Source organism: Lepisma saccharinum, chromosome 23 (assembly GCF_977018435.1).
Source record: "Lepisma saccharinum chromosome 23, izLepSacc3.1, whole genome shotgun sequence".
NCBI classification, from domain to species: domain Eukaryota; kingdom Metazoa; phylum Arthropoda; class Insecta; order Zygentoma; family Lepismatidae; genus Lepisma; species Lepisma saccharinum.
Genome location: NC_139251.1, coordinates 59890602 through 60114736, shown reverse-complemented (window position 1 = coordinate 60114736; position 224135 = coordinate 59890602). Strand labels below are relative to the sequence as shown.

At 37.9% G+C, this 224135-nt stretch overlaps 2 protein-coding genes and 1 non-coding gene across 3 annotated transcripts; all 3 read right to left on the bottom strand.

Annotated features, from left to right (window-relative positions):
* Positions 1–1195: 1195 nt before the first annotated feature.
* LOC145977833 (solute carrier family 12 member 8) lies at positions 1196–151792 on the bottom strand. The gene is made up of 13 exons (XM_083110151.1): positions 151433–151792; positions 76491–76732; positions 62831–63011; positions 51715–51860; positions 45069–45324; positions 41472–41673; positions 35582–35682; positions 30884–31017; positions 25895–26094; positions 22523–22658; positions 14569–14769; positions 7570–7748; positions 1196–4379 (listed from the first exon to the last, which is right to left on the bottom strand). The coding sequence occupies exons 2-13, from the start codon at positions 76674–76676 to the stop codon at positions 4214–4216; spliced, it is 2088 nt and encodes a 695-aa protein (XP_082966277.1). The 5' UTR covers positions 76677–76732; positions 151433–151792; the 3' UTR covers positions 1196–4213.
* A 19660-nt stretch (positions 151793–171452) lies between these two features.
* Spf30 (survival of motor neuron-related-splicing factor 30) lies at positions 171453–192278 on the bottom strand. Its single transcript, XM_083110044.1, has 6 exons — positions 192153–192278; positions 188399–188537; positions 186172–186301; positions 180976–181146; positions 173819–173945; positions 171453–171798 (listed from the first exon to the last, which is right to left on the bottom strand). Exons 1-6 carry the CDS (start codon positions 192204–192206, stop codon positions 171652–171654), a joined length of 768 nt encoding a protein of 255 aa, XP_082966170.1. The 5' UTR covers positions 192207–192278; the 3' UTR covers positions 171453–171651.
* TRNAT-GGU (transfer RNA threonine (anticodon GGU)) lies at positions 177294–177365 on the bottom strand. The gene has a single exon. It is a non-coding gene; the product is annotated as a tRNA-Thr (tRNA).
* Positions 192279–224135: the final 31857 nt, after the last annotated feature.

Sequence of the window (224135 nt, the reverse complement as noted above, 5' to 3'; positions counted from 1 at the left end):
ATGATCACCGATTGTGTGCAATTTCAAGAAAATTTCCAGCAGAACATAACTGCTCAAGTAACTTACTACAGTTATTTTTCAATTACCAGTAACTGTAACTGAGTTACTTCTTAAAATGAGCAACTGTAACTCAGTTTGATGCAAGTAACTAACAGTTACTAAGTTACTTTTAAAAAGTAAGTTTCCAAATACTATGCAATACATGTAAGCTATTATTTTTTACTCTCACGATATAAATTAGAAATTGTTTGCAACATTTCTAAATTCTTTATTTCATTATTTGACTTTTTGCATAATGCAGATGTTCCTTCTTTAATATTAAATATTCTGGGCCTTGTGATATCTGTGTGATAGAAAACAACAGCCATTAAAATGAATAATAAGTTCATGTTCATTCACTCTAAATCTGCACCCTGGTTATCAATGTCCAAGACGATTCATGTTTCAAAAGGTTAGTCAGAATATTTTTTAAATCAACCTGTGTTAAAATATATCTATGTCTAAAATCAGTGGCTTATTCTCCTGTATTACCCTGTATACTACTGGCAAAACAACTTTTTTCACATACAGTGTGTTCTACTTCGAGGGATCGAGAATTCAACGCTCACCATTTAAAAACAAAGGAAGATGTTATGGTTTGTTGTTATAATTTTACAAGATACAGAAACTCTCCACGTTTATACACCAATAGTGAATACATGTGTTTGCGCATGCATGCCAATGTATAATGCAGTAACAAGCCTGGCACTATTCACTAAGCAAGAGACCTAGGATGCGATGGTAAGAATGTGGCCGATCAGATGTCTGCAGGGCAATTCAAGGTGCACAGTGAGTTGCATTGACCATTTACCTAAACTCGGAGAGTTTCTACATTAAGGTATGTAAAAAGGTGAGTTAATAAACCATTATTTACACTCCAAATTATCAATTATTTCTCAATCACTCTAAGTGGAACACACTGTGTGTATATATAGAAATTGCTGGAACATTTGAAGATCCCAGACTTCTGTTTCTGTTTTGCTTGCATGCCTGCATTGGTGTTTTATTTCTCCTATACCTAATTAATATATAATAAATATATCCAATAAATTAGAATTGTTGCAGTATACCGGGTAAAATTTTCAGAATATGCCACTGTCTAAAATACATAAGAATTACCATGGGATTAAAGAAAGAGGAAATTCATATGCACACACCTGATAAAAATAATTTATTTTATCTACAACCATATTTACATGTACACCTACATGCATAACACACACAAACACGCTGACACATTGCACTGACTACAGAGTTGTTTACCTCAAAAGTTAGAAAGTCTGTCGATATGTCGAGGCGTGAAATATAATCACTGGAAGCCATTGAGTTCATGATTGACAACAGTATCACATTCATTGTTATAAGTGACATCAATAAGGTATACATTAACTATTCAAAATTACTGCTGTACTTTTGAATAACATTGATTTACTGTCAATCAAAAGATTAACGCCAAAATTGTACCATTTGATTAGAATTTTTTTCCTATTAAGCACACAAACCATTTAAATTTGATATATTACAATTATTTAATAAGTACAATTATTTTATTACAAATAAATTGGAGTGTATTCTATTTTCTTTCAAACAAATTATGTACTATATTTTGAATGTCCCTGTATTATTTTAACATTCAACATGTTAGGATAAATACACCAATTACATAACCAAACAAATAGTAAAATTATGTTTGATATTTAGTATCAAAACAAATGATTACACTACAATCACGTTACAAATTCATTTTAGTATCGCACAAAATATTGTTTAAAAAAATAAAGAAAAATGTGGAAAATTTCATGCAAATCTTTATTAAGAGGCAGAATGATAGCATTTATTTCAAAATTTTGTACCTAAGTCTGTTATTTCAGTTTCCAAATTACCGGTACTTAATTTTTCATAAAAGAAAATACGTTTATATATATATTCATATATACACTACCAGCTGTTTATTCAAAAACAGATATCAACCATATGGTTTTAAAAATATATTATTTCTCACATTATGATCACATAAGCTTCATTCTTACTTCACACAGCATATTTGTATAATGTTTTCATACTTATTAAACAAAATGTGTTTACTAAATGAAAAACATCCCAATTTTCTTTTAAATGGAATCAATCCTTGCAAAAATTATTGTTAATTAGAATATAAATGATCTTAGAATTTAAAATGAAATAGTTCTTTGTTATAATTCAGACAATAACATTACAATAGATGCAGACATTAAGACCTGAGTTGCAAGCTAAAGCATAACAATTTGTTTAAAAAATGCTAAGTTGCTATCACCTAATAGGTCAAACTAAATTTCTGTTGTAACAAATATTAGCAACCTATACATATGCACATAATATATTTTAGACGAATCATGTAGATTAAAAAAAAAAGAGGGAGACAACATTATGCTATCACCATCAAGGTAAGATCAATTGAATACATTCAAAAGGATTGAATTGAAGTTTTGTATTAATTCCACTTGATGCACAGCCAGCTAATCAGGACTGGACCTATATTTTGGGGGTGTGATCCGAACCACTGTGCAATGTGCTGCCTCTGGGTATCGAACCCAGGACCCTTTGATTACAAGGTGACAACGTTTCATTCAACAGGAGACTTCCTTATTTTTTACTGGGAGTATCATCTTTATATGCATATTGTATATCAATCGATGTTCAATATTTTAACCATAATGTACAAAAAAAAAAATCATAGAAATATACTACTGGTCTAATTTAGCAAATTATAATTTTGTTTTTCAGATGTGTTTTTATTGGGTTTTACCTTTAAACCTTGATGAAATATGAAATAAAAAATATTTAAAATTATGTTATTAGTTTTAATAACCAATATTCTGATAATAAAGTCATTAATGTTCACAATTTGATATAAGCAAAAAAAACTTCATCATAGAGTCTATAATTACAGATTTCAAACAAACTAATTAATCAATTTCGACATGCTTGTGGAATTCTAATGTAAATTTACAATAATTGACTAAAAAATGAACACATACTGTATTTACATACACAAGCCTAGCTAATAATTTGCATACTTGTTAATTTATCCACATAACAGAGTATGAACATTATGTTTACGTCATGGCAAACATTCATATTTATTTCATTTTAATTGTTTTTATATTTTTTAAAGAATGCTCAAACATAAATATATATATTATGCAAGTTGAACGTTCAAGCACATACAACACACAATTGATAAGTTTACATCACAGACACACATACACACACACACACAGGTCAACACAAATACTTTCATTTCCTTAATTTATACTTTCCATAATCAGGACTACAATCGGTATGAAAATATGAGCTTTATCCAAGTATTTTTTTCCATAAAATGAATTTCACATAGACCCAAGCCTCATAAAAGATGGTTATTGGCCAGTGACGGTGCCAGAAAAATATATGGGGTGGCAGAGAGAGTGCACGATATTTTCTAGGCACATTCCAAATTAACATACCTCTAAATATCACACAAAAATGTGCATTTGGGCTAAAAGAGCATTTATTTAACAAGTTTATCTTGCTTTCTTTCAGGGGGCATCTGCCTCCACCTACCCTCTGGCAAAGTCACTGTTATTGGCACAGTTTTTACATTGTACTAGAAGAATGATATGTATACTTCAGAAGGTAGTCAACTATATTTCTCGTGTGTAGTTTGAAAAATCAGTCTCTAAAATAACTTTATATAATTGTAAAAGTTTCCTCTAAAATTATGGAAATATGGATCACTGAAATCTCTATTACATTAAAAGAAAAATAATCATGCATTAAATTATTCACATTTCAATATACCCTTGACAAAAAATATATAAATTAATATTAGATTGTCTTTTATTCATTATAAAAATTAAATATTTTCTTATTCAATCAGTTGTTAAAATTGTATAATTAATAAATTACTGGTCCAAATAATTAGTATAATATATACAATCACAAGTAAAGCTGCATCAAAATTATTATGACTAAAGCACCTTCGTTCTCTTTTTAAAATCCAGGCATATTCAAGTCTTTAATTATGCTCGTCCAAGTCTAAGTGTGGTGAACTGGATGGATAATTATTTCATGGGAATTCATTGTAAAAGGAATGATTTCTGCCAGAAGAAAGGTATTCTTTATCTTAATAATGCATAAATACTGGTCACTCTTTTCAATCTTCGTCAACGTCAACGAAATGTCCTTGAACTGTAGAGGTTTGGTGATATCTGCTCCTAGAAGCATAGTCTTCATTGTCTTCTGTTAGCTGCGCTGATAGAACTTCCACGCCCGGATGAATAGGAGTGACGACGATCTGCTCATATTCCTGGACTCGTCTCCTGCAATTAAGGTTGTCTTTTCAGTTGGGAAACTTCTGCCAAAGCATAAAATATTCAGCTCTTTGTGATATACTGTTCTTTGCACTTATTCATGGTTCCCACTTGTCATGGAAAAACAAATTCCCTGACGTTTACAGATTTTGCAGGCAATTTTAAAGTAAATATCCAGACCATTCAGTGGGACTTCAATGTAAGTTTCAAGTTTTAAGCATTCTTCTAGTTTGGGTTAATCATTTTAACCTCAATTTTACATTTTCACCCTTTCAAATTCAACAGCTTAGAAAAAATATAGATTTTTGAATTGTAGGAATGTAGTTTTCATCAAAGTATCATTAAAACATACATGTTGACATTTTTTATAAAAAAATATAATAAAAGCCTAACTGAAATAAAAATTACAAGTAAAAAGCATCAGAATCAATGTACAGTCATGGACATTTCTGGGTTGTAACTATGCCATTGACCTCCAATGGCATTATTACAACCCAGAAATGTCCATGACTATAATACATCAAGTCAATATTTACACCATAGTAAAGTTGAGCAAAACCTCGAATAATAATGATTATGGTTATTAAAATTATATCCCATAGGTGGGAAAAAAATCAGGTAGTATATATTTTTATTATTTTCCACTATTATTAGTCAATAATATTTAAATATTTTGTACTAGCATTCACCTCTATAATATTCAGAACAAATTAAGGTTTGATGCAATGTGGTAAATATTTGAAATAGTTAATGTAAGTGATAAGATGCAATACATATAAAAACATTTATGTATGGTGGCATGAAATTGCATAATAAAATTGATGATAAATCCTAGTAATAACAAAACTTACTATGGTTCTGAAGGAAACAGTAGCGGTGACTGGTTACCAAAACTGGAGGGCAAGGACAGTTTACTTTCTCTTGGTAGACATAATGGGAGGGGGCAGAAGTGGTGGTAAATGGTGAATATATATTGCGTTTGTGTGTTGTAACTTAATCTTTGATAATAACACTGGTTGGCATTTTGAAAAAAAAATCGAATGTTTTCAAACCAATAGGTGATTGTGAAAGAATTTTGAATACTGATCACAGAAATGACATCCATTTTTCAAATCACGTCAGGATTTTTCACAATTTCACACATCAAATTTTCATATTCAACATTACATTACATTTATTACATAACACATTGAAATAAATTTATGCAAGGGAAATTTTAGTTTTTCATAAACCAATAGGTGATTCTGGGAGTATTTGGAATGCTAATCATGGATATGAAATCCATTTTTCGCTAGGTCAGGATTTTTCCCCATGTCCCCAAGTTCAATGAACCCACCATATTATAACATTCAGTTTTGGACATTTTGTGAAGATAATTTTTATCAGGGATTTCCAAATAAAACTTGCTTAACCAAAGTTCATGCAATTTTTATACCAATGTGTCACGTGAAGGTGGATTAAATATTTACTATTCTATGTACATTTATAGTTCACAACTGGAAGATTTGTATAATATAGAGAATCAATATTTTACCACCATCTAAACAGAGCCATCTGTTGGTAAATTTTAGAAGTGCACATCTTATTGTGAAATTAAGGCAGTTAATATATACACCCGATGCAAAATGACTTCAGACCTCATAACAAAAGCACAAAAAATACAGAAAATTCATGTGAAAAGCTATTATTAAGCTATTAGATACAACAAAAAATGCATACATTAGTACGGTGTCATGTTGCCTTTACTTTTGAGAACCATTTGGATGCACTTGGGAGGGTCTGTAGGTTCTGAATCATCATCTTTCCCAGGAATTGCTTCATACGATGCCAACAATTTTCAATTAGGTTGAGATCAAGGCTCTTCCCAGGCCACTCTAACATCTTTATCTGTTGTTCCTCAAGCCACTTCCTTACCTTCTTGGCCATGTGACAAGGAGCGTGAAAAAGATCACACTCGTGGATCTGAAGCATATCCACTAAATGGTCCTTAAGAAAGTTGATATATCGGTCTGCGTTCATCGTCACGTTTTGCGGTAAGAAATATAAACCTGCCCTACCCTTTTCACCTGAAAAACACCCCCACACCATTACAGACTGGGAGTGCCTAACGGTCGGAACCCTATACTTTGGGTCGTATCGATCTGAAGATGATGGACGTCGAACCTTAGCAGCTCCTATTCGGAACAGTTGGAATGAGCTATCATCGGAAAACATAACTTTCCTCCACTGTGCTGGTGTCCAGTGTGCATATATCTTTGAAAGAGCATGCGGGCGGTGAGTAGTGGCTTCTTAGCAGCAGTATGACATGTCAAATCCAAGTCTTTCTATAAACGGTGCTGGATCATGCGAACACTAACGTTTTCCAGCAGACTCAGGTGCATTTCTTTAAGTTCTGATGCTGTCAGTCGAGGGTTTTTCTTTATTTCTCTCATTAGGAGAGCATCTGTAGATTTGGTTGTTTTACTTTGCCTCCCACCACTGAATTTGTGTTTTGGAATGACAGTCGGAGGCAGTCCTCTGGCGGCTGCCAGTACCTTCATTATGTTTGATTTTGCGTCACCTGTTTGTTTACATAATGTCTTTATTCAGACGTTTTCACTTCGCCACGCAATAATGCTGTTTTTTACACACTACTACAGTACTTTCCCGGCATATCACAAATACACCTGTACAGTAGTCAAATCAGTAGGAAAATATCCAAAACAAAGTGCACCACATATAAACACAGCAATTTATCACACACTACAGCAGAAAGACACCCTTACTGTGTCTACTAACAATACGAAATGAAATGAACTCTCTTATCAGCAGTAATACACTGTTGCCAGATACGTTTATGCAGAATCAATTCAGTGTTCAAAACAAAACAACACTAGGTACAAGGCAACAAAGTGATAGACCGCTTACTACGGTAATTTCACATGAGGTCCGAAGTCATTTTGTGGTGGGCGTATTGCTGTTTTGTCAAAAAAACTAGACGTGATGGATAAAAATGGTTTTCAATTTTGAAACAGCATGATGAAATTATTCAGAGACAACAGTCATCTGCGGAAACAACCAAACCCAAGTCAACCAGTGTAAACAAAGAAACAATTCATTGAAATTTTTCATTGTCTCTTTCATTATTTATACATAAAAACATAAAGCTTTAATTTCATAATGTTGGACCACATCTTGAGATAAATAAAATTGTACTCACCCCATGAGTCGCAAGACACAATTCTTCAACCAACGTAGTAATCGGAACTCCGCAGCGAGTCCTGGTGTCACAGCAGGATTAGCATGTCCCACATAAAACCAGACGAGGAAGACAACGAGGATATTTGCCAGAGCATATCCCCAGTGTACAAGAAACATGATGACTAACTTTACGAGAGCCTGCAACAAGAACAACAGCTTATTTTATAATTTACAAAAATCATGTTTTTTACACTTTAAATAAATAAATTTCACAGAATTTTTTGCACTATTTAGGGCTTAGATAATACCACTTTAGTGGATGGTACTTGCCGTGATGTGTAAAAAAAGAAAAAAAAGGAGCTTGAGAACATAATTGTTGTAGAGAGATGAAACCGATTTTGGACTTTGGAAAAAAATATATATTTGGCACATCACTGTGGCTACCGCAATAGACAAAAGTGAATTAAAACAATGTAGTAGGTAGATGTACTACATTTCTACAACCATGTCATACTTCTTAGGGAGAAAAATTGTAACAATTTACAAGAAGAGCAGTTGTGGCAGATTATGGTGAAAAAGATATTGAATTTTGCTTCTAGCATTGGCCCTATGGATGCTGTGATCATTGGATCAAATTTGCAGGGAAACATAAGACAACTCTTTCAGCACATGTAATGTCTGTCCCCCAATTTTGAAGAAAAAATGGAAATTATGCAACATTTTAGAAAGTCATAATTTTTGGGAAATTTTCAAAATTGGGCATTTTTTGCTGGACCCCTAATTGTCACATGTTGTGAACGTGTTCTTTTGTTATCATTATTCCATGTAAAAGTAAAACATATCAGCAGTGATTGAAGAGTAAAATAAAGCCTATTTATAAAATCTATAGAACAACCTCAAGGAAAAGATCCTTCGGCCAAAAGTCTCCGTGGATCTTCCCCTCTATTGGTTCAACTCGAGCCATAAGGAAGGATGCTGCACTCTGTCCCTCCCCTCCATGCAGGAGTATGATGCACAGAAGTTGAGGTCTGTTCAAGCTCTTTTGCCTGTGGTTCGACTATAACTTATAATATGCCGAGGGGAAAAAATCAGTATTTTCAAACTCCGATGGTTGATAATATTGCAAGTTAAATAAAAACCTTAAGTCCAATAAAACTTCTAGGGAACACTACATACAGCACTGTTATTTACAAAACGACCTCAAGGCTGCAACACTAATCAAGTGATCATCAAAATGCTATTTTTGTTAAAGATGGCACCTTCTACACACACTTGCACCAGTGAAGAGAAGTGATTTCTTGCCCTCTGTCAGTTTGCAGGCAGATGGGTGTAAAGTAGGGCTAAGCAGATACCACTTTGAATCGATACTGATGCCGGTACTCTTACTGATTTCCAACCGATACCACTACTTGAAAATTGCAATAATTAAAATTTGTTCAAAATATTGACCAATATTGGTGTGTAAATATTCTTCTCCAATGTATGCATCAAGAAATTTGCTTTAGAATATTCAAGAATTACATCAAAATATTAAAATACATATCATGTAGTCACAAAATATAGTTTTTTTTGTGCAAAATAAATAGAAAGTTTGCATGTTGCATAATTTCCAGGATAATTAAAGTCCGCGAAAGTGTCGTGTGTGAAAAACCAAAATCGGTTGATGAATTTGAACTGATACTTTCCGATACCGATACCACTGTTATTGGCCAATACCGATGCCCTAGTGGAGAGCCCTTCACAGTGGCTCATAAGTGACTCCACTTGGACCCCAAAGACTTATTCTTCTTAAGGTATACAGGCACTAACTCAAAGTTGAAAATATATTATGTACATCAGCAATAGGTCTATGCTAAAATGCAGCAAACTTGTTCAACCCTACATAGAGAAATCCACTAGAGAAGAAACGAAAACAAATTAAGATTTTCAGTTGACTCCCCCTTGTAGTAACAATGAATATATTGTGGGGACATTTGAATGTGTCATACCTTCATACGTATGCAAATGAACAAAATATCATGCGTAATTTTGACGAAATAGTGACACATTAATTGCTGCCATGTGATGCTGGTAAGACTGTCTCATAAGTGGTCCACATAGACTTAGCCATCACTAAAGGTAAATGCATTTTTTACTTTGAGATTAAGTCTGAATACTAACTGACTGAACTTTATTTCTGTTATTAAAGTGCTCCCCTGTGCATAGCACCACGCCATGAAGGCATATAGGGGGTGTGGGGGTAATGCCCCACACTTTTTTTATTTCTGTTATTAACAATAAAAATAACAAACTTTCTGATTTTTTGTAACTTGAAATGAATTATGCCAATATCCCAGGGGAGATTTGATGGACCACATTGACCCCAACTCCAAATGCCCTTGTTAAACACATACCTAACAGTTGGGCTGAAAAGTTTGTAGGCTAACATAGTAAAAAATATTTTTTTGACAAAATCGATTTTATTATTCAATATAGTTGCCTTTGAGGGCGATACAACGATTATAGCGGTCATACAATTTTTCGATGCCATTTTTATAGTACGATTTCTCTTTAGCCTCAAAATAGGCCTCAGTTTCGGCGATTACCTCTTCATCAGTGCTAAATTTCTTTCCAGCGAGCATTCTTTTAAGGTCTGCAAACAGGAAAAAGTCACTGGGGGCCAGATCTGGAGAATATGCTGGATGGGGAAGCAATTCGTAGTCTAATTCATATAATTTTGCCATCGTTTTCATTGATTTGTGACACGGTGCATTGTCTTGATGAAACAGCACTTTTTCCTTCTTCAAATGGGGCTGTTTTTTCGTGATTTCATCCTTTAAACGCTCCAACAACGCTATGTAATAATTGCTGTTGATGGTCTGGCCCTTTTTGAGGTAATCGATGAATATAATACCATGCGCATCCCAGAATACTGATGCCATAACCTTGCCAGCCGACTGTTGCGTCTTTCCACGCTTTGGATTCGGTTCATCACGTGCAGTCCACTCGGCTGACTGTCGATTGGACTCTGGAGTGTAGTTATGGAGCCATGTTTCATCCATTGTAATATATCGATGGAAAAATTCGTGTTTATTACGGTTGAATATCGCTAAACATTGCTCCGAATCATCAAAACGTTGTTGCTTTTGATCGATTGTGAGCACGCGCGGCACCCATTTTGCACACAGCTTTCGCATGTTCAAATATTCATGCACAATATGTCCAACACGTTCCTTTGATATTTTTAAAGTCTCAGCTATCTCGATCAACTTCACTTTACGATCATTTAAAATTATTTTGTGGACTTTTTTGATGTTTTCGTCGGTAACAGCCTCTTTGGGGCGTCCACTGAGTGCATCGTCTTCGATGCTCATTTCGCCTCGTTTAAATTTAGCAAACCACTTCTCAATGGTTGATTTTCCTGGTGCAGAGTCCGAATAATGTTTATCAAGCCAAGCCTTGGCTTCAACAGTATTTTTTTTCGCCAAAAAGCAATGCTTTATTAACACACGAAATTCTTTCTTATCCATTTTTTCACAATAACAAAAGCTGCTTCACTCACAATGCTATATCTCACGAACTAATTATCCGGCAGCTGTGAAATTTATACACGTATCTTTTGAAGGTTAGTACTAAGTAAAAATCACATGGATTTAATTCTAGTAACGCCATCTATGAGTCAGCCTACGAACTTTTCAGCCCAACTGTTAAATCAAATAACCTGTATAGCAATCTGATGTTCTACCGACTTGACCGCTATGGCTCCTTATAAAAATTTCCTCTATCAATTACATAAGAGATACAATGTGTTATATGTAGGAATGGGGAACACTCTAGGACCATGACAAAATTCAAGTGTAATTCCCGATTTTCAAGGCAAACTTTCCTAAAATTCAAGGGTACAAGCAGGTGTTTTCTCTACTTCAACCTTACATATTACCGCCTCTCATCAGTCACCTACACATACAGACACAAATATATTTACAATATAAAGAAGCTGTGCAATTCCAATGTATCCAAAAATTCTAATTCAATTCATACTCAGACTTGAATTACATCTAGAAACAGTCACAAATGTTACGTAATATATTAATCTACAAAAAATTGTTAATTGTATAAAATTTCAAACTCAAATTTACCTAATAAACTTCATGATATCTACTAGGGTGAATCAAAAAGTAAGTTACACCCGACCCGTGTTCCTGTACTAAGAGAGATAAAGGAATGTTTTCTTCACACACCAGAAGCAGCCGTGCTTCAGCTGGTTTAGTATGCGAGTAGTCACAGTGTGAGTATGGTGCGTCGTATTGAGGTGGTATCCAACATTGAGGTGCACTCCGTCGTTCGATTTTTGTGGGTACAAAGGCATAATCGGAGTGAAATCCATCGCCAAATTGTTGAGGTGTATGGTGAGAATGCAATGCCACGCCCCATGATCAGGAAATGTTGCCAGATGTTTGAAGAGGAAAGAACAAACATGAAAGACGAACAGTGTGTTGGGCAGCCTGCAACTGTGAACACTATTGACAAAACGGTGCGTGTTAATTCAATCATCCTTGCCAACCGCCATGTGATAATTAAGATAGATTGCAAGTGAACTGAACATATCGTACGATAGTGCGTCTATGCTGATTCATCACCAGTTGGGTGTATCGCAAACTGTGCTCTAACTGGGTGCTGCGATTGTTAACCGATGAGCACAAAAGTCAACTCAATTGAAATTGGATGGAATTTTTACACACAAGAAAAAAAAAAAATTGGTCAGACGATTCAAAAAGTGCTTGGAATACTTTGGTGACTATGTTGAAAAAAGTTAAATGTCCATGCATTTTTGTACAATAATTACTTTCTTTCTAATGTGCTTTGTTTGTTTTTTACAGGGCGGTGTAACTTACTTTTTGATTCACCCAAGTATCTTCTGTCTGTCTGATAGATTGTTCTGCAAGGACACTTAAGAAAGTAAATGGATTGTGAGAATTCTGTTTTATTTTCCATGCAGCTTTTTTTTATTATCTTATTGGCTTCCTCAATAAAAATAAAACCTAAACTGTGAAAAACTTGCCTCAAACCACTTGTAAATGTTTGAATTTGTTTACATTAATAGAAGTTGCAATTTTTCACGTCTACAGAGAAAAATTCACATAGATTTCACACATAATTCCCGGACCCAATAATTCAGGCATAATTCTCGGAATTCACGGCGAATTGCCACCTTGGTAGGTAAATTTAATTGTCCTTACTTTGTCATCTCTCACAAATGCTCAACGTGTCCACCTTAGCAGAGTTCAAGACATGTAGACAATACACCATTTTGTTCTCACGTGCATGTAAACATATCATTATTCCCCCCAGCTAGCAAACTTTTCACAAAGAACCCCCAGCTGACTCATTGTCACCGTGTTAAATATAGAAGCATCTCCCAGGCTAGCCCCAAGGATCAACCAAACATGCTCCCAGCTAATTTAATATCAAGTGGTGACCACAGTAATGACATGATTGTGAAGTTTCAAGAGATTATGGAATGTTGGGCAAAAAGTATTCTTCATACAGCAGACTATAGTTACATCCTGCAAATGAAATCCATACTGCATCAACACTTCATCACTGAAACCCATGCACCCTATATGTCAATTTTTATTATGAAACAATATAAATTACAATTTTACTTACGTTTTTCTGTGAGTATGATACGTTTTCTTCAATTACGACGTTTCGAGAAATAACTTCTCTCTTCTTCAGATTTCAGTGTTATAAGCAATTCATAAAGTAATAGCTTCATCAAAATATTTCTTCCATAGTCAACATGATCAAGGGTTAGGTGAAATGTCAGCGGGGTAAAAGTATAGGAAGATCGATTACTAGGGGCATGCATATTTCGTTTTTGACGAAAAAACGAAATTTGAAAAAACACATTGTAGTGTTAATTTTTCATGTTTTTGAAAGGTTTGAGATGCATTTTGTGACCATGTTTTGTCACAAAATACGTAATGCGAAATGAACTGCAAAAAGCGAAATTAACTCTTAAACACGAAATTTAGGGTTTATTCACCTTCTGAGGTCTGAATTATCCTGAGAGTTATGCAATTCCCGGAAAATTGATTAATTCTGCTGTTAATATTGGAGAAGCAAAAATGGACTCCTTTACACAGAAATAAACTTAATACTCTGATAACTACATAAATGGACTATTAGAAGTGAAATGTTAATTCTGTGGAATAAGTGTAGTTTCTAAATCAAATTTACGATTATATTCACAATTTTAAAACAAAAATGTATTTTTATATACCACTTTTCATCCAATTTTTCACCGCTATAACACCGATATTTTATTTTATTTACCGCTTTTGAACCCGAAATTGACTCAGTTTTTGTACCGAAATTTTGCTTTTTTATTTACCAAAAATATGTGCCTCTATCGATTACACACTGACAATTTACGTGCTTTAAAGCCATTGTTTACCTAAGTTAAAATCTATTATACAAACTTATTTGTCCTCCTGTATAAATTTTGAAAAACTGTAAAAACCTTTAAAATTCTAAAAACTGTTCACTATTTCACAGTCAAGTTGTCTGCAACGAACTTCCCTTGCGAATGTGGAAGCAGTCGAACCGGCTGACTTTTTCCCCAATCACATTTCACCTAACCCTTGAACCTATTGACTATGGAATAAATATTTTGACGAAGCTATGGCTTTATGAATTGCTTATAACACCGAAACCTGAAGAAGAGAGAAGTTATCTCTCAAAACGTCGTAATTGAAGAAAATGTATCATACTCGCAAAAAACGTAAGTAAAATTGTAATTTATATTGTTAATCTTGTGAGTAATTTGCACATAGTAAATAAGAACATTTATTTTGAATCATCTTTGCTACTACTGTCTCATAATGACAAACCTTGTATAAATTGGTTGCCTTTACAAAAACAAAGCATTTTTCATTATTTAAGTGTAAACATTACCACTATTTGTTTCAAAGTTTCCAGATGGTAAACTTAAAAAAAAAGATTTCATGATCTTATGATTAAAGCTGGTGCTTACCCCAAACAATGAGAACCACCTGTTGCAAAGGGAAGAGTACCAGTTGTTTGTCTTCCGTCCTATGTGAACATCTGTCGACATTTGCCTCTTGAGAACAGCCTCTGGCTTTGTACCAGCAACACCATTCATTTCCTCACTCTTGATGCTTGAATGCTCATCGGGAGATGATATAAGGCTTGATGTTGCAGAACTATGTTGGCGCTAGAAAGTAGAAATATTATTTAAATCCCTTACATCAAACAACATTCTGCCTGAAATCAAGGGATCCCTGGTTTGACAGCCAGTGAAGTGTTACAAAAAATAATCCAGCCTTAGTAAAATGTAGATCAACCAACCACATGAAGAGTTGATAAAATGTGGTTGATAAGAAATACAAAGACAGCAATTTTTTTCCAATACTTCTGTAGAATAGAGGATAATATACACTGGTACTCAATTTTATTCTGGTGTTTTTTGTAGTCATAATAAACAGTGTGAATATATAAATTGAAGGGCTCGGGTGTATAACATGGTAAGTGACACTTTGGTCATTTCTGAGTTCATTAACTGAAAAGGTTATTAGAAGCTATACTGTAAATAAATTGTTTTTGTGTTGTGTTTACCAATTTCAGAAGGCTTAACTGAGTCAAATACAAATTGTATGACATGGCCATTTCACTCGAGAATTGAAGGATGGCACATTTTATTTTGTAACTCAAAAATGACCAAAATGTCACTTGCCATTCAATTAATTATTATTTTACACCTCAAAAAGAAGAAACTGCTAAACTGACATGAAATCTGTAAAAATAAAAATAAATATGAAAATTCTGAAATTACCATATTGGCCTGAATAAGCTGCACCTTAAAAATTCGATGGAGGAAAAAAGATAAACTGCAATACCCAGATATAAGACACACCCTTAAAGTTTGAGGTACGAACGGTAAAAGGCAATCAGAGAGATTGAAGTAAGAAAAATTGCTGATAGCAATTTTATTCTACATGTCTATAGTATTTGAAAAATAGAATTTCCCTTCAACACATTTGTTTTCTTGTTAGGCATGGTATTAATCATTATTAAGTTCCAGAGTAAGAAGTACATAAATATTTTTCTTAACATAGAACAGAGGCGTATATTCAGGGCTGTCTGCGAAGCCCAGACTCAGTGAATAAAATACAGAAAAGAATATCTATCAGAAAATGTGCATAAAATTGTTCATTTCAATAAGAAGATGAACCTGATTTCTTATGAGTTGGAAGCATTGCCTGCTTTCTTTGAATTCGCGAGATGGCTGGCCCAGCTGGCGGGCAACTCCACGGGGGTGACGGGCAAGCTTGACAGGCACCCGATCAATGTTGCAAACCAATTTTTCCCACCATGTAATTTCCCCAGGATCGGGGAACTGTGGAGCCAAACTGTTACAGGAGAGAGAACAGGGTTGCATATGGCGGAGGAAAAATCCTCTGAACTTCCTCAACAGTCTGGGTCAATGTTGCAAACCAATTTTTCCCAGCATGTAATTTTCCCAGGAATGGGGAATTTTTAAGCCAAATTATCGCAGGCAAGGGGAAAGTGTGTCATATGGCATGGACAAGAACATCATTGACCCCTTGCAGAGGAGTTGAAAAAGAGGTCGTTGACCTTCAAACAACTAGAAATACAGTGGGGATTAGACAATTGTTGGCTGAGCAGGAATGGTTTATGAGTGCATCTAAAAATTACCAAAATGACAAGGACCAGTTCTAGTCTAGATCACGTCAAGTGGTGGATTTTTCTTGTATGTCCACTTTATGAACAGATAAGCTAATGGGGATCGGACCTACAGTTAAAGTGGTATCTAAACCACAATGTACCGAACCCGGGACCCCTTAGTTTCAAGGCAACAACGTTACCACTGTGCCAACAAGGAGTACACAAACTTAAAATCATGAAAATAGGTAGGTTGAAATTTTATTTTTATTCTCGTATATAGGCCTACATAATATTTCACAATATGGGCCTCTCATTTATGCAAATAAGAATGAAATTCTTGAAATCCTTTCCTTACTGACAGTGTATATTTCCATGTTTTATTTATGAGGTATATATTTTTAATCACAGAGTCACATTACTTCAACCCGCCATCCCAAATGAGTTAATAGAAACAAAAACACCCCCATCAGCAAATTTTTGTCCATTCGAACACTATGATATGGTGCGATAGCCCATGTTCTTAACCCAGTATACGCTACTGACATAGAATATACCTACATAGTGCTCATGTAACACATTTTCACTATCCTACTCATTGTCATTTGAAAATGAGAAATGAGCAACATTTTTAAACAGTTATTTTCCTGTAGTTTACGGTTATTACAAGCATAAGAAAACAGTTTTTCTTTGTGACGTTTCAGGAGAACACACGCTCCTTTCATCAGACATTTATTTTCATTTTGACTAAAGATACAGTTATAACAATGGTTAGTAATTTTTTAAACAAAAAGAATCTGTTATATAATGGATGTTGTCAATGTTACATTGTTGTAATATAGCAACTTAACTGTGAAAAAAGCAGTCTGTTTTATTTTTATTTCAGATTTTTTAAAAATTATGAATCCAAAATAAAACAGACTGCTTTTTTCACAGTTAAGTTGCTATATTACAACAATGTAACATTGACAACATCCATTATATAACAGATTCTCTTTGTTTAAAAAATTACTAACCATTGTTATAACTGTATCTTTAGTCAAAATGAAAATAAATGTCTGATGAAAGGAGCGTGTGTTCTCCTGAAACGTCACAAAGAAAAACTGTTTTCTTATGCTTGTAATAACCGTAAACTACAGGAAAATAATTCTATAATGCAAGCAATGCGTACATACAAGAAAAAAATTTTTAAACAGTATGCAATATGATGAAATGTCATAAAGATCAAGGTTGTGAATATAAACGGAATCTTAACTTTTCACACTTGAAATTTGGATAAAAAGTGTGGCTTATTTTTGGGTCGATATGGTATTTAGTTTCTTTCCATATCCAGTGTATCAATGGTGTGCTGCTTTTTATATTAACTAAAAAAGGTGGTTTCAATTAGGGTTGAGCTGATAGCAATTTGAACCGATGTTGATACTCTTACCGATTCCAAAAGATACCGATACCAATATTGAAAATTAAAATAATTAAAATTTGTTCAAAATATTGATCAATATTCATGTGTAAATTTTCTTCTCCAATTATATGCATCGATTTAACAAGAAATTTACTTTAGGATATTCATGGATTAAATCAGAATATTAAAATAGATATTATGTAATCACAAAATATAGTTTATTGGGCAAAATTAGTGGAAAATAAAAAGAAAGTTTGAATTTTCCATAACTTCTAGGATAGTTAGATTCTGCGAAAGTGTCGTGCAGCATTTTTGCGAACCCCGTGTGACCCAAAATGCCAGAAAAGTATCAGCTGGTATCAGTAAATGAATTCCAACAGATACTTTCCAATACCGATTCCACTGGTATTGGCCGATTCCGATACATTGGCATCAGTATTGGCTCAGCCCTAGTTTCAATACAAAACATTATTATTTTTATCTATTGAAGTAAAAAATTAAAAACATTCAATCATTATTTTTAGTATAATTTTCATGTGTTTATGTGTGAATTCTGGAGTAAATTTACATTTTTACATGTAAACAGTATAAGTAATGGACTAAAACAGGGAAGTGCTCTTTCCCCACTGCACTTCATAATTACAATGAATGAAATTAATGAAGAGATGGGGAAGAAGATAGGAGAGACAGAGATGAAGGCCCTGTTGTTCGCTGATGACTTAGTAATATGGGGGAACAGGGAAGAAGAAGTACAGAGACAGCTTGATACTTGGAATGAGGAAATCGGAAGAGGAGGAATGAAATTCAGTGCAGAAACATAGAAAACTATGTGTCAATAATTACCTACGGAGCAGAGACTTGGACAATGACAGAGAGAGACAAAAGAAAGATGCAGGCAGTGGAGACGAAATTTTTAAGGAGTGTATTGGGGAAGACTAGCAGGGATAGAATAAGGAATGAGGAGATCCAACAGACAGTGGGTGTGGTGAGATGGTTTGGAAGAGATGGTTTGGACACATGAAGAGGGTGGATGAGGAAAGACTACCATAAAGATCTTACAATGCACAAGGAGTGGGAGTAAGGCCAAGAAGGGAACCAAGATGTTGGTGGAAAGAGCAGATAGCGGAGAGTGTTAGGAGAAGAGGACAAGATTGTAACACCGTGGAAAGAGAGGAGTGGTGGAAGACCAGGAAAAAATGGAGAGGCTTGACTTCTATGCTGACCCAGCCAGAGGCAGGAAACGGTGAAGGAGGATGATTATGACATATAAACTTACATCATGAATCGTGATCTTCTGTATAATTTTTAGGATTGGCTTGGTCCAGGGCCCTTTACAATGTTGAGTGTGCAACACTCGGTACCATCATGCATTGCAACAAAACAGTAAAATGGCGACAGTGCAGGAAAAGGCAATGTGTGTGTTGTGGTTGTGGGAAACAAAATCTCCTATACAAAATTCCCTAGATTTCTTTATGTGAGGTTACGTGAAGGACTTAGGTCGTGTCCGAAAGGTGCAAGACCATACTTGAAGCAAGCATCCTCCAAGTATGGTCTTGCAGTGCGGTCTTGAAGTCGTGGACTGGAAGTGAAAGACTTTCGAAATTGCACTTCAACTGCAGCACCAAATACGATTAGCAGATAAAACTGAAGACATGTTGTTTTCCCAGCATTGTAAAAATTGTTTTTCACCATAGCATTTTCAGATGTTCTTACACATACATTTCTACACATTAGAAGAACTTTAACCAACATCATGCTGGCCCATAACGTATATTTAACCTGTGTTGCTTGCTTTCTACCTCCGTGATTTTAAATAAATTAACGAGTGTGAAATCATGTGACCTAGTCAGCAATGATCTATACTGCAAGCTGTGCACTTGTGTACTTCTGTACTTGGCACTTTCAAACTGTACTAGGTGATGTCACTTCCATCCAGACCATACTTCAAGTCTGTACTTTGTACCTTTCGGACAGAGCGATTGTCTACAGCAAGAAAGTTACAGACTTGGTGGAATTGAAGTCCAGGATCGAGGAGGCTGTGGCATCAACTACTGTGGATATGATCTGCAACACATGGAGTGAATTCATCAATAGACTTGATATTTCCAAAGACACTCAGGGTGCCCATGTAGAGGTTTATTAATAATAAGAACTATGTTCATTAAAATTATTTGACTCAATGAATGTAATGCCATGTCTGTTGTTTCCGAGAAACTTTATACAGTAAAGATATTTGGATCTGCTATGGGATGAATAATGTATGGACACCATGTATTTTATACCTAGTCGTATCATAAATTCTGACAGAAAGTTTGAGGCAGTGTGTACAACCGGTTTTCAAGGTCGCGACCAACCTTCCTGTGCAAGAGGCTGGAGTGGGCCATTGTGAGTTGAGCTGTCATAGAGGAAGTGTGTTCGTAAAAGTGTAGCTATGGAGTGGGGCGATTACGAAAATCGTGTGGCAGTAATAGCGCTTCATAAAGTGGGTCAAACAGCCCCCATGATATTCAGAACACTTAAAAAGTTGAATATCAGCAAATCTTTCGTGTATCGGACCATCAAGCAATTTACAGAGACTGGGACAGTTGATGATCGCCCAAAGCAAGGCCGCCCACGCAGCGTACGAACCAAAAAGTTAGTGCAAGCAGTGGCAGCCCATATTCGGAGAAATCCTGTACGAAAGCAGGCAGTGCTTGCTCGTGAGCTGAACATTCCCAAAATGTCAGTGTCTCGTGTGTTAAGAAGTGACTTGGGGTTGAAGGCTTACCGGCGAAGTACATGTCACTTCCTCAATGCACGTCTGAAAGAGCAGAGGGTGATAAAAGCAAAACGCCTCCTGCAGCGTTACGCCAACAATGGCCACAGGAAAATTATTTTCACAGATGAAAAGTTATTCAACATTGAGGAAACTTTCAATCGCCAAAATGACCGGGTGTATGCGTCAACATCTCACGAAGCTCGGGAGAAAGCCCCGAAGATCCAGAGGGGTCATCATCCAGCCTCAGTCATGGTTTGGTGGGGCGTGGCGTATGATGGCACCACCAAGCTGCATTTTTGTGAAAAAGTGGTGAAAACGTTAGCCAGAGTGTACGAAAATACTGTGTTGAACTCTGTTGTGAAGCCTTTGAGCGACACTTTGTTCAGGAACCAACATTGGACCTTCCAACAGGATTCCGCACCAGCCCATAAGGCAGACTCTACCCAGGAGTGGCTCAAGAGCAATGTCCCGGACTTCATTGCTCCAGCTGATTGGCCTGCTAGCAGCCCTGACCTCAACCCGTTAGACTACAAATTGTGGTCAGTACTTGAGGGCATGGTCTGTACGAGGAGGCATGCCAATATTGACAGTCTGAAACGGTCCCTGGTGAAGGCAGTGGCGACTTTCCCTACGGAGACAGTGCGTAATGCTGTAGATGAGTGGCCGCAGAGACTTCAGGCCTGTGTGAAGGCCAAAGGTGGCCATTTTGAAAAATGATTGGTGTTATGTGTTTGTTAGACCTGTAAGTAACCTATACAATCAGGACATTAAAGTATCTTTAACACTTTCGTCATAATTCACTTTCAATGTTGTGTCAGTACTTATGATATGACTAGGTATATCATGTGCAGACCTAGATAATGCATGGTCTCGTGTCATGCTTATCACGGTTTGCGTACAGCTTGTCAAAGTTAGCTTGATATATAGTACTTGGTGTGAGTGCTTTCTTGTTATATTCTTTGCAAAGTGAGATTTTGGTTTGCACAAGCAAGCATGACGAACATCACTTGCTTCAAACTTATTCACTTTACATGACAAGTATGTTCCAATTTTGAAGTAAGCTTAATGTGCTACATGGGGAATGTTTGTGTTTCTGGTAAAACATGATAAAATATCAAGTATTTTTTGTCAGTTGGGGGAAGGATAGAAGTAATGAGTGCAAGCTGTTTGAATGGTGAGAGGAGTTGAGAAGCAGAGGGGAGCAATAATATTTTCTGGATACCTCCCCAATGGCCTAGTGGTAATGTGATCAAGGATCCCTGGGTTTGATACCTGGTGGAGGCACATTGCACAATGGTTCAGATCCCACTTTAAATTGTAGGTCCAGTCCTGATTAGGCTGTCTGTGCATGAAGTGGACTTGAAAAACAAAAATTCAATATTTTATGCAAGGGTGCTCACAATTAATTAACATACCCTAAAATATGACACAAAATATGCACATTTTGGCTAAAAGAGCATTTAATACCATATTTATGCATGTACATACATGTACAATGTGTGTGCGCGTATATAGCATACCCTAGTTTTTGATGGGGAAAAGCAACAAACAATTATGTCTTGTATATAATGCACAATACAATTCAGGTTCAAGAAATTGTTTTCTTACTTATATGTTGTGAAGCTATTACTATGTTGGTCAAGAGCGAATGGTAAGTATGGTAATGTATTTTTTCTTGTTTGCTGGCAGGAGGAGGTAAGGGGTTAAGTGGTGGATCAAGGGCATGTCAACCCCTTATCCTCTGATTACTCATTATCTCCACTCCATTCTAGCACTATACTTTGTCACTGACATTCCCAATGATAAAGAAGAAATACTTTCTCATTTCCAATTCCAAGTAATAAAAACCCATCTTCCTCTTGCTTTTATTGTCCCTGCACAATTTTTGAATAACATGCTATGAAGAAATTTAAGCAAAAAAGAAAGACTTGATTCCAGGTTCGAGTCCTGGTTTTACATTTTTGCTTATCTTTCTCCCTTCTACCACTGTTTTCCTGGCTGATATTAGCTCAGTTGGGTATGGAATTTTTTACTGAATATAGGATATCCATGCCATGACTATTACAAGTACAATGTACAATATTGAGATCATGTATAGTACTATTTTTTTCTCATAAAACTTACTGTAATCTTTTTGTGCTGAACTCTCTCGGGGAACAATTTATCTAAATCACTTCCCATTGGGTCGCCATGATCCCCTAAAGCTCCGTATCCTCCTTTCCGACTAGAGTCAAATGTTGGACTTTGAATATCTTGAGCTCTGTGGAGAAAGAAATACAATAATATATTTGTACACACTAGTTTTAATACACTGGAAAGAGAAAAAAAATAGTTTTCATAAAATTATTATTCTTAAAATTACTGTTTGATTCCTTGATTTTAGTTAATTCTAATTACTTTCTACTATTGTGACTAACTTCAGATTAAGAATCTACATGCTTATTTGCCAATGTTACAAACCAGAAGTTAGTCCATTTGATATTTATTTTGAAATATCAACAGAATTTTATGAATATCTAACAAGACGCTAGTAAACAGATTTTTCAATGTCTTTGTGTACTACTAGTTCATACTTAAAAAGGGTTATTGAAAACTATTGTTGGAGTTTAAATATTGTTTTCCAGGCAGGTCATGAACTTTCGTAATAGGCAGTGTCCTGTAGTCATGTACTCTATGTGTTCAAAAATATCCGGACACTCACTGGAATTAGAGCATGAAGTTTGAAGCATCCTCCATCGGATGCACTGGCAATCAATACCATGTGGAGCCACCCTTGACCTTGATGACAGCCTCCACTCTCGCAGGCATACTGGCAATCAGGTGGCGAAAGGTATCTTGGGGAATGGCGACCCATTCTTCGCGGAGTGCCGAGATGAGAAGAGCAGTGGATGTTGGTCGGCATGGTCTGGCATGAAGTTGGCATTCCAAAACATCCCAGAGATGTTCAATGGGATTCAAATCGGGGCTTTGCGCAGGCCAGGCCATAAGTGGGATGTTGTTCTCTTGAAACTACTGTTCCACATGGCCCACAGTGTTGACGGGCGCATCATCATGTTGAAACACGCAATCATCATCCGCGAACTGTTCTTCGATGGTAGGCAGCATGAACGTTTGTAAAATGTCAACGTAATGATGTGCCAAGACAGTACCATGCAAAGCAACGAGGGGACCAAGCCCCTTCCAGAAAAAACATGCCCACACTGTCAACCCACCTCCACCAAATTTCATTGTCGGCACAACACAGGATGCTAAATGTTGTTCATGAGGCATTCGCCCCACTCACACACAATCATCGGATCGCCACATGGTATAACACGATTCGTCACTCCACATCATGGATTTCCACTGTTCTAACGACCAGTTGTGCCTCTCCTTACACCATGCAAGGTGACGCATCGCATTTCGTTGGGTGATGTGGGGCTTATGGGCAGTCGCTCGTCCATGGTAACCGAGTTGTATACCTCACGTCGCACAGTCATGCTGCTAGGATTACATCCTGCCCTGGTTTGGAATTCCTGTGTGATGGTGGCGATCGCTCATTGCCGGTTCTCTCGTACTACCCTATTCAACACTCGGCGGTATCTGTCTGTCAACATGAGCGCTCGGCCAGAAGGTTTTGTGGTTGTACACGTCCCATTACGTTTCCACTTTACTATCACATCGGCGACAGTGGATTTCGGGATGTTTAGGAGGATGGATATCTCATGCACTGACTTGTTACTCCTGTGGCACCCAATCACTTCACCACATTCGAAGTCTGTAAGTTCCTTCAACGGACCCATTCTACTGTCTCGTGCACTATGCTGCCTGTAGTGGTCCCTTGCTTGCCTCACCTCACTGTAGATGGCACCACAGAGTGGCCTACTATGTGCAATACACGTTTTGACTGGTGTCCGGATATTTTTGATCACATAGAGTATTTGGCCACTAGGAGGCAGGTTTTGGAAGATGGCAAGTCATGACAGTGAGAAGGCATTTTTGTGCTCGAATTTCATCATACTCAGTTATCTTATATTGTTTAATGACAGATTCCAATTTCAGAAAATGGGGAGCCTGCATAAAGGACAAACCAGAAACACAAGTGGACTAGGTTAAAGGAGCTTTCGAAAAGAGTCTTAAAAAATCAGAGGGAACTTGGCATGCCACAACTGACAGTGTGTCATATTTTGTGAAAGAAACTAAAGGACAGAACGTGAATTTTTATTGGATTGGTGAAATGAGAGTTGAGGGGAATCAGTCCCATGGAGGGGAGGTAACCTTCAACTCTGTGTACGGAGACTGTTTCCCACACGCTTTGCCTCACAGCTGGACTGGATTCCTGGGCTGCTGCAGTGGACCTGCTTTTAACCATTTTGTATTTTAATATGGGCTTTTTAGGAACACAGGAACTTTTACTTTGTCAGAGTCAAGGATTTTTATAAGTGTTTCTTTACCCTAGCCTTCAACCTATATCCCTATATAACACTTTTTAATTGACACCATGGCTGGTGTCTAGATATTCATGTGGACCTGAAGAAGGAGAAAGTATTGACCTACGAAACGTAGTTTGGATAAATTTATATTCACTCACGTAAGTTGTGAATTTTTGATACTATTTAGGTATTTACTCCTTTATATTTGATAGTGAGTAATACACACTTCATCATTATGTTATAAGTTACTCATATCGGTACTTTTGCGATTTGTTGCGTGTCACATGTTTCGACAGTCTTTTCGCGATGACAGGAGCAAAGTATCGACAATCGAAGGAGTCTTAACTTCACGCGTCCTACTCTTCTGTGTTTTCAAACTGGACAACTGCAGGAATCAACCGTCACGAGTGTTACTTCTGGTGTCTGGAACTGGACTCGTGTCAACCGCGGGAATTAATCATCACGGGGGTCACTATTCTGTGTCTGGAGTGTATATGTTCTTTCCCATCCTTAAAACCACTGCTACTCCAAGACTGTAATAGGATTAAAAAAATCACACCACTGTACGTCCACCAATAGCAACAGCCTAGCAAAAGCTCCTGGTTTGACACAGACGAATGCCGAACCCATTGTTCTGGTTGTTTTGGTTTTACCATTGCTAGGAGCATTGTTCAACACTCAAAACTAAATACGCTCCTTGAAACCAAACAGCCTTCCCCCTTATGTCCTATTCACAATTTCTGTGTGATCCAAAAGTAATTGGTCACCGGTCATACACATCAAATTTGTGGAACATGGCAGGATCGGCAAAGCGAGAAGTCCCAGTTATTCGTGGCGCCTTCCAGACAATGTAGATCAGTTGAAGCATGTGTGGAAGGAAATGAAATATCGTTTGTTACATCACATGGTACCCATATGACTGCATAAAACTTTGATTATTACTCAGTCTGGTGATGCAGAGCACATGTTCGTATCTTTTACCACCTGTCCACAATAAAGGTTTATAATATGCTCGAAAATCATGTATCAAAAGACATCCGTGCAGCATATAAATCTATTTTTGAAATCTAATTTTGAAAATTACCTGAACCTTTCTTCTCGTCTGTGCTGTATTTCAAATGTTTGAGCCAAAGCGAAATATGAATAGTCTATAGAAGCATATGTTAGAAGGAATGGCATGGTGACGATTGGAGCTAGTCGGTTGATTCCTCCTATGATGATGAACGTTAAAGTCACTGTTGCTACCACGGCCATTGCATATATGGGAACTTTGTTGGGGCCTCTCTGTGAAACAGAAACAATAATTGTTTTAAATGCAGCCACAAGATTATCATAGTTATTACGAAAGAACTAGCATTACAACAATACAAAAAATATAACTTACATCAAAACAAACATGTTATATTTTTAAAATAAATCCAAATTTTATACATTAAAAATATGGCACTCTCAGGAGGGGGAGAGTGTATGAATGGGTGGAAAGATTTAAAAATAGAAGACAAAATGTCAGTGAACACCAGAGTGGGAGGTCAGTTTGTGTGGCAACTGAGGCAGTGAAACAGCCTCAGACTTAAATAATTATCTCCATACTTCCTCTGACCACAGAAACAATGAATAACACTTCATTGCTCTTCTACGGTGCAAGTCAACAGTGAAGCGGCCATGTTATACGAGCTACTGCGGAGGTGCATACTGCTCAATCATCACGACAGCTTTAAGGCATATTGCTAAGGAACCATTTTGAGACATAAAATACAAATTTTCATTGTGCATAAATCTCCATGAAGTTTAGAATAAAATTCTTGTTATTTAATGACTTACCCTCATACATAAAGTTATTTCTATCAAGTTGTGAACATCAGAAAAGAAAGACAATCATATTGATTATTTATGGAAATATCAGAACTGATTAATTCTGCCGTAAAATTTCAGAAAAAAATGGACCTCTTTAAACAGAAAGAAAAGTAATACTCTGATAACTACATAAATATGCTATTAGAAAGGAAATGTTTACTTTGTGTAATAATTTTCATGTAAATCAAACTTAGGATTATATTAATCATTTTAACACCGAAATATACCCAGTTTTTGTACTGAAATCTTGATACTGACACTAGCTTTACACAGCTAAACAATTATTCAGTCATTTGAATTATTTCAGTCAGTTATTTGAAGAACTTTAGAATGCAAAACTAGTGAGCAAACAATACAAACCTCAATAAAAAATCATCCTGCATTAACAGAAAATTAACACATCTGCAAAGAAATATCGTGAAATAGCCTATAACACCATAAACACTCGTGGTCACGGTGGCTCAGTCGGTAACGTGTCTGACTACCATGCTCAAGGTCCTGGGTTCGAACCCGGGCCGGTTCAAATCCGGGAACTTTTCTAACGTTGGAAGCCACCCCGGCACCCACCCAGCGTCGAATGACATGGGTACCTGGGGGAAACCCTGGGGGGTAAAGGCGATCAGGGGCGCGATGCTGATCACATCACCCCCACTCACAACCAGATCAAGAAAGTGTGGGGCGTTAACCCCACACACCTTCATGGTGTGGTGCTAAGCACAGGGGAGCACTTTACTTTACTTTTTTTTAACCATAAACACTCTTGACATACAGGAGGTGAAAGATTAATGGAAACAACACTACTAAGGGAAGGGTAATTTGTTGTTCTGAGTTGGCAGCACTGAACAGTCATGCATTGCAATGGGCATTTGTTATCACCATGTTTGCCCATTCCATACATTGCCTGAATCAATGCAGTAAGAACTTGTCCAACGTTTCTAAGGTAAAGCTATAAAATAAGAGACTTATCGGATTTCCAAAAAGGGCAGATTGTTGGAGAAAGTTTAGCTGGTACATCAGTAACAAAGACTGCCACTTTATTTGGTGTAGCAAGGGGGACAGTGTCTAAGGTTATGGCGGCATACATAAATCGTGGCAAGACAACATCAGCAAAGAGAAACAGTGGACGAGAGCCAACCCTAGGTGACAGGGATCACCAAGCATTAAAGAGGATTGTCACAAAGAACTGTAGAACTACAGTGGTAAAGGTGACAAATGAACATCTGGCATATCCTATTTCCACAAAAACAGTCTGACAGGAGCTTTTTAAACTCAACATTTTGGGTAGGGCTGCCATTATTAAACCTCTAATTACAGTCACCAATGCCAGTGCACCTAAAAAGTGGTCCCATGATCACAAAGCATGGACCTGTGGTGACTGAAAAAAGGTAATATGGTCAGATGAGTAGTCTTTCTCATTGTTTCGACAACAGGATGTGTGTATGTGTGGTGAACGCCTAAAGAGGCATACTTTCCAGACTGTCTGCATCCTACTGTCAGACATGGAGGTAGGTCTGTGATTGTTTGGGCAGTGATCTCCTGGTATTCTGTTGACCCCATCATTCCTTTGCAAGGTAAAATTACAGTCAGTAACTATGTGTACATTTTAGGCGACCAGGTGTATCCTATGGCAAAGCTGTTGTTTCCCAACATGGATGCAAGTTTTCAAGATGATAATGTGCCTATTCACACTGGCAGAGTATGTTCAGCCTTGATTTACAGAACATGAAGATAAACTTCAACACCTTTCCTGGCCAGCGCAATCACTGGACCTCAACATTATTCAGGTCCAGTGGTCGCTTTCAGAGGATCAAGTAAGCCCAACAGATTTCCTCCACCCTCATCTCTGCAGCAACTGCGTGATGTTCTTCTGGAAGAATGGTTCAATATTCCACTGGAGACTCTTCAGGGCTTGTACAACTCAATTCCATGATGAATCCAAGCTGTCCTAAAGGCTGAAGATGGTCCCATGCCACATGAAGAGGGTACTGTACTTTTTTAAGTGTTTCCCATTCATCTATCCAGGCCCCGTACGAGTAGCAGTGACCATAGGCGCTGACTCCATGGAGCTTGGGGGGCTTGAGCCCCCCCCCCACCCAATGTTATCAATGTGGGGGCAGAGCCCCCCCCCAATAATTTTGCTTAAGAGAATCTAATGTATTATTTTGCTTCTCTTGTAAAGTTTACTCTGAATTGTGCCACATGAATGTTGAAATGTTCTAGACCATCAACTTTGTGGGGGCTGAGACCGCTAAACAATCAACTTTGGGGGGGGGGGATGGGGCTATGACCAGAGACAGAACAACACATGACTTATTACTATATACTAAGTATATAATTATGAGTATTGTTAACATTTTTACTAAAAAGAGTTTCAAAATAAGATGTGCATGAACTAGGAGAGTGGATGGGACGTTCGGGCTACGAATGGCTCTCACATGACATTCAGAACGAGATCATTGATATATTAGGGAGATCTGTTTTGCCCTCCATGATAGCAGATATTAAAAGTCTGGAATATTTTGCTATTATGGTTGACGAAACTTGTGACATATCCATCCGTGAACAATTGACATTTTGCATTCGAACTGTAAATGAAAATTTTAATATTTATGAGGAATTCATGGGCATTTACGAGATTCCGAACACTGAGGCCAAAACTTAAAAAAGGGAGGGCGTGAGGTCATTCATTAACTTATTTCAGTGATCACAGCAAACCCCCCCCCCCCCAATAATTTTGACAAGTCAGTGCCCCTCGCAGTGACTATTCAATTTCATTATCTCCCAAAGGACTATATTTAATTTTAGAACAAGTTATTATAATCAAATAAAGCAAGAGGACCTAGCCTGAATAGAACTAAGAGGGTTGTCATTAACAAAAAAAAGTACCCAACTATCTAGTCTACTGAAAAAATGTAAAGCTTCACACCAATACTAGCTTATGCTCGTTCCATTTCAGTCGTGTATTCTCCCATGTTACCTGGTTTACCACCGGTACACCAATGTTTCTTATATATGTAGAAATTGCTGGAAAATTTGAAGTTGTCAAACTTATATTATTGTTTTACTTGCATTCGAGCATCAGTGTTTTATTTCTATTATATCTAATAAATACATAATAAATATATACAATAAATAAAGAGTTGTGTGGTAAACTAGGTCAAATTTTCAGAATACGCCACTGTTCCCTTTGGTTAGTGCTCTTAAACTGACAGGTACAAGAAACCCAACTTAGAGACTGACCCTGGGCTAATCAATCAGAAGTTATTTTCTTCGGGAGGTTCCTTCTCCTCCATCCTATCTTTACATCCTAGTCTTACCTTTTACATTTAACAATGCCATCTACTCGCAAAACAACACCCTTGCTAGAAACAATTTATCTTGGTAGTGTTAGCCAGGAAACTGGAATGAAATTTTGCAGGAGAATTAGTCCATTAAATGATTAACTGCGGCAGAGCTATATATATATATAGACACTCTAAAATTGGGCCTTTTTTTGCGGTGTGTCGATACAATTAACGGTTCTTGTATTGAAGCAAGTCATCTTTATAGACACCACATTTTCATGCTATTATTACTCTATGTAGGCTACTCGCTATCAAAAAATCCATTGTTGATGCTTTGTCAGTTCCTGAAAAATATTGTTTTCGTAATATGGAAATAGAACCGCAGTGGTCTACTTGGTAGGGTGTCTGACTGCCATGCGGGAGGTTCGGTTCGATTTGTGGGGTGGCTGTTCTCTAGTGCCTGCATAAAGCTGCTCTGGGGCTCACCCAGCTTCAAATCAATGAGTACTTGGGGACTACCCTGGAGGGTAAAGGCAGCCAGAGCATGGTGCTGATCACATCACTTCCAAAATGGTCGAGATCAAGAATATGTAGTGGGGGTGTGGCGCCTTACCCCACACATCCCCTAAATGTGCCTTCAAGGCATGGTGCTGCATGTAGTGGGGAACCTTACCAATGACCTTACCTAATATGGAATGTTTATTTGCAGCAGAGCCTACATATTTTCCTGAGATTCATTTTGCGGCAAGACGTTTTATAGTTAGTTTTTGCATTATTTACGATAACACGAATTCGCACTTGCACCTATATATAGATGATTTTTCTTGGTTGAATTTTCCTTCAACGTCGCCGCAGGGAAGGGGTTAAAGCAATTTCAAAGTAAGATTTACTCTATTATTTTGTAGTAATTGTTAAAAACAATGCATTTTACTTACCCCCTTTCCTAAGCACTGGATGCCAGGTATAACGTTTTCATTTGCTATAGACTGCAGAACCCGTGGAGTGCCATACATTGCTGCAAGACAGCTGGACATTGATGAAACATACAAACCAGCCAATAGTAGCACACCTGTTTGGAGAAAATACATTATAGACAAATGTATATTTATAGTGTCCTACACACACATTAAATCTAGCACCAATGAGTGAAATGAAAAATAGTGAAAATGAAAACAAAATAGAAATGACGCAAAAAGCACAAAAATAGAAAATAGCAAACCTGACAAATAACATAAAATCTTGCACAAGATATGGGAGGAAGCTTTACTATATAATAAATACTTACTTGACATTTGTAATTTGTTAATTACTTTTTGTTACACAAACATGTTAATAGTGAATTTCTAAGTATGTAGAAAGAAACCAAGTATGTTTCTCATGATGAGCAATACAGTAGAGAGTGAGAGGGAAAATAGTACAGGGTAATTATAAATGATTCATCGGGTTTGAAAGGGCTGCATTAAAAAATATATAACTCATACAATAAAGAATGATACATGAAAATAAACAAAAACTGTCCAAGTTTCAGACAAACTTTCACAAATGTTCAATGTGGCTTTCTAGTGCATAGACGACATTTTGGAAACTAGGTTTGTGCTGCCATCTGTCAGCAGGCACAAAGCTTACAAATATGAGAAATTAAACATTCAAATGTGTTCTTTCATTTCATGATTAGCACACATATATTATATGAAGGGCTCGGGTGTGCAGGTTTCGAGATATTGAAAGTTGATGTTTCAAGAAAATCTGGTTTACAAATTAAAATAAATTTCTAAATTATTTATGGCAAATATGATTCACTTGAATGTTTAATATCATACAAACATGATATTTCATCCGAATTATTTTTTTCTGTGGTGCTACATTTGATTTGTTTGAGGGTTGTTCAAGGAACTGTTGTAGTTACCATGCTTTACATGCAACGATATTATCAAAATGAGTGATCAGATACCACTTTATTCAAGCTAATTTGTGATGTCAGTTCAATAATAATATTTTGACATTAGACTTTATATAGAAATCATAACAATTCGTAACACAAAAATGAAAGCCTTTAATAATAACAATTTTATTCAATAAACAATAGCCTGAGCTACTTGTAACAAGTTTTTGCTTTCCTATGTCTATGACTGAAATGAACACCGTTAGAAAAGTAGATTTCATAGTTTTATTATGCTAGTATTTAAAAAATAAGTTCTGAATGCTTGTGATTAAAAATAACTTCCTTATATTTATATGGAGATCAATATTCGTAAAAAAAATGTTTATATATGAGCAGTTTTTCAGCTTCACATATCTACTTCACACACACAGAGGCTTTATTTATTACCTCAGCATGCCAAGCAGAATTCAATTCACAAGCCTCTCTTTATACAAAGCTGTGTTACGTAGACTATCCAAATTGCATACAATGGCAAAATTAGATTTTTGTGATTCAATAAGGAATTTATACATAAAATAGCGATGACCTCTTTTTTTTTTTTTTCCTTCGAAAAATTGAAAATCTAAAAATCATTTTTTCGAAAATGAAAAGTGGAAGTACGAAAAAAATTTCGAAAGAGAAACGATTTTTTTCATGAAATAGAATGTACGTGGCCATGCATAGTTTTAGTCACATTTTTGATTGCCAACCTCTTCGTTCTCCTCATTCTTAGTCAGTGGTACATATTCCGGGTCATTATGGGAATCATATACACTTTCTAATTCGTTCCCATCTTTGCTGTTGCCTCAATACTCAGAGAAACTTTGAGACACATTACAATTCAGTAACAGCCCTTTCGCCGCCATCTTTGGTACTTACCATAGTTTACATGAAACAACTGGTAGATACCATAACTTTCAACATGTCTAGCTCTGTCATCTGTTGGCAAAACGAAACACTTCAAGTACAATTTGACTCTACTTGCGATGGACTACACGATGCACAATGTAACTCCAAAATGACCAAAATGTCACTTACCATGTTTTACACCCGAGCCCTTCATATATATAGTATTGGAAATATTTCACTTTAAAACCCAATGAATCATTTATAATTACCCTGTATTTCAAAACACTACATAATGTATGTTTTTCTAGTGACCTTCAAACCAAAGTTCTTACTAATGTAAAAAATTAAAGACCATAATCTCTTTTTCATAGCTGGAGTTAGACTAATGAATCAGTTACCAGAATGCATTGGATAGAACTCTTTGGTTGTGGATTTAAGGACACAAACACTTAAATGAAACCTAACCTGTATTTTGTCATCTTCTGCAATGGTAAGCCATTTTGGCATCTTGATAGGTCTATGAAAAATGGAGGTGTGATTGTGTTAATATTTATTATGTCACTTTTCTGCCTGTTTAGGCTCATTAAGATGATAAAAATGAATGATGGTTAGATGAAAATTATGAAGGAACACTCACAAAGGAACATACCATGATGCCAAACAAGTGTTGCCAACTCTCCAACACCTCAAAACCGTACACCCATGCCAAATGGGTGGCATTTATGTTTCCTGGACCATACACATGCATTTTGCATATATTTTACACACACATGGCAGCAATTGTTTCTTAGCCTTACCTGTATTAATTTTTTTTTTTGAAAGAACAGCATTGTTGACATTTTTGAAGTTATCAGGAATTTCTGATGCTTAGCCAAGCTACGAAAGTCAGAACTTTTTAAATTGCAGTTCAATATTGTAATATTATTTACTAATTCTTTTCAATATGTTTTTAGCCCTAACTGTGTCTGTCACATAGTAATCAAGAGGTTCTGCATACATTCCCTGGTGAGGTACATAGTGGTTCAGATTCCACTTTAAACTGTAGGTCCAGTCCTGATTGGTCTATTCATACATAAGTAGATTTAAAAACAAACTTTGACAACTAATATTTGTCCAGAGCTTTCAGCATACAGTTCAAAATTTGGACCATATGTTCACACAGAACATAAAATTACTGTATATGTATGATCAGAACCATGCAATTTGGCAATGTTGATGCCAAAATTGATATGTGATGCTGTCAGTGGTAAGATCGTCTGGCTTGGCAACCAAAGGCACTGGCTACCCTACTGGAAATTTCTACTGTTTACAGTAGACAAATACAGTCCAATTTTTCTTTCAGGAGAGCCCTTGAAAGTTGGACATGATATACTTATTGAATCTTTGTCACCATTATGCTGAAAGTTTGTATCATTACAAAGGCTGATATATTGGAGCCTTTCTTAAAATAAATAGTTGTTTGGTTAGGTATTTGTGCTGTAATTAATTATTGTAATTTCAGATAGCACAATTTCACGCAACACTAGTTTTGATTTGAGAGTGCCAATGTTCTATCTCCCAGATATAACACTGCATTCTGGAAACGAGATGGAGATGAAACAATTTCAATTTGTCATTCGGTAGCAAAGTAAAACAAATAATTCATATTTTGGGAAATCAATGAACTAGTTCGATTCCACTATTATTCTAAATTTTTGTCTGTTAACCACAAAAGTAAGAACCAAAGACCACCACCATTGTTAAGTATCTCCCACAAGTGACTGAGGTTAGAATGTAAGTGGTTTATCTCACACTCAGATGGCGCTTGTAGTTGGTTGAGGAAATTGTCGTAAGGTTTCATTGGCTGTTGAAATTTGCACCCTCATGGCTGTTTCCAAATTTGCACATGCACCAAAAAACTCTCGGTATATCAATATTGGCTGTATGTAGGCATCAGACAATTGCAGACATGAAACAATTGCATCCTAAATAGACCATAGCCAATATATATATATATCTCGATTTGTTTACAATTTGGAGATAGAACATTTGCATTCTCAATGGACGAAATGTCTTCAACTGTGTGCTATGAAATGTACTGAAATCCTATTGTAGATCTACTGTACAGCTACAGCTAGTAGTTTGAATACATGATCGTCAGTTGATTTTTTTCAACATGGAATTTCCATAGTTATTATTATATCTGTGTAATGCAATTGCAGAAAGGAGCCATCTTTGGACCAACATAGTCAACCGTGTTTCCTTGTTTTGGTTTTTCAAGCATCGAGGGTCAGGTCTTTGTTTAAACTAATCTTTTGCTGTTTTCGTGTGAATATAGGGAGAACAATATGTCAATTTATGTCCAAAACAGTATGCTTTTCAATTCTGTACAGGTGCATTACCACAATGAAGCTACACACTTAAAAACGTGTTCACTATATTTGATTTTCTTGTTGTGTGAAAGTATTCCTAAGTTGCAAATTGAACATGCAAATATTTTAGTAATTTTATGTGATTTTTCTATTGCATTTTCAGTTTTGAAGCTAAGGAATTTCACATTATTGATAATAGCACTGTTTCCATGTAGCAATATACTGAACACAATAAAAAAAAATAATTGTACAATTATGTTAATGAAAACATTGACAGTTGATAATAGCACTGTTTCCATGTAGCAATATACTGAACACAATAAAAAAAAATTAATTGTACAATTATGTTAATGAAAACATTGACAGTACAGTTTAGTTACATAAGACAGTAGACACAGTTGGACTACCAAAAACAGTAGAAAACATTAGCAGTCCAGTTCAGCTACTGAAAACAGTAGGTGTTTCTTTTTAGTAGGGTATGTTATAGTAAATTCAATTTCCCAATAGCTTACCTAAAGCTGCAACTTTAGCTGATATCATGAAGTCTTCTCGCAATGCTGTTCGGGTGCATGTAGAGCCCAGGACGAGGACAAACAGAAGATAGAGGAAAGTTCTATAAAATTAAATGAAAAATGTAGTTGAAATTATCATGAAATTGAAACACAAAAAGGCACAAATAGTAAACTGAAAAAACTAAAAGCTGAGGTCATTCTAAAAAACCCTTCCCCCCTCCAGCAACAGAACTGAAGTAGGTTTCTATTAATACACAAAAAAATAAAATATATACAACAATAATACACTCCTCAAATATGAGATCGTCCACTAGACAGATACCTGGTGTTGTTGTATTTAACGGCCATGTCTATCACCTATTGTCTAAAAACTAAACAACTAAACTACTAAACTCTGTGGTGCAACAGGCCTCGAAGGGCCAGGACCTGCTAGAGCGGTTTTCATTGGGTGATGCATGGTCAGTGCATTGGATCCCATCGTCGCTGTTTTTCTGGCTTTCATGACCGAAGCAGGCTACTTCTTGAAGTAGCTTCAAAATTGTTCTCACGATGCTGGGTGAAAGCAGAAATTTTGGGGGCACCCATCGGGAATTGAACCTGGGACCACTCGCACCAAAGGCAAGAGTGCTGCCCGCTTGGCTACATGTGAGCCCTCACCTATTGTCTAACTTAACAATATTGCAAACTTTTTGTGAGGAGTGTATTAATAATATGGTTGCATTTACAAGAACTGTGATCAGTACTATAGAAATAGTAAGCTATAAATTTGCACTGACTTGAATATTGTGTAAAATATCAGTGCAGTTTCCCTATAGATGTGTTTCACCTATGTCACAAACAGTTGCATTGTGGTAAAATTTGCTGTGTGCATCCTGATGCCACATGAAACCCACCTATTCCAGTAATCTCGTAAAATATTTTTATTTCAAGTGGTTATTATTTTTCCTCTGACATTTTATCCTGGGTTTTCAAAACTTTCTGAAGCCAAGATAACCACACACACAAAGGACGTTGTTAGATGGGGGCCAGGGGGGCACTGCCCTTGCAAATGTCCATGATGACAAATATTGCAAAAAAGTTTTTCAGTAAATTTAGCTTGTGGTTTGAAACACTGTTCTTGAATTTTCAGTGGTGGCACATATCCCGAGCAAGGCATTTCTTTCTTATATTCCTCCATCTTGCTTGTTGAATACAAACAAATGTATTGGTAGGAGATGCGGTTAACGTTTTTCTGGTTCAGGGAAGTTGGAGACCTTTTGAAAATGCACTTTCCCTTTTTGCACACCAGATCCAAACCTGCACTTTCTGTTTGGAACATCTTTCCTTCATCCGGCGCTGCACTGACACCTTGGCTGCCGAAACAGACACAAACAGAAAGATTTAACTGCAGGCAGCTAGGACTTTCTGGGTTATTTATTTTATGGTTCAGGAAAGATATCCCCATGCTTTTCAAATAGCAAGAAACAGAATTCTACTCTTTGTCCCTTTTCCGGTATAGGGATGAATGATCTCTCAGTTCGATGACCTGCAAAGGAGGGAAATGCCACTCCCTGAAAATTCGGAGAAACATCAAAGCAGTCAGTTCACCCTAATCTGTTGATTTGGTGGACAATTGGTGACTGTCAGCTAGTTTGAAGTAGGGTTTGGTCCGAGTGGTGGTTGGCTTATGTGTGGTTGGTTTATGTAAATGTCAGAAGGTAGAATCACGGAGTGTTTGTGACCTTGTTTTCGTACATCGCGAGTCAGATGTTGCATGTGAAGCTGCCAGATTGTCTTCCTTTGGAAACATTGGATCAGGATCGACTGATCGATCAAATGTCCAAGACATTGTCTGACTTCCACACAAGAGTCCGAGTTGATCTTGCATCTAATGAAGAATAATTTGTGTTTCATTTAAGGAAGAAAACTATGTATGTAGTAAAATTTTTACAGTAGTCTGCACGGTCTAGGAATATTACATTTCAAAATTCTGGATATCTTTCAGTAATTTTTCTTCATTGCCATCTGTAAATGTGGCCAGCTGAGCTATGGAGAAGACAATTACTTTTCAAGCATTTTCTGTTATTTGCTTATCAGACATGATACACACATCCCTGACCAGGATCTGAACCTGGAACCTCTGATCATAGCTCTGATTTTGTAGCACGTTATGATCACATGTTGGGAGTGGAATCCTCTGGAAGAAAAACTAACTGTAAAAGTAGGAAGCAACATAGTACGGTGCATAAAAAACAATGTTTAGGTCCGCTATGAGGATTAAACTCTGAGACGAAACAACCCTTTAAGAGACCCGCGAAGTGTTTTGCATTCGGTGACGTGTTTTCATCTGGTTTCAAGAGCGGAATTTTCCATATTGCTTTCAAGTAGCTCCCCAGTTGTTTTCACAATGTTTGGTCAGCACCAAAATTTTGTAGCAACTCTCATCAGTAGCGTACGCAGGATTTCATCAAGGAGGGGGTTATGTCGAAAACTTTCTACAAATTCACATTACCATTGTTTTATTATACTTTAATTAATTAATAATAATTAATGAATAATTATTACAATTAATTAATTCGTTTAATTGCTACTAATAATAGTGGCCGCGGTGGCTCAGTTGGTAACGCGTCTGACTACTATGCTAAAGGTCCCGGGTTCGATCCCCGGCCGGTTCAAATCTGGGAACTTTTCTAACGTTGGAAGCGGCCCCGGCGCCCACCCAGCGTCAAATGACATGGGTACCTGGGGGAAACCCTGGGGGGTAAAGGCGGTCAGGGGCTTGATGCTGATCACATCACCCCCACTCACGACCGGATCAAGAAAGTGTAAATTTACACCTGTGCTAAGCACAGGGGGACACTTTACCTTTTACCTATACTACTAATGCAGCTGCTGTTACTACTTATATCACTACCATTATTAAGTAGTAGAGATCTTGATAAATATATTTATGATAGCAATAGAACAAAATTACATTTTTTTTTTTGTTTCTTTGTTACGAAATAATTGTCTAGTCAACTGTTATTTGTATATGATAGGTGAGACATTCTAAGTGTGAAGAAAATCTATAAAAACAAGCAAATATATTAAATTCATTGAAATAATCAAAATATGAAACTCATTCAAGGGTCCGCGGTGGTCTAGTCTGACAACCTCGTGGGAGATCCAGGTTCGATTCTAGGAATTGGTTGGAATTTATCCAGCCTTGTCTCCGCACCCAGCCTGGGGGGTAAAGGCTGCCAGAGCATGGTGCTGATCACATCACCTGCACAATGGCCTAGATCGAGAATGTGTGGGCCCCAGCACACCACTACATGTGCCTTCATGGCACGGTGCTATATGCACGGGGAAATTTACAATACCTTTACCTATGGAACTCACCCAGGATGATGATGAGGCGCGAAAATACATGTTGCCAAATTCCACCGAGTCTATGTTTTCGTTCAAAAGTAAGTTTATAGACATTCCAACACATTCATCACTTCTAGGTGATTCACAAAGCACTTCTTCAACATTAAATAATGATGTGGATGTAGACTCAGCATCACTTGAGAGTTCACAAGGGGATGTGAAATCAGTACCGGGAAGAACGTTTTCCCAATAAGGCCGGCAAACTGCGACGAAGCAAGGAATTTTCACAATTCTCGCGAGAGTCACTGCGCGACTTTTTGCAAAAAAATTGCAAAATTGAACTTTGTGGCCGCTTAGATTGTGTTTGGAATGTTGTTTTTCTCCATGCTGCATTGGAATAATAATTCAAAATATTATTATTATTATTATTATAACTGTCGCAGATCTTTGACTGTGATAAATTAGCAATTTTTAATTTTTCTACAACATTTTCCATAATATTTCAAAAGCTCAAGGGGGGGGGGTTAAACCCGGTAACCCCCCCTTGCGTACGCCACTGACTCTCATACCAAATACGAGAGTGATATCATTTTGAGTGTGTGGGAATCCTATTGCATCCTGTGCCATCATATATTCAGTTTTGCACAGAAAAATAAGTTTGATATTAAGAAATTAGATGCATGCATAAAATGTCTTCTCCAACATCAACATTCTCCAAGTGGTGGGATAGTAGCTAACACAGTCACCTTGCAATAAAGGGTGTGGGATTCGATGCAGGTATGCCTAGCTTGAACCCATTTCATATTCATGCCATTATCATAGTCTTGATTCCTGTACTCTGTTATATCTAAACTCACATAAGATGTTTTCCAATGGATGTACCAATATCCAAGAATTTATTCCTCTACTTCTCAATTTTCTTTGAACAAATTTACAAATCTAATGTAACAGAGAAAATACATGGATATTTTAAGAATGGATGCCAATAAGTTAATGAGTTCATTTTGCATTTAGATTCCCAATTAAAGTTTTGGGTTCTATTCTGTGGCCGTGCGGTCAAGGCACTTTGCTTTGGATGGCGGCTGCGGGACGACATATGTTCGATCCTGGGTTCAGTCTCTGGGAATTTTTGGCCTGTGTATAGGGCTGGTGGCAACCCACCATCGTGAGGAAATTGGGGAGCTACGAGTGAGTAGCGTAATCTGGTCTCGTAAATCTCCTACAACAGCTGGGGGTTCAACGTGCTGACCCCACGTCACCCCATTACCGCTTGATGATCTTCACACCTCTGGGTAAGATTGTGGGAGGGAGACTGGTAGTCGGGAGATAGGCCATGGGCCTTCCAGGGCTGTCGAGCTACGGATTATTATTATTATTATTATTATTATTATATTATTATTATATATTAATATGGTAGTGGATTTGTCCATCTCAGATATTCCTGTTAAACTATATGAAATTTTGCAGTCATTTCTACCAAACCAAGAAAATTCCCATTGTTGGGGGCCCACAGAACAGGACAAAATAATATTCATTTCCAACATGACAGTAGACATACATATGTATACACACATACATGTACACCATGGTAGATATATAAATAGGTTCTTAACTTTTCATTTCATAAGGTTTGAAAGGAGTCATTCTTGTGTTTTGGCCACCCAAAACTGGTTGGTTGGTTGATTTGGTGTTTTAAGTCCACTTTATGCACAGTAAGGCTAATCGGGACTGGACCTACAGTTTAAAGTGGGATCCGAACCACTATGTGCCTTCACCGAGTATTTAACTCGGGACCCCTTGATTACAAGATGACGACGCTACCACTGCGCCATCGGGGAGCCTCCCCCCCAAAAAAAACTGATCAATCTAGCTACGTCCCTGCACATAGCACACAACCTTGCATGACTAGTCACTCTACACTTCTAAGGAATGTATAGTTTGTGTTCTTAGAAGTGTAGAGTGAATAGTTATGTAAGGTTGTACAAGTATTGGCAAACCAGGACAAAATGTCGCAGGGAGAATAAAAAAAATACTTAAAATAACTGTATTACATTATTTTGCATCTGGAAAATAAAAATAAATAGAGAACAATTTCACTGTTGCAGATTATCCTTCGACTGATCGTGACCTTATCTGTCAGTGCTGAAGTGCCCAGTCACATCGAAATCACTTTCTTGAATGTACTGATTTCCTCAGACAGTGATAAAACTTCCCAACAATTTATTATAGATGATGAAAGTGTTCTAACTAATGTTTTTAGCTTTGTAAGAAGAGCAGGTCTCTCTAACACTGGCTCTGAGTAGCTTTTTGATGTGTCCTTATCTTTCTAATATGGCCTGCGTTTCCTGTAGAGGTTACTTTACAGCCTTGCACTTTAACCACTCTCAAGAGACTTCTACACCCCTCTTTTAACACTCAGGTAAGGATTTTAGATAAGGGTTTTTTTTCCTCTGTATACATTGAAGGGGGCAAAATGACCATATCAGTTGACACACCCCAAAATTGTAACTCATTCATCAACAAGCTGAAAACCTGATGGATTGTGAAAATGGATCCTTACCCTGCACCCATTGCAGCAAGAGTTCCGTTTGGAATTTCCTTGGATGGATTTCTGAGATCACCACTCATGTTGATGCCAGCCATGATGCCTGTAACGGTAGGAAAGAACACGCCAAACACAGTGAACCAGTTGTTGCCATCACTGTAAGCTGCAAAAGTGTTATTGGCCAGGTTTCCTGTCATCCAACCTTCAAATCCCACAACTAGAGAAGGAAACAATATATAAGTAACATAACCGATAAAACAACATCACAAATGTATATGTTAAAAGTGCATAGCATAGATAAATATGTATATAGTGCAGTGTTAGTTAAATGACAAGAGAGAAATAATCAGGTTATTTACTAATTGTGAAAATATTTAAGCAGCTTTGACAATGGAAGAAGACCACATACATTTTTTTAACGATCACTATATTTTTACTTAAGCTGTCTCAGTACTTCTCATAGCTTTTTATAAAGTCCCACAACCTCACCAAAATTTCAATTACACAAATATTTATTCACTTATTTGAGGTAAATAAAAATCAAAATTTCACACTGAATTTTGGGTTCAAGATTAATAAAATCTCAAATTTTATTTGGAAACTTTACACTTATTACATAAAATAAAAAAAATGCTATTCTTTTCTAATGGGCATATTAATAATTGTCATCTATGTAAAAGGTATGTAGTATTATATTGTTTATTCATTTTAAAAAGGCAATTTTTTCATTTCACATTTGCTGTAGAAATAGTCAATCTTCCCAGATTTTGCAAAATGCACAGGTTAATCCAGACTTAGTAAATTATCATATCATCAAATCTATTCCAAAATTTATCTTTAAGAATTTACTTCATATTTTGCTTATAATTTGTAATTCTTTCCTGCCAAAATGTGGCTGCAAAATGCACTTCTCATCTTTGAAATAATCTATGATAATAATATTATTATTAACAATAATAATTATAATAATAATAATACACTCCTCACAAAACGTTTGGAATAATGTTAAGTTAGACAATAGGTTATAGACACTGCCTTGGAATGCAAAGGCCTTGGAACGCAAAAACACACAGTATCTGTCTTGATCGATGCTCTCATCTTTTTGCTGAGATATGCCACCATGCCTATCAGCTATTGCCTAATACAGAGTAATTCAAAATGAAGGGTGCAACTTTACACAGTTATTATGATATTACTATTTAACCCTACGTACACCAAGGGGTTACGCGTAACACGGCACACCAAGGGAGGTTTAAAAAATGTCCACCACACAAATAATTATTTTCTGTCCCAGAAAATTTAATATTCTTATCTATTTTGTAGTAACTATAAACTAAGACAACTGAAGGCTACGAACAGTGCAGGTATTAAGTATATCACCTTTTTTATTTGTTATTCTTACAATATATTTTAACGTTATGGAAATTCTATTAAGTATATCACCATTTTTATGTGTTATTCTTACAATATATTTTAACATTATGGAAATTCTATTCACATATTTCCCGAATTATAAGAGCAAGGATGTAGTACTACAGACATAAATTATTTTTGTTGTTGGAAACTACAGAGTAAACATTATTGTCTTATATTACTTTCCAAAAGTCATTTTTGGTTACTCTGAATCAATAGTCTTGCGTTTGCAAGAGCGGCACACGTTACTTTTTTTCACTATGCTTTCCACCAACAAAGGCTTCACATTTTCCACATACAATTGTTGTTTTTGCAAACTTGTTCAACTGTAGATTTTTCGATCTGGCTGCTTTGCAACAAAGAACACATCTTCCTCTTCCTGTCTTCGTTTTTTTACATGCACATTATGGTAACACGTTACACCAAGGGTGGGTACTTTATGTCCACCACGAAACCTTTTTTTAAAATTTTGGGTTATTTTCTAGAAATTAAAAGTATTGAATGACAGAAAATAAAATTTATATTATTTTTGACACAAAACCTGAGTTATAACATGATACTAAAGAAACATCCATAAAAATTCTTATCCGAATCAAAGTGTGGACAATTTTTAACCCACCTTGGTGTACGAAGGGTTAAGATAGAAAATCAGACAAGAACTTAATATAAAGAAAAACTCTGGACGTTTTCTTCTCACTAAGTGGGCTTATGCTGTTTTTGCCGCTGTTCCACCAGGATCGCCAGTGTTGCAAAATGGCTAGTGACCAGTACAAAGTGTATTGTGTATTGGAGCTATCAAGAACTGATTCACTCACAATGGTGCAAACACATTTCCACATGTGTTTTGGTAGTAATGCACATGTTTCACCCTTCCGAAATTTGCCAAAGTTACAACTGTGAATTGTTGGTGTCTTCCAAACCATGGAAATTACTTGCTGCCTCGTGCACAACTATTGCATTACACGTGGTTCCCATGTTGAATCTTTGTAATGTGAGTCATGTGAGTAAAACTTCCACAGTTTTTCTTCATGTTGATGCCTTGTCTGATTTTCTATCATAAATAGTAATGCCGTGATAACTGTGTAAAGTTGCACCATTAATTTTGAATTACCATGTATAATAATATTCCAAACATTTTGTGAGGAGTGTAATAATAATATATTTAGTGGGCAAGGTTCAGCCACTGGCTGCTCTATCACCTAACCTTTGTCACTATCTACATTTAGAATAAATGTGATTAAAAGATAATATAGTAATTAATAAGTAAGTGAGTCATGGTAGCTCAGTTGTTAGGGCATCTGACTACCATGCGAGAGACCTGGGTTCGATCCTGTGCATGATTACCACACCAGCAAGTTTACAAATGGAGGAGAAAGTTCGACAATGGCCTCAGTTCGCGGGCATATAGTGTGCTCATAAGTGACTTCACGTGGACCTCAAAGACATATTCTTCTTGAGGTATGCAGGCACTAACTCAAACTTGATAATATATGTACACTATCTGGCCATTCGTCACCGGACACCTGGAACGAGTACTTTAATCCGGTTTCAGGCGTCCGTCAGTATCGTGTGGGGCCACCTTTCGCAGCAAGTACAGCCACAACCCTCTGAGGAAGACTGTCCACCAAATTGCGATAGGTTTCGACGGGAATCCTGCTCCATTCCTCTTGCAAAGCGGCGAACAACTCTTTAGTGTTTTTTGGGGGGTGTGGCCTGGCTCTCAACCGGCGCTCCAACTCGTCCCAAAGATGCTCATTCAGGTTGAGATCAGGACTTTGGGCGGGCCAATCAAGTTTTTGCACACCCATATCCTCGAACCACGTGTTGATCACACCTGCCGTATGACATGGGGCATTGTCGTGCTGAAACAGATAAGGACCACTACCGAATTGTGCCCACAATGTCGGTAGCGCAGAATTGTCCAGGATCGTTAGGTATGCATCTGCATTCATGTTTCCACGCACTAACACAAGGGGACCAAGACCATACCAGGAGAAGCATGACCACACCATGATGCTTCCACATGCCTTTGGTGGGGTGTCCGGTGACGAATGGCCAGATAGTGTAGATCAGCAATAGGTCTAAAGTGCAGCAAACTTGTGCAACCCTACATTTAGAAATCTCCTAGATAAGAAACGAAAACAAAATAAGGTTTTCAATTGACTCTCCCTTATACATGGTAATATACAAGGCACTTACCTGGATTAGTGTGGACAAAACTTCCCACAGCAAAATCTAGTCCAGCTAAAAGCAATACCAGCAGCAACAGGAATTGGATTTTCACAACCCACTTGACACCGGCAACGTTAATTACACCAAGCAGCAATACTGCTGCAGCTGCAATGCCTCGTTCCGTCCAGACAGCGGTGGTTGTGTCGTCTCCTGCTTCTTCCAACCCCACTAGTCGAGCCATGGACTCTCCGAAACCAGTCACGTATAATGCACAGCCCACAGCCTGTAAATATTTGAGATTACTTTCATATGGTGTTTGGCTAAATATCACGTGTCTACTGATTAATAACGAAGATGATGTGTATATAAATTTAATCTTCAACTACTATGAAGTGTCTCTTGGCCTGAATTTCTCTTTCAATTATTTCTTGCACCCCTCAACCACAAGTGGACTCTTCTCCATACCTTTCAGTTGGGGTGCTCCTACATGCTGTCAAGGTTACAAGTTCTTGCCTTTGTTGAAATATTTTTTAAATTCTGTCTTCGGCAAGTGGTCTGACAAGATGTACAATAGTAGTTACCTATTTTTTTTTTATTTTTTTTTTATGTTGTCCTTCCAATGGCTCATTACGCATTTTTAGTTTCAGCATAAGATTACATATTACTTGGACCTACTGTTCTTCTGGCAACATAGAAATGTAGAAATTTTAAGAATTTGGAATTTAAAAAAAAATGAATCGGCCACTGCAACAATTTTTGACTGATTTTCTTTCTCTTTGCATAAACGAAATTATGCTTCATTAACTAAACAGTATTATCAATACTAAATTACTAACTTTATGTACAAGACTTACTTGTAATGGTTGAATTAGCTTCAGTGGCAGGGTTCACTATCCACTGGGGATTTTGTTGCTTCACTGCTGTTTCCCCACATGACACTAGGAGCGCTGGTGTAGCAGATGAACTGACTACTCCAGCGCTCCTGGTGGTACATGAGAAAATGACAGGAACTGGAAACCTGCCCAGCAGTGAAGCAACAAGTTCCCAAGCGGATGGTGGCCCCTACCACCGAAATTAATGCAACCATTAAAAAAAAGTCTCACAAAGTTAGTAACTTGATATTACACATATTGATTTTACTACTGCATCTTTTATTCCCCAGACATAAAACAATATTACTTGACAACTGATTTACAATAGTCTTTTATAACCATGTCGTCACTTGAAATGTGCCAGAAATTGAAAAATAACAAAACAGGTAGTTCACAATTCAAATTCAAAACCAAGGCTCTGGCATACCTCCCCATAGTACTTGTGTGATTATCAACGTCCAGAATACTTAAGGGTTAAGCAAAAAATGCAGGCTTGACCAGGTTTTGAATCTTTGTCTCCAGCACACCACTCTATTTTTCTAACAACTGAGCTACCGAGCCAGTCAATGTTTTGCCCAACTTTGTCTTTCATTGTTTTTTATTGGTGTAGAGAGACAGCCTCAGACTGTTAAAAACACAAGAAGTGAAAAGTCAGGTGAAACCGGGGCTGGCTCAGTAGCTTAATTGCTTGCAAATTGCATAGTATGTCAGAGACCCAGGTTCAAGTCCTGGTCGAGGCTGCATTTTGCACAACATAGTACATCATCTAAATGTGCCAAATTACAAGGAAATATGATGTGATTTACAAAAATTTTGCACAGTATGAGAAAATACCATTTGTTTTCATCAACGTTGAGTATGATGTGAGTAGCACGGTATACAGAGAAATGGTAATTAATATTGCCTGTCGAAATTCAATGCGAGACTGTGGTTTTTCTTTACATGAGGAAATTATATTAACTATAAAAAATGGGCATGCAGAGAAGGCAAATGCAAGGCTACCTGACTTAGTTAAAGAAGTCATTTCTATTTAGTTGCTGTTCTGTTTTCCGACTGCACTCCAGGATAGGAAATATCCCAATTCATCTGGTACTATATATTCAGGTATGTTCTTCATTGTGTGAATCAATGCTGGTATATATACAGGGTAATTATAAATGATTCATCAGGTTTGAAAGGGTTGCATTAAAGAAATATATATATATAACACATACAATAAGGATGATACATGAAAATAAACAGAAACTGTCCAAGTTTCAGACATACTTTCACAAATTTCAATGTGGCTTTCTTTCATCACACGACACACATCTATGCGATAGTCTAGTTTGCCCCACACGTGCTCTAGCATATCCCTACTAATGGTCGTAAATGCAGCTGTAATGTGATGCTGCAGTTCAACCAAAGTTGTTGGTAGTGGTGGCACATGCACTGTGTCTTTCATATGCCCTCAAAGGGAAAAAAATCACATCGCAGAATGCTTTGGTGACCTGGCGGTGCAGTTGTAAACTGTCTCCGGAATGCATGCTGTATGGTAACAATGGAAAAACACTTCTCATATTCCAAAATACAGAATGCTTTCTGCTGCATAGACGCCATTTTGGAAACTAGGTTTGCACTGCCATCTGCCGGCAGGTGCCAAGGTTACAAATATGAGAAATTAAACTTTCAGATGTGTTATCTCATTTCATGATTAGCACACACACATTATATTAATAGTTTTTGAAATATTTCACATTAAAACCTGATGAATCATTTATAATTATCCTGAAACTTTTCAATTAATTGGTTCAGGTATGCATAATGCAATATTTCCATTATATGCATTAAGTTCTACTCTTGTTCCTATGCCATGAATGTAACTCAATAAGTCTCCAGCATTGAATAACAAAATTAGGTAAACTTAAACATTTCGGAAATAAATTACAGAAATCTGTATTCAAAGGTTCTATTCACATACCAGCATACTTAGCATAATGTGGACAATTATTTTGAAAAATCCCAGAGGCCTCCCACTGGCATGGTAGCAATATTTGTAATTAAGGTGTCCCAGGTTTGATCCCTGGAGGAGGCACAAAGTGGTTCAGGTCCCACTTTAAACTGTGTATCTAGTCCCTGTTAGTCTCACATCATCATCCTCCTTCACAGTTTCCTGCCTCTGGCTGGGTCAGCATAGAAGTTAAGCATCTCCATTTTTTCCTGGTCTTCCACCATTCCTCTCTTTCTACGGTGTTCCAATCTTGTTCTCTTCTCCTAACACTCTCCGCTATCTGCTCTTTCCACCGACATCTTGATCTCCCCCTTGGCCTTATTCCCACTCCTTGTGCATTGTAAGCTCTTACTGGTAGTCTTTCCTCATCCATCCTCTCCATATGTACGAACCATCTCATCTGTGCCTGATCTGTCCTGTCCTGAAGCTTCATCATCCCCACTGTCTGTCGGATCTCCTCATTCCTTATTCTATCCCTTCTAGTCTTCCCCAATATACTTCTTAAAAATTTCATCTCCACTGCCTGCATCTTTCTTTTGTCTCGCTCTGTCATTGTCCAAGTCTCTGCTCCGTATGTAATTATTCACACATAGTATGTGTTATATATTATCTTCTTGCATGTCATAGGTACATCCCTGTTCCACATTAATCTTCGAACGCTTTGATATAGTCCACCACCCATTTGTCCTCTTCTGTTTACCTCCTCATCTATTCTTCCACTTCTCTCAATTATTCTTCCTAGATATTTGAAGTTCTCCATTTTCCTCAACTCTTCAGTGTCCATCTTTATTCTTGATACATTTCTGGCTCTGTTTCTTGTTGTTATTAGCACCTCACTCCTTTCTGCTCTGAATTTTATTCCTGCTCTTCTAATTTCCTCATTCCAACTATCAACCTGTCTCTGTACTTCTTCTTCCCTGTTTCCCTATATTACTAAGTCATCTGCGAACAACAGGGCCTTCATCTCTTCCTCTCCTAGCTTCTTCCCCACCTCTTAGTTAATTACATCATTGTTAATTATGAAGAGCAGTGGGAAATAGCACTTCCCTGTCTTAGTCCATTATTTATACTGAACCACTCTGTGTTCTTCCCACTGGTGTCTTCACACAGCTCTGGTTGGCCTTGTATGTGCTCTGCACTCTACACACAATCTCTTCAACTCCTTTCTCTCAAACTGATTTTTTTTAAAAAAAAAAAAAAAAATTGACTGACTCCACAGAGAAATATTCATTTATACAATAGTTCTTTGTGGAAATCGTAACTGTAAATTTCAATTAAGCATGTAAATTTCAATATTTTCCATGAACAAGATGGACACACAAAATATACACGCTTGCTATATACCATATCCCCAACTAACACATGTCATTTTCAGACATCCTCTTGATTTACAGAGAAATTGTGCTCTGAAAATATCAATCTTGTATTTTTAGTCCATAGATGGCAGCACAAGACAGTCAATCATTATAAATGTTTTTCTTAAATTTACCATTGTTTATTTCCTGGTCATTTCATTTCACATATTCACAGTTGCATTTCATGAAAAATAACATTAACTTTCAAGATAACAATGAAACCATGGTGCCAGTTTACAAAATCTATAATAAAACAAGCAGGATGATATACGGTGAGTCACATAATTATTCGGACAGATAAGATTTCTGAATATTTACTGACATAGTTGTGATATAATACGATGATAAATGTTTAATATTTATTTAACAAACAAAACACAACATGAGCACACTGTTAATTATCTTCAATTATGTTTAATATAATATATTAGTAAAATATTTTCATTAAACAAAACAAACATTTTTTGTGGGTTAAACAAAATTATTCGGACACATGGAAGGAGAAACAGGAAAACATGCTTGAAAAGTAACGAACAGAAATGTCAGTATCTGGTAGGCATCCCTTTCATTTTTAACACCTCGGATAAACGATTTGGTATACTTTCTACCAATTTTCTGGTGTACACTGGCGATATGTTGGCCCATTCAAGTTGAAGTCTCTCCTTGAGGTCTGCCTTCGAGGTTATAGGTGTTTTCCTCACTTCTTTTTCCAACTTACACCAGAGGTGCTCAATGACGTTCAAGTCTGGAGACTGCGGTGGAGGATGGAGCACTTTGGGCAGTTGTACAATAACCATTCTTGTACTACGGGGGAAGTGTGTTTCGGGTCATTATCTTGATAAAACATAAAGTTACAAAGAATGCCCATCATTTCAGCACTAGTCTTTAGATTTGACTTCAGAATGTCAAGGTAACGGTACCTGTCCATTGTCTGTTCGATGAAAGCCAATTTACCAACGCCTTGGGCCAACATGCAGCCCCAAACCATTACGTGACCACCCCCATGCTTCACTGTTCCTTGCAAATTTTTCCCTCGGAGCTCCTCATTTGGTTTAGGCCACACTGTTACCCTCCCATCTGACTCACAAATATTGAATTTACTCTCGTCAGTGAAAATTACCCGATTCCACCATGTCTGATCCTTTCCTAAGTGATCCTTTGCAAACACCAGTCTTTTTGTCCTGTTTGGCTTACTTACAAATGGCTTTCTCCTGGCTACTCGGTCATGATAGTTTGCCCTTCTGAGCACTCTTCGTATAGTTTCAGGATGACTATGCTTTCCACACTCCTCAGCTACCTCAGCACACACCAATGGAGCACTCATCTTTGGTTTTTTTTTTATTTTCCTCACGATTACTGTCTCTTCTCTGGGGGGAAAAATTCTTGGTCTCCCTGTATAACCTCGGGACTCGATCCAGTCTTCATCTTTAAATCGCTTAATAATATCTGCAACTGTACTTTTTTTCATTTTCAACATTGAGGCAATTGCACGGTAAGTTTTACCCTTAGCGTGGTGCCATATCACTAACTGACGTTGTTCAAATGAAGTTTCCTTTCCTCTTCGTCCCATTTCTACATAGAAAATGTTCTTATATCACAACTTTGTTAAACAAAATGCGATCGTAATTGCTATAGAAACCTACAGGAAACCAGAGTTAATATATATGAATCAATCTGTAAATCGAAATTGTCACTGTATCGCAAACTTACGTTAACATTTACTATGTGTCCGAATAATTTTGTGGCACTATTTTTGCAACGGTAGAGATTCATCCTTTGTTATATTGTTGCTGATGTTCGTTTTTTAACTTTTCATCGTCCAATTTTGTGCTAAACATGACATTTTTTAAACAAAAATCAACTTCAACGCTGAACACAGATTTCACTCCCTTCCCACTCTTAAACGTTAGAAATTTACTGTGTGTCTGAATAATTATGTGACTCACTGTACGTTGATTTCACAGTGAAATGCTCTACACATTTTAACACATTCTAAGACGTTAAACTTAATCTCCTTCTTTTCAAGTTTGTAAATTCAATTGAAACTTAACTTAAAATTGAGTATGGATGATAAAAAGATCAATTGTTCTCTGTGAAGTAACATTATGAAGCAATGTGGTGAACTTCTAGGCACACGAAACATAAAACAAGATGTTTATATTCTATCCTACATACAAGTATTAAAACTCTTAAATCATATAAAATGCATAAATTAGTCAACTAATTTTAGTAATACAAATTTAGAAAGATTCACTAGACTACACTCAAAATAAAACATAAATTTTATTGCTTTATTATGATCATAATGAAGAAATGTGAAAGCAAACTTTGTGAAGCAAACTACAGTCAGAATCGAAATAAACGTTACACACTTAAGTGACAGATATATTTATTTTAATAGTTTCTATGATGTAGACTTGGCAATACTAAACAAAACAGTAAAAATAAATACAAACCTGTCCAAAGCAATATAATAAACCCAGAGCTCCACCAAATCTTGATCCAAGAACATGTGAAAGTAGAAAATACACACCACCACTTTCCACTCGACATCTCTCACAAATACCAACAGCAGAAAGGACTGATATTAAAACCACAAAAACTGCAAAAGAAAAGTAGTGTGATTTATGTAAATAATTGCATTGCTACCTGGTCTGAATTAATAATTTTAATTTTACTGTATCAATTATCTGATGTAATTGCAAAACACAACAGTTCACACCACAGACACATCTATAAATTAGGAAAATAAATAACTGCTGATAAAAATTTGAATGTAATATTAATAACAAAATGGAGTGACAATTATACTTTTCATTAGGGAAATGTAGTTTTAGGGTGTGTTGACCTTAATATCCTCCTTCCCTTTAGTGCACCTATGGTTCACAAATTCACACAGGTGAACTGTGAAAAGAGCTGCTTTCTATAGTTAAGTAATATCTGCAAAATAGTTTGATGATAGCTCTTTCTCTGTAACAACTTCCATCCAAACACGACAACACCCATCATAATTTGTCACCTTTTGATTTGTCTTTTCTTCCTTTGAAAAAAAAAAAACTTTGAAAGTAATTCAGAATCTTATGTACACTGGACTTTCAGTGGTGAAATCACATTGAGTCAGGCACTCAACATGCTCAGCCAGCAAAATGGCTACATGCATTTAACAGACCAACGTTACATCTCATGTAGAAATCAATGATCTAAAACGGGAGTTCCCAAACTTTTTCGTTTCATGGCATCCTTAGTGTTTCAATATGTTTTACATGGTGCCCAAGTCAGAATATATCCCTATCTAACAAAACTTGTAATGCTGTTAGTGTGTTTAGGTTGTTCTCCTTAAGTTAAAAAAATGAACACATATTTCATATTCAGAAACATTTTATGTGTAAAAAGGACTAAATAAGCACATATTTGGAACAATCATATTCAATGATGTCCATATTTATAACAATCACTGTCATTTCAGTGAAAATATTGGAACATTTCGCGACACTCCTGTAAGCCAGCTACAGTGGCCCAGGGTGCCACGGCGCACACTTTAGAAATCACTGATCTAAAAAATCTAAATAATTTAGTCAAATTATATTTGTATATTGCCTGTGTAACCACATCTATTTCTATTTAAAAACAGTTTTAATAGACGATTTACAGACATTTCAAAAGATATTGACAAATGACAATCTTATCTATTCCATCATATGTGATCACTTATCAGAAAGATAAAATTATCACAAGGGCAAAGAGTATAATGCCTAAAAATATGATTCAGGTGTATTCTACTGGTGTCACTCACTAACTGAAACTTTAAATGAATGGCTTATTGCAGAAAGGGACCTGAGTCACATTTTTGAGGCATCGGAGTTAATTTTTTCATCTCCACTGTGTCTAGCAGCATACTGCAGGGGGGTGCATTGAGGGTTGCAAAATTAACTATTCATTATGTTGAATATTTGAGCCAACAACGGCACATTTCTTTCTTACACTATTAATATTATACGATTTTTCATTGTTTTTCTCAGAATTGTGCAAAAGTGACTCAGGTCCCTTTCTGCAATAAGCCATTCAAATAAAAGAAGACAGACTAGGATAGGCTACCCAAATGATGACTTTTGACAATTGACATGTTGGTTAATGTTGCCACGTGTTTAACTGTAAAATATCTGTAATGGAATAATCATTTCCCTTCCAGTAGCTACTTAGTTTTAGAATTATTAAAAATACAAAGTGTGCAGTCATATTTCTCTATAAATTAATGGAAATATTTACACTAGACACAACAACTTCATGAAAAAAAATATTGTCCTCTTCACTGACGCTACCAACTCTCAAAAAACAGGATGTATGCAACCAGAAAAAAACAGATTCATGGTTACCACTGACATTCTAAGATGGTTGTTCTGCGACATCACTTTGATGTGATAACCATTTCCCCTTCATACTATTGCTTTAAATGTGTTATTTTTAGGACTGAGCCGATACTCTCACAGATACCCACCGTTACCGATACTTGTATTATTCAAATTTAAAATAACAAAGGTTATATGATACAGAGCATTCCGTGACATTCGCTACGAGACTCGACGGCAAGCGGGCCCGGCGTCAGCGTTTGTCTTTCTCGGCGAACGGGGTCCGCGACAGTCGCACACTACAGTCTGTTTTTTTCGCTCTCCCTGCCTTCCCTCTCTTTCCCTTTCTGTTGACGTTGCAGACTGACGCCAGTATAATCCTCCCTCGGAAGTTGTGTTGTGTCGTGTCCGTGTGTTGAAGATTGTGGCTTAATATGGCACCACAAAAGTTTACATTATTACAACAAAGGATTTATCTTGTCGAGTGTTACTTCGGAAAGAGGAATTGTAGAGAAGTGCGACAACGTTTTGCAATGAAATTTCCTGGTGTTCCCGTTCCACATAGGACCACTATATTAAACCTCGTAAAAAGTTTAGAGTAACAGGGTCAGTTCTGAATAAAAGTGGAAAGAAAAACCCACGTGTACTTACTGAGGAAAAACTCTATGAGATAGGACAAAGGTTAGAACAGTCTCCTCGGAAATCTATCCGCCGCCTCTCACAAGAAACGGGTGTTTCAAAAACCACAGCATTTAGAGCCGCTAAAATTGTCAGCCTGTGATTTTTATTTATGGGGAAATCTAAAAAATAAAGTATACAAAGACAATCCGCACACCATCCGTGAGTTAAAAGAGAGTATTGTACGAGAAATCGGGAGAATTACAGTAGACCATTTCTCTTATAGTTTGTTCTTCTTCTCTTCCACAAATCTCCTCATATACGTTCTCTTTTAGGTCTTCAAACTTCCTCTCGTACCATTCTCTTTCCATCACCACAATTGCTCCTCCTTTATCTGCCTGCTCTATCACCACATCACTTCTTGTCTTGATTTTCTTCATCCCTTCCCTTTCTTTTTGACTCAAATTATCTACTTTTCCTTGTTTTTCCATTTCTTTCTTCGGATATGAGGAAATTTGTGGAACAGAAGAAGAACAAACTATAAGAGAAAGGGTCATACAAGACTGTAGGAGGAGAGGATTCAAGAAGTGCATAAAGGAAACAGGAAGACAACCAAGTTTGAAAGGCTTTCCAAAGATTCTGCCACAAAAGAAGTGATGTAAGTGAGGTGACAAAAATAAATTTTATAAAGAATATGAAGGACAGAATCAAGAAAATATGCTCGAAAGAATGTGAAAAAGAAGGCAAAATAAATAGCCTATGGAAACAGCTGGAAAAGAATGGTTATGAGAAGGAGGATAGACTGGACATAAACAGAAGAAGGAAGTAAAGTGGCAGGGGAGAATTGGAAGAGAAAGAAAAAGAGAGGAGGTTTGGAATAAAGAGTATGGGGAAGACCACAGAAAAGATATGCAAAGTGCTTAGAAAAGCGGTCATTAAAACTTGCTGGAAGGGAGGGAAAAGCATCTTAATAATAGTGAAGAATACAAACAAGAAAAAGGAAAACAGAGAAGAGGAAGGGATTATCTAGGAAGTAAAATGTAAAGTACGTCAGAGTGTGTACATAGGGGAAACGAAAAAAAGGCTGAAAGACAGGTTGAAACAACTAAGGATTATGTACGACTTAAGAGAAAGAGAAATGCGATATTTAAAAACATGAGAGAAACAGGACATGATATAGAGTGGGATGAAGCTAAGCAGATAGGAAGGGAGAAGAGAATACAAGTGAGAAAATGGAAGGAGTCCAAGGAAATAGAGAAGAAAGGTGAAGAAGACACAATGAACTGGAATGGGGGACTGAAGTTAAACAAAGAATGGAAGAAGGTGTTAGAAAGAGTGGAAAGGACAAGAGAGAAAGAGGAGAGAAGAAGGAAGAAGAATGAAGGAAAAAGAGAGTGAGATAAAGAGTCCAACCACATTCTCTTTCAGGTGAAAGTACAGTTGACAAGGGAAAGCCACCTGCTAGATTGTTCCAGAACTACTTTCTAATAGTCTGGAGGGCAGTATTTTTGTGTGTGTATATATATATATAAATATATATATATATATAAAATCCTGTTGTGTACCTTGTTACATTTGTACTTGGTACAGAGTCTGAAGAAGACCTTGCTAGAAGGTTGAAACGTTACGTTTAGTTTATGTTTTATAATAAAATAAATTTCTGCCTTGGTCGAAATAAGTCGGTGTAATTTCTGTGTTCTGGGGATTGCTGGATTCAGTGCCCTAAGAGAAGAGGCTCTTTGTTGTCCGTTTTTTGTATGTTATCGTTATTATTCCAGTCAAGTATATTCGAATCCCAAAATAATTGTTTATGTTCGTTGTTAAAACAAAAAATATCTCTCTCTCTCGACAAAGAGTAGTACTATGTGCTGATACAGTTCCAATAACATCAGATGAATAGCGCCACTTATTTGGCAAAAACACCCCGTACTCCGTCTTACCCCGCTATAAATTGCTTAAAAAGTCCCCTCCCTGCGACAAACTAAATTAATTCCAAGTTAACAAATGTTTATTGGGACTATGCCCCCTTCTTTTTCGACAATTAAAAAATAGGCTGCTGAATTTAAACGTGGTCGTATGTCTACCAGTCTTGAAGATGATCCACGTGAATGACGTCCAAAAAGTGTGCAACAACAGCAGAAATCGTGGAAGAAATACAGTACATGATATGGTATTAGATGACAGGCGAGTTAAAGTATGTGAAATTGCTGAGGCTATGCATTTTGAAAGAACATGTACGATACATTTTGCATATGAAAAAGCTTTTTGCACGATGAGTAACGTGCTTGCAACAGCAGATCAAAAAAATGTTCGAATGAAAATCCATGAACAGTGTTTGGAGAGTTTTAACATGAATAAAACTGATTTTATGCGTCTATTTATAACTATGGATAAGACTTAGATTCACCATTACACAGCAGAATCGAAATGGCAGTTAACAGTGGACAGAAGGCGGCTGTTCAACCCTCCAAAAGACAAAGTCGGTTCCATCAGCATGAAAGCTTATGAAATCGGTCTTTTGGGATGCAAAGATGATTTAATTTATTGTTTATTATAAAAAGGGTGAAACAGTAACTGGAGGATACTATTTATATCTTTTAAAATATGAAAACAACCGTGAGAAAAGACCCGGTTTGCAGAAGAAAATCATTTTTCTTCAAGACAATGCACCTGCCCACAAAAGTGTTTTGGCAATGGGGGAATTACGGGATTGTACTATGAATTGTAGGAACATCAATCATATTCCCCAGATTTGGTTCCCTACGACTTCTATCTCTTCACAGACTCAAACTCTTGCTCACAATCAAGAGGCGATTGGAGCTGTAGAGGGGCATTTTGCAGACCTTACGGAAAACCACATCAGGGACGGGATACAACTTTTCAGAAAACCCTCGTATACATTCATTTTATTTTTATCATGGAATTTACATATTAGTCTACACTTTGACGGAGTGGTCCACTCTGTCCCTACCTTGGCGCCGCCTATGGCAAGCCTGAACTTAAGCCTCATTTTCACAGAAATCGATCACGCCGTAGCAATTAAAAAACCGATACATTGGCACGCCTGAGCCTGTAAGTTGAATTTCCAATTACAGGGTTTTAATGAGTTCCGCCTAGTCTCGACAGAAAATAACCTCTCCAAAGTAGCATGTAAAACGCACAACACTTTCTAGAATGATCCGTGGTTCTTAAAGTCAAGGTACAGTCACCGGCAAGAAAAAACACGACACCTAGATCCTGAAATAGTCGCTACCCTGGAATGTGTTACGTGTGTTGCCTAACTCTGCGGCAATAATAGCATTTTAATTAGTGTTGCCCACGAGACGAGACTTTGGCCTGTCTCGTCTCGTGGAAATGCTGTCTCGTCTCGAAAATATTCGTTTGTCTTATGACACATGGTCAATCTCGTCTCGTCTCGAATTTTTAAAAGCCTGTCCCGTCTCGTCCCGTGGGCAACACTAATTTTAATAGCAAATAGCGAGTATTCCAGGATCTAGGTGTTCCACTTTTATTGTCGATGACTGTACAATGGAAGAGAAAGTTGTTAATTTTTAAAAAAAATTCTAAATATTTTTCAGAGCTGTTGAATGCAATTTGTTAGCGTTTCGGATTTATGTTGTCGTAGTTTTATTTGCCTTGGTTTACGTTGTTAGGTATTCTGGGTTCGAATCCCGGCCTGGGGATGTTCTATGAGTGTGTTCCGTCGTCAATTTTATCACATCATCATACAAGCCCCTTCTGTCCATAAGCAAACATTCACCGCGCATGCGCTAACAAAAGACAGATATTAAAAGAAAACTGCCCAGTTCGAGCGACCCACAAGCAGTGTTGCCATATGTAGGGAAATTTCCCTTTTGCAGGGAAATTCGGACCGAAATTTTAGCCAAAAGGGAATTTCGATGAAAAATATCACAATTTCATGGAAATTTTAAGACTTCTGACTTTACAATATTACAGTTTATGTCAAAATCCAGTTTGATATTCACATTTTTATGTTTTCTGATCCTTCTTATTTATTTATTTATTTATTTACCAGAGAATTCCAAATACAGCTTTGGCCATTTTACATTGGAATGTAATAACAATGGAAATACCAAAAAATAACAATGGAAGTAACAATAAATAATAACAACATAAACTAAAATACCTATTTTTTCCCCTTCATACTTCGCTTTTGTGCATACATACATATGAGATAAGTGGATTACATGTTGTTACACAGTAACTTTTTAAAACGTGACTGGTTTTCAAAAATATCAACTTGGTTTGGTAGAGTGTTGTATTGGCCGAGTAGTTTGTGGAAGAGAGAACGCTGTATTAGGCTTAATCTGGGTTTCTGATACGTGAAAAGCTGAGTGCTCCCTTGAATATAAGCCTGTATCTATTTACATTTCTCTTAAGTTTATTGTACGTCGCTTTTCTGTATCCTCGGATAATTGTAACGATTACAATTAACGATTAATGGATTCCTGACCATGATTTAAACCTGGGACATCTGACCAGAAAGCGATGAAGCTTACATGTATGTGAAAAATGTGTGTAACGTTTTTTATTCATACGATCATGGACCAACTGGAATTTTACTACTACTACCACTGCTAATAATAATAATAATAATTATTATTAATATTATATTTGTTTAGGTGAAGGGAAAATGGTGCAAAAAGGGAAATTTTGCCCCTTTGAAAGAGAAATTGTGTCCTCAGATTGTGGCAACACTGCCCACAAGTGACAAGCAACAAGTGTAGCTTCTCATGTCTCTTCGGCTTATAAAACCGAGCAGGTCTCATCTCCAGGAAGCTTTCAACTCGGGGCAAGCCCTGGCACCTAGCGACCTGTTGGGTGAGATGAGAGTCAAGGCAAGGGCTTCCCCCCCCCCCAAATAGACAATAGTTAGGCTGGAGAGTTCCATGAACTAACCGATCTCTAAGTACGCACTGGTAATAAGACTGCCGTGTCTCTTCGGTTCGAAAGGTTACATGTCGCTTGGGAACGAGCCAATCAGCAGCTACGTTTCACACCGTAGTGGCATGTCAGACAGCACAAGCCTGCGTTCGATTGGTGAAATCCTCAAGTCAGGCGTGTCGCTTCCGTGCGAAATCTCCCTAACTGAGAATACACACTAAAACGTCGGGTGGTAAGTGTCAGTTGAGGATTTCACCAATCGAACGCAGGCTTGTGCTGTCTGACATGCTGCTACAGTGTGAAACGTTGCTGCTGATTGGCTCATTCCCAAGCGGCATGTGTGGCGCGTCACTTCGGTCTGAAATCTCCCTAAAACAACACATTTTCAAATACTGGAAGGTAGCACGACTAATCACTCTTTGACACTGCAGTGGTCACGCGGATCAAAGGGTGCAGTCCACTAGCGCACAAAAATGTGAGTGTGCGCTCGTGGTATATGAAAGGTGCCACGAGCGCACAACGTCTAATGCTCCGTTGCCACATACATGCTGGTGCAATGGCTAGATTAGGTTAGGTTATGTTAGCTTCGACTATGTCTCTGGGGTCTGTTGGTGTCTCCCTCCTTCTGCATCGATACATTGCCCGTCTTACGAGGCCAAATTCTTTATGAGATAGTGAGGTTATTTAAATGGAATAGGGTGTTATGAATATAGCCATTCACATAATATGTCAACTTATTAGGACCCAGCCGTGGTCCCTTGAAAGGCAAAAACAGTTGACACAACGTGGCAACATCGCCATGGATTTTGTGCGCTCGTGGCATACATTTCTAAAGTACACGCGTTTACTTCGTTAACGTCCAAGAACTGAAGAAAGCCGCCGCCACAAACGTGGGTGGGGATAAATAGCGGGCGAGTTGTTTTCGTCCAATCACACTCAACCTTCAGCCAATGGGCGCAGCTGTCATTCTGCTCGTCTACTCCACGTGGAGTCTCAGTCACATGACTGCGGATACGCTGTTGCCGTACTTTGCAACTTCAATGTGGAGACCGTGGGAAGGCGGAGGGACAAGGTGGCCTAGAGTAGATGTGTGGCCACACTGTGCGTTGAATTTGATTGTTGGAGCTGGTGGGCGCGCTCCGTCGACTTCAAAGCCAGCCGGTCGTTCACGTAGCTAGCGCGTCGACTATAACCACAAGTGCACGCAGCCTTTTGGTTGTGCGCTCCTGGCGTAAGGCCGGCACTCGTAGATTTCCACGTGTTACTGCAGCTTGTAAACACTCTTGACCTTACCCCCCAGTCTACCTTCGCGGAGCAGTTCAGGGATTACGTTCGTTCAGCCGTTTTTTGAAATTTATTCATTTTTGACTTGTTATTAGAGCTCATATTTCAGTGGAGCACAATAGTGATCCACACGGCCATTGACGGAAACGTTTTCGGACACGAAGTATTTCTGTGGGTACAGTCACGAGCAATGCCGGGTTGTAATGAATACATGAACTTTCAATGGAATCGTTAAAACCAGCAGTGTCCGTGTACACTTACTAAAGTCTGGTATAAATATACCATACCACCAAAAAACCTGTTTGTGAATTTTTGGAAAACAAAAATAACGAAAGTAAGATTCTAAGATATGTATTTTTGTTTGGTTTCATCACATCTAAATGTCATACACTAGATTTAGAATTCTATAGATTTAACGTTGGACAAGACAAACGTAAATACACGAAAGTTTCTGTACTCAATTATTATTTCCGAGTATAGCCAGAAAGAAACGAAAATAATTACCAATTAAACTATTCGGGCATTCCATTAACCGTTACCACCTTTCTGTTGATTTCTCACCTTCACCTGTTTTCTAACTGAGTCTGTCGTCAGGTGAAAAACATTCAGGTGGGTTCAATTTCTCTGCTGAGATGAGAAAGTGACGTCAACACGAACAGATTATGACATATTTCTAAACATATACACAAGTTCCAACCACAACTGTGTCAATCTAACTATAGTTGTCTGTGACAGCTTGCACATTATTTGAAGTAAGAAACATTTTAAAAAATCTTAACTTCTTACAAATATAAAACCTTAAACGCTCAGGTTCGTTACAAAATAAAAGAAGAATCTGTTTGTAATAGTAATTTGAGAGCGAAGACTAATGGCTGTCCCTGGAAAGAACCTCACTGTCAGTTCCAAGGAGAATTTCTAAAAGAGCTCAAATGAACAGGCGGCGGAAGCCAATGACGTCAGTAGCCTGTGCTTACCACAGCTGGAGAGAGCATCAACACCCACACTCTAAATATACCGTTCTTGACAAAGTCACGAAAGAGTTTGCAAAAACCAGTCTCTTCAGCTAGAGTGTGGTCTTTCCTTAAACTTTGTGAACAATTTTATAAGCATTTTTTTCAGCAAAAACCGAAAAGAAGTGAGTACCTTTGTGTCAGACTAGTGATCGATTGATTTGCTTTATTTTACTTCGCTTTTAATTTGCAAAGATGGGGATGAGTGATGACATGATGAAATTGATGAATGGACAAACATTCATGCCCAGGCCGGGATTCGAACCCGGGACCCCTGGCGTCGTAGTGCGATGTGCTAACCACTCCGCCACGGGAGCAGGCTCGTGTGTTCGTCTATTGATCGACTACAAAAACGAAATTTCACAATCTAACAAATAATAGCTAAATGCAACATAAACTAAAGCCCGCATCACACGGAACTGAATTTCCAGTAGGCATGCCCTAGTTGGCGATGGACTGGCTACCAATTTGCTAGTTTTCGCCTCACACGATACTTATCAGCGTACTTGTCGATAGACTTTTGTTTCCATACGAGGGAAGTTGTAATGGCGGCCGCGTGAGATGTAAACAATGTATCACTTCACATTTTTAAAAGCCGGTAACTATTCAACCGAGAGGAATAACGTTTCGTATAAAACGTTTTAGGTACAAAACAATGGCGCTGCTTAAATACATACTTTACAACGTTTACTGTATACGTATGGAATAATATTTTAGTTGCTTCAAATGTAAACACCGTGCACTCAGCATAGATGTTGTAACTCAACGCGCCTTTCATGCTGTATACGTTATACATTGCTGGAGTAACACTCGGAAAGCACAGACAAAAGCGCTGCTTTGCACACTCACAGATTATCTTCACATGGCGAAACTTTGCTCTGATTGGCTGTTCCACAGAATCCAGTCGAGGAAAACAAGTAGCAATTAGAAATGTCCTATTCCTCCCAACCAGTCAAGCAGTCAGCCAGGCGGCCATGATTGCTACCAAGAAAGTTAGTTCAGCGCCAACTAGGGCATTCCTACTAGGAATCCAGTACCGTGTGATAGGGGCTTTACTCGATCTGTCTAGTGAGACAACATTGTATTCACTGGCGTACACAGAAGGGGGGCTGATGGGGTTACAGTCCCCTCAGAAATTTTGAGAAAATTAAAATTTTCAAATAAAAGCGGTGAAGAACTCTCTGGAGAAACTGTACGATAAGCAGCAAATGTTGAAATAATGTTAAACGGTTTCTGCTTATTCTAGTGCCCGACGTGGGCATATGTGTTCTTTTGTGAGTGTCCCTTCATCAATCTAATTTAATCGTTAATCATTTTAATCGTCGCGAATAACCACAAGTGGCATAAAAGCGACACTAAATAAGAAAAATACAAAAGTACGTCCTTGAAACTAAAATAACTTTACTCACCAGTTGCTAGAACGACCAACACGGCGTATCCCACACCGGCTTCAGCCACCATCCAACCAGAACGCAGGAACACAATCACACCGAAGATGTTTATCATACACGACGTGAAGACTCCATCCCATGTACCGAAGAGTACGGGTTCCGATATAAAGAAGTTGGATTTCCACCATGGTTTATCACCCTGTAGGGAAGAAAATTGCATGTTATTGCACTAGAACTCACTGTATACAGGCTCATGTGTACCAATATGCACGAACATAGGCAATTCCTTCTTATAACGAGGCCTGTGCAGAAACTCTGCTCACACGCAACGTCATCATTGGTAAGCTACGCATCACAACACGATATCAGCATCACATTAACATGAAACCATAGTATTGGAACTATTACACTTTATCCACCACACACACTATGAATACTACCTTGAAATTATAACAATATTCATCAAATACGACACACGTTTGCGACTGTACTGCTAATATCATTATCGTCCCACAACCTATCACTGATGACGTTACATGTAAGCGAAAGGTCTGCACCGGCCTTGTTAAAAGAAGGTATTGGCTTGGTGATAAAATGAAAGGAACAAATTCATTGACTGATTTCGTGTATTTTATTTCGCTTTTCAGCCCCTTTGGCTAATGGGGATGAGTGATGATATGATGGAATTGATGAAGAAGGAAAGGCGACCTACGTGGCGGAGTGGTTAGCGGCATGCAAATGGGCGTTCTTTATGATTGTCCTTTCATTTAACGACGCTAAGTAACAAAAATCAAATCAAATGGAAAGAAGAAAAAAGTGCAAGAGAAAAAATGTCAGGCAAATATTCAAACACCCTCTAGCATTTTGACTGCTTCCTTTCTTTTTGGTAGGGGCTATGAGTTCTAGGGGTGGCTCCTTTTTAAATTGGCCTTGGTTGAATACCACGAGCTGCTGGATTCATGTGTGTAATCAGGACATTAAAAATTATACTGTACAATTTGGCAAAGTTGCTTATGATTTCTCTACAACGTACGAGAGTTCTTCATTTAATACAGTAACAAGACTTCTCGTGTGCTACATATTATCTTCAGGTACTGAGCATCCCTCGTACATGTCTGTCCAAAACTTGACGCACATTTTCCCGTTACTTTGAAGTACGGAATTCATGACTGATTTCTATTTTACTTCGCTTTTCTGCCACTTTCGGTTAATCGCAAAGATAAGGATGTGTGATTATGATGAAGGGGCACTCAGAAAGAACACCCAAGACCAGGCTGTGATTCGAACCCGGGACTCAAGTACTCATGAAATCTAGGTTAAGAGCAGTAATAATGTCAACTAAGTCTCAACAATCAATATTTTTTCTTTGTTTAGGAACAAAGGTGGTTGCTTGGAAACTATGCAATTAAATTCATTCCTGTGAATGATCGTAGCTGGAACGTTGAATTTAAGGTAAGAATACTAAGTGTCACCAAAACTGACATAGGACTCCTAAACCGACACACTCCTATTTCACAGCCGAGAAGTGCTGCCGCTTTGAGGTAACAGGGTAACTCTATTCTTTAGGCTCCCAAAAAGTGTGCGACAAGCGAAACGACTATTGGTGACGGGTTTCTATGTGTAGGGAGACATTTATGTTTTTGGATCATTTCAATACTAATGCATGTCTGTGCATAGTACTATATTATGACTCTGTTTCTTGTTGTTATTAGCATCTCGCTCTTTTCTGCACTGAATTTCATTCCTGCTCTTCTGATTTCATCATTCTAACTATCAAGCTGTCTCTGTACTTCAGGGAAGAAGTAGTACAGAGACAGCTTGATAGTTGGAATGAGGAAATCAGAAGAGCAGGAATGAAATTCAGTGCAGAAAAGAGCGAGATGCTAATAACAACAAGAAACAGAACCAGAAATAAACCAAGAATAAAGATGGACACGGAAGAGTTGAGGGTAGTGGAGAGCTTCAAATAAGTATGTAGGGAGCATAAAGAGAAGTGGAAGAATAGATGAGGAGGTAAACAGAAGAGGACAAATGGGTGGTGGACTATATCAAAGCGTTCGAAGATTAATATGGAACAGGGATGTACCTATGAAATGCAAGAAGGTAATATATAACATAAACTATGTGTCAATAATTACCTACAGAGCAGAGACTTGGACAATGACAGAGAGAGACAAAAGAAAGATGCAGGCAGTGGAGATGAAATTTTTAAGGAGTATATTGGGGAAGACTAGAAGGAATAGAATAAGGAATGAGGAGATCTGACAGACAGTGGGTGTGGTGAAGCTTCAGGGCAGGATAGACCAGCACAGATGGTTCGGACACATGAAGAGGATGGATGCAGAAAGACTACCAGTAAGAGCTTACCATGCACAGGAGTGGGTTTAGGCCAAGGGGGAGACAAAGATGTTGGTGGAAAGAGCAGATAGCGGAGAGTTTTAGGAGAAGAGGACAAGATTGGAACACCATGGAAAGAGAGGAGTGGTGGAAGTCTAGGAAAAAATGGAGAGGCTTGACTTCTATGTTGACCCAGCCAGAGGCAGGAAACTGCGAAGGATAATGATGACTGGAACGATGAGCAAAGTTTTGCAGTTTTATCCCCTTCTTTTAGATAGGATAACGATTCCGAACATAAATTTATTTTAGTTGTGGAGATGGTGGTATTTGTAGATTTTTGAGGTTATTGTTGTTGATGGCGTCGTTCCCCAAACCGACAGACGTCCGGGTTCCCTAAACGTTACGTTTTTGGTGTATATTATTTATACAATGAATTTTTCCTTGGTTAGTGTTACCATTGAGCCAGATGAAGATGCCCTAGATGCTAAATGTATTTTTTGTGAAGGACTTTATTCTGAAGATGCCAATCTGTATCATAAGCAACCTTTGGGCTCATGTTCAATGTGCAGGTGCAGAACATGACCTGTCCGTCTGTGATTTCTGAAAATAACTGTATTTGTGTTGGCAATGATGACTAAATAGTCCAAAGAAATTACAGTTTATTTCATACTGAATAAAGGATATGCTTTATTCTCTAATAGAGGTCATTGAAATATTATTACATGTATTTGTTTGTGTTGCTTTATAATTTAATTCCTTATATAAACAGGTATGTCGGTTTAGGAACCAATTTTCTCAGATGGCATAATTGTACCTATCGTGAAAAAAAACTATTTTGTGAAACAATCGTAGACACATAAAATATGTAAAGAATCCAGTTTAGTAGTTTGAGTCCACAAATCATCTATTCCATTTTCATACATCACTGTGTATTGGTAAGATAGACGAAACTATATTTTAACATGGAGATGATTGGCTATGTTTCCTAAAGTTTCAACTTCACTGTGTCTTTCATCTCACGATTCATATTTGAGGGCCCACTACCCCATACAAATTCCAGTTACGTGTACTAATGGCTTCGAGCGTATACCGCTCGTTTTGGCTGTTCGAGCGTTACCCGCTCGAGCGAAGAAGCTCTCGATTCCGTACGCTATCTAGCGTCGTCCGTGCGAACTATTTGGAGCTCGACCGAAATGCTCTCCCTACAGCACTCTCTAGTGGGAATAAACCGTACAACATTGTCAAACTTTCAACCAGAGTTGTTAACCGTTCAGGAACCTATAAATTCTAATGGGTTCTACTTAGTACCGCAACAGGACCGGAACATTTTTCTCTCACAATTTCAATTCGGTCCAAGTTACGTATTGTTACATTTGAATACGGAACTTGGACCGTATTTAAATTGATCCACAAAAAGGTTCCGCGAGCGCTTTTAGATTCATCCAGAACAAACGGCTCCCGGACAGTATTTAAATTGATCCGGAAAAAAGGTTCCCGGACCGTATTAAAATTTATCCGGAAAAAAGGTACCCGGATTGTACTCAAATTCAAAAAGGTTCCTGGACCGAATTGATTACAGATAAAGAGGTTATTTACGGTCCAAAACCCATTTAGTACGCTTGCTGATTTTCTCTCCTGGACCGAATTGATTACAGATAAAGAGGTTATTTACGGTCCAAAACCCATTTAGTACGCTTGCTGATTTTCTCTCCTGGACCGGAATTGATTTTATTTAAAATTCCTGGACCTTTAAAACACTGATTTCAACTATGCAGCCAATGCGATAGAAAAAAAACATTATTATTATTGAATCCTTTGAAATAAAAGTGAACTTCTTTTCTGGTATTGTAACTTCAAAACGAAACCTCGACAAGCAAAACGTCGTAAATTTTCCCATCACCAACCAGGGAACTCTTTGGAAGTCACAGTGGAATGTTGAATGACTATTAATCTGTATGGAGCACAGATACATGTATTCTCTCAAAAAATAACTAAGATCAATACAATATACGAACCTTTTCACCGTCCGTCACTTCTTAAGTTCTGTTGTTAAAAGATTGCTCTCGAGAACTCAAGATTTTATTCCAAATTTTCTGTCAAGATAAGTCAAAATATATAAAGAAGTAAACTTCTTTAATGCTAATATATATTTTTCCTTACAACTTACAGAGTAAGTTTTAATTTTGTGAAGGAAAGTTAATTACATTTGCTAAAAATATATTTCCTACGTCGTGCCATCTATTGAGAGATTGTTAAAGAACTTGAGACTTTATTAGTCCAATTCTTGTGCAAGTTCAATTTAGCAATAGAGATGCAAATTACATTAACTAAAAGGAATGTAACCATTGGTAGGGGGACTGATGGGGCTACAGCCACCTCCGAAATTGTGAGAAAGCCAAGAATTTGTAATAAACGCATTCAGAAACTCGAAAAATACAGAATGGTAAAAAGCTAACCACAGATAAGGGTATTATAAGACCCTTATCTGTGTGAAAACCTCCACTTTTGAGAGTGGAAAGTTCTAAATGTACGAAATGTGTGCACCAACCTCTAGAAAGCAACTATATACAGGGTGGTTATTATAGTACCATGATAAAAAAAAACAAGTATAAATCACTGTTTTCAAGGCGAAATTACTAAAAATTCAAGGATAGCAGTAGATGTTTTCTCTATTTCAACCAGTGTGCGAATTAACGGAGGAGGAGGGGGATGCTGTGGATTTCCCCCCACAAAAATGTTTATACCCCCAGAAGAATTTGTTCTTAATCCCGGCCAGAGATGCTTTTATCCACCTCGATGAAAATTGAATTGAAAGCATACAGTATATAATTTCTTAACTACGTATGTAACAAACGCCACTTAAAAATCATTCGGGAATAATTATTTAACCTTTAAAACAATAGTATCTACTTCTCGTCTGAAGTTCTATTTTTAAATAGCCCGTTGTTTATTTGCTCGTATTGTTGTCGGGTGCAGAGGTTTTAGAAGCAAGTAGAGTTTATTTCGTCAGCTTTTTCAGGTGAAGGATCATATTTCTCGCCGCGCAGCGTCATTGATGAACAGGTAATATAAATTTGTCGTTTTTTTCATTATTACTAAAGGTCTTTCCCACTCTTACGGAGGCCAGTCCTACTTCTGGCAAGGGACGCGAGGAGCGGGGATTACGCCGCAGACCAAGCAGTGGCGCCGCGAGACACGACGCGGCGGAAAAAAGTACTATGTGAACCTTGTTCTACTGGCTGCTGCGTTTCTTATCGCGCTTGATTGGTCGCTTCACCGCTTTCCTTGCCAGCGTATAGAGCGTCCGCCGCAAGACTGGAAAAGAGCTATGGTTGAATATAGCTCTTTTTGCGTATGAGTTCTATTTTTCTTAGAATGTAAATATACCAAGTGTTTCTGAATTAAGTGTAAATGTCATCATACAATTTAATGTCCTAGGTTAGAACCAGGGTTGTTAAAGGTCCATAAATTTCAAATAAATTCAATTCCGGTCCAGGAGAGAAAATCAGCAAGCGTAAATGGATTCTGGACCGATTTTTATCTCTAAAGTATTTTAATTCGGTCCAGGAACCTGTTTTTCGGAATGAATTTAAATACGGTCCAGGAACCTTTTTACCAGATCAATATAATTCGGTCCTGGAAACCTTTTTTTTCGGCTCAATTTAAATTCGGTCCAGAAACATTTTTTTTTTCAATGAAACAAAACGCAACTTGGACTGAATTTAAATTGTGCGAGAATAAAGGTTCCGGTCCTGCAGGGAACCCAACAGAACCCATTAGAATTTATGGGTTCCTGGGCCTTCAACAACCCTGGTTAGAGCCACTATTTTAAGGTACTTACAACCGCAAGGCAATCGTTTAGTTCACCGACTGGTAACATATACAAGTTTTCATAACCCCCCAATGAAATTACAAATAACCCCCCCCCCCAACGGCAAAAAGCTTAATTCGCACACTGATTTCAACCCACACACAAATATATTAACACTATAAAGGGTCTGTGTGATTCCAATGTATCCAAAAAATCTAGTCCAATTCAATTCAACGGTATATATATTTTATTTATTTATTGAAATTTCCAGTACAGCAGTAGCCATTTTAAACCAGAAAAGAAACAACAGTAAAACAATAGACTAAGATTAAAAACACAAAAGAAAGGATAACATAAAATAAACAAAAATAAAACAAGCCAAAAAAGTACCAAGGTATATAGATCAGTTTCACAAAAGCATTACTTATGTACAATTTTTTCTATGTTGCTGATAAAAGATGAATATGAAGTGAATATATCTATTTGGTTTGAGATTATATTGGAACTGATTCGGTAGCCTATGGAATAGTGAACGTTGTATGAGTGAGAGCCTGGGAGTTGTAGTGTGGAAAGTTTCCTTGCTCCGTGTTTTATATCTAGGCAGTCTGAGTGAGAGTTCGTGGAGTGGGATGCTGCATCTTAAGTTTCCATTTATAATCTTATATAGCAATTTCATATCTGCAATGTATCTACGAGTTTCTGGAGTATTAATATGCAGATTTACAAGCAGATCTCTCTTAGACAGGTGTCTCAGGGCAGGTACTCTATATCGAACGATGGAGAGGAAAAAGCAGAGAACATTGTCGATCTTGGAGGTATGAGAATGGGCAGCCATGTTCCAGATTGGTGAACAATATTCTAGAATGGGGGACACAAATGTCTTGAAGTAAATGGAAAGTGCTTTCGGGTTATTGATTTCGGTGAATCTGTAAAGTAGGCCCAGCATACGCATTGCCTTTGTTGTGATGGTTGATGTGTGATTATCGAAATTTAGTTTTGAATCTATGAGGATACCTAGATCTCGGTGTCGTGCTTCTTTTGCTAGAGTGATGTCGGAGAGTGTATAATTGCCTTCGAGAATGTTTTGTTTCAATGAAATTGTTATGTATGAGCATTTAGAAGGGTTTGTGGACAGTTTCCATCGCTTACACCATTCAGAGAATCTGTTAATGTCATTTTGGAGAATTTGCATGTCTGATGGCTGTTTTATTTCTCTCATAATCTTGCAATCATCAGCGAACATTAGAATTGTGCTTGAGATGGGGGAATTAAAGAGGTCTGTGAGATCATCCCGATATAACAGAGGGCCAAGAACGCTTCCTTGCGGCACACCAGATATAACAGGAAGGCAGTTAGAATTAGTTCCAGGAAGTATAACACGTTGCTGTCTATTTCTTAGATAGTCTTTCACTAATATTTAACTTAAGGTTCGGAGTTTACTTTTTCATTTCACAAAATCAGACTCGAAATACATCTACAAACACAAGACACAAATTCTACGGGATATACTCATTTACGAAAAATTGTTAACTGTATGAGAAATTCAAACTCAAACTTACCTAATAAACTTCAAGATATCTTATCTTGTAATAATCTTCCGTCTGTCAGACAGATTGTTATACTAAGGAAGTAAACGGACTGAGAAAATTTGGTTTTATTTTCCACGGAGCTTTTTTTTCCTTTCTGGATAAAAATAACAGTCAAAAGTTGCAATTATTCACATCCATGTGAATTCGCGCAGAAATCCCCGATGAGTAGGCTCCCTGTATATACTTACTATCCACCTTTACAATTACAGCCCCCTCCCGAAAAAAAATCCTGCGTAAGCCAGTGAATGTAATAATACATATATATGTATAATAAAGGCAAACCAGCAGGTCTCCACATACATACCGTTTCAATATACCTTGATATGGCTTCAATATGCCAAAAAAACGGGGGTGTAATGTGCTAATGAAGTCCAAATTGTGCTAAGTTTAGATCAGGTAGGAAAATACAAAGCGCTCGGTATCACGTCACGAATTTTCAAATTCAGTGCTAAAAAAAAATATACGAGGGCTATTCTTTTTTTCAACCTTCAGGTGGCCCATGAAGCACTAGGGAGCGGGGCTTCAGACACCGTGATTGGCGTCCCCCTTGCCACTACCACCACCACTGCCAATGCCAACGCTTCAGTTGAAGCTGAGCGACGGGCGCGTAGAGATTACTGCTACAATCGACTCTCCCACCAAGTGCGAGATGTGTTACTGGTTGACTTTATGAAGCCGAAATCGCAATCAATGCGGCTGCATACTGTGAGACATTGCGCAGACTACGCAGAGCCATCCAGAACAAACGGAGAGGCATGCTGTCTTCATTGTCTTGCTTCATGACAATGCCCGACCACATGTTGCTGCGTCATACCTTCTTCAACGATTCCACTGGGAAGTGTTTAATCGCCGTCCCTACATCCCAGACCTGGCGCCGAGTGACTTCCACCTTTTCCCGGCGATGAAGAAGTGGTTGGGAGGACGGCGCTTCCACACCAATGAGGAGATTCGGGACACCGTGCAGACCTGGCTCAATCTACAGGCGGCACCTATTTTTGCAGAAGGTATTGGAAAGCTGGTGCATCAGTTCGATAAATGTCTGAATCTCCTTGGTGATTACTAGATAATATGTGTATGTAACTTTTGTCAATAAACACATGTTGCTATTCACTGTGGTTTTGATTGGAAAAAAATAGCCCTCGTATATTTTTAATATTTCGAGTTTCCTTATGGTAAGTTACATTACCCTTTTTTTTAATAACGAGTAGGTACAGTATGTGTTTTTTAATGCTTGTGTAGCGACCTTCGTGGCGAAAGGGTTAGCCCATTACGCTAGAATGCCAGGATTCGAATTCCGGTTCGGACATGGATGTTTGTGTTTGTCAAAATGAGATTACAGAGAATTTAGATAAAATTGATCAATTAAAACATTCAGAAAAAAGTTTAAAACGGGGGATGGTACCGCTTAGGTGTAATTCTTTAATACAAAAAAAGTGATTAGCACATCGCACTATGACGCCATGGGTGCCGGGTTCGAATCCTGGCCTGTTTATGCTTGTTCATAATCATTAGTCATCCTCATCTTCGTGATTAGCCATTAGTGGCAGAAAAGCGAAGTAAAATAAACCAAATCTTATTTTTATAGAATCCTAATAAAAGTTTATCGATATCTGATGTAATGACTTAAGCGTGCATGTATGTTTTCTTTATTATGCACTGTGAACATTAACAGCGATAAACACACCCGTGATAAAAAATATAATTTTGAAGTTACTTGTCATTGGAAATAAAAATATTCCACCCACCAAAAATCGAACTCTTTTGAAATCCAATTGGAATTGGAATAAGTAGTACAGTACACTATTTACTTAGGTCTCCCCGATGGCGCAGTGGTAGCGTCGTCGTCTTGTAATCAATGGGTCCCGGGTTCGATACCCGGTGAAGGCACAAGTAGATCGGTTCCCACTTTAAACTGTAGGTCCAGTCCCGATTAGCCTTACTGTGCATAAAGTGGACTTTAAACACCAAATCAATCAATTACTTGATGGAGCACGAGTTACGTGTGCTCTCTCCAAAAATAACTATGTGAGTAACAATAATAACCAAGTAACCGTCCTTTTCACTCCCCGTGGTTTCTTATGTCCTGTTGTTATATTTTTGCTCTCGAGTATTTAAATTTTATTCCAATTTTTCTGTTACAAAAGTGAAAATAACCAAGAAGTACACTTTTTTGAAAAGTAGTATATATTTTTCCTCACTACCTACATAAATAAGTTGTAATTTTGTGAAAGAAGCTTAAATACATTTGATAAAAAATATATTAGCTATGTGCTGCCATCTATTGAGAGGTCCGTAAGGTCCCTTGAGGTTGTATTGTGCTAGTTCAATTTACCAATATAAATGCAAATTAACTATAAGGAATGTCTAGTCTTGCTGCCATTGCTGACTCTCAATGAAATTGAATTTTATTATATATTACTAGTCAGCAGTTATCAAAACGGACGATAATTTACATTTGTTCTTTATTTTGACTTCCAATTACAAAGAGGACTGAGTTAATGTTTATAATTACGTGAAGTACGTTTTACGTTAAAGTGAATGCAAAAAAGGACAAAGGGCACATGGTTGCCAAATGTCTTAGCTACTGACGGAATTCTTTGCCAGATTATTGACATTTTCTGGAGAGGGGACTTTCCAATTTCCGGATGGGGGGTATTACCCAGTGAGGACGCCAGGGAAAAGTGACTGGAGAGGCGGAAGGGGGGCGACAAAATATTATTGGGGGCAGTCACATTAAAACGCCCCAAAACACTACATATATATTATATAAATATATAATAATAATACTTATAATAATAAAAATAGTAATTATTATTATTATATTCATGTGTGGTGTTTTGTGTTTGTCCTTTATTTAGAGTGGACGTTTGTTGCCTAAATCTACTTCTTCATTACGAGTTTATCTCCATATGCACTTAAATAAAGGCATTAATTCTTTTTTTTCTTTATTCATGGGAACTGTCGCAAGTGGCGTTGTTTCTAGTGGTATATTTCAGTATTGCAAGACATTTATAATTTTATAATTCATCGTCTTTCTTGAGATGAAACTACTAATATAAATATTCAAGTTATAAGATAATAATATAAATGACGAAAAAAATGTTTCGAAGAGTTTAATTTTCTTGCAAAATAAACATGACTTGGAAGAAGTTTTCTTAGGTATTACTAACAACGAAAGTCCCTTACCGAAGTGCAATTCTCCTGTAGAAGAATTCTGCTACATCTGTTTTGGAGAACACATTGCCCACTTTCGATTCGTCCAGGACTCGACATTTGTTCTCAATAGCAAGGACAGCCAAATGAGGCAGTTGGCATCCAGCATCCTGTTTCGAGCAAGGCTTTTCAAAGGTTTCAAACACGAAAAGGTTCTTTCACACGCAGCATTGGAAACTGGATTTGTTACAGAGTGTGAACCTTGTGAAATGCCAATTTATACTTTCCTAGGATTTCGAAGAAATCCATTAAGTGGACTGCATTCGTTCTATCTTCGTAACGCTGGAGTGTTTTGGGCAAAATCTGCGTTTCACCTTTCAGGGAAATGTTATCACAGGAATAAAAAACCTGAAAAAGGTTACAGTTATCTCATAATTAACGAAAAACTCTGACCCTGGTCCACCTTATACTCTACCACTCCAACGTATGTTTGTGCTACACAATTACAGGCACCAACGGAGTTCTGGGGAAGAAGTTTTTCGATTTTGATATGTACGAGAAAGAGCGAACCTGCATCTAATGATTGAAGTGGGGCAAATCCTAAAAAGCGTTATTTTACCTGCCCGCGATACAAATATCTGTCCTGTTCCTTTCTCGCAAGGTGTTTTGTTTCAGTGCGAATACTTTCGCCTTTTACACTTCCTGGCTTATTTTGCTGAGAATAAATGTGGACATTATGCAGATTAATTTGTTTTGAATCGAAGTTGGAGTGTAATTTGCATTTTAAGGTTCAAGTTCAATGCATTTCCGAATAATATCCCCTTATTTTGAAATCAACTTCAAGAGTATCGAAGAAATTCCCTTTTGTTAAGGTTTGCCTCAGACTCATCATATCGAAAATCAAGTCCCTGAATAGTAAGAAACCGCGATGAATCCACAACAACTGACATGTAGTGTCGGTTTTCTTGGATCACCTTTGATGCCATGTTCGATACCCGGTGGATGCACTTTAAACTGTATGTCCAGTCCCGATTAGCGTTAATGTGCATTAAGTGGACATGAAACACCAAATCAACCAACCAAATCTTGAATTACCTTTGAATGTCTTTTAGTAATTAGCGTTGTCACTAACGACACGATTAGAATAATTTGCCTGTACTACAGATTGTGTTTTGTGGTTCTCAGAATGTTCGTGATGTTTTAAAACCAGCCACATTCAACGCTTCTTTCCAGTTCTTAAAACTGGTTAAAACTTAGGTTAATCGCGACGATTACAGGGCATAAATGAATGAGAAATCGCCTATGCCCAAGTCGGCGTTGCAATCTTGAACGAAAGACACACACACAAATATACTAAAACAAATAATATTTGTTAGTCAAGTTGGTATTATAAGCAGGAAAAGTGCTATTATGCAGAATATACCACTTAGAAAAGGTGAAAATCGTCATATTCTTATAAATAAACTCTATCATTATTCGATATTTAATTAACTTCAGTTGGGGGGCGAAGTGTCTGACCCCCTCTGGCGTCGTCACTGGTATTACCCCTCCGCCCACCAGACTAGGAATGGCCCGATCCAGATCCTAAAATTTTTCGGATCCGGATCCGTTTGGCCATCCCACATGAGCGCATCTTTGGAAAGTAAGAATGTGTTTATAACATATTGTTACCTGCTAATATCTTCTAATAATAACTTGGTACGCGTACACTTGCAATCTCGGAAGAAATACTGTGGGAGTAAGACACCCCTGGCAACCCTAGGGGTTGGGGTGGGAAGGGGTGACATGTAAAACGACCGATATTCGTCTGGAATCCTTAGTTTTCGGGGTTGCTAATATGAATAGTGACACTCCCAATACCGTTCAACTCCAAGACACCTCTGGCACCCCTAGGGGTGGGGGTGGGAAGGGGTGACATGTAAAACGACCGATATTAGTGTGGACTCCATAGTTTTCGGGTTCGTTAAGATGAATACTAACACTCCCAATGTCGTTCAATTCCAAGTTCCTTTTACACTATAGTTAGAATTCATTATTTTCCTGTCTAATAGAAGATTGGGATAAATAAATACCAGGGCAACGCCGTGCAATCAGCTAGTACATATATATTATATAATATACATACATACATACATTATTTATATACATATATACATACATACGTATATAGTGTGTGTGTTTGAGCGCGTGCGCGATTTGTAATTAATACACTTAGTCTTAAACTTCGTAATTATATAAAACTGCATATATTATAATGTTTTATTTTACTTTTTAAAACTGTAACTGCAGAACAATTGTATAATTTTTGTACAACATTTCTATCTTGTTATATGTGTTAAAGGTTTCATCCTGGAATAGAATGTCTCACATTTATGTGTGTTTTCATTTCCAATACATTCAAATGAATACATATTCGTTTCAATGGCATTTACAAAATCACCTCTGACATTTTATGTTAAACAAGTAAGGTTATTTTTGTGCACGAGTGTGTTAGCCGAAGCGTAGCAAAGTATTTTAGGAACAGCACTTGAAAAGAAAATCTTGAAGCACTAACTAATGAAAAATTTATTTGTAATCGAAGATCATAATACGTTTTAAGGTGTGGTAATATTATAAAGGGATTGAGATATGAAACTCTCGGATCCGGATCCAGATCCAAACGGAACCGGATTTTTCGGATCCGGATCCGAAAGTTTCTCATCTGGATCCGGATCCGTTTGGCCATCCCATCACCAAACCACACCATGAATTCACTGATTCTGCCTTGGAATGAAAATGGAAGGCTCACCTGTTCCTGAGTGTACAGTTCATTGGCTTGCGATACGTGTCCGCTGTAATACCCGTCCTCAACGCCTCTGGCCTCCGATGGCGTCCTCTGCCTTGATCCCAGCCCGAATCTCGCCCAGTCAACGTCCCCGTTATGGTTGCTTCTGCTCTGGCCGGGACTCGATCCCGGGCCCTTGATAGGGTCCATCCCTCGACCCTCAGGAACTGCTGGCAAATTTCACTTTCACGCTGACGAAGACATCACTGAAAAGAAAAGAAAAAAGGTGAGGTCAGTGTCATTTGTAATGGTTATGTTAATAATAAAGAATGATTAAAAGTAGCTTATTATTAATCAGCGCTCCCAGTGGCATCTCCTGAGGAGAGCGTACGCTACCAATCCCCTTTTGACCCAGAAAAAAAGTCTGTCTTTATTATTCAGATACGCTAATCAGGACTGGGCAAAATGTAAAGTGGGATCCGACGTCCTGATTACATGCCGACCCAATCTGTATCTGAATCTTGGCGGATTTTATCTTAGTTGTGGAGTTTCAGCTGGTGAGCTTTGTCTCCTGGCTTCTTTGATGATGCAGTAATTGGCGTTTCGTTGGAATATTGATGTTTAATAGACGCCGCTCAACTGTCGCAGGCGAATAGTGGTTATCTGGAATTTTGACTTGTTTAAGGAGTTTTGTACTTCTTGATGGTCTGGATGGAAGAGCCGCCGCGCTCCTTCAAAAGCTGTCACCTTAAAGAGTTTTGTACTTCTTGATGGTCTGAATGGAAGAGTCGCCGCGCTCCTTCAAAAGCTGTCACCTTAAAGAGTTTTGTACTTCTTGATGGTCTGGATGGAAGAGCCGCCGCGCTCCTTCAAAAGCTGTCACCTTAAAGAGTTTTGTACTTCTTGATGGTCTGAATGGAAGAGTCGCCGCGCTCCTTCAAAAGCTGTCACCTTAAAGAGTTTTGTACTTCTTGATGGTCTGGATGGAAGAGTCGCCGCGCTCCTTCAAAAGCTGTCACCCATCCTAGTACTGTACCGGCGCAGAGTCGCTTGACTTTGAAGATCGTTGTAAAATGTCCATTTCTTCACTGCAGACGGGGCAGCTTGTGTGTTCTCCGTGCTAGTTGAACATGTCCTAGCAATTACATTGTAGGATTGTGGTGGTGCGGCTGCATGGCCCAGAATTTGACTTTCTCACGCATTATGAACTCGAACAGCATCTCCTGGTCGAGGTCGTCGTGGATCTGCGCTGTGCTTGTGAATCTGTCAGCGTCATAGATGATGCGGAGAGCTCTGTTCTGCACCCGTTCTACACAGAAAAAACTGGTTTGTTTGGAATTACCAAAAAAGTTTGGTTGAGCTGTTTGGTTATGCTTTTTGTTTCCAATAACCAAATGTTGCTTGTAATTACTAAACAATTTTGTTTAAGAATACCAAAAAAATTGGTCAGGCGAAATATGGTACTCGTAAACAAAATGATACATATGTAAGTAAAGAGAAACAAAACATTTGGTTAAATTTACTATATGTGCGTGAGCGTGCTTTCGAACTTGAAATAACGATTGTTCAGTTTCGTCGAGTGTAGTATCAAAATCCTTTGTCGAAAATTGAAACTCATATAGATAGATAATCACTCGAAACGAGTTTTTATGTTGTTGTGTAACCTAATATTCTGAAAAAAAGCTCAGAATATACTTACTTTATACTGAGTTTCCTACACCAGCCGCTAGATGGTTCTGTCAGAATTTGTAGAAGAAACATAAGTTTTTGTACAACAAATAAAGTTACGTTTGATTGTAATCATAGTGAAAAATTGTGTTTTAACACACTTCGAAAGATATGTGAAAATTGAAGCTACAAATTAAGGAAGAAAATGTACTGCAGTGAATAAAAGTGAACCTCCCATGAGTAACTTCTTTGATTCTGGACATATAAGCAGAAGCTAAGTGTTTCAACAAAAGCAGAGTCCTACGGGATGGTACTTACACCACATCTCACCTATGCAGAGTGATGATTTCGCAGAAAAGGGAAAGCACCAAAGAAATGGATGGTTGATCTGAACTTTCTATTCTGAATGTGTATTTTGAGATCAGTTAGTTTCTTAAAACTATCCACCCTAGCTAAAATTATGAATAAATAAATTATTTAACAAATCGTTTGGTAATTTTGACTAAATTATTTGGTTTTGCTAAACAAATGGGTTACATTTTGTTAGATTTACCAAAATAATATTTGAATTTGGTAACAAAAAAATGTTTACGACAAACAAATAGAACTTGACCAAATCTTTTGGTAGTGGTGAACAATTGTTTGGTTGATGCCTATTTAAACAAACGATTTGTTCACCACTACCATTTTTTTGGTTAATCCAAACAAACATTTTTCTCTGTGTAGAGCGTCTGGATGACATTTGGAGCTATGGAGCCATACTATTGACCAGAGCTTCTTAAAAGGGCCGAAAACAGCGTCGTGTGTGTGAAAAATCAAGAAAACAAAAACCTGACGACAAAAGAGTAGTCAAAAAATTGCCGACATCCTGAATATGAAACCCTACTCCTTAACCCTGAGTTACGTCTTCCGGTAACGATTAATGAAATTACTTTTCATTATATTTCAAACAGCTTTGAACAAAATTTTGATTTGTTACAAAAGAGATTGATTGATTGAATTGGTTTATTTCACTTCGCTCTTCTGCCACTTTTGGCTAATCGCGACGATGTGGATGAGTATGATATGATGAAATTGATGAATGGACACTCACAAGGAACACCCATGCCAGATCGGGAATCGAACCCGGGATCACTGGTGTCCTAGCGCGATGTGCTAACCACTCCGCCGGCTGTTAAAAAATTGAAATATAATATTAATCTTTATATACTCGTCTGGTATGAGAAATGCATCGTATGACGTAATTTCTTCAAGCATAAGGTTTCTATATTTGTGGATTGTTGGAGGGAGACTGGCAGTCGGCAGATATGCCAAGGCTTTTCGAGGGCTGTCGAGCTATGGGCTATTATTAGTATTTTGAATTTAAGCGTACGAGATTTGTTAATGAAAAGTAATGTCAATTTTACATGGCCCTCCATTTCATATAGTACACCTGGATTCTTAACGAGGCTTTGGCGCCTGAACACATTGATAGCACTATTCTCTTCTGGCTTGCGTTCAGTTTAGTGACCTTTCATCGAGTTCGTTTCGTCATCATTGTCGCGATTAGTCAAAAGTGACAGAAAAGATATATTCAATTAACTGCCACTCAACACCTATAAAAGTTATTCTAATTGGTCGACAGTCTGCCCTGTTGGACCAATTAACAAACCCTGAGAACACGTTGAGCTGTATGTTCCCAGCGGGTTATGCTTTATTTTTAAAACAAAGGAACAATGAACATTTATCACGAGAGGGAACAGATAGCTGATTGACATTTACAGTGGATGCGTCAGTGAAGATCTTATCTGTAAGAAACGTGTGCGTGGAAAAACCTCAACGTCTATTGTCAAACGGTATCAGATATTTTCTAATCACAAACAGGTAAGGAAACATTTTTTTTCTAAAATCAGCAATGCATGTATTTCGAGCAAGAGCATATTTGGAATTTGATCGGAATGAAACATACAAACATGGAGAGGAGAGGGGATGAAAACTGTCAGGAGAAGGGCGGAAACCAGGGTTGTTCAAGGTCCAGGAAGTATAAATTCAATTCCGGTCCAGGAGAGAAAATCAGTAAGCGAAAATGTGTTCTGGATCGTATAGAATCTCTTTATCTGTAAAGTATTTCAATTCGGTCCAGGAATCTTCTTTCCCGGATGAATTTCAATACGGTCCAGGAACCTTTATTCCGGATCAATTTAAATCCGCTCCAAGTTCGGTATTGAAATGAAACAATATACAACTTGGACCGAATTTATATTGAGCGAGAAAAAAGGTTCCAGTCCTGTTACGGAACCAAATAGAACCCATTAGAATTTATGGGTTCCTGGATCTTGAACAACTCTGGGGGAAACCCAGAGGCTATGTTCTGTGAAGTGTAATACAAGAAAAAAAAAAAGAGAGGGATTTGCTCGAGAAAACGAAAGAGATAAAAAGACTTGCGAGAGGAAAGGTGAGAAATAAAAGCAGCTCGAAAAATAATTGAAATAAAAGAATGGGAAGAGGGAAAAGTAAGAAAGAAAAGCAGCTTGAGAAAAAGAGATAAAAGAATCCACAAAAATGGGAAAGGAGAAAAATAAAAGAAACTCGATTTGATTTGTTTTATTTCACTTGCTTTATTTTACTTCGCTTCTTGTGACCCTTTTGGCTAATTTTTGAAGATGCGGATGAGTGATGATATGATGAAATGGATGAATGGACACTCACAAACATCCATGCCCAGGCCAGGAATCGAACCCGGGACCACTGGCAAAAGAAACCCGAGAAAATAAATAGATAAAATAATATCTCCTTGCTTTCTCTTTCTCCTCTCTCTCTTTCTATCTCACCCTAGCTCTCTTGTCTCTCCGTTTCCTCCACCTCTCTTTCTCCTATCCTCTCCACAGAGGCACGAAACGAAACAGATGGGGTAAAATGCAATTAAAACCCTCAAAAATGATTTTCAAAATTACAATGAGACTGAAAAATGACCAATGAACAAAAAAATACATAATAAAACAATGTATTTTTACTGTACCTGAAGATAAACGAACTAATAGTACGCTTAGCATCGTCTTCAGGGCCATGAAAACTTCCAAACCTGATATTTGCATTAAAAAATTCGGGCTCTGTTCAGTCTCATTGAGCTTTCCATTTTATCTCTGTTAGCACAGCGCTCTACGACACCGTGGGTTCCGAATTCGAATCCCTGCCCCGGTATGGGTGTTCTTTGTAAGTGTTCTTCCACAAATTTCATCGTGTCATCACTCATCATCTTCGCGATTAGCCAAAAGTTGCAGAAAGGCGAAGTAAAATACACCAAATCAATAAATCAATTACATAATCAAAATATACTTGATTATGTAATTTTAGACGTTCGTAGGTCTTTTGTAGGGGCCCGGGCCGCCTTGGCCCCCTCTACATACGTTCTTGTGTGCTTAGCATCGTCGAAACCCTGATAATTGGAAAAATAATACGTTCTCTATCTACTTCCATTCAATTGCCCATTTTATCTCGGTTAGGTCTGAACCAGTCCGGCGGAGAATGCCGCCAACAGGTGTCACTACGTGTACGGGAGCTTGCTCTCTCATTGTCATGCGTTTGTTCTTTCTGCACGGCCGAGTTTTCCTGTCTGCCGAGCCTCGTCTAACGGTACGGTTCACGCGGAACACGCAGAGGTTGTGGTGAGGTCATCTACCCACTCCTTATGAGAAGGTTCTGAAGACAACTGTTACGGATAACGTAAGCAAGCCTCATCTGAAAGTACCAATTCTCACACTCCAATTGTTCATCGCCATCCCCCCCCCCCTCCTGTTGTTTCAAAATTTGAATTTGAATTCCCTCGGGTAAAGTCAACATTGATCGAGGTCATACCCTTCCAGTTGCACAAATCAGCAAAAGCGTATATAGCGGGAGGGAGGGCATTTTCAATTTACATGTTTTCGAATTTCTCAACTTACATATACACTGGCGTAGGCAGGATTTTTTTTCGGGAGGGAAGGGGGATACACTAGAAAATACTTAGTAATTGAAAGTTTACTTTTAACTTAGTTTTAAAACCTATTGAAAGACAAAAATGGTAATCGTCGATCGATTTAAGGGCAGTTTGCATTTATCACTTTGGTTTTCCCCGAATCCCATCCTGTTTTCATTCGAAAATTGAAGGGCTGTAGCCCCATCAACTCCCTCTGCGTACGTCAGTGGATACATACGTAAATAATTTGTATATACGAGGGTGGGCTGAAAAGTAATGCCTCCTATTTTTTTTGTGACGGTGTAAAGACATTTTGGATTTTGAGCAACCATGGATTGTGTTCTTCAGACTTTCCCCCGTCTCCATGCCAAGTTTCAAACTTCTATCACCATGGGTTGCTGAACTAGAGCGAGGAAAATGGCAGCATGTAACCATACTATGTCGGTGCACCGAGTTTCTAACTGCAGAAAATGTGTCCCCCAATTGACATTCATCAGAGAATGAAGGCTTTTTATGGCAATGAATGTGTAACGTCATTTCTGTATGATGTTGAGCTGTTCATGCTCACAATGAAAACCCCTGCCAAGGAACTCTCAACGTGTGTGACAAAGAACTTCTTGAGAGTTGAGAGTTCCTCAGCTGGGGTTTTCAAAACTCCTGATACTTATGCAAATGCTCTTTAGCAAATCCGACTCTGTCGATACGCTTGCTCTCTACGAAGAACATTGTGAGTGTATACATATATACGCGGTCCGGGACTGAAATTCCAGCATCCCAATTGGGAAATGGGGCGTTCATTACAAATTAACCGTGAAAAAAAAATATGTCAGCACCATTTGCGATCTAAATTTGGCCTCTTTCTTTGCTTCGAAAATATATAGGTGGTAGATCAAATCACAATGTAAACATAAGCCGATGTGTTTACTTTCTGCTCATTGTGTAGGAGTGCGTACGTAGTTGGTTTGTTTTGAAAGCATGTAACACAGAGCAGGAGTAAAACTATTGAGAAAGGAGAGAGGGACGTGTGCGTAAAACGGAGACGGGGGCAAAAGAAAACCAGAGACAGACTTAAAAAATAGAAGAGGAAAGTATGAAAAGTAGGAAAATAAGAAAACTGGACAAATTAGAAAAGAGATTTAGATTAGGGAGAGTGGGCGGAATTGGGACTGAAGCCGGACTCCGTGGCGTTGTAGTTAGCACAGCGCGTTACGACGCAGGGGTTCCGGCTTCGAATCCCGGCCTGCGCATGGATGTTCTTTGTAAGTCTCCTACCATTAATTTCATCACATCCTCATCAAAAGTGACAGAAGTATGCCTAAACACGAGATCGAACCCGGGACTCCACTACCACCACTACGCCACCGCTGAAGCTCGAGAGAGCGTGAAGTCTGGGATGTTGGATAATTCTATTTCATTTGCAGAAATTACAGTAAAACCTTGTTAATCCGGACGCCGATAAGTCGGACTTAAGCTTAATCCGGACAGGCAAAAGGCAAAAAAAGAGCAGAATGCAAGGCCTTAAAGTGGCTGGAAGTCAACAATCACATCATCATAATATGTGTATCGCGTATGTACGTACTACACTGTATGTAAAGTATTGCTTTACATTTTACTGTACTGTATAGTGTATTTAGGCCCACGCCATTTAAATGCACCATAATACATGTGTTTTCTTGCTATAAACTGAGTTTTACAGTGCAAGAGGTTTAACCTGGCACGGCTCCCGCCAAAACCTTCTCTGTCGTCTGCAGGACGATTTCGACTCAAGCGAGCAAACGTGGCGACAGACAGGGCTGCGAGCGGTAATTTGGGGGGTGCAAGCACAGATGTCTCCACCACCAGAACATTCACGTCCTTGACAACGTGGCAACAAAAGGCCACGCGAAGGAAACGGCGACCCCTGGTAGGCAGAGGACAAAGCACGTGCTGTCTCCAAGGCTTCTGCCATTGGTTGAAAACACTCACGTGACGCCCGGGCTACTGTTGTTTAAGGTAATTTAAATTAATCCGGTCAACTTATCACCCCCATTAGTCCGGATTAACGAGGTTTTACTGTACTCCTATTATTATTTGAAGTAGTGTTACATTTAAGCTTACAGTCTATTTTACTACACTGATTATTGAACTATAAAAACAGCTTTTTGCCAGTATACAGTTCTGCAAAATACGAGGGTCACTATTTATATTTTGAGCCTTGGCAACACTGATTGAAGTTAGGCGCGATTTGACGTTTGCACGGAATCGTCTGGCATTATTGACGATTACGTACTTCAAATGTTTTGTCAATAGCTTCATTTGTGTTGTTTATGTTGCCTTGGAGATTGCGCGACAACAATAAAATGGAATTAACTCGTGAACATTTTCGTGCGATGATTTTTTACGATTTTCGACGTGGATTATCAAAGCAAGAGTGCATCGATCAACTTACTTCCACATTTGGCGATGAAGCCCCATCCTTTGCCACTGTGAAACGCTGGTATAACGAATTTAATCGTGGCCGCCATTCGCTCACCGACGAGATTCGCGAAGGTCGTCCAAAATCAGTTGTTGTTCAAGAAAACATTGATACTGTGCAAAACCTAATACTTCAAGATCGTCATGTGACATACTGTGAGATTGAGGCAACCATAGGCATTAGTTCCACCAGCATATATAAAATATTACATGATCATTTAGCTGTGAGAAAGGTATGTTCTCGTTGGATCCCACAAAATTTGACAAAAACTCAAAAAGACGCTCGCATCAATTGGTGCAAACAAATGCTCAATAAATACAATCGTGGTGCTTCAAAAGACGTATATAAGATTGTAACAGGTGACGAATCATGGATATATGCATATGAGCCGGAACGTAAACAGCAGTCGACTGTATGGGTGTTTCAAGATGAACCCAATCCAACAAAAGTTGTTCGCGCTAGAAGCACATCGAAACAAATGGTCGCCTGTTTTTTCGGGAAAACTGGTCATGTGGCAACTGTGCCTTTAGAGGAACGTAGAACGGTCAACTCTGAATGTTACACAACAATTTGTTTGACAGAGGTCTTCGGTCAAATACGGAAAACAAACAAACGCCTTCGGATCATTCTTCGTCAAGACAATGCCAGCTGTCACACATCTCGTCTAACAACCGACTTTATGAACAGTCAAAAAATCGAATTGATGGGTCATCCGCCGTACAGTCCCGATTTGGCACCCAATGACTTCTTCTTGTTCCCGAATGTCAAGAATAAATTGCGTGGACAACGATTTTCGTCGGCGGAAGACGCCGTTAATGCGTTCAAAAACCATATTATGGAGGTGTCTCAAGAAGATTGGAAAAACTGCTTTGACAAATGGTTCGAACGAATGCAAAAGTGTATTGACCATAAAGGAGAATACTTCGAAAAACAATAAAGCAGTTTTCAATGCCAAATTCCTGTTTTTTCAATTTTAGGCTCAAAATATAAATAGTGACACTCGTATATAGATATACAGAATATGGAAATTACAAATGTAGCTATGTAATTTTTAAAAAAAACTTAAGTAATAGTAGTAGTAGTAATGATAACAAAATTAATAGCAACAATAAAAACAGTTATAATATCAATAATAATAAAAAAAGTTTCTATGACCCTGCCCCCGTAAGAAAAATCCTGCGATTAACCCCCTAGTCCATTAGTTAACCATACTCATTAGGATATACCTTCTACGTACTGTCGTTTCATATATAGTCAGTGATGTAATTTCTCCATTACTTCACGGAGTTTATTACTGCCAAATACTTCTGGATTCACGCGATCGGGAACATAATGTTGAGAAGAACCACCACTTGATCAGTCTAAGCCTCAAGAATATGTGAAGATGTGACTGCAAAACCACCACGCTGCAAATGACAATTCAAGAGTGTCTGCAAAACGTTCTAACGGCAAGTGTGTGGACTGTTTTCTAGACAGGAGCGTCCCGAATAGCGTAGTGGTAACATCGTTACCTTGTAATCAAGGGGTCCCAGGTTCAATATCCGGTAACGGTTCAAACTGTAGGTCCATCCAGGATTAGCTTATCAGTGCATAAGTCGAACTTAAAATCAAAACTCAAAAATACTCGAGTACACATGTAGAAAAGACTCAGAAGACTATATTGTTCAAAGTCTTAAAATCAAAGTATTTAATTTTAGTGTTATTACAGTATTGTTAAAGTTGTTAACAATATACACAAGCAAAATCAAAAAGAAAATGAAATACAATAACATGTATTGTATACCTTACAAATGCAATCATTAAAATGAGCGTTTCATATATTCAAAATGCCTTCTGTATTCTAATATGCCTCATTTATGCCAATTATAGGTACATCATCATCATCATCAATATTCTGCCATCAATGGATATTTTTTGCAGAAGTTCAATGATCTTAGCCTTCATAAACCCGAAGGTTTATGGCTGCAGCAACACAAACCTTCCATTTGTCCCTATCCTGGGCAAGATCTATCCAATCTTTTCCATCCTTAACGATTTCCTTTATGTCCATCTCAGTGTTATCCCTCCATCTTCGTCTTGGCCTTCCTACAGGTCTCTTACCATCAGGTTTTGCAGTTACAATCCTGTAACCTCTTCTTTCCTCTCCCATTCGTGCCACATGGCCTGCCAACCTAAGTCTTCTTGATTTAATTATTCTAATAATATCTGTCTGGAGATGAATGTAAATTATGTAGTAGCTATACTGGAATCGCGGCCTACCTTTAACGTTTCACTTAAGTAAGCGTCTACCCTTTGTAAGTTTTCGGACACTTACACTGTTCACTCTTAGAGTCCAGACTGTCATTGTATACTACGCACATCACTGTTGAATACGAATATTCCACATAGACTTCTCCCTGGAGAGAACCTGAAACGGGGGCAAAAAATGTTAGACTCTGTGGAACATGTAATTCTCCCTCAACCTCTTCCTGCTGCTCATCCAATTGAGCCCCGTCGACTGGAAGATGCGTGCCCCGGGGTGAGAGCCAATCTCCCCCTCCCCCCGCTTCCGTGTTGACAAAATCTCAATTCGGGTCTCCCAGCTTTCTCCACCTCAAAGCCTCACCCTGAGTCCTGGTTTTCTATTCCCATACGCGACATGTGTAATGCATAGATGAATATCATTTCAGGACGTTGCTTCGACGTTTTTTTCTACAAGTGACGTCGTTTGGCGGAGCGTTGTACAGTCACGGACAGTTCTGGGTTGTAATGATTTCACTGAAAGTCAATAGCTTTGTTACAACTCATAAGTGTCCGTGACCGTACAAGTGAAACACAATAAATACAGGGTGACCATAAAGTTCGGAACCAATGACGGTATTGCACACGTACCGATAATATCGGTGGCCTCTTCCACCTCGATATCGTCAGCACCAGAAACCAACGGGGGTCAATGGGACAGCTGCACACGCGGTCCTACACGATACTTTCCCCGGAAGGACCACCGAAGGGTCGGTATGCGGCCGGATCTCCCCTCGACAAATTGACAGTCGGACCCATACGGATAAAGTAGGTCCAAGCCTAAATTTCAGCTGTGTCAAGGAGGAAGTTGTTTTGAAGCAACAGCCATCTGCGCTTTTTCAGGTTTTGCCCATCGCTTCGTGCACCCCGATTTTCTCGTGATGTCGTGCGTAGGTGTTGTCGCGGAAAACTACATCAAATACGGCAAGCGCGCTTACAGGTGAGGTGGCGAAAGAACACAGAAACATTGAGAGAAGGGCCTCTGTGAAATGGACACCACGATCACCTGACCTCAACCCTCATGGACTCTGCCATATGGGAACGAAATCTAGGATGTACGGTGTGAAAATTAGTGATGTAGATGATAGGGAAAGGAGAAACTGCTGTTCTGAATCAGCACATTTTGAAGAGAAACGTTTGAGAAAGTATGTTGAGACTAGTGGTGGACATGTGTAACACGTGTTGCTATTGTTCTCACCTTGCTTTCAGTCTTTATGGGCACCCTAAAGTGTCTTTGTATTTATTGTACGTTATTTCTTTTCCAAATTATTTATTCTTTGACTAAAGAAGGGGAAATTTATTTCAACACCTGAAGTAGCTTCAACCTAAGATGCGAGCCTCACATCTTCAAATTTCCTTTTAATTTTGATATTTCCCTCTCTTTCCCTTCATGTCCCGGGTTCGAACTCCGGTGGAATGATATTGAACAGTTGTAAGGATCAAACTACAGATCCAGCCCGATTAGCCTATCTGAGCGTAAAGTGACCATAAATAAGCATTACAGAATCAAATTTAGGCTCTAGAAATTAGTATTCACGTGGGGATCTATTTTTTAGTTATTATGAGATTGCACACACACACACACACATAAATTTTCCGTTGTTGTGGGATCAAACGGGCGACGCCACAGAGAAGATGAGGGTGGATTCTAAGCCACCGTGAAATGGACTTAAACAACACTGCTGACCCCCCCCCCCCACGTCCCCCAAAATGTGAAAAATTGTCCTCCGAGTCCTTAATAGTACAGGAAAAATTACACATACAGAGGTAGAGAGAGAGAGAGAGAGAGAGAGAGAGAGATAAAACTGTGAGTGATAGAAAGCAGTGGAGAAAGGGAGAAGTAAAAAGAGAAAAAGAAACAAGAAGAAATAAATATAAGAAGGTGTAGAGCCGAAAAGAGAAAACTTAAAGAAACAGAGGGAAAAGAAAGGTAGAAAAAAGAGATAAGCTGAAAATAAAAAAGATACATAGAAAGACAGAAAGAAAAGGAAAGAGAAAAGTATAAAGAAAAAGAAAAGTGGAAAATAAAAAATATATAAAGAAAAGCAGAAAGAAAAGGAAAAAGACAAACGTAGAAAGAAAAAGAGAAAAGCTGAAAATAAAAAAGATAGAGAGAGATAAAGGCAGAAAGAAAATGAAAGAGAGAAAAGTAGAAAGAAAGCGAGATAGAAACCAAAAGAGACACGTAGAAAAAGAAAGGAAGAAAAAGAAAGTGGAAATAAAAGAGACAAATGTGGAAAATAAAATAAAGAGAGAAACACAAAAGGAAGAAGAGAAAGAAACAAAAAGAAACAGGGGAATGTAGAAAGAATGACCAACGAAGCAGTAAAAAAAAAAGTAAAGTTCCTCCTGCACTTTGCAGCATGCCATGAAGCATATGTAGGGGGATGTGGGGTAGGGCCTCACACATGATATCGATCTCGGCCATTATGGAGGTGATGTGATCAGCACCACACTGCACCACCGAAGCAGAGCACTCACTGTAACGGAAATTTTCTCCAGACTGTGCACACAAAGGCTCAAACAACTTTGTAATCAAGAGGTCCCGGGGTTCGATACCCGGTGGATGCGTATAGTAGTTCAGATCCCACTTTAAACTGTACGTCCAGTACCGATTAGCATTGCTGTGCATAAAGTGGGACTTAAAACAACGATTCGATGAATCGAAGGCAAAAACAAGAACTCGTTTCACGGCATTTCACAGACTAATGATCCTTACGTAGGAAGTTGGAATCTTATCTAAAGGAGAATGCAACGCCATTAAACAAAGACTTCACATACAATGTTCACATAACCTTAATGTTCTGTTACCTCATTTTTCATAGCAGAATATGCACCCGTTACCTTGTACACGTTCAACAAACATATCAGCAGTTCTAGAACACCTGACATCCATTTGCAGCAAATACTTATACAATTTTCCTTACCAAGGTCACCAATTCTACTTCGGTTAATAGCAACTGCCAAGCATTTATCTTAAACAGCATCGATGCACAACCGAACAACCCCCCCCCCCCCACCAAGAACCCCCCTGAGATTTCTGGAAATAATGAAATTCGAATTCTATTGTAAAATATCGCTACTATTTCCATTAGGGTTACATTAAGCTTACAGTTAATATTACACTGATTTAACTATAAAAGAATTAACAGTGTACAGTTATGCAAATTATATGCAGTCACATGTACAGAATATATAAATTTCAAATGTATGTAATTTTTTAAAAAAACATTAGTACTAGTAATGATAATAATAATAAAAGTTTATATGACTCTGCCCCCCCTTAGAAAAATTCCTGTGGGCGCCCTTGCCCCTCACCCCAGGCCCATAGCCAGGGGGGGGGGGGGGCTCAGCAACCCTTGACATTAGGTAAAACTATTTTGTATAATTTGTTTGCAGTGAAGAGTGAAAATGTAGACAGCTCACAACTTGTAGGATTAAGTTACATTCGCTCATTTTATTTATGAGCTAAAGTCTAGATAAGTAGCTGCAAATATTAAAAGATTTTATCTAGACTTTAATAAGTTCTTTCACAGGAGAGATTCTTTATCTGTACCTTCACTGTCCCTGTTGCGATCTCCCGTGTAGACAGAAATATGTGACTTTGATGTCATCATGCAAATTCCCTCCGCATAGATGCAGATTTGCATCAAAGGTTACCAGCTCCCAAGATTTGGAAACGAAGGGGAGTTACATTGCTTCGGCGGCCGGGGGTGGAATGTACTGCAGGCACTGTGATTGAATATTGTGCATTTTTTGTGTGTGATATAAATATCTGTATAATCAAAAATAGTACGGTGTGTGTAAGGGGTGATTTCAGTATGTTAATTAACACTTCAAGAGGTGTTTTAAAAGACGTAGAAAAATGTAGTATGTGTATGATATTTATGAATTTTATATAACTTAATGGCTCCCTCCCCCCACACACAGATAATTTACCTTCATTTAATTGTTATTTTTTAAAAAAAAATGGTCTAGGTTTAGCGCCCCCTCTTCCCCACAGCACTCAAAAACTAAAGCTTTCCGTACGCACTTCAATTGTTATTGAAACAGAACATGCAAGACCCAACAAAATAGACAATTGAAAAGCGCTAAACAATGTTCCGATATGAAACTTTGAAAGGTAAACGCACACCATCAAAGACAGACTTTAAAACTTTCATATTTTAAAGAAAGGTGGCAGTGTGAACGGCTAGCAAATTAGCAGTAATAATGAACATAATGGTCTTTCCAAGGAAAGATGTACTATATTAAAAACTTTATAGAAGTGTGATGTACTTTCTCATCTGAGATACCAAAGAAACTGTGTAATAATTCTGATGAAATGTAATAAAGAATACAGAGCGATCCATTAAAGTGTAGACCGCTGCATCGCTGTTTGCGTTATCGGCAAGCGAGGCGCTCGCGGCTGTACGTTGGCACTGTGGGCTGTTCGTGATTCAAGCACGTGTGATAAACGAAATAAAATAATTATCTTTTACTGTTTCGTTGTGGAAGCATTATCACATGACTCAATCATATACAAATATACATTTTCTTTATTGCATAATTGCCATTAAATAAGTACAGACTAGACTCTTCCACCGTTCCAACGTGTTCCGCGTTGCTTTCTCTTCAAATAGATTTCAAAAGTGATTGGTCGACAGTTCTCCATTTAAAATGCTTTATTTAGAAGAGTTCTTAAGTAAGAATTCTTAAGGCCGATCTCCGTTTCGGAGTGGATACTACAGCGATCTCCGAGGGCTCAAGAGGTCCGGGGTTCGAATCCCGGGCATGGGTGTTCCTTGTGAGTGTCCCTTCATCATCATCTTCGCAATTAGACAAACGTGACAAAAAAGAGAAGTAAAATAAACCAAATCAATCAACAATTGTTGAACGTTAACTTTCAATTCGAAAAGAAACGTGACGTGTGCGTTGACGTCACTTCCTTTCAGCGTAGAACTGAATGTGTTGTTCGAGGGTGATTTGACCGTGCGTCGACGGCTTTAGAGACGATGTGATTGTGGTGCTTCAAGTCTACTTTATGCACGTAAGGCTAATTGGGACTGGACCTACAGTTTAAAGTGGGATCCGAACCACAATGTGCCTCTACCGGGTATCGAACCAGGTATACCTTGCCATCGGGGAGGCCTAGAGATGATATGAATTGAGCATTGTAATCAGATGCACTTCTCTGCATATGAAGACGCGAACTTTTGACCTGGTACTTTTTTCTCCAGCTTCCCGTGACATCTGGGTTTCTCGCTTGGCTTACGATGGCCTAAAAACTCTGATCAAGAATTCATCTCAGACGCAGAGAATCCCTAATAGAAATTTAACTTCCTTGTCCTTTTTCAACCCTGCATGTTTTATTCATTCAGTGCTCCATTTCCAATTGCTTGAAACTTAGTAAAAAAAGTACCACTTTCCGTATCAACCAAGATAAGAATTTTGCGCTTAGGAATATAGTGCATGTGTTAAAAGTCATAGTACTCAACGAAGCTCCTGTATAAGTTGGCAATTACTGATTTTGAACACCGAAAAATCCTGACTTTATTTTCTTTGTACTGCTTCGGTGGTCATTGTACTTGTAAGTTAATTTATCGTTGTTTCTCTCTACATTTGTCTGTATTTTTTTTCTTTTTTCCTTCCCTCTTTTTCTATCTATTCTCTCTTGTTTTCTCTGTTTCTTTTCCAACTTTATCTTGTTTATCTCTTTTTCTTTCGGACTCTCTTTCTTTTTCCGTCTTTGTCTCTCTCCCTTCCTATTTCCCTTTGTCTTTCATTTTCTGCCTTAGTCCCCTTCTTTCCACGTTCTTCTCTTTTATCTTTATTTTTCTTTCTACGTTTCTTTCTGTCTCTTTCCTTCATTTCTACATTTCTTTTTTTCTTTTGTTTCTATCTTTTTCTTTCAACTTTTCACTCTCTTTTCTTTCTCTCTATCCATCAATCTTTTTTCCGTTTTTCCATTTTTCATTCTACCTTTCCTTTCCCACTGTTTCTTTACACTTTTCTCTTCCTGGCTCTATATCTTTCTACATTTATTTATTCACATGTTTCTCTGTCTTTCCTTTCTCTTTCTCTACTGCTTCCTGCCTGCACCCGTGACGGAGTGGTTAGCACATCGCGCTTCGACGCCTGAGGTCAAGGAAAAAAAGCGAATTTAAAAAAAGCAAATATTAATCAATCAATCAATCTACTGCTTCCTATCCCTCACCTCTCTCTCTCTCTCTCTATTTAACCCTAATTATGTGTAATTAATACTCATTTGGAAACCGATGACTATATTACTTATACTCGCACATCTGATTACTATATTATAAATTTGGGTAATTATACAGGGCCGCGAGAGAATTTCAGGGCATGGCGGTTGAGAACCACTGTTCCAAAGCATTCACTTGAATCGTCATGCTCTTTGCTTTCACCGTTGTATAGATATTTACAATAGTTTCGTGTCTACGTAAGCCTATTAAACTATTGCGAATATCTACACAACAGCGATAGCAAACCACACGAATATTCACTTGAATGCCCTGTACATAATTTTTCAGATTTTAGAATATGATCCATGAATGATGGATGAATATGATAGCGGATTTTCGACAATGGTTTCACTGGTGTTGGCGAAAGATCCAAACGAGCTTTAATGTTAATCTCTAACTTCGACAGATTCCGACCGAAATTTCAAATCACATCGAAAATAAATGGATTTCTGCTCTTCGTTCCAAATATTCCCGTCCTGGTTTTTCAACGTGAACAGAAATGGCTTTGGTATTATCTTGGCAACATGCCACGGTTCATATTTCTACTTACCTGAGCTGATTCCTGTCCAGATATTATTAGAATAATTCAATCAAGAAGACTTAGATGGGCAGGCCATGTGGCACGAGTGGGAGAGGAAAGAAGAGTTTACAGCATTCTTGTCGGGAAGTCTGATGGTACGGGACCAGAAGGAAGGCCTAATGGAAATCGGTAAGGATGGAAAAGACTGGATTGATCTTGCCCAGGATAGGGACAGATGGAAGGCTTGTGTTGCTGCAGTCATAAACCTTCGGGTTTAAGAAGGCTAGAGACTTAGTTACTACTCACCTGAGCTCAATGTTGCCGAGACGAGCAACACTGAAAGCCTGATCTAACATTTCCAAGTTTCCTTACAAGTCTCCACACTGTCTGTGAAGCAACAAGGAAAACACACTCCTCTTTGCACGTCCACTGCGACACCTTTACATCAATTATTAATCGTCAGTTCTCAAGCAGTTGGTATCATTGCCGTGTTTCAAAGTCGTGAGTCAACATTTGAGCTAGCAGCTGGAAATCAACAGCAAACATGGCTGGGTTTGTTTGCTCGCAGTGCCCCGATGGAAACAAAGTCTTTTTCGTATGTGTACGCTTCGATGTCTTCAAAGAAAGCTTTAGCAGAAACTGAGACATCAGGTAAAATGAAGCAGAGAGAAAAGTATTTTAACATGTTAGAGCTGTGTTAAAGGCCCGCTACAGGCGGAAGCATTTCCTTCAACAATTTTCCTAGCATATGTGCTTTGTAAATGCTTTAAAAAATGGTAACAGTATGGTATAGGGGAAAAAAACATTTCACTCGTTCATTTCGTCATTTTTTATATTAGTACTTGCCTATTATGCATTGCGAAACATTGTTTAAGGTGGGATTTCGCTTCTTTCACGAAAATAGCTTCAATTTTACACATATCGAGTAATTATTGTTCGTTCCTCTCACACACAAAATGGCGGAGAAAGCTGTCGATGATCAGTGGGTTTGCAGTGTTGCAACCTTCTTCACCGAAAAATACCTACTTTCGTGTAACTCATTTTGTATTTTTTTCCGGGTTCGAAAACCCCACGAACCATGCACTTGTAGCCCCACACACCATTGACGGATAGCCCCACACACCATTGACGCATAGCCCCACGAACCATGCAAGCAAGGTTAGGTAAGGTTCTGTTAGGTTAGGCAAACATAGTTAAAATTGTCATGTTCTGGCAAAACAATGGCGAGTATGGACACACTGACCGGGGGTTACGTATTAGAACGCACGGAACATTTGGTTCACGTAGTCGAGCGTAATGGAGGCAAGAGCGTTTGTGCATCGGAGAGACATTAATGTCGAAAAATACATGATTTACCGGCCGAATAAGTTGAACGAAGGGAGAAAACACTTCCACGAGCTTTCAAAAGTCTACAGAAACTAAGTTCCGTAAGTTGTTTCTCCTGTAAATTTGAAGAAATATGTTTTCCCTATACCATACTATTACCAAAAAAATCATATAGCAAGTAGTATTTTACACGAAAGCATTTCATGTAACATTTCGGCTAGCTTTTGCGAGTACCATATATACAGCACGAAAGGAATGTCGAGTTACACCATCTATGGTGAGTGCAGGTGTTCACAATTGAAACAACTAAAATATTCTTCCATATGTGTACTGAATAGATTATAAAGTATGCACTTAAGCAACGCCATTGTTTTGTACCTAAAACCTTTCTATAGAAAACGTTATTCATCTCGGTTGAATAGTTATCGGCATTTAAAAATGTGAAGTGATACATTGTTTACATCTCACGCGGCCGCCATTACAACTACACTCATGACCATGAGGTCGCTTCTGATTGGTTACGCTGCGAAAAATGCTACAGCCCGAGCCTATCCTTGAGAAGTGCCGTAACATTTCTCACTTTACACGCTAGCTTTTTGGTCATGGCATAAATGTTGAGGAAATGCTAAGGAAAATGGTTTCGTCTAAGGCGGGCTTAAGACTCGATCAGTGGCGGATCCAGAAGTTACAGTTGAGGAGGGGGGCGAATTTCAGCCTAGTGTATAACCTCACCGAGAATCAAACATACTGTGAACAGGAACCAAGCTGACTTCCATGTTCTAGAGAATCTATTTTCCAAAAATAGGGTCCAGAGCTCGAATAGATTCTTATTATTGTGTCTTAATCAGTAGTGGCGAAAGGGTGCCAAAAAACTGGGGGGAGGGGCAAGGGCAGTTTTCTTGAAAAGGGGCAATTACCCTCCTAATCACTGATACTGGTCTATATCGTAATTACTCCTATTGTCACGGTAAACTGAACGCTCATATGAGGAGTAATATGAATAAACAAAAACCTATTTTCTCATGGGGTCACCGGTTCGATTCACTTTTGAGGCATAGCGCAAAATGGATCTGATTCAAATTTAAACTGTAGGCTCAGTACCGATTAGAGAATCTTGAGCATAAAGTGGACTTAAATATTCTCTAACCTGGTGATAAAATACCGAATATTTGGGTCTTCAAAAATATTACGCATAATATCTCCAAAAGCCTTGCAGTTAGAAGGGGCCATCGCCCCTACCGCCCTCCCCGTGGATCCGCGTCTGGACTCTATGTTCATTTCAGATGGACTCGTCAATATTTCGTTGTTGTTGATCCAATACTATTCTGTCCGGCTGGATAAAAGCAGCACTAAGTGTATTTTATGTTCCAAACGCACAAAAGCTATCTGCTATTTGGACTGTGGTATGTACAAGGAGAGAGTGAAAAGTAACGCCTCCGATTTAGAAACTCATCAAGAGATGGCAGCACGGATACGTACAAGGACTCGGTTATTCCTTGACATCTCGATCATCATTTTTTGTATGAGAAGCAGTTGTATGATGAGAATTGTGGTTGTGGCTCTTGGAATGTATGCACGTAGTGACCAGTCGTCAGAAATGCTCAAATAAGGAACTGCAATTGAACTTCTCACTGTTGGACGCATTGCTCCAAGTGATTAAATTTATCTCAACAGTTTCAAAGGCAGGTAAAAACAATATAAGCAAGGGAGGTTTGATGTGGCATTCTATTGGACGTGTATCCATATATATCCAGCATTCTGAAACATTGGTTCCGAGTCAAAAGTACCTGACCACCCCTTATAGTAGCACCTTAGGCCTAGGGGGAAACGTTTTGGTGCGTGTCATGAAAACGTCCGCCATCTTGGATCCAACTTCATTTGTTTAAATGGGAAGGAGGGCATGTGGGGTATAAAATGTACATATTGTAGATATTTCAGACAAAATAAAGTTTCTGAATTCTTTGTATACACGTATATGTTTGATTTAATGCATAAGAATAGGCGTTAAAGTTGTAAATTACAATCCTATTCATCAAGGGGTGCCGGTTACGGCACAGAGTGGTTCGGATTCCACTTTAAACTGTAGGCTCAGTCCCGATTAGCCTTACTGTGCATAAAGTGGACTTAAACCCAAAACGCAATACTCAAAATAATCACATTCGAGACTCCACAAGACACCAGTCACAACTGATACAGCAATTCTCCAGTTTTAAATAGAATCCGAACCATTATGTGACTCCACCGGGTATCGAACCCAATTACAAGGCCATAACATGGAGGTGAACTTGATCGCGTAAGTGTCCATGGCATACCACACTGCAAATATACACGTCTGACTACATGTAATATTTCAAGATAGTTTTCACAATAGATTGTGTTTGCATTTTCAATGTATTATTTGCCGGCCCCCGTGGCAGACGTAAGGGTTCCCGGGTTCGAATCCTGGCCTGGATGTTTGTGAGTGTCCATTCATCAGTTTCATCGTGCCATCACTCATCCTCAACTTCGCAAATTAGACAATAGAGCAAAAGTCGCACAAGAAGCGAAGTGAAATAAAGCAAATAATCAAATCAAATCAATGTATTATTTGGAAACTAGCTTTGTTGTTCATTGTGATCAAAAAAATGGAACAAGGAACTAACATTCTGCTGTTGCTGGTGACTGTCTTTTTTCTTCGACAGAATTTTAAAGTTGACTTTTAGCCACGAATTTCCGCGGTCTTTAGAACATAAAAAATAAGCTTTTTTTAGTTTTTTGACACCTAAAAATACGCCCCCTATATGCCTCCATGTCAATATCACTACTTTCAGTGTCGATTCAAAGTGAGAATCACAGAAGGAAACAGGATTGGACGTATACTCCGTCCCAGGAGTCAGTGGAGAAAGGCCGCGCATAACGGTAGAGGAAGGGGAATAAGCGGTCGCATTGCCCCCTCCATGCAATCGCTTTCCCTCTCACGTGATCATTGGTCGAGCCCTCTAGAATCACTGCGCAGTGGACTTATTTTCGTTCGATTACTCCACAGACTCCTGGAACAGAATATACATTCCGCCAGTCCGACAGTGGGCCTCCTACCCCTTGTATGTGCCCTCAAACAGGCATTATTATTTTTATAAACTGCTTTAAATTAACCGTTGTACCGCTCATTTATTTTTTATTTCTTTATTTCCTCTTGCTTTTCGTGGTGAAGTTAAAAGCTACGAAACCTTTTCTTCCACCCACCACAGACGAGCGCTCTAACAGGCTACGAGAGACACTTCAGTAAAATATACACGTATTACATGGAATGCGCCTAGCCATAAAGAGTGCCAAGTAGAGTTGAAACTTCGAAACGACATTCTTACAAATTCCCCGATATCAATACCGAAGCTTGAAAAATTGCAATAATTAAAAACTCTTCAAGATATTGATCACTAGAGAACGGATTTTAAGGTGCAGGCCCTTTCCAAAAATAAGCTGTTTTCACACTGACCGTTTGAGATATGTACCTATAGGGTTTTCCAATAAGAACAATATGAATTTACAATGAAATAAAATAAAAACTATTTCAGATACAACCAAACTTTTTATATTATTTTGAAGCATAGTTTATTACATTATGTTTTGAACAACACATCATTTAAGTGTCCACCTCGACTTCGTGCACACGAGTGAATTCGATGAACCCATTTTTCGATGACTTTGTGCAATAACTCGGGCCTAATGTCACGAATGCAGCGTTCGATGTTCAATCGTAATGCATCAAGGGTTCGTGGTCTGTTCGCATAGACTACAGATTTCAAATAACCCCACAAAAAGCAATCTAAAGGAGTTAAATCACAACTTCTTGGAGGCCAACTAACAGTTGCATGTCTTGAAATTATCCTTTCACCAAACTGTTCTTGAAGTACGTCGATAGTGACATTAGCAGTGTGACATGTGGCACCATCTTGTTGGAACCACATGTCCTCCAAATCAATTTCATCTAAATTTGGCAACAAAAAATCTGTTAACATCAATCGGTACCGCTTACCAGTCACTGTAACTGCATCTCCTACCTCGTTTTGGAAACAAAATGGTCCGCATGAATCTCTTGTGGATTGTTTTCACACCAAAAAGGACAATTTTGTTTAACATATCCACTTAACCAGAAATGAGCTTCATCTGAGAAGATAATTTTTTGCTCAAAATTATGATCCGTTTCAAGTTCAATAGAACGTCTATTTTCATATATATATATATATATTTTTATAATAACCAAACGTTCTTGAAGCGTGTAATTAGCCATGATGAATTGTCACTGTATACTAAATACAAATGACAACTAGTGACAGTTATGACATTTGAAGCATAGTTGCCAGTTCATTTTAAAATCATATCATTCTTATTGGAAAACCCTCTATTTTAAAACATGAAATCACCTTTGCGTGAGATTAGCTCATTTATTCCCTTTTTGATGCTTCAGCATCTTCCGTTTCTTTCATGTTTTGTTAAGAAATTCGACATAAAAGTAAATGATTTTCACTCTTCTTGAGCATGTACATAAAATCCTATAGTCTCATTTTATAGAGCAGAACGAGAGCTACAAAATGGTATAATATAATCATTGCAGCCTCAATAGTTCCCAAGATAATGTAGCAAAACCCGCGAAAGAAAACACAAACTTCAACAAAACCTATTCGGAAGAACCAAAGTTCTCTCTGCGGTCCGCGCGCATTATATACAGAAGGCGCAGAAAAAGAGAGCATTTTCTCAGCACCTTTTTTTGCACCTTTTTGGAAACATATTCAGAATCTCTTTTTTTACACTTTCCCGACCATAATTTTGTACCTTAATATCCAGTGGGCCTACAGTTCAAAGTGGGATCCGAACAACTGTGCATATACATCAATTTACAAAGATTTTTGCTGTAAAAGATACAAGGATTTCATCACATTAAAATGTATGTCGTAATCACACAAAACTGACACTAAATACTTATGAACATTGGATTTTGCATACTTTCCAGGATAACTAAGACTCCGCGATTTCCGTGAAAGACCAAAACAACGGAAAAGCATCGGCCAGTATCGGTAAGTAACAGATACTTTTCAACACTGGTATCGGTATCGACTCAGTTTTAGTATCAAAGTATTACTAGTAAAGTCAATAATTAATAAAAAAAAATTGTCGCAGTATGTGTTAAGAATCGTTAATACTTGTATAATTAATTTGTTCAGAATGTCTTCATGTGAAAAATTTCTAAAATCTGAGAATAATTTGTTTTTATTTTATTTTATTGTTCTTTCATGTAGCTTCTGCCAGGGGCGTAACGAGACTCATGGGGGGCCCCGGGGCAGACTACTTAAGTGCCCCCCCCCGTTACTGTAAATATTAGTAATTTTTAAAAAAAATGCAAGACATCAACAAGCCTCTCTTTAAGAGTATAAACGTCGTGTTGGATTAAGTGTTTTGAGGTTTGGGTTCGGCTTTTTTCTTGTTTAAGATTTTAACTCTTGTTACCAAAAACATATATAGACATTCTGAACTCTTATAAAAATACAGGGCTCTTTCCCGGTTAAATTCTACAGTTAAATTTTGACTAACGCAATTTTGAGGTGCAAGTTGTTGGCTCCTTCTTTGTACTTACGATTTCCCGGGCAGCGTTGCAATTCTTATTCAATTGTGTTAAAACCTCCATAATTTTACCCTGCTGGCATTCATTGCTTAGCACAGTGGGATATCGTGGCATAATTACTGCAGACGTGAAACCATACAAAACATTAATGTCTTCCGGCTTTTCGAGGCCCCTTTAGATCGGGGGCACCCCCTGCCCCAGCCTTGTTACGCCCCTGGCTTTTGCAGCTACAGCCCGTCGGAGTGTTCATCTTGGGATCCTCGCTAATCCAATTAGCGAAGTTCGAAGGATCCATAAGATGAGAAGCCAGTCCCGTCGCGTCTGATGTTTCTCTTTGGAATTTAGCTTCGTCTGCAAGTGAAACCAGATATTAATGGCATTTCTGATATCTTATGCAGAACGAAATTAAAAACTTCCTATAAAGATTGAAGTTTCGCTTCGGAGAATCTTATTCAATATTCCTCTGAGCAGTGCTTATCAGTGCTGAGTGCATTCTATGTTCTAAAACCACAAAATATGTGGTATGTACGAGGGATGAATGAAAAGTAATGCCTTGGGCTTTATAACTCGTCTACAGATGGCAGCAGTGGTGCGTAGGAGGACTCGGCTGTTGCTTGACATCGCTTCTCGCACACACTACACTATCATCGGAATCTCTTGAGCGAACGAACGAAAATAAATCCTCTGCGCAAGTACAACTCGAGAGGGCTCGACCAATGGACGTAAGTGGGAAACTGAGTGCAGATACCAGCCGTTTGCAGCAGCGCGCACTGTTTTGCTCCGCCCATTAGCTTTCTCCCCTTCTCTTCCGTTATGCGTGGCCTTGCTCAACAGTTTCCAGAGACAGTGTAAAATTATAGTAGAGAGCGAAGGGGCACGGGAAGGAAAACGCACCGCCAGATAGGGTAATATGAAGTTGAAGTCCTGATTCGAACGCCAGTTCGGTATCTTTGACATACCTCGAGAGGAACACCAGCATCTATTTTTCTCAGAAGCGCTGTTGTCACTTTTAGCTGCAGTGTTTTAGACATCCAACACGAAGTGCGACGACGTTACTCTCCCAAGATCTCCAAATTGTATGTGTGTGCGTGTGCATATATATATATATATGTATATATATAGCGCAACACAATCTAGCATAGATAACCGCAACCTCACGTTATGAAATCTTTATAGAAACTGAGTTGCCAACATCTCATTTACTCCACGTGGACGTGACAAGTACTGTCAGTTCCAAATGGGACGCTATTGGTGGGAAAGGTTAGAGGGGGACGATATGATGGGCTCCACACAGACTTGACACGTGGTTGGAGGGAATTGATCTTTCGGAACTTTCTTTGAAATAAAGTGGCGTTCCAATAAGGACTGAGACGTTACATGTGCAGAGGAAACGTCTGGTAACAGCCAATAATGTCGCACAGAACGGACGTGAGTGTAGCCCGGGCGTTTCTTTATTACTCCGAACTGGAAGATATGAGTACATAGTTCTTATCGCCGGAAATTGAAACACGGATTATCTCTAGCATACTTGTCGTTGTCAGTTATATGCAGATGACTTGTTTCTTCAGCCGTGCGGAACAGGCAACTGTTTTCTTCTTACGTGTTGCAGTCAAGGGTTGCTGTAGTCACTCGAGCGTGATGAATACTGTACGTGCACCTGCAAATGGTGTACTTATCGCATTGTGCGAATTTAGCTTTGGGGGGAGGGCACTCTGTGGCGTATTTGTGATTTCATTTCAAGGGGGAGTACGCAAATGTCTGTATGTTACCAGTTAGCAAACTAAACTAAACTATTGCCTTCCAGTTCTAAGTGCCTTAGAGCATTGGTTCTAATGTAGGTCATTAGATTTTTACATAAAATTTACACAACTTAGCAACACTTAGTATATTTACATTCTTAAGCCTCGTTTACACGAATATTATCAACAAATGTTATCAACTTTTTGTTACCAATACGTTTAACGAGAGATGTTGTCAACAAATGTTGGTAACCAGAACTTTATTTTTGTTAATAACTTTTGTTAACATTTTGGCTGCATGACCTCCGTTGGCCGCATGATCTCGAGTGTGGAGGAAGTTGTACTCGCTGTGGCAGCATGTCATTTTGGCACAACAAAGAAGACCAAGAAGATTCTGGGTGAGACCTTCACTGCGGGCAAGAGCTAATTATAACGGAAGTGACCTGTTGCTTTACAAGTTTGGTCCCAAAGGACAGGCTTCTCGCGGACAATTCAACTAAGTCCAACACTTGATCCTTTGACCACTCCTTCTCACTCAAGATTTTCCATGATAAATAAATTACAAAACAAAACACACTTCGCACTCGCTGGCTGGCTGGCTGGCTGTCACTGGCGTGATGGTGGCGGGAGGGGAAGCGGGGAAATGTTGCTAACATCGCAAAGGCTCTGCTAACATTCTTTGATCTTTACCGACTTCTTGTGGATAACAAAATTTGTTGCCAACACGGGAAATCTGTTGCTAACATGAGAGAGACGTTGATAACAAATTCACAAGCGTTTCTCGAAATGTTACAAACATTTGTTGGTAACATGTGTTAGCAACCCCGGTGTAAACGCGGCTTAAGAAAACCGATATACAAAAAATTATTGAACAATAGCTCTCGCCACGAAAACAGTTCAGTCAAGGTTGGAGCTTCTCCTTGCCTCCTGTACGCCCCTGGCCCTCCAGGGTTGCCACACTTCTTCTAAGTTGCTAAGTCGACACTTCGCGCGTTGCACGTATGCGGTTGATTTCGTTGGTTGAAAATGTTGCTTATTGGCAACACTGTAGGCGGGTGTCGTGACCTTGACTGGACAGCTTTAGTAACACTGAGGAAACAAACAAATTTATATTGCCCGTTCAACTAGTGACGACACACGGGGAATAATGCAATCTACCTCCAAGGATCAAAGCTAACGAAATCAACTCTACTTGCCATGGTGGCAGGTCTGCACCCGACGACAAAGTAACCAAGCAAACAATGGGCTATTTAACACTTAACTGGTGTGGTAGGGTCAAAATGCTGTCGAGGGTGAATTTCCCTTTCTATAGTTTGAGTTTTCCGCTAGAGGGCTCTGGTTCTCAGTAGCTGAATATAGTTGCAGTGTGTATTGAGAGCAGTTGCAACCTGACATGTGCAATTGATTGTTTTCGTATAATAGCAAGTTCGGGTCAATCTGACTCACACCACATCGTTTACGTTACCATTGTTGTGGGGTTTGGTGCTATGCCGTGAGATGTGAACAAAAAGTTGGCCAACGATTGTGACTTAGTTAGATTGAAAATGAAGAGTCAGATGATAATGTGGAAATTGATAGTAATGATTCTAAGCTTGTAAGAAGTGCAAACGGCGTATGTGTGGCATATGTACTGTGAGATTTTGCACATATTGTGACCCAAGTTAAGTGATGCAGAATAAAATAACTTTTCAATTCATAAACAATTTATGAATGTCAGTGTTTTTATTCGTTTTTTCTCTTAATTCCATATACTGAACAATTATCTTGAACATTACTGAGTTCACAATTTTCAAGAAAATTTTTAGTCTCTGTAAACAAGAACAAAATGGTAAATAATAGTTGATAATTTTTTGAATATTTTAGTGTGAAGAAATTTAAGCAAAAATATGTTTTGTATACTCAATTAACATTAATGTAATAAATAAAAATTCAATTTTATAATTATTTGATCATATACTCTCAAAATAAAGAAAATAAACCATGGGTCATTTTGACATGCACCACACTACTAGCGCAACTCAAGTCCACCACACCAGTTAAGGGTTAAAAATAGAACATCAGACGCTAAGTAGGATTCAACTGTATTAAAGCTTAAATAACTTTTATCCTGAATGATTTTTCAGTGGTGTGTCTTCCACAGTTAAGAAATGGTATACTCTATGCATTCAGTCAATTATATTTTCTTTAGGGGGGATATAAACATCCCCCTGGCAGGGATTAAAAATGTTTCTTCTGTCCGGGGATAAACATTTTTGTATTTTTGTATGGGGGCAACATCCCGGCATGACCCCGTTAATTCGCACAGTGATTTAGCACCAGAGTTGGTAGTTAAAAATCATTGGTGGACCGTCTACCAGTCTTGAAAACTGGAGAAGCCTGGGAATTTACTGCGTTTCTGGAAAAACCAACATTTTTGCAGAGCAACTACAGCAACTGACAACTGCAATTCCCCACTATATTGTTGCAATTTTGGGGCTGTGTTTATCAGATATTAGAATTAATACAGATGTTATTACTAATTTTTACAATAATAATGTATTACTTATACTATCATTGCGATTTTTTATCAAAAAATATTTGTTAACAATAGGTCAATCTTGCCATTATAACTTTTACATGTGAAGTGAATCTTTTAAAAAACTTTGTTAAGTTGAGTTCTACTGGGTGGCCCAAAAGTCAGTTTCCCCTAGGACAGAACAAAATTATGATACTTGTAGTAAGGAAATGTGTATTTATTGCTGGAGAAAGGTAAGAGAACAATTCAGCAGTATCTCTCAGGGGAAACTGACGTTTGGGTCACCCTGTAAGTGTAATGCTGGCTAAAATATAGTGACCTCTTGTACATGAATTACCCCAATGGCTTTAGCCTGGAAAATGTTGTTCCTGATCTGTAAAACCTGGAAAAGTTGGGATTTTAGTTTCTACGAAATTGTAGATATCCTGTTGGTTCGTTTTAGGTTCGATCTTAGCACTGGAAAAGGGCCTCCTCGATGGCGTAGTGGTAACGTCGTCGCCTTGCAATCAAAGGGTCCAGGGTTCGATACCCGGTGGAGGCACACGGCACAGTGGTTCGGATCCCACCTTACACTGTAGGTCCAGTACCGATTAGCCTTTCTATGCATAAAGTGGATTTAAAACAACAAATCAGCACTGGAAACAAATTGTTCATCTGAAAACAAGAGAAGAGATACTGTCTCAAACGTTTGTAATATGTTTAAACATTAGGAATCTGTTTTCTTCTCTTCAATTTCTTCCAAGGTCTTGAAAATTCAAAAAATTAAGAGTTTTGCATGTAAGGGGTCAAACACAAACTTCATAACTAAAATTTTCCCGTAACATTTAAAGCTTTTTCGTGAACGAGGCATGTAGAAATTAATAAACAAACAGAATAACTATGCTATTTCAGAACACAAACTGTATGAAATGTAAAAACGTAATGAAACAGTTCTGCTGGATGTGGAGTCATCTGGTGGATCTTGTACAAAAGTCTCCCCAAGGATGTAATAATAAATTCGGAATAAAATTGGTTAATTTTTATTACTTAATGGTAATAATTATATAATAATAATCATAACCATTATAATAATAATAATTATTATTGTTACAATTTCCAGTATTCAACTTTCATCAATGGCCTGACCTCCCTTGGCAACACCCATGGTTATAAGTAGAGAGTGAAGTTTTTGTTTTATTGTCCACTAAAATTCCATGTTATTTTTTACTGCAATTCGGTGTTGTTTTCACATGCATTTTTACTGTTCCTTTTATGCTTAAGATCTTCACATTGTTTTACTTCTGGAAAATGGAGATAATTTTAGTTTTAATGACAAAAAATATATGGCTTACCGTTGTGAGAAATTTCCAAATTTCTTGCACTTGGAAAACTATTTCATCTCATCATCCACTAAATATGATATATTTATTGATGATAACACGCAAATCTTTGAACACAATCATGCACATCACATTTCCCTAACAATGCCAAAATGCCGTTTTATGCACACACATATAAATGCCCCCCCCCCCGAAAACACAACATGTGCCTCTTCCTGAAAAATTTCCCTTCTGAGAAGATCCCCAGAGCGAATTCTATTTCAGGACGAGGTTAAACACTGTCAGTCGTGTCTGCGCCAAACTGCAATAAATAAAACTTGACAATCTCTTTTGAATCAAACTATCACCCGCTAGACTACAAATGCCAGAGCTGAAAGCGCTTCTTTTTTAACAGAAAGAGAGTTATCCTCAGTTTATATTGCATTTTAGCGCCGTTTTTCGCGTTAAAGTGTAAAATTCTGTATTATTCTGGAAAAAAAAAGGCATAATTCGCGATATTTCGCGATTCCCGAAACACCCAAGACGTGTCTCCTTAACCTACCCAAATACATTGTAAACACTTTATTTTGCTTTCCTCAACGTTTCGGTGTTATCGTTAAAGAAAACTTCACGTTCCTAGTTATAAGTAGTGAAACCACTTGACAATGGACAATGTCTAATTATTACATATTATGGATCCCACTTTAAACTGTAGGTCCAGTCCCGATTAGCCTTACTGTGCATAAAGTGAACTTAAAACGCCAAATCAATCAATAAATTATTACATATTATGATATATCCGCTTGGTGTCTTGTCTAACGAAGTCGCAAAGCAAAGTAAAGGAAATTCTGTTTGAGCATTTTCCTTTTAAACACAATATCACAAGGGTAGATAGAAAATACCTGGTCGTGGTGACGCCTGAAAATTCTCACCACCTGGCGCCCTAATTTTTAAATTCAATTCTATTTTTTTTTTAAATATTTTGAGTTCAGTATAATAATTAAATCAGAATAGTAAACATGCCATTATAAATTGTTGCACTGTCGCCAGTCGAGTTTTAAAATCTGTGGCGATATATTAGAAAGTATTGCAGAAGTTATTCATGTTGAGTCTTCTATAGGAAGGCCACTCCGGTGCACGAATTAATTACTTCATTAATCCAATCTTGTATTAATTAATAAATTAAATGTTTCAAGATCACTTTTCATAGTTTATCTTAGTTTGATCCATGGCTTTCTTAGGCCGTATTTGCAAAAAAAAAAAAAAAAAAAAAAAAAAAAAAAAGTTGGCTCCTGTGAAAAATGGGTCGGTCAGTGTCAGTGGCGGCGAGGGGAGTAGTTCCTTCCCTACTTTTTGCCCCTTTCGCCCTCGCACTATGCTAAACCTTATGTACCAAGGGAAAGTAAACTGCCCTTGCCGCCCACTTTATGCACCTTGCCCCCTCGACCTCCAGTTTTGGAACTCAACCGCCGCCACTGGACCCTATCATACCAAAGTTCCTAACAAGACCGAGAATGTCGGACACTAAGGCTCTGTCCGAAAGGTACAAAGTACAGACTTGAGGTATGGTCTTGACGGAAGTGACGTTGAAGCAAGCCTTTTACTTGAACTTCAACGAAGCATCCTAGTATTCACTTTTCGAAATTACAATTAGGATTTTGATAAATTCAATGAAACTCGGACGTCACTATTTTAAAATGTCCATATATTTTATCACTTATTGATCTACTGTGTTTTGTTTCTTTATCGTTGCTATGGTCAAAAATGTATATATAAATGTATACATCGTAATTTTACATTATGAAGAATGTGATTATAATTAATTATACATCGTATAATGCAACAACGTTTTCTAAAATATAACAAAACAGAAATTGATAACATAGATATATCATCGTGCGTATTAAGCACAAAATTAAACAAAACATAATAAATTAAATAAACGAATATCTTTGGGTCAGTCACAACGTCACCTACAGTCTGGCTGCCTTAGCCGAAACCATGGACAGAAGTACGCATGCGCCTACTGGACTTGTTGAATGTCAAAATAGGGGTGACGGCAGAAATCACAGATCTCTAATTACAGACTGAAAATGATGAGCTTAGTCCGGGAGCTAGAAATATGGCGGAGATGCACATTAGAGCTTGTTAAGTTTTCATTTTTGTGAAGAAATTATTTGTACTCACTTGTGGAGTGTAATATGTAGAGTCGTATCAATCCATAGGACTATTCTTTATTTTATTTTAACTTTCTCTAGAGGCTTCAATTCACCAAGGTTCATGCACTTGTTTACACCAACTGTGCACTCCTCTCAGGTATTTGAATTACGCACAGTCGAGTGTTAAGCAGACTTCCACTTCCTGATATATTGAGGCTACAAGGTTTACAACAGGTAAACAAGGAGTAAGCTGCTTACAATAATAGGAAGGTATAAATCCAAATGCTTGTGTCCATTTCCAAGTGTGTAGTTAGTACCTCTTGCTCATTACCATTGGGGTTACCACGAAGAGCGAGTACTCAAATGAAGAAGATGAATGATTAAGCGAGCTACATCACCCACCTCAATGGTTAAGGTACTTGGTATGATCCCACATTCCTCAGAGAATGTTACCCTTAGTAATCTTAAAAATTGCAATCTTGTGTGGTGCAATGGCTCACAATCTTCAAAATAGTTGGTACAGTGTCTCTCAAAAGTTTTAGGACAACGACATTTTAAACTAGGCAACCCAATTTACACAAGGCGTTGGTGGGTTGCGTGTAGAGTTAGGCTAAATTTCAGGGTTGCCACATGCGCATTAGGTATTTATAAAATACGCGAAAGAAAGATATCCAAATATTATTGCATGAAACAAAGAAAAAAATCAGTATTACATTTGTTGCAATACTCTCAGAAACAAACAACGTCGATTTTCTAGTATTTCATTGTTGATGAGTCTACACAAAGGAAAAGTGGAGAGAGAAAACGAAAGGAAGCAAAGGAGAAGAGAAAAGAGAAAGCAATAGGAGAAGCGGAAAAGTAAAGAAGGGAAGAAAATAGAGAACAGAGGAAATGGATAGGAGAAGTAATAAGAAGAAAGGAAACAGATGCGAGGAGAGATGAAGAAAATGGAGCAGAGAGGAGAGAAGAGAGGAAGGAAAGCAAGGTGATAGAAGAGGAGGAAAGGAGTTTGGAGAGGAGAGGAGAGGAGAGGAGAGGAGAGGAGAGGAGGAGACGAGACGAGAGGAGAGCAGGAGACGAGAAAAGGGGAGTGGAGAGTAGAGTAAAGAGAGAAAGAGAGAAGAACGAAATGATGCGGAAAACAATGCCGTGCAGTCGGAAATATAAGAAAGGAGAGGAGATAAGAGGAGTGGAGAAGAGTGGGATGGAGACAAGAGGCGAGAAAATTAGGGAAGGCGGAATGAGATAAAAATAGAGGAGAAGGACGGGAGAGAAGAAGGAGAAGGTGAAGTTAAGAACAGAAGGGACTGGCGACGAGAGGAGAGAAGAGGTAGTTGCAGAAAATAGTCTCGGCGTCAAGAACTGATGCACCGATAACATTATCGACATGAAACATTCATTAATATTTTATGATGTATTGGAAAATGTATTAGATCGGTGAGAAATTCCTTTTGGCCGAGTTCAGAGTAAGATAAAATCTTCCACGTAAGATCTTTGATTTTACCTGCTACTATACCACTAAAAACATGAATGTAATTTTCATATTTATAAGATTTATCCAATTTTTCTCCTCTTCTCGGTTCGTTGAAATTGAGATTTTGTTATTTAACATTTCCCCTCCCACCATCGTTAATTCCAAACTGAATCATTCCGTTTCATACGACGTGGACAATGAACGCAATGGGATATGTCTAAAACGTACGAAAAGTTTCTGCCACCGGAGGGGTTTGAACCTACGACCATCAAATTATCAATCCTTAACGGTAACTACTACCCCACATGCTTTCGCTCCTGAACACAGGTAGAAGGAGCTGACCAATGTGAAATGCAGCTCCAACCCCCCTCCTACATGTCATGTGCAAAGAATACGTGTTTGTAACAAAGAAAACGAAGGTAATACGACTGGGCGAAAACATTTAATGGATAATTACACATGATGGAGACTTTTTAGTCGATATTTTTGAAGATATCTTTGCATTGAACTTAAGTGGAAAAAGGTGTAACATTAGTGTGTCTTGATTTTGGCAAGGGATTATGTGTCATCCGTGTCCAGTCATCATTGCTGAAACAAACGTTTGAAAACTCTGTGGAATTTTCATTCTGAGATAAGTTGCCTTACTTGCTACATGTATGCGAACTACACTCTGTCCCACTTATCTCTGAAGCAGGTGAACAAAACAAGTATCTGAGCAGCGATGAACACATGGGAGGAACGGAATTGCGTGGAGGGAGAAAAGCCACTGCAGTTACCAGCCTCCCCAGCAGCGTGTACTGCCTCGCTTTGTCCACTCGATCCCCCATTCCTTATTTCCCCTTCTCTTCCGCTATGCGAGGCTTTGCTCCAGACATGCTGGGACAGGGCACAGTTAATTGTTTTCGCAAGTATCATCTTTGTGTGCCACACATTAATTCTTACTCACATGATGAAAAAAAGTGTTGTCAATTTGCATTCAGGGGGTAGTTCCACAGTTACAAACTATTTTGGCCTTCATAAGAAGTTTAGTGTAAATAGTAATTTTGTTTATATTTTTTAAAAAAAATTGAGGTCTATGGTTGAAAGCCTCATATTTAGGGCTTGAACTCGTCACTTAAGAGGTTGAAGACGCGTCCTGTTCTTTGTGCATGACTTTCTTTTTATTTTCCTATTCATTATTCATCCTCATCCACGCGATTAGCCAAAAATAAAATAAGAAAAGGCCTCCTCCGTGATCGTGCGGTCTAAGGCGCTGTGCTTTGGACTCCGACTGCAGGACGGCATGTGTTCGAGTCCGCCTGGGTTTAGTCTCTGGGTTCTCGGCCTGTATATACATATGACCGGTGGCAACCCACCATCGTGAGGAAATTTGGGAGCTACGAGTGAGTAGCGTAACCCGGTCTCGTAAATCTCCTATGGGGGATGTTCCTGGGTAAACAAAAAATAGTAGATCAGACAATTCGATTATCGAAGGCGATAAAAGAACTTCCGGTTTGACCAAGTTTCCAATATAATCTAGTGGAATACAGATTGTCTTCGAGCTTACTTTGTTAAAAAGGAGCGGATACAAAATGGATCACTTGAAATTTTTAAGTGACAGAGAATTAAAGATACCCCGAAGATATTGACCAGTTCCCGGAGCCATTGGATGAAGATTTATGGAACAATAGAAATCTTTACTGAGACAATGTTGATCCTCTACCAATGTTTTTTTTTTTGTTTTGTTTTGAGTTGATGTTTTAAAAAGTTCACTTTGTGTACAGTAAGGCTAATCGGGACTGGATATGCAGTTTAAAGTGGAATCCGAACAACTATGTGCCTCCACCGGGTATCGAACCCAATGGTTTCGTTGGTATATACATTAAACAAGAAAGTTCATTCGCTTATAAATTAAGCTACAGATTTTTTATATTAAAACAGAAGTAAATAATAATAAATTCTTAAAGGTAAAAGGAAGATTAAATACACCGATGAAAAACAAAGATATTCTACTTAGCCTAATAGTTATAAAGTGCACATTTTATTTCTCATTAATAAAACCACAGATCAATTTTTACATAAACGTGTATTTTAAGTTGGTTCTATTTTATGTTTATCCACTTCTCATTCTTTATAATTATCATTCTCATTAATCATTAACATATGCCAGTTGATTTTTAATTCCACGAAAACGAAAAAAATAACAACAGGCAATTCCACACATGATACGAATATGCAGGAAGTTGGAGGATTCGGCAGGTTGAAATAAAGCTTACATTATTTAAAAACATTCAAATACTTCGAAGCTTCCCGATGGCGTAGCTGTAACGTCACTGGCGTGTAATCAAGGTGTCCCAGGATATCAGGTGCAGGCACAATGTGGCTTAAACTCTAGGTTGAGTCCCGAATAGCCTTACTGTGCATAATGTGCACTTAAAACAAAAAAAAACAACAAAAAAAAACAACTTGAATGTACTCTGATTATATCAGAATGGATAATTTTTCGACATTGTGTATCTACTGGAACACTGCTCTCTTAATTGTTCTTTCTTCCACAGATAATGCATGGTTGTAAAAATTTACATCTTTTAAATTTGTTATGCCAACATATGTGGGTTAGAAAATTATAATTTGAAAACACTTAAATGTTTAATCGGGCTTATTTAACGGCGATGAAGTGACGTGTCTAGGGCCTACTTTCTCATGTCGTGGTTCACAGTCTTTTCGCATTACTGCCTGAATCCACTGAGTTTTCGTATCTGGTCTGTCGATAAAAGATTCACAGATACTTGACAAAAATTATTCGTTCTGGACCTCATATTGCAACCAATAGCCACGCAATGATTGTCGTCTTTTCTGCAAGATATTACCCTTACATCTTTATAATCCATGTTACTCTTTCAAAACCAGAAGTAGGGTCCCGACCGTGCCGAACAGGAACGAAAATGTGAACATCAGGTGAATAACCACCATAATGGTTGAGGGTTCGACGTGCTGATCCCACGTCACCCCATCTGGTTGAATATCACTACGAAGGATTGTGGGAGGGAGACTGGTAGTCGGGAGATAGGCCAAGGCCCTTCGAGAGCTGTTGAGCCATGCGTTATTGTTATTATTAAAATAAGAAAAACAAGGGAATGAGGAAAAATTAATAAGAAAAATATTTATCTATATTAAACCAACCATTCAATTTTATTTTGTTTTTCATGGATCGGTTGCCCTACTACGCGGTAATCCCAATAAGTATCTTACATGTTACACGATAAAGCACATATTACTCACTATCCGAGTACTCTTTCAATAAGCACTTTTGTTTGCCAGGAATCATTACTTATTGCATGTTGAGCTAGTGCGCACCTAGCCGCCTCTATTATTGTTCAGATTTTCTTTAAAATTGGACTCTGGTCACTTGTAATTTGCTGGGTGTAGACGCTGTGCATGGATTCACAATGTCTTGCGATAAGAAGCGGCCTTGTGAAGCGTGACTCATGAACGCGAACAAGCTAGGCTACCAAGCTTATCTGCCTTTGAATACCAAGTCATTTTTTTTAACCTTTCCCGAACGCGATTGCTACTATGGAAGTGTGTGTATATATATATTATCTCAAAAGAGCAAGAAAGGAAATTCAACCAATGTTCTCCCGTCGTATAAAACCAAATATTATCTATTAAACGAAAAGTTCACGATTGTCAATAAACGGTTTAACCAATCTGATCTTTCAGGAACTTTTCACGCGTAATTCCACTGTCTAGGCCAATGACAGAAAAGCAAGCAATACTTGTATTTATTATTTAAATCAATTAAAGGAATGTGTAAGAATTTATAAGAAATAAAGAGCGGAACGGAACGACTGTTGTTCTACCTTAAAAATTGTTGTTCTTCGAAATAAAAAAAAAATAAGAAGGATTTAATCCAACACCTTAACACACTGTTCCACGACTCTCTATTGACTAACACTGTTAAATGTGATGTGATTTTATGAATACAATTTTCCGCCTGCTTACGTATAACGTCTCGCACAATTGGCAGTTCGAAAACGTTTTTGCAAACGCTGTAATTATTTCATGTTACCATACATAACAGCAAATACATTTCATAAGACTGTTCTGGACACGAGACTTGCGTCAGAAAACAAGCATTTCATATGTTGCAGTATCACAAGAAGAGAACATCGCCCTGCAATGTTCAAGGCTCAAGATATTTTTCATTAATAATGTCTAATCAACATAATAAGTTAGAAGAAGTAACTAGCATTTTCACAACAACTACCAATATTCTTGTTTTTCTTCATCACTTCCAAAATATATTCTCGAAGATAGCTGCTATACCACAAGAAACAATTCAAAATTAAAGTAAAATTCAACTACATGTATATCCAAGGACATTTACAATATTGGAGGAACAGAATACTTAAACATTGTTGATTCAACGGAAGGTAAGGGCGTGGTGTAGTGGTGTCGGCTGCCGTGGTGGAGTGGTTAGCACATCGCGCTATGACGCCGGGGGTCTCGGGTTCGAATCCCGGCTCGGGCATGGATGTTTGTGATTGTCTGTCCTGAAATTCAGAATTGAAGGAAATGATATGGGCTGCTAACGGTCCCAGGTTCGATCCTCCATACGAGGTGTTCTCTTTTATTTAATTCTCCTTCTATTAAACAGGAGCAAGATGACATTATTTGTAGTAGTAGTGTAAATGGTTACATTGTTCTACATCTGGAATTTGCTAAAAAAAATAAACAAATAAATGAATTGACACACGTTCAAAGGGATATTTTCACGTACCAGATCTTGAATTATGATATTATAACGATAATTGTGTTCTGCTTCAAAGACATTGACAAATATTAATGAAATAACCATTTACATTTGTGGCAATTCAAGACACACTAATATTACACTTTTTTCCACTTAAGTTCAATGCAAAGATACCTCCGCAAATATCGAATGAAAAGTTTCCATCATGTGCAATTATCCATTAAATGTTTTCGGTCAGTCGTATTACCTTCGTTTTCTTTGTTACAAACAAGTATTCTTTGCACATGACATGTAGGAGGTGGTTTGGAGCTGCATTTCACATTGGTCAGCTCCTTCTACCTGTGTTCAGGAGCGAAAGCTTGTGGGGTAGTGGTTACCGTTAAGGATTGATAATTTGATGGTCGTAGGTTCAAACCCCTCCGGTGGCAGAACCTTTTCGTGCGTTTTAGACATATCCCATTGCGTTCATTGTCCACGTCGTATAAAACGGAATTGTTCAGTTTGGAATTAACGATGGTGCGAGGGGAAATGTTAAATAACAAAATCTCAATTTCAACGAACCGAGAAGAGGAGAAAAATTGGATAATTCTTATAAATATGAAAATTACATTCATGTTTTTAGTGGTATAATCGCAGGTAAAATCAAAGATCTTAAGTGGATGATTTTATATTACTTTGAACTCGGCCAAAAGGAATTTCTCACCGATCTAATACATTTTCCAATACATCATAAAATGTTAATGAATGTTTCATGTCGATAATGTTATCGGTGCATCAGTTCTTGACGCCGAGACTATTTTCTGCAACTACCTCTTCTCTCCTCTCGTCGCCAGTCCCTTCTGTTCTTAACTTCACCTTCTCCTTCTTCTCTCCCGTCCTTCTCCTCTATTTTTATCTCATTCCGCCTTCCCTAATTTTCTCGCCTCTTGTCTCCATCCCACTCTTCTCCACTCCTCTTATCTCCTCTCCTGTCTTTATATTTCCGACTCCACGGCATTGTTCTCCTCATCTTTTCGTTCTTCTCTCTTTCTCTCTTTACTCTATTCTCCACTCCCCTCTTCTCGTCTCCTCCTCTCCTCTCCAAACTCCTTTCCTCCTCTTCTATCACCTTGCTTTCCTCCCTCTCTTCTCTCCTCTCTGCTCCATTTTCCTCATCTCTCCTCGCATCTGTTTCCTTTCTCCTTATTACTACTCCTATTCACTTCCTCTGTCCTTTATTTTCTTCCCTTCTTTACTTTTCCTCTTCTCCTATTGCTTTCTCTTTTCTCTTCTCCTTTGTTTCCTTTCGTTTTCTCTCTCCACTTTTCCTTTGAGTAGACTCATCAACAATGAAATACTAGAAAATCGACGTTGTTTGTTTCTGAGAGTATTGCAACAAATATAATACTGATTTTTTTCTAGTTTTATGCAATAATATTTGGATATCTTTTTTTCGCGTATTTTATAAATACCTAATACCTAATACCCTGAAATTTAGCCTAACTCTACACGCAACCCACCAACGCCTTGTGTAAATTGGGTTGCCTAGTTTAAAATGTCGTTGTCCTAAAACTTTTGAGAGACACTGTACAAGCAGAAATATGACTGTATGCTCGCCACCATGATAGTATCACCCTCTCTACGAAATGTTTGGCTTAAAGTTGACCCATAAAAAAAAGGCTCACGTTTCCGGTCTGGTACATAGAGGCCTGTGGCTGCAATGATTCATCGATTTGGTTTATTTTACTTCGCTTTTCCGCCACTTCTTCACTAATCGAGAAGATGAGGAAAAGTGATATGATAAAGGACACTCATAGGCAGGAATTCGAATCCGGAATCCCTGGCGTCGTAACGCGCTGTGCTAACCACTCTGCCACGGAGGCCGACGGCTGTGCTGTCAGCTGTGGCAAACAGCAAATCTGCTGCATTTAGTATCCAAATGGAGCAGTGCATTGTTAACAAGCTCTGGGGAACTTCGGAACACCTGACGTGCTGGAAGCAAAAAGAACAGCACATGTGGTATTCGACTGTGCACTGGCTTACGCTCCATCACGTGTCATGCGTATGCATATCACCTGTGGCATGAAGAGTTACAAGGACTACAAATGCATTTCCTTATATGTTGTGGACATTGGTGTTGTATCATCATCATGTAAAATGAACGAAATCTCTCAAGCAGATTCTCAGCAGTGTTGCCACAATATGAGGACACAATTTCCCTTTCCAAGGGGCAGAATTTTCCTTTTCGGACCAATTTTTCCCTTCACCTAAGCAAATCATACAATAATAAGTATTAGTAGTGGAAGTAGCAGTAGCTGCAATTATTGTTATTATTATTAGTGGTGATGCTGGTGGTGGAAGCAGTAGCAGTAGTATTTCCGTTGGTCCATGTCCGTGTGAATAAAAAATGTTAACTTTTTCGCATAGATGTCACTTTCATCGCTTCCTGACCAGATGTCCCGGTTTGGATCCTAGTCAGGAATCCATTTAATCGTTAATCCTCATCGTTACTATTATCCGAAGGTGCAGAAAACCGATGTACTTAACAGAAATATAAATATATAAAGCCTATATTCAAGGGAGCAGAAAACATAACAGAAAAATGAAAATGTGAATATGAAATTGGAACTTAACATAAACTGTGATAATGTAGACAATGTCTTAAAATTTCCCTGAAATTGTGGTATTCTCAATCGAAATTAACTTTTCCCTTTTGGCTAAAATTTTGGTCCGAAATTTCCTGCAAAAGGGAAATTTCCCTTCATGTGGCAACACTGATTCTCAGTCCTTTCTGACTCCCTAGCCTCACCACCAGATGGCAGCAGAGATCTCAGCTGTCCATTCTCCTCCATAACTCCAATTTCCACATAAATTCCTTCACGGTATCCACTGCACGTCTGTAGAAACACACTGACGCTCGAAATTCGAAATGCATCCTCAATGTAGTATATATTTTAACAGCTAATAAGATATTTTCTATCAAGCAATAATCTATCAGTTTAATTTATATACACCAACTGGGGGGTACGGTAGTCTCACCGTTTAATGATATCGCCCCCCCTCCCCCCCAAAAAACAGCCGCCGTGGTCTGACCGCCAGGCGGGATTGATTTCCGGTGTGGGTGACCTAAGGTCGGAATTTTTCCGGTCTTGCCCCAGCATAAAGCGGCTCTGGAGCTCACCCACCCTCAAATCAACGGGTACCTGGGGGCAACCCTGGGGAGTAAAGGCGGCCGGAGCGTGGTACTGATCATATCACCTCAAAAGTGGCCGAGATCGAGAATACGTGGAGAGCCTATCCTACCCTATTGGAATACAATAAGAGGCTTTTGGAAATTTCGAAACCGGCTGCTCTGGCGTCTGGCCAAAGGTACAGCCGAGCCGAAAGGGCGTTCTGTCTGTCTGACGATACTGTTCCGCCGCCAACAGTTCTGAGCGTTTGCCAAAATTGGCGTCTCCTTCTTTCTATCTTTTCTCCTTTCTCTTTTTCCTTCTATCCTTCTTTCCAGAGAGAGAGAGAGATATTCATCTTTTTCTTCTTCCTTTTCTTTTAATCTGAGAGAGAGAGATAGAGAGAGAGATTCATCTTTTTCTTCTTCCTTTTCTTTTAATCTGAGAGAGAGAGAGAGATTCATCTTTTTCTTCTTCCTTTTCTTTTAATATGAGAGAGAGAGAGAGAGAGAGAGAATGTCTTTCTTTCTTTCCTTCTCTATCTCTCTCTCTCACTCTCTCTCCCGAGAAAGAGAAAGAAAGAAAGAGAGAGAGAGAGCGCTGTCTCTCTTTCTCTCTCTTTTCTCTATCTCTCTCTCTTTCTCTGTCTTTCTCTATTCACCCCTTCCCACCCCACCCCTAGGGAGGAGAGAGAGAACTCCCCTCCCCCCCTCTCTCTCTCTCTCTCTCTTTCTTTCTCTTAATAAAGAAAGAAAATCATTTGAATACGTATTTTACATAGCAGCAAAAAAGCATTTTGTGCAAGGTCGCCCGCCAACACGATTCGTTTCTTAGGGAGGGAAGAGTAAGAATTCATATCCTGCCCTCAGTGATATACAACTTAAATTTTATTCTCACTATTGTTATTATTTTACAAATCATGAAATTGAAACTGACTTGAAAAAACTTTGGCATTATTACCAAGTTCAGATTTGAGTCCACTATTTAAATAGAAACTGAATTCGCTTCGCTTTCTTTCCAAAATCATCTGTGGCTCTGTTGATGAACATATCCAAGCTTTTCACCGTCCCGCACATCCCTAGTTGCGAGAATCAAGCATTTGGTGAAAATTATCTTACAGTCTGCAAATCACACAAAATGATATTATTTGTAATAAAATATCGCTACAATTTTGCCATTCGAATTTCATGATTTTTTGCTAGATATCTAAGGGGGCAACTCTGGCCCCCTCTGCTAGCATTTTGTGCTACTGGCCAACTCTATTGATGATTGATTTTGTTCGTTTTACTTCACTTTTCTGCCACTTTCGGTTAATCGCGAAGATGGGGATGATACGATGAATGGACATTCACAAACACACATGCCCAGGAAGGGATTCAAACCCGAGACCCCTGGCGTTGATGTGCTAATCACTCCGCCACGGAAGCCGGCTCGCGAACGCTGAACTACAGGTGTTCACGGTGTGGAGAATTTCTACGAACAGAATGCCCTACACCTCCATCCTCTTGTGAAAATAGCCTGGTGTGGAGGCTGGATTTTGTTGGGCTTGAAGGAGCTACTATGTAATTAGCCGTCGGGAGTAATGAAGGCGGTTGGATCGATGCCTATCCCCCCCCTTAAGAAAGCGCCACGCCACTGACTCCCACGCACTCTGTATGCAGCCCACATCAACAGGTTACGTGATCCAACTCTTGCGTTCTCCGCAGACCAAAAAAAGACACTGGGCCTTTACCCCACACAAAGTACTACAAGCGCAACGTGCACAAGCACATAAAACAAAGGATACTGGTCCACAGAATCAAGCAAGGCGCGTCGGGATCGAGATTAAATTCCCAACCTTTGCCACAGTTTTCTTCTGCTGCAACAGTTTCTTCAGGTATAGTTGAAGTCCGGATTCGAACGTCAGTTTACTTCAAAGAAAGTTCCAAAATATCAGTTTCCCTTTGACAACCATATGTCAAGTCCACGTGGAGCCCAGTGCATCCTCTCCTCAAACCTTTCCCACCAATAGCGTCCGTTTTAGGAACCGACAGCTCTTGCCAAGTCCACGTGGAGTAAATGCGATGTTGCCAATTCACATTCTTTCGAGATTTCATGAGGTGAGATTGCGGTTATCTTTGCTAGGTTGTGTTAATGTGCTGTGCTATTATTTTTATACAACGTGGAGACGTTGGGAGTGTAACGTGGTTGCAGTTCCTGCTGGATGTCTAAACACTGCAGGTAAAAGTGGCAACAGCGCTTCTCAGAAAAACAGGTGCTGACCAGATATACGCGTTCGGTCGGCTTCTTCGCGAGATGACGCTCGAATCAGGTTTTCAACTATAGACACTTCTCTTGAAGCAGTGTTTCCAAATACAACCTCCGAATATTCCATCAAAATGTACTCAGGAAAGAGTTCCGTACCTCTAAAGTATGCAACACTGCTGCAAGTTGCCGATGTCAGTATTTCAGTTTCGAACAGGCAATACTACGTATTTCGTGCTACTCTCAACCCCCACAACATGGTTATTTCAGACGGGGAAATTAATAACTTCTTGCTTCGAAATTCTTAAGTGGCGGATTTTTTTATTAAACACTACATACGTACATAGCAGAATTATTTGCTATTTCAGATTAGTAAAAACGTTATTAGTTTCAAGGGTGTGCACAACGACACTGTCAATGAAGATGCAACCATCTCAAAATACACTATTTAAAATGTGTGTTTGTGTGGAGATATTACATGTTTGAATGAAACGAGAGAGAGAGAGAGGGAAAGGCAGAGAAATAGAAGATAAAAGAAACAACTGAGAGAAGAGAACTAGAGAAAAAGACAGAGAAATAGATGAAAATAGAGGGAGCAAAGAAAAAGGGAAATAAAGAGAAATATAAATATGAAAGAGAGAGAAAGATAAAACAGAGGACAGGGGAAAATACTCGTAGAAACAGCTGAAAGAAAGAGGGGTAAAATTAAAAAGGAAAGAGAGGCAAAGAGAAATACACATAGAGGAAAAGGAAAACAAAAGAGAGAGAAAGAAATGGAGAGGAAAAAAGAAGTAAAGAAAAAGACAGAAATAGAGAAACGGATGAAAATAGATGGAAGATAAAGAAAGAGGGAAAAAAGAAACATGATAAGGAAGAAAGGGAGAAACTTGAAAGACAGAAAGTGGTAAAGAGAAAAAGAGAAAAGAAACAACCGAAAGAGAAAAAGCTAGTAAAGAGAAACAAAGAAAAAGAGAAACACGATGAGAGGGGGTAAACAGAAATAAAGAGCATAACCTCAACAGAAGCAGAGCCCATATTTCCCCTATCGTTAATTTCTAACTTATCTTTTGCTTGTTGTCTCCAATTTCTAACTTATCTTTTGCTTGTTGTATCCAATTTCTAACTTATCTCTTGCTTGTTGTCTCCAATTTCTAACTTATCTTTTGCTTGTTGTATCCAATTTCTAACTTATCTCTTGCTTGTTGTCTCCAATTTCTAACTTATCTTTTGCTTGTTGTCCCCAATTTCTAACTTATCTTTTGCTTGTTGTCCCCAATTTCTAACTTATGTTTTGCTTGTTGTCTCCAATTTCTAACTTTCATTCTCCTCAAATCTTCTTCTACGTCAGCTTCCTATTTCAATTTTGGTCTTCCTCTTAATCTAGATGCAATTTTTTTTCATTTTGTTATTCTTTTAACTGTTCGAGCTTCCGCCATCCTTTCAGTACGGCCTAACCAAGCTATCCTTCTATATTTTACTTCTCTTACTATATTACACACATGCTTCACAAATCCTATTTCCTTGAATTACACCGTCTCATGGTCATGCTACATTGTTATCAGGAAAGCGCGTTATAAAGCTGAAACTGCTCCATAGCTATTTGACTTTTTTCTTTGGAATCGCCTTGTTTTAACTGGTTTCTCAGGCCACCAGCTGTTTGGGTGTGATGACGTCAGCCTTTCCTCGAGTCACGCCTGCGATTATGTGTGTTGAGGAAGAAGGGGTGATAGCAGTTGGTGGGAAGCAGCAAGTCCGTTGGCCAAGCTCGGAAGACGTTCAACCAGAACATAGAGTGAGTGGACAGGTTAAGATTTCCATGTAAACACTCACGAGATTCTCTCATTTTCTGTCTTTTAACTCTTGCATTTAATTCTTTCTCTTTATAACTCTCTCCTTCTGTGTTTTCTTTCCATGTTCCTTTTTCCTATCCTTCAAGAACGACCAACTCCCCTCATATGTTCGATTTCTCTTTACATTTCTACATTCTCTGCCTTCCGTTCTCAATGCCAGTGGTTCCCAAAGTGGGAGCCGCGAAATGTTCCAATATTTTCACTGAAATGATATGATTCTTACTATCTAATATGTGCTTATTTAGTACTTTTTACATGTAAAATGTTTCTGAATTTTAAATAACAATCTAACTAAACTAACTGACCGTTTCAAGCAGGGTTGTTCAAGGTCCAAGAACTCAAAAATTCTATGGGTTCTATTGGGTTCCCTGCAGGACCGAAACCTGTCTCGCACAATTTAAATTCGGTCCAAGTTCCGTATTGTTACATTGAAAAAAGGTTCCTGGACCGAATTGAAATATTTAAAGAAAGGTTCTTTACGGTTTAGAACCCATTCACACTTGCTGATTTTCTCTCCTGGACCGAAATTGAATTAATTTAAAATTCCTGGACCTTTAAGAACCTTAGTTGCAAGTGTTAGAAAGGCCTATACATTTTGAGTTGGGCGCCGTGGAAAAATCTCGAAACACCAAGGGCGCCGTGAAACGAAAAAGTTTGGGAACCCTTCATCTATGCTCTCTTTATCTTTTCTTCTCTGCGTCCTCTTCCGCTTTCCTTCTCTATATTTTATTTGTCTTTCCTTCTCTATGCTCTTTCCTTGTCTATATTTCCTTTCACTTTTCTTCTCTGTGTTCTCTGTTTTCTATTTCCTTCTTTATGTTCTCTCTCCCTCTCTAATTTATTTTCTTCTGTGTTATCCTTCTGTTTCCTTTTATATGCTGTGTTTCCTTCTCCACGTTCACTTTCCTACGATCTTCTCTCTTCTCCTTTGTGTTATCTTTAGTTTTCTTTATCTATATTCCATTTCTGTCTTTTCTTCTCTACGCTCTCTTTGTCTTTCATTTCTATCCTGTTTCCCTTTCTATAGTACCTTTTACTTTCCTTCTCTGTGATATTTTCGCTTTCTTTCTCTATATTTTCTTTTCTTTTATTTCTCTATGCTCTTTCCTTCTCTATGTTATCTTGCTATGACCGTTTTCGTTCTCTGTGTTCTCTTTCCTACCTACCTTCTAATTTCTTCTCTTTCTCTTTAGCCTTCTTTCTCTATATTCACTCTGTTTCCTTCTGTATGCTTTCTCTTTCCTTCTCCATACTCTTCTGTATTCCCTCTATTATTTTTTTGGCACAAAAGAGCTAAATCCCGCCCAAAATGGGGATACTATTTCTGTGAAGCAGCTAGCGGTAGACTGCAAAGCCAACGCTAGACTTAACTACAACTGAGAACACTTAGGTAATAGACGAAAATATAGTTCCTTGGTGCGATTCGTGATTTGGACAAACCTTGCTCCAAAATACTAAGTTGGCAACAGTGTAGTACGTACAGCTTGGCTTCCCTTCCACATTGACTGTCGCTGGAGGAGCCGAGCGGAGTTCCGTCGTCTGCTCACCACACAAACGTCAAACTGAGCCGAGAAAAACGGGGTTCTTCTTCTTCCCTCTTGCACTTCATTGCAAAGAGACAGATGAAGAATTGACAAGGGTCCACCACTATTCCCTTTCGCGGTAACTGTTTCATTAGTGGTAGTTCTTTCTACGAGTGTGCGGATTGAAAAAAAAAGAACGAAATGAAGGAAAATCTGATATGATATGTTTTTGTTTTTTTTCGAGGGGGTGATAACGTCTAGCTGGCATAATTGTCGTACTGATGGCCGGTAACACTTTTGAAAAAGTGACGTCACGCCACTGGGTGACAGAATTAGTAGATTTTTGTGAAATAGTAGTAGTTCTGTGTCATTCGTATTAGAGAAAAGATACAAGCTTGAGAATTTACTTCCTCGAGCGAAACTGTCACACATTATTGGATTCATGATGCTCTCTTTGTATCCTTGAGTTAACGTTATTGCCTTGCATAGGCGCCGACTCCATGTGGCTTGGGAGGGCTCGAGTCCCCCCCAATGTTAACGATGTGGGGGCAAACCCCCCAAATAATTTTGCTTAAGAGGATCTAATGTATTATTTTGCTTCTCTTGTAAAGTTTACTCTGAATTGTACCACATGAACGTAACTTTAAATACACATTTGAAATGTTCTACACCATCAACTTTGGGGAGCTGAGACCGCCAAACCATCAACTTTGGGGTGGCTATGACCAGAGATGACTTATTACTATATACTAAGTATATGATTATGAGTATTGTTAACATTTTTACTAAAAAGTTTCAAAAGAAGATGTGCATGAATTAGGAGAGTGGATGGGACGTTCGGGCTACAAATGGCTCTCACATGACATTCAGAACGAAATCATTGATATATTAGAGAGATCTGTTTTGCGCTCCGTGGTAGCAGATATTAAAAGTCGGGAATATTTTGCTATTATGGTTGACGAAACTTGTGACATATCCATCCGTGAACAATTGAAATTTTGCATTAGAACTGTAAATAAAAATTTTAATATTTTTGAGGAATTCATGGGCTTTTACGAGATTCCGAACACTGAGGTCAAAACTTAAAAAAGGGAGGGAGTGAGTCATTCATTAATTTATTTCAGTGATCAGAGCCCCCCCCCCCAAAAAAAAATAACTTTGACAAGTCGGCGCCCCTGTTGCCTTGTAACCAACAAGGCCCGGATTCGATTTCCCATGTCGACTTATAAGTGTCCAGTAAATTTAGTGTCGATTAATGTAGTGGGAAAAGGTTGCTCGAACAATTTTTGTTTTAATATTATAAAGCTATCAATACTTTTTACAAAACTTAAGTCATTCCTTTTGGGATGGACACGTACCTCCTTACCCCTCCCGCTAAATCCGCCAATGGCTATTACCTATCACTCAAATTCCTTATGTTTTCATATTACTTCTGCCTCTATTCTTATTACAAATTCACACACTGCATTTTCCAACGAGAACCCGCCTTTCTTCTTGGCAAATAACTGAAAACAGGAAATTGAATTTTTGAGACAAACTCTCACGGAATTACAAGTCTATATATAACTACCAGGCTGCATTTGAACGAAATTTTCCGCTTTCATCCACTTCCTGTCCGAGACAGCAGACCGTCTTTTACTTTACCAAACAAAGCTGTTTCACTTCAAAGAGTTCTTGCAACATTTTAAAGCAATTAGGAAGTCTTTTCATCTTCCAGTTCCATGGAAACTCATTTACAGAAATTTGCATTGTTTTCTAGTCAGGAAAGTTTAATAAAAGGGAAAATTAGAGCATGAATATATCATAACACCATACTCTGGATTCTTATTTAAATTACTAAAATTACGTAAAATTAAATTGCAACATTTCACAGGCACCTTTCTGTCATTTTTATCGTTAATTTAGCATAAAGATTAAAAACCGTCGATTACTGTAGAAAACCGGCCATGTCCATTTTTAGTTCCTTGTGTGAGATGTACGATAGTGTTGCAATATGCACAAATTTAACACCAGAACAAGAGCAATCTCTAAGTAAGGTATAGAAAGGGGGATGCGGTGGTCACTAGCGCCATCAAACGTTTGGACGGCAAAGTTTCGTCACAAATAACAGGACCGAGCCGAGATAGAGACTTCCCTTCGAATGATTAGATACCGCGGCCAGTGTTTGCATAAGGGGCAAGGACGTCGTTAAGGGGGAGCAGGGGCACTGGCCCCTCCGAAACTTTCACGTATCCCTCCAAAATATTTCCATGACTTCGGGGAAAATTCAGTAGGCTACTTTAAAAACCTCTCAAAAGTATTTATTTAAAAAACATAGCACGTCCATTACAATCAGTTTCGTCCATTCAGCTATTGTGCTTGTAGGATCAGTTTGAAAACAGACGGTGACAAAGAAAGTTATTCGTATTTGTAGATTGTTAAATTTTGAAAACGAACTATATATATATATATGTATGTATGTGTGTGTGTGTGTATATATATATACACACACACACACACACACACACACACAGTAACCCTACTTCAAATAACAATAATAATAATAGTTGCTGTAACTTACTTCCTGTAAGTCACAGAAAACATTTTTTTTGTTACAAAATATCTCTACAATTTCACCATTCGAATTTCATTAACTCTTTCCAGAAATATCATGGGGGCAAGTGCCCTCCTGGCCCCTCCCTGCGGGCGCTCTTGTATATATATCATGTAACTATACGTTATTAACTGTTAATATGTGTGTGTGTATGCATGTGAGTAGCACACACACATACATAATATATATCTATCCAAATTTGGCCCTCCAAACACATCTTGGCTAGCTACGCCCCTGACCAGGGGAGCCAAAAGCGAATGTCCTCGCCCTCCCCCACAACATAAGTTCGTTAATACGCCACTCGACTCCTGATTGTTACAAAATATGAAAAGTGACGTCTTCCACACGTCCATAAACGCGTGACTTGTGCTTAATTACGCAAGCACACGGTACTCACAACACAGTTACGCTTTGTTAATCAACATGAAACACCTTCGCATGTTGTTTATCGCCATAACGTAAGCACTTCGCCATTCTTTGTCTGTTGTTGACACGTGGACACTCTCACACGGATATTCCTTTAACTTAAATCCACTTTTTCCTGTTCAAAAGGTATTTCGAGTTGCATCGTGTTTCCGTATCAGCACGGTAATTAGGATAAGAACTGCATTCGGGAAGTCCCGAGTTAATCTCCGTGTGTCTTTCGCTGTATGGTACAGATAGACAAGCACCACAGCTCGGAATTCGAGGCGAGATCGTTGATTTCATTGATTGATTGATTCGGTTTGCCGACCTTCGTGGCGGACTAGTTAGCACAGCGCGCTACGATGCCAGGAGTCCCGGGTTCGAATCTCTACCTGAGCACAGATGTTTGTTGTGAGCACGGAAGCCCGCAAGATTTTTTCTCAGGGGAGGCAGTCATAGAAACGTTTATTATTATTATTATTGCTATATTGTTACTATTAGTAGTTACCATGGGCGTCGCCAGAAATTTTTGAAGGGGGGTCGGGCAAACGATAAAAGGTGAATAGCAGAAAAAATAAAATAAAAATGATTATTATTACCACGGCTATAAATGTCATTATACAATAATAAATATTATAAACTAATAAAAACAATTTTATTTGCAATAATAATAATAATAATTGATTGATTGATTGATTTGGTGTTTTAAGTCCACTTTATGCACAGTAAGGCTAATCGGGACTGGACCTACAGTTTAAAGTGGGATCCGAACCACTATGTGCCTCCACCGGGAATCGAACCCGGGACCCCTTGATTACAAGGCGATGACGCTACCACTTCGCTATCGGGGAGACCCCGCAATAATAATAATAATTATTATTAGAGGTAAAGGTCTACCCCTTTTATGTTGTCATTTTCGGAGGAAAAAAATTAATATATCAAGCACCTGCCTTTAAAATGCATATCTATGAAATATATACTTAAATGTAATAGCATGCTAAAGTATAGAACTTCTCAATTTTTTTAAAAAATAAGCAATTTCCAAAAAATGGTAAAATGATGTATTTCAAAATTGTGGTCAAAATATGGGCTACTAGTGGCAATATCACAAAAAGCAATTACAATTTTAAAAAACAGTCATTTATCGCTAAAATATTATAAAATTCATATTTATGAAGAATCCCTTGTTTTGAAAATCACGCGGAATGGGAAAAAATCAAAATTAAGAAAAACATCCAAATATTTGTTGAAAATGTGATCTCAACATTAGACCGCATGTCATAGCCCATATTTAGACCATCACGATATTTTTCTTCTTCAATTTATTTTCGCTCTCTGTGGTACATATTTCACAAACAAATGACGGCATTATAAAAGCCCACATTTGTTTTATATACCTCTAATATCATAACCTATACAAAGCAGATGGGAATTCAGAAAACGCTGAGTTAAAACATACCTGTAAAAGTTTTCGGAGGTCGCAATTCTATATCAGCGTCCACGGCCGAAACTAATCACCACTTTCTCTTGCGAATTGGCGCCGCAACCTTTGTCCTTGACAGATAACCAGTTCCAATAGCCTCTGCCAGGCTGCAGCACCCGGGAGCGCTGATAACTCCAAAACCCATATTTAAACCTTCGCCCATATTTAGACCTTCTCCTCTATTATTATTATATAAATATGGAGACTCGATCCACCAAACGAGTGAATACCAGCACAACTATTTTCCATTATTTATTTTACATTTTATGCAGTTAGTATCTAGAATGCATAGCACGTCTCGTTCAAAGAAAAGGCTTTAAATGTTAGGGGATTTTTTTTTCATAAACTTTGTTGTGACCTCTCGCCTACAATTGTAATTATTAGAATTTTGAAAACTGTGAAACCATTTGTTCTTTGGATGAGATGGTAGAATATAACCTTGATCCTGTATTTTTCACACCCAATGTTTTCGATCCAATGCATTTTTACTTTGATTATTCTGTTCGAATACTAACTAAATTAACATGATTTCTGTTCTTAACAATAACAGTAACAAACTTTCGGCTTTTTTGTATTTTTTAATGAACGATGTCAATTTCCAGATGGGGGTCCACCGACCCGTTCGACCCCCCTTCCTGACGCCCATGTTAGTTACTACTACTGCTACTTTACAAATCATAAAATTCAAATTGGATTGAAAATACTTTGGCGTTGTACACAAGTTCAGACTCGAGTATACTATTTAGATAGAAACTGGATTCGCCCTTCTTCCTTTCAATAAATATCTTTCACTTTGTTGATGAACAGTTCTTTGTCCTTTGTACTTTTTCACAATGCACAGATATCAATCAGAGTCAGAGACTTAATCTATGTCATTCATGGTACCTGGTTTTACACGACGAAGTGTATAATAATAATAATAATAGTTGGTGTAACTTACGGCCTGTAAGTCACAGAAAACAATACTTTTCGTTATAAAATACCGCTACAAATTCACCATTTGAATTACATTAACCCTTTCCAGAAACCTCAGGGGGAGGGCACGGTGGTGAGTGTCCCTTTATCAATTTCTACATATCTTCATTCATCATCGTCGTTGTCGCGATTAGCCAAAAGTGGTTGAAAAGTGACGCTGGAAGATAAAAATCAAAGATTGGTTCCATTTATTTTACTACTCCGCCCCCAAAGAGAAAGTCGTTAGTACGCCTTCATGCACGTGGAGATCTACTGACATGTTACATAAACCTTTCACAGTTGGTAGGTATTTTAGAAATACAGCGTGTCCACAAAGTCCTGCTACCATTACAATGAAACTTAACTCCTAAACTATATGAGATAAAGACATGCGTTTTTTTGCAACGTGTTCTCCAGCTCTCAAAGTTTTAATAAGTAGTGGTATTTTATTATGATTATTTTAATTTTTTATTGTTTTCTTTTCAGATTATGTTGTGAGCGACAATGACGACAGCACAGGAGAAGGCACAATGTGTGTGGTGGCGCATGTGGAAGTGTTGTAATTGTAAATAAAACTCTGATAGCTGTAGAACACGTTGCAAAAACCGCATGTCTTTATCTCATATAGTTTAGGAGTTAAGTTTCATTGTAACGGTAGCAGGACTTTGTGGACACGCTGTATAATTTCTTGATTCTTTCTTGTAGTTTTATCTCTATTGCAATCCTAAATGGTATACTTCATTTGTGTACACCCTGTATATCCATGGGCAAATAGATTACTATTTTTTAGAGTTTTTAGTCTTCAAAGGGAACATAATAAGATATTTCAATATGGAAAACCTGTCAAATTACTTTCTTTCATTCTTTATCTACGTACAATTAATGTTCCCTCCACCTTAGGAACGGATTTTAAGGCACCTTTTCAAAAATATAGCTGTTTTCACGCCGATCGTTTGAGATATATTAGGACATGAAATCAAGTAAAATGAACACACTCTGTTGCGTCTTTTTGTTAGATTAGCACATTTATCCCCTTATTACCCCCTCTTTGATGCTTCAGCAACTTTTCCCTTCCCTTTCTCTCATGTTTTGTTAAAATATTGGACAGAGAAATAAATGATTTTCACTCTTCATGACCAGCTACATGAAATCCTGTAATCTCATTTTGTAGAGCAGAACGAGAGCTATAAAATGGTATAATATAATCATTGCAGCCCCAATAGTGCCCAAGATAATGTAGCAAAACCCGCGAGAGAAATCACAAACTTTAACAAAACCTATTCGGCAGAACCACAGTTCTCTCTGCGGTCCGCGCGAATTATATACACAGTTCTCTCTGCGGTCCGCGCGCATTATATACAGAAGGCGCAGAAAAAGAAAGCATTGAATAAAGGCATTTTATCAGCACCTTTATCCGTAACTTTTTCTAAACATTTTCAGAACTTTTTTTCGATTTCCCCGACCCTAATTTTGATTTTAAATCATTTCCAACATACAATTACCTTGGAATAAAAATGAATCTCGCACTTGACTGGTAATTATATATTATGGTTGCCACTAGCAACCACGCCATACAAGATCAATATGAAACAGCAGGTGTCAGTGATCATGATGGATCCCTTTCGCTAACAGCTCACAAAGTTGTTGATGTTCAACTTGTGGATTATCCGTTCGGGTATCTAGTTTCCCAAACTACAGGGTACCATGAATTAGTGAACTCTTCCAAACGAGACACACAGAGAGAAAGGGAATATGGATCATGCAATGACGACCCACGTAGGTCGACCACTAAAAAGGAATCCTTCGCTAAAGCGGATTATAGGAGGAGAGAATTGGGGTGACATCCTGGGTTCGAATCCCGGCATGGGAGTTCTATGTGCGTGTCCCTTCATCAATGTCATCATATCATCACTCCCCTTCATCTTCGCGATTAGCCAATGTGGCTAAAAGTCGAAGTAAAATCAATCAGTTAAGTAGTCATATGACAGCATCATGCAAAATCATTGAAAACTTGGGGTTGGGGGGCGGGGGTTGGAGAAATATCGCAGCCTAAACACACACACACAAAAATTATACATATACGCGTACATTACAAATATATATATGAAACTTGTGCCTCCCCGTGGTAACGTCATCACTTTGTAACTAAGGGGTCCCGGGTTCGATACACGGTGGAGGCACATAGTGGTTCCGATCCCACTTTGAACTGTAGGTCCAGTCCTAATTAGCCTATCTGTGCATAAAAGAGGACTTAAAACAAAAACTCAAATGTATATGAAAAGTATATAATGTATTATGTTATTAAATGTCATAGAAAATTACTAAATATGTCAAATACATTATTATTAAGTACATACAAAGGAATTAATTTGATACTTTTCTTCTATATCAGATATAAGTAAGAAAATAATTCCTTTACCAACTGTTTAAGATACCAATAAATTACAAAATAGTTGAAATTGTTTTGTGAAGTATAGACCCCCCACATAAGTATTGTGTACTTTTGATTTTCTATTAAAATAAATCAATTAGAGTTCATAGCTGATTGTTTGAAAGAGAAAGCATTCAACGCTCATATCCACTCTACTTTGAGGGTTTTCAACATTCCTTAGTAAAGCATATTTGAAGTCAAAACTAACTGCTTATTTTTTGTTCAAAAACTCCCGCTACCGGCAATTTTTGGTGGACAGATTTTTGAGGGCAAGATGTTGATGGAGGAAATACCTCTGTCCCTCAGAGGATTTGGCACCCTGGATGACAGTATAATAGTGGAAAGGACTTCATTTACCTCGAACAAAGATATACTTTCTTTCCTGTTAGGGTTCAATCATCAACTTGCGGCCAATATGAAGGGAAAGTGGCGGTCACGTGGCTTGCTGCTAGGGGGTAGCTGCGAAAAAGACTGATAGAAACGGGTGCAGTGATGAAATGAATGGTGCGTTTTATTAGACTTTTATCACAATCATGAAGTTTTGTGGGATATTTTGCATCACGATTACGCCGACAAAAACAGAAGAGATTGTACAATAATCGAACTGAAGAACGAGTTGATCATGCAAGAAATTGCTTTACCAGGCATAACATCTTTAAAGGTAAAAGGTACCCCTGTGCATGTGCACACATGCCACGAAGGCATATGGGATGATGTGGAGGAGGTTGAGCTCCACATATTCTTGATCTTGGCCACAGTTGAGATGATGTATTCAGCATCACAACCGGCCTTCTGTAGCCCCCACGAGGCTGGGTGGGCCTCAGGGCCGCGCAGAAAAAGGGAAATTACTGGGAAAATCCTGGTCCAGATCACCTACTCCGGGTCTTACGTGTACATGGGCGTCCGGAAGGGGGGGGGGGGCGAAATGAAAGTCAACCAAAAAATATGTATTTCACACATATAATTTCATTTTAGCCACAATAATATGTGTTAATTATTGCATGAACACCATAAATTCAAATTTAAGCAATGTTTTTTAGGGAACAACACTATTTTTGGGGAAAATTTACCTTCGTTTGCCCCCCTGGAAAACAAATACCTTCCTTGCCCCACCCCCTGGAAAAAATCCTGCGGACGTCCATGTACGTGTAGTAGCCAGTACTAAGCTACCGCGATACCATCTTTGCGTGTAAAAATCAAACAGAACTGTCAAAAAAACTGGAGTGGAAGCAGGTACGAGTGTATCAACTATACCATGTCCAACCTATCTCTGGAGCAGGCGAACGAAAACAAGTAGCGACGCGAGACGGCTCCACCAATGAACACGTGAGAGGGAACGGGAGTGCATGGAGGGGGAGTAATTGGACTAATTCCACACTAAAATCGCAGACATGGACTACTATAAAGAAAGAACAAGACAAAATTTCATAGAAAGAAATATTATGGATTGATTGATTTGGTGTTTTAAGTCCACTTTATGCACAGTAAGGCTAATCGGGACGGGACCTACAGTTTAAAGTGGAATCCGAACCACTATGTGCCTCCACCGACCACCGGGCATAGAACCCGGGACCACTTGGTGACAAGGCAACAATGCTACCACTGCACTACCGCGAAGGCCCGAAAGTAGTATTAGATAGAAAAACAAAAGAAGGAAGAAATAGGTGATCCTCGCCGTACCTCCAGGACAGACCGTCAATGCGCAGTATTACTGTTCAATTTTGGAATATATCCTGCGACCTGCGTTTCAAAAGAAGAGGGACACTTTCTGCTGAATCCTCCCATCATTTTGCAGGACAATGATTGGGCGCATGTAGCCTGTGGCTGATTTGTTAGCTCGATACGGCTGGCAGATGCTAATTTGTTGATTTGATCTCTAAGATGAAGCTTCCGAACTGTTCCAGAGATTCTTCAGGCAATAGACCGCTCCATTCAAACCATCAACAGAACAGGCACTACTATAGAAATAGTACGACTTCCACATCGCTAACAACGGTTGTACACAATGCTGGCAACTACATGGAAGGGCTGTAAAAGTTTCACAGACGTTTCTCTTTCGTATCATTTGAGAACAAATAGTTGCCACTATTAAATTTCCAACCCACGTATATGAAGAAGAAAGAAGATGGAAATATATATAAAGCTAAAGAGAATGGGGAGAAAGAAAGTTGAACGAGAGATGAACAGCTGAACAGAACCCTCCTGACAATAGAGGCGATTGGGTGCCAAAACTGGAGGGGCAAGGACAGTTTACTTTCTCTTGGCAAACAAGGCTGGCTTAGCATTAAGAGACCACAGTGCGGGGGCAACTGCCCTCACGCCCTCCCTAATCGCCGCCATTGCCTCCTGAAAATAATAGAGGCGTCTTCTGAATGCATGCGGTGCATGCTGCGCATGCGTCAATTGGGGGAAAAAGGAAAGCTTGCTCTGCGACGACATTAATGAGAATATCTACATTCAAATTTCTTCATATAGGAAGGCCTCCCCGATGGCGCAGTGGCAGCGTCGTCGCCTTGTAATCAAGGGGTCCCGGGTTCGATTCCCAGTGGAGGCACATAGTGGTTCCGATCCCACTTGAAACTGTAGGTCCAGTCCCGATTAGCCATACTGTGCATAAAGTGGACTTAAAACAACAAATCAATCCAATCCAAATCTTCATATAGGAGAAGTATTTATTTTACAAGAGAGCGCTCAACTAAGCTTATATTACATTTCTTGGATCTGAAGTGAAACAAAGTAATAATTCTCTTTCCACAATTGACGCATGCGTCACTTCAGATCGAAGAAATGTAATATAAGCTTAGTTCAGCTCTCTCGTGTAAAATAAATACTTCTCCTATATGAATAAATTAGAATGTAGAAATGCTCATTAATGTCGTCGCAGAGCAAGCTGTCCTTTTTCCCACAATTGACGTACGCGCAGCACGTACCGCATGCGTTCAGGAGACGCCTCTGGAAAATAGTTTGTTCGCCCTTGAGCCAAACCAAATTCATGTCTCTGAACACTCCACATGGATCAAACCGAACTAACCTTACATAAAATGAACTTGAATAAAGACTATGTAAGGACACATGCGCACATTCTCACACACAACTAACTGCCCTTAAACTTAGTACCTAGAAAGCGCGAAGGTCATCACCACCACGAATGCATGAAAGTTGGGGTCTGGTGCGCCAGTCCTTGCAACGGATTGCGTTGTGGATTCTAACCACGCAAGAGATGAGTCAGTTTTACGTCACCTCCATAGATGGCAACACTCTCGCTTCTAACCTAGCCTCTTCACAAAAACAAATTAAGGAAACTTTCTTACGCATATACATATTTTTAAATGCAGCTTACATCGACCTGTTACAAGATTCGTAAACGTTTTTAACATGTGAGTATATAAATAAGTTTTGATCATTTGACTCTGACAGGCTTTGACAAAATTACGAGTGTAATTAAATAAAGATGTAATGCCGCATAAATAAACGAAAGCAATGACCTGTCTCCCATCTTCTATGGTAATAACACCTCTGTGGTAATGATTTGTGGTGTTTGTACGTTGATACCACACATGAGCTATCTCTTACAGTTAACCATTACGATAATAGTGAACGAATAAAAAACTAGTCATCTGGGGCAAACGTTTCTTGCAAGACGTTAAGAACTGGAAATTACTTTTCTAAGAACTGCAATTCACTGAAGTTGCCGCAGTAGCCGCTTTTGTTTACGATCGTTAGAAATAACCCATTTCGGGCCGCCTCGATGGCGCAGTGGTAATGTCATCGCCTTGTAATAAAGGGGTCCCGGGTTCGATACCCGGTGGAGTCACATAGTCTTTCGGATCCCACTTTAAACGGTAGGCCCAGCCCCGATTAGCCTCCCTGTGCATAAAGTGGACTTAAAACAACAAATCAATCAATCGACAAATAATCCATTTAAGGACCTTTGATTCGTTTCGTGGCACACCACCTCAAGTGTTTGCTGAGCTAAGAATAATAATTGATTTCACTTATATTTGACCAACGTTCACCCATCGTGTAACAGGTAGGTATAACCTGTTTTAAAATATGCAAATAGAGAAACATATTCATATTTTTAATTTGTTGTGAAGACGCTACTTCAGAGAGGGTCAGAAGGAAAGTAATGTTACTTTACTGTTATCATTAGCTTTTCTCTGTGGTTCTATACTTGATGTGGTTAGCACATCGCGCTACGACGTCAGGGGTCCCGGGTTCGAATCCCGGCCTGAGCATGGATGTTTGCGAATGTCCATTCATCAATTTCATCATGTCATTACTAGGGCCCAGGACTTTATGTTATAACATATTTTTCAATTGGCTTCGGATCTATTATTGGGGTGAGATCTTTACATAGCTGATGAAAATCAGCAGAAATAGACAAACTTGACAAAGCATATTTTGACATATTTCACCAATTTCGCGTTTTTACAACATATTTCTTCAATTTTGTTGTAATAAGATATATTTCTGTATAATTTCGTAATTCTCTCGCACATAATCGATTATTTCATAATTTTTCTTCGTAGCTTTAGCACAACGGATAGTTCATATTGTCGATGGCAGGATATGGAAATTGCGGAGGAAGAAAGGTGCCATGTTTTCTTAGTACAGAACAATAATACCCCACTTTTTTTGTACCGCCGACAATTGATAGCCATGCAAACATGATTGAGGAAAAGTGTTATCTCTCTCTCATTGTTGCACAGGAGGTAAAGAAGTTTCGTTCTCATTTCTTTGCCTTTTTCGCTTTTCACAAAAATCAGTCACAAGTAAAAATTACATACAGTCCCTACTCTATGGGAGAAATTCGAGAGTACTGTTGTGCATATTTTTGGCTTTACTGGGAATGTTTCTGCATTTTTCTGACATATTTGTAATTTTTCATGACATATTTTCCAATTTATATGACATAATTACATACATATTTTACAGTTTTATAGGACATAAAGTCTCGGGCCCTAGTCATCACTCATCCCCATCTTCGCAAATTAGCCAAAAGTGGGACAAAAAGCGAAGTGAAATAAAGCAAATTAATCAATCAATCGATTGGTTTGTTTTACTTCGTTTTTCTGTCACTTTTGGCTAATCGCGAAGATAAGGATGAATGATAAGATTGATGAAGGGACAATCACAAACATATATATATAGGGATGACTCAACAGAGGCTGTAAGACCAGACGCCAGAGCCTCGTTATCTGCCAAATGCAGTCCAAGGTGTACTACGTGGAAAAGAGGCTGACATTGAGTGTGTTTGGCAAGAGTCGCCCCCTTACACCCCGAAATTCTTTCGTCAGAAAGCCATACTGCATAATACGCATAGACAAGTTTAAAAAGTCAAGACTGGAACTTAATCCAGGGACACATTTTTATTCACCTGATTTAATTTACTCGGAAACAATTAAGAAATCAACAAATTTCTAGTTGAATAACGTCACGCACGTTCTGTGACGGTCACGAAACACAGTTTACACATCGAGCTGGAAACAATCGTGGGAAATTCGTCCTAAACATTGCATAACATTCGATATTTAGAGTGTGAGATATCCATTAAAACGGTTCTGGAAAACAATCGCAAGTTGAGCCCTTTCACATAGTCGGAACTGCGCCTTCTTATAACAAGGCCATTGCAGACACTGTTTGCATGCAACGTCATCACTGGTAAGATATGGACTGCAACATGATATCGGCATTACAGTCGTAAATGTGTGTTGAATAGACGATAAACTGACAGTTTGAACATCCTATTCCTACTATCCGTGACAAAAATATTGAGCCATCTGTTTACGTGCTTGTAAAATTGTATTCCGTAGGTGGAAAAAAAAGTCAAATATACCTCATTGGAAAGCTTCAAGTGGCTATTTTTTTAATAAGCGTCATCTGAAAATTATTCTTCATTGCATTTTCTTATTATAATGTAAAATTTACTAAAAAGTGTAATTTTTCTTCCATTTTGCAAGAACGGGGAACTTAACATCATACAGTTCATAATCAACTACTGCTATAAAATTGAGATTTTTTGTACTTAAAGACTGATTATTTTTGCACCTCTGTGGAAAAAGTCAAATGAAGATCTTCACTAGATTCTTCGAAAATTGAAATTTTAGGCAAACGTGTAATCTTGAAATGCATAATTGCAAATTCAACGAAATTGTAAAAAAAACGTTCATATGACATATTTGATCCAAATCCAGTAGTTTAACGTGTGCATCTCAAGTAGGACCACAGATATAAATTATTATTGACCACTCCTAATATGGGAAACGCGCGGATGACGTATGGCGAGATGCAGCCAATCTCGGACTCCGCGGGCTGTCTAAAAGTAGACACTTCTGGCTTTCCAATGAGATATATTTGACTTCTTTCTTCCCACGGAGTAGAATTTTACAAGTACATAAACAGAGGGCTCAATACTTTTGTCACGGAGTAGTGTATGAATGGATTAATAAAAATTTTGGGTGCCACTTTTATGTGAAATAGGACTTCGCAGATTACATTGCAGTCGTATGGTCGACATTCCTATCGAGTATGGCGAACTTTCGAAGCAACAACAAAAAACAGTTTGTTTGTTTTTACCTAAAAATCCGCTCCCTAACTATTATACTATGTGCATTGTTGTGCTGAAATAGAATAATTAAATCTAGACGACTTAGGTGGGTATAGGCCATTTTGCAAGAATGTGAGAGGAAAGAAGAGTTTACAGGATTCTTGTTGGGAAACCTGATGGTAAGAGACCTGTACGAAGACCAAGACGAAGATGGACGGATAACGTTGAGATGGACCTAAAGAAAATCGGTAAGGATAGAAAAGATTATATTGATCTTGCCCAGGATATGAACATATGGAAGGCTTGTGTTGCTGCAGACATAGACCTTCGTGTTCAAGAAGGCTAGAGAGTTAGTTAGTTCTTCATAAGACCACGCTTCGCTACTGCTACTGGAGAATTAAACGCACGGCCATGAAAATAGGCGGCTGGGCAGATTGCGCTGTTGCCACATATGGGAAAAGCAAAGCGACAGCGGGACAAACGTTGCTGTTTCCCGCGCACTGTGTGGCAACGTCAACCGGGCTGCGTTGCCTAGTTGGAGCGTCAGACAGACCTCTCTCCGGGGCACTTTTGTGTCACCCCCGACCTTTCGAGCAAATACTGTCAGTTTGTATCACGTGGATTACAAAGACGAACTCCACAACGAGATCTTTCATTCTCTTAAACCTCCCAACACACGGGGTTGTGCTCCGACGTGGCAATAGCGCCAACTTCTGTCACCCGCCTAATTTCATGGGCCTGCGTTTAGTGGGATTTCTAGCAAAGAGAAATCTAGTAATGTGAAGAAGGTATATGCTAAATGCTGCAGAGATAAAATAATAATAATAAAAAAAACAGTTACTCTGCCTGACAACGATTGATAGGTTACAGAATACTACTTATCTGTGGCGAAAAGCAAAGGCAGGTCTTTTGTGTCTACAGAACAAGTGCAGAAAACATGCTGGCATACTTATGCTTTCACTCGGCTCTACTAACACATTTATGCCTCTTAGAAATGGAGCCAAACAAACAAGATGATGCAGTGACATGAGCTATTTTTTGAAAGGCAAATCAGGGATGGTTCTGAGTTAGTTGCGATTATCGAATATTTTAATACCGGTCTTATCTTCAGAAATTGTTATGTTCATTTCAGTCAATAAAAACTAACTGGCGATTACGTGTCGCAACTGAAAAGTGGGGGAGGGGGAAGGTTTACCTTTCCTGGTAGACAAAGCTTAGCAATAAGAGGCCATAGTGTGGGAGGGGAGTGGTAAAAAGTGAGGGGGGAAACAGCCACCCAGTATCGTAGCCACTGCTGGTAACATACACAAATTTGCATACCCAAAAAAAAACCCACCGAAATGAAATCACGAATACGCCAAAAGCTTAATTTGCACACTGCTTTCTTCTGTATGTTCCTCCTACATTGTCATAGCAAGTATGGTCGTGGATGAAAGTAAAGATGCGAAAGAGCAACTTATTCTGAGCAATGATGGTTCGAGACGGGTGAAAGGAATGCATACACATACGGTATGTGGACATAGGCAGACAAACTTTTTAATAATACTTACGAGTACCCAAGTAATAGCTTCATTTCTAGTTTAGTGATTACTAAAGTGTCCAAAGTAAGAAAACTAGTTTGGTGGGCAATGAATTTATGTATGGGCGTAACTAAGTGATCAGCAATCGAATGCATCCAAGGGAGAAATTGGAAGGGAAGAGCCAAGTGTATCCGGCAACACTCACTTTCACCCACGTCATGACGTCATCGACAATGACCTCATTCGTTGCACAGCCAGCCAGCCCAAGCGAAATGTTTACAAAAACAGGCAAGTTTAGCAAGTACGAAACCGGATGGTGCTATATGCAGTGTTGCCAACCCTAACATTGTCAAGACCATATCCAATACGCACAGTGATGCACTGAGGACTGAACCTAGAACCCAATGTATCATATTGTAATTATTAGTAGGTTTCCACACACATTGGCGTAGAGAGGATTCAAGTTGCAGAACAAGAAAAAATATAGAAAATTCTACTTTCCAAACGTAACCAAGATTGCAAGAAACACACTCGTATGAAGTAGGTGATGCATAATCAGAGATGAAAGAAAAACCGCTTAGATTTTTACATAAAATAATTGACTACGTGGCTCGGTAAGCCCACTAAACTATTGCGAATGTCTAGACAAGAGCGAAATCAATGCTAAGTATATGTAATTGTTAAGAATTTGGAATATCGTAGCGGTATTTCAAAAGAAGAAATTTCGAAAACTGATCTCTGGCGTTGGCCAAAGATCCAGCCGTTACATTATTTTCCCCAAGTACAATAATTATGAATAAAATTTGATAAGTTTTGTGAAATGTTGATGTCTCGACTTGTGAACACTGCTTACAAAATTTGAGAAAATTACGTCAGTTTGTCTCACACCGTGACCGTGCGTTTTAAGGCGTCAACCTTTGGGCTCGAGCTATACAGGACGCACGCTGGTTCGGGTCTCCTGCGTAACAAAGATTTCGGCCAGTGTATGGGACCGGTGCCTACCCACCATCGTGAGGAAATTGGGGAGCAACGAATGAGTAGCGTAACCCGGTCGTGGAAACCTACAACAACGACTGGGGGTTCGTCGTGCTGACGACACGTCACCCGTAACTGGTTGATCGCCCACCTCTGCTGCGTCATGGTTATTCTCTATCCCCGGAATCTGCGTAGCAAGCCCGCGCATAGCGGCAGAGAAGGGGGACGATCGAGTGGGCAGAGCGAAGACTGGTAACGGCAGTTGCTTTCTCCCCTCCACGCAATCCCGTTCCCTCTCGCGTGTTCATTGGTGGAGCGTCTCTAGTCCCTACTTGCGGAGAGACTTGTTTCCGTTCGCTTGCTCCAGGGATACCCTGGACAGAGTATAGTTGTTATTATATTTTTACGACGTTAGTTTACAAATATCTGGATATTTTCAAAAACTAGTTTCACTTTAGCGACATATAATACAAGCTGGAAACACTAAACTAAAAAAAAAGTACAGACGCGACAGTTCAATGTTCCTTCAATTCGCAGCAGTACGTAACAGCTCGTGAAAATCAAGATTAATCTTATTGAGAGAATTCGCAGCAGAGAGAATGGCCAATTGACACGGAGGTCAGCTCACAAAGTTCGTCGTTTCTCGTGAGTTACTGGTGCAAAGAGTGTCGGTTCTTCAAGGTGACGTTGCCAGTCAAGCAAAACGGCATTTCCTGCCGATCGGATTTCAATGTCGCAGCGAACTCGTAGAATTCAAGCAAGCTTTGAAGAACAATTACGTATAAAACAGGTGAAGCAATGTTGGCACGATGCCCAGGAGAGCCTCTGTATATCTTGCATTGCGTTCAATTAAAAACTCATTTTAATTAATGTTCATGATGATCAATGTATTATGAAAACCGTATGTTATATTTTATAAGTTGCAGCTTATATCCATGGTTATTAAAACGTTTTCCAAGTTTAAGTGCAATAACTAGAACTCTATGCATAATTGGTTTTTTGGAAGAAAGATAAAAAGAAACTAACTGTGTAACACACTGTAATGTTCATTTCTCATGTTTTCCAAAGGTGTGAAGTGCATTTTACAACCATGCTATGTCACGAAATGATGTGGAATGAACTGCAAAATGCAAAATAAGCTTTTAAACATGTCATTTGGAGTTCATTTACCGATACGACACCTTCTGAGGTCTGAATTATCCTGACAGTTATGCAAATCACGAAAACTTGATTAATTCTGATGTAAATATTTGAGAAGAAAAATAGACACCTTTACACAGGAATAAACTTCATACTCTGAAAGCAAATTTAAATATAGTAAAAAACTACTAGCACGTATCTAAAGTGAAATTTCGGGGGGGCCAAACCAAGTGCCTCACATACAGTAATAACGATAATAATAATTAATAATAAAATAATAAGGTAACAATAATAACTTTCATAATTATAGTTAAAATAATAATTATATTTAAATAGGTAAGTTAATAATAATTATTATTGTTATTTTTGAATGGAAAGATCAAGAAAGGCACGTACTTATTATTTATTTGGTCTTGATTATCTTTACGGGGGGGGGGTGTAAGTAACATTTCCCCGTTTCCCCTCCCGCCACCATCACGCTAGTGACAGATAGCCAGCGAGTGCGAAGTGTGTTTTGTTTTGTAATTTATTTATCATGAAAAATCTTGAGCGAGATGGAGTGGTCAAAGGAGGACCAAACTTATCCACAATTTAAAATACAAAACCAACAGGTCACTTCCGCTATAATTAGCTCTTACCCGCAGTGAAGGTCTCACCCAGAATCTTCTTGGTCTTCTCTGTTGCGCCAAAATGACACATGCTGCCACAGAGAATGCAACTTCCTCCACAGTCGGCATCTTGCAGCCAAAATGTTAACGAAAGTTATTGAAAAAAATAAAGTCTGGTTGTTGGGAACAAAAAGTTGATAACATTTGTTGGTAACATTCTGTGTAAACCAGGGTCCGAAATCCTTGGGTTTGGGGGAACGGGGGGGATTTCCCCCACCAACAATTTTGGCCTCAAAAATCTCCCCCACAAAAAATTTCCGGGGGGAGAGTTTTTGTTATAACAAACAAAAGATAAGCAATTACTTTTAATTTCAAATATATTTACTAAGGATAATATCGAAAATACACACAAATTAGTGTAGTTGTGAGTATTGAATTTGAATGCGTTCTCTCTCAAGAGATCGTTAACAAATCTACATCAATACACACACATAAAAGTAAAAAAAGAATGCACAACAATAATAACTATGAAATTTAATTGATTTATATTAACATAAAGCACAAACTAAACAAAAACTTACACATAATAAAACCACTTCAACTATTTCATAATTTATTAACATATTTAACCAGTTGGTAAGGAAATTAGATTCTTTGCAATATCTGATACGTATAAAAGTAACAAATTAATTTCCTATATGTAATTAATAATAATAATATTTTAATTGAGTAATTTATTTTTACTTTTATTAACATTACAAATATGCATATTGTATAATATACACATATGTTTGTGGTGGAGGGGGGTTTGAAGATGAAGAACTTTCTCCCTCCCACCAGTTTTCAATGATTTCGCACCCTGGTGTAAACGCAGCTTAAGTTACGAATAAACATGATCTATTGAAACAACAACAAACAGGGTGTGAAATGTACATCAATTTGTAGTGCAATGTGCACGCCCCTTCTTGTGCTCTGGGCCCAATCAGCCTTGTTGAGAGCCTGGAACATTACAAGACACAGGAGCCCTCTACACGCTGAACAAAACCTGTTTGACCCATATCCCACCAGGCACCCAAGCTCACCTGCTCAAATTAACGCACCATTCACACAATGCCATACCGAGTAACAGTTTCCTGGTCGTCAAACGACGTAAGTAACATAAACCAGTCGTTAAACGCTAGCGTAAAGCACTCTCCCTGTTCCGGGCTGGCGACAGACTGTGGAGGAGTGAGCTATACATGATTGTAATGGTTTTCTCCCTTGGTCTCAACTGCAGACTTGAGTATTGTTGAATCACAGCAACGGATTAGGTCATTTTCCACCATGCACAAGCCCTCCAGTGGCGAGAAAGAAATATTTTCAAGCTGACAATTTCTGGTGACGAAGATTTCGTTTATCTTACATCGCTTTTCTGCCACTTTGGCTTACCTCGGCGATGGTGACTGTCGTACTGTTACACACGAAGGGAAATAAGAACGTTGTTCCGGGTTCGAATCCCAACCTGGGCACAGGCGTTCTTCGTGGGTGTAGCTTCATAAATTTCATCATACAATCACTCATGCTCATCTTCGTAATTAGCCAAAAGTGGCAGAAAAGTGATCTAAATTGTTTGAATTAATGTTTTAAGTCCACTTTATACACATAGGTTAATCGGGACTGGCCCTACAAATTAAAGTGGGATCCGAACTAGTGTATCATGTGCCTCAAGCTGGGTATCGAACCAGAGACTCCTGGATTACAAGACGACGACGTTACCACTACGCCATCTAGGAGGCCCGAAGTAAAATTAACCAACCCCATGAATCTTTCTATGTTCTTTTTCATGGTGACCACTCTACGGCCATGATAAAATTCAAGTGTAATTCACGGTTCTGAAGGCGAAATTTCCAAAAAATTTAACAATGTAGGCAGATGTTTTCTCCATTTCAGCTCTACGTATTACCGCCTCTCAGCACACACACACACAAATAAATATATTAAGAATATAAAGGAGTCTGTGTGACTCCAACCATGGTAGTAGTTCACGTAAGGAGGGGGGTTCTACTTTTGGTATGATAGGGTTGCTATATTTCATAAGTGAAAATCCGGGACCGACCGGAAGCTTATTGGGTGGGGGTGGGGGGGTTTGCTGGACCCGACAAAGTTGTGTGTATGTACACTTCTTTACACTTCTTAAAGAAAACAGAAATCCACTTCGAAGTATATCATCTTGGAATTCCTCTTCGGTGCCATAATGAACTAAGCTGCTTCTCACAATGTCGAAACTTAATTTGAAAACTGCGGACTGAACAGCGCGGACACGCAGGCACTGACTGTTTCCAGTAAACACCTTACTATGCAAGGAAGAGATTTGCAACTGAAATTCAGTACTGCTAGCAGACGGCGGCGCTATCGTGAAGTCAAATACCCTTGCAGCAATTTCTTGTAACTCGATAACTCTTGCATTATCGAGAAGAAGCGGTTCAATGTACAGTTATATTGTTTAGTAAAATGAGTATTTTAATATTACGCATTTACATATAAATAAAGTTCAGGAAAGTGTAGTCTTAATGATTTCTTCTTTCCCACCCGATTCCAGGACATTTGTGCATCCCGAAGAAACTATTCGGGACACCAGGACAAATGATATCATTCCGAGATTGTCCCGGATTCCTAGGTATGGTCAGGCTATGAAAATCCAATCTATCAGCCAGGCCATCCAACATTTTGACACACTGTTCCAATGAATGAGGGATAGCCATTTCACATTTTCAGAGTAAGTTCTTGCAACTTTGCAGAGTGTTGACTGTTTTAGAGAATAACCCGCTACGTTTCTAGAAAAAAAAAACTACCAGCTTCGGCGCATTCGCCCCCACAAATACGATTTTCTGTGCTCGCTGAAAATTCATTTTTCTCCCCTAGAGGCGCCCAACTCTGACCCGTGCAGAGCGGATTTTGTATGTCCACCTGTGCGCATTTACGCTGTTATTGAGTAGATGCTTAATTGTTATTTTGTGTATGTTCGAAGTTATACTTACTATTGCTACAAAGTAATAAAAATAATACTCTCTAAATACAAGTCGGAACAAGAACAGCCGTAAATGTAGGCTATTTGGAAACAATGGTTTAACTTCCAAGCGTTGAAACGATGGATTGGATTGATTTGGTGTTTTAAGTCCACTTTATGCACACTAAGGCTAATCGGGACTGGACCTACAGTTTAAAGTGGGTCCGAACCACTATGTGCCTCCACCGGGAATCGAACCCGGGACACCTTGATTACAAGGCGACGACGCTACCACTGCGCCATCGGGAAGGCCGTTGAAACGCTGGAAAGTGCCTCATATTATCATGATGAATAGTCGCCGAAAAAAAAACGCTCACATTCTGCTACTACGAGGGTCACTATTTATTTTTTGAGCCTAACAATGAAAAATTGCTTTACTGTTTTTCGAAGTATTCTCCTTTATGGTCAATACACTTTTGCATTCGTTCGAACCATTTGTCAAACCAGTTTTTCCAATCTTCTTGAGACACCTCCATAATATGGTTTTTGAACGCATCAACGGCGTCTTCCGCCGACGAAAATCGTTGTCCACGCAATTTATTCTTGACATTCGGGAACAAGAAGAAGTCATTGGGTGCCAAATCAGGACTGTACGGAGGATGACCCATCAATTCGATTTTTTGACTGTTCATAAAGTCGGTTGTTAGACGAGATGTGTGACAGCTGGCATTGTCTTGATGAAGAATGATCCGAGAGCGTTTGTTTGTTTTCCGTATTTGACCGAAGACCTCTGGCAAACAAATTGTTGTGTACCATTCAGAGTTGACCGTTCTACGTTCCTCTAAAGGCACAGTTGCCACATCACCAGTTTTCCCGAAAAAACAGGCGACCATTTGTTTCGATTTGCTTCGAGCGCGAACAACTTTTGTTGGATTGGGTTCATCTTGAAACACCCATACAGTCGAATGCTGTTTACGTTCCGGCTCATATGCATATATCCATGATTAGTCACCTGTTACAATCTTATATACGTCTTTTGAAGCACCACGATTGTATTTATTGAGCATTTGTTTGCACCAATTGACGCGAGCGTCTTTTTGAGTTTTTGTCAAATTTTGTGGAATCCAACGAGAACATACCTTTCTCACAGCTAAATGAGCATGTAATATTTTGTATATGCTGGTGGAACTAATGCCTATGGTTGCCTCAATCTCACAGTATGTCACATGACGATCTTGAAGTATTAGGTTTTGCACAGCATCAATGTTTTCTTGAACAACAACTGATTTTGGACGACCTTCGCGAATTTCTTATACCAGCGTTTCACAGTGGCAAAGGATGGGGCTTCATCGCCAAATGTGGAAGTAAGTTGATCGATGCACTCGTCTTGATAATCCACGTCGAAAATCGTAAAAAAATCATCGCACGAAAATGTTCACGAGTTAATTCCATTTTATTGTTGTCGCGCAATCTCCAAGGCAACATAAACAACACAAATGAAGCTATTAACAAAACATTTGAAGTACGTTATGGTCAATAATGCCAGACGATTCCGTGCAAACGTCAAATCGCGCCTAACTTCAATCAGTGTTGCCAAGGCTCAAAATATAAATAGTGACCCTCGTACTGCAGGCCCGTAGCCAGGCAGGAGCCAAGGGGGTCTCAGTCCCACCGGACAGGGTCGCCAGCTCCCCTGACACTGCCGCCAGCCTCCTTGACATTAGGTAAAACTATTTTGTACTCTAATTTGTTTGAGGTGAAGAGTGAAAATGTAGACAGAATATATTATTTTGTTCACAACTTCGTTCGTTCATCTTGTTTATGAGCAGAAGTGTAAGCAGCGGCAAGTGTTTAGAAAATTCTCTAGACTTTAGAAAGTTCTTTCATAGGGAGCCTTCTTTATCTGCCCCTGTTGCAGACTCTCGTTTGACAGAAATCTGTGACTTTGATGTCATTATGCACATTCCTTCCGCATCTGCGTCAAATGTCAACAGATACCAATTTTTATTGCTTTGGCCGGGGGTGGAATGTAGGGTAGGCACTATGATTGAAGTGAATATTGTACATTTTAACATGTATGATATACTGCAAATATCTGTATCATCAAAAATAGTATGGAGTGTGTAGAAGGGATGGTGTCAGTAGCAGTCATTAGCACTTAAGAGATGTTTTAGAAGATATAGAAAACAACTCGTATTTGTATGATATTTCTAAATTTGATATTTTAAATTAACTTAATGACTCCGACACACATAATTTACCTTCATTTAATACTATACAACTTTGGAAAAATTGACTTGGTTTACAAAGCACCCCCTCCCCCCCCCCCCCGGAGGTCAGTTCTAGCTACGGGCCTGTACTACTGTGATTTTTTTTAAAAGTAAGAGAATTCTTTCGCCTTGCTGTGAATTTCGAAAAATGATGTTTTGGTCACGTGTTGAACACGTCATTTTAAAAGCTAATTTAGAGACAGAGTTCATACGAATCACTTTACGAGCTATACAGAGTTCATAGCCTTTCAAGTAAGCTAAAAGCCTGTTTTCCAAGTCATGCGTTGATGCTTTTGAGTACAACAGCATTTGGTTCAAAGGATAGAAATGCGCCTGACACGTTGCCGGTATCAACATACATGCAAATACTAGTAATACTATTGTATCTGCATCTATTGTACCTCAAGAACGAAGCGTTCTTGGTAAGTGGGTTTACACACAAACTTTTTATCTGTAAGCTTTGTTCTGCCATGTGCTTTACGAATACCGATAAGCCAACGTTTCTTCCTACTTAGCTTGAAATACAAATTGACATTTCAATCGTGTTGTCAGCGACCAGCAACTATGTTATAACATCCTACTTTCAAATACTTATAGCGTATTTCCCCATTCTTGCCATTCTTAATTTTACACTTTGTGCAACTCCTCTTGCAACTGTACGAAAAACTACGCAGATTGTTTTTCTTCCCATATCTGTTATATTACGTCGCTTTTCTATTTCTTGTGTTGAATGAATTTGGATGAAAGGGATGGTGGGACAAACGTAATGTAGAATCCACGAAGGGCCTTCCAGCAGGCGTCGCGAAGGGAGGGGGGGGAGGGTTGCAAACCAGAAAAAGAGCAAGATATTTAGTATTTTTATGATATACTAACGAAGGGAGGGAAATGGAACATCTCGAAAATTAGGCAATCCAAGGAAAAAATGGTTCTGTGATTTTTTTTAAAAAAATGGCCGCGGTGGCTCAGTCGGTAACGCGTCTGATTATCATACTAAAGGTCCCGGGTTCGATCCCCGGCCGGTTCAAATCCGGGAACTTTTCTAACGTTGGAAGCGGCCCCGGCGCCCACCCAGCGTCGAATGACACGGGTACCTGGGGGGAAACCCTGGGGGGTAAAGGCGGTCAGGGGCGTGATGCTGATCACATCACCCCCCACTTACGACCGGATCAAGAAAGTGTGGGGCGTAACCTCCACACCCCCTATACGCCTTCATGGCGTGGTGCCAAGCACAGGGGAGCACTTTACCTTTTACCATTTTATTTATTATGTATAATACACATATTTGTTATTATAAATTAATAAATGTTTAAAAATATATATATGGGAATTCATTTGCTTTTACATATTTCATATACATTTGTAAAGCAACAAACTTAATGCTTCACCAAATGGCTAAAAATGACAATAAATTACAAAATACAAGTAGTTTAAATTGTTTTATTAACCTAACCTATAAATAAGTTTTTGATTAATCTTTGTTTTCTAATAAATCGATTAGAGTTCATACTTATATTTATCTTGCATTCTTGTTCCACTTTTATTGTTTAAAGGTTTTTATTGGTGTACACCTGTTAATGGTCTCTGGAAAGAGAGAGAGGAGGGAGCAGAAGCATGCAACATTCAGAAACAGAGACAGATATTATCCTTCGTTCTTTTGTGTGTTCTTTTGATATTATCCTTAGTAAATAATATTTAAAATCAAAACTAACTGCTTATCTTTGTTGTTATACCAAAAACTCCCCCCCCCTCGACCTTTTCTTCGGGGATTTTTTTGAACGATATTGTTGGTGGACATGGCCGTATTTAGAGGGGGGGTTTCTAGGGTTCAAACCCCCCCCCCGAAACATCTGACATGTTGGATTAATGGAAGTTCAGAAACCAAAATCTGTAACTATTTTCAAAATTTTTTTTCGAAGCATCACACAAATACAAGGAGACGTTGAAACGATAGAGCTAGAATTTTCATACATTTGGAATTCTGAAATTTGAGTGAAACAGGATTTATTCTCGGGATTGCAGCCCACCCATAACCCCTCCATTTTCATTTATGCTGTCCTCTTTCCAGTTTAGTTCCTGCGTCACAAGGAATATACACAGAAAATTCCCTTATGATTGTCCCAAAATTTTATTTCCAACTTTTAAATTCCCTGTCCGATAAAGTTGAAAATCCCCCTTGATAGGAGTTCAAACCTAGGATCTCCAGTTTCGTAGCGCATTACGCGATTGAGGTTACAATCCATGCACCAGGCTAAGTTTTTAAAGAGAGTAACTGGTTCCACAGTTTTCAAAATTCCAAAAATTAAGTTATAAGGTCAAACAACAAAAACTTTATGACTAAAATTTCTATCTAAATTTTAGAGCTTTTTCTTGAATGTATCTTAAAATTTGATAACAAAGTATAATAATTGTGCATTTCAGTACACACTGTACGAAACGTAAAAAAAACAAAACAAAAACAAAAAAAACTTGTGCTCGATATTCACTCATCTGCTGAATTGAGTAAGCCCCCTTAAGGATATAATAATAATAATAATTATTATTATTATAATAACAATAATTATACAATAATAATTAAAATTTCATAATAATAAAACAATTTTATTCAAAAATAATAATAATTATTATTATTATGATCCATAATAATAAAACAATTTTATTCCAAAATAATAATAATAATTATTAGTATTATTTTGGAATAAAATTGTTTTATTATTATGAAATTTTAATTATTATTGTATAATTATTGTTATTATTTATATTATTCAAATTTATGGCGACGCCCATGGGAACAATTATGAATGAACCCCCCCCGAAAATTTTTCTTGCCTACGGCCATGTTGGTGGAGGGAAATCTCCGTCTGCCTAAGATTCCGCTTAAATAAACCAAATCACAGAACACACTGCCAAACTAGCAGAAACTCTGAAATTAAAACCTCAGTAACGAAGAAGTTTAGCAAGCAAGCAATCGAGAAAAGAAGATAAAAAACTTTGTTCTCTGCATCTGCCTAGTGGGACTGAGGAAATAAACGCTCGGTAATAGTAATAAATCACCTTTCCAGTCATATTCTGTGCGTCACAAATGTGGCATTCACAGATCGTGTTATCTTATCGTACTTTTTATCTTTTCTTATCGGTACACAGAAAAAAGCTATACATTTTAATTCAACAATGGATAAAGATAACCAATCCTGACACTAACTGGAATTTGACGTGACGATTTTCTGGAGAATTTAGCCAAATTGACCTCTGACTCTAAAACCCCAGAGATGTGAATACCCTGGTCCTCCTCGGTGACATAGCAGTAACTTCGTCACATTGTAGTCATGAGGTCACGGGTTCGATACTCGGTGGAGGCACATAGTGGTTCGGATAACACTTCAAACTGTAGGTCCAGTCCCGATTAGGCTTTCTGTTTATACAGTGGACAACATTGGCATCTTATGTGTGCGCGTGTGTGTGTAAGATAGAAATGATACACGTTTTACTAGCATTAAAACATTGCATAAAGCAAAGGTATTTTTCGTATCGGCCTATCTGACGATATATTTTTTTATGAAGATGGATCAAAGTGGCGTACGCAAGGGGGAGCTGATGGAACTCAAGCCCTCTCGAAAATCTTGAGAAAATCAAAATTTCAAATGACAGCAGTAAAGAACTCGGGAAAAATCAGTCGGAAATGTATAACATTTTAAAATGAGCTCTGAATACGAATTTCGTTTCTGTGTTTATACAACTTTTAAAACGAATGTTAAAAATATTAATATCGAAATATTGTGTATCCGCCCCCTCTCGAAAGCAACTGCCATGCCTACCTTCACAATTCCAGCCCCGTGAAAAAATCCTGCGTAAGCTACTGGTTGTAAACACCACCAACCCCCCCCCCCTCCGACCACTCCATTGTATATTGCCCCCTCTCTTCACTTTTTTTTTGCCGGCGCTACGAGCATCTACATATGCAACAAATTTATATACAATAACTGACACATATTGAGCATGCAAATATACAAGATGTCTATAGCATTATTAAAATGTGCTGTTGTCTGCTGCAGCCATGAACCTTCGGGTTTAAGAAGGCTAGGGAGTTAGTTAGTTAGTTTGTTGTCTGCTAAAATTACTAACTAAGAATCAGGGGAAAAAGAACCACTTTCAGACCATCTGTTAACGTACAGACAAGAAACGCAAAGAGCATGGTACTGTACTGCTGGTATTTTATTTAACGCGTTGAATATTTGAGAACAGGAACGGATTTTCTGTCAGAAAAACAAAATATCATGTTTACACTAACGTGTTTATCAGAATTAAGGAAATGGAGCACCTTTTGAAACATATGGAATGTGTACCTACCTTGATTTCTTCTTGTTCTGCAAATTAGCTCTCCCAAATGTGATTCAAAACCTCACAATTTATGATGTTTCACAGTCACGGGGTGTTTACAGCTGAAACGTCAAGTTGCGAGGTGTTTCAGTTGGAAGTTTATTGAACGAACACTCCTTTATCTTGCTGTTAAAAGAAAATTCAATATCACAAAACTTTCACAGACACGGATACACACACGAAATACTGAAGATTCACCAACACAATGCACCGTTAATGAATGCAAAACGTTACGATGAACTCTTGAATGTGTTACTTCACAGATTCCCTCGTACGAAGTCTGCCATATGGCGTCAGCACAAGCTGTTCGTATATCTACTCCTTGCCAATGTTTCTCCGCTACTGATTGTGGTGGGGGGAATGTACCATCCTTTACGCCGCCTCTGCCATCTAGCGGTAATTTCATCAACAACCAAGACACCCCTCGGCGTCGAAATGAACTGAGCTCTTATCGACAACAAAACGTGCAGTTACGTCCTGTCCATAGACAAACTACTAGGAGAGACTTGTTAACTGAATGTTAAAATCTGTGGCCTTAATACGTCACGGGCGAAACTAGCGACACCTATTGGCAGTGCACCCAACTACGTTGCTGATTTGCTTCTCTGTGGGCACGCTAGATGGCAGGCTGTGTAGAGTAGTGGGAGGGGAGGGGGTTGTACCAACAAATATATTTCAAATATTTTTCTAAGTTTCTCCTTTTTACCTTTTAAATATCCTACTGTTAATATCATCTTCTCTTCAATGAAAGCATGAGCGAAATAACTAATTTTGCAGCTATAGGTTACAATAGCAGTGCATTAAACTGCATCCACCCACTGCCGTTGAAAACGAGTCCAAAACAAAGCATCCTCCATACATCGCGCTGCACCTTCCACCCTTGTCTATCCACGTCTATTGTCCAACTGGCGGTGACAGCCGTTTCAAATTCAAAGCTGAGCTCGCGGGGGCTGGCGAACGTTGAATGAGTGTTGCTAACTCTACCCGCAGAAAATGAGCTGAGCACTGGATGACAGAAAAAAAATGTTTTGTGGAAATAAATATCAATGTGAAGCGCTGTGTAATATAAGCTTCATATTACAAGCAGCAAATACCAAGGATTAGATATAATTCATAATTAATACTAATTAATAAATAATTAGTTCTAAAATGTCTACAGTACTCTTTGGGAACTCAGGGCCAGATTTCGAGTTTCTTATTCAAGGAAAGAAGTTCAACACTGTATTACATAATGCACATGATGAATAAGACCATGTCGCATCCCGGATGGCGTAATGGTAACTTCGTTGCCATGTAATCAAGGTGTGTCGGGTTCGATATCACACTGGTGGAGACTGGAGAGTGTGTTCGAAATGGAAGTTTTTAGATGAGGGAATGCTAGCTCGAACCGTGAGTTCAGTTGTTGAATGCTCCTATATTTTCAAATAATAAATTATAAAATAGGACTTTGCGTAGATATTTCTACCTTGGAGATACCCCGCACAGTGGCGTACGCAAGGGGGGGGGGTTACGGGGTTTAAACCCCCCCCTTGAGCTTGATAATATTTTGAAAAATGCTGTGAAAAAATAATTTAAATGGCCAATTTACCACAGTCAGAGATCTGGGACAATACTATTACTATTACTACATCTACTACTACTACTACTACTACCACTAATAATAATAATAATAATAATAATAATAATAATAATAATAATAATAATTTGAATTATTATTTCCATGTAGCATGGAGAAAAGCACAGCATTCCAAGCACACGAGTCTTTCAGAGTGATGCCTTGAAAATAAGCACAAGTTCTTGAAAGTGAAATATGAGGGTAACTATGATTTAAAAGAGAAATAAAATGTTTTGTATTTCAGTTGCAACAATGTTCAATACTCTGGCGTACGCAGTTTTTTTTTTGGGGGGAGGGGCCGGAATAGTAAATGTGGATAACACATGGCTTTGTTTTGGAGGGCAGGATGCATAATAAAATATTTCGTATTTTTGGAGCTTTTCAGTCTATTAAAATTGTATTCAAAGACAAAAATGGTAATCGGGACTCACTTTATAAGAGGTTTCGTATTTACACATTTTGATTTTTTAAAGTTCTTAACGGATTTTTATTTTAAAATTCTGATTTTCTCAAAATTTTGGTAGGGGCTGTAGCATCATCGGTAGAGGCATGCATATTTCGTTTTTGACAAAAAGAAAACGAAATTTGAAATAACACATTGCAATGTTAATTTTTAAGGTTTCTGAAAGGTGTGAGGTGCATTTTCCTACCCTGTTTTGTCACGAAATGATGCGAAATGAACTACAAAATGCGAAATAGACTCTTAAACACGAAATTTACCGTTTATATACCTACGCGACACTTTCTGAAGTCTGAAGTATCCTGTGTGTTATGCAATTAACGGAAAATTGATTGCTGTAAATATTTGAAAAACAAAAATGGACTCCTCTATACAGGAATAAACTTAATATTCTGGTAATGATTTAATGTGCTATTAGAAGGGATGTGTTTATTTTGTGTAATAGTGCAGTTTTTAAATCAAATTTGGGATTATTTTCACATTTTTATAACCAAAATGTAATTTTATATACCGCTTTTTCACCGCTATAACAGCGAAATTTCATTTTATTTACAGCTTTTGAACCCGAAATTGACTCTGTTTTTATACTGAAATTTTGCTTTTTTATATACCAAAAGTATGTGCCTCTAACCATCGGCCATGCCTCTACGTACGCCAGTGTTCAACGAACATGTATTTTTTTTTGTGTGAACAATGAGAATTAACTAAAGAAAGTTCTTGGTTCGTTGTTAGAGGCTAATGTATAGACAAAGGCTAGGCGGACAAGAATACAGTCACCAGTCTGCTTTCCCATTGTATTATTTACCGCAGCACGTTTGAATGTCTCTCTTTAAAATGTCTCACCTTGTTGACTAGACAATTATTCAAATGACAAGAAGCTTAACTATTGTAAAATGTTTTGTTGGTAAGAACAGTGAGACAATCCAGATGTGAATTATCGGGGACATTTATGCGGGGAAGAAGCCGGAAAAATTTCAACCAATTTCGGGAATCTAATCCGGATCTCCCGCGTGATTGTCAGACGCTCTACCGACCAGACCACCGCAGCTCCTTGGATGAGTTCCATACTTTCATTATTTCAATTTATTTTAATATATTTTCTTGTTTTATGGATTTTTTCACCCTTAAAATGTCTCACCTCGTTGACCAGACAAAAAACAAAAAAAAAAAAAATTCACCCAGGATTTGATAAAAATTTAATGATTAGAAAGTAATTTCTTTCTATTGTTTTCATAAATGGTATATTTATGTAGATCTCTACTACATAATAGTAGTAGTGGTATTAGTGGTATTATTAGTAGTAATTCAGCTAATTAATTAATTATAAGTATTATTAATTAATTGTGATTATTATTATTTAATTAAAGTATAATAAATCAAAGGTAATGTGAATTTGGAGAAAGTTTTAGAAATAACCCCCCCCTTGACGAAATCCTGCGTACGCTACTGACCCCGCACATCGCTGTTCATTTCAAGCATTTAATGGTGTGATCCCATTTTAACCTGCTGGGCCAGTCCCAACTAGCCTATCTGTGCATAAAACAAACTTAAAATTCAAGACTTCTTCTGGAGATATTCCTGCGAGAACTTTCAAGTAGATGTCCTAAAAACGTTCAATGTAACTAGGATCAGCAAATGTATATTGTGTTTGGTTTCACTGTTAGTTGGCGATGGAGTGACATCTAGCGTAGAACTATGAAATACTTCGCGACTGAGGAGCGCATAACTTGGGTGCACTGCCAATAGATGTCGCTAACATCGCTGACGTCACGAAGACCACAGCTCGCGGCATTAGAGTTTCACCCCCCTGGTCCTGTCCCAGTGGCGCAGGAACTGGAGGTACAGGGACGCATTGTCCCCACATATTTTTAAAAGAGTTCAGTAATCCCCTTAACCCTTGGATCCAAATTGTAGCCCCCGAAATAATTGCACAAACTCAAAGAGTCTGAAAAATCTAATTCCATAAACAAATAAAAAGTTATAAAAAAAAGATATATTATCTGAATGATCTCACTATCCAAAATAATTCGAATCTTGCGGTGTCAATTACGTAATGACTGGTTAAACCATGTCAATGGCACAGGAACTGGGGGTACAGGCAATGGCGTAGCGGCCGCCCCCCCTCAACCCCCTGAACGCGGGGGGAGGTGTAGGGGCCCCATACTGTTCACTCTCTATGCTCCTGAAATGTTGTATAATTCCAGAAATTCAACAGAGAGTGTTGCTTATATGTGTACAATAAAAATCAATTTAAGAAACAGAAATCTGGTTTCCAGACGACGTCCGTGATAACATGAAGGGGTGTGATGGCCCGGATTTCCCAATAGGCCTCATAGGCCCGGGCCTAGAACGGCACTTTGGTAGGGGCGGCACGATTGTTTGTTTTAAACTTATAAGGAATACCTAATTCTCGGATTGCCTCCTTTTTTCTCCGGACACACGAATGGGATGACTTCAAGTAGTTGTATTGTAAACATAAGTTAACGAAAAATATTTCCTAAGAGAGATAGGCTAGCAGAGCTTGGAACTAGTTTACTAATTTGTTGTTTTAATTACAGATGTTGTTGTTTCGAATGTACAGTATTGTGCTGAGCGATTGCGGCAAGAACGTGGAGCCTGCCGCTTGTTTTTGAAAGACAACACCAGCTTGAATGCGTTCCAGGAACGCCGTTCCTTGTTACTGCCGGTATTGGCCGCATATCGAAAGCATGTGATTCGCGTTGAATTGTTGAGAATTAAACTGTCGGTGCAAGCATTATTAAAGGGGTTTCGCATTGTACTATTCTACTGTTAGTTGCTCGAGAATATTATTCAAGAAGCAGGTGGTGTGTCGCGTCTCGCGTGTGTCAGTGTCCGACGTGCGTTTGTTGGGGTAAGTTTAAAACGTCATTACGCTCATTATGAGTGATCAAAGAGTACGATTCAGTGGGTCACAATACGAGAAGAGAAAAGCGGAGAAAGATGAAAAGCAGGAAGCATTTCTGAAGAAGGTTCCGAAAATCAGTTCTTTTTTATACAGAAATATAATCAGGAAAAAGTGAGGAAAGTGCCCTTGATGAGCCCAGTGTGTGTTCTGTTCTATCACTTAAATGAAGTAAAGATAAAAGTCTTCTCTGAAAAACAAGGTAAATGTTAAAATGTAATTTATATAATTTATGTCATATCGATTTGTTACATTTTTTGTATTGTCGTAACTATCATTTAATTAATACTGCATGCCGTTAATAGTAAAAATAGTAACAGAAAAGAATGATTTCTTTTTTTCATTCTTGATAAACGGTATGGGGCGGCAAAGAGGTAAATCCAGTCCTGGGGGTGTGCTGGTCAGTCACAGGGGCCCTGGCAACTTGTAAGCAGTGATGTGCGTCTACGCGTAAACAACGATAGTCTACATTCTACACGTAGACTACTTTATACACGTAGATTATGGTAATCTATGTAAACAACATGGAGAAAGGTGATAACTTAGCAAAGGGCGCCGTGGAATTGAAATAAAATTATACTGCGTATCAGTTGCTGATGTGTGAGGAGAACTTTTCATACTCTATTCTTCCAAATTCGAACAATTTCTCACCTTGGAAGAAACCTAATATAGGAAATATTCTAGTGTTTTATGGGAAAAAAGACCACTCTTGCTTCACGACTGCCATTTGTTGTTGTTTTCTGCATACTATAATCTTCTTCCATAGTTGATAATACATAGAAGAGAAGAGAAATTTTGTTGTAAATAGGATTCTTTTCAATTCGTTAGGAACCAGTATAGTTGAAAATTTCACTTTCCTTTCATGAAACACTTGAAAATTAATTTTAATGCACTTTAGATTGTCTACGTAACATATGTACATTACAACCCAATGTAATATACGCGTAGATTACGTGTAGACAACGCATGTAGACGTAAACTTATAGTCTACGGCACATCACTGCTTGTAAGTAACTTACTTACTCGTAAATGGCCATCGATAGGAAAAACACCTTAATCTCATCGTTTATTGTTAATGTGTAGGGTGTGAATTGTCTACAGTTATGGTTCCAGTTGGAAGATTGGAAGTTGATGCGTTAATGCTACACAATAAATAATTAAACTTGGTGATTCATGAACTTTTACCACTAATATTAGTTTTACGTGTGGTATTTAAAATGTAAGTTTCCACCAAATATTTTCAATGGGGTCCCAACCAAGCCCTTTCATATTGAAATATGAACTGAGATAAATTTCCCAGATTTCCACGCCTGTTATGCGTTACTTCAAAGGGGCAAAGAAAATCAATAGGAGGTGGGGGCGAAAGGGCAATTATCTGTTTGCCCTAAGAGCCAGTACACGTCTTCCGTCCCGCAGGGTAGGTACACGGCGTATGACTTAAATGTCAACATTATTTTGAAGGATTTTGTGAAGATCGTTTTCCTTCCATATTGAAAGTTTGTGGACATTGCTGTCGAAACTAGTTCTTCTTTTCCAGTGTGTTACGATTTCGTGATCTACAGTGCTCGAAGTGGAAATACAAATACCTATAGTAGTTGTGAATATGCTTACTCGAGTTTGGGAATTGAAGGAAATTGATTGATTGATTGATTTAGTTTATTTTACTTCGCGTTTTGTGCCTCTTGGCTAATTTGCGAAGATGGGGATGAGTGATGAAATTGATGAATGGACATTCACAAACAACCAAGCCCGACCGGGATTCGAACCCGGGACCCTTGGCGTCGCAGCGCGATGTGCTAACCACTCGGCCACAGGGTCGGGCGGGAATTGAAGGAAAAATCAACATGAAGGCAATGAAATGAGTGGGGGGGATACTTTTGCAAATTTTTCTAGCTGGAGGGGATGCTTTATGAGATCCCGTGCGTCCCTTCCCACACACATTAATGATATATTAATAAAACAGGCCTTGTTTGAGCCGCGGTAGCTCAGTTGGTAGAGCATCTGCTACCAGGCTGAAGATTTGTGTTCGAATCCCGGAGCAGGTGATCTGGACCAACAATTTCTCGTCATTTCCATGTGTCTACGTGGCTCTGATGCTCACCCAGCCTCATAAATGAGTTACCTTGAGGCAAACCTGGGGGCAAAGGCGGCCGCGCGTGATCCTGATTACATCATCCCACCTATCCTCCCCGATGGCGCAGTGGTAGCGTCTTCGCCTTGTAATCAAGGGATCCCTGGCTCGATACCCGGTGGAGGCACATAGTGGTTCGGATCCCACTTTAAACTGTAGATCCAGTCCCAATTTGCCTTACTGTGCATAAAGTGGACTTAAAACACCAAATCAATCAATCAACCACCTATGGCCGAGATCAAGAATATGTGAAGACCTATACCTCTGTCTGCACTGCATCACCCCATATGCCTTCATGGCATCTGTGCACACGCAGACTGGTACCTCTACCTTTTTTTTTTACCGTACCTTGTTTCAACGAAAAATTATGTTTGGTAGTATATCGACAAAAAATTGTACAGTTCAAATTATGATTAATAATATCGAGGTCCAGTCAGTGATGTGCCGTAGACTATAAGTTTACGTCTACATGCGTTGTCTACACGTAATCTACGCGTAGATTACATTGGGTTGTAGTTTACATAGGCTACGTAGACAATCTAAATTGCATTAAAATTAATTTTCAAGGCTTTCATGAAAGGAAAGTGATATTTTCGACTATATTGGTTCCTAACGAAATGAAAAGAATCCTATTTACAACAAAATTTCTCTTCTCTTTTATTATCAAATAAGGAAAAAGATAAATAGTATGCAAAAATCAACAACAGATGGCAGTCGTGAGGTAAGAGTGTTCTTTTCCCCGTAAAAAACTACAATATTTACTATATTAGGTATCTTCCTAGGTGAGAAATTGTTCGAATTTGAAAGAAAGAGTATGAAAAGTTATCCTTACACATCAGCAACTGATACGCAGTATAATTTTCTTTTAATTCCACGGCGCCCTTTCCTAAGTTATCACCTTTCGCCATGTTGTTTACATAGATTACGTAATCTACGTGTATAAAATTGTCTACGTGTAGAATGTAGACTATCGTTGTTTACGCGTAGACGCACATCACTGGGTCCAGTAACATTAAAATTAAACACTGTGTCCGTGTGGCGCAACAACCTTTTGATCCTTCCGATCGGCCTTTCATTCAGTAACGCATTTTCTGTGAATAGTGTCCCATCGCCATTCTATTACCTATTTTTCAAGACTAAGCTATTTCCTTCCAATTTACCTTGTCAACCCGGAGGTCTAGTTCAACTCCGAAAACTGAAATGCTAAGTTTGTATTACTCCATATTAGTATTAGAAGGCGAATGTGAACGACTCCTCCGTTGGCGCAGTCAAGAGATAGCTTTTGGGACTGCAGGGGCACCCACCTCAAAGTTTAAAAGACGAATATTTACTATCCTTTGAACAATTCCCCCAAACGGTGCATTTTGAATATATGTGTGTATTATATGTAACTCACTTTTTTTAAAAAAAGAAAATGTATCAAGCAAAAATACAAAGGATCACGAACAAATATTTGACCGCGTGAAGCCTCTCTCCCTTCTCTAAGAGAGAATACTGTGAATACAGAGACGTGCCACTTTATTGAAGTAAAATAAAACATTTCTTCTTCCAGTTATTAATCAGAGATTCAGACCATCAAGATGTAGTTTCCAGAAACTACTACACTGATATAATGTATAAGTTAATAACAAAAAAAAAAAAAAAATGGAGTGGAGGGTACTTAGGGTAAAAGTTAATTTCTTGTACACCTGGTGAGGGGGGGGGAAATTGCTAGATATTGTACGTACGTACCCTTCTGCATCTTCAGTGGTATACAGGGTGATTCCGGGCTGATGATACAAACTTTCAGGGATGATGGAGAAGGGCACGTGTATCAATTTGAGATAAGGAACCATGGTCCGGAAACGACTTAGTCGAAAGTTATAGGCGAAAATCGGTGGATGAAGATGTAATACTTTTATTACCTGCACAAGTTTCACAAGCTGCTACATTCACAACAGTTGTTCAAAGTGGCGTCCCCCAGCTTCCCTGCAGGCATGACATCGTTGCACAAAGTTCTGGCGTACCCGTTGGAACAACCTCGGGGTCGTTCGAACAATGTCACAGGCAGCGAGAAATCTTTCCAGGAGATCCTCTTCAGTCTACTACAGGTGTCTGGACAAAACTTTGTGCGACGATGTCCTGCCTGCAGTGAAGCTAGGGGCAGGAAGTAATTTACAATATTATCAACTTCACATATACTTTCTGATCACAGATGTGTACTTAACTATCCCTAGACAGTGGCGGCAATTAGGGGGGGGAGTTCCCCAACGGTCTGGTGGGGGAGGAAGATTTTTAATCTACACACACACACACACACATACTTCTGATATAAATATTTATAATGTTATTAAATATAAAAGTCAATTACTATTTTTTAAAAAAAAGAACACATTATTATTAAATACACATGCACATTACTTTTATATGTATCAAATACTTGTAAAGTAGCAAACTAATTCCTTTACTAACTGTCAAAAAGATGTCAATAAATTATGAATAAGTTTCATTATGTATAAGCTTTTGTTTTTGCTCTCTATTAATATAAAACTATTAGAATTTATAATTATATTTGACTTGCATTCTCTCTTGAAAGAGAGAGAAAGCATTCTGCACTCATAACTTTACTAATTTTTTTATTGTTCTTAGTTAAGTTCATAAGAAGTTAAAACTAATTGCTTATATTTTGTTGTTATAAAAAACTCTTCCCCGGGAAATTTTTGGCGTCAAGATTGTTTGGGGGTGAAATCCCCCGTTGCGTTGCCTCCCTCTACCACTTCTTGCCTGTGCACTGTCCTTGCCCCCCCCCCCCCCCCGCAACTACAGTTTTGTAACATAGGCACTAATCGTGGACGTCCGCAGATTTTTTAATGAAGGGACAAGCAAGGTATTTTTCCATGGGGTATATTAACTCAATAATAGTGTTCCCCAATCAAAAAAACACCACTTCAATTTGAAATGATCGCATTAATGTAAATTACTATGACTAAAATGAAATTATACATGTGAAATACAGATGGGGGACAAAATAATACGAACACCTGTGAAAAAGTATGCCACATTTCACACCAGCAGTACAGCAGCACTACCTGGCACTGAAGTCTGCCACCTAGTGGCCATGAAGGGGAAGGTATTAGTCTGTCAACTGCAGTCATTGGTGGTGCATTCGTCTATCGTACGCTCTCAAGAGTCGATGCAATGTCAGACCTGACAGAGTTACAAAGAGGCATGATTGTTGGAGCACATTCAGCTGGAGCCACGGTGACGGAAACCGCAAACCCTGTGGATTGTGCAAGGAACACAGTATCAGCCGTTATGACAGCGTACACAACACCAGGTAAGATGGCGTCTTCAAAGCACAACAGTGGACGAAAGACAAAGCTTGCTGCTCGGGATAGGAGGGTGTTGAAGCGCATAGTGGCCCGAAAGCACAAGCAATTGTTATCTGAGATAACATCTGAAATGAACAAGCATCTCCAGGACCCCATTTCAACCAAAACTGTCAAAAGGGAACTCCATGCTGCAAACATTCATGGCAGAGTGGCAATTCGTAAGCCGTTGGTGACATCATGTAATGCTGTCAAGCGACGCTAATGGTGCAGAGCTCACAGAATTTGGTCCCCACAGCAGTGGCAACAAGTCATCTCGTCTGATGATTCAACATTCACGTTATTTAAGACCACCGGGCACGTTTATGTGTGGAGAACGCCCCGAGATGCGTTCATCCTGACTGCCTCTTGCCAACTGTGAAGCATGGATGTGGGTCCATTATGGTATGGGGTGCGATATCTTGGCACGGTGTGGGCCCACTTGTTTTTCTCCATGGGAAGATCAACGCCAATCATTATCGGAGCATTATGGGGGATCATCTCCATCCTTTTGTCCAGATTTTATTTCCTGGGGAGCGGCCGCTTTTTCAAGACGACAACGCTCCTATCCACACTACTGGGTCTGTCCAAACATGGTTCGAAGAACATGACGATGATGTAGGACATCGTGAATTGCCCCCACAGTCTCCTGACTTGAACATTATAAAACATTTGTGGCGATATTCGGAGTCCAAACTGCGTACTCGAAGTCCGCCTCCAGCCACACTTTCGGAATTAGAGACTGCCCTGGAGGAAGAATGGCTCCATATTCCCTTAAACATTGTGCATGACCTCTATGCATCCATCCCACGTCGCATACAAAGTGTACTTCAGTCACAGGGTGGTCCAACCCCATATTAATAAAGATTTTCTCTAATTTCACAGGTGTTCGTATTATTTTGTCCCCCATCTGTATATACTTTTAGCTTGGCATTCGATTTCTAAAGTGAGGTGTGGCCATCCTTGCTCCCCCTTCCAGACCTCCATGTCCCTATGTTATTAAATTATTATACTTTCATCTAGAAATTTAGTGTGGAGGAATCTTATCCCTGTTATTCAATTATATTATACTCTTAAAGAAAAATAAAGCATTTTGAAGCCGATTAAAGTTCAAATCAACTACGGGGGAAGGGAGTGCAATGGCGCAACCCCAGGGAAGGCAATGAGCAATGCCCCCTCCAAAACCTTGGATGGAAATCAATACTAGGGGGTAAACATTGAGGTAACAGAAAGCAAGACTAGTAGAATCTAAGAGTAGCAGGACAAAATTATACTCAAGATGGAATTAGTTTCACGTCTTTCTTGCATCATTTCTTCCAGACGGCCAAGATCACCTGCAGGGTGGCACAAAGGGAAATTGGCCCCCTCGATATCAAATTTCATACAAATAAAAATAGCTACATTTCGTAAAATTTGCTTGCTCGCAGTTTCTGCCTTTCATACTGCAGTCTTGTCATGTTTAGAATTGTAGCTAGGGGGCAGAGGGATTTGGCCCTGGGCGCTGAACGATCTAAATGAAGGGAATTGTAAAAGAGAATTGTCACTCTGTACATCCTGGGAACACGTCTGAAACAAATGTACCATATACAGCAAAACCTCGTTAATCTGGACCACGATAAGCCGGACAGGCAAAAAAAGGGGGGGAAGCAGAATGCAAGGTTTTAAATGTGCCTAGAAGTCAACTAGAGACCTTCCCAAAGAAAAGGCAGTCAACCAATGATGAAATTCTGTTTCCCACAGACTTTGTACTGTACTAGTGTATTTAGGCCTATGCCCTTTAAATACACCATAATAAATGTGTTTTGTTGCTATAAACGGTGATTTAATGCACTTTCTACTGTTCTTTTAGGTTATTTCAGTTAATCCGGACTTTCCTTAAACCGGTCAACTTATCTCCACATTAGTCCGGATTAACGAGGTTTTACTGTACATAATCCTTTTTTTTTTTAAATGAGAGCAAAAATTGAAAAATGAATTTATTATTATTACATTTACAAATTTTACTTCTGTTACATGGCCTGTAAACAACCGTGCTTGTGCACAAATATACACACTACTTGCATATATTACCACACAGAAGACATTCATATTTAAGTTGTACTTTGAATGGAAACAAAGTTTATGTGTACTTCAAAAATAATTCTCCATGAATTACTTGCAATAAACTGGGAAGCTTCTGAGAGATTATTCCCTGAGAATATTTATCTTGATGCTTGTATCTTATTATTTTGTTACACCAATGACACACATGTATGTCAAGAAGGTGGGTAAAGACAACTGTAAAATATGCAGGTTTACTAGTTACGCTTATAACTTCTGTCACTATCACTATCACACTTATATAGTAACACTGTTATTGTTACAATGGACTTAACCAATATACAGCATTTGCGTCATCTAGGAACCATATGCATAATACTATCAACATTTCTGTTTCATGAAACACAGTACTGAAAATAGCAGATAGATGCCATAAAAAATCATGTATTCAAATATATATATTTTTTCATTTGAACCATATTGGTAGCATTTCAGTGAATTGTTGCTGAGGCATCCATTACCATAAAAATGATGTCTAAACAAAATGTTTCAGAAAGTTTAGTGAGAAATGTATGCTCGAACAGGACTTAAGACACCAGGTAGCTCAGTTGGTAATAAATGGCATGGCATGCCAGAGACCCCAAGTTCGAGTCTTGGTTGAGCCTTCATTTTTCACTAAAATTTCTACATAGTACATTTCCTGAGTGTGCCAAACAGCAAGGAAAATTTCGTGTGTCTTATATTTGATTGCAATATTAAATTATAACACTTATGTCCAATAATAAAGTGAGTTTCAAAACTATTTTAATGGATAATAGATTTTTAATGTAAGTGTTTACAACAACAGTTCAAGCTGAAAAGGGGGAATTATGTAGAGAGTAAGTACACTACCAAGTGTATGTATATCCATTTTGCCTCAACAAGGTAACAAAACAAGGACTAAGCAAGATGTGTTGGGTCGGTGCACAAGTTTGTAGCATGCTGGCAACACTGCATTGCCAAGAGTTCATTGTCCGTTATTATTGCTTAGTTAGCAGTTTTGTGTTCGTGAAAACAGTGTATTCTGAGCACAATTTGTCTATTTTGCAGACGAAACAAGATGGAGTGTCAATTGGACAAAGTTGAACATTTCATGCATTCTGCTCTAAAGAGTTTAACCGAAGATCAAGTGCAACAGTAGGAAGTCTTTCCTAATGATGCTGCTCTTGAAACTTGCTAACTGATTTCTTCCAACTCAAAAACAATTGGTGCTGTGTACGGGGCTAATGCTGTATGAAAAACAGCAGTACTACAGGCGAGGCATCGAACTCCTCCGTAACGTTGGCAGATGGTTATAGACTACATTACTTAGTGATTATTGTTGTGACTCTGTATTGTTAACTACAATAATAATGTTTCATCTTACCAACCATCACCTTACCACCTGTGTACTTGTGTTAATTAATGTATTCCTGTTAACGTATGTTATAAAATGCTACAAACGTATGCACCGTAATTTAATACTATAATTGATATTAAATATATTTCTTGTGAAAAGTGAAGGAACATTTAATGCACACTTTGTGGTTTGTTTAGTTTTGTTCTAATGCTCTAAATTAAACTTATATGACAAGAAGGAGAGGGGCTATAATAGTTTTTGTATGAAAAAAAAATCATAACAGTTGACCAATTAATTTGCAAATTAGACATCTTACTACATAACCATGGAGGAAGAAAAGGAGAGAAGTAAGCCCTGCACTTCGTCTTGAAGGGAGTGGGCGGAGCTTATGGTCTGCGTAAGATGGCTGCATCTACTTCAACTCTGCAAGGCTTACACATTCAGTTTATCTTTTATCTAATCTTGGGTGCATTGTTGTTAAACATGAAACATTTATTATTGTATTTCTTGGTCTCATGCGTTGCTTGTAACTTGTTTCTGTAACGTTAATTCGTTCATACCAGCTAACTGTAGAGCAGGGCTGTGCATATCGGCAGAGGAGGAGGAAGAAAATGGATTGGTGAAAGCATAGCGTTGCCTACCGTATCATCCAGACCAAGTCCGTACGCTAAATGTACAGCTTGTCAAAATTTGCACTTTGTTTTATCACTAATATTTCACAAATAAATTCTTAAACCAAGCGTACGGACCTTGAGACAAAAATATGGGCCGTTTGCCATGTGGGTACAGTATTATCGTTTTCGAAAGTTTGCAATGATGACAGATCGAATGAGGATATCGGGTAACTCCCGTCGCCCATTACACAATCCAGTTCCTCTAACTATTCTTTTGTGGAGGTCTCGCATCACTACTTGCGCAGTGACTTGTTTTTGTTCGCCTGGTCTACCGTTAGCTGGGACGGAGTTTAGCACACAATGGCTAAGATTGTATTACCACGTGCTTTTAGTAACTTTTTATGTTAGTGATTTTTACAATGTAAAATATCATAATTCATAGCACGTGGGTTGCAACTTGTAATCTGAAGGGAGTTTGCAACGCTGCAGCAGGCTGTTCTGATCTTCTCCACCTGCCTCTGTGCTGCCAATAAACAGTGTATAAACTGTGCAGCGAGGCCTGGAGCTCAGTCGACTGCCTGATGCCGACTGTGAAAGATGTGTGGATGCTTCTCCAACCAGGTTTCCAATAGCCAAGCAGCCAGAAGGAAGGAGGAAGAGAAGCAGATAACCTACTCACCAGGTCTGTCCATTACCAGCTTGGAGAGTTTCCCTTAGGTCATGGTGGCCAAGTCTCCTGGATGCTCCCAGACCTGTCCTTTGTAACTCGCCCTCTCTTCCTACTGCCTGGACATACCAACAGACCTGTCCGTTCCCTTGTAGTAGTCTGAGTGACTCCGCGGCATCCTTTGATCCCAACAGTCTTGTGATTCCGCGGCCCCCCCGGCCCCTCGCAAATGCTTGGACGGACTCCCGCAGGCCTCCGCACGTCCCTCACAATTGACTTGGATGCCTTCGCATGTTGTTCTCAGACGGCACGGAATATGACGACTACAAAGGCTGCTATTGATGCCCCTAAATTAAATTAGGTCCCTAACACTCCCCAGGCACCTCACTGCGAGGAATAAATGAATGGTCGCTGCCCTCCCTTATCTTCTAGACCTTAGGAGCAGTGACGTCATCTGGTGTAAGTGTGCTAAACTGGTAATTTACACTGGTTTAAATGTAAATAAAGTTTTACTGGTTGACTTTTTACCTTTCCTTAATAAACCCGCAAGCCCCAAGATACTTTGAGTTCATGTCTACGGCTGGCTAGCGTATATGGGTACACTTTTGCATTGCTTCCTGGTGTGTAGCGTGCAGTGTGTAGCACTCTGGAGGAACGTTGCATATTTAAGTGAAGTAAACCTTGATCCCTTGCAAATAAAACCTGTTCACCTGTGGAGTGATGTTAGACGTCGAGAAATAAGACAACTTTCATATTTGAAGTAGGTACAAGTATTATTTAGATTAGGATGTCGTAGTATTCAAGCATGTACTTTCTTTCTTATGCATGAATGCAACATTCATTAATACGAACCCACAAAAAAGTACTCTACAGCTGCAAGTCTCGAGTTCGAGATAATTTAAAAGTCACTTTAAATCTTCCTTCCTGCATGCTTATAACACATGTAATCTACTCTTAACAAATATGATACATTGTATATATGACCTCACCTTGCACTCTTGATCAGAAAGCAATACGTGTATTGCGGGCGAAATGGAAGAAAACAATCTAAGAGAAATCCTTACAGGTGGACCCATCATGCCACATACAAATAATCACGCAAAAGTCTCTACTAATGACGAGCTTGAATGGTAGTGGTAGTTAACTATATTGTTATTTCTAGGTTTTACACCTAATAAAAACACTTCAGCTTTCGAATCCCCAGATAATCGCATGCGCATGACATTTGCAGTTGCAGCCTACTTCCAGCCTATGTGCACTAGCAGCACGCGATGCGATGTTCAAGTTCAAGCAGATGCAGCCATCTTACACAGACCATAAGCTCCGTCCACTGGCTTCAAGACCAAAACATTAAGTGATAAAGGCACTGCAGATACCTAATATAAACTAACTTCACTGTATATTTAACTATAGAACATGCGGATGCATTCCGACAAAAATACATAACAATAAATTGTATTTTGAAATTGGCCTCTATTTTTCTATCTAGCAATGTTTCATACCAGTTTCCCAGAACTTTCGCAAGCTATCAATGCTAAGATGTATAGAAACTAAAGAACTGGATGGGTAAGAAAAAGTGGTAGAGAATTTAATGCACAATGTTCCTACATATTTTATACTGTATAAAAAATAGTCGCTAGTGAAACAGTTTTCAAATTTTCCTCTCCTTTCCAGAAACTGCTGAAATACCAAAATCTGAAAAAATACATATTCTTAGAAATACTTATAGAGGATTCACGTGATTCTTATTTGGCTTTCTAACATAAGAGAGTCGTATATGGCTTGGCAGGATTAGCTTGTGACAGTTCTTAGAAACATGAAAGGAACATCACACTAGAAAGATACAACTCACTTTCAAAATATTACTTATTTATTGTTATGCAATGTATAATAGTGGTTATGGGAATATAAAGATTATTGACAGCTAGTTATGCATCTTTAAAAGTCTGTATGGTGATGGCCAAACAGTATATATTAATAATGTCTTTAAATGATATGGTAAAATAAAAAACACTTGTTACTGATGACCTTCAAGTCCAGACAATAATATATCACAACTTATAGAGTATTACACTGATATAAAAAGACAAATGCATGATGCAATACTTAAATAATCTGATTCTTGTGTAAAATTATAAACAAACATGTATCAAAATAGCAAATCTAAAAAAAATAATATTAACACAGGTTCGTTGACAAGTATTGTATTAACAGGTAAGAGAGAATACCTTATTTTATTAAAATTTTCAGAAAAACGAATATGATTTTTGTCTACTCTTCACTCATTTTTAGGTTCATATGTTTGAACTCCAAAGCCATTAGACATGGTTGCCCCAATATTTGCAGGCTATTACACAAAATGAATTAAGTCATGGAATAATTATGACATCTTGATTTTCACAATTCTGTGGTAGGAAATTAATTACTTGAATGGTTTCACACACATATGCATTTTTCTTTAGGTAGTTCATTTTAGTTTTGTTATTTGTAGTTATGTTACAACTAGGGCAGAGCCGATATAACTTTGAACCGTTAGATATTCTTACAGTTTTCCACCAATACACATGCTTCAAAATTGCAACAATTAAAAGTTGTTGAAAATATTTATTAATATTAGTGAGTCACTGCAATTAAAAGCATAAATTTAAGTTTTGATTTAAAATATTTTTTGATTATAAATATTTTAATATATTTAAAAGATTGAAAAATTACATCAGAATATTGAAATAACTGTTAAGAAATCACAAAGTACTTTTTCTTTTTCACATAATATTCACACAAAATCAATGGAAATTCAAATTTTGAAAAACATCAAGGATTCATATTGGATTTAGTGCATATTACTCACAATATTAAATATAAAATTTTCTAACAACACAATAAAAATATCACATATAAGCTATTTTACTTTCGTATCTTGAGTTAGCTACGTTTCGGGGAAGCAATTGTTCTTCAAACATAGCTAAACTCAAGGAGCAGACTCACAAATACGTAAGTAAAATAGCTTTTATATGATATTTTTTATTGTGTTCTTGTGTTCTTAATAGAAATATTATTTAAACATCAAGGATAATTAGACTCCAAGCAAGTGTAATGCAACATTTTTGCGGACCTCGCAAACTATGGAAATACCGGAAAAGTATCGGCTGGTATCGGGAGATGAATTTCAACCGATACTTTCAAATACAGATACTAGTGGTATCAGCCGATACCAACCCATAGACATCAGCTCAGCCCTCGCTACAACAATACATAGTTTTAAGCAGGTTTAAACAGCTTCAGGCCCAATCACATGTGGAACTGGATTTCCAGTTAGTTTGCACTGAACTGGCTACCTGCCCGGATGTGATGGCTGCGTGACTGGTTTGGAGGAATAGGGCTTGTTCTCATTGCTACTGGCTTTCCTCAACTGGATTCTGTGGAACAGCCAATCAGAACAAAGTTTGGCCATGTGAAGATAATCTGTGAGTTTGCAAAGGGGAGTTTTTGGTCTGTGGTTTCCAAGTGTTGGCTGTTTTAGTTTGTTTCTTGATAAAAAAAGAGAGAGATATGACGTGCAGTGCCTTCGTGTTCAGTTCAGTAATATTTAGGTATTTATGCAAAGCGATGAGATGTGTATGTGACAAATAAAATTAGCCGAAAATGAAATCCTTATTATTACAAGCGTATTAAATTAAATGTTTGATTATTTTTTTTAATTTGTGAATGAATCCTGCGAATCTCATGTATGAATATGCATACCAGAGTTCATTAAAATGCTTGTTCGGTATTTGAGCCGATCTCTAGTCCATACTTTTATTTTTTTAATTCTTATTAAAAGCACAAAGCAGTAATTCTGCTACAACATTCTTCAAATTGCTCGTCCAGCTTTACAGATTGTCTGCTCTGCGCAATGTCTTATGGGAACAAAAGCCTATTGACAAGTTAGGTGGTAGAACAGCCGCAGGCTGAACCTTGCCCTTTAATAAAGGAAAATTGAATTGAATTGAAAGTACGGTAACATGTATCGTGTAAGGCGAAAACTAGCAAATGGGTAGCCAGTTCAGCGGCAACTACGGCATTCCTACTGGAAATCCAGTTCCGTGTGATTCAGGCTTTATAAAGGAGGCTAGTACGAGAACAGGTAACTACACACAAAATGCAATAATCAGGAAAACTGCAAAATCATCACTTACTTTTCATCAAGACGCAATGGAATAACATTTTCTGTTGTAAAGTTATGAGGAAAGATGTAGAACGAAACTAACTCAAACTGACAGTCTTACCTCAACTGAAGAGGTGGTTTATGATTTTACACAAACAGAAATTAAGCATGATAATTTTGCCCCAGGGAATCATTTTAACCTGGTCTCCTCATTTTCTTGCTTCTTAACATGTAAATCTGTTTTGGTACCAGCATAAAGTATACACAAATAGAATTTTGACAGAATTCTTCTGTTAAATAATAGCATACATCAAATTTTGGTCCAAAAAATCTGCAAGTTACATGTTTCGTCAGATCACTAATATAACCTTGAACTTTGTGATAAGAGACACATAAATTCATACCAAATGTAAATGTCAGCTATATTTTTACCAGCTTCTGCATAGACATATCATGCAATAAAAAATCTAGTCTGAATTCGTAAGAAATAGAGGAACACTGAATTCAACAACAGCTATTATTTACACATGCACAAAAAATTAGTACACACCACTCAGATTGTCAACCATTTTTGGAAAACACTATTAAAGAATACTCCAGCACAAGAACTGGTGCATTCAAAATTTGGAAGAAGTTGGTGTTACAGGGCAGAAGTAAATAATATCCGAAACTTAATCAAGTATGTTTATATTTCATTATTTACATTAATTCTGTCTCACAGAGACAACTTATCTTTTTTTTCTGTAAACTACAAACTATCAGAATCCTATAAAAACCTACTTCTCTATCTCTCTTTCACACACTCTTCCATACATACACACACATATTACACACAATGTTCATTTTACACTTTAAGACAGACCCAACCAGCTACACTCCTTTCCTCCACTTCTCAGCTGTTGTGAACTCCGTCATGGGCCTTCCGCCAATCCCACAAGTTCCTATACCAACTCGTCCGTTTACATTGTCCGGAGATGCAAAGATGCTTTTCTTTGACATTCCCTTTTTCCCCCCGGACTGGAAAAAAAAATAATCGCACATGAATAATCTGATTCAATTCTGGTGTTGATATATCGATATAGGCCAAAAGCAATGATATCAGTATTAGAAGGTAACGGTACAAATTTAATGATCCATACTGGCCAATATTATCCAGATTCTGGGTATATCACATGGTCTGCAAAATTCTACATGGCACTTTCACAAACTCTAATTATCCTCCCAAGTTTGGTACCTGCTGGAGGCACTTAGTGATTCAGATCCCAGTTTGAACTTTAGGTCAAGTTCCTATTAACTGTTCTGTGCACAAAGTGAACTTCAAAACAAATTCAACTCTAATTTATTCTGCACATTAAGCATAAATTTTGTATCATGATTGTGGGGCAAAAATGGATTTCATAATTAAATTATACTTATTATAGTATTTCCTTCTCTTTACACCATATTTACTCATGTATAAGGTGCACTTTTTCAATCCCCCCCGAAAATGTGGTATGTACTATGCATGGAATAATTTGAAGAGCCAACATGAAACCATACATGTTTTCACTACGTCACTGCATATAACAGGTATATCAACAGGTGCAAATACAAATTAGCAGGTTGGATTTCGTCACTAATAATTAATAATATTGAGGGGGAAAAAACACTCCAATAGTGAATTGTTATATTTCACTTCATAATAGAATGTGGAACGTTTTGCGACACTGAGGAAAGCAGCGCCACTCTGGCGGAATTCAGGGATGCATATCACAGGTATTCATTGGGCAAGAAACAATAGAATATAACTTTGTGAGTACTGAAAATTCACAATGTAATTTTGATCTCGCTTTCATCTACTACAGAATAAAGAAGTGATCACTTTGGGATGATAAACACAGTGGGCAGGAGAGTGGGGAGGTGGTATTTGTTGGTGACTCATTGTATACAGAAGATGATATTCTTCTCTTCCTGCACATAGCAATGGGTGACTCACTGAATAGCTATGATGTCATTCCCTTGTGATCAGCATAGCAACATCTTTACAAACCTACAACCTAATCCATTTCTTGAACCTCAATTGTATGATGCATTATATATGAGACACAATTGTTTGTTGCTTTTCCCCATTAGAAACCAGGGTGTACATTATACATGTATCCGCGCTATGCATGCCTAAATACGATATGTAATTCTTTGAATATTTTAAATCAAAACTCTGGTATATTAATGTAATATGTAATAATGTAATGTAATAATCATTGCACACAGTGGGACCTGGATTTTACGTTTTCTGGCATTATACATTCAATCAACTGTGTTAATATTTATAAATATTCTATTCTGAGAATAGGAATATTACATGGTTATTATTGCAAAGTGGTAATTACTCAGGAAATGGAAAAGTTTCACTTCTATGCTGATCTATTCAGAGACTTGAACAGACAAGGATCCACAGGCAGGGCGAAAGGCTGTGATTGCCCCTCCTAAATTCCTACACTATGTTTTTGCATACATTATATTTAATGCATATTTTGTTAGCATTTATTGTATAAAACATGGGTGGTTATTATATAAATATTGTAATAGTGAATGTTAATATTATCATTATTATTATTATTTGTTTCTAATTCTGTGTTGAGGTCTTCTGGTAACAATTAGCATTTCAAATCAAAATTAAGCAAATAAATAAGTAACAAAAAACTCTAATGTTTTATGTATATGTATTTTGACATACTCCTGGCTCAACAGGAGTGATATGAGCGAAAAGGTCCATGTTCCTTCGTATTGTATCTTCATTTTAGGTTTAATGTGACAATGGAAAGATATAATAATAATGGAATAAAATAAGAAACATACATTACTTATCCAGAATTTGCCTAGTATTCCTATTCCTAGCATTTTCCTAACATTTTTTTTTAGTTGTCTACCACTATACGTAACATCATCTATATTTATTATTCATAAACTAGTATTTCAGGTCAGCAAATGTAAATTACCTGAATAAAATAGAGTTAGATATGCCTAAAACTACATAATATATTTCGTAAGTACTCACCTTCGTACTGAAGGCTAACCACTTATTCTTTTCAGTTTCTCTCTCTTCTTCAAGTTGTTTGAAGCGTTGTAATTTACGTTGTTTCTTCTTCTTCAGATATTCCCTTTGCTTCTGCAACATGAGTCGCCTGCAAACAGCAGAATCAATGTAAGAAAACAAGTTGTGAAGATACAAGGGCTGGAGCATAAGTCATGGCAACTATAAACGGTGGTACCACAATATGTACATATGTTACGGAGAACATGGCACCCATAGTATGTGGACACGTCACTAGATGGCAGTCTGATGAACAATTATTTTACAGAAGGCAGTGGTAATTCTTTCTTAAGTCAACTGCTGTTCCACTGTGTGAACTGAGTTCATGTATAAAAAAAAAAAGAGCCATTCTTCGGGAGAGAAATGCCAGAGAATGTCACAGGGAAGTGGTGGAAACTGTGGGTAATAGTGTCCTACCGTGGTATGTATATCTTTTGTTCTACTAAAGCTTACGTATACTTTCAGACTTGTAAACAGATGTGGCACGATCCTATCTTTACGGATGTTTTCTCGCTTACCTATCCTACATCTGGTACACACGATCTGCATTGTTCATACACTCCACAGTACCATACACTGGAACCTTCCATTTGAATATTTTGAATTTTCATTCTGGTCCAGTCTTCTTGTGAAAAAAAAAAAAAGTTGCCATGACTTATGCCTCCACCCTCATATCAACAAAATGTACATAATACAAGTCAGTCCTGAACTGAAATGTTCTGCATACAAGCCCTAAAGCTGTACTGGAAAAAGAAAAATCAATTTGAATGATGCAAAATAATATAATATGGTTTTTTAAGTGTTTTCTTAATAAAAAAAACGTGGAAAGTAAATTGCTTAAGTTTGCAGAGCCACGATGAATTTTCAGCACAAAAGTGGAAGATATTTAACTTGCCAGATCAATTAAAGGAAAGAGTGAAGGTCAGTTCCATCAGGAGGAGGGGATGGAAGACAATAAGAGTAGTTGACAGAATGAAGGGAAGAAACCATCAGTTGTGACACCTGAGAAGTTACAGCAAGCTGGAAAAAACCGATTCCCTAGGAAGAAACAAGAACACAAACTATACATTCCTTAGAAGCATAGAATGACTAGTCATGTGTGTGTTTATCTTGGTGTAAGCTGGGAAACAAGGTTGAAACACTGCAGAAAAAATTAAAACCACGTAAAAGAGCCATATTAAATTGACCACAAAAAACGAACAACACTTCGTTGCTCTTCTACAGTGGAGCGGCCATGCTGTACGAGCTACTGCGCAGGCGCATACTGCTCGATCGTCATGCCACCTTTATGGCGTGTTGCTAAGGAACCTTCTTGTGTGCTGAAACACAAATTTTGGTTGTGCATAAATCTCCATGAAGTTTAGAATAAAAGGTTCATGGAATAAAATTCCTGTTACTTAATGACTTCCCCTCATACATTTTCAATTTGCTTACCTGATATTAACAGTGATAAATTTTTAGGTATTTTCATGTTATTTTACTCCAAAATTTATAAAATAAGACTAATAAGAAGACTTCAACATCAACCATTCAGAATATAGTTGTGGTTTTAACATGGAAGTCAACAAATTTAGCAATTTTCTCACACATTACAATTAAAAAAAAAAAAAATCCATAGAAATAGTAAATTGATTTCTTCAAAACATATATTTTTTCCAAAAAAATTAAGAATGTTTCTTTTTAGATTATCAAAAAAAAAAACTTTTTTCAAGTTTTTTTAAAAATTACAAAATTCAAACACCACACTTATGTTGCATTTCAAATTAAAGCTAATATAAAGCAGAAGAGAATGACACCAATTTGAGCTTTCTAGGTCAAATAGTTTTTTATCTACAGCTGTTTAAAGATTTCAAAATGTCGTCAAATTTTGAGATTTTTTATTTTTTGAAAGTCAATAACTCAAAAACTAAGAACCAAAAATGAAATTTTGCAGTTTTTGTCAACTTTACTGGTACTACCATTGCACCAAGACCCAGTAATGCAACTGGTAAAAATGCACACATGATTTGGTTTGGCTCTCGCATCATTAACACATTCACGCTCAGCTCTGGCCAGACCAAGCATGATGATGCTGTCAAAATGGTTATGGGACATGGTTTCTGTGTGGTTTTTGTCGACTACTGACATTACATCTGAAATGTACCAACATTTGCTGCAAAATTTGGAGTTGGTGGAACATAGCTAGAGTGTGCATCAATCTCCTGCGTATGGACTCAACTGCACCAGCGAATCACAGACGTGCGGCGTTGCCTAGTTCGCTCAACCACGCTGTCTCTTTTCCGTGTGAGATTTCGACATAGCACCGCTGCAGTGCGATGCTATTGGCTATCGCCATATGGAGGAGATTTGACGTGCACTTAGGACAATCATCTGCTACTAGTCGAGGAAACGAACGGGAAATAATGGCCTAACCCGGGAATAACTGCAACACAAATGTTTGGGAAAAATACGCCATCTTGGAAAATGGCGGCAAAAATTCATCTTAAAAATTTAAAAATATATATAGCCTATATCTCGAAAACGGTACATTGTACACAAAAAAGTGAAGATAACCAAAAATGTAAGAGCAGAAAATTTGCTAAATTATGGATATTTGTTCGATAGAGATAGCATAAATCTTAATTGAATTAGACAGATTCAAATATTTTCTTTAATTTTTAAAAATAGTTGGTTTCTGACACAAAAAACTGTAATTTACGTCCTAAAGTCACTACCAATTTCATAGCTTATGATTTCCTCTAGAAATTGGCTTATGTTTCATGCCTCTAGAGTAAGGGGTTGAGGAGATATGTAGTCTAATGCAGAATCATGTGTTTCCCTAAATTTGTGTGTTCCATTTAAGATATTGGTTGATTGATTTACTTTATTTTACTTCACTTTTGGCAAATTTGCAAAATGGGGATGAGTGATGATATGATGAATGGACACTCACAAACATCCATACCCAGGCCGGGATTCGAATCAGGGACCACTGGTGTCGTAGCGCAATTATGATATTGGTGAGAATGTAATAAATTTTTTTTCTGCGGTGTTTCGTTCATGTTCGTTTGTTACTTACATGTTGTTTTTGTTGTTTAAAAATGTATGCACACACACTAGCGGCAATTAGGCACCTTAATTGAGCGAGGAGGCAGGGAAGGGGCAAGGATAGTTTACTTTCCACTGACTACAATTAGAAAGAATCGTATTGAAAATTGAATTTTGGATAAAATCCACTGGTAGATAAGGCTTAGCATTAAGAGATCATAGTGTAGGGACAAGAAGTGTGTATAGGAATGGGGGGAACTGCTCCCCAAGCCCCCATCCCTAATTGCCGCCACTGTCAATACATTGAACTAATATAATATGGTAAAATACGGTTCTAAATCGGTCACTTTACCTTAGAATCTATTGCAGATTTTTTTGTAGATACGTAGGAATTTTTTTCTGTGAAAAATGCAAGCTCGACCAGGACTCGAACCCGGGTCTCTGGCACACCATGCCATTGCTCTAACCACTGAGCTACCGAGCTGGCCAGGCCACGCCTGACTTTTCGCTATCTGTTGCCTTTCAAACACAGTAGACTTCGACGTTGCCTGGTTCCTCCCAGCGTAGAGATGTTAATTATTGTAGATAAGGCACACACAGGAGATGTTTCTATGCTGAAAGGAACCAGGCAATGTCAAAGTCTACTGTGTTTTAAAGGCAACAGATCCTGTTGCGGTACCACTGGTAGAGACAATTCCACGCAGGTAAAACAGTGATAGCGAAAAAACAGGCGAGGCCAGGCTGGCTCAGTGGTTAGAGCAAATACACGGGTTCGAGTCCTGGTCGAGCTTGCATTTTGCGCTGAAAAAAAATTCTACGTAGTACATCTCCTGTGTGTGCCTAACCTACAATAATTCTTTGTAGATATCTGGTGCTATCATGTTACATTTCATTTCCTCTACATACAGATGTGCACTTGTAGCACAGGTGTTGCCCCCTGATGCAGCAAAAGCAGAACATTTGCATAACTGATTGAAGATGTAAACCCCACTTTAATTTAATTTAATGAAATTCTGATGAATATCGAGCATTCTAATGTATTGCAGCCACAGAGCAGCAGTATCCTGTTATCTTTCAGAGTTGAACCAAATGTAGATAAAGTTTTTACAGCACCTCAGAGCTTGAACTTACATTAGTGTCTATTTCTGAATTGAGCAGACCAATCATTACTGAACGTATATCAGAAATATGTTCATTTGCAATGCACTTTGCTTCCTCAAGCAGCGTGAGGAGTGCTGCGTAAACTATGAATGATCCCTTGTGCCTCTGGCTATGGCTTTTTCGGATTGATTAATTTTTGTTTTAGTTTATATAATGTCGTTTTTTCTGCCACTTTAGGCTAATTGTGAAGATGAAGACTGATGATAATATGGTGAGATGGATGAAGGGAAAATTTGGATGAAACACGAGCCCCACAGAGTATTATACTGACTGTGAATCCAGACGCAACAGCCTCGCTAGTCTTCAAAATGCAGTCCAAGGTGTACTACTTGCAAGTGATGAGCTACTCTGGTGATCATAGGTTTAACAGTATTACCTCCGTAAATTATCTCAAGGATTTGTTGGAGGTCTGAATCTTCAATTAGATAACCAACAGATCCAAGGAAATTCATCTTGATATGAAGACCACCCATCCTTAATATGAGCTCCTTCAGAGGACGAGTTCATATTGGCTAAGATACAGAGTGCTTTCAGAAACATTGGTTGATCAAGTGTGATAATGTTTGTGTGATTTACCTCTTTGATTGCGATATTCTACAGATCTGATATAAAATTCCAAATGGTCCTTGAAGAACCTGAATGGTTCATCGACCTCCTTAATAGATGTGTTTCGAGGTGACTGCAGTGCAAAAGATGAAGCATATTTAAACACTTACTTTTTTAAAAAGTAGGGCAAGGAGCTTATCGATAAAAATTATTAAAAAATGGCATAATTTGCACTAAATTATCAGATATTTATAGATATATTGGATCGATAAAACAATCGGTAATTTTACCGATATCCAATATTGGCTGATACCTATAAGAGTACCAATAAATGTATCCCATTCCTATTATACAGGGTTTCTATAAATTAGTTATACAAAAGTAACTGTTGATTGTGAAGAAAGTGTATGTGTAACAGAAATAGTTTATACATCAATGAATACAGAATATCTTTAAGTTTATTGTCGCACGTTGTTAGTTTCAGACGCAGCCACTGGAGGCGTGAGCTTTTGTATATTTTACACAAGTACCCACTTGGATTGGTCGTGGTGGAAAGATTCCGTGGCCACCTCATTTGCCTGATTGGCACCATGGATTTCTCTATCTGGGGTTACATTAAAGAACGTGTGTTTGTTCCCCCTCTTCCCAGCAACGTCGATGAGGTGGCCACGGAATCGTTCCACCATGACCAATCCACGTCAGTACTTGTATAAGATAAACAAACACTCACGCCTCTAGTGGCGGCATCTGAAACTAACAACATGCGACAATAAACTTGAAGATATCCTGTATTCATTGATGTATAAGCCATTTCTGTTACACAAACTTTCTTAACAATAAACAGTTACTCTTTGTATAAATAATTTATAGAAACCCTGTACATTAAGTATGACAGTAGAAAACTTCTTATGTCACGTGCAGGCAACATATTTGTTAAAAACACTAAAAACTCACAAACAGCATGATATAGAAAACACTTTAAGGGTTCTTCACAGCTATCAATTCCATCTCGGAATCATCATCAGGGCTGGTCGAGGGGTGAGGGGACTGCCAATCAGATTAATATGATTGAAGTAAATAAATTAGTAATATTAGGAAGCTGATTTTAAAAACTTTTCATGAGGTCAATTTTATTGCTACAGTTAAAATATTATTTAAATCACAGACCTGTTTTAAAAAAAGTCAAAAATAAGAATATTCATTTCTTTAGTAGCTTGGTCAATACCGATAACAATGCATCAGTTTAAATTTAATCAGTATTAACAGACAATACTTTCCTGGAGTTCAATGACCCCACACAATATATATATATATATAAATACATACATATATATGTATATATATATATATATATATATTTAAAAATCAAAGAAGGTAAAAGGAAACACTCACCGGACCGTAGAAAAATTCAAAATTTTCGGTTCCGTCTATTTCTCCTCACACCGATGATGCTATGAAATTAGCGAAAATTTTGAATTTTTCTACTGTCCGGTGAGTGTTTTCCTTTTACCTTCTTTGATTTTTACTTAGCCCTTTTGGCCCTCCTTGCTTTTATCCATTATATATATATTTATATATAAATATAACAATGTAATATATATACATATATATATATATATATATATATATATATATATGTATGTATGTATGTATGTATGTATATATATATATATATATATATATATATATATATATATATATATATATATATATATTGTGACGTACATTTCTGTTCAAATAAAGTGGCACTTACGTCAACTGTCCAATTTTACAAAATGGGCCACTTTATGTGAACAGGAGTGTACACTTTGCAACTTCTGATTTTTTCACCCTCAAAAAGATCCAAGTCTTGAATTCGTCAATTTGGCAACATAGCACTTCACAATCAACAGAGAGCAACCAACTTTGTTGTGAAAATTGTTCATACTCCCACATTCCTTGAAGTTGGAATCTACAAACCAGCAATATAAGACATGATCAACGGAAATCATAAATAGAATTCAAATTTTTGAAGAGCATTTACGATTTCTTGTTCTCATGTTGAAAAGGGAAATTTATGTGCAGTTTGAAACACTGAACAGGTTTAGCTCCACCTGGAGAGAATTTGCAGACACATAATATGTTGCGAAATGTGAATGGAGTTAGAACAAGGTTATGGCTGCTAGGATAGTTGCAATGTCACACTTATATATTCCAATATTTGTAACTTTTCTGTATAATTTACAATGCTGTGACGTTCACACAACTGGTACTGGCAGGTACTCAATATTCTTATTCTCTTTCTTAGAAAAAGTAAAGAATGTTTCCAACCATATGCGCCAACTTACGTAAGCAAGCTTTTATGCATTACTTCCTTCAGTCTTCATCTAAAACAATAAAAAACTTACTTTGTTTTATTTTCTCCAAGATCTGCATCATCTGCAGACCTCTTCTTACTTTCATCCAGTGGTCGTTCTCTTAAGAGAGGTAATGCAGTGACATCTGTATTTTTGTAAGCATCAAATGAAACAGAAACTTCCCCAGTGTCTGTGATTTCATCTATGACTGCTTCATAGTACCTGAAAATACAAATGTTTCAATTAATTCAATTATACTTGATCTCTCTTTTCATCACTTGTAAACTATGATAAACATTATTAATTTGATAAATGTGATATGCAGGGAATGGATTTATATGTAAATACATATTTATGCATGAACAAAAATACGTTAGAGTATTAAATTTTGTCTTCTTAACTCTTTCGCTGCGGTTGTCGCTTTTATGCACAGCATGCCAGGTGCCTTGCTCCGCGGAAGTCGCATTATTGCGAGTTCATGCTTCCACTCGCTGCGGATGTCGCTTTTAGTAGCCTTCTGACATCTGTTGATAGTATTTTGAACTATTTGAACTTGTAGGTTCGTTTTTATCCGTATGATGTCGCTAATTTCGCATCTGTTTAGAATTGTTTGACATACGAGCGTTGAGTGCTCTGACATGTCAGTTTCAAATGCATTTTCGAATGTAAACAACATGGCTTCGTCAAGTCGTCAACACTTGTCTGATAATGATGTTACTCAACTGTTATTTGCCGACTCAGAATCAAAAGGTGAATTAAGTTGTGACGATAATAGCGAGTTTTTATGAGACTTCAAGTGGTGACAGTGATTGTGTAGTGTCTGATGAAGAATTTGTACCGTCGTCCGTAACATCATGGAGCAGAGTGCAAAACAGCATTGATCTAGGTGCGGGAATTTCAAAATTTTTCAAAATATCATACCACCGGGGACTACAGAATGGTTTGTCAGTGCAAGGAATGACTTTTGTAATTTCTCTATAACATATTTTGCAATTTAATTTTGTAAAATTACTCATTCTAAAAAAAATTTGTTTTTTTTTTCAAAATTTTTCAAAATATCATACCACCAGGGGCTACAGAATGGTTTTCCAGCGCAAGGAATGCTTTCTCTATAACATATTTTGCAATGTAATTGTGTAAAATTATTGTTTCTAAAAAAATGTTTGTAAAATTAGTTTCTAAAAAAATGTTTTTTTTCAAAATATCATACCACTAGGAACTACAGAATGGTTTTACAGTGCAAGGAATGACTTTTGTAAGTTCTCTCTCATATATAATGCAATGTAATTGTGAAAACTATTTTTTTATAAAAAAAATACATTTTCAAATTTAATTACGCAGCCAAGGGATACTGTGTGCCAGAGAATTCTGCAGCGAAAGAATTAAGTAAATGAGTATGTATTCATTGTAAACTAAGTTTCGGAAGCTTTACTGCTTCCTTCTTCAGGTGGTCGTATTTTAGACGAAATTCAGTACTCTAACGTATTTTTGTTTATAGATAGCGAGTAACATGCATGTAACCAATATACTATTTATGCATGAAGCTGAAATAGTTTACATTTTGTATTATCTTTGTGCATCATGCTATGTAGACTCGAAAAAATCAGTTTTTATTTTCCATATTTGTACATATATATTATGTTTTGGCTCATATTTTACATATTTTAATTTCTACATATTATTTCCATATTTCAGAACATTTCTCACCATATACTCCATAACATCATGTCCCCATGTGACTGAAAAAGTTGGGTGAATTTCTTATGAATAACTGACAAATAAGAAATACACTCCCATTACATCTTGCGATACTGAACACAGTTTTAGTCAATATAAATACATCTTAAGAGACAACAGTAGAAAATCCATGTTCGAACACTTACAACAAAATTTTGTTATTCATTGTTTTGGAACAGAAACTGAAAATATATTTTGTGTTGTTTTACAATATATGTCAATGTAAGCATACTGTATTTTTTGTAGCTCATGTAGTGTCTTATATTATTAAAAAGGGAATTTTTTTACAATTTCCAGGCCATATTTAACTCCATATTTTGGTGAAAATAACTAAATATGTATTTACATATTTAGAATATTCTTACTACATATAAATGCATTCTCCGATGGAAGCAACTAAAGATGAAACAAGCGCAGAGAAATAGACTATGAATTTGGTACATGGAACACTCGAACTCTCCTGAAACCTGGAGAATTGAAGACATTCACAAAAGCAACTCCTAGCTTACAGAGTGAAGATAGCTGCATTCAAGAGACAAGATGGAGTGGCAAACCAATAGACCGGAAAGAAGGTGGTGTGCAATTTATAGTGGATGCATAAATAAGAAACAGTATCTTGAAATTTACCCCAGTAGATAACAGGTTAGCCTCTCTAAGAGTGAAAACAACATGAAAATTATAAATGCCTATGCTCCAACTGAGGACAAGGATGAACTGACAAAAGACCAGTTTTACTATAAGCTTGAACAACTTCATGCCTCTAATGATTAGGGGCATGCATATTTAGTTTTTGACAAAAAAACGAAATTTGAAAAAACACATTGTAGTGTTAATTTTTCATGTTTTTGAAAGGTGAGAGATGCATTTTGTGACCATGTTTTGTCACAAAATAATGCGAAATGAACTGCAAAAAGCGAAATTAACCCTTAAACACGAAATTTAGGGTTTATTCAACGACGCGACACCTTCCGAGGTCTGAATTATCCTGAGAGTTATGCAATTCCAGGAAAATTGATTAATTCTGCTGTTAATATTGGAGAAGCAAAAATGGACTCCTTTACACAGAAATAAACTTAATACTCTGATAACTACATAAATGTGCTATTAGAAGTGAAATGTTAATTCTGTGGAATAAGTGTAGTTTTTAAATCAAATTTAGGATTATATTCACAATTTTAAAACCAAAATGTATTTTTATATATCACTTTTCATCCAATTTTTCACCGCTATAACACCGATATTTTATTTTATTTACCGCTTTTGAACCCGAAATTTACTCAGTTTTTGTACCGAAATTTTGCTTTTTCGTTTACCAAAAATATGTGCCTCTACTAATGATGCAAAAATAATTATAGGTGACCTAAATGCACAAATAGGCATGAAAGAAGCTTCCAATGAACATTTGGTTTACACAGTCTACATAAAGAATGCAATGACAATGGTCAACGGCTTATATTCTTTGTAACAAGAATATGGTAAGCAGCTCTAGACTCTTCCCACACAAGAAAATACATAAACAGACGTGGATGTCACCAGATGGATCAACATTGAATCAAATAGATCATGTACTAATAGAAAAAAGATGGGCATCAAACGTAATAGATGTAAGAACATACAGAGGTGCCAGTTGTGACTCAGACCATTTCTTAGTTAAAGCAATCTTAAGATGCCGTATAATGAAAGCTAAAACGGATGGCGTTTCCAAAGCTCAAAAACTCAACATTGATAAACTTCAAGGTGAAGAGACAAGTAAACAATTCAGATCATTATCAGCCAAAGTACAGAGTGAGAAAGATGACCCTACAGAAGACAAAGAGGATAAATGGGACTCAATGAAGAATAATGTCAAGGCAGTAGCTAAGGAAGTTCTTGCAAAAAAAAGAATGGTGGTTTCATGAAGACTACATGTCCCTCTTTAAACCTTTGAAACTACTCAAACACTTGCGTGCATGATCAACGTTCATCTCTGTACACTTCTTTCAACAAACCATAAGTTTCTGTGGTGGATTTTCCGAGTTTCATAAGAAACTTCACATTGGCACACTGTTCCACTTTCACATGTAACATTTTTCCGACGGAGCACAGATGCACGATTCACTTCATCCACAAGCTACAGCGGAACTGAGAACTGCGCACCCTCAGAATTCACACGGTCGATAGGCAGGATATCACGTTACACACTCATGCACCGATTTGACCTTGACATGCTTGCCGTTTCTCGACAGCGACATCAATCTGTTTTTTTCTAGCCACACCTCGTATGTGGAAAAGTAGAGTAAGGTATGTAGTTTTCGTACCATAATTTTTTATCACACAGCATTTGTAATTTTTTTTACACCAAAATATTCCTCTGGATGATCCTCATACTTTGTAATTCAAATTCTTCCATCTGTGGTTCATTAGACAGCTTTAGGTGAGTGATTAACAAAGAACTCAAACCGCACACAAACACTTTCAACTTCATTTTTACAATATCAATATCAATATCCTTTTGAAATAAACTTATGATCTTGATTTAAGAGTAGTTAGCTCAGCAGGTAGTTACAATTGTCTTCAAACTGACAATATTTAGATGGGTGAAGGCAGAGCCGTTAAGTTAAACTCTGTGGAATCCCAATTTTACATTTTCCTGCATTATACATTCTTGATGGTCCAAACATTGAAAAAAGTTATAAAATTTTCCCACCTTTTAAGTTTTTTTCAGTGTGATCCTCTGAAGAGCGCATTCTAAAAAAATGGAACGATTATTTATAAGAAGTGACTGGCAACAGTGATCGGATTGCGCCTACACAGTAACATCAAATAATCCATTGTTGACCTAACAATCATACTTTTACTAGTCAACTGTTGTTTATTGTGTAAGTTAGAGCACGGTCTGTGATTCAATTTCTTAATGCCAATGGCCACAATGCTGCTGAAATTCACTGAGAATTGTGTGAAGTGTATGGTTTGGATGTAATGAGTGAAGGAAAAGTATGGCAATGGTGTCCTGCAAATGGGACCTTCCAGACAAGTTACGGTTAAAGAATTTGTACCATACCTGCTTCAGTCGTCCAAAAATGTTTTTCTCTCGTTTCAGGCATGGTTCAAATATATTTATTTCTTTACTACAGAAAGGATGTTTAAGAGGTGGTGAATTGATGATGATTCGAATTGAGAAACGACAGTAAAAATGTAGTCGAAAGAAGGTAAAGTTGCAAAAAAAAAAAAAAAAAAAAAAGTAGTTAAGACCTAAAAATAGGCTAAAAAAGGGCCAATAAGCCAAAAATCGCCGAAAAAGGCAAAAAAGGACAAATAAAACCCACCTTTTTCTGGCCTACAATGACCCAAAATGAACATATATTATGTTGGGCCTCATCTTCGGACACTAGAAAAAAAAAGGATTTTTTCTCTGAGCCCTAGATATAATCAATGGGCCCTTATTATTTTTAAATGCACCTCGTAAAATCGAGGTTCCACTCTATTCAAGTCATTCACAATACTAATAAGGACACACAAGTATTAACTTACTGCCCATCCTCACTCCACACTGCCAAACATTTGTCACCCACTTGCCACTCCCTTACTGGATCGGAGAGAGCATCCGGTTCTTCGTTGTCCGACTCCTCCTTGTATGGTTCAACTGGGTCAACACTTGAACCTGGAACATAATGTAGGAAAGCTGTCAAGATATAATAAAAAGTAACACATCGTGCACCTATTTTTATTCTCACCTATAATAAGGTGCCATTATGGAGTACCACTGTGTTCCACCGTTAAAAAAAAAAAACACTGATCGTAACATATCTAGTGTCCCATCTGTAATATATGTTAAATTGGGATTGAATCCTGGGCAGATGTATGTGTAACTCATCATGTAGTCACAAATAAGGAAATAACTATGTACATAATCTTCGTTTATGGGTTACGTTTCATTATATCATCCTCACCCCACTCGTTATAAAAATAAAATTCACTGTGTTGTCAGAGGCGCTAAATGGAACAGTGCATTCAGCTTAAAATTAGATACACCAAAATATGTGCCTCCTTGGGAATTGCAACCCTGGAAACTTATCACAAAGCAACAGCATTAACTATTACACCATTCAGGAAGATTAGAATCAAAATGTTGGTCAAATATTTTAGAACAGAATATGTTAACAGAAATAATAAATAGTTTTTGATTCAGTCAACTAAAACTGGATGTTCCAATACATTACCACCAAGAAAAAATGTATTTCATTTTCAAAATACTTTTGAACATAAACCTGCACAACTCACAGAGGCAAAATGCCAATCCTGCTCCCCTCCTCCCAATTAGCAATTTTGTATTTGAAGAATGTTCAAAATGAAGGTTAAAATTGGTAACTACAAAATATTTTATAGTATATCCTCTAGACAACACCTGTATAATATTCATCTTTACAAGTCCAGCCCTCTCAAAGGGGGGGGGGGAAAGAAATCCTTTTATATGTTAGTGTCTCCTCCTTCCAACTAGTAACAAATATTTCAAATTTGAGTTTTAAATGAATGAAAACTTCATGAAGCAAGTATGATATCACGGTTGAGATGAACCTAAAGGAAATTGGTATGGATGGAAAAGATTGGGTTCATCTTGCCCAGAATAGGGGCAGACTGAAGGCTTGTGTTGCTCCAGCCATAAACCATCGGGTTTAAGAATGGTAGACAGTGAGTGAGTTACTTAAGCTCAAAACCTTTCAGCCTTCAAGATTGGATGAATTTAGACCAACATTGACGATATTCAAGACATTTTCTGTACAAAAGAATTGCCTAAATATCAAAGGGAATTTGCATCACCAGGGGATTTTGTACTTCAATATTTGTAAAAAATCACACGGAAAATCTATCAGCATAAGAATTTCACTTGGAGATATAATTCAATTTCTTGCATTGAATTCTAAAAATTGTAGATCTACAGTTCATTTAGCAGATAATCATATTTCAGTTCTTAGTAACACCGATTGTTGATGTACCGTCTGCCGTGCTGGGGTTGTAAATTATAAACAAAGCAAGGCGAGAATACCGTGATCGACTCGGTGTGTCCAATTGTTCAGTGTTTTTCTTTTTATTGAAGTGAAAGTGTCCGATGGTCCGTGAAACAAAGGGTAGTTAGTAAAGATGATTCAGATTAGAACATTATTACATACACCATTTTCCAAGGTACTATACGATATTAAATTAAAAGTTAAAAAACTTGGCTGCCCCACGCCAGATTTAAACATCAATTCTATTTAAAAATATCAACAAAATGGTAAAGGTGACAGGCATCGAAATTTTAATAGTTGCATTTATTTCCTTGAAACTCTGACCGACCTCCGCACAGCATGCTACGATGCCAGGGATTGCGGGTTCGAATCTCGGCCTGGACATCGGTGTACTTTGTGAATGTTCACTTATCCTTATCCTCGCAATTAGCGAAAAGAAGTACAAATGTGAAGTAAAATAAACCAATCTTAGGAACTCTGAATTTTTATCTGCAATTTTAGTAAACAAAGTTCCATTAAAATTATGTCTTTCATTAGATTTCTATGGCATATGGTAGCTAAAATGTTTCGATTTCTTGATCACATTGGCACTACCCATCATACTATCTGCCAGCCGCCACTGTGCTAACCACTCCGTTACAGAGACCAGCAACATATCTTTAAGGTAGATGCATATGTACCGATGGAAAATTAAGTCTGTTATAATGGATACATTGGGACATATCCAAACTAATTCAAGCAAAAATACTAACTTGGTTCCTGTTCTGCTTCTTTCAATTCAAGTAGCTGTGTCTTTATCAGATCTTTTGTAAGTTCTATAACTTCTTCCAAATCAATTTTCAACTTCTGAAGTTCTTCATTGAATGGGTCAGTAGTGAGGGCAGCTTCCACCTGAAAGAAAAACAAATAGCTGTCAGAGTGTAAGCATACATATAACTAAATTATACACATGCAATCATAAACTCCAGCCTAGTCAGCCAAAGCCAGCTACATCTTTGCTAGAACTCAATCCAAGTACGGCTAGCTCTGCGCACTTCTGGTTCCATGACATCACGGTGACATATCTGGCATCGATGTAGCCGAGTTGGCTGACTGCAGACGAAAACTAGAAGAAAATGTGAAGCAACAGCTTTCTTTCAATTGCCGGCAATATATTTGATGCCTTTGGAAGTCAAAAAAGACAACTGAAGGAAAAAATGTAGTTATTATTATTATTTTATAATTCATTCCATACATGTGTGTGTGGGGGAAAATATGTAAAATCTGGCATATGAGAGAAAAAGTAGTTTCTGATCTGAACTGCAATGAAATATTTTTAAAGCTACTTCATTTACCTTAATTCAACGTTATTAGTTGGTGTTATTACATGATACACTAAACTAAAATCCCCATACAATAAAATACTACAAAAATAATTCTTTTCGGTAAATTTCTCGTATCAGACAAACGGATTTCTTCAAATTTACAGGAGAAATTACTTACCGAATGCAGTTTCTTTATACTTGTGGAAGTTTGGGGAAGTGTTTTCTCGCATCATTCATTGAATTTTGCAGGTAATCATCTATTTTTCGATATAAATGTGTGACCGATGCACGAAAGGTCTTGCATCCATTTACTTCCAGGTGGATGTAGCCTGTCTGTGATGACGTAATCCCGGTCAACCCCGGTCAGTGTTTCCAAACACGTTTTTGTAACTGAAGAAGGTACGTTTCCACAAACGGTTTGTGGGGCTATGCGAGCAAGGTGTGTGGGGCAATGCATATTTTTTCGAAACCAATTTTTAACCATCCAAATCAACACAATGTAACCCATCTCCACCCATTAATAAGCTGCACCTTGACCTGAAATATATTACAAAAGAAAAAAAGAATATATATATATTTAAATCCTCAAATTACGGTGGCATACAAACTGGTAACTTACAATAATAGGTCAAATAAAACGTGGAATATCGATTACGGAACAGGTTCCTCTAAATAGAATAAAGCACCGCATATAGAGCTTATTTCCGTGAAATAAGCAAAATGCCACCTTCAGCAATGTTTCTCAATGCAGAATATATAAGTACGAATATTCAAATTAAATGAACTAGGAAATTTCAGCCGTTTGTCCAATACGAGAAATTTACCCAAAGAATTCTCTGTGGTCAAGTAGACAACAACTAATACAGCTTGGGACAACTTTGATAGTGACATCAACATGAAGTTTCTTGTGATGTCTGTGTAAGCAACTTGTAAGATCTGGGCTGCCTTGGCTAGAGTTAAAGAAGACATGATATGTGAAATAAATTTTCACTTTAGCTACTCCTTCAGATCATGTTATTTCATGGATATTTTCCATTATATAGTCTCCACAGAAAAAAAAAAAGGTTACATGAACTATCTATCACTATTTCAGATGCCTCTTGTGTGTTTGTACAATATGGTACTGTACAATGTGTATCTTTTATGCACTGTGTCCACATTTTATGTAAGCCTATGTAAGTCTATGATCATCAATTCTAATATACATGAATATGGGATTATATTATACTTTATTCTGCATAGATAAAGAATTAAGAACCTGTATAAACTTTCTCTTTTAATCTTGTTTCAAACTTACTGATACCTGAAAATCGTAACAATTGTTACTGGCTTAATTGAAGATGACGGGAGTGTTCCCCGATTTGTTTGAAATTGGGGAAATTTGTACACTTTCTACATGAGGCCACCTGAACACGAATCTGACATTAGAATTTCCTGCTCACGTCTGTAAGTTGAAAATTTCACGCAACGTCAGGTTAGGTTAACTTAGGTTACGTTTGGCAAACACTTCAAATAACGTCCTTCCTCTTCAAATGACAAACACACTGTGTGGCAACACTGTAGACAAAGCAACTCAGTGGCTACATTCCACAAATCATGGCTTCATCAATTCCGGAGAAATATACCTCACCGGTACTATTATCGTATGAGGGAAACACCTACGAATCATATATTTCGGACTTCTTTACATTGCTAACGTGTTATTTTCGAATGTGGAACATTTCTTAAGGTGAAATAATGCATTTCTAATTAAGATAATGTATATTTCTTCTATTTACGAGTACTTACTGTTACTTGTTGTTTCGAATCTGTAACACATTATGGCCATATTAGCGTACTGGTTTAAGGGGCGTTCTGAGTGTGTTTTGTCGATTTATGCCGTGCTGCAACCTCGTTCACCAGAAAATATTTACTTTCGTGCCCGGATTTGAAATTATGCTAATACGTCGCAAACCATTGACGTTAGCCTCACAAACCATTGACGCTAGCCCCACAAATCATTCACGTTAGCCCTAAAAACCATTTTCCGTAAGGTTAGGTTAGGCAAGCATAGTTAAAAAAAAAATTAAAAATACTCGACACGTCATGTTCTAGTGAAAACATGGCGAGGCTGAAACACTGGCTACGGGGTTGCATCATCTTAACACACGGAACATTGTACTCTCGTGCAGAAAGCAAATGGCAGGAGCAGAAACAGCATGTCGGACAGAGATTTTCGCAGAAAACAACACGCATTCACATTAAAATGGATCAAATCTACATTCAGGAACTTCCACAACGCTAAAGAAAATGATTTCCGTAAGTACTTTCTCCTGTAAATTGAAGGAATCAGTTTCTCTCATAGGATAATGTTACCATATCGCCATTATGAAAAGCAATATATTACACCTTACACACGTAATATCCAAATTTCAAACAGTGACCGGGTCATCAGAACCTCTGATACTTCATCCGGAAAACTTATTTGGTTAGTACATTCTCTAGTAAATAAATCTGAGAACACTCCCGTCACCTTCAATTGCTCCAAAATACTGATTAATATTACTGGTTCAGCATTCCACTCCAATTATAAGCACCAATTTACCAGAGTTAGCTGCTGTGGTGGAATGTCGTGTTGGGTGCTATATTCACTTGTGCGAAGCCTCAGAGCTGTTCTGCTTCGCGGTAAGGTAACAGACGTAGTTTACTTCACAATAACACATCTCCGCGAGCTAAAAACAACGGAAAACGTTCATAAGCAGCATAATATATTCGTAAACCATGCAAAATATTTCACTTTCTCGGGGGTATACAGAGGGTGTCAAATCCCAAACAGGAACGAATAGCGGCACCTAATTAGTAACATTAGTAGGTGTTATTATAACAGTTGTCAAATGGAATAGAAACAAACAGAAGCTGTCACAATACTGACCGAACAATTTAGCGACAGTCACTGTTATGTTAATTACGTTCCATTCCGGAGCCCACAAACACCGACTTAGATTTAATAACATTTAACCTGGGGCTTCTTTTCATATAAATGCCATACTGCAACCAAAAATAGTCTGAAATATTTACATTTGAATAAGATTACTTTTTGCGTCAGTTTGCGTGGTTGATTCTACCGATAATTAGCAGTACAGCACATATACAAATCACTGATATTACCTTGCCAGCATTAAAAAAATACAAAGATAACGTTCAGATACCACCATTACTTTACCTGCTGAAATTGTAACTTGTAATTCTGTAAATTTCCCTGCAAATCTTCAGCCATTTTTATTTTATAAACACTCGCGTACGAGGAATCGCAGGAATCGTAACAAATTCACAGACTACTCTACCTGGATTTACAAGTTCAACACAGACAATTCGAAGATGGCTTCTTCATCATCTTTTGTCTGTTCGGTTTGGCCGTCTTGCTGTGTAGCGAACTTCTGTCCAGAAGTTTGTATTTTCATCATCCTCTTCTGTCTTGAAGGTGGCTTCCTGCAACAAATTCATCAGTAATGGAAATATCTAGGGGTGTGTAGGAATATTTTTTTTGATGGGACGGGATCAGAACGGGAAATATTCGAAATCTCTAATTCTACACGTCGTATTCACCACAGACTAGTCTAGTAGATTTCGATGTATACATGCAATACATGTACGTACGTACGTAACTTCACGTAGTAATCACGATCGTTGGGACTATTCCATTTTCACCGGCTAGTGGGTGTAATGGCTGGCGTCCGCAATCGATAAGTTTCAAACACTGACAATGCAGAAAACGTCAATAATTAACGACTTTTTAGAATGACCATTCGGTATTTTCCGACTGCTCGGGATCCCGAAAAGTCGGGATTGGGAAGGGGAATTTTTATTCCCGATCCTGGTCCCAACTTTCCGGGATCCCGCACACCCTTTGAAACAGGTTTGGTATGTTTAAAACAAAAGTGTTTTAAACAACCTGTTTGAACGTTTAAAATACATGGTTTTGTTTCTTTGACAAATGTTTAAAACGTTTAAAACAAAGTGTTTGATAGTTTGTGGTAATTTGCGTATTTGGAACTATGTCTTTTCATTCAATGCGTGTCATTGCATGGTCATTCTGTTTAATGGCTGAAATGTCTATTGAATTAACAAAGAAACATATCGTGATGAATTCCCGTGGGTCAGGTTTAAAACGCCTGGCTGGCTATGTATGTTTTTTTGTTTTTTTACAGGTGTTTAAAATATTTTAAAAATTGAATACTATGCGGATGAAACCGTTTTGTTCCTCACTTAACACACTGCAAAATGTGCACATTGTTGTGAATGTCAATATGTAGTTGAATTCACTATAAGATCTTAAATTGTCGTATATATAACAAAAAACTATCTACCACGTGGACTCAGTTGGACTTGGCAACTGTGGATTAGTTTAAGCTTCTCGAACAGCCTACATACGAGATTTAACTTAATATTCGCGATTAAAATTACCACCTGAGCGCTAGAATCGCTTCCAATATGGCCGCTCTAAGTAGGATAAATCTTTGTTTACATTCATCAGTAGTACAAAGTAGCAGGGTGTTGTCATGACTGGTATGGTAGAAAACGTTTAAATTACGCATTAATTTTAATTATTGCGAATGCGATGTGAATTCCAGGTACTCTAACAAACGTGAAGCTGTACTGAGAACGAAGCATTTAATTATGATAGGCAAAAATAACACCGAAAATGCAGACGAAACTATGTATACGCACTGGTTGTCCAAAACAGTGCTGTTTCATCTGCACGTCATGTTGTAACTGGGGTTCTCGGAAATTATTTGAAAATAAAGGAATTGAAATTAGCCTGTACTCGAAAAGCTGGGACAGGAGAAAATTGCGAACATATCGTTGCAGTTCTTTCTCGAAAGAGAAAGACTGCTTTAATAATAATATTCACGATTTCATGACCAGGCTATACTCACTGAAAAAGGACATCGTACTGAATGAAATAGTAACATTAGCAGGTCCACTTTTCTTTCTGGTTACATTTGACATTAATTCATTCTCAAACTATTTTCATCTTCTCTCTTAATCGACTTGCACCTGTTCCAAATTTCGCACATACGTAGGTAATACATGGACGCATTGGGTAAGACGCTTCATGATTTTTCGAAACAAAAAGCTTTATTTCTAAAGTACAATTTAAAACTTTACTTTCATGGTAATATATATTTATCTCTCGAAAAATAAAGTAAGCAGACTCGTGCATTCTTCGTAATTTCCTTGCCGGATTACAGTGTTATATCCCCCTTACCAATCTTCTGTCAATTACGTTTTCGCTGATTTATTAACAAATTTCATTTTCTTGATTCCACGGCGTGGAAACGCATGAAAACTTTTAATTTGTTCTGACCCATAAAACGATTTAGAGCAAAAAAAACCTGAACAGTAGACCTTACTCTCTCGCATATTCCCCATGCTTTAAACGACTTCAACACAACGTATCCTACTTAGAGTACTTCCTGGAAATCCCACCAGATGGCATATCGGTTAATTTTAATCGCGAATAGCCCGCATCACACGGAACTGGATTTCCAGTACGTATGCCCTAGTTGGCGCTGGACTGGCTACCAATTTGCTGGTTTTCGCCTCACACGATACTTATCAGTGTACTTGTCGATAGACTTTTGTTCCCATACGAGTTAAGTTGTAATGGCGGCCGCGTAAGATGTAAACAATGTATCACTTCACATTTTTAGAACCCGGTTACTATTCAACCGAGAGGAATAAGTTTCGCATGGCTTCGTGTGATCATTGATCACACTGTCTTACGCGATTTTTCAAGGATCATTCAATTGATTGATTGACTGAGTTGGTGTTTTAAGTCCGCTTTATTGACAGTAAGGCTAATCGTGACTGGATCTACAGTTTAAAGTGGGGTTCGAACCACTATAAACCTCCACCGGGTATCGAACAAGGCAAGGATCAATTAAATTTGCATGTCCCACTTCTGGTTGTTGTTACCTCAGCGTCAAATTTCCACCTGATGGTTAAAATTTAAACTATTTTTCGTCAGCATACGCTTGCCCATGCTCTCTGTAGCCTATATACCAAGTTTCCCTGTAATCCGTTGCTTTGGACGAACTCCCGAGGGCTCTGAATAGGGCAACTTTAATTGTGGCCACCTGGTATGACACGTTGTGTATACATTCTTGTATGATTTTCGTCATAGTAGCATTATAAAAGATGCTAGGTGAATGTTTTCGACGCCAATGGATTGATTTCAGTAGATTTTTTCACGTAGTTCCACTTCCTGTTCACAGATGGCACTGAACTGCACTTTAAGTTTATTGCGCAATGTTCGGAGCTGAACGAGTCAAAGTGGATTTGCTTTCGGGATTTTGCCAGAAAAAATATGATCGTCAAAGGAGATTTTCAAGTGAAAAATCTCGATTGTATAAAATTCATTTTCATACTGATTTGTTATGTTTTGCAGTGACGTAAAGGTTAATTATTTCATCTATTCATCTTCATTCAAAAATGTAACTAAATCAAAATTATCATCAAGTTTCCTTCAAGTATGCTATGGGATTTTCAGTGACAAAATTTAAAATTGCATGATTATACAATTACTACAACTATACTTAGATTATTCCTTCTTTTATTGACAAATTAGAACTTGATTGATTGCTTTGGTTTCTTTTACTTCGCTTTTCTGTCACTTTTGGCTAATCGCGACGATGGACATGAGTGATGATGAAGAGGGTTTTTTTTAGTTGCTGTTTTAAGTCCACTTTATGCACAGTAAGGCTAATCGGGACTGGACCTACAGTTTAAAGTGGGATCCGAACCACTTGTGCCTCCACCGGGTATCGAACCCCGGAGAAACTGATGAAGAGGGACTCACAAAGAACACGCAGGCGCAGGCCGGGATTCGAACCCGAGACCGCTTGCTTATTAAAATTAGAAATAACTATAAATATGTATTAACCCTAGAACACTAACCTTATTTTTACCTATAGTTGTTACTAACCATGAGTAAAAATGACTCATCTTCTATTATTATTATTTTAAGCAAAGAATTAACTAAAATTTTATATATTGGTATGTTTATTCATAATTCAGTTACATAATACATAGTAATATAATTAACTAATATTTATTTATGGCAATAATAATTATTATAAAAAACATATAAAAGTTGTTATGTAAATTAATATAAAAGAATGGGCAAGAGAACAGATTTACATTCATGTGAATGTTGGACCAATTTTGCTTTGATGATAACTGGAAATAGGCTTGTTGCACTTGATACAGTAGGTAGTTGGCCGCCCCGACATTGCAGTGTCGTCGCCTTGTAATCAAGTGGTCCCGGGTTCGATACCCGGTGAAGGTACATAGTGGTTCGGATCCCACTCTAAACTGTATGTCCAGTCCCGATTAGCCTTTCTGTGCTTAAATTGGACTTCAAACAGCAAGTCAATCAATCATATCAATAAATTTGTAAGAAAAATGCTACTATTATTCATTCTTTCATACCGAACATGAGTCAGATTTACTCACAAATATTCGTACCGTTAATGCTAAACATGAGTAAATTTTACTCACCACATTTTCTACACATAGGTACTAACTATGAGTAAAATTTACTCCCAAGCTTCTATTAACAGAACAGTAGATGACGCACATTGTTGTCAACTAATGCCCCGAGGCATATCTGGGAGCGGATGCCACTCCAACACCAGGGAAGGGAAAAGCAACCACAAAAGGTGGGGAGTGAGTACATTTTACTCATGTTAGTGCTCTAGGATTAATAATATGTACAATACATAATACAATTGTTTGGGCAAAACTTCAACTTATGACATATTGGTGTGATTAATTACTCTTAAATCAAACATTGGAGGAACCTTATGGTAATGCTTTTTATTGCAAGCACTCACTAACTTGACTTGTTTTGTGAATGTTTGAAGCTACTTGTAACAGTTAGTTTGTTCTATCAATTAATTTGACAACAATGAAAGCCTGTCTTTCTAAAACAAAGGAAAAACCCAGCAAACAACTTTAAAAGTTGCAGTTGATTTTGAAATAACTATGAAATCAAACAATAAAAGTTCTTTTTCCTGGAAATTGCACACATAAATGTCTTCCTTGGTTTTCTTTTTTTCAATCCTCGAAATTCTTTCATTTCTTTACTACGATTTGATTTTGTTTTGGTTTATTTTACTTCGCATTTCAGCCACTTTTGGCTAATCGCAAAGATGAGGATGAGTGATGAAGAAATTCTCCTCTATGTACATAATTTTGTCTGCAAAAACAATAAGAAACAGAAGCTTTTACAATATTTTTTTTCTATTTTTCTACCAATCTCGCGTACTTGTGTCCGGATGTAGTACGTGTACCAGTATTGGTACACGTACCATAGTTTGAGAAACCTTCACTTAAAATACATGTAATACTTGTAGAAGCAGCAAAATGGCATGCCTTGGCCTTAATATAAGAACCAACCTCTCCCTGACAATATACTATCGTTCCTCATTGCGTATTGATAATACCGAGTTTGTGTGTCCTAAGTCCACTTTTTGCACAATAAGGTTAATGGTGACTGGACCTACAGTGTAAAGTGGTATCGGAACAACTATGTGCCTCCACCGGGTATCAGCCTCGACATTACCTCTACGCCATCGGGGTGGCGCCCTGTTGATAATTCTAAGTAATAATTTTCTGAGAGCAAATGCAACAAATGTTTCCAATCTAGATAGTTTAGGCATTTTAGTGTTGAATCTAGAAGCAACAATGCAATTTCTTAAAACGGTACCTTGTAGCCTAATGTCTAGAGCAAACAGCGACGAAAAGCCTACCACGCTAAGTTGGCGTACGTCCAGTATGGCGGATTATCCAATATGGCCGCCATGTATTCCTATATGCAACGCGAACCTACGTTTTGACTTATATCTCCCTTGGTATCGCATACATGCAAATTCTTCCCCTTATTCAAGTTATTGGAAACAAAATTATCTTTCTTGAGAGATAAGAATTATTATATTAAGATTAATATTACACCTCGCAGTCTAATTTGCTTTCCAAGGTTGTGAATTTTTCAATCAAGTTATTACTTTAGTAACCTTCCAACTTGGGTTAAACTCTTCCAGTCTATTTTTCCCTTAAACAATGCTGTAAAATGAGATACATTTCACGATCTCGCACCAAGACGTCGCTATTCGGGGGGCCGATATAATAGGCACTAGCCCAGCTGCCTGCTTCAAAATCCCGCGAGCGAGTTGGTATATATTATTACAACAATTGATGATGGAAGAAGGAATCAACTTTGCTTGAATGATGCTTGATGCTCTCTTACTCTCTCTCAATATATCCATACACCTTAAACAGTTTCACTTATTAAGCAATGATTTCGTTCTAACTCGACTACCACTTACCAAACGAATGCAGCTCTTCACCCAAAACACTGAAGTCTTTACGTGCAATTGAAAATGAAGGATTGCATAAAACGCAAAAGTTGTAAATTCAACATGCAAGAAAGCCTATTTTCTTTGCTTTAAGGGATACCATGAAAATCCTTTCACCTTAATCCAGAGAAGATACGTAGTTGAAAACAGGATTGCCAATTTGAGCTCTCTTTCCCTGAGTTATAAATTTTCAAGTTAACAATTTAAGTGTCCTAAAGTAACTGTTGATAATGTTACTTTTATTGCAAAAAAGTAACTCTATAACGTTAACAGCTTGGTTTTTAAAAAAAGAGCTGGTTAGAGTTAGATTAATTTGGTTTATTTTACTTCGCTTTTCTGCCACTTCCGGCAAAATCGCTAAGCTGAGGATGAGTGATGATATGATGAAATTGATGAAGAGACACACAAGAAAAAATACGCCCTGGTCGGGATTCGTACCCTTATCCCTGGCATCATTACACGCTCTGCTAGCAACTTTTTTTTTTTTTTAAGGAAAACACCTGAGCGTTGATTTACCCCGTGATTCCTTTTCTGTGGTTTCACATATTTCAGTTTTTTACTCAATTCTCAGTTTTCACATTAGAGACAAACGGCAGCATCCGTCTTATCCTGGATTCGAACCCAGGACCCCTGGCGTCGTAGCGCGCTGTGGAAACCACCCTTCCACGGAGGACGACAGTTACAGTTAGAGTTCATGAAATAGTAATTGTTACTTTTAAATAATGATAGTTACACACACACACATACGTACAAGCCCCCCACACACACACTGGATACGCGTGGAAACGCTATTGTTTCCAATGTTACATCCTATGGGTCTCCCTTATCGCACAACGCTTGGACGATCTTGCGTCCTGACGTCAGATGAGAATGTCTAGGTTGTTACGTTAGATCTGTTATGTTCGGTTCTCTTGGCATAAATACACTGAACATGTATTATGTATGCTAAGACATTTTTTTTTTGTTTTGTGTCTGCAGTCCACTTTATGCACAGTAAGGCTAATCGGGACTGGACCTACAGTTTAAAGCGGGATCCGAATCACTATGTGGCTCCACCGGGTTCGAATCCGGGACCCCTTGATTACAGGGCGACGACGCTACCACTGCGACATCGTGGAGGCACGTATGCTAAGAGGACTAAACCTGACTTATACTGAACACAACTCCAACTGGCGGTTGACCTTGACGGATATTTCGGGCCCTTTCTGTCCCCCAATCGTTTTCGGGGGGTGTGGCTCGATGGGCGTCAACAAACTCAGTTGTGAAGTAAAAGCTGAAGGGGTCACATCGCTCTCCCGAAGCAACGTTGCCAAGCGTACTTCTGTTTTTGCCAGTTGTCTATTTGAGTGTTTGCGTGTGAAACTCCCTCGTGTAGGACCACGTGTGCAGTTGTACCATTAACACCCGCTGATTTCTGGTGCTGGCAATAACGTTGCGCGAGAAGACTCTCTCACGCTTTGCAGTACGTTTGGCAACATGTAGTGAACCCAACGCTCATTTGTTTCGTCGCGCGAACAACGTTCGGTACCTTGTGACTCGAAAATGCCTGATTTCAGTCGAAGAAAATTCAGCTGACCGCTGATTCGCTGTAATCCAGCCGCCAGTTGGAGTTGCGTTCAGTATATAGCCTAACCTAACAACTTAGACATTTAGTCTAACAATAAAAGCATTTATCTGTGACGTCAGAACCAGTGATGTGCCGTAGACTATAAGTTTACGTCTACATGCGTTGTCTACACTTAATCTACGCGTAGATTACATTGGGTTGTAGTTTACATAGACTACGTAGACAATCTTAAGTGCATTAAAATTAATTTTTAAGGGTTTCATGAAAGGAAACTGACATTTTCAACTATATTGATTCCTAACGAAATGAAAAGAATCCTATTTACAACAATTTTCTCTTCTCTTCTACATATCATCAACTATGGAAAAAGATAAATAGTATGCAAAAAACAACAACAGATGGCAGTCGTGAGGCAAGAGTGGTATTTTTCCCATAAAACACTAGACTATTTCTATATTAGGTTTCTTCCTAGGTGAGAAATTGTTCGAATTTGGAAGATAGAGTATGAAAATTTATCTTCACACATCGGCAACTGATACGCAGTATAATTTTCTTTTAATTCCACGGCGCCCTTTGTTAAGTTATCACCTTTCGCAATGTTGTTTACATAGATTACCTAATCTACGTGTATAAAATAGTCTACGTGTAGAATGTAGACTATTGTTGTTTACGCGTAGACGCACATCACTGGTCAGAACGCAAGATTGTCCTAGCATTGTGCGATAAGGGAAACCCTGCATCCTTTTGCTAGCAGCATATTCTGTACTCATCTCAGAAATATAATCCTGAACTCGCCTCTATGAATGTAGCCCCTGAGCAACGATACAACTTGATACATCTTCTAAACTTTCGATGCTACAGTTGAAAAGGAAAATAAAGTTTAGGTCGCTTGTTATAAGTCTACATGTTTCTTAGAGTTCTCCACGATTTGGTTCTCTACATGACTTCACCAAAGCCTCTCCATGCAGTCTCTTACCAATTCTTTATCGTTAGGAAAATGTTTCTCTGCTTGCTTTAAAATAGCTCCTCTTGACTGGAGGCTGGAGTATGCGGAGTCTGCTCTAACGAGAATGCATCACCAATTCTTGCACACCGTTACGTCCCGCGAATACAAATGGCCGGATATACGGCTGCCTCATCACTCATCGCGGGCTCCGCGAGGAATTTTCCAGACTTAAGCATGCATCTTGGGAAATCAAGTCGGCCCTACACAAAGTTTTCTTGTTTATTTGTGTTGTCTTGAGCCGTTTGTGCTTGTCGTGAGAAATAAAACCGGAAACCGAAGGGAAAGACAAGGGGCTACATTGTTTATCGCATGGAACTATTTACAGGCTTGTGTGTGTTGGTATCATTCCGCCTGAAGACTTTTTGTTAGACGGGTACTTTATATTTCTTATGACTGAGTGATCACTAGACGCGGCTTTTTATGTAATATCAGAGTACAAAATTTGTACATAAATATGTAACAATAGTTGATAAAATATGTACCTAAATATGTACCATCAAAAGGACATGTAACTAAATATGTAGTATCAAAGAAAATGTAATATTAATAACAATCGAATGTCCAAGCAATATTAAGAATTCTGCTAGATATATTTTCTTAAACATATTCAACATAATTTTAAGAAAAAATATAAATATGCTGACCAAGGCAGTAATTTATTTTATTAAAAAGATAAACTAAACGTAACGTTTCAACCTTCTAGCAAGATCTTCATCAGACTCTGTATCAAGTACAAAAGTAACAAGATACCAAAAACAGGGCATTATATATACACAAAACAGACTATTAGAAAGTTGTTTCGGAACTTTCTAGCAGGTGGCTTTCACTAGTGAACTGTACTTTCACCTAAAAGGCTAAAAATATATACTTCCATATAGAATGTGGTTGTACTCTTTATTTCAAGCTCTTTTTCCTTCATTTTCTTCCTTCTCCTCTCCTCTTTCTCTCTTGTCTTTTCCACTCTTTCTAACACTTTCTTCCATTCTTTGTTTAACTTCAGTCCTCCATTCCATGTAAGTAAGGTGACAAAAGAAATTCATAAAGGATATGGAGGACAGAATAACGAAAATATGCACGAAGGAATGTGAAAAAGAAGGCAAAATAAATAGCCTATGGAAACAGCTGGAAAGTAATGGCTATGAGAAGCAGGATAGACTGGACATAAACAGAAGAAGGAAGAAAAGAGGAAGGGGAGAATTGGAAGAGAAAGAAAAAGAGGAAGAGAAAGGAAAAGAGAGAAGGTTTGGAATAAGGACTATGGGGAAGACCACAGAAAAGATATGCAAAGTGCTTAGGAAAGCGGGCATTAAAACTTACAGGAAGGGAGGGAGAAGCATCTTAGGAAAAGCGAAGAATGCAAACAAGAAAAAGGAAAACAGAGAAGAGGAAGAGGAAGGGATTATCTACGAAGTAAAATGTAAAGAATGTCAGAGTGTGTACATAGGAGAAACGAAAAAGAGACTGAAAGATAGGTTGAAACAACATAGGGATGATGTACGACTTAAGAGAGAGAGAAATGCGATATTTAAACACACGAGAGAAACAGGACATGACATAGAGTGGGATGAGGCTAAGCAGATAGGAAGGGAGAAGAGAATGCTAGTGAGAAAATGGAAGGAAGCCAAGGAAATAGAGAAGAAAGGTGAAGAAGACACAATGAACTGGAATGGAGGACTGAAGTTAAACAAAGAATGGAAGAAAGTGTTAGAAAGAGTGGAAAGGACAAGAGAGAAAGAGGAGAGGAGAAGGAAGAAAATGAAGGAAAAAGAGCGTGAGATATAAAGCACACTCCACATTCTATATGGAAGTATATATTTTTAGCCTTTTAGGTGAAAGTACAGTTCACGTTTAGTTTATGTTTTTAAAAAAATAAATTACTGCCTTGGTCAGCATATTTATATTTTTTCATAATCATGGAAACAAGGCTTAATGGTGTTATAATTTTAAGACATACGTTGTTAAAATTAAAATTTGTATCAAACTTATATACTCAAAAAAGCACAGCAACGTGTACATGTTTAAGAAAGCCATTTTGTCAACTATTAATTACTTTTCACATCGCAAATTATTGTATAATATGTATATATGAAAGAGAACATTTGTAACTCTCGAAACAAATTGTAAAAATAAGTATCTACAGAAAGAACAATCAATACAGAGCTACTTTTGTAGTTTTTGTACCAGGGAACATATTGTGTAACTTACTACGTAGCTTTCTTGTCCACCGATGCCAAGTTTCTAGGTGCTTTGCTTAAAACTAAAAGAGAAACTAAAATATATAACCAGAAATAGGGGGGGGGGGGAGAAACTCCAGCGCCTTTCGATAAATAACAGTTCACTTATTATTTTTGTCTTCAGCCTGTCTTTCGACTTGACAGTTAATTTTAGGTGCACTGTACGTTAGGTTAGGTTAGAAAGCAGGTATAAGATATTCTCACAATCACAGCACCATAACTTCCCAACAGCCAATCAGAGAACAAGAAATGAAACCGCATTCACAAATTGACTGAAAAAAAATCGCGGGTAGTTATGCACTTGAAGTACCTAAAACTTGCATGCAAATATGTACTAAAAAGGTTCAAAATATGCAAATATATGTACACTTTACAAAAACACGTTACTGCAAAACCTTGCATGTAAGCAGGCATTTGCTCTTTCTTTCAGTTCATACGATTTAACATATGCAATAAATGGAAAAAAATTGTAAATTCATCCACACACTCTTGTTTACACTACTGTGCTATAAGTGAAAGCAAAATTACATACATTACTTACAGACATGGGCAGGGCCGGATTAAGGTGCTATTGATGCTGCAGCATTAGCCCCATTCCTGAAATAGGCCCAAATGAAAACAGACGAGAATTTCAGACAGAAAGACAATAATGGGGGAACCCCCGAATGTATCCTAACCTCCACCCGCATACATTCGAGGGTATGCGCATGTCCCAGTGCCTCTGATATAAACTGGGACGGCAGTTGCTCGTATTACGGTTCACCCATTATTGTTGCACACACTACCTTTATTTAAATTATCCTTTACTACAGTACACACATATATATATAAAACAAATATAAGAAGAGAAAAAAAATAACAGTAAAGAAAATATATAAGACACATACATATACATGGTTCCCAATACAGTGATTTGATTATTATATGTAAATTACAAGTCACAAATTACACATTACAGTATCATTAGTGGTCTTCACAGATACCAGCACATAGTTATATTTTAGTATAATTGGGTCATTTTTATTTAGTTATGTTTATTTTATTTCTTTTCACATTCTTTTTCTTGTTTTATGTATGCACTGTGATCCGGATACCGGACTCCCGGAATCTATAGTATGCTTGATCCATGCCGCAAGACGAACCGCCAAGGACAGATCGCAATAGGTTGAGAACCTTTAGTTATTTGAATTTATTGTTTGGGAGATTGCTCACCCCAGAGGCTAGGTGTTCTTATCCCTGTCGGTTCGTCCTACTCCTCCTATCAGTCCATGACTTATGTAGCTTGAGTTGCGTTTGAAATATTTTAAAGTTAATATTAATTGTACAAAAGAGGAAATAAGGTATGACAACAATAAAATAAAATAAAAAATAAAATAAAACAATATTGAAATGCTAAGTTGTCGATCAAAATGGGTACACTCTGATCTTCATTATATGACATACAGTGAATTAATTTTTTTTTGTTTTTTTTTGAGTGTTAGAATTTGAATAAAAATAATTTAAATGAATAATAATATAGTGCTTGTTTAATTTGATGTTAATTAGTTTGGGGTTTAGATTAGACATTGGAATGCCAATGTCACCGGGTGCTGGAATACCAGCATACCATATATTTTTTTAATTTTTTATTTTTATTTTATTTAATTACTATATATTTTAACCTGGCTTCCGCCACTCTCAACAAATAATCTTTGTGCTTTTCCCCCAGCATCCGAACAGGACGAATTCTTCTTCTTTCTGCGGCTTCCCGTCTTCCAGTTGATACCACGTAGTGCCTTCTTCTTGATACAGTTGGTGGTGCCTCATTGTTCTTCATCATTATCTTCCTCCTGCTCGAGGGCCGGGGTGATCCTTTGCCTTTGTATTCTCGTACTTCTCCTAGGTTCTTCCGGTGTTTGATGGCTGTTTGTGGGGGCCGTGTTACGGTGTCGTGGGTTGAATTTCTTCTTTTCTTCTTTTGAGACTTCGTCAGCCAAGATCTTCAGATTTTGAATTTGCTGCTCGCATAGAAGTGTTCTAATATCAAACGTAGGAAGTTCTCTTCGCAAAGTTTTGATCCTGTCAGTTGTTTCCGGGCAGAAGAAGACTCTATGCTCGGGAGAATCCTCCGTAGCTCCGCAGTAGGTACATTTCGGTTCCAGGGCACTGCCAATTCGGTGAAGATATTTGCCATACAGTCCATGTCCTGTTAGAAGATGCAACAGGCCCCCTGTATAAAATATTTTTGTCTGTGTGCTGCTTCGGACATCCGGGATAAAGGTATATGTCCGTCTCCCATTTTCGGCATTGTTCCATTCCTCTTGCCATCTGTCCAACAGGGATTTTCTCATTTCATGCAGGGTTGGGGTGAAGTTTCCTATACAGGAGATCATTTTGTCTTCATTTCCTTTCTTAAAAAAGTATCTACCCGCCCTCCATTTTACTTCTAAATCTAAAGGGAGATGTCCAGTCAGGGTTAGCAATGCTTCTGTGGAAGTTGTTCCAAACGCGCCTGTTGTTCTTAACAATATTCTTCGTTGAGAAGCCCTGAGAACTCTGACGTTCGTTTTCAAAGCTAGACTCTCAAACCAGGTAGAGGCTGCGTAAGTCACAATGGAGTAGTATATTGCTCGGATATATGCTTCGATTGTGCTTGGTTTCAGGCCAAACTGTTGGGATGCCACTCTGGTGAGTTTACCCATCGCCATATCCGCCTTTGCTGTAATGTTTTTGATATGTTCTCCGAATTTTATACCCTCTCCCATGGTCACGCCGAGGTATTTAAAGTTGACCGATCTCTGTATAGCTGATCCCAGTATCCTAATGGATGGATTCCTGCTGGTGCTAAGATGGCCTTTAGCGATAAGATATTTAGTCTTCTCTGCCGACAGTTCTAGTTTAGCGTCTCTGCACGTTTGCCTTGCGTTCCACCTTAGCTCTAGAGTCGTCAGCGCAGACCAGGACGATATCATCCGCGTAGGCTATAACTCTGATCACGTCCGGATTCTCACCCAGGGTACGAAGACAAGGTTCTAAGTTAATATTCCACAGGTGAGGACCCAACACTGAGCCCTGTGGGCATCCCTTCGTCGTGGTTTTTGTTAGTTTGTTATCGCCTATCCTCAGGGACACCCTGCGATTTCTAAAATAGTCCTCCAAAATTTGAAACAGTGTGCCTGGACAATTTATTTTCTTTAAAGTCTGAAACAGGTTAGGCCACCAGAGGTTGTCAAAGGCGCCACTGATATCAGCGAAGATAGCTACAACTATTTTCTTGTTTGATCTTGTAACTTCCTCCTTCAGGGCGTTTATTGCATCTTCCGTCGATCGGCCCTTTGTGAAACCGAACTGGCTACCTGTGTTGCCACACATGGTTAGAAAGTCTTGCAATCTTTTGTTTAACATTTTCTCGAATAATTTCCCTATAGTATTGAGGAGGCAGATGGGCCTATACGACTTCAAACTTTTTTCGTCGTTCTTGGTTTCCTTTTTAATTACGGCAAGTTTTCCCTCTTTCCATGATGCAGGGAATTCCTTGCGAATCAAACACAAATTAAACAGGGCCGTTATGAAGTTAATTGTTTCGGGGGCGGATAGTTTAAGAATTTCTGCAGGAATTCCGTCTGGCCCTGGTGCTTTACCATTTTTCATAGTTGCCAATTCTCCAATGACCTCCTCCGGCTCGAACGGTACAATGGGTATGGAATTTGGACATTGTCTGCAGCTTGTTCTAACCTCCTTGTTCTTTTCGTTGTCGGTTTCCTCCTCGTCATCCAGCAGCAATCCATGTAGTAGCAATTCTCCTGTCTCCTTCATGTCTCTTGTAAAAGAGCCATCTGGTTTTCTTAGTGTTGTAATACTTTCTTCTACTTTTATTTTATTTGACATTATTTTATAGGGTAATCCCCACTTGTCCCGTTCCAGGTTGTTTTTTACGAACTTGCACCAGTTTTTGTATTTAAAATCCTTCAGCTCCGCTGCGTAGCGGGCTTTATCCCTGCGATATGCCTCTAAATATACTCCTCTGTTGTGAATATTTGTTTTCTGGTATTGCCTTCTGGAGTTTCGCATTTTGGCTCTAAGCTTGGTAAGATTTGTAGACCAGGGTTTTTTCCTGGTATTGTGTAATCTTCTCGGTGTTGAAGCCGCTATTCCTACCTGAAGAGTTTTTCAGACAGAAAGCTGAACAGTCTTCTTTTGCTATATTAACCTGAAAATAAACCGTAGAATGAAATTTGGAGCCCCAATTTCGGACGCCTAGACACAGCGTTACTTATTATACAGTTACTATTATTCTTTCCGCTGTGACGTAACTATAACGTCGTTGTGTTTATTGTTCACCGAAGATTCCAAGCATCAGGCCCAATTTCGTGTTAATCCGGCCCTGGACATAGCCGCCCGCAGGGAGGGGCAAGAGGGGGCACTTGCCTCCCCTGAGATTTCTGGAAGAAATGTATTCGAATGGTGAAATTGTAGAGATATTTTATAACAAAAAGTATTGTATTTTGTGACTTACTAACCGTAAGTTACAGCAACTAGTATTATTCTTATTATTATTTGGAATAGGGTTACATTTAAGCTTACAGTCTATTTTACACTGAATTATCTAACTATAAAAACAGCTTTTTGTCTTACATGAATTAATATTATGCAAATTATATATATACATAACATGGAAATTACAAATGAATGTAATTTTAAAAGAGGTGTATTTAAGGGGGGTTCAATGGGTCCAACCCCCCCTTCTGGTTCAATAAAATTACCAGATTGCCTATTCTATCTGCTTGTTCATAAAAATTTATTCGGACTTATATTATTCTCCTAAATTCGAGGCGTATAGAACTGGATACGGATGGGAAGGAAATTACGTAATTTCACACACTAGATGGGACTGCAGACCAAATGTCTGCAATTTCCTGATAGTTTCGGAATTTCTGCGATAAGAAACTGCGTTGGGACTGTAAAATCAGTTATATTTTTTCGTTCAAGTTTTCTTAAAGAAATTTGGTTCTTTAAAAATCCAGTGCAAGAAAACCAGAGAAACACCGTAACATACTCAAGTTGTTTCACATAAGATGAACAGAAAAGCATCAATACTAAGTAGCGTGGTTTGTGGAATAGATTTTATAAGTCTGTTACAACCGTGGCTTGTGGAATTGTATTCACTAATTATAGAAACTACGAACCTTACAATTTACTAGTACAAAATAAATATTTCAGCAAGCTGTTCAGTTTCTTCACCGTTTAACCTGTGGGGAGTTTGAAACATCTTCACTTGTTCTAACCAAATTATTTTCATGCAGTGCAAGATTATGTTGAGCACCTCAAAAGGGGTACTGTAAACTTGTCAGAATTCTAAACGAGATATTATTTGGACCACGTTATTAAATAAAAGTAAGTATCGTTACGTTGACAAAAAAAACAAAAAACAAAACAATTTTACAATGCAACTATATGATGAAGAAGATAATTAACTGAACTTTCAAAATGTGTATAATGTATGAACATTCGTTAATTCAAAGGATGTAAAGACACATTTCTTTCTTACTTGAAAATTACAACACAACTAATCTGCTCGCACCCCAACACAGTAACTTACATAAAGTAGCTGCTGGCTTTCTGCATAGTGAACCTGAGGGTGACTGGGTATATTAATGTAGTATCATTTGTTAACTGTGATTTTCGTAAAGTGGGCCACTTTGGCCTATTAGCTCTCAAGATACAACAGATACAGTACATATCTGCTTCCCTTGTTTCTCATTCTTCCACTTTTTCTGTATTTTTCTCCTCGTTCTATCTATTTTTCAATCTATCCTTTTAATTGTCTCTATTTTCTTTATCTTCCTCCCTACTTCTTTCTTCATTTCGTTTTATCTATATTTACTTAATTCTTTACTTTCTGTGGTTCTCCCTTCTTTTCTTTCTTCTCTCACTATTTTTCTCCTTCTCTTTCTATATTTCTTTCTTCCTCTTCTCCTCTGTCTTTTCTTCCATTGTTCTCTCATTCTCTCTCCGTCTTTTTCTCTATTTCTTACCTCTATCGTTCTATATAAATTTCATTTTATTTTTCCTGTCTTCCTCTGCTCTATCTCTCTTCTCATTTTTATCTATTTCTTTCTTCGTCTCGTTCTACATATATTTCCTTCTTTACTTCCTCTGCTTCACTCTTTTATTCCACCTCACGTCTACTTTTCAATCTCTTTCTATCTATATTTCCTTCTCTCGTTCATTTTCTTTCTCTATTTTCCTTCTTCAGTTTTCTCTATTTATTTATACCTCTCATTACATATATGCATATTTCACTTTCCTCCTTCTTTGATCCTCAGATTTTATCTCTGTCTTACTTTATCTTTCTTTTCCTATAATTCTTTCTTTCCCTTGTGACGTAACCACACAATAAGGAAGGTAGGTCGAGAGTGTTTCTGGCTTTAAAATGTCCTCGACAGATGGCGTTGTTTATGTTACACATCTCCATATGGTTGTGTTTTGCGGAGATCTGCATCAACGAAATAATAAAAATACACAATAAATTAACGTAAGAAGTGTAAATGTAATGCAATGTGGCGAAGCACTGGGCGGGTCACTGTTGCTCTTAATAATCCAGATATTAAGAACAATCACAGAGAAAAGTTTGCCTGCTCCTTTCTATACACAGTCTAAGAGGTAGTATTTATGGATGAGAGTTCCTTCAAGGTAGAGTTCCTTTACTTGCTACTTCGGCAGTTTTTAGCTGTGGTTTTTATTTTACAGGGAAATAATGAAACACAAAACTTTCGAACAGGATCAATCCAACCAAAGTCCCGCTTTTTCCAACCCTCTTAATTTGTTACATCGATATTAAAGCGTCTTTCTTCTCGGACTTCTTTGTCCAGCTTTCGTGGAAAGTCGATGACGCTAGGTGGCAGCACAGGGGAATATTGGGGGAAACGGGAAGGATCTTCAACACTGCTCAGCCAAGTTCCTGGATTCTTTTCAAATAGTTTGCTTCTTTCCTCTCCTTCCACCTTTCACGATCACTCTCAAACCTTGTCACTTGCCACCAAGGTACCGAACCTCACTTTAGAGTCATCTTACTTTTTCCATACCATCTGAGGAATTTTCAGGAAAACTTCCCCCTCTAACGTAAAGTGAAAAAATCGTGAATAAATATAAAGTAAATATAGTAAATGTCGGTTATATCAGAGACACATTTCTTCATTTTTACAGAAGAAAGTACTTACGGAAATGAGTTTCTGTAGCATTTTGAAAGTTCGTGGAGGTATTTTCTCACCGTAGAATGCTGCACAACAAGAAATAAGCACTTTTGATATAACAAATGCAAAGCGACAACATTATGCCGTTGTTTCCATTATGTACTTGCAGATGGCGCGAGCGTCTAAAGTCACGCGGTCTCGCCAGTGTTTCCAAACGTGCCTTTTTTACTATAATCTTTTTTTAAACTATGCTTACCTAACCTAACAACCTTGCCGGAAATGGCCCGTCGGGCTATCGTTAATGGTTTATGGGGCTATCGTGAATGGTTTTTGGGGCAATCCGTCAATGGTTTGTGATGACATAATGAACACGAAAGTAGGTGTTTTTCGGTTAAGAAGGTTGAAACACTGCGTACCCACTCCAGTAGTGTAATTGATGCTATAACCAGGACGAGAAATGATGAACCCCCCTCAGGCAGATTTGCCTACACTTAAAACTAGCTCAACATGCCTATATGAGCTTTTTGCTCAAGTGTGGTACCCTGTCTAATCCAAGATTTTTGTAAAAATGCCCTTGAGAATTTCCTGTGAAATGATTAGCCCCCTCAGATTGATTTGCCTACATTTACAAAAGCCACATCTGTGAGATTGTTGTCCATAATCCTGTCAAAAATATGCCCCTCTTGATGTTTTTTCTGGCTACACCTAAAACTAAGCCACCCTCACCCACACCCACCCACATACACACCCACACACACCCCTCACACACACACACACACATATTTACTTCCGGTTTAAGTTTAATTATACACCAGGCTCAACTTGTGCAATATGCAGAGGCCCTCTAGAATTGCTCTGTGACTCTCTTATTTCTTACATCATAAATATATGATTTTTCCCCTATAAGAATAACACTACATATAGTGTCATCAGGGAGTGTATCGTGGAATTCACAGATAACTTTAATGTTTGTCCTGTCATTAACCACAACTTGTTTTCTTTTTGAAGTGTTGATTACAAACATGGGTCTCTGTGCTTTGAATTCATCTGGTGTGTAATACATGTCAGTATTGCCAGTAGTGACCCTTTTATATGCTGTAAATGCTTCATATAATTTAAGAAAATCATCCTTGGACATGTTTAAATTATATTTTTCTCTAGGGAATACCTCATTTCTGCCATTTTTAAGATATATGTTCTTGATGTTGCAGTTATCAAATTTACTTGATTTTTTCCCTGATTATTGTGTCTTCCAGTCTGAAACAGTACCACCACAAAATCCGGCATGTCATATTGTATACTGGAGAATGAATTTGTAGCATCAAACTCATAATAGGTACCAGCGGCAGGCTTCTGTACACATTGATATGTATAAAATTGTAAAGGAACCTGTGGATTTTTTATTATATCTGCTTTGTATTTAAGAGCATAACTGGCTTCATATTCAACAACTGGGATTCTTAGCTCCATAGTCTGAATAATGCATTTGCCTTCATCAGGTAGGGTATTGGGCAGAGCTTCCCCTGTAGAGTTTATTGCACTGTACCTCATCAAAGCATTATTATCATTGGCAGCTCTTCTAAATGTGATTCTTAAACCACCCTTCCACATAATATCTTTGTAATCTGAGAAGAATCCTGGCAACAGGCGCATTGGGAACAGCACTGTGTGGCTTTTGGATAATATTTTATCACCAGCCTCAAATCCACCTATTTTGTAGTAAGAAGCCTCGGTTTTGTATAATTCTAGTGTGGCCAAAGCTGTGGAGGTAATGCCGGGGTAATCCACTCTGTTTATAACAACACCATGTTTTCTGATCTCAATTTCAGAGAACAGATGTGGCACAAAATTGTCTACCAATCTTATATTTGAATTTGCCGGATAATCTGTACCATCGAGCTTTACAACATCAAATTTGATGTATAGATCTGCTCTGTGGGGGTGTATAAAGCCATCCCCTACATCAAGATCAACCTCAATCTCTGTGTTGGGTTGATTTAAATTTGCAAATGTCCTCCTGTTTGGAGGGAATGATTGTAGCTCATAACTCTCAATATTTTCCATTTTTTTGTATGTATTTTTATTTAAATATTAATCTCTATGATTGCAGTTGTTGTGGCTCCAGCAAAATCAACTAATTCTTCTTTTTCATTAGTGACCATCAATTCAATGTAATCTATTCTATTATGGCACACAGGAAAATATAATGTTGGTGATGGAGTGTAGATGATGGGCTCCATAAATTCAGAGTTAGGTTTGAATGTTGCAATGATGCCAGTTTGTTTGTGAGTGCCTATGCCATTTGATTTGGTGATCATACCCTCGGCTACATACAGTGAATATTCAGAGTCTCTATGGCTAAGAATTTAGGTATATTAATAGCAGTGTGTTTAATGGCTGGTTCAAGTTTTGTGTTGTTCTCAAAGCCTAACAGCTCTCCTATAGTACCCAGATCCAGTCTCTGTAGCAGACACAATCTCTACTCTGTGAGTGACAGAATTTTGAGTTAATACTATACCTCTGGGTAACTGAGCATTTATAGTAGATAGATTATATTGCCCTGGAGTGATGACAATTTTTTGATCCCCTACTGCAATTTTGTTGTTGTGGTGTGTAATATTAGGGATCAAGTACATGCCATAAAATGCTCTGAGAGCTATTGTTTTGGGATACACTATATCATCATGTAATCTGAGTTTCAATATTGAATTTTGGCTGGTGAGATGGAATACCCCATGATGTTTCAGATACCACAGGGCCTTTTGAAAATTTTCAATTGATGGTTTATTTATTTGAGACATATATCTAAGAACAGATAAACAGAAATGTCCACAATTAACATTTTTGGAGTTTTGAACACGGGCATTATTGCAATAAAGATTAGCTGATTTTAGATATTTTACTAAATTTTCAGGTGGAACACCTCCAAATGAATCAAACACAAATGCCTCATCTTTTAAATATTTAAGATAACAAATCCAGTGAGTGCCCTGATTTTTGTACTTATCCAAATTAACAATGCCACACTCTTTGTTAAGTGGTTGTTCTGGTAAAGAATCAGACATGTACACACCTCTAAAATTTTTTATGCCCAGTGGCTTGATTAAAGCTTCAATATCTTGGTTTGTAAGCGGCTCTTGCTTTTTTTAAACTTATTCATGGCACTCTTAACACCTTTGCCTTGTTTCTCCATGGCCAGGTTATGGCGCTTCAATTCATCTAATTCTGTCCTATTTTTCTTGGCATCTATTACTGTTTTTGCTATGGCAGCTGATCCCCCAGCCAAGCTCCCAACAGCCCCAAGTGCTGCTAAGATGGCCGGGATAGTAAATATAAATCCACCCACATGTGATTTTTTCCTGGATTGCTGTAATTTTTTTAATTGGGGGGTACTAAGCAACAATTTCATACCATGGCCCTTGGCAAGACAAGAGCTTTTTTTCTTGCGCTGCTTTTTGGTTAAAAGACTATCAATAGTTTTAAGAGATTTAAGACCTGCATAAGGTATTTGATACATAACACCCTTGGCCTTCATTGTAGGTTTATTATATACATATTTACAGCCCCCACCCCAGTTTTTGTTTGGTGTTCATAGCTATGGTGGTCCCCAATGCTGCTATTTTTTCACTTAAAGAAGCATCTTTGCTTACAAATCTACCAAATGCAGCCTCTTCTAATTTCTTGTCTGCAACATGTCTCTTGTCAAGATCAGTATGTGTGTTGTATGCTATGTCATGGTCTCTACAAGCAGCATCTAGGGGATTAACACCAGGATCACCTCTGTTTAATCTATGGTCCAATTTTGTGCCTGGACCACAATACTGATAGCCTGGAATGTGTAGTACAAATGGCAGCTTGTTTATAATGTCATTAACCAACCCCCGACCCTCAGAAATATTCCAAAATTTGGGAGGTAGAGTATTAATAATTTTTATAAGATATCCAATGCCCATAGTGTCATTCACTATAAAATTAGACAATTTGGTGCTTATCATGTCCATAATTCCAACCTTTTCATTGTAAAAATTGTGGTTGCCAGCATTTTCCTCCCCAGCTATCACCAATAACCTATCTACAAGTTTCCTGACATCATCAACCCACACAAATTCCTTAGGCAGGGTGTTGTATTGTTTGATTCCACTGCCTGTCTTGATCTGTGACCATATGGGCTTGATTAAATTGTTGTATTTTGCTCCACTGCTAGACTTGACTCTTTTTTGTGTGGGATCATTGTTCTGGTATAGAGCATCTGATATTATTAATATTTCTTTGTAATGCTCATAATCTTGATCTGTATAGCTGCCAGGCCTTTTCCTAGTCATCAGTTCCCACAATCCAGGTGTGCCTGGGTACTTAACAAAACCACCTTTTTCTCCAAGATGAGATTCTGAATATACAATTATATCATCTCCCATAAATGTTACTCTGAAATCGCCAATTCTATGTATGATGCTACCATCACGCTCTGTGTCGGCATATAAGCCAAAAACCTCATCTTTGTTGTCTTTAGGTGTGCTTAAATATTTTTGAGCAAGAAGACCCAATCCAATAGGATCCTGACTAGCTTCAATTCTTCGAGGAGCAACAGGACTAGGTGTATGAATACTGGAAAGTGGGGTGATTGGATAATCTAATATGTTCCTTGCAGCTACAGGTACAAGCTCTGTGATCAAATTTTGATTTTGCTCTGTAACAGTTTTGATATTTTTACCTAATTCACTAATAGCATCAATAATAGGCTGTTCTGTTTGTTTGTGTTGTTCATAAATTCCTCGGTTCTCTGATTTCCATCCCTTAAATCTTTTTACAAGATAATCTCTTAATTTAAGATCATCAATAATTGGCCTTTTCATGGTTATTTATATATGTTTCAATGTCTAGAAAATTGTTGATTTTATTTCTGTATTTGCCACTATTGGGTTTTCTTGTCATATCAATTGTGACAAACCCATAATTGATTTGATTCCAGCACCTACTGCAAAGCTTAGAAAAACCATTGTAGCTCAAGTCCCCACCTACATATTCATCATGTATGTGTTTGAGGTTGGTATGATCTTGATGAAACACACATATAAAATTGCTGTTGTCTCGGATCAGCTGCTTCGGTATTTTAGAAAAAGTCTGTGCCAGGTAGAAGCAATCAATGTTTTTGTGTCGGCCCTGTGTAAAGAAATTTCTAACCTTGTTTTGATTATCCAGTATAATGTCATCAAACACAAAAACAGAATTATCGAGACATTCATGAAGTGGCTTGACATCTGGTTCAAAAGTGGCAATATCCAATCCATCATAAAGCTTCATCAGCTGCTGATATTTTAATTGTTCCAAGCTCTTAGAGAAGACATACAAGTGCCTGTTTTTCCAGTCTAACCAGTTGGGTGCCAATAAAAAATTATCAATCATTAGTGTAGTTTTACCACAAGCTGATGGCCCAACAATAAGACATCTAATATTTTCAGGCAGCAACTTGCCATTTCTCTTAATCTGCTGTTCAGGTTCTGGCAGCCTTTTTATAACATCCCAGGTGCTCATATTATCACTTTGTCTGCATCGATCCAGCTGTGTTCTGGAAGTCCTAGCCATTTGACAAATAACTTGTTGCCTTTTCTGCTGATGATTTTTTCTATGAGATATGTGTCAGGCTGTTTAGTTTTGTTGAGTTCTTCTTCATAGAACCGGGCTTTGAGAATTTCTCCTCGGTGGTCTTTTATTATATATGTGTTAAGGGTCCCAGGTTTAATTTGAACCACTGTAAATAATTCAGTGCTCCAGTTTCTTGTAAAGCCTCTTTTGAATAAGTGCTTATATTTGCTGATTCTTACTTGATCACCCACCTTGTATTTGGCTTTTCTTGTTGTTGGCTGGTATCTAGGAAAATAAACAGTCCTGATCAATTTTTGCCCATCAGATGAAGTTACTTCAGAGGGTTTCATGTTGATTGTGGAATGGACCGAGTTGTTATATTTATGTAGAAGTTCTGGAAGAATATTAAGCCATTTATAATTACCTTGAAGTGTAAATTGTTTATACATAAGATTTTTTAGGGTTTTGTTGAATCTCTCTACAATTGAGGCTTTGAGATCACTGTAACTCGAGTAATGTTTTATTGACTGGCTTTTAATAAATTGTTGGAACACAGAATTATAAAATTCTTTGCCATTATCTGTTTGCAAATAGCGCGGTGATCTTCCACTCTGATTGATGATTGTCCTGAAGGCTTCTGTAACACATTTTCCAGTCTTGGATTTGAGTGGCACAGCCCAGGCAAATTTTGAAAATGTGTCTATTACAGTGAGTAGATACTTGTAGCCCTTGTTGATTTTGTCTAAGTTTTTCAGCTGTCCACTTGCCATCTCAACCAAGTCACACTGCCATAAATCATCTATGCCTTTTGTAACCACTGGCAGTCTCTTATAATTATGTCTGGCTTGTCTGTGTAATTCATCAACAATAATTTGTCTAGACATAGTATGTAAACAAGAATATTGCAACTATGGGGTGTTCAGCAGCTGATACTACAGGATTTTCTAAATATAATTTGTCTCCTATTTGTATATGAAATTCCAGAGAGCCATCATCTTCAGCATAAGATGTTTCTAATGTATTGGGATCTGTAAAATCCTCTAACTCTACACTGGTGATTTTTGGTTTGTTGTCAGCATTTGTTATTGATAAGGTGGGGTAGTGGTGTGCCTGTGGTTGAAGCCAATATTTGATCTTGATTGGTCTAAGTGTGCCCCCAACAAAAAACTGGTAATAAAATTGTGCAGGGGACAGCATATATATTTTGCCACCTGGTGTAAATGGTGAATCATATTCTTTGTTGAGGATGCTGTACAATTCAAGAATTACTGTATGTTTTGGATTCTCAATTATGCCGGTTATTTCTTTTTCTGCTGTAAGCAATCTACTTGTTACAGATTCAAGGTGCTCATTGATAGTCCTAACAACATCATCATGGCCTGGCTTGATTTTTATGTCCACAACAAGTTTCTTGTATTGTTGCACAATCTCTTGAAGCTGGGTGGCAAAAACAGACAGAGCATTTGCTTGATTGGATTCCATGGTCCCTAGCTGTTGCTTGATATTAGCTACAATTTGTTGCAAATTTTCAATAACTGCCAATTTTGAATTTTGAACAGTAAGATCATGGACTTGTCTTCTGATATCCTCAAACAGGCCATGCAGTTCATTAATATGTTGATTAGTTGGTAGAGTGGCCACTGTCTGAGTAAGTTGTTTGATCTCTGTCTGGATATTCTTGATATCTTCTGATTTCGATATGCGATTCACAGCTCTCTTAATATTTTTAAGTTCCTGTGATGTAGGCAGATTTGATACAGTATTTTGCAAAGATTCAAGTGCCAATTTCACATTATTTAATTCAGAAGCATCAGCCACACCACGCATAGCATCTTGGAGCAGGGTTATATCTGCCTGAGTAGGTGTTGATTGTTGTAAAATTTCAAGTTTTGTTTGGATATCATCGATCAAGTGATGAAAATGAGATAGCTCAGATTCAGTGTTGAGGTTTTCAAGCTTTGTGATCTGTTGCTGGACACTGACAAGTGTGTCTACAATACCAGGCAGGCGGGATTCTAGAGATTCTTGTACATTTGTCAAATCACTTTGCACTGCTGCTATTGTACCCTCAAGATGGGTTATGGTACTTTGAATTTTTCCAAAATCTTCATATGTTTCAAGTTGCAGCTTAATGTTGGCAACACTCCGAGTTATTGCACTCAAAGCATCAGAAGATGGCAAGTTGTTCATAAAATTTTCAAGTGTCTCAATTTTTTCTTTAACCTCGGCTATGGCATTGTTCAAGGGGTCCAGATTAGGTATCTGGAGTGATTGAATCTGTTCCTTTAGAGTGGAAATCACTAGATCAAAATCTTCTTGGGATTTTATGATTTTGACAATTGTTTGGATCTGTGTCTGGACATTATTTATCTGCTCTTCCAATTGCTGTTTCAATTGCTCAGAGTTGGTGGCCTGGGTCTTAAATTTGGCTTGAAGAGCTGCTACAGCTTCTTCTAAACTTTGAAAATTATCCAATGTTGCCAAGTCAGTATATTTCTGAAGCAGCAATTTGAGTTCTGAGTCAATTTTAAGAAGAGGGTCCATGCATTGTGATTGTAAATTTGTAATTTCTAGTTGAAGACTGGCATTGAGTGTGGTTTGTAAAGCTTGTAAATCACTTCTTAATTTATTGACTCTGACATCAAGCATCAGAATCTCATCACTGTGATCTTCATGCCTTGTATGGCCAAATATATCATTAGGCATTTTGATTTAGTGGTTATTTATTATTGAATATCTAATTCTTAATTCTATAAAAAAAGGTATAACCTTGTCATAGGATCCTGGGACCTCAATATATAAACAATCACCAACAGAAACAGTGTATACAGTGCCAGAAATCATGTTTGAGTGCTTAATTCTATAAATATTTCTCCCTATTGAAATCTTGACATTACCCTCAGGGGTTGTAATAAATTGCAATTGACCACCTACAGGTAATTGGTAATGATTTAAATTATTGTTAAATATGTACAATGTTTTACCTGTTTCATCATCAACATCTGTAAGTATGCTGTTCAGATGAATAATTAACAAAGCACTTAGTTTATATATTATATCAGAAGAGAGAGGGTTGTGGTGTTGGCAGGTCCATAATAGCCTGTTTTTTGAACCCAAATAAGTTCATAGGCATGTTTATTTATTTCAAATCATGCTCTGTAAGGGGGCATTGTTTGCCACTTTTCAAATCACAATGACCCCATGGTAAAGTATGTATGCCACTTGACAAAATGCATCTCTTATCACATCGCGCTGCGACGCCAAGGGTCCCGGGTTCGAATCCCGGTCGGGCTTGGTTGTTTGTGAATGTCCATTCATCAATTTCATCATTTCATCACTCATCCCCATCTTCGCAAATTAGCCAAGAGGCACAAAACGCGAAGTAAAATAAACTAAATCAAATCAAATCAAAAAAATCAAGCACCTCTTATCATCATGTGGGTCCAGAGCCACTTTTCTTACAACATTTGTAGTCAACAAGTGATCCACACTCTGAATTCTGCATTCTGATGTTCTGATTGTGCTACATGATTTGAGGCAATTTTTGTAATCTTGAAATTCAAGCTCTTTGTCCACAGTCACTCTGCCAATGCCCTTGGCGTTTTTTGCAACAGCACTACTACATGTTTCAAAGCTGTACATCTTGGCCCTTAACCCAGCAAATGCCACAATAACATCACCAAGTGTCTCATCTTTTAACTTGCCAGGCACCTTTTTGTTGTGGTGTTTAATTTTTGAATGTTCAGTGGTATCAAAATATTTAAACAATTCAGGCTGTGCTATATCTTGATAAACATCTTCTGTTTAAATATCAAGAACAAAACTATCTGTGTCCATGTACATCAGTTTTACACGATCCTTATAAAAAGGCTTCAACACATCATAATACAATTTTAACATGTGTAATTTGGCCAATTCCAATATCACAGCCCCTACATAAATAGGCTTATCAAACTTAATCTTTGTTTTTTTCATGTTGAAAAGTGCCATATTTTCATCATAAATTCTTCTGTAATTGAAGTTGGGCTTTGCTATCAATTTTTTGCTCCGGCTGGGGTCAGTAATTAATTTAACATCAGTATATTTTCTGACATTTTCTATTGTTTTGCCATACACAGAATTGACCATCAATTTAAACAAGGTCTTATCAAATTGGCTCATTGCAGATGTTCGAAGCTCTGTGTTTGTATCAATATATGGTTTCAACCATCTTGAGTGCCTGAACCTCAAAACTTTTCCAACTTTGGTCACTTGGACACCATGATTTATTAGGAACTGGAGGTTTTTGTAATATAAGACATATCCCTGTTTTGGCTCTAGAGTCATCATCAATTTCTTTTGTTTAGAGCCAGGTGAGCACTCAACCTCAGGAATTGGGGGCAGATCAGAAAATGTGTTGTGTAAATCATCAGGAATTGTCAGATCAACCTCTAAGAACAGGCCATAGTTACTGTCATCAAAATCCTGAAGATCTTCAATATTGAAATCTTCAACCCACTCAAGCCCTGCATATGACAGTTTTTTCATCATAGCATAACCATAGAGGCTATTGGCATCTACATATAGTATATAATTTGATGGCCGTGTTGAATCATAATTGGGAATATACTTGTTATTAGCTCTGGCATATCTCTGAGAACATTGCACCATGCCCCCTCTTATACATTGTTCCATAAACAGATACATGTCTTGATCCTGGATCAGATCCAATATCATTTTAGTGTTTAAAAACATTGCAGACCATGCTAGGCCCGGAGCACTGTAGAAATACATTGGATCCAGCTTATAATTTTTCATGGAAGATTTTCTGAATGCCTGCAGTATATCAGCTAAGAGAGTGACATCAAGTTTTAAATAAGCCTTGTGATAATCACCAAATGTCTGGCATCAACTGGGCATGGTGATAATCATCATCAGTGATTCCAGATGCTCTGATTTTGCTGTAAAACTCTTGTTGTGGTGGCAGAGAACACTCATCAAATTTAGAAAAATCTGTAACATAGTCATATGGATATACACCCTTCCGCCTAATTAATTTCAGGTCCTGATTTGGAAACAAAGCACATGTGATTTTGAATTGATCATCAGATATTTGAGTGGCCAGTGAAGCCAGGCTAGCAGACAGAATTCTGTAGGAATCAAGAAATCTTAAGTGAATAGAAACACCATTAACTTTAATTATTTTGCTAATAGCAATATATTTTTCATTATTTTCTGCTAAAATATTTAAATTCTGCTTGTTAAACCCCTCATACCTGATCAGATGATGGAAATCCTAATTGGATGCACCATGGCAAAATATAGGGACAAATTTTGGTCTCTGGATCTTAATATTACAGCTATTACACAGAGCCATTTTGAATTTACCATCTGTATGGGAATGGTGATGCACCTTGATATTTGTATCTGAAAATTCAGAATCACAAACCGGGCATTTTTCTGCATTGTTGAAATCTTCAATCTGATCCTCTGTTAAAGGCAACATAGGTTTTGATTTTAATAAGATATTAGATGCTATGTCATGGCACTCATTTTCTATTCTATGTGCAAATTCTTTGATGGCATCTGCTCCCATGTATAAATATTCTTTACTAACCACACCATCCTGTACAACAACATAATAAAAACTAGAAGGTTCATGTAACTGGTATGATGTACTTGAAGATTCCTCAGGATCTGGGCTGCAGAATGCAAGGGGTTTGAGGTTTGATTCAAAATCACAGACTATATATGCTGGGTGTTCCAACAAGGCTTCAAATTTTTTGAATTTGGCATTTTCACTTGGATTAGGCATCACCATATGAACAGGTTTATGGTTGCCACAGTATTTCAGATGCTCAATTAACTTGTTTTTAGCAATTTCTGCATTTTTTCACGAACCCCATTTACCATTTTTTGACCATCAAATACAGTTAAACATCTTCGGCACAACTTAAATGTTCTATTAAATTTGTCTAGTTGTGTTCTGACTAAAGCTTCAAGATTTTGTATCAGAGTATAATGGTGTGTATCATCCCCTTCAATTAAGAGCAGATCAATCGGAACAGCAGAATCATCATCAAATGTACTGATTCTGAGAGGTGCTATCAAACAATTGCCACTGCCAGTAGAACAAATAAAAACATTAATAGATAATTGTTTACCATTGATATTCCTGGCTTTTTTTTTTCAAATTTATCAATATTCTGAACAGACATTGGATATTCTGAACCCTCCATTGCTTCATCAAAATCATTTTCATATTGTTTATAATAACTTATTCGCTCAGGATGCCTTGAAACTGGATACAAAGCAGCTAAAATACACCACAAAAAGCATTTCTCATCATTATTTTTTATATTAACCACGGCTCGTTTGTTTTTAATATTGGCAGGTAATGGCAAATATGTAGATCCTTGTAATGGGCTGAATTCAGAAATATTAACATAGAGCTTGTGTGGAGATCCGCATAGGCTCCATCCAGACTCTTTTCCAGCAAATTCAGAGTGTTTAATATTCAATTGATCTATCAAACTGCTTATTATTTTGTCTGAATTTGCATTTGAATATACCGGTACAGTTTCTGTTATGTGGGGATGTGTAAATTTTGTGCCATTTGGCTTTTTATATTGTGTAAACAATTTGAGGGACAGCTTATAAGAGCCATTTTGTGCATTTAGAATTGCCTGCACATCTGGATTTATACTGTTCAAAAAATTCTTAATGTCACATTTTGGCTCTGATACAAACCGGTGATCCCTAAGTTGGCCATTAAAACTGCTATGGATAGGTGGTGCATAGCGTGGCTGCTTTGCTGGTCCAGCATTAACAGGTGTTTCATGCTTCCTTTTCAGACCAGATGTAGATGGTTGTGGGGGCAATGTTGATGACTGTGCAGAACAAGTACCTTTATGTTTATATGTGAAATATTCCAGACTATATTTTCTATGGCATTTAGGGCATATTTTTGTGGGAGTTCTGCATTTGTCTGGATTACAATTCTTTTGGTGCCTGGCCCAATTGGGGCTGGTTATATTCTTACTGCATTGATTACAATATTTTTGATTTGGCATTTTTGTTGTTGTTTATTATATAAGATTTCCTGGGGTCCAAATCAAAACTTTATACTTAATAAAAAATATCAGTTGGGTTCAGCAGTGTGATTTGTGTGTGTGTGTGTGTGTGTGTGTGTAAGTGTGTGTGTGTATGTGTGTTAATATTTTTGGCTTTGGTATTTATATAAAATTTCTTGGGGTTCAAATCAAAACTCTATACTTAATAAACCTATGACAGGTTGTCAAAAATTCTGTATATTAAATCAAATAGATTTGTAATTCAATTTATACAAATCTGCAATATTTTTGTGTTTAAAAATATGAGCAACACTGCAACAACACACCCTTACTCTTCAACAACTCTCACAATACTGGCTGATATGCAATGCAAAATCTCTTTATATAGCCTAAGCACAGACCGCATTGAAAACATCTGAAACAATAAGCCAATCAGAATATAACACATCATCACATTATGTCATAACTAACCAATCAGAAAACAACACATGTCTAATAATTTATTGCATAATATTGGGTAATAATTTGTTGCAAAACATGATGCAATATAAATAAACCAGAAATAGGCCACAAGTGGACCGGAAGTAAATATGTGTGGGTGGGTGTGGGTGTGTGTGGGTGTGTATGTGGGTGGGTGTGGGTGCGTTTGGGTGTGTATGTGGGTGGGTGTGGTCAAGGTCAAGGTCAGGGTCAAGGTGAAGGTCAAGGTCATCTCAAGGTCAAGGTCAAGGTCAAGGTCATCTCAAGGTCAAGGTCAAGGTCAATGTGGGTGGGTGTGGGTGTGTGTGTATGTGGGTGTGGGTGGGTGTGGGTGGGTGTCTGTGTGTGTGAGAGGTGTGTGTGGGTGTGTATGTGGGTGGGTGTTAGTGAGGGTGGCTTAGTTTTAGGTGTAGCCAAAAAAAATATCAAGAGGGGCATATTTTTAACAAATTTATGGACAACAATCTCACAGATGTGGCTTTTGTAAGTGTAGACAAATTAATCTGAGGGGGCTCATCATTTCACGGGAAATTCCCGAGGGCATTTTTACAAAAATCTTGGATTAGACAGAGTACCACACTTGAGCAAAAAGCTCATATAGGCATGTTGAGCAAGTTTTAAGTGTAGCCAAATCTGCCTGAGGGGGGTTCATCATTTGTCGTCCTGGTTATAGCATCAATTACACTACTC

Bases quoted from the DNA above. Each gene is read 5' to 3' on its own strand.
- LOC145977833 (XM_083110151.1), bottom strand. From the start codon at position 76,676: ATGGACCCTATCAAGGGCCCGGGATCGAGTCCCGGCCAGAGCAGAAGC. The intron at 22,659-25,894 runs GTAATTTTCAAA...CTTTCTCCACAG, and splicing joins AGACGAGAAGAAAGGTTCAG to AGCTCAAGATATTCAAAGTC. The intron at 4,380-7,569 runs GTGAGTACAATT...CCTTAATTGCAG, and splicing joins TGTGTCTTGCGACTCATGGG to GAGACGAGTCCAGGAATATG.
- Spf30 (XM_083110044.1), bottom strand. From the start codon at position 192,206: ATGGCTGAAGATTTGCAGGGAAATTTACAGAATTACAAGTTACAATTT. The intron at 173,946-180,975 runs GTAAGTTTTTTA...TGCTGTTTGCAG, and splicing joins CTTGGAGAAAATAAAACAAA to GCGACTCATGTTGCAGAAGC. The intron at 171,799-173,818 runs GTGAGTACTTAC...TTTTTTTTCCAG, and splicing joins GGTTAGCCTTCAGTACGAAG to TCCGGGGGGAAAAAGGGAAT.